Here is a 235,390-nt window from a genome sequence, read left to right as displayed (position 1 = left end):
TAGCAAACAGCATCCTGCCTTCCTGGAGTTCACGTCTCATGGGGCAGCAGGACTCAGAAAGGCAGGGCGGGCGTGGGGATGGTCAGGTGCCTCTGAGCTCACCGTGGCCTGGGACCTGACACCGTGGGGTAGTGAGTCATGCATCTTTCTGGGGAGAGCATTGCAAGGCAGGAGGAACAGCAAGTGCAAAGGCCCTGCGGCGGGCTTAAGGCCGTTCTTGGAGAAACAACTTTTGGGTCCAGGAGAATTCATGGTGGGCCTTGCCGAGGCTCCCCTTCCTGACTCAGTAAGGTTGTGGGGTGGTCTGTCTGCAGAACCTGTCTTGACAGCAGTTAGCCCCAGCGCAGACCTTAGGGAGATGTTAATTTTCATTTCTGGGTCCTAGAGCATTTTTAAAAACCATGTGCTAGGCCAGGTGCAGTGGTTCACGCCTGTAATCCTACCACTCTGGGAGGCTGAGGCGGGTGGATCATTTGAGTTCAGGAGTTTGAGAGCAGCCTGAGCAAGAGCAAGACTCCATCCCTACTAAAAATACAAAGAAATTACTTGGACAGCTAAAATATATATAGAAAAAAAAATTAGCCGGGCATGGTGGCGCATGCCTGTAGTCCCAGCTACTCGGGAGGCTGAGGCAGGAGGATAGCTTGAGCCCAGGAGTCTGAGGTTGCTGTGAGCTAGGCTGATGCTACAGCACTCTAGCCAGGGCAACTGAATGAGACTCTGTCTCAAAAAAAAAAAAAAAAGAAAAAGAAAAAAGAAAAGAAAAAAAAGTGAATAAATAAAATAAAAACATGTGCAAGTATTACTTTTAGACAGTAAAATTGGTTTCTAAAAGAAAGTTTTGTCTCAAAACGGCAGAAGCTATACCTTCAGATTTTTCACAAGCAAGATGTTTTAAAACCTGATACTTAAAATGAAAATGTAGGTGAGGGGTGATGGGAGGGTGGGGGTGTGGAAAGGGGAGCCCCACAGGTGCGCCGTCCCTGCTCAGGCACCAGGCTCCAGTCTCGGCCCTCCCCACACCCACAGCGCTGGTCTGGCCTCTTCACTGGGCCCTGGGCAAGCGCAAACTCAGCTGCAGGGACAGAACCTGGCCTCCCCTCGGACACCCCAGCTGCCCAGGGCTGCGGGCAGGCAGGAGGGTGGGTTAGGACTGAAGTCGACCAGGTCGATTGGAGAACCCCTGCGGGGGAACCCCATCGGTGGCCTTTCCTCCCCTAGCGCAACGGTCCGGCTCCCCTGTCCTCTCCGTCGGTCGCCACCTCAGAGGTTCCCAGGATCCCTTGGCGCGGGACACCGACTGGACCCAGGCCGGGGGCGGACTCGGGGGTGGGGGTGGGGATGGGACCCGGCCAGGGCTGGACTCGGGGACTGGACAGGGCTTTCGTGCCTGGGGTGGAGAGTGGGCCCAGAGCAGGGCAGGGACGAGGACGCGAGCCGGAGGGACCCGGCCACCGGCAGAGGCTCAGAGTGGGCTCGGCAGACGCAGAGGAGCGGGCACAGGCCGAGAGAGGGGGCGAGGGCGGGGCCCAGCCCCGGGACAGGACCGAGCCGGCTGGGATGCCGGGATGGGGAGGGGCGGCAGAGCACAGGGGCGGAGTCGGGGTCCCCGAGCAAGGGTTGGGCAGGGCTCCGGGCGCCGTCGAGGCGGAGTGTCCTGGGCCCGCCTCTCTGGGGTCAGCACCGCCCGCCGGTCCCGTGACACTAGTCGGAACTCGCGGGTCACGAGTGCCAGCTCGGCGGCCCGCGAGGGTAGCGGTGGCATGGCCTCGGAGCGGGAAGTGCGCGCCGGACTGCAGCGCGCCGGCCAGGAGCACCTCCTGCGCTTCTGGGCAGAGCTGGCGCCCGGCCCGCGCGCCGCGCTGCTGGCCGAGCTGGCGCCGCTGGAGCCCGAGGCGCTGCGCGAGCACTGCCGGCGAGCGGCGGCGGCCTGCGCGCTCCCCCCCGGGCCGCCCCCGGACCTGGCCGCGCGCCTGCAGCCTCTGCCCCCCGAGCGCTTGGGCAGCGTGAGCCGCAGCGACCCCGAGACGCGGCGGCGCTGGGAGGAGGAAGGTAGGCGCGGCGGGGAGCCGGGCGCCCGGGCCCCTCTCCCGCCGGAAGGGGGCTGTGTCCACAGAGTGGGGTGGGGAAGAGTTGGCGCTCGGAGGAGCTAGTTTGCCTGGCCACTTCGAGAAGTCTTCTCCCGCCTCGTGCGTGCAAGTCTGAGAGCCCAGGCCCAGGTCTGGCTGGTCCCAAAGTGAAAGGGTGGCGGTATGGCAGGTCCCAGGCGTCCCCTCACGGCGCCCCTCACCTCCAGGTTTCCGCCAGATTGCCCTGAATAAGGTGGCCGTCCTGCTGCTGGCCGGCGGGCAAGGTACTCGCCTGGGTGTGGCCTACCCCAAGGGCATGTACCGAGTGGGGCTGCCCAGCGGAAAGACGCTGTACCAGCTGCAGGCGGAACGGATTAGGCGGGTGGAGCAGCTGGCCGGTGAGCGCCGCGGGACCCGCTGCACCGTGCCCTGGTGCGTCCTCGGCCCCAGAGGGACCCCACCATAGCCCCAGGCCGATTTCCCACCAGGACCTGAGCCCCAAACCCAGCACAGCCCTGGACCTTCCAGCCTGAGGCCTGACCCCGGCCCCATCCCCAGCCTCAGCCCATCTGCCTGGAGGCCGCTCACCGTGCCTCCTCTGCAGGTACATCATGACCAGTGAGTTTACGCTGGGGCCCACTGCTGAGTTCTTCAAGGAGCACGACTTCTTCCACCTGGACCCTGCCAACGTGGTCATGTTTGAGCAGCGAATGCTGCCTGCCGTGACCTTTGACGGCAAGGCCATCCTGGAGCGGAAAGACAAAGTTGCCATGGCCCCAGGTATGGCCCACCCCCGCGAGGAGAGGGGCAGCCCGGCCTACAACTGGAGTGCAGCTGGGGGTCCAGATGTCTGGGTTCCAGGCTGCCAGGAGGCTATGTGGTCCTAGGCCAGTTGCTGCCTCTCCCTGGGCCCTGGTTCCCATGTGTAGGGTGGTACACCCGCAGGGCCATTAGGATAGTGACCCAGAGCCCGCCTCCACCATGGCTTGGACCAGCTGGGGAGGCCTGGGTGGAGCCCTCGGCAGGGCCTATTCTTTTCCCCGTAGACGGCAACGGCGGCCTGTACTGTGCGCTGGCTGACCACCACATCCTGGAGGACATGGAGCGCCGGGGTGTGGAGTTCGTGCACGTGTACTGCGTGGACAACATACTGGTGCGGCTGGCGGACCCCGCCTTCATAGGCTTCTGCGTGCTGCGCGGGGCGGACTGTGGCGCCAAGGTGGGCGCGCAGCCCCGCGGGCCTTGGCCCCGCCCCTCCACCCAGCCTGGCCACGCCCCAGCGGCCTTGGCCCCGCCCCTCCACCCAGCCTGGTCCCGCCCCCGCCGGTCTTGCGCCCGCCCCTCCACCCAACCTGGTCCCGCCCCCGCCGGCCTTGGCCCCGCCCCTCCACCCAGCCTGGTCCAGCCCCCGCCGGTCTTGCCCCCGCCCCTCCACCCAGCCTGGCCACGCCCCCGCCGGCCTTGGCCACGCCCCTCCACCCAGCCTGGTCCCGCCCCCGCCGGTCTTGCGCCCGCCCCTCCACCCAACCTGGTCCCGCCCCCGCCGGCCTTGGCCCCGCCCCTCCACCCAGCCTTGTCACGCCCCCGCCGATCTTGCCCCGCCCCTCCACCCAACCTGGTCCCGCCCCCGCCGGCCTTGGCCCCGCCCCTCCACCCAGCCTGGCCACGCCCAGCTCCCTGAGCCCATCCCTGGTCGCTGCTGCAGGTGGTGGAAAAGGCATACCCTGAGGAACCTGTGGGCGTGGTGTGCCAGGTGGACGGCGTCCCCCAGGTGGTGGAGTACAGCGAGATCAGCCCCGAGACCGCGCGGCTGCGAGCCTCCGACGGGGGCCTGCTCTACGGCGCAGGCAACATCTGCAACCACTTCTTCACCCGAGGCTTCCTCCAGATGGTCACCAGGTGTGCGGCAGCAGGTGGCCTATGCCAGCCAGCGACCGGACCGGCGAGGCCAGACTGGGCTGAGGGCCCTGGGCCACCACAGCAACGGGAGCCTGGCTTGAGCTGTCCGGGCCATGGTCAGGAGCAGCTGCCGGGTTGGGACCCCGAATGGTTCTTGCATTTAAACAAACAGAGGTGCAGGAGATCCGGCATGAGCGGTGCTCCCCCCGCGGCTGCTGTGAGGCTCTGTGGTCAAGTCTCCCTTCTCCTCCCGTGCAACTGCCTCATTGCCCCACGGCTTACCAGCTTCTGTCCACCTGGGCAGGACGTGGCTGATGGTGCCTGGGGTGCAGGGAGAGACCTGTGCCCTCCCCGGAGGTCCCGCTCGGCTTCCGCTGCTTCTGTTCCCTGTGTGTCCGTCTGCCGGCCTGTCCCCCCAGCCAGGTGTGCCCAGAGACGGGGACAAGGCTCCCAGACATGTGCTGTCTGAACTGTACCTTTCCTCCCCTGTGCCTTGCTGCCCCCAGGGAGTGTGAGCCCTTGCTGAAGCCACATGTGGCTGTGAAGAAGGTCCCACACGTGGATGAGGAGGGAAATCTGGTAAAGCCGCTAAAACCGAACGGGATAAAGATGGAGAAGTTTGTGTTCGATGTGTTCCAGTTTGCTAAGTTAGTGGCGGACGCCATTCACTTCTTCCTCTCCTCCCTCCGTGTTGGTGGTGGGTTCCGAGGGCAGGGAAAAGGGCTGGTCACCCTGTGTCCCAGCCCAGAGGCCCTGATCTGGGCAGGTGAGGGCTGGGTGGGTTTACGGTGGCTATGTGAGGGTCTGCCAGGCAGGCAGGGCAGTGGAGGCTCAGAGAGGAGCCCTGGGCATGGCAGACAGGTCTCGAGAGGAGGCCAGGGTGCTCTTGCCCCTGAGGGAAGCGGCTCCAGGGGTGGGAGCACAAGGAACACCAGGGGCAGTGGAAGTCCTTGGGAGGGGGACAGTGGTCCCACCTGGGCCCTCCATTGCCCCTCACCCAGGGTGAGGGGGTGTTTCCAGGCTAAGTTACAGGGGCGGCTCCTGGGCACGTGGTTCTCATTCTGGGGCCCCAGGGTCTGGGCATTTGGCTGCTGGGAATGGGAGAGTGGACTTGGGCCATCCCCGCTATCTCAGGCACAAGGACCCACTCGGCACCTGTGTGGCTCCTCCCTAGGCCTGCTGCTCATGGGAACAGACCCTCACGTAGTCACCATAAACCCACCCAGCCCTCACCTGCCCAGATCAGGGCCTCTGGGCTGGGACACGGGGTGACCAGCCCTTTTCACTGCCAGGAACTTCGTTGCCTTTGAAGTGCTACGGGAAGAGGAGTTTTCCCCGCTGAAGAACGCCGACCCGGCCGACAGGGATAGCCCCTGCACCACCCGGCGGGCCCTGCTTGCCCAGCACTACCGGTGGGCCCTGCAGGCCGGGGCCCGCTTCCGAGATGCACACGGGGCGTGGCTCCCCGAGCTGCCCAGGTGAGTGTGGGCCCTGAGGTGCAGCCAGAGGGGAGGGTTGTCCCTAGGGCCCCTCCTGGCTCTGCTGCCGTCCAAGCTGAGGAGGGGGCTTCTGCCCTGGCATTCCACCAGGCCCAAGTGGCCATGTGCCCAGGCATCTCCAGGTTGCACAGTGACCCCTCAAGTTCTGCTCAGGGATCCAGGGGTAGCCAAGGGCTGAGCCCTCCCCAACTTATTTATAAGCTTTGGAACCAAGCCCCAGGCACGGCTTTCAGAAGACAGCAGGGCATATTGGCTCTCAGGGCTGGGAAAGGAAAGGATGTTTGGTTTCCATCTCCCTGAATGTCTGCAGCCACCACCGGCACCTGCCCGGGATGCCGGGGGTCGGGGCGCTTTCTAGTCCAAATCAGGGTCTGTCACAGGAAGACGTCTGCTCGGGGTTTGGGGTGAACAGAGAAAGAGGAGCTCTCTGAGAAGGGGCTACAGGGGGCTCAGCCTGCTGGGCCACCTTCTGTTTGGGGTGGTGCTGGGGAGGACCGGGGCAGGCGCCTGGCAGCCAGACACTGACACTGGACTTCCCTCAGCCTGCCCCTGCACGGAGACCCTCCGGCCGTGTGTGAGATATCGCCCTTAGTGTCTTACGCTGGAGAGGTGAGAGTCGCCCACCCCCCTCTGGGGCTTTTCTGGAGTCGGGCTTGTGTGGATCCAAGGAGCACTGTCTGGGGAGAGGTGGAGAAGGCACAGCTCTGCCTCAGTTTGTCAACAGGGCACATGGGTCCTTACGTTTCAGAGAACTTTGCGCGTATGGGGTGGGGTGTCCAGAGGCCTTTGCAGGTCCTGGGGTGAGGGGGGGGAGGGACAAGCCAGGCCTGAGCACAGTGGTGGGCCAGTCAGGCTTTTGTGGGAGCCTTGCTCAGAGAGAGACGTAGCCCTTTGCTGCCATCTGACTGGGGTTGGCCCTGTCCCCTGCTCCCCTCGTTTAGGTGAGGCCTGCAGGCCTAAGCCTGTCAGAAGGGTCTCATGCTAGCCTGGGGTCTTGGTGGGGTCTTAGGTGGCCCTGGGGTGGGCATCAGGTCCTTGCCCCTCAAAGCCTCCCTGACTCCTGGCAGAGCTAGGATCCTGCCTGGGGGCTGTGGCCACTTGGCTGTTGTGATCTGCCTGTCTCCAGGGTTTGGAAGTGTACCTGCAAGGCCAAGAGTTCCAGTCCCCACTCATCCTGGACGAGGACCAGGCCAGGGTGCTTCAGCCGCCGGAGTCCTGACGCACTCCCACACGGCCAGCCCGGCCTGGGGCTCCAGGCACGAAAGCAGGCTGCTGTGCACTTCCAGCCTGCAGGACACAGAAACATGCTGGGTTACTCCCCAAGGATGGGGCCGGTCCTGTCACCCCTGGACATAAGTGACTGCAACCTGTGGGGTCCAGCCACCAGGCAGAGGGACTCGGGACCTTGGAGATGGGGTGAAGGGAGGCTTCACGTGGGGCCCAATGGAGGTGTGGTGTCAGCTGGGGAGAGCAGGACAGGATGTCTCTCGGGAAGCCAGCCCTGGCCAGCCTGCAGATCTACTATATTCTCCGCCAAGGGAGAGAAGGGGCTAGCCACAGCCAAGATGCCCTTCTGTGCGCTACAGAGGAAGAAGTGGAACAAGGGGGACAGGTTCCATTCCCTCGAGGGGCATGTTCAAAGGGGCCGCCCTTTCCTTGGCAGCTGAACCAGTAACTGGGGCGAGGCAGGGGTGTCACAGCCTGGTCCCCCAATAGAAGGGCCCCAACTGTCTGCGATGGAAGTGGCTCTGGGAGAAGCTTGGCTGGGACACAGACGGAAGCTAGCACTCCTGCCTCCTGTTTCTCCCCCAAGCCTCAGCCTCACAGCCACACCCACGGTGGGCTACAGAGTGATACCTGCTTCTACCAAGAACCAGTGGGAGTTATACTGGTGGCCTCCTGTGATGGCTGCTGCTTAATCTGGGACTTAACTGAGTCAGGAGCACAACCCCTCACCCCACCTACCTAAGTTTCTTACAGATCTTGGTGCTCAGGCTCCTCCCAAGCTCATGGGATGGGGAGGCAGCCTCCATATTTGGAGCCCTGGTCCCTTCTCGCATCCCTGCACTGCTGGGGCAAACCAGCTCGCTGGCCTGGGTCTGTTCCCATGGCGCTGCTCCTCCAGGGAGCGGTGCCTATGTTGATTTGCACCTGCGTTCTCATTCGAGAAAGGACAGCAGCACCTACCTCGCCCCACTCCTGTAAAGAGAGCTATGCAAAGGGGCCTGCTGCTGGCCAGCGCGGTGGCTCACGCCTGTAATCCTAGCTCTCTGGGAGGCCGAGGCGGGTGGATTGCTCAAGGTCAGGAGTTCGAAACCAGCCTGAGCAAGAGCCAGACCCCGTCTCTACCATAAATAGAAAGAAATTAATTGGCCAACTAATATATATAGAAAAAATTAGCCAGGCATGGTGGTGCATGCCTGTAGTCCCAGCTACTTGGGAGGCTGAGGCAGCAGGATTGCTTGAGCCCAGGAGTGTGAGGTTGCTGTGAGCTAGGCTGACGCCTCGGGACTCACTCTAGCCTGGGCAACAAAGTGAGACTCTGTCTCAAAAAAAAAAAGGGGGGGGGGCCTGCTATTGACTTCTCACCTGCCCCGACCCCTGCAGCCCACAGCTGCAAATGGGGTGCCTGCACGCATCCCTATTGTTTCCCCAGAGGAGGGATGTTGTCTGGCAGGGTGGATTCAGGTGCAGCTGATTTGTCCAGTGGCATAGAGTGGACAAGGGCTGCGTCTCACTGCATCCTCACAGCAGGGACAGGTCCACGCCTTGCTATTCTTAGAACCAGAACTCACAGGGTTTCTGCCTCCATCCAGGCACTGCCAGTCACCTTGCCACAAACCTCGCAAGCAAATCACTTACCTTAGGACTCTTTTTTAGCTGCTGCGCAGACAAGCAGATGTCCTAGGGCGGGAGTGGGTCGGCCCAGTGTGAGACAGGGCACACCTGCCTTTTATGGCCAGAACTAGAAAACTTATGCAGCCTCCTTTCTACACAAGCACAGTTATTAGGGAAATTCTTGAAACAACTTATTTTAAAAAAATATTCAAATAATTATGCCATCACGTAGAGTTGCAGAAAAGCTCACAGAGGTCCCTACTACACGACATCCAATCCCCCCATCAGATGCATCTTCATCACATGATTATAGGGCCATGTGAACCCCAGGAAGGTGACACTGGCACAGCATTCGAAGTCGTCACACCTGTAGATTAGCCCACCCACCACTACAACCCAGATGCACAACCATTTGTCCCCACAAAGACCTCCCTCAAGACACCCCTTTCCCATCCCTAACCCCAGGCCACCACTAATGAGACAACTGAGTTTTGAAAGATCACTGATACCTTGATGTCCTGTGGATGGGACATTTCCAATAAACAAGGTGCTTATGGGAAACGCAAGTGCAGTTTTTGATCAGCACATGGGTGGCAGGCACAGGGACCAGGTGTTCAGAGCTGTGTCCCAGGGCTGGAGCTCCCTGGGGGGCCCCTCTGGGAACAGGAGACCACACATGAGGGCTGACACCACTCTGGGGCGCCCAGGAATCCCCTTGTGCTCCCGTCCAGCTCTACATCAGGGTCTCAGAAGGGCCTGAGAAGACCCAGGGGGTCAGGAAACTTGGGGCACTCTGCAGGGGTGGGCTCCTGTACCCTCAGCCCTGACAGCCTGGTGACTCACCCTCTTGCACTTGCTGAGAGTTTTGTTGGGACTGACGACACAGCTGCATGTGAAACACAGCTGCATGAGAAAGAAACTCAGGGACAGGCTCTCCAGGATAAATTATTTTATTCAGGAATAAATGAGAACCGCAATTCAGGGTATGCAAACTATGGCAGGCCTCAGGCATTGTGGGGGGACCTGGTGTGTGTGTGGGGAGGGGAATCTTTTAAGGCAAGGAGAAGTCCACGTAAGCTGTTTTGAAACGAAAGATTACAAAGACTGAAGGTTACAGGGTTTTGTTACAGGACTTGGCATTAGCTCATTGGCTGAGACAGGTTTCAATCGGCCAGTGTCCCCCTGCAAGCCGGGTACCTGGGACACTGACATCTTGAGGAAGTTCTTGTGGTAAGTGCCGCCCCTAGTCTACACGTAGGCATGTCCTGTGACCAGTCTTTTTACAGGCATGTATTCGCGAGGGCTTATTCGTGGTCGCCTCCGACTTCACTTTGGAACCGGCAACCCCCACAGCGGGAAGGGACCCGCGGAAACCCCAGAGACCACCCCGAGGAGGGAAGGGGCCGCGGGCAGGGGGCCTTCTGGGGCAGGTTCACACAGGCCACGTGCCGGGCGGGAGAGGCGCTGACCCGGAGCCCTCCGACGCCCAGCAGTGGCACGGCCAGCACCGCGGGAGGCCGTGGGCGGCCCGGCCTGGAGAGAACCGGGCAGCGCCGGGCTTGAGGTTCGGCGGGAGCTTCCTGCAAACATGGCGGCGCCGCCCAGCTACGTCCCCAGGCCGAGCTCCCCGGGTGTGCGCGTCACCCCTCGTGAGCGAGGGCAAAGCGGGCCCCACGTGACGACAGGAGCGTCCGGAACCCGGGAGTGCAAAGGATAGCTGAGCCCCAGGCAGAGACCACAAGCCCGACCGGAAGCCAGGGCCGCGCTGTTGCTATGGCCACGGCTACCGGCCGAGGAGGTGTGCGCAGGCGCGGGCGGGCGCAAGCGCGGTGGTCGTGAGGTCAGGGCGTAGGCGCGCGGGTGTTTCTCGCAGGCTCCATAAAATATAACTCGGTGAGCAGGCACCCTGGGGTCGCGCGCAGGCGCAGTGGCGGTGGGCGGGGACGGAAGGAAGGACCCCGCGCACGCGCAGTGCCGCAGGAGCGCGAAGGGCGGGGTGTTGACGGAGCTGCAATGGCTGCCCCCAAGGGTCGGAGAGACCAAGTGCTGGGTGCTTGTGGATTCCTCTCAGAGTCGGAATTCCTGACGTCGCTAGTTAGCGGGGTTCCCCGGGCCATCGCCGCCGCTGTCGCATCGGGACTTCATATCGGTGACGCTGAGCCCGGGCGAGACCTACGACTTCCGCAAGAGCTGGCGGCCGCGCTCGTGCTGGAGGGTGAGGGTCGGGGCGCCGACCGGGGCTCGAGGCAGCCGCGCCCGCCGCCCTCCCGGCCTGCCCTCCCCCCACCCCTTGCCCCGCAGGAAGGGGCAGGTGTCGCTCGGGGCCGGGGAAGCTGCGGGGCGGCTTGGTCGCAGCCGTCTAAGCGGCCCGAGTTCTGCGGGATGGGGTCGGGGAGCGGGCCCGAGCCCCTCTTGTCTGGGCTTCGTTCCTGCCTCTGCAAGATGCGGCCCCAGGCAGGTCCCGCTTGGAGCGGAGACCGAGGTCCCCCTTGGACTCTCTCGGTACACCGAGTAACCGGCCCTACTCGGCTAACTGCTCCTGTGTTCGTGCTGGTCTTGGGCGGAAGGGCATTGGCACCGACCACATCCGGGCAGGTGGGGGCTGCTGGGGGTCCGAGCCAAACACGGGGAATCTCGGGAGTCTTCCCCGCTGCTGATGTGAGGACGGGAATGTTTCTGCATTTGTTCTTACTCTCTTCTCACCTGAACCCCCGTCTTATGACATCTGTAGATTATCCCAGCAGGGTCATCCTTGCTAAGAAGGAACTTCTCCCCATTCAAAACAAGCGGGTCTGAACGCTGGATCGTTTTGAATTACTCGTTGTCCTCACTGAATGTGTGACGGTTGAAGAGACTTTCAGTTGTGGATATTTTCCGTAAGAAATGTCATTCTCTAGGCCGGGCGCTGTGGCTCACGCCTGTAATCCTAGCTCTTGGGAGGCTGAGGCGGGCGGATTGCTCAAGGTCAGGAGTTCAAAACCAGCCTGAGCAAGAGCGAGACCCCGTCTCTACTATAAATAGAAAGAAATTAATTGGCCAACTGATATATATATAAAAAAATTAGCTGGGCATGGTGGTGCATGCCTGTAGTCCCAGCTACTCGGGAGGCTGAGGCAGAAGGATCACTCAAGCCCAGGAGTTTGAGGTTGGTGTGAGCTAGGCTGACGCCATGGCACTCACTCTAGCCTGGGCAACAAAGTGAGACTCTGTCTCAAAAAAAAAAAGAAGAAATGTCATTCTCTGTCCCTCCCTCAGAAATGGAAGCAACTGTCGAGATTACAGCGGAATGTGATTCTCTTCCTCCTGGCCTTTCTGATTCTCTGTGGACTCCTGTCCTACAGCAGCTTGGCTGAGCAGTGGAAAGGTATCGGAAACACGTGTGCCTGAAGATGATACTTGTGTTGAGGGTTGACTGGGCAGAAGCGATCTTGCATTCTACCTTAAACAGCTCCGGGAGGCATATATGGCAACGAATTGGCAAGACATGAAGATAAAGAAAGAGGTAGAGCTGTATTTAACCACCTGGCTAGAACACAGATGTTAATTTGATGCTGTCTGACTGCTTTCTAGGTATCTAGTGTAAGTACTGATATCTCCAGCTGCCTCTTCCACAGGGTAAATCAGGTCGGGAGCTTGAACGCTCAGTCTAAAGAGTTAGGTGCATAAGTACACACATTTCCTAGAGCTCGCTACTGTGTTCTGGTGAGGACATAGAGACTCTTCTGAATTTCTCTAAGATTGCTTTTAGGGGGAAGCTAAAGAGCTGTCGTAGGTTGCTCAGATAAGTTGCCTGTGTGCCACCGTGCTGACTTTCTGGAAGGGAGAACACTAAGGTGAAGCAGCCGGTGTGTGTGGTAGATAAGGGCACAGACTGCCAAGTGCTTTGGAAAAGATCTCATTCCCTTGGCCTTTGTTGAATTCATTTCAGTGACTTTCGGGTCTCATTATGTTGTTTTGTAATGATTGACACCTGCCAGGTGTTTCGATGAAGGTGTTTAAATCTCTTCCAGGCCTTGTGACATGTTTGAGATAAAGTAGATTCTCTTGTTCAGCTCTGAGTGACAGGCCGACAGAAGAGCAGAAGGTGAGGCCAGAGATCCCTGGGTTGAAGCCAGCAAATCCACCCGTCTTACCGGCTCCTCAGAAGGCTGCCACTAACCCAGAAGACTTCCCAGAGATTTTATCTCAGGTACTTTTAGTATACCATGGGTGGAAGTATACCAGGGCCTATTCCAGAAGCATCTCGAACTAGTAAATGATGTTCCAAACAGACTGAGAGTTGTTTTCCCTGCCATTTGTGCCATGCCTGCACCTTATGCTCACTCATTCCAGGCTGGTTGGACACACTTGAAAGTAAAAGGATGGAAAAAGATACAGCATACAAGTAGTAACCAAAAGAGAGTTGGGGTGGCTATTGTAAGGTTTTTCGGCGGTGGAGAAAAGAAAAGAGACACAGAAAGAGAAAGAGTGGGGGGGGGGCAAACCACGTGGCTTTATTATACACTCGTGGACGAGGTTCTGGGGCCTCAAGAGCAGGGGCCCCGGAAGTCGCCGCCGTTTGAAGGGGCTGAGGCCTTTTATATTCTTTGGGCCTGGCTAGGGACTTTTGGCGGGAAGAGCTGGGGATTTTAGGAGGGGCTGGAGGTGTTTGTGGAATCCAGGAGCCAAAACATTCTTATCTAGGTGGACATCTGGGTGTGGATCCTCTCAGCAGGGCCTGACAGTTTTGTCCTTGGCGGGTCTGGTCTCATGAGTCTTCTCTTTTTGATCCAGGGAAGGGAGTGGGCCCGCCACCAGCCTTACAGCTATACCAATATTAGACAAAATATACTTTAAGTCAAAAACTGGTACAAGAGATAAAGGTACTGTGTATTAATTAAAGGGTTAATTCATGAAGAAGATTTAAGAATTTTACAGTTACATGCACGAACAACAGAGCTCCTAAAATATAGGAAGCAAACATTGGCAGAATTAAAGGGAGAAGTAGAAGATTCTATAATAATATTTGGAGATTTCAGTCAACCAATCTCAATAATGGATAGGATATGCAGACAGAGGCTTAATAAGGAAATAGGGGCTTGAACAACACTGTAATTCAGCTGGACCTCACAGGCATTTATAGAACACTCCACCCGGCTGGGCGAGGTGGCTCACACCTGTAATCCTAGATGTCTGGGAGGCGGAGGAGCCGGGTGATTGCTCAAGGTCAGGAGTTTGAAACCAGCCTGAGCAAGAGTGATACCCTGTCTCTACTATAAATAGAAAGAAATTAATTAGCCAACTAATATATATAGAAAAAATTAGCCGGGCATGGTGGCACATGCCTGTAGTCCCAGCTACTTGGGAGGCTGAGGCAGGAGGATTGCTTGAGCCCAGGAGTTTGAGGTTGCTATGAGCTAGGCTGATGCCACAGCACTCACTCTAGCCTTGGCAACAAAGTGAGACTCTGTCTCAAAATAAAAAATAAGAACACTCCACCCAACAACAGAGTGTTCTTGTCAAATGCACATGGAACATTCTCTAGGATAGAGATATGTTAGGTCACATGTTGGTTAGAAAACATGATTTAATATATTTTTAGTAAGCAATATGGAGATACCTTTGTCAACGGAAAAAAGCCAAGTCTGCAAAATAATTTTAAAGAGATTTATTCTGAGCCAAATTTGAGGACCATGACCCGGAGCCACTGCCAAGAGGCCTTGGGCAAGTGGACTCGCTGTGGCTGGGTTACAGTTTGGTTTTTATACATTTTAGAGACAAGGATTTTGGGTAAAGCCATCAATTAATGTGTGGGAGGCATACATTGGTTTGGCCCAAAAAGGAGGGCCATCTCGAAGGGGGGGGGCGCTACAGGTTATAGGTGGGTTTAAAGATTCTTTAGATTGTAATTGGCTAAAGACATGGAATGGTTTTGTTTTTGTTTTTTGAGACAGAGTCTTGTTTTGTTGCCCAGGCTAGAGTGAGTGCCTTGGCATCAGCCTAGCTCACAGCAACCTCAAACTCCTGGGCTCAAGCAATCCTGCTGCCTCAGCCTCCCAAGTAGCTGGGACGACAGGCATGCACCACCATGCCCAGCTAATTTTTTTCTATATATATTAGTTGGCCAATTAATTTCTTTCTATTTTTATAGTAGAGACGGGGCCTTGCTCAGGCTCTTTTGGAACTTCTGACCTCGAGCAATCCGCCCACCTCGGCCTCCCAGAGTGCTAGGATTACAGGCATGTGCCACCAGGCCGGCCTGACATGGAATGTTTTAACATAAACTGTTAGCAGAGATAAGCCACCATTTGTTGCAAATTGAGGGCCTGCAGGTTTGTCTTGCATACCCTTAGGCCTGTTAACAGGTTACAAAGGAAGTCTCCAAGAAGGGAGGGGGGCAGGATAAGGCCTGTGTGACCTCCCTCCTCCAGGCAAGCAACTTTGCCCTTGAATATTCCTCTGGCCATGAGGGGGTCCATTCAGTCAGCCAGTAGGGGTTGAGCATTTTAGTTCACACCTTAAAGCGATACACGTGAATCTACCATTTGATCCAGCAATCCCATTGCTGGGCATCTACCCAAAAGATCCAATGACACTCTACAAAAAAGACACCTGCACTCGAATGTTTATAGCAGCACAATTCATAATTGCAAGGCTGTGGAAACAGCCCAAGTGCCCATCAATCCAAGAATGGATTAATAAAATGTGGTATATGTATACCATGGAGTACTATTCAGCTCTAAGAAACAACGGTGATATAGCACATCTTATATTTTCCTGGTTAGAGCTGGAACCCATAGTATTAAGTGAAGTTTCCCAAGAATGGAAAAACAAGCACCACATATGCTCACCAGCAAATTGGTATTAACTGAGCAGCACCTAAGTGGACACATAGGTACTACAGTAATAAAGTATTGGGCAGGGGGGAGGGGTGCGGGTATATACATATATAATGAGTAAGATGTGCACCATCTGGGGGATGGTCATGCTGGAGACTCAGACTTGTGGGGGGAGGGGGGAATGGGCATTTATTGAAACCTTAAAATCTGTACCCCCATAATATGCCAAAATAATATATATATATATTTTCAGAGACTGAAATAATACAAAGTATATTTTAGCCACAATGCAGTGAAGCTAGAGTTTGGTAACACGGAGAACTAAAACATTTATAAACATGGAAATTAAACAATATACTCTTAAGCAATGGGTAAAAGAAGAAATCACAGGGGAAACTAGAAAAGACTTGGAGTAGAATGAAAATGAAAAGACGACGTACAGAACTTACGAACTTATGGGATGCCGCACAAGTAGTGCTCAGGTGGAAATGGGTAGGTGTAAACAGGTCAGCTCCCTGGTTCCTCTTGCCATTTCTCTAAGAAACGGGTGCCTTGACCACTCAGTGTGACTGGGCCAGCTGCTTTTTTTCCCTGGGGCCTTGAACATTCCAGGTGCTGATAAAGGTGTTCAGTTTGTTGTCCAAAACACTGAAAGAAACTAGCGCTGGCCCTGGGCCAAATTCCTTAACTCATAAAACCCTGTGCCCTGAGCCCCTCCTCAAGGCTGTACCTGGGTAGAAGATTCCTTCTGCTTTTCACCTTGAGGATTCGCCGGGCCCTGTGTGTGTAAGTTCCCCGTGTAGACTGAGCACTCTGGCATTTAGTGCTGCTTTTTGTGGAATCCCAATTTTCCCCATTGGGATAGTTTGGGGCAGTCCCTTGTGAGAACTCCTCCACCACTCCTTTCTGGAGCAACTCCAGCTGCAGGTTTGACTGGGATGAAAAAAACACCTACATTAAGAAAGAAAAAAGGCCAGCCGAGGTGGCTCACACCTGTAACCCTAGCACTCTGAGGCAGGTGGATTGTTTGAGCTCAGGAGTTGAGACCAGCCTGAGCAAGAGCGAGACCCTGTCTCACTAAAAATAGAAATTAGCTGGACAACTAAAAATATATAGAAAAAGTTAGCTGGGCATGGTGGCGCATGCCTGTAGTCCCAGGTACTCAGGAGGCTGAGGCAGCAGGATTGCTTGAGCCCAGGAGTTTGAGGTTGCTGTCAGCTAGGCTGATGCCATGGCACTCTAGCCCAGGCAACAGAATGAGACTCTGTCTCAAGAAAAAGGATGTCAAATCAATGACCTATCTTTACATACTGAGGAACTAGACAAAGAAGAGCAAACTAAACCCAAAGCAGAAGGAAGGACACAATGGAGAGTGGCGTGGAGAAAAGTAAAACAGAAGAGAAACAAAATATCATCGGCCAGGCGTGGTGGCTCACGCCTGTGGTCCTAGCACTCTGGGAGGCCGAAGAGGGAGGATTGCTTGATGCCAGGAGTTTGAGACCTGCCTTAGCAAGACCAAGACCTGTCTCTACTAAAAATGGAAAGAAATTAGCTAGACAACTAATAGTAGAAAAATTAGCTAGGTGTGCTGGTGGCGCCTCTAGTCCCAGCTACTCGGGAGGCTGAGGCAGGAGGATTGCTTGAAACCAGGAGTTAGAGGTTGCAGTGAGCTATGCTGACGCCATGGCACTCTACCTGGGCAGTGACAGGGTGAGACTGTCTCAAAAAAAAAAAAAAAAAGATAATAGCATCTTAGAACAAAAAGCTGATTTTTATTTATTTATTTTTTTTTGAAACAGAGTCTCATTCTGTTGCCCGGGCTATAGTGAATGCCATGGTGTCAGCCTGGCTCACAGCAACCTCAAACTCCTGGGCTCAGGCTATCCTCCTGTCTCAGCCTCCAAGTAGCTGGGACTACAGGCATGCACCACCATGCCCGGCTAATTTTTTCTATATATATATTTTAGTTGTCCAATTAATTTCTTTCTATTTTTTTAGTAGAGACAGGGTCTCGCTCTTGCTCAGGCTGGTCTTGAACTCCAGACCTTGAGCAATCCTCCCGCCTCAGCCTCCCAGAGAGCTAGGATTACAGGCGTGAGCCACCGCGCCTGGCCAAAAGGATGATTCTTTGAAAGCATTAACAAAACAGACAAACCTTTGGCTAAACTGACAAAAAAGAAAAGACACGCATAGCTAAAATCAGAAGTGAAAGTGGGCATCAATGCTGACCTTGCAGAACTAAAAAGGGGAACAACAGAATAGTAAGAACAAGTGTGAGCTAACAGATTTGGTCATCTAAGTGGAATGGACACAGCCCCAGAAATGCATCAATTACCTAAACTAACTCAAGAAGATACCAAAATCTCAACAGACCTGTCAGAAGAAATTGACACAATAACAAATTTTTTAAATAGCCTCCAACAAAATAAAGGCCAATTCCAGATGGCTTCACTGGTGAATTCTTCCAATCATTAGGGAAGAATTAACACCAATGTGTTTCCAGGCGCGGTGGCTCACCCCTGTAATCCTACCACTATGGGAGGCCAAGGCGGGCGGATTGCTCAAGGTCAGGAGTTCGAAACCAGCCTGATCAAGAGCGAGACTCCCCTGCTACTTGGGAGGCTGAGACAGGAGGACTGTTTGAACCCAGGAGTTTGAGGTTGCTGTGAGCTAGGCTGATGCCATGGCAGTCACTCTAAGCCTGGGCAACAAAGTGAGAATCTATCTCAAAAAAAAAAAAGCAGCAATGTGTCTCAAATTCTGCCCAAAAATTAAAGGGGAAAGCTTCATAATTCATTCTGAAGCCAGCACCAACCTGCGTAGTAAACCATGGTTATTGAGTACAAGTGGGAAGAACACACGAGCATCTCCATGGTCGAAAGGTGTTTTACAAAACTCAGCATCCTGTCACAGTAGAAACACCCACAAAATTAGGAAATCGAGGGAACCTCCCCCACACGAAAAGGCCTTTACGAGAAACCCAACATCACACTCGGTGGTCACAGCCTGCGAGTCTTCCCCCTGAGGTCGGGACTGCGGTGAGGGCGTCCACTCTCCACTGCCAGTCGGCGTCGTGCAAGAAGTCCCAGCCAGAGCCCTCAGGCAATAAAGAAGCGTCCACATTTGAAAGAGAGAAGTAAAACCACCTCTACTCACAGATAACATGATCCTAAATATAGAAGATCACGAAGAACCACGAGAAAGCTGCTAGAGTCAGTAAGCTCGGTGAAGTTGCAGGGCACAACGAGATGAGCTATGTTTCTGTGCACCTGCCATCACCATATGATCCAGCAAATCCGCCCATGGGGATGCACACAGGAGAATTGAAAGCAGAGACTCGGATGGATGTACTCCACCTATGCTCGTAGCAGCATTCTTCTCCACAGCCCAACGTGGAAGCAGCCCACGTGTCTGCCGACAGGTGAGCGGATGGGCAGCACGTCTGTGGAGCAGCCGTGACGGTGAATCAAACCGTGACGTGCTACAGCAAGCATGGACCCCAGCCAGAGACAAAAGCACAGATCCTGTACAATTCTGCTTACGTGACACTTCGGGAGTAGGCAAATTCATAGAGACAGAAAGCAGAATGGAGAGGCCAGGAGCTGGGGAAGGGCAGCTAGTGGGGTTATTGTTTCGTGGCTACAGAGTTTCTCTTTGGGGTGATGAAACAGTTTGGGAAATAGATAGTGGTGAGGGTGCACAACATTGTGATTATGGCGCTTTTTTTTTTTTTTTTTTTTTAAGAGACAAGGTCTAGCTCTGTCACCCAGGGTGGAGTGTGTCATCACAGCTCACTGCAACCTCAAATTCCTGGGCTCAAGCGACCCTCCTACTTCAGCCTCCCAAGTAGATGGGACTACAAGGTGCACCACCACGCCCGGCTAATTTTACTGTTTTTTTTAGAGATGGGGGTCTCGCTATGTTGCCCAGGCTGGTCCCAAACTCCCAGCCTCAAGTGGTCCTCCTACCTCGGCCTCCCAAAGTGCTAGGATTGCAGGCGTGAGCCACTGCATCTGGCCCCTGAACACATTAAAGTGTAAATTTTATGTTATGTATTAATACAACGCACCACACAGACCAATGAGCCCTAACTACAATACTGCAGGGGTTGGACCTGCTTGGGAACAGCGTCTGCCAGGACAGTGGCTCACACCTACCCCGGTTGCCGGCAGCTTTTAGGTCTGTGGGGGCAGAGTGAGTGGCAGTGAGGGGCCAGGCATGGCCCCTGAGTCTGTGAGCTGTGGAGGGAGGGTGGGGCCGGGCTCTGGACCCACAGAGGTACCACGGCTCAGGGCCACCAGGTGTGGCTAGGTGGTCTGCAAGGGCGGTGCTGGGCTCAGGTTTGCCTCACCTGCTGCAGTGCAGACCCTCAGGCATGCCCTCGCTGGCACCTCAAGCCTGCTGGGATGGCAGGTGTGCTGCGGGCATGCCATCCGACCTGCGCTCAGTGCCTGCCCGGGGAGTGGATGGAGAGAGGCCCCTGAAGAGCTCCGTGTCAGCTGCAGGTGTGGGGCTGGCCTAGGCCACCGGGCGCAGGTGATGGTGGGCAGCAGTCGGGGAGACCTGGGCCCTGGTGCGGCCTCCTGCAGGAGCTGCACCCCTCAGTGTGTCTGGTGGTCACGGAGGGGTCTGCCTGCCTCCCCGCAGCCAGCCCACCTGCCAGCTGCCGCCCCGTGCCGTCCAAGGTCAGAGGCCACCTTCCCAAAGGTGCCTGGCCTGGCTCTGTGTGCGGTGGGGGTGGAGTGACAAGCTCCAGCCCCACTTGAGGGATGTGGGCATCGTGGCCACAGCCCCCCTCAGCCCCCAGGGAGATCCCGCCCGATGGCCCCATGCAGGGCGCCTTCCCAGGCCCCTGGCTGCTGTCTGGAAGGGCCATGGAGGCCTGGCCACGAGCAAGAGAGGAAGCAGCTCCCCTGCAGGCCCCGCTGCCTCGGACCCACCTCCTGCGCAGGCCCCTCCTGTGGGCACAGCCAGGCACGCGCGGCCCGGTGGGCTTTCGCCGCAGCGTCCCGCAGCCTGGTGTGTTGGGAGCTGGCCGGCCAGGCTCCTGGCCGAGGCGCCCTGAAGCGGGGGCACTGGGGGCACCTGCTGTTGGGGAAGGTCCTGGAGTGCGGCCCCCCTGCTGGACACTGGCCAGGCTGGAGCCTGCAGTCCAGGCCGGGTGGGGCCTGGCGTGGCCCTGGGCGACCACAGGTGACTGCTGTGCTACTGCGACATGGGCACGTCCCTGTCACTGTGCTGGGAGCCACAGGCGGTCTAGGGCAGCGGAAGGGTCAGCCGTGTGGCCAGTCCTCTGTGGTCAGCCCCGCACGCTGGCCAGAGACAGTCTTGGGAGTGGGGACGGGTGACTCCCTTCTGCAGGCTGAGGCTGGGCCGCCCACCCCCACCTGTTCTGGGCCTGGCCCGCAGCCCCGGCCCCAGCAGGAGCGGCCAGACTGGATGGATGTAGCTGCACCCATAGCCGGGATGGCCCCTCTCCAGGCACCTTCCATCCTCCGGGTGCTCCCTGGAGAGGAGAGGCCGGTGGTTCCCCTGTCCCTCCGTCCTGAAGGCCACGTGGGCCCGTCAGCAGAGTGGGTGAGGACTGCCGGCTCCTAGGAGTCAACAGCCACACACCCCGCCTGCCCACCCTGCAGGGGCACCCACACTCCTGCCTGCTCCGAGGCCCTCGGTCATCCGCCTGCCCAGCCCCTGCTGTCCCCTGGACAAGCCCAGTGTCCCTTCTCTGGGTGCTGTCACTCCACATGGAACCGCTGCCACCCTACCTCCCTACCCCCAACTCCGCCCGAGAGCCCGGGGCCTTGTCCTCACGGGGCGGCAGCGCAGGCGGACACGGACCAGGGCTGGGAGGGGCTGGGCAGTAGGGCAGGTGATGCACCCCGGCCCAGTGCCGGCCCCACGGGCTGCAGCCGCAGGTTGGAGGACAAGCTGGCAGGTGCTGAGGCCGTGGAGACCACCCAGGATCCACAGCCCCAGGGGACCTCACTCCCTCGCAGACGCCCCTCCTGCCTCTCTGGAGGACAGGTGCCCCTCTAGCGCCTGGCCTCAGCCCTCAGCCTGCTCATGCGTCCCCATGGCAACCGTCTCCGTGGGACACAGTGGGTGCCCAGGAACCTTTGCCTGCCCTGCCTGGGACTCCCGCCACGGCCCCAAGGAGCGGACAGCCCCGCCCAGGCTGCCACGTGAGGTACCCCCGACCGTCATGTGACCCTGCTCACATGACCGCTGGTGCCAGCCCAGCTTACCCAGGCATGAGCTCCCAGAACAGGGCACCCGCGGCCCGGCCGGCCCCTTCCTGGGCCCCAGTCCTGCTGCTGGCGCTCGGACTGCACGGCCTCCAGGCCGGGGGTGAGTGTGGATGCGGCGGCCCCTGCTCCCTAACCCCTCCGTGGCCCTGTGGCACCGTCACCCTCACCCTGCCCTCGCAGCCCGCAGAGCCGCAGTCCCCCACTTCCGGGAGAGCTATTTTGAGCAGCTTCTGGACCATTTCAACTTCGAGAGGTTCGGCAACAAGACCTTTCCCCAGCGGTACCTGCTGTCAGGTGAGGTCACTCCTGCCCTGCCGCAGCCCTGACCCGCCCAGCCCGGCCTCACCGGCCCGCCTATTCTGCCCCACAGACGAGTTCTGGGACAAGACCCATGGGCCCATCTTCTTCTACACGGGGAACGAGGGGGACGTGTGGTCCTTCGCCAACAACTCGGGCTTCATGTGGGAGCTGGCGGCCCGGCAGGGGGCCCTGCTGGTCTTCGCAGAGCACGTGGGTAGCGGCTCCCGGGTCACCCGGGCGGAGGGCGGGTGGGTGGCTGGGGGCGGCGGGTCAGCAGTCCCTGCCGTGCCCGCCCACAGCGGTACTACGGGAAGTCGCTGCCGTTCGGCGAGAAGTCCACACATCGCGGGTACACGGAGCTGCTGACGGTGGAGCAGGCCCTGGCCGACTTTGCGGTGCTGCTCCAGGCGCTGCGCCGGAGCCTTGGGGCCCAGGACACCCCTGCCATCACCTTCGGGGGCAGGTGGGTCCCCTGCGGCAGGCCCGTGCTGTCCTCCAGGCCCGGGTTTTCAGATCGTCCCCGCCCTGGACTCCTCCCTTCCCCATGGCCCACCGCCCGCTCAGTGCACCTGGGTGCAGCCACCCGGCTCGGCTCTGGCCTGGAGCGCGGCCTCCTGAACCCGACACCCCCACCCAGCGCCCCTCCACCCCACTGGCTCCGGTGCCCTTTGACCCCCACCTCCCTGCCTTTTCCTGACGCCTCTTCCCATGGGAAGCCCACCCTGCCCTCCCTCAGAGCGGACCCCACTGGCTGGGAAGTGCTGGGCTCACTAGTGAGGAGACCCCGCCCACCCCCGCCTTGGCTGTGTCCCCAGGGTGGGGTGCCCACCAAGGTGCCCCTCCCAGTGACAGCTGCACCTGGCAGGGCCCAGGGTAGAATCTGGGGCTCTTAGAAGTTTCGGGTCCTTCCTTCTCACACCTGTGGGCCTCTGAGCACGGAGGAGGTAGTTGTGGGGGGCCCAGCCCTAAGCCTGTGCCCTGCACCCAGTTATGGAGGGATGCTCAGCGCCTACATGCGGATGAAGTACCCCCACCTGGTGGCGGGGGCGCTGGCGGCCAGCGCACCCGTTGTAGCTGTTGCAGGCCTGGGAGACTCCGGCCAATTCTTCCGGGACGTCACGGCGGTGAGTGAGGGTCTGGGGTCTCCCTGGCCGACCCGAGTGCAGCGGCTGCACGAGCACAGTCTCTTCCCCAGGACTTTGCCAGCCAGAGTCCCAAATGTGCCCAGGGTGTGCGGGACGCCTTCCGGCAGATCAAGGACTTGTTCCTACAGGGAGGTGAGCACCCCCAGCGAGCCGCCCCTGCCCCGCACGCCCGCAGCCTCTGGAGCCTTGTCTCTGCCCTTCCCTGCAGCCTACGACACGGTCAGCCGGGAGTTTCGCACCTGCCAGCCACTCTCGGGCCCCGACGACCAGACCCAGCTCTTTGTGTTTGCCCGGAACGCCTTCACCGTGCTGGCCATGATGGACTACCCGTACCCCACCGACTTCCTGGGGCCTCTTCCCGCCAACCCTGTCAAGGTGCGTTGCCTCCTCCCGGGTTCAGGAGAGGCTGGCTGAGACCCAGGTGGGGCCAGGGAAGGCCCAGCTCCGCCCCAGGATGAGGGTCCTGGGAAGGTGGAGCCAGGTGGGGGGGGTGCCCTACTGAGGCACCTGTGCACCTCTTCCCAGGTGGGCTGTGACCGCCTGCTGAGTAAGACCCGGAGGATTGCGGGGCTGCGGGCTCTGGCAGGTGGGTGTTCCCCTCAGGCCCAGACCGGGCGAGCATGGAGAGCCCAGCACTGGTGCAGGGCCTGGTGGGGCCACATCTGCAGCCCTGGCCTGGGGGCGCTGCCTCCTGTCCCAGCCGGGCCGTGGGCCGTGTGGGGTGAAGAGCATGACCACCCAGCAGCCCTGGGGGAGGCAGTGCCATGCTGAGGACCCCTCCCAGCCTTGCCTGGGGCCAGGCCTGGCAGGGGTGTGGTGCCCAGCCCAGCCCAGCCCTGCCCACACCTCTGGGCTGCCCTCACCCCAGACCCCCAGCAGGTGGCCCAGGGGGCTTTCCTCATTGGGACCCATGGGACTCAGAGCCCCTGCCCACCTGCAAGACCCTTCCCCGGGGACAGGCTGGTGGCCCGAGCATGCGGTGCCTGTGTGTCTGGCTTCCCAGCCCCTGCACCCTCCTCCCCAGGACTGGTCTACAATGCCTCGGGCACGGTGCCCTGCTACGACATCTACCGGCTGTTCCGCAGCTGTGCCGACCCCACAGGCTGCGGCACCGGCTCCGACGCCAAGGCCTGGGACTACCAGGTGTGGGGTGTGGGTGGCCTGGGACCTCCGCTGGGGTGTGGGCACATGGGCCTGCCTGACAGCGGCTGGGGCACCCGCAGGCCTGCACTGAGATCAACCTGACCTTTGCCAGCGACAACGTGACCGACATGTTCCCCGTCCTCCTGTTCACCGAGGAACTCCGCCAGCAGTACTGCCTGGACATGTGGGGCGTGTGGCCACGGCGGGACTGGCTGCAGACCAGCTTCTGGGGGGGCGGTGAGGCTGGGCCGGGCCGGGCTGGGCTAGGGGCAGCACCCTGCCCTCGCAGCCCCGAACCGGGCTCACCACGCCTCGCTGTGTCCCTTGCAGACCTCAGAGCTGCCAGCAACATCATCTTTTCCAATGGTGACCTGGACCCCTGGGCAGGGGGCGGGGTGAGTCCTGGCCTGGTGGCCTTTGACCCCACTGGGGTCCTGGCGCTCTGGGCCTGCCGCCGGCTCTCTGCAGCTGTGGGCCCTTAGCCTTTCCACGTGACCCTGCGCAGGGATTTCCTGGCCAGTTTGCCGGGATCTCTCCAGAGATCCACATGCGTCCATCTCGCCGGCTTTGCTGGGGCCTCAGTCACACCCGGCGCTTCCGCTTTTGGTTCTTTGGCAATTGGTGTGGACCCGCACCTGGCGTACCCGGCACACACCGCTTCGGGTCTCCTGTCCGGGGGCGGGGTGGGGGGGTGTTCGAGGCGGCGCGCTCGCCCCTAATACGCGCCTGACGAATACGCGACTGACGGGAGGTCCCTCGGCTGACCCCAGATTCTGCAGAACGTGAGCGCCTCGGTCGTCGCTGTCACCATCCGCGGGGGAGCGCATCACCTGGACCTCAGGTGCAGTGCGGTGGGGGGAAGGGGCGGGGCGGGGCTGGGGCTGCCTGCGGCTGACGGCCCCACCCCCCCCAGGGCGTCCCATCCGGAAGACCCCCCCTCTGTGCTGGAGGTGCGACAGCTGGAAGCCACCCTCATTGGCCAGTGGGTGAAGGCTGCGTGGCATGAGCGGCGGCGGCGTGCGGGCCCAGAGGCTGAGACCAGAGGACGCAAAGGGAGCGCCTCAGGGAACCTGCGGAGTGGGGCACCCTCACCCTCCGCCCGGGTGGTCCGCTGATCCCCAGGCCGGGCCCACGGTGGTGGCGGCCCAGCTAGGGGACTTTGCTGAGGGAGGGGCTGGCGCAAGGGGAGGGGCTGAATAAAGTCCCCTGGCCGGCTCAGTGTCCTGTCCAGTCCGTCTGTGGGGCCACAGGCGGAGGCAAGAGCTCGCTCTGCCCTAGGAAGAGCCACACAGTCCCCAGCTCTCAGTCGCGGCCAGTGGGAGGGAAGCTGGCTCTTTGCAAGGACCAGCCTCCCATTCTGGGAAGCCCCTCACTGCCTGGCAGCGCCCTGGTGGGGGAGGCTGTGTCCACACAGCCCGTGGTGGCTCCCTTCTCAGGCATCCTTTTCAGAGTTGTAGCCTCTGCCCAGCGTCCCTGCCAGGGGAGGCCCCAAGGGGGGCACATTGGTTTGGGCCCCAGGGGTGAGCTGGAGAAATGAGCCTGCACAGCCACGGCCCCACTGCAGCCCCAGGAGGCAGTGCTGAGCTGGGACAAGGCACTGGCAGAGCACAGCCCAGCCCTTGATCTGGGGCAGGTGCTCGGCACGCCCTTCCCAGGCACAGATGTGCGGGGCTGGAAGCCCGCTTGGGGTAGGACCCCAGGAGGGGAAGTCGCCCAGGGCACCTGCTATCCCCAGTGGGGCACAGGGTGGCTGCTGTGGGGTGTTCTGAGACAGGCAGGGAACAAACCCAAGAGCCAAGGTCCCCCCACACTTGGGAGCTGGGGCCTCTTGGGGGGGGTGTGCAGCGGCAGTGGCCCTGCCCCGTGCGCTGCCAGCTCTGGCTTCCCAGGGAAGGGGAATCTTCCAGAAACAATGGAGTCTTCATGCTCAACACAGGAGGTTAAGAGGTCACCTGGTTGGGGGTAGGAGGGGGCACCCCAGCCAAGGCTGAGGGTCAGCCCCACGACAGGGACACCGCAGCTGACGCTGATGGGGAAAGATGGCGAGGACGGCGCTGCTGTCCAGGTCCAGGGCTCAGGCACCAGGTGCAGACACCTCACACCAAGGAGAGGGGGCACCGACCCCGCCAGACCACTGGACGCTGCCTCAGGGCAACTCAAGGGCCCACTGTGTGGCCCACTGGGGCTGACGACACTGGCTTGACCCCCAGAGCCCCTCTGGCCACCAGCAGGGGACGCAGCAGCTCTGACCTCGGGGAGCTGCATCTTGAGGTGTGACCCAAAGAACTGCTTCCCCCAGTGTTCCCCCAGACGCTGCAGTCGCAGAGCCCTCGCACACGGGAGACGTCACTGTTAGCCAAATCGACTTTTATCTCCACTGAGAAGACCCATCTGTCCGAGTGGGCTGGGAGCAGGAGGAACTCACCCCCCCACCCTCCAAGCTCCCTGCAGGGTGCCTGGAGGATCCCTGAGTCCAGTGTAAACACGAGAGCCAGGCCCGGCGTCGGGCCGCTGAGACCCGTGCATGGGACATTCAAGGCTCCATGAACCCAAGCAGAGCTGATCCAGGCTGTATACTTGGCTCCTCTCTGAACACGGCTCAAGCTCCGGGGTCCTGAGTGCCCCGCAGGGGACCAGAAGCCCGAGGATCACTGTGAAGTTGGCCGGTAGAAGGATGTTCAGGTTTCAGGAATTGTGAGCCATGATTGTAGTTTTCTCAAATAAGGCGGCAGAAGGCTCCTGGTGGACTGGCCCACCCTGAATCACACACCCAATTTATTCCTGTGTGTCCTGATCAGAAGCAGAGTCAAGGAGCCCAGAGCCAGGGCAGCAGCACTGACGCTCAGCAGCTGCCCAATGCCACGTGGGCCCTCTGAAGACCTCTCAGACCCAAGAAGGCATCTCTGCCCACCCAGCAGTCCCCACACCAGGAGCGGCCCCACTAGGCGGGGGTCCAGATGGGCAGGGGATGGGCCTCAGTGTTGAACACGTACGCGTCCAGGCTGAGGAGGTCTGGGTCATCGGAGAAGAGCAGGTACAGGTACTTGAGCGTCTCCCCCAGGAAGAAGCTCTCCATCTTGTCCCTGGGCTCCGGCTTTTGGGGATTCCGAACGTTGTTGATGGAGGAATAGCCACCCGAGGGCACCTGACAAGGCCAAGGCCACGTCACACAGGCCAGATGCACCCTGCTCCCACACCCAGCATCAGCCCTCGGGAAGAGCTGACAGCCAGAGGTGCCAACCCCAGAGTCCTTGCCCACACACGCCACACCTGGGCCCCAGGGAGGCTCGGAGCAGAGGGCACCAAGGTCAGCTGTAGTTCCACCAGAGACCCCTGGAAACGCCAACACCCCTTGAGCTCCCGGGACAGAAACTGCCTCCCCGAGAACCTTAGTGGAGGGGCCTTGGCGAGGCCGAGGGCCACGTGGTGGGAACCCCAGGCCCAGTGCCGCACAGCACAGGGCACCAGGCAGACGCAGATGGCAGGAGGCTGAGGCGGCGGAGGTCTCAGCCACGGTGCCTGCAACACAGAGAGGCTGGCTCCACTGCAGTGGCTGTGGGCCAGGGAGGGAGTGGCTCTGGAGACAGTGGCGGGCGCACCCCAGCCACAGGTGCACGTCGTGCCTTGTAGATGGGGGAGGGACCCTCCCCAGGGAGGCCAGCTGCTCTGAGCACTCTGGGTCCCACACGCCACAGGAGGTGTTGGCCAGGCCCCTTGAGCTGGGGTGTGGCCACCTCGAGGCCATAGCAAGCCCGCTTCTCCCCAACCTGCACCACAGCCAGCCAGAGCCTCCCAGCAGCCTGGCCCTGCCCCCACCAGGTGGCTGGTGACCATTGGGGACCAGACCCTGGCGCTCACCCGAGTGAACTTGTTGAAGCTCTGCAGGATCTCCCAGCCCCAGTCCTGGTACTTGCGGTCCCCCGTGAGGCGGTACAGGTAGAACAGGCTCTCCACTGTCTCGGGCCGCAGCAGGTTGTGCCTGTCGGCTGGCTGGGGGCACAGGAGGGCTCAGGCCAGGCCAGCCCAGCTGGTGCCCTCCCCACAGCCTGCCCTCAGCCCGGGCCCAGGCCCACCTTGACCTCAACGTCCTGGTGGCCTGGCTTGGAGTAAAGGTTGAAGTGCACGATCTCGGGACTTAGCCCCGTCTCCATCTGGTGGTTCATCTGGTAACAGGTCTCCATGAGCTCCTGCGCCAGCCGCATGTGGTCGGCGGGAAGGCCGTGGTGGACGCCCAGAGCCAGCGTCCCTGGCAGGAAGCACACCAGGTGGTCCTGGAATCAGAGGGTCCCCTCAGCCCGATCTCAGGCCCACACCCTCGGCCTGCAGCCACGTAGGCGGCCAGTGCTGGGCCCAGTGCCATCGCAGCTTGCAGCATGCCTGGGGGGACGCCTGCCCGAGCGACACTCATCGAGGCCACACCAGCAGGAGCACGAGAGGCAGCTTGAGTACAGCCAAGCACCTCCTGCTCCTCGGGGGGCAGGGGAGAGGCTAGGAGGGCAGGCTCCTCCAGGGAGCCACGCTGCACACTTCAGGCACCTGCTGCGTGGCAGGCAGCACAGGAGGCTGTGGAGGGAGCTGCCAGCCCAGGCCTCAACTGGCTGAGCTGTCACAGGGCCTCGCCAGGCAGCCAAGGTCACCTGTGGTCTTAGCTCACATGCCTTGGCCAGCATCTCACTGTTTTCCTCCAACTTCCAGACTCAGGAACCACAGAAGTCAAAGAAAAAGTGTCGGCCTCCCGAGGGCCGCGTGTACCCCACGCACACACTCACCATCTTGTTGCTAAAGCGGCCGTGGGTGAGTTCCCCCACGAAGATGAGCTTACTGGGTTCAGATCGCTGCAGCAGGTTTGCTTTTATTCCCTCGATGGCTTCAACGTAGTCTTCCAGTAACCTGTGAAAACCAGCAAAGCAAGTCGGCTTGCTCCAGCTCGGCAGGGCCCCAGGAACAGGCGTATTCTGAGCTGGGATCTGCACGCAAGCACAGCAGGCCCGGACCCTTCTGCACAGAAGATGCCACCACACAGCCCAGCAGCGACAACTCAGGCCTTCAACTGGACACTGGCCCTGGACCTCCGCAGAGGCCACGAGAAGTAAATCCGTCCCGCAGGAAAAGCCTAGACCACGCCTGGCACGGCTACACCAAAGGCAGCAGTAACGGGCCTCACTGTGTCTCCTGCTTCCCGCCCTGGATCCACTGCTTCAGCAGGTACTCGTAGTAGCTGTCGGCCCTGGCGCCCAAGGTGAACACGCCCAGGTGGGTGAAGAGGCCGCTGTGGGTGTTGATGAACATGGGCACCAGCCCGTCCTTCTTCCCAGACAGGGAGTGGATGTGCTTTGTCACCTTCTCCGCAGCCTCCTGCAGCAGAAAGGGGGACAATGTGTTTGCTGTGGCACTGCAAAGGGGGGTCTGTGAGCACTGCCTCTCCTTCCCCGTCACTGTTCCCAGCAGAGGACAGGACTCGGTTCCTGGCAATACCGCACCCAGCAGTCACCACTGTGCAGCCACCAGACACACACACCAGGACGTCACTGGCCACGATGGGCTGGCTGTCCCAGTAGACCCTGACAACAGAGCTGAGCTGTCTTCTGTCATTTGATGGGGATGGCATCTCATGACCACAGCCACTGTCCATGGCAACCTGCTGGCCTGGCCGTCGGCTACCGCTCCTGACCCTGCAGCCTCCTAGAGAACAACCCCAGCTCCCGAGCCCCCCTTTGGGGCTGGGCAGCCTGCGGCCCAGGCGCCCACGCTCTAACACGCTACCAGATGGGCTGCTCAGGACCCCGTGAGGCCAGGGCTTTCTCGGTCTCTACCCAACACGCCCAAACCAACGGTGAGTCCCTCTTTGTATGTGCAGCAGCCAGAGGCCCTGGGACCTGTGGACGGTCTACACGCATATGGTGGAAATGCCCTCTACTTGTCTGTGTGAGGGCCTCGCATGCACCGGGTGTGCTCCATTTCTCACCACAAGTGCCCCTGGTCTCTCTGGAGGGGCACGTCCAGCTCACAGTGAGAACAGAGACTCCAACATGAGACCAAGGGCATGAGTGACGACAAACAGACCAGTTATGCTTCATGAAAACAACAACATTCTATGCATCAAAATATACTGTTAAGAAAGTAAAAAGGCAACCCAGAATGGGAGAAAATATTGGCAAGTCATACATCTGATGAGGGGCTAATCCACAGCATACGGAACTCCTACAGCTCAACAAGATGACAAACAACTCAATTAAAAAGCAAGCAGGCCGGGCGCGGTGGCGCACACCTGTAATCCCAGCACTCTGGGAGGCTGAGGCAGGAGGATCGCTTCAGCCCAGGAGTTGGAGGCTGCAGTGAGCTGTGATGATGCCACTGCAGTCCAGGCTGGGTGACGGAGCGAGGCCCTGTCTCCCTGTCTCAAATAAATAAATAAAAGCCAAAGCAAAACAAGAAAAAGGCAGAGAACCCGATTAGACATTTCTCCAAAGATACACAAACGGCGGCCAGTGAGCACGTGACACAACACCGGGCATCACGAATCACTAGGAAACGCAAATCAAAACCACAGTGGGGTATCGCCACGCGTCTCACCGGCTACCATCCCAAAACCAGAAAAGAACAAGCAAGGCTATGAGAACCAGCCGCCCCGCACGCTGCCGGTGGGAAGGGGAGGCGGCGCGGCCACTGCGGAACACAGCGTGGTGCCTGCTCCAGACCGACACACGCGTGACCCAGCAGTTCTACTCTGGGCACAGACACGGGAGGATCAGAAGCAGTCAGGCAGCGGAGTCTGTGCACCCGCGTTCACAGCAGCGCCACTCACAACAGCCAAACGGGCAGCCACCAAACGCCGCCCGCTGACGGAGGGGTGGCCTGGCCGTGCAGTGGGATGTCAGCCTCAGGAGGGACATCCCGACACACGCCACCACACATGACACCACACACGAAGCTTCGAGGACACTGTGTTCGGTGACATAAGCCAAAGGATAAACGTGTGACTCCATTTACGTGAGGTACTTGGCGTGGTGGAATTCAGAGAAAGTAGAATGGGTTGGCCAGTGGCTGGAGGGCAGGGGACATGGGGCGGGGGACATCATTACTTCGTGGGGGCAGGTTCAATTTTAAGATGAAAAGGGTTCTGGAGACAGATGGTGGTGATGGTTGCACAACAATGTGAATGTACCAAATGCCACTGAATTGTGCACTCCAGGGTTTTTTTTTTTCTTTTTTAAAAAGAGATGAGATCTTGCTCTGTCACTCAGGCCAGAGTGCGGTGTGTCATCATAGCTCACTGCAACCTCAATTCTTGGGCTCAAGTGATCCTGTTGCCTCAGCCTCCCAAGTAGGTGGGACTACAGGCGCATGCCACCACACCCGGCTAATTTTTTTACTTTTGGGAGAGACGGGGTGTCACTATGTTGCCTCCCAAAGTGCTGGATTATAGCTGTGAGCCAATGTGTCTACGTAGTCTTAACAAAGGCTCACGCCTATAATCCCAGCGCTCTGAGAGGCTGAGGCAGGAGAATTGCTTAGGCCAGGACTTGGAGGTTGCAGTGAGCTGTGACGATGCCATTATACTTTGGCCTAGGCAACAGAGCAAGACTCTGTCTCAAAAAAAGAAAAAAGTTTCTAAAACAATGACTGGTAAGGGACTTTCAGATTTGACTATTCCCTTCATGTTCATTTGATTAAGAAATATTGATACTGAAAGGAAAACAAAATAAAACAGGAAAAACAAACAGGAACTCTGGGGCAGGCTGGCTGAGTTTGTATTCCCGAACTGCCTCTCAAATCTTTTATCTTGATTCACAAGTCCTCTTGGTGCCTCAGTTTCCCCAAGTGTCAAATAGGAATAGCAGAAGTATCGTTGCTCAGATGAAATGAGTGCCAAGGGCATCAGGCTGAGCTGCCGATGCCTGCTCAGGGCGTGTCCTGTTCGCACACTAGGTGAGTCTGGAGACGGTCAGGGTCCCAGGTACGTATGTAAGGGTGGAATCTGGGCACTCAAGTGGGCTTTCCTGAGCAGGAAGGCATTGCTGAGGCTCTGCAGGACGGTGAGCAGCAGCTCTCGGGGCACTCAGATGCACGCCTAGGCAGTTAGAGCCCGTGTGCCAGCTCAGGGTTGAATTTCGGTGCCCGTGGTACCAGCGCCAGGAAGACCGTGTGGCAGAGCCCATGCACATCACCCGCGCATGGCACCTGTGTGCGCAACACTGTTTCGAGCAATTCCTATGGGACAGACTCCCTCGGGAAGGACGCTGGGGCAGCAGCAGACCATGCGGACAGTGTGGATGGCAGAGACTTCACTGGCACAGAGGGTCCACGTCAGCTCTAGCACTTCAGCACACCAGGCACCATGCAGAGCAAGGCCGCCACGCACTGGCCGCCACGCGGTGGCTCCAGCATGGCTGCTGAGTGGGAACTCAGTGAGCTGCACACATGCTGCCGACAGCTCACGCAGGACACATCTGCAACAGGCAGAAGCAAACGGATGGGAGGGCGTGGGATTAATTCTCCAGTCAACGCCTTTCTGCCTGAGGCGTTCATGCCTCGGCATCACTCACCAACAAGGATACAAGATTCTTTAGGAAAAGCAAGAAAAGAAAACAGACAGGGGTCTTAGAGCACATGACCAAGTCCAAACAAAACTGCACTTACTGTAATTACTAAAATCGGAAATGAAAGTGAGAACACTACTACGAATTCTCATTCTACAGACACAAACAGGATTATGAGGGAATACTATCAACAACCCTCTGCCAACAAATTTCCTAATCAGGATGAAACAGACAAATCCACAAACCCTACCGAGATTAAATCATGAAGAAATAGAAGAGATAACAATGATCCTTCCCAAACTTTTCAAAAACAAAATTGAAGAGGAGAAAACACCTCCCAACTCATTCTAAGAGGCTGGCGTTACCCTGGTCCCAAAGCCAGACAAAGATACCACAAGAGTGAAAACTGCAGACCCATGTGCTGTATGGACACTGATGCAAAAGTGCTCAACAAAACACTAGCAAACAGAATTCGGCAGCATCACCAGGACTATACACCAAGACCAAGTGGGTTTGTTCTCAGAATACAAGGATGTTCAGCACATGAGAGTCAATCAATGTATACACCACGTTAACAGAATGAAGGAAAAAACACATCATCATCTCAACTGACAAATAAAATCTGACAAAAATGAACTCCCTTTCATGATAAAAGCACTCAAAAAGCTAGGAATTAAAGGGAATTACCTCAACATAATAAAAGCCATATATGAAGAAAACAGCAAATATCATAACGGATACTTGAGAATTAACCAAAGTGTGTAATTTGTACTGTGAACACTACAAAACGTTCCTTAAAGAAATTGGCTGGGTGCAGTGGCTCACGCCTGTAATCTTAGCATTCTGGGAGGCCGAGGTGGGAGGATCGCTCAAGGTCAGGAGTTTGAAGCCAGCCTGAGCAAGAACAAGACCCCATCTCTACTAAAAATAGAAATTAACTGGCCAACTAAAAATATATATAGAAAAAATTAGCCGGGCATGGTGGCGCATGCCTGTAGTCCCTGCTACTTGGGAGGCTGAGGCAGAAGGATTGCTTGAGCCCAGGAGTTTGAAGTTGCTGTGAGCTAGGCTGACGCCACAGCACTCACTCTAGCCTGGGCAACAGAGTGAGACTCTGTCTCAAAAAAAAAAAAAAAAAAAAGAAATTAAAGACATAACTAAATGGAAACACATCTCATTTCACAGAACGGAAGACTTAATATTGTTTTTATTTGTTTGTTTTTAGTTGGCCAATTAATTTCTTTCTATTTTTAGTAGAGACGGGGTCTTGCTCTTGCTCAGGCTGGTTTCCAACTCCTGAGCTCAAACGACCCGCTCGCCTTGGCCTCCTAGAGAGCTAGGATTACAGGCGTGAGCCACCGCGCCCGGCCTGGAAGACTTAATATTGTTATGGTATCTACAGAGTCAATGCAACCACTATCACAATTCCGATGACATTTTTTGCAAAATAGGAAAGCCCATCCTAAAATTCCTGTGGAATTTCAAGGAACATTGAATAGCCAAGACAATCTTGATGAGGATCAACAAAGCTGGAGGAATTGCGCTTTTTGATTTCAAAACTTACTATAAAGCTATAGTAATTAAAACAGCATTGCGGCCAGGCGCGATGGAAAGAAATTGGAAAGAATGGAAAGAAAATGGAAAGAAATTAATTGACCAACTAAAAATATGTAGAAAAAATTAGCTGGGCATGATGGCACATGCCTGTAGTCCCAGCTACTCGGGAGGCTGAGGCAGGAGGATGGCTTGAGCCCAGGAGTTTGAGGTTGCTGTGAGCTAGGCTGATGCCACAGCACTCACTCTAGCCTGGGCAACAGAGTGAGACTCTGTCTCAAAAAAAAAAAAAAAAACAGCATTGCAATGGCATAAAAATAGAGATGTAGACCAACAGAACAAATAGCCCAGAAAGAAACCCTTGGATATGTGGTCAAATATTTTTTACAAAAGTCCCTAAACATTCAAAAGAAAAAAGAAAATCTTTGCAACAAATGCTGCTGGGAAAACTAAATATTCACATGCAGAAGAATGAAGCTGGACCCTGACCTCATACCATACACAAAAATTAGCTCAAAAGGCCTAAATGTGAGACCTAAAACAATACAACTCTTAGAAGAAACTGTAGAGCAAAAGCTTCACAACACTGAATTTGGCAATGATTTCTTGAATATGACATCAGATTCATAGGCCACAAAAGAAAAAATAGACAAAATAGCTTGCATGAAAAATTTTACATGTTATACAACAAAAGACTCTACCAACAGTGTAAAAAGGCAACCCACAGACTGAGAGAAATACTTGCAAGTCATATATTTGATAAAGGATTAATATCCAGAATAAATATGAAAATCCTAAAATTCAACAAAAAAAACTAACCAGTTAAAAAATGGGCCAAGGACTTGAACAGACATTTCTCCAAAGAAGACAGACAAATGTCTACTACTTTCCCCCCTCCTCACTACTGCACTTGACTAGTCTAAAAAAAAAAAAAGACAGACAAATGGCCAACAAGCACATTTGTATCATTCTAATATCACTAACATTAGGAAAACGCAAATCAAAACCACAATGAGCACCACCTCACAACCATTAGGGTGGCTACTATCAAAAACCAGAAAGTAACAAGTGTTGGTGAGAATGTGGAGCAACTGGACCCCTTGCACACCACCGGTGGGAATGTAAAATGATGAAGCTGCTATGGAAAACAGTGCGGTGGTTCCTCAAAAAATTAAACGTAATTACCATATGATCCAGCAATTTCACTTCTGTGTATATACCCTAAAGAACTGAAAGCAGGATCTGAAACAGCTGTCTGTACACCACGTTCACAGCAACATTACTGACAACAGCTAAAACACGAAGCAGCCCAAGCGTCCGTCGACCCACTGACAGATGAACGGATGAGGGAAATTTGCTATCTGTGTACAAGAGAATATGACTGAGCTTTAAAAAGGAAGGAAATTTTGCAACATGCCGTGACATGGATGAAACTGGAGAACATTTTGTCAAGTTGAAATAAGCCAACTGCTAAGGGACAAGCACTATTATCATTCTACTTATACGAGGTACCTGGCACAGACAAACACAGAGAGACAGAAAGCGGAGCGGTGGGTGCCGAGGCTGGGGAGGGGATGGAGGGTTGCGGTTTAATGCGCGCAGAGTCCAGCTTTACACGGTGGAGAGAGTTTGGGAGTGATCGTGGTAATGGCTGCTCCACATTATGAACGGACCTAACATCACTGAAACGTACACTGACGGTCAGGATGGCACGTTTAGTGTCTTATCAAGAGAAAAATGGAAAAACAAGAGATTAATTAGCACACACACACAAACTACACTTGCTGTGATGAGCAAAGGTTGGCTCCAGTGGGAAACTGTGTCCAACCGGAAACCAGCCCCCTACCCGAAACTTCTTCACGCCCGTGAGACGAGAGAGCTCTCGGAACTCCAGCTGAATGCTCGTCACCTCGGCCACCGTGCTGTCTGACGTCCATCGTGGTGGGTGGGCGACTCCAGTGCCAATGTTCACATCGGAGTAAGGAATCTCGGAAGGCGTTTTGAAGGCAGGCATTAGCCGATTTCCAAAATCTTCCTAGTGTGTGAGCACAGCACAGAATCAGCATTTGGGGTCACGCAGGGGCCTCGTCTACGTTTCTTTAACTGTCACCGTTTTCATCAATTAAGTGGAGAGGCAGGTCTGACATCTCTCCAAGCCCGCACGCAGCAGAAAACAGCAGCTGGACCCAGCGGCACCGAGCAAACCCTCCCTATGGGCCGCGGTGACGTGGTGAGCTTCCCAGGGACCCACGGCTCACGCACAGCAGGCACAGCAAGAGACGCAAACGTGTCGGACAGGGGATGGGGCACCAGTCAGCTCCCACGACTCCCCCAGTGAAAGCCCGAGTGCCTGTCACACGTCCTCGCAGGGCACGCGGGGACACTCACGGCTTTCCGCAGGAAGAGGCTGTCCCCAGACAGGTGGTAGGCACTCAGAAGGCCCCCCAGCACCCGGATCGTGCTCTCGAACAGGTTCACGTCCACGTTCTTCTCAAAGTGTAACTTCTTTGACACCCACTTCCTGGCTTCTTCAAACTCTATGATATAAAACAGTAAAGGATACGGAAATAAATTAACAGCTCTGTCGTTCTCCTACGATCTAGCAATCTTCAAGATGTGTTCTGAGTGCATCACTCCCCTGCAGGCTCCCAGTGCCACCTCCCATTTCAAGGGGGTAAATCCTGAATTCTTCAACATGTGCAGATAAAACAGACAGCAGCACAGCCGTCATGACACAAATGGTTCACAACTGAAGGCCATGATGCAAAAGACTACATGAGTAATTTATTGGTGGTCTTTGAACTATTCAAAAACTTAGGTGAACACTTAAAATATCACTTCAGAGACAAAGACACATCCTCCCAACCCGCAGTAGACCAGAACATGACACTATGGATTCTATTTTTTTTGAGACAGAGTCTCACTCTGTTGCCAGGGCTAGAGTGCCGCAGCATCAGCCTAGCTCACAGCAACCTCAAACTCCTGGGCTCAAGCAATCCTTCTGCCTCCTGCCTCAGCCTCCCGAGTAGCTGGGACTACAGGCATGCGCCACCATGCCCGGCTAATTTTTTTCTATATATTTTTAGTTGGCCAATTAATTTCTTTCTATTTTTTAGTAGAGGCAGGGTCTTGCTCTTGCTCAGGCTGGTTTTGAACTCCTGACCTTGAGCAATCCTCCCGCCTCGGCTTCCCAGAGTGCTAGGATTACAGGCGTGAGCCACCGTGCCTGCACTATGGAGATTCTAAGCCAGGATGGGCCCACGCCAGACCTCCAGTCACTCACACCCCCCCCCGCCCCCGACCGCAACAGCAACAGGCTGGAAATGCTCCCTGGATGTCCACCCAGAGTCCACGCTCAGCTCTCGCGGAGGACCAGGGGACAGCTGTCCCGAGAGTGCCGTGGTGGCTGGATAATAGAAGGACAGGAGCCGACTGCACCAGGCATGTCCACTCCTGTGCCAGGAGAAGGGAGCGCGCGTGGGTAGATGGAAACGGCAGCTTTTACACCCAAGTGTGACCCTCGCACACCAGCTATGAGCCGCACATGTGGCACTCGGCCCCTCTCCGGAAATGACATGATACCTTTTCTCAGACCCAAAATCCACATGGTGTCCAGGGCGTCGATCAGGGTGAGGCCGAGGCCAAACCACTCACTGAAGGACCTGGACACGGGCCTCAGCTCGTCGTGGCCCCAGGCGAACTTGCGGTACCCATTCCACGCATGCAGGAAGACGTCGACCACCCCCTTCTGGCGGTCGTTCAGGCGCGCTAGGAGGGAGAGAGAGTACGGGCCGTGGATGACACCGTCCTGGTGTCAGGGCACGGACGCGGCCCCTCCGGGCAGAACGCCTCTGTGATCCCCAAGGCAGCGAAGGTGATGGTGGGTGGGGACCTGGCCGGAACCACGGGTAGAATGACAGGGGCAGGAAGGGCAGCAGTGCAGGGACAGGGGCGGCTCAGGGAGGACACAGCCTGCCGAGAGGTGAGGCCTCGGAGACTGCACAGCACCCCCGGGCTCCCACCCACCTGCCTGGGGCCGACCACCTCTCCCAGGGCTCGGGCAGGTGAAGCCCTTCTCGGGGCTTGGTGGCGTCTGCTCGAAGGGCACGAGGGCTACACCCCCAAGGGCCAAGAGGACAACACAGAGAGCAAAAGCCTTTGAAGCAACAGACAGGGCCGAGAGGGCCTGCTGCCGCTGCACGCAGCGAGGACTGAGAAATCTTAAATACTGGGGGGCGCAGCGACTCCGCCAACAACACCCTAAACTCACACACAGCCACGTTCTGCCTTATCGGCTTTGCGCCTTTAACAAGGACGTGGCACAGATGACTGACATCCCCGCTGCAGCCCTTTCCAGAGCTGACCTCCTCTCAAACTCGGGGCGTTTTCTACTCCCGTGTTGGTTAGGACCACACGGAACACACGGACTTGTGTGTGACAGAAACGCGTGCGTGGCACAGCATCACACCACGCGTCCTCTCAGTCGAGGGTCTGAGGGCTCCTCGAGCCTCCACGGCTTTGCCTGTCCGTTCCTAATGCCACCGGGAGTCCTAGGCATCCCAAACAGCCGGGGGGCGCCGGTGGTATCAGAGCAGGGCCACGTGCTGGGCTCGGGACCCAGTGACCTGGCCCCCACGGGATACCAACGGCCCTGCTGGAGACGGCCGCCAGCCTCGGGCCTCCCACCCGCAACACGGAGTGCGAAGGCGCTTGCCGCCTCAGGCCCGCGAGAGCTGCAGGAGGCCAGGCACGCACAGAGCTCAGACAAACGCCTGCGCCTAGGGCACCCTCAACAAATGGTGCTCGGAGCGCAGCGGCCCCCAGAGCTGCCTCAGGGTCCACCAGGCCCAGAGACCAGTGGTCACGTGGAGGACAGCATCCTCACGCACCCATCGACAGCCAGCTGGCCGGGGCAGAGCGGCACCATCAGACCCCCAAACACAGGCTCCTCCTCCCACCGCTCAGCACCCAGACGCAGGGACAACAGGCGCTTGAAGCCACGTGTGAGGACCTGGGATAGCACGCAGACAGGGAAGCACATGGGAGGGCCACATACCACACCTGGATGCGGTTCAGTGTGTGTCAGCCAGCCCCTCAGAATGCCCAGGTGAGGTGAGGAGGGCGCAGGTGGGCCTCACCTGGTTGGCTCTGCACCACGGCCGGCAGCACGGAAGGCTTGGTCGGCGCTTCTGCTTTTCTTGAAGAGATTTCAGGGTCCTGCTCAGGCTCAATCACTGCTCCCCGCCAGCTCCAAGGAGAGAAGGGAGAGCTCTCAGCCAGCACCAGTGACACACCTTGCACGCTTCCGCCTCCCCACCCCGCACCACGGCTGCAGCGAGGCAGCCCGTCTCCCCATCACCCTCCTGCTGCACAGGAGGGAAACCACACGATTCAGCGTGGACACACCCAGGCTGCAAATCGGGGTCACGCACTGCTCCAGGGAGGGGGCTGCGGGGAAAACAGGTCAGGGCACGCTGGGGTGTGAGAACAGCACCTGGCTGGCCTAGGAAGGGGAGCTGTCCGAGGTCAGAGACCAAAGCGTGTGGAATCGTGACAAGTTACACTGCGGAGGGAAGCAGTGGCCAGAGGCTGAGGCCATAATTTATCACCCAAACCAGGGTGTGGGTGACATGGTGAAGGGACATGGGATGGCCACACAATCTGGGACTGTTTCTACACTCGGGACACAGGGCCACTCCCAATTCCCTGTCTATGATCTCCCTGTCTATGTCCCTGTCCTGATCTCCTGTCTATGTCCCTGTCCTGATCTCCTGTCTATGTCCCTGTCCTGATCTCCAGACCGTGGGCTCCATCCCACAGTCTGGAGATCAGGAAAGGGCTTGGCACACAACTTCCTGGTCCCAAGTTTAGCAAAGTGCCTCTTAAATCCATTCACGGTTCACATCTTAGAAGTACAAATCATTTACGAGCTGAGGTCAAAATGCTCTTTCACTCGGAAGGTAAAACCCCCTTTCGTTCATGCAAACATGAACAGGAGCTGCCAAGGGGCCTCATTTATTCCTCGAGTGAACCCGCCCACCCTTGCCCATTTTCCCCGGAGCCCCTCTCTCCAGGCTGAGAGTGCCCGGCTCAGGCCACTCCTGCAGGACAGCGCCTTTCCTGGCCTCTGCCTGTGCCCACCATTCACTCAGAAGCAGAGCTCAAGCTGGCCCCGCAGTCCCCAAGGCAGACTTGCCGTGACTGCGCCAGGGGAGGAGGACCGCTTTCTGCCTTGACTGCATCTGCCGTGGTCTTAGAGGCACAACATCAAACAGGAGCCGAGGTTGAAACCCCTCAAGGCTTCGCCAGGCTCCTGCAACCTGGACCCGAGCAGGCTGGCGGGGACAGCACCCTAGGGGTCTGGGCACGAAGTTGAGCCCTCTTGCTCTGCTCTCTGCCCAACCTGAAGCAGCACAGGAAAGGGGGGCCTGGCCAACCGCTGTGCACCTCCACGCTGCCTGCTCCCCACCCAAGGCCCAGGCCCTGCTGCACCCCACCACACACAAGCCCCTCACACGCTAAAAACAGGCTTGTTCTAAAACATTGCTGCAGATCATGAGAGGGTCAACCTAATTTAGCTCTGACATCCAGTTTTTTAAAATTTTATTTTGTGATCACAGTTTAACGAAAGCAGATACAGAGCACGTGTTGTCCGTGCGATGCTGGTTCTCGGTACCTGTTTCTCAGAACTCAAGAGCCCCGCAGGCCCAGGCCCCCTCCAACACCCTACCTGATGGCCGTCCTCTGCGGGTCCCCGGCCTGGCGAGCATCCCCGGCCTGGTGAGCATCCTCGGCCTGGCGAGCATCCTCGGGGGCTCCTGCCCTTTCCTCAGTGCCATCCCGCACCCCAGTCTCCGAGTCCTTGTTGGGGGTTCTCATCTGCAGGCGGGGCGGTCCCCGTCGGAAATGCTTGCGAAGCTTCTACACAAACACCAGAGTTGCATGCGGACACCACTCAGCGTCTGGGAGCTGCTCCTCGCTTCACATCCCGGGCGCTCTCGCACAGAGCCTGGCACGCTGGCCGTGCAGCGCTCCACCACAGACCCCACTGTTTTCGTGAGGTCACACAACACGCAGGCTTGGGGGAGGAGCTCCGTAGGAGCCGTGGAGACACTACCAACCAACAGGCCAGCACAGCCCTGAACAAAGGGGTCAAAACCCCAGTCCGATTATTTCTAAACTGCCACAGATCCTAGGGGGTCAACAAGAAAGGGCTGGAACAAAGACCCCATGCATGGGAGCCACAAAAAGTGGCAGCCCAGGCCCACTCCTCAGGCCTGCCCCTGCCACATGCTCACGGACGTGTGGAAGGTGCCACGTCCTCGGCACAGAGTGTAAAGATTCAGACGCTACAGCGCTGGCTTCCCTGGCAGGAGCCCACAGCTAGGGGACGCCCTGTCGACACCTGACGTGGGCCTCCCAGTCCCCGTCTATGTGCTCCCACACGTCCAGGCACAGAACCCCACCCTCAGCTTCCTCCCCCACGTAGCTGGGGCCACAGGAACAGCACAGCTCTGCATAGGACCTGTCCCTTTAACAAGGCGTCTACAGCCCTCCCACGTCAGAGGCCAGCTCACCCTGTGGTGCGGCCGCAGTTCTCCAGTGTCGCCAAACCATAATTCTGTGCCACTTCTTTACTGACGGATACTTAGACTTTTTCCAATTTTTAATTTTTTTCTTTTTTTTTTAGTGATAGGGTCTCACTATGCTGCCCAGACTGGCCTTGAACTCCTGGCCTCAAGTGGTCCTTCCACCTCAGCCTCCCAAAGTGCTGGGATTACAGGTGTGAGCCACCACAACTAGCCTTTACACATTTCTTCTATAAGCTTTGTTCTGGTTTTAAAAAAAATTTTAATTTTTTTTTTTTTTTTTTTTTTTTTTTTTGAGACAGAGTCTCACTTTGTTGCCCAGGCTAGAGTGAGTGCCGTGGCGTCAGCCCAGCTCACAGCAACCTCAAACTCCTGGGCTCGAGTGATCCTTCTGCCTCAGCCTCCCGGGTAGCTGGGACTACAGGCATGCGCCACCATGCCCGGCTAATTTTTTTATATATATATCAGTTGGCCAATTAATTTCTTTCTCTTTATAGTAGAGACGGGGTCTCGCTCTTGCTCAGGCTGGTTTTGAACTCCTGACCTTGAGCAATCCGCCCGCCTCGGCCTCCCAAGAGCTAGGATTACAGGCGTGAGCCACAGCGCCCGGCCAAATTTTTTTAAACTTCTTTGTTAAAAACTAAGACACAAACACACACACTAGCCCAGGCTGACACAGGGTCAAGACACCAGTGTCACTGTCTCCACCTTCAGACCTTGTCCCACTGCCAGGGCTCCTGTGACAGCAATGCCTTCTGGATCCCTCCTGAAGGACCTGCCTGAGGCTCTTTACGGTTAACTTTTTATTCTTCATAAGTAGGAATGCATTCTAAAATAACAATAAAAAGTATAGTACCAGGTGCGGTGGCTCATGCCTGTAATCCCAGCACTCTGGGAGGGTGAGGGGGGTGGATTGTTTGCGCTCAGGAGTTCCAGACCAGCCTGAGCAAGAGTGAGATCCCATCTCTACTAAAAATAGAAAGAATTATCCAGGCACAGTGGCACCTGGAGTCCCAGCAACTTGGGAAGCTAAGGCAGAAGGATCGATTGAGCCCAGAAGATCAAGGTTGCTGTGAACTATTACGATGCCACAGCACTCTAAGCACAGTGAGCGAGCAAGACTCTGTCTCCAAAAAAAAAAAGAAAGCATTAAATTCCCAAGAATAAATTACTGAAGACACGGACACTATACAAGAGGGGAAAGTACACATGGCTCATTCATCACCTTGAAAATAGCCAACTTCTAGGGGAGAAATATACATGTCCATGAAAAGCAGACCTCATTCTCTGTCACATCAGAAACATTTCCAACATGAGAGCACCCAGCGTTGCCAGGAGGCCAAATGACTGCTACTCTCAGACACTGCAGGAGGGGAAGCAAATTCTCAAACAATTCAAGTGGCAATTCAGATTGTATGACTTCAAAATATTCACAAATTTTAACTGAATAATGGTTTACATACACAGGACATAATTAGAGCACTATTTATAAATAAAGAAGGACTCCACAATAGATAAAGGATTTAGCAAATTAGGGTATATCCATGCAATAGAAAGCAAAGCTACACAAATTTGTATGAAAGGAATATTCTCACAATGTACATGGAAAAAACAGGACACAAAGCCAGACACTAACTCTCAATTATGTATACATATGTGTATCCAGATAAAATTATCATTTTTCTTTAGAGACAGGGTCTCACTCTGTTGCCCAGGCTGGAGTGCAGTGGGCCAAACACAGCTCACTGCAGCCTCAAATGCCACGGCTCAAGGCATCCTCCTGCCTTAGCCTTCTGAGTAACCAGGGATATAGCTGCCCACTACCATGCCCAGCTAATTATGATTATTATTTATTTATTTAGTACACATGGGTTTTGAACTCCCAGTCTCAAGTGATCCTCCAACCTTGGCCTCTCAAAGTACTGCAATTATAAGCGTGAGCCACCGGACCCAGCCCCCAAATAAAGTTATTAAATGTGTCAAAGGTTGCCCTGGGTAAAATGATAATAAGTGAGTTTTTCTTCCCCTTTATACATTTCTGAATGTTCCATTTTCTCTCCTAAGCATCTACAACATTTGAAATCAAAGAAATAAAATGTTTGTGTTCGAGTGTGAGGACAAATGCTAAAAAAAAAAAAAAAAAAAAGTTTGTGTTTTTTTTTTTTTTTTTTCAGAGACAGACTCTCACTCTGTTGCCCAGGCTAGAGCGCCGTGGCGTCAGCCTAGCTCACAGCAACCTCCAACTTCTGGGCTCAAGCGATCTTTCTGCCTCAGCCTCCAGAGTAGCTAGGACTACAGGCATGCACCACCATGCCCAGCTAATATTTTTCTATATATTTTCAGTTGTCCAGCTAATTTCTTTCTATATTTAGTAGACATGGGGTCTAACTCTTACTCAGGCTGGTCTTGAACCCCTGACCTCGAGTAATCCTCCCGCCTCAGCCTCCCAGAGTGTTAGGATTACAGGTGTGAGCCGCTGCACCTGGCCCAAAGTAGCAAAATGTTAACAAACAAGGGTCTGGCCAAAGCAAAGCCTTATCCCTGACTAGGTCTTCTAGACAGTGCCACATCTGAACAGGAGGAGGTGCATTCCCCAGAGAGTACCACAGGGAAGTGAAACTGCCACCTGGCCCCAGGGGAAGTTCACAAGGTGTCCCGGTATCTCCTAGATACAGTCTCTGTCACATCAACTACAGTAACTAAAACCCAAAGGACCTTCACAGGGTTCTGAACAGCCACACCACAGTTGGTGATCCCTGGGGTCTCAGTGGCACCCGGGTCACAGATCTTCTGTTTCCAGAGCCAACTCTCACTGAGAGGTGCTTCCTGGGTTCTCCCACTGCCTCCAGTCTCCACTGCCCCCGCCCTGCAACCCCACAAGACTAGGACTGGCCCCTTCTTCCACCTTTCCATACAACACGCCACCTGTACCTGGGGACCCCCAAAACCTGTCTGCCCTGTCAAGGGTCTGGTCCCGACACCACCCGCCCACTGACATCTCCACGCTGCCTCCCAGGCACTTAAAACAGAGTGCCTCAGTGTCCCCAGACTAGATCCCGCTCAGCCTTCACTGAACACGCCTCCTGGGGAACCCTCCCCGCCCACCCCACCCCCACACACACATACACACGCTCACTCTCTCTCTCTCTCTCTCTCTCTCTCTCTCTCTGCCCAGTCCTGTGGAGCCTTCCTTCAACCACACAGCTTCCCCCACAGCCAGGCAGCTGCGATCTTCCTGCCTCTTGCCCTCCACGTCTCCACCCAGTGGCCAGAGCAGTTTTCACAGCAAACAGCTCAGATATCCCATCCACTGAAACCTCCAGTGCTGCTCACACCCCTTGAGGACCTGAAGGACCGACTGGTCTGACCCAAGTCCCCTTCCTCAGCCACCTTGGAATTTCGTTTCCCTGGAATAAGCCAAGGTCCTCCTTGCCTTGGGCAGTTTTCCTCAGGGTCAAGTCTGACTCTCTCCACTCGGCCCAGGGCCAGTGGCATCTCAGCCTTCAGTTCAGATCTGGACCTGGGCGCCATGTCCTCAGAGACGCTGCCCTGAGACCTCGAACACCCCCTACGCCCCCCGTTATTCTTCCCCTAGTCCTGTTCTCTCCACAAAGGGCACGCACCACGTGCCACCTGCCTCTTCATGTTTCTTGCTGGCTTCTGACCAGCTTCTCCCACCAGCTTGTGGCCACTGTGGAGAAGGGACAGGTCTGATTTATTCATCAATGTGAAGCCAGCACCTAAGACAGTAACCAGCCCATGGTCAGTGTTCAGAGAGAACGAAGGAAAGAACATGCCTTTCTGTCCCTAAGTGTAGTCCAACCAGCCAAGAACCAGTGAGCGTGAGGTGCAAGCATGGCACAAATGGCAGGGAAAACAACTCTCAGTCTGTTTGGAACATCATTTACTAGTTCGAGATGCTTCTGGAATAGGCCCGATATACTTCCGAGTATGGTATACTAAAAGTACCTGAGATAAAATCTCTGGGAAGTCTTCTGGGTTAGTGGCAGCCTTCTGAGGAGCCGGTAAGACGGGTGGATTTGCTGGCTTCAACCCAGGGATCTCTGGCCTCACCTTCTGCTCTTCTGTCGGCCTGTCACTCAGAGCTGAACAAGAGAATCTACTTTATCTCAAACATGTCACAAGGCCTGGAAGAGATTTAAACACCTTCATCGAAACACCTGGCAGGTGTCAATCATTACAAAACAACATAATGAGACCCGAAAGTCACTGAAATGAATTCAACAAAGGCCAAGGGAATGAAATCTTTTCCAAAGCACTTGGCAGTCTGTGTCCTTATCTACCACACACACCGGCTGCTTCACCTTAGCGTTCTCCCTTCCAGAAAGTCAGCACGGTGGCACACAGGCAACTTATCTGAGCAACCTACGACAGCTCTTTAGCTTCCCCCTAAAAGCAATCTTAGAGAAATTCAGAAGAGTCCCTATGTCCTCACCAGAACACAGTAGCGAGCTCTAGGAAATGTGTGTACTTATGTACCTAATTCTTTAGACTGAGCGTTCAAGCTCCCGACCTGATTTACCCTGTGGAAGAGGCACTGGAGATATCAGTACTTACACTAGATACCTAGAAAGCAGTCAGACAGCATCAAATTAACATCTGTGTTCTAGCCAGGTGGTTAAATACAGCTCTACCTCTTTCTTTATCTTCATGTCTTGCCAATTCGTTGCCATATATGCCTCCCGGAGCTGTTTAAGGTAGAATGCAAGATCGCTTCTGCCCAGTCAACCCTCAACACAAGTATCATCTTCAGGCACACGTGTTTCCGATACCTTTCCACTGCTCAGCCAAGCTGCTGTAGGACAGGAGTCCACAGAGAATCAGAAAGGCCAGGAGGAAGAGAATCACATTCCGCTGTAATCTCGACAGTTGCTTCCATTTCTGAGGGAGGGACAGAGAATGACATTTCTTACGGAAAATATCCACAACTGAAAAAGTCTCTTCAACCTTCACACATTCAGTGAGGACAACGAGTAATTCAAAACGATCCAGCGTTCAGACCCGCTTGTTTTGAATGGGGAGAAGTTCCTTCTTAGCAAGGATGACCCTGCTGGGACAATCTACAGATGTCATAAGACGGGGGTTCAGGTGAGAAGAGAGTAAGAACAAATGCAGAAACATTCCCGTCCTCACATCAGCAGCGGGGAAGACTCCCGAGATTCCCCGTGTTTGGCTCGGACCCCCAGCAGCCCCCACCTGCCCGGATGTGGTCGGTGCCAATGCCCTTCCGCCCAAGACCAGCACGAACACACGGCTAGTTAGCCGAGTAGGGCCGGTCACTCGTTGTACCGAGAGAGTCCAAGGGGGACCTCGGTCTCCGCTCCAAGAGGGACCTGCCTGGGGCCGCATCTTGCAGAGGCAGGAACGAAGCCCAGACAAGTGGGGCTCGGGCCCGCTCCCCGACCCCATCCCGCAGAACTCGGGCCGCTTAGACGGCTGCGACCAAGCCGCCCCGCAGCTTCCCCGGCCCCGAGCGACACCTGCCCCTTCCTGCGGGGCAAGGGGTGGGGGGAGGGCAGGCCGGGAGGGCGGCGGGCGCGGCTGCCTCGAGCCCCGGTCGGCGCCCCGACCCTCACCCTCCAGCACGAGCGCGGCCGCCAGCTCTTGCGGTAGTCGTAGGTCTCGCCCGGGCTCAGCGTCACCGATATGAAGTCCCGATGCGGCGGGGGCGGCGACGGGTACATGACTGCGGCGACAGCCCCGGGGACTCCCCCACTGGCGGCGTCAGGAAGTCAGGCTCCGAGAAGAACCCACCGCTTCGCATGTCAGTACATCGCGAGCAGCCATTGCAGCGCCGTCAACACCCCGCCCTTCGCGCTCCTGCGCCATTGCGCGTGCGCGGCGTCCTTCCGGTTCCTTCCGTCCCCGCCCACCGCCACTGCGCCTGCGCGCGGCCCCGTGTATTCCAGTTTGCGGGATTATATTTTATGGCGCCTGCGTGAAACACCTGCGCGCCTTCGTCCTGACCTCACGTTCACTGCGCTTGCGCCTGCCCGCGCCTGCGCACATCTCCTCGGACCGTAGCCGTGGCCATGGCAACAGCGGGGTTCTGGTTTCTGGTCGGAGGCGTGGTCTCTGCCGAGGGCTCCGCTATCCTTTGCCCTCTCGGGTTCCGGGTGCCAGTCCTCCGGCCTCCTGTCTTCGCGTGGGGCCCGCTTTGCCCTCGCCCACGAGAGGTGACGCGCACACCCGGGGAGCTCGGTCTGGGGACGCGGCGGGGCGGCGCCGCCATGTTTGCAGGGAACTCCCGCCGAACCTCAAGCCCGGCGCTGCCCGGTTCTCTCCAGGCCGGGCCGCCCACGGCCTCCCGCGGTGCTGGCCGTGCCACTGCTGGGCGTCGGAGGGCTCCGGGTCGGCGCCTCTGCCGCCCAGCACGTGGCCTGTGTGAACCTGCCCCAGAAGGCCCCCTGCCCGCGGCCCCTTCCCTTCTCGGGGTGGTCTCTGGGGTTTCCGCGGGTCCCTTCCCGCTGTGGGGGTTGCCGGTTCCAAAGTGAAGTCGGAGGCGACCACGAATAAGCCCTCGCGAATACATGCCTGTAAAAAGACTGGTCACAGGACATGCCTACGTGTAGACTAGGGGCGGCACTTATCACAAGAACTTCCTCAAGATGTCAGTGTCCCAGGTGCCCGGCTTGCCCCGACACTGGCCAATTGAAACCTGTCTCAGCCAATGAGCTAATGCCAAGTCCTGTAACACTTGGCAGTCTTTGTAACCTTTGGTCTTCGTAACCTTTGGTTTCAAAACAGCAGACGTGGACTTCTCCTTGCCTCAAAAGATTCCCCTCCCCCGCAGCTACCCCCACAATGCCTGAGGCCTGCCATAGTTTGCATACCCTGAAATGCAGTTCTCATTTATTCCTGAATAAAATAATTTATCCTGGAGAGCCTGTCCCTGAGTTTCTTTCTCATGCAGCTGTGTTTCACATGCAGCTGTGCCGTTAGTCCCAACAATACTCTCAGCAAAGTGCAGGAGGGTGAGTCACCAGGCTGTCAGGGCTGAGGGTGCAGGAGCCCACCCCTGCAGAGCGCCCCAAGTTTCCTGACCCCCTGGGTCTTCTCAGGCCCTTCTGAGACCCTGATGTAGAGCTGGACGGGAGCACAAGGGGATTCCTGGGTGCCCCAGAGTGGTGTCAGCCCTCATGTGTGGTCTCCTGTTCCCAGAGGGGCCCCCGGGGAGCTCCAGCCCTGGGACACAGCTCTGAACACCTGGTCCCTGTGCCCGCCACCCATGTGCTGATCAAAAACTGTACTTGCGTTTCCCATAAGCACCTTGTTTATTGGAAATGTCCCATCCACAAGACATCAAGGTATCAGTGATCTTTCAAAACTCAGTTGTCTCATTAGTGGTGGCCTGGGGTTAGGGATGGGAAAGGGGTGTCTTGAGGGAGGTCTTTGTGGGGACAAATGGTTGTGCATCTGGGTTGTAGTGGTGGGTGGGCTAATCTACAGGTGTGACGACTTCGAATGCTGTGCCAGTGTCACCTTCCTGGGGTTCATATCGCCCTATAATCACGTGATGAAGATGCATCTGATGGGGAAACTGAGGATGGGTTGTTGGACTTCCTGGTGTATGGAAGCTCCCACCAGCTTTTTGAGTCCCGCAGCCCTTACACTGAGGGAAGGAGAGATTGGTGGGCCACAGAGTACAGAAACTGCACAGCAGTCAAGAGCCAACCAACCCCCTTTTCTGAACCAGCAGGAGACCCCCAAGGCCGACCAGGATGCAGGAAACCCGCAGGTGGAACAGAAAGATCCAGACATGCAAAGAGAGCAGCCCCCTGCCAGATAATCCAGGATGGATGGCACTAACATCCTCTGAGAGTATCAAGGAGATCAGGCATCTATTAGACAAGAGTAGGTTGCTGTTATAAAAGAAAGAGAACAGGAGACTCTTGGAAATAAAAATATTATTGCTGGCGAAAATAATTAATTTGGAAGACGGAACAGAGGAAATCTGCTTGATTTCCACAAATCAGAAAGAGAAAGGCAGAAAGGTACTGTGAAAAGAAAGGTCAGGAGTCTATTTCAGTCCTCCTCACTCCTCCCAGTGCAGGGAAACTACCTGTTGATCTTCTTAAAGGCAGATCCTGATTGGGGTGGGGCCCGGGGGAGGCCTGAGGCTCTGCATATCCTGCCCCTCCCAGGCACTGCTGTGCTCCTGGCCCACCAGACTGCTATTGGGAATCAGCGGGACATATCAGGAGAATTCGTGGTCAAAGACTAAGACCCTGAGAAAGAGAGAAAAGAGAAGATGGAAAGGATAGAATTGTCAGAGCCTAATAGAAGAAATTCCTTGTGGCTGAAATTCTTCGATTCCAAGCCAGGTGGGATGGATGAAGAAAACTCACTCCTAGACACTTCCTCCTGGAGGCTCAGAGTTCCCTGGTCAAGGAAGGTGTTGAAAGAAATCGGGGAGGAGAAGTAAGTCAGCCAGGAGGAGCAGGGATGAGATGGCATCAGGCTTCTCACTGGTCACCCTGATGCCAGAAAGCAAAGCCACACCTTCAAAACTGAGCAGGAATGACTGGAACTTTGTCCCTGATAACATCTGCTATTTTTTTTTTTTTTTTGAGACAGAGTCTCACTTTGTTGCCCAGGCTACAGTGAGTGCTGTGGCATCAGCCTAGCTCACAGCAACCTCAAACTCCTGGGCTCAAGCGATCCTCCTGCCTCAGCCTCCCGAGTAGCTGGGACTACAGGCATGCACCACCACGCCCGGCTAATTTTTTGTATATATTTTTTAGTTGGCCAATTAATTTCTTTCTATTTATAGTAGAAACAGGGCCTCGCTCTTGCTCAGCCTGGTTTCCAACTCCTGACCTTGAGCAATCCACCTGCCTCGGCCTCCTAGAGTGCTAGGATTACAGGCTTACAGGTGTGAGCCACCGCGCCCGGCCAGGTAACATCTGTCTTAAAGTCTATTTCATGTGGTATTAGTATAGCTACTCCAGCTCTCTTACGGTTGCTGTTTGCCTGGTATATCTTTTTCCAAAAAACAATTAAAACATATACACACCTGGCCGGATGCAGTGGCTCATACCTGTAATCCCAGCACTCTGGGAGGCCAAGGTGGGAGGATCGCTCAAGGTCAGGAGTTTGAAACCAGCCTGAGCATGAGCGAGACCCCGTCTCTATTATAAACAGAAAGAAACTAATTGCCCAACTAAAAACATATAGAAAAAAATAGTAGCCGGGCATGGTGGCTCATGCCTGTAGTCCCAGCTACTTGGGAGGCTGAGGCAGGAGGATCGCTTGTGCCCAGGAGTTTGAGGTTGCCGTGAGCTAGGCCGACGCCACAGCACTCTAGCCAGGGCAACAGAGTGAGACTCTGTCTCAAAACAAAACAAAACAAACAAAAAACATATACACACCTAACAAGAGAGCCATAATATACACGAAGCAAAGACTTACAAGATTGGAGAGAGGAACAGACAACGCAAAAACAATATGTAACATCACACTGTCAATAATGAGTAAGACAGCAGAGCAAGCAAAACAGCAACAAGGACTGGACCTGAATGACGCTGGCAGCCACCGTGACTCCACCGACGTCTACACAACACACTCCCAACAACAGCAGGTCACACCGTCTTCCCACCTGCAGATGGATCATCATCCAGTGTAGACCACACGCTAGCCCATAAAACAGATCTAAGTTAATTTTAAAGGATTGAGATCATACAATGTATTTTTAACCACAATGGAATGAAAGTACAAATAAAAAGGAGAAAGATTTGAGAAATCAATAAATATTTGGGAAATTCAAAAAACCCACTTCTAAATGAACCAGGGGTCCAAGAAGAAATCACAAGAAAAATTAGAAAATATGTTGAGCTGAATGAAAAGGAAAATATGTACATCAACGTTTATAGAATGCAGATAACACAGTGCTTTCAGGGAAATTTTAACTACAAACATTTATGTTGGAAGAAATGAAATGCCAGGCACAGGGGCTTGTGCCTGTCATCCCAGTGCTTTGGGAGGGACCACAGGAAGCAGAAGGAAGGAAAGAATAAAGATTAGTCAGTGAAACAGACACAGAAAAACAACAGAGAAAATCAGTGAAACAGAAAGTTGTTCCTTTGAAAATATCAACGAAATTGGCAAATGTTTAGCTAGATTAGCCAAGAAAAAATTAATACTCCTCTATAGAGGTCACAGAAAAGAAAAGAAAATTAGGAATAAAAGGGGACATCACTACTGTCCTTACATAAATCAAAAGGATTATAAGAAAAAACTATAAACAACTTTGTATCAATAAACCTAATGCTTATAAATGGACACAGTTCTTAAAAGATACAAATGGTCAAGACTGACTCATGCAGAAATAGAAAATTTGAATATATCTTCAAGGAAACTTAGTAACTTAAAATCTTTTTACCAAAAAAAAAAAAATGCTCAGGCCCAGTTAATTGGTTTCATGGGTGAATTCTACCAAACATTTAAAGAGGAATTAACACCAATCCCTTACAAATTCTTACAGAAAATTGAAGAGGAGGGAACACTTTTCCAACTCATTTTATGAGGCCAGTAGTAACCTAATACCAAAACCAGAGAAAACTGTCAAGAGGAAACTACAGACCAATGTGCTCAATTGTTATAAATGTGAATATTCTTTATGAAATATTAGCAAACAGAATCCAACAACATACATTATGACCAAGTGGGATTTATTTCAGGAATATAAGATTGTTTTAACATCCAAAAATCAGTAAATGTTATGCACTATAATTAATAGCTTAGAGCACAAAATTTACATTGTCATCCCAGTAGATGCAGAAAAAACATTGTGACAAAGTCCAATACCTATTCACAATAAATAGTCTCAGCAAACTAGGAATAGACCAGCCACAATGGCTCTCGCCTGTAATCCCAGCACTTTGAGAGGCACAGGAGGGAGGACCTCTTGAGGCCAGGAGTAGGAGACCAGCCTGAGCAACATAGCAAGACCCTGACTTTATTTTTTATTTTTATTTTTTTTTGAGACAGAGTCTCACTTTTGTTGCCCTGGCTAGAGTGAGTGCCGTGGCGTCAGCCTAGCTCACAGCAACCTCCAATTCCTGGGCTCAAACTCCTGGGCTCAAGCAATCCTCCTGCCTCAGCCTCCCAAGTAGCTGGGACTACAGGCATGCACCACCATGTCCGGCTAATTTTTGTATATATATTTTTAGTTGGTCAATTAATTTCTTTCTATTTTTAGTAGAGACGGGGTCTCGCTCAGGATGGTTTCGAACTCCCAACCTCGAGCAATCCGCCCGCCTCAGCCTCCCAGAGTGCTAGGATTACAGGCGTGAGCCACCGCGCCCGGCCAAGACCCTGACTTTAAAAAAAAAAAAAAAAAAAAAAAAAAAAAAATCCTGTCTTAAAGTAAATCTGAAAAAAAAAAAAAAAAATAAAAAAATAAAAAAAAAAGAAGCACGCTGGGAGGCCAAGGCAGGCGGATTGCTCGAGGTCAGGAGTTCGAGACCAGCCTGAGCAAGAGCGAGACCCCCCATCTCTACTAAAAATAGAAAGAAATTGGCTGGACAACTAAAAAATATATAGAAAAAAATGAGCTGGGCATGGTGGCACATGCCTATAGTCCCAGCTACTCAGGAGGCTGAGGCAGAAGGATCGCTTGAGCCCAGGAGTTTGAGGTTGCTGTGAGCTAGGCTGATGCCACTGCACTGTAGCCTGGACAACAGAGTGAGACTCTGTCTCAAAAAAAAAAAAAGAGAGAGAGAGAGAGAAGAAGAAGAAGGAGGAGGAGAGGGAGGAGGAGAAGAAGAAGGAGAAGAAGAAGAAGGGGGGGAGGAGGAGGGGGAGGAGGAGGAGGAGGAGAAGAAAAAATTAGAATTAGCCAGGCGCTGTGGCAGGCGTCTGTAGTCCTAGCTACTTGGGAGGGTGAGGCAGGAGGTTCACTTGAGCCTTGAAGTTCAAGGTTACAGTGAGCTGTGATTGTGCCACTGCACTCCAGCCTGAATGACAGAGCGAGTCCCTTCCTTCGTCTCTCTCTCTCTCTCTCTCTCTCTCTCTGTGTATATATGTATAATATATATGTAGTTAAGATCATACTTTTCCACAAATTGAAGTATAAATTCAAGCAATCCCTATGGAATCTCAGCAGAAATTAACCAGTTTGTCCTAAAATGCATATGTAAATACAAAGGATCCAGAGTAGCCAAAACAATCTTTTTCTTGTTTTTTTCTTCAGAGACAGGGTCTCGCTCTGTCGCCCAGGCTGGAGGGCAGCGTTGCAGTCACAGCTCACTGTGGCGGTGGACACCTCAGCTCAGGCGTCCTCTGGTCTCGGCCTCTCAGAGTGTTGGGATGACAGGCATGAGCCACTGCACCTGGCCCCAGCTAATTTTTGTTAACTGAATGGAAATGACACAGCATATCAAAATTTGTGGCATCTATAGCAGTGATAGGTGGGAACTTTCTATGAAAATCAAGATATATTTTTTGTTTGTTTTGTTTTTTTTTTTGAGACAGAGTCTCACTTTGTTGCCCAGGCTAGAGTGAGTGCCGTGGCGTCAGCCTAGCTCACAGCAACCTCAAATTCCTGGGCTCAAGCGATCCTCCTGCCTCAGCCTCCCGAGTAGCTGGGACTACAGGCATGTGCCACCATGCCCGGCTAATTTTTTGTATATATACTTTTAGTTGGTCAATTAATTTCTTTCTATTTTTAGTAGAGACAGGGTCTCACTCAGGCTGGTTTCGAACTCCCGACCTTGAGCGATCCACCCGCCTGGGCCTCCCAGAGTGCTAGGATTACAGGCGTGAGCCACCGCGCCCGGCCAAGATATATTTTTAATTTCAATTTTTATTATTTATTTATTTTTTTTTTTTGAGACAGAGGCTCACTCTGTCACCCGGGCTAGAGTGCCATGGCGTCAGCCTAGCTCACAGCAACCTCTGACTCCTGGCCTCAAGCAACTCGCCTGCCTCAGCCTTCCGAGTAGTTGGAACTACAGGTGCATGCCACCACCCTGGGCTAATAAAATCTTGATTCTTAGTTTAAAAAGCCTGCTCAGAGGCTGGGCGTGGTGGCTCACGCCTGTAATCCTAGCACTCTGGGAGGCCAAGGTGGGAGGATTGCTTGAGCTCAGGAGTTCAAGACTAGCCTGAGCAAGAGTGAGACCTCATCTCTACCATAAATAGAAAGAAATTGGCCAAAACAACTAAAAATCGAAAAAATTAGCCAGGCACCGTAGTGCGTGCCTATAGTCCCAGCTACTTGGAAGGCTGAGGCAGGAGGATCGCTTGAGCCCAGGAGTTGGAGGTTGCTGTGAGCTAGGCTGACGCCAAGGCACTGTAGCCCAGGCAACAGAATGAGACTCTGTCTCAAAAGAAAAAAAAAAAAAAAAAAAAAAAAAGCCTACTCGGATGGGCACAATGACTCAGCACTTTAGGAGGTTGAGGCAGGAGGATTACTTGAGGCCCAGAGTTTGAGACCAGCCTGGGCAACATAGCCAGACCCCCATCTCTACAAAAAATTTTACAAATTAGGCAGACACATGTCTATAGTCCCAGCTACCGGAGGCTGATGCAGGAGGATGCTTGAGCCCAGGAGCCCTGCAGTGAGCTGTGATGATGCCACTGCACCCCAGCCTGGGTGACAGACCTTGTCTCAAAAAGAAAAAGCTGGCCGGGCATGGTGGCTCACGCCTGTAATCCTAGCATTCTGGGAGGCTGAGGTGGGCAGATTGCTCGAGGTCAGGAGTTCAAAACCAGCCTGAGCAAGAACATGAGACCCTGTCTCTACTAAAAATAGAAAGAAATTAATTGGCCAACTAATATATATAGAAAAAATTAGCCAGGCATGGTGGCACATGCTTGTAGTCCCAGCTACTTGGGAGGCTAAGGCAGGAGGATCGCCCAAGCCTAGGAGTTTGAGATTGCTGTGAGCTAGGCTGATGCCATGGCACTCTAGCCTGGGCAACATAGTGAGACTCTGTCTCAAAAAAAAAAAAAAAAGAAAAGAAAAAGAAAAGATAAGAGAAAGCCTACTCAACCACACAGCATTTCCATTCTGGGTAAGTAGCACCTCTGTTCTCTCAGTTGCACAGGCCACAGACTTTGGGGTTACACTTGGCTCCTCACCCTCCGTGCCCCACGCCCTATGATCTCCATGTCTTTCCCTGGTCCTCTCGCCTGGCTCGTGGATTAGCCCAGTAGCTTCCTAGGTGCTCACTCCACTTTCCATTGCTCCTTTGAACTCTTACCACACAGCAGCCGGGTGATCCTGTCTAAATCCTAAACTGAACCATATCACTCTCCTGGTCTACACCCTCCACTGGCCTCCCATCCCACTTGGAATAAAGCTGAAGCCCTCGTGGTGGCCTACAAGGTCCCCCAGGGCCCGGCCCACGGCCACTGTGCTCTCCCTGTCTTCCTCTCACTCATTTCTGCTGCAGGCCACACACTCTTGCCCGCCCCAGGGCCTTTGCACGTGCCCTTCCCTCTCCTTGGGACACTCTTTCCTCAGATATTTGCATGGTTTCTTCACTCATTTCGTTCAGATATTTTTCACATCTTTTCGGGGAGGCATTCCCTGCAGCTGCACCCTGTATTGGAGTTAGCTGTCCATTGCCGCATAACAGCTTACCCCAAAACTCAGTGCTCAAAGCAATAATAAGCTCCTATTACCTCTCGGTGCAGTTTGGCAGGGTGGTTCCACCCTAGGTCTCTCTGAGGACTCCTCGATGACATCAGCCATGGCTGCCACCTCTGAAGGCTCCCAGTGGCTGGAGGCTCTGAGGCTTCCCTCGTGGGTCCCCCCTCGGCTGGCGTCCTCTGGCACCTGGGCCTCTCCCAGGTCTGCCTGGGTGTCCTCTCCACAGGGCGGCTCCCGAGTGACCCAAAAAGGAGAGTAGCAGGTGGAAGGTTCTTTCTGGACCTCGGAGGTCACCTTCTACTACATACCATTTTCAAGAAGGAGGCTCAGAGCCCCATCCCCATCTGAGTGGGGAGACTGGGCTCCACCTCTGGGAGGTCAGGTGTGCCTGAGAAGCTGCAGACACCTGCTGAGCCGCCACCCAGCCCGTCACTCCCTGGCCCCTCGCTCTGCGTCACATTTCTTCAGAGCGTGCCCCTCTGCGAGGAGGGGCCTCCGGTGCTCATTGGTCTGCCATGCGCTTTTTTTTCCTTTTTTTTGAGACAGAGTCTCACTCTGTTGCTGGGGCTAGAGTGCCATGGTGTCAGCCTAGCTCACTGCAGCCTCCAACTCCTGGTCTCAAGCCATCCTCCTGCCTCAGCCTCCCAAGTAGCTGGGACTACAGGCATGCAACACCGTGCCCGGCTAATTTTTTCTATATATTTTTAGTTGGCCAATTAATTTCTTTCTATTTTTAGTAGAGACAGGGTTCCGGTCTTGCTGGCTGGTTTCGAACTCCTGACCTCGAGCGATCCTCCTGCCTGGGCCTCCCAGAGTGCTAGGATTAGCAGGCGTCAGCCGCCGCGGCAGCCTGCCATGTGCTTTGTCTCCAGGAAGGCAGGGAGTCCATCCTCCTCACCTCTGCGTCCCCAACAGCACGCGGCACATCATAGGTTCTGGGTAAATGCTGCATGAGCTAAACGTGGACACGCAGTGTTGCCCACAGGAGGGTCTGTGGGCACCTTGGGGTGTTGGGAAGGACAGGTGGGGTTCCGGAAGTCAGCGGGGATAAGGCCAGAGCAAGGAGGGACACAGGACAAAGGGTGTGGGTGGGGCCGGCATCAGGCTGGCAATAGGGCCTCCCCGTGCCTGGGGGCTCATTCCCTGCCAGGGTACTTGGGCTCCCCCAGATTGGGACAGAGGCCCCAGCCCCAGCTCACCTCTCCATCCGTGGCCAGCCCCAGGGTGGCCAGTCCCGTCTCCCCAGCCACGGCATGGAGGGAGACCCTCAAGCCTGTCCTCTGCCAATGGCAGCCATGGGCCTGGATTTCTGCACATGGCCTCTGCCCATCCATCCCATCCTCCCTGCCTGTCAGCTTCTTCCTCTCAAAACTAGCTTCCTCTTGATACAAAATGTGTCTGCAGGGGCTCCTGACCACCTGCGGCCTGGGGGAGGCAGTGGCATGCTGGCAAACTCTCTCTCTCTCTGAAGAGAAAAAAGAAAAAGGCCTGATTTGTAGGGTTTGATGATTTCCACGGTATAAACGACCCCGGCATGGCCCATTTCAAGCTCCCGGCTGTGGTGCAGCTGCAGATTTCTGAATACGTAGCAGTGGGCTCCGCAGGACCAGTAAGAGCCAGGCCCAGCCCCTCACTGAGGCAGCACCCCACAGTGGCTGCCCCCCCCCCAGCTGAATGCCTTTCTTCCCGTGCTGCCCTGGAGCTGTCTGGGCCCAGGTCCCACCTGCCAGAGGCCACGGAAGTTTCTAGGCGGGCAGTTTAGCCCCTGAGCAACTATTCCCCTGCACGGAGGGCAGGGGCCCAGAGAGGCTGCTTGACACAACGCAGCCCCGCCCCCCCCCCTCAGCTCAGGGCGTCCAGGGAGTTTGGCTGGTGGAGAGGACAGCGGGGGAAGGGAGCAGGGAGTGTGACCCTGAGGCGGAGACCTGGCTCCCCCACTGCACTGCATGAGAGAGCAACTGGGTGTGGGGACCCTCCTGCTTCCCCCCCCCCAGGGGCTTTGCTGTTAGGGCTGTGAATCCTGAGCTGCTATTGGAAATGGTGATGTCACTGGTGGGGGGTGGAGTTTCAGCCCTCCTTCGGGTTAGGGAGGGGGGAGCACAGCACACCCCAGGGGTGGAGGGGAACAAAGAATTAGGATGGTGAGGGCCAGAGGGACAAGGAAGGATCTGGAAAGGGGCACGAGGCCCGGGGGTCCTGGGAGCGCGCGGCGAGAGGGGCTGGAGAGGAGGAGACGTGTGGGACAGAGGACAGGAGGTGCGAACCGGCACCCACACGGGAGCTCACTGCGCTTCCTGGTGTCTAACCTCAGTCCCAGCCAGTTCGGGTCCGGACTCCCAGTCTCCCCCGGAAGATCCAGTCCACACACGGGGGCAGCCACTGCCGCCCTTGCTCTTCTTCACCCTGGGGAGGGGGTTCCAAGTCACACAGCCAAGCGGACGAGCCTCTCCCGCACTCTGAGCCTGTGCGGCTCAGAGGAATCCCAGCGTCGTGCCGGCACGCACCGCTGAGAGCCTCCCCGCGCCTCTGGGTGTCCGACCCGAAAGAGCCACCCCGAAATAGCACCGCTGCGGGCGAGGACTCGTGCGCGCGCACGGACGCGACACGTTCGGTCATATAAAGACGTGCAAGGGCACAGGCTGCACGCGGTGCCAGGACCCCTGAGACGCTTGCAAGCTCCGCTGCCTGCAGCGTGGGTCACTGTCCCCGGCCCCACTGCACACGCACGCGCGCACACGCACGGGCGCTGCCTGGCTCACGCGCGCTCCGACAGAAGCTCCCGCGAACGCAGGCGCGCGCGCCGGCGCGGGAGGCGCCCCTCAGCTTGTGCTGCGAAGCGGGGGCGGCGGGAGGGTGGGAGACGCTGGCCCCGCTCGCAGCTTTGCAGCTGCCGCAGTCGCCGCGGCATCGGGACCGGGAGCAGCGCAGCCGCGGAGCCGCCGTGTCCCCTCCGCGTGGGGCGCTCGGGCAGCGCCGGGACCCGCGTCAGCACCGCGGACAGCGCCCCCCGCTCGCGAGCCGCTGCGGGGACCCGCGCCCGCACCGCGGCCCCCGGCGACACGCGGCGTCCTCAGCGCCCGGGCGGGCGGGCGCAGGACAGCCCGGGCGCCCGCGGGGGACGCACGGAGGGCGCCGCGTTCGCGCTGTCCCGAGCCAGGCCCGCCGCGGCCGGAGCCCATGAGCGCCATGCGCCTGCTGACACTCGCCCTGCTCTTCTCCTGCTCCTTCGCCCGCGCCGCCTGCGACCCCAAGATCGTCAACATCGGCGCGGTGCTGAGCACGCGGAAGCACGAACAGATGTTCCGCGAGGCCGTGAACCAGGCCAACAAGCGGCATGGCTCCTGGAAGATCCAGCTCAACGCCACCTCCGTCACCCACAAGCCCAACGCCATCCAGATGGCCCTGTCGGTGTGCGAGGACCTCATCTCCAGCCAGGTGCCCACCGTCCCCTCCCCCACGACCTCCCCGCCTCCTCTCCCCGCCCTCCCGGTCCCAGTCCACTCGGCCCTTTGCAGCACCCTCCCTCCGCCTTAGGAGACCACCCTGGGGTCCACTGGCTCCTTCTGGAGAGGCGAGGTCCCACCAGGAACCAACACCGGGGTCTGCTGGCTCCCCGTCTCAGCCCCAGGCTGGTCACCTGCCACCCTGGCTCATCATCAGAAAGCCTGTGGGCTCCCCGCCCGTGGCCGGTGTGTGCCAGCACTGGGGGGGGGCATTCTGGGCCCAGGGGCAGACGTGCCCATCCCAGCCGCAGGCCTGCGCTGCAGAGCTTTAAGCAGAACGGGGCCTGGGGCCATCTTTGTTTCTGGTTCCAGACTCTCCCACCCTCCCTCCGGCCCTTCCCCTGTTCACGGGTCTGCCCGAGTCGGGAAACGGCCCAGGTGTGGGGCAGGCTGCTTTGTGGGATGGGAGTGGGGGCTGTCAGGGCACAGCGTGTGAGCCGCCAGCAGCCCCGCTGTGCTGTGGGGGCGGACCGACTCCTGAGATTTTGCTGTCAGGGCTGCCCGCCCTGGGCTGAGCTGCCTGCTGAATGCCAATGAAGCTGCAAGCAGCGCCGCAGTGCAGCCGTTTATGTAAGAGGCAGGACAGACACCAGCCACGGGCTGCTCACACACGCTCACTTGATGGGCACGGCACATGCATGGACAGGCATGCTCACGCGCACACACACAGGCATTCACTAGTGCACGTCTGTGCACCTCAGTGTTACACAGTCAAATGCACAGGCACATCCATGGGCACGTGCTCATGTGGCACACACTGCCTGGCATGCACACCCAGGTGCACACACGTGTGTGTACTTACATGCACTGGTTCAGTCATGCACACACAAGTATATAAACATAGGTATGTTTGGCATACAGTACATACATACTTATCCCAGCACACGCTCACGAACACCTGCATGGGCACACACGCGCACTTGCACACACGCGCCCGTACGAACACTGGCCCATGGCCCTTTGCCGGGCACCTGTGCGTGGAGACTGGCGGGGAGGGCCAGGGCGGGAGAGCCAGTCCCGGCAGCCCCATGCCAGTTTTGCTCAGAAATCCCCTCCCTACCTCACAAGCCATCCCATGCCCCACCCACCAATGGCACCAAGGGACAGGACTGGGTGACGTGACTGTGGCTTCAGTCACGTGTCCCATCTGAGATGGAGCAGGGACATGGAGGCGTGGAGTCCAGGAATGCAGGCAGCGCCCTTTCTGGGGAATCCCTTCTCCAACTTGCAGTCTTGCTGTCCGTGGGCACTGCCCCCAGAGCAAGGGCAGCAGTGGCTGTCACTCACAGAACACACCTTCTGGTCCAGGCACTGTCCTGACACGTGGGGCCATGCACTGCACCGCCTACCGCCATTTGCAGAAGCGAGGGGTACCTGTGGCTCTGAATGGCACAGGCAGATCTGGGGACAGACACAGACATTCCGATATGAGGGTGGTGTGGACCCCTAGCCACCTTCCTCCTGCCTGGGAGGAGCTGCAAAGGGAAGGGAGGTGTCCACGACAGGGAGTGGAGCCACCGGCCCCCAGGTGCACCTTGGTCACGGCAGGAGGCTGCACTGCCCGCCTTCCTGGAAGAGGGGGCCAGCACACAGGTCAGGGCTGGGTCCTGTTCAGACAGAACCCATCTCGGGCCCAGCCCTGGGGGCCCTGGCAAGAGGGACCAGGCCTCTCTGGGGGTTCTTTGTGGAGCTCCCCTCAACCTGAGGCAGGCCATGGGAGCTGCCACCCTGTCTGGGGTGCTGGCCTGCACCCACCTGACCAGGACGGGCACAGCCTGAGTGTCAGCCTCCTGGTGCAGGACCAGCTCTGCTCCCCAGCCTATCCTGGGGTGCATCCCATGCTCGGGGTGGGGGGACGCAGGCCCTAGGGGACGTAGGATATGTCACTCTGCCTTGCGGAGTTCTCACGGTCTGGCCTAGGGCTGCCTCTCCAAGGCCCCCAGCAGGCAGTGTGAAGAGTGAAGGGGGAACCGGGCAGGGCCTGTCCCTTGTGTGTGGCACCTGTCCCGCCTCTGCGCTGGTTTACAGACGGTCATGGGGTCTCCTCCCCTGATGCGGGGTGTGTCCAGGGCTGTGTGCACACGAGTGGTGCCACCCAGACCCTCCCGTGGGCTGCTGGGCTCAGCTCCTGCTGCTTCCGGATCCCGGGCTCTGGCGCAGTGCCAAGCCCACCCCTGCCCGAGCTGACCCGGTCTCCTGTGTCCACAGGTCTACGCCATCCTAGTTAGCCACCCACCTACCCCCAACGACCACTTCACTCCCACCCCCGTCTCCTACACCGCCGGCTTCTACCGCATCCCCGTGCTGGGGCTGACCACCCGAATGTCCATCTACTCGGACAAGGTAAGCCCAGGGCCATGCGTCGTGCCAAGCTGGTCTCTGCCCTTGGGAGACACTCACATGTAACTCACACCCGCCACACACGCGTGGTCTCACAGACCCTTGTGCATACTCACACACACTCATGCACTCCCACGTGGCAAACTCACACGCACACTCACACGTTCACACTCACAGGCACCCTCACACAAATGCTTGCACAGACAGGTGGCCCGCTGGGTAGGTTACATCCCCTCCAGCGGGGAGGTCCCCCAGGGCCAGGAGAAGGGAAGAACAGGGAGACCTCCTAGACAGGGGGACTCGGAAGGGGAGATTTGGGAAGCTGGGAACCAGGGCTCCAGGAGAAGGAAGAGGCTTAGGCAGAAGGGGGGGGTGCATGCCACGCCCGCAGCCAGCGCCGTGGTCACCGGCCTCTCCCACGGCCGGGTTGGGGGCGGGGAGTGATGCCGCGTTTGCACAGAGTGGGTAGAGGAGGCAGCTCGTGGCAGAAGTGGTGGCCTCGGAGCTCCGTGTCCCTAGAGCTGCTGGCACCTCAGCTCAGCCTCCTGTGGAGCCCGTGTGGCCCATGGGCTGGGGCAGGCAGTCTCCATCCAATCCTGGAACAGCAGCTAGAAGAACGGAGAGGCCACCCAGTCGGTTTTGCAGGAAACTCTAGCCTGGGGAGGCACGGGACCTGCCTCAGCTCACGCATCCCTCAGTCAGGCGCAGTTCTTGGAGGACCCACCATTTGGGGATGCTGACTGGCCTCTGGGAGGCTGGAAGGGCCACCACAGCCTGCTCCCTGCCACCTGCAGGCCTAGGGCCACCTGCAGACACACCTGGAGGGGCCACATGGCAGGGGGCTTGATGCCAGGCCTTGTGGGTTCCCCCATCTTCTCCAGACACCCCCTGCCTGGGGCCGCAGTCCCAGAGAGAGCTGCCTTGAGGCACAGAGATGGTCCTAGCCATGCCCCAGCCCGTGGGAGGATGGGGATGGGTTTGCACTCAGGTGAGGACTGACCCTCCTCCAGCTCTGAAAGCGCTGGCATGCCCTGAGGAGTGGGGGTCTCACTCCTGTGCCCTCTGGCCACAGCCTCCTTCCCCGCCCCTTGGGCACCAGTTTGCTCGTATGTAAAGGGGGAAAGTGGCCTAGGAGGAAAGCAGCCAGGGTGGAGGACAGGTGGGAGGCAGGGGGAGGAGGGGGAGCGGCACCACAGGTAGGGCTGAAGCCCGCAGCCACCCCGGGCCCACTCACGGCCCACACTCAGCCACCCTTGAGCCCAACTCACAGACCACGAATGCCAGCCCAGGAGCCTAGCAGCCCCGTGGCCAGACAATGGGGACAGGGTCAGGGGACGCTCTTCACTTCGAGGCACTGCCCCCAGTCCTTGAAGAGGGAACAGGTGGGGCCTCAGAAGGCCACAAGATCAGCGTGGCGCCAAAGGGCGGCCGCAGGGACTGTGCTCACCTGCACAGACACAGAGAACCCAGGCTGAGAGGGCAGGGCTGCTCCCCGCCCTGATAGCATGTGGGAAGCAGGGCAGGGCTGGTGAGCAACAACTGGGATGTAGGAAGAGGGGACATGTGGCCCAAGAGCGAGGACTTCCTCATAAGTAGTTACTGCACTTGGGAAGGACTCCACGTGCAGCCATGTGGGGTCAGTGAGAGTTTTCTGAGCTCAAGTTGTCCAGCAAAGAGGTGGGCTGGGCCAGGCGTGGTGGCTCACGCCTGTAATCCTAGCACTCTGGGAGGCCGAGGCGGGCGGATCCCTCAAGGTCAGGAGTTCGAAACCAGCCTGAGCAAGAGCGAGACCCCCGTCTCTACTGAAAATAGAAAGAAATTAATTGGCCAACTAAAACTATACAGAAAAAATTAGCCGGGCATGGTGGCACATGCCTGTAGTCCCAGCTACTCGGGAGGCTGAGGCAGGAGGATCGCTTGAGCCCAGGAGTCTGAGGTTCCTGTGAGCTAGGCTGACGCCATGGCACTCTGGCCCAGGCAACAGAGTGAGATTCTGTCTCAAAAAAAAAAAGAGGTGGGCTGCTGGGGGGCAGTGAGCCCACCCAAGGAAGAGCTCTATAGAGACGGACGTCCCTGTCGGGGTGCTGCTATGGCAATGCCCAGACTCACATTAGGTGGGGGAGGAAAGACCAGCAGGGTGGCACCTAGTGGGAAGAAGTGGGGTCCCCAGGGCGCAGCAAGTGTCCCCAGCATGGAGGAAATGGGGTCCCCAGGGCCCAGCAAGTGTCCCCAGCAAGGAGGAAGTGGGGTCCCCAGGGCCCAGCAAGTATCCCCAGCAGGGAGGAAGTGGGGTCCCCAGGACCTGGCAAGTGTCCCCAGTGTGGAGGAAGTGGGGTCCCCAGGGCCCAGCAAGTGTCCCCAGGAAGGAGGAACTGGGGTCCTCAGGGCCCAGCAAGTGTCCCCAGGAGGGAGGAAGTGGGGTCCCCAGGGCCTGGCAAGTGACCCCAGCAGGGAGGAAATGGGGTCCCCAGGGCCTGGCAAGTGTCCCCAGGAGGGAGGAAGTGGGGTCCTCAGGGCCCAGCAAGTGTCCCCAGTGTGGAGGAATTGGGGTCCTCAGGGCCCAGCAAGTGTCCCCAGCAGGGAGGAAGTGGGGTCCCCAGGGCCTGCCAAGTGACCCCAGCAGGGAGGAAGTGGGGTCCCCAGGGCCCAGCAAGTGTCCCCAGTGTGGAGCAAATGGGGTCCCCAGGGCCTGGCAAGTGACCCCAGCAGGGAGGAAGTGGGGTCCCCAGGGCCTGGCAAGTGTCCCCAGGAGGGAGGAAGTGGGGTCCCCAGGGCCTGGCACCTGTCCCCAGCAGGGAGGAAGTGGGGTCCCCAGGCGGCGGCGCCTCCAGCCTCAGCGCCCCTGTGCCCGCAGAGCATCCACCTGAGCTTCCTGCGCACGGTGCCGCCCTACTCCCACCAGTCGAGCGTCTGGTTCGAGATGATGCGCGTCTACAGCTGGAACCACGTCATCCTGCTGGTCAGCGACGACCACGAGGGCCGGGCGGCGCAGAAGCGCCTGGAGACGCTGCTGGAGGAGCGCGAGTCCAAGGTGAGGCCCGGGGGCGGCGGCGGCCTGGCGGAGCAGGAGGAGAGGCGCGGGCGCCCGCTGTGTCTGTGGCTCCGTGTGTGAACACCTTTCTCTCCATCGTGCATGGTCAGCCGCTCCACGTCTGGCAGCGCCCGCCCCAGCCTGTCCTCCGCTCATTTCACTTGCTTTTGCCATTAGTCGAAATCTCCTTCGTGTCAGTCCCTGCGGGGCGAGGGCTGGACCACCTGGAGCTCCGCAAACACCCCCCCCAGCCCGCCACGGGCCGCCGCCCCCGCGGCGCCAGCCAGCCTCTGAGCGCGGGGCGCTGCCTCCGCCGACCCACCCCTCCCTAGGGCGCTGCCCCCCACCACGGCGCGGCCTCGAGCCCCCTCCCGAAAGGTCCCAGCCCCTGCCTGCTGGGGCACCTTCTGTGTCCTCCCCCCGCCTGCAGCTCACAGCTCGCCAAGCCCAGACACAGACACCTGCCACCGCCACGCGGCCTGGCGCCCCAGACCCCCTGGACTCAGCTGGGGCCCTCCCCAGGGCCCATGAGACCCACCGGCTCCCACCCCAGCCCAGCCTGAGTCCACTCTGTGGGGCTGCAGAGAGATCAGAGCCAGGCTTTCTTGGGGGGGGGGTCCAAGTGACCCCGCCCCCTTCCTTGCCCCGGTATTCCACGAGGAGGAGCTGGCACTCAGCAGAAGAGACCCAGGACCCCCAGGGCCCTGGGCGCTCAGCACCCGGCCCACGGCTCCCGGGCCAGGCGGAGAGGGAGGGAGGCCTAGGCTGAGAGGGGCCCGGAGGCCAGACCCAGGGAGTGGGGGGGGGGGCGGCGGGAGCATGTTCTACCCTTGAAGTCAGCGCTGGCTTCCTCAAACTTAGCTCACTCTGGGGGTCCCCCCCCCGCCCCCTCGCAATGTGCCACAGGCCCCTGGAGGGAGTAGGAGGCCTGGGTTGGGGGGTTGAAGCCAGAGGGCAGACCAGAGGGTCCTGGGGGGGGGTCCTGGCATGGGGTGTCTGCTGAATCTGGGTGGGGGGTTGCCTGCGAACTCCGAGGGCCCCTCGAGACTGTGCCCGCTCAGCCCCAGCACCCAAGAGGCACTTCATCTCCCGGCGTGCTCACCCACGGCCACACTCACACCCTTGCACACCCAGCCACCTGCTCCCCTCCCAGGGCCACACCGCTGGCCCTCATCCGAGGCACGAGACACCTCCGTCACAGGCCCCACCTCCCACCCGGACTCAGAACACGCCACCTCCCACCTGCACACCGCAAGCTGCCTGCACTGGCCCCGCCCTGCCTTGCAGCTCCCGTGGACTTAGCACGCCCACGCAGACGCCAGGGACACGCGCCCGCGGGCGCACATGTGCACACACATCCTCTGGGGCCTCCACGTGGGCCGGCGGGCGTGGGCACACCAGTCAGTGAGAGCCTCTCGGCTTCCAGAGGGGCAGGAGGGAGGACAAGGGGGAGGCCTGAGGGGGGAGGGGGAGGGCACTGCCGGGGGCCACACGCAGGTGCATGGCAGGGTGGGGGTGGCACGGGGGACCGGAAGGGTGGATGCGGACAGGGCCTCCCTTTCTCCCAAGAGCAACCCGTTGGAGAGCGTAGCTTCACGGCAGGGAGCCTCCGTGGCCCCGCCCCCCACGCCCCCTGCCCCCAGCTCCGCCCCGGCCCCCAGCCCCGCCCGGGGCCTCGGTGTTTGCGAGCTCCAGGTACGTGCCCATCTGCAGACGTGCCGAGGAGGTGGTGTGATTGCTTTAGCGCCGTCATTTTCAACCGTTTATAATCTTCTTCTGTGTCTGCATATTTTCTCTGTGCACATTATTCATCAGAGTAAAAAAAGGAACTATGAAAACCTCGACCAACTGTCCTATGACAACAAGCGCGGACCCAAGGTATATATGCATGGACGTGCACGCCACCCACCGACTAGGGCGCCCTGGCCTCCTGCGCCTCGGCCACTAGGGCCGCTGTCAGGCCCAGCCGCCGAGCCGCAGGCCCGAGCAGTGAGGAGAGGCAGCAGGCAGCAGGCAGCAGAGGGCAGGCAGGAGAGGGCAGGCGTGGGCAGCGTGGGCGCCTGAGGCCCACCGCTGCGACCCCAGCCTGCACCCTCGAGGCAGGCACGGCTGCAGGAGGAGCTGCTCTCCGGGAAGTGCATGCGAATCTCCGGGACCCCCAGGGTTTCCTCGTGGAACCCGGGAGGGCGCCCGCCACCCGCCCGGCCACCCGGCCACCCGCCCGCCGGGCCAGGCCGCTCCTGCGGGCCCGTGGAATCAGACCTGAGAGGATCTCCTGAGGTTTTGGAAAAGTCGGCCCCGTCTCTGCTCCCGGTTCCAAAACTGTGGTTTCCTGTCCGCTGCACGCCTGTTTCTGAGTCTGGGTCCATTCAGCTTGCATGCTCAGAGCAGAGGTGAGGACAGGAGAGAGGTGAGAGACCAGAGAGAGAGCAGAGCAGCGCGCAGGAGCGCCAGCAGGCTGAAGACAGAACACGAGCTTCGAAGCCAGGCCAGGCGAGGAGCGAGGAAGGCAGGTGGCAGGCGCAGGTGGCAGGCACAGGCCTCGGCAGCCGTAGCTAAGCTGCCTCGGGGTTCCTAGCGGCTGCGGCCCGACTCTCGCCCCTGAGGCACTATGTCCCCTGCCCCGGCTGCCGGCTAACACCCCTGCTCACACCGCAGGCAGAGAAGGTGCTGCAGTTCGACCCGGGGACCAAGAACGTCACGGCGCTGCTGATGGAGGCCCGAGAGCTGGAGGCCCGTGTCATCATCCTCTCTGCCAGGTGAGGCCGGGCTGCGCCCTCCCCCTTCCCCAGGCTGTGCCCGGGCCACCCTCTGGGCCAGAGCTGGGGCACCGTGGGGCAAAGGAGCTTCAGACTCCAAAACACCCTCACCAAGGAGAGCCCCACTCCACCCCACACACACCTCCACGCACCTGGTGACCTGGCCCGTGTGACATGTTCCGTCTGTCCCTCCGTCCCTGGGCCGTCCCCCCTTCCAGTGACTTGCCACCACTCGCCCCAAGCTGGGCTTTTGGGGTGGCAGATGGATATGACCCGCCGTTGGGGAGCCCACGACTTAAGAAGGCACCTCTGCAAACACGGCCCAGGGTAGGAACATGCAGGTGTGCGGCAGGGCCAGGTGCAAGGCCCCCGGCAGGGAGAGGGCAGCCCTACCGAGAGGACAGGAGCAGCTGGACACAGGAAACCGGTCCGGGGCCCGAGGAAACCAGGCTGCCCTGGGCAGGGTCTGACCCCACACCGCGACCTTGGGGAGGAGCCCCTGGTGGTAAAAACCTCCCTCTTGGTGAATGGCCAGGTTCTCCTGGGACGGGAGAGGCGAGGGCAGGGTGGGGAGCCCTGCCCGTGAGACACACTGTCCACCGTCTGCCCTGACCTAGAAGCTCTGCTCTGGAGGAGACCTGCAGGGTCCCCTTGCCCAGAGGATCTCACCCCAACCCTGCCGCCCTGCCTGCGGGAAAGAGCCAGCAACTCTCAGTCAGAGCAGGGCCGTTTGCACAGTCAGTCAACAAACCCTGGGGGACAGAGCCAGGTGCACCTCCCTGTCCCCGGGGCACAGTGCAGGGTGGGCTGCAGCCGGCAGGCTGCTCAGGCTGGAAGGCAGGCGTCTCCACGGCTGGACAGGGCTGGGGCCTCGCTCCCCCAGAAGCTGCCGCAAGAGAGCGCAGATCCTCCCCCGCCACATACCCCCACACTGGACAATGGCGAGCCCCCCTGCAGAGACACGGGTCACTGGTCCACTCGCCCACCCAATGGTGGGCACTGCTAGAGGAGCCCAAGGCTTTGACACAAATGATCAAAGATGTGCTCAGGCAAGGTTGAGACTGCACGAACCCCGCACAGGGTCTTATTTCTCTCTTTTTTTTTTTTTGAGACAGAGTCTCGCTTTGTTGTCCAGGCTAGAGTGAGTGCCGTGGCATCAGCCTAGCTCACAGCAACCTCAAACTCCTGGGCTCAAGCGATCCTCCTGCCTCAGCCTCCCAAGTAGCTGGGACTACAGGCATGCACCACCATGCCCGGCTAATTTTTTCTATATATATTAGTTGGCCAGTTAATTTCTTCCTATTTATAGTAGAGACGGGGTCTCGCTCTTGCTCAGGCTGGTTTCGAACTCCTGACCTTGAGGGATCCGCCCACCTCGGCCTCCCAGAGTGCTAGGATTACAGGCATGAGCCACCACACCTGGCCATTTTTTCTATATATTTTTAGTTGGTCAGTTAATTTCTTTCTATTTTTAGTAGAGATGGGGTCTTGCTCTCGCTCAGGCTGGTTTTGAACTCCTGACCTTGAGCGATCCACCTGCCTCAGCCTCCCAGAGTGCTAGGATTACAGATGTGAGCCACCGTATTTTTAAGTAATTAATTAATTTATTTAAAAAAAATTTTGTAAAGATGGAGTCTCATTGTATTGCCCAGGTCGGTCTTGAACTCCTGGTCTCAAGCGATTGTCCAGCCTCAGCTTCCCAAAGTGCTGGGATCGCGATCTTGTTTTCTGAGGCATTTCCCTCACTTCCCTCACTCATCAGAGGGCTGGGGGTGGATTTAGAGGATGTGGTGTGATAACAGGATGGATGGGAGGTGGACACAGTTTTGCCATAGACAAGGTCTCACCAAACCAGACCTGCCAGACCTGAACATTAGCATCAGAGTGACCAACAGGACATGGGCCAGAAAAACACATGTAGAACCAATCCACGGAACCTCACTATGCCCAGGTCCCGGCAGAGAGGCAAGCAGCCCCTTCCCCCCTGTGTTCTCTCTGACCAATGAGCCCTTAGGCCACTCTGCAGCCACAGGGACTGCCCTGGGACGGCTGAGGAGCCACCCTGTATTGCCAGCCCTCAGCACCAAGGCCAAGTTTGCCAGACACGGCTCTAAGAAAAATGTCAGCCAGGGAAGGGGACGTGCTCACAGCAGGCAGATGCACAAACATGTACAGGAACCATGTGCAATGCCATACACCATGCACACAAGCACATACCACATAATACCACACATGCACATCCATGCGCACACCATATACATACCACACGTGCACAAATGTGTGGAGCACATACCACATAATACCACATGTGCACATACACACATACCATATACACACCACACGTGCACAAATGTGTGGAGCACATACCACATAATACCACATGTGCACATACACACATACCATATACACACCACACGTGCACAAATGTGTGGAGCACATACCACATAATACCACATGTGCACATCCATGCGCACACCATATACACACCACACGTGCACAAATGTGTGGAGCACATACCACATAATACCACACGTGCGGCCGGGCGCTGTGGCTCACGCCTGTAATCCTAGCTCTTGGGAGGCCGAGGCGGGCGGATTGCTCAAGGTCAGGAGTTCAAAACCAGCCTGAGCAAGAGTGAGACCCCGTCTCTACTATAAATAGAAAGAAATTAATTGGTCAACTGATATATATATATAAAAAAAATTAGCCGGGCATGGTGGCGCATGCCTGTAGTCCCAGCTACCCGGGAGGCTGAGGCAGAAGGATCACTCGAGCCCAGGAGTTTGAGGTTGCTGTGAGCTAGGCTGACACCACGGCACTCACTCTAGCCTGGGCAACAAAGCGAGACTCTGTCTCAAAAAAAAAAAAAAAAATACCACACATGCACATACACACATACCATATACACACCACACATGCACAAATGTGTTGAGTACATACCGCATAATACCACATGTGCACATACATGCACACATCATATACATTCCACACGTATACAAATGTGTTGAGTACATACCACATAATACCACATGTGCACATACATGCACACACCATATACACACCACAAGTGCACAAATGTGTGGAGCACATACCACATAATACCACATGTGCACATACATGCACACACCATATACATTCCACACGTACACAAATGTGTGGAGCACTTACCACATAATACCACATGTGCACATACATGCACACACCATATACACACCACAAGTGCACAAATGTGTGGAGCACTTACCACATAATACCACACGTGCACATCCATGCGCACACCATATACACGTCACATGTGCACAAATGTGTTGAGCACATACCACATAATACCACATGTGCACATACATGTGCATATCATATACACACCACACATGCACAAATGTGTTGAGTAATACCACATAAAACCACATGTGCACATACACACACATACCATATACACACCACACATGCACAAATGTGTGGAGCACATACCACATAATACCACATGTGCACATACACACATACCATATACACACCACACATGCACAAATGTGTTGAGTACATACCGCATAATACCACATGTGCACATACATGCACACACCATATACATTCCACACGTACACAAATGTGTGGAGCACTTACCACATAATACCACATGTGCACATACATGCACACACCATATACACACCACACGTGCACAAATGTGTTGAGCACATACCACATAATACCACATGTGCACACACATGCACACACCATATACATTCCACACGTACACAAATGTGTGGAGCACTTACCACATAATACCACATGTGCACATACATGCACACACCATATACACACCACACATGCACAAATGTGTTGAGCACATACAACATAATACCACATGTGCACATCCATGCACACACCATATACATGCCACATGTGCACAAATGTGTGGAGCACTTACTACATAATACCACACGTGCACATCCATGCGCACACCATATACACACCACACATGCACAAATGTGTTGAGCACATACCACATAATACCACATGTGCACATACATGTGCATACCATATACACACCACACATGCACAAATGTGTTGATTAATACCACATAATACCACATGTGCACATACACACACATACCATATACACACCACACATGCACAAATGTGTTGAGCACATACCACATAATACCACATGTCCTCATACATGCACATACCATATGCACACCACACGTGCACAAATGTGTGCACACACCGTATTCACACCAGTTGTACACACATCCCCACACACCCATACACATGTACCTGTACCATATATATACCATACACACATGCACTCAAGACATGCACGTATATATACACACTGCACAGACACACATACCACATGTGCACACTATCATATATACCACATATGTACTTAGACACAGGCACCCACCTACATGCATGTACATATATACACCACATATGCATGTACATCACAACATGCACATACACATGTACCTGTGCACATATACACCACATGTACATACCACATGCTGTGTACATGTCATACGCCATGCATATGCATGCACTGCACACAGCATACATATCAACCACACACTCACCAACACCCCGCTTCAGGAATCCATGTACATATGTCAGGGCTGGAAAGAACCCCCTCCTCTCACATGCTGAGCCCCTGGGAGCAGACAGCCCCCCAGCGTGCCCCCCTGGGAGCACAGGGTGCAGCCCCAGAGCTTCCACCTGTCACATGTGGGCTCCTCCTCAATGCAGGCGCAGGAGGGAGTTTTGCAGAGAGACTTCATTAAGCCAATCTTAATTTTTAGCCGATTTTCTAGAGAGTGCAAAGAATTTGTTTCCAAAACTTTCATTTTAATTTTCCTGAAATTTATCGGTATCAGCCTTTTCCATAAAACAATCTGATGAGTTCTGATGGACAGATCAGGCTTTTGCTTACAACCGTTTTGCTGGTCATAATCATTCTACCACGCAGATGTCACAGGCCCGAATTGTGTCAAGAAGACAGGCTTGTCTGCCAGGTCTCGGGGAGGCGCAGCAGACAGTGGGTGCTCTGTGCCTCCACACGCAGGGCCTGGGTCTTACCGGGCTAGTGTTGCCGTATTCCGTGTGCAGAGCCACTGCCAGAGGTTCTCACTTGGGTCTCCGGGCTGGTGCTGCACCTGGTGCACCTCTATTTTGTGTTGCTTATGTCCACTGGTAGCATTCCCATGGAGAGCAAACACTGAGGGTTTGCATTTCTTCGTGGGCTAACCCTTGAGAAAACTGGGAGCGGACCCCTTGGGAAGCTGAGGGCCACCTTGGTTTCCAGAGTCAACCCGACCCTGGGGCAGTCCATGGCGCCTGCGGCCCGTACACTGCAGAGGCAAAGGGCCAGTGGTGGTCCAGGCCGACCCAGAGCCAGGTCAGGCCCTGAGGGGGAGAGAGGATCCCCAGCGGCCCTGCCCCAGAGCCCCGCTGGGCCCCAGGCCCTTGTCATGACCAGGAAAGCTCCGGCCCCAGGGGACCCCGTCCCCTGCGTGTCCACAGGGCTCACCCATGAGGACACCCTAAGATCTCAAGGTGCCTACAAGGTGAGGGTCACCTGAGCTTTGTCCTCCTGGTGGCCCTGGCCCTGCGGAACAGGGGTGCAGCTGCCGTGTAGATTTCAGGAGGGAGAGCAGCTCCTGGTCTCTGGGGCAGCCCCCGGGGCACCGGGGCCACTGCAGCATCTCAGCGACCCAGACACGGAGCCCCAGAGGGGTGCGGTTTGCCCAGGAGGTTGCAGGAGCTTGGGCTCTGGGGCGGACTGTCCAGGCACAGAACCGACTCTGTCACTTGCCAACACTTGCAAGCTCACGCGCCTCAGTTTCCCCTACTGACACAGAGGCAGTACTGATTCCTGCCCCCTAGGGATGCTGAGGTTTAAATCAGATAATCCACATAGAGCATGTGCAACAGTGCCCGGTGCCTGGTCAGCAAGTGATGAGCAAGTGATGACCCATCACAGGCCTGGGTCACCGACCAGGGGTCTTCCTGAGGAGAGGGAGGGGGCCCCCAGAGCGCAGTCAGAGGGGACAGGCAGGAACCAGGTGTCTAACCCTGCCCCTGCCCCCAAAGGCAGGGAGGGGTCAGCCACAGAGGTCTGGGAGGCTCCTGGGTCTGGGGGACTCGCGGGTCTCCCGGCCCAGGTGCGGATGGGGCGCAGCGTGGGCCGGGCCCCTCTGCGGGGTCCGCAGGCCTCGCTCTTGGACGCTCTGGGGGCGGCCTGCGCTCGGAGGCGGAGGGCTGGGGTCCCGGCCCTTCAGCCCCGTCTGCCCCACAGCGAGGACGACGCCGCCACCGTGTACCGCGCAGCCGCGATGCTGAACATGACGGGCTCGGGGTACGTGTGGCTGGTCGGGGAGCGCGAGATCTCGGGGAACGCCCTGCGCTACGCCCCCGACGGTGAGTGCGGGGCTGCCGCGGGCGGGGGGAGGGTCCGGCGCGCTCTGAGCCGCCCCCTCCGCCCCGCCCCCGCAGGCATCATCGGGCTGCAGCTCATCAACGGCAAGAACGAGTCCGCGCACATCAGCGACGCGGTGGGCGTGGTGGCGCAGGCGGTGCACGACCTCCTGGAGAAGGAGAACATCACCGACCCCCCGCGCGGCTGCGTGGGCAACACCAACATCTGGAAGACCGGGCCGCTCTTCAAGAGGTGGGGAGGCCGCCTGCGGGGGGTGGGGGCGCGCCTGCAAGGAGTTGGGGGCACAGCTGCGCGAGAGGTGGGGGGACGCCTGCTGGGGGGGGCGCGCCTGCAAGGAGTTGGGGGCACAGCTGAGCAAGAGAGGTGGGGGGCCGCCGGCGTGGGGGGGGCGCGCCTGCAAGGAGTTGGGGGCACACCTGCGCGAGAGGTGGGGGGATGCCTGCGAGGGGGGCGTGCGCCTGCAAGGAGTTGGGGGCACAGCTGAGCGAGAGAGGTGGGGGGCCGCCGGCGGGGGGGGGCGCGCCTGCAAGGAGTTGGGGGCACACCTGCGCGAGAGGTGGGGGGATGCCTGCGAGGGGGGGCGTGCGCCTGCAAGGAGTTGGGGGCACAGCTGAGCGAGAGAGGTGGGGGGCCGCCGGCGGGGGGGGGGCGCGCCTGCAAGGAGTTGGGGGCACACCTGCGCGAGAGGTGGGGGGATGCCTGCGAGGGGGGGCGTGCGCCTGCAAGGAGTTGGGGGCACAGCTGCGCAAGAGGTTGGGGGACACCTGCGGGGGGGGGCGCGCCTGCAAGGAGTTGGGGGCACAGCTGAGCGAGAGAGGTGGAGGGCCGCCGGCGGGGGGGGGCGCGCCTGCAAGGAGTTGGGGGCACAGCTGCGCGAGAGGTAGGGGGATGCCTGCGAGGGGGGCGTGCGCCTGCAAGGAGTTGGGGGCACAGCTGCGCGACAGGTGGGGGGGACGCCTGCTGGGCGGGGCGCGCCTGCAAGGAGTTGGGGGCACAGCTGCGCGAGAGGTGGGGGGACGCCAGCGGGGGGGCGCGCCTGCAAGGAGTTGGGGGCACAGCTGCGCGAGAGGTAGGGGGATGCCTGCGAGGGGGGCGTGCGCCTGCAAGGAGTTGGGGGCACAGCTGCGCGACAGGTGGGGGGGACGCCTGCTGGGCGGGGCGCGCCTGCAAGGAGTTGGGGGCACAGCTGCGCGAGAGGTGGGGGGACGCCAGCGGGGGGGCGCGCCTGCAAGGAGTTGGGGGCACAGCTGCGCGAGAGGTAGGGGGATGCCTGCGAGGGGGGCGTGCGCCTGCAAGGAGTTGGGGGCACAGCTGCGCGAGAGGTGGGGGGGACGCCTGCTGGGCGGGGCGCACCTGCAAGGAGTTGGGGGCACAGCTGTGCGAGAGGTGGGGGGCCGCCCGCCAGGTGGGCATGGTGCAGTGGCGTGCACACCCTGTGGACACTGTCCCCACTTCTCTCCTCTCCCCCCACCTCCCCAGCGCCACCACCTCTGTTTGCACAGAGACAGTCATCCACCCCTTCTCCAACACTGACACCAACACCTCCACTGTCAGTGAAGTCCCCACTGCCTCCGCGGCTCCCGCCCCTACCTTTCCACGCGGCAGCCCAACCTGAGACAGCACCCACCCCACGGTGGCTGGCAACCTAGGGAGGAGGCTCTTTATTTCTTTTTAATTTAATTTAATTTAATTTTTTTTTTTTTTTTGAGACAGAGTCTCGATTTGTTGCACAGGCTAGAGTGACTGCCGTGGCGTCAGCCTAGCTCACAGCAACCTCAAACTCCTGGGCTCAAGCAATCCTCCTGCCTCAGCCTCCCGAGTAGCTGGGACTACAGGCATGCGCCACCACGCCCGGCTAATTTTATATATATATTAGTTGGCCAATTAATTTCTTTCTATTTATAGTAGAGACGGGGTCTTGCTCTTGCTCAGGCTGGTTTCGAACTCCTGACCTCGAGCAATCCTCCCGCCTCGGCCTCCCAGAGTGCTAGGATTACAGGCTTGAGCCACCGCGCCCGGCCTAATTTAATTTAATTTTTTTGAGACAGAGTCTCACTCTGTCGCCCGGGCTAGAGTGCTGTGGCGTCAGCCTAGCTCACAGCAACCTCACACTCCTGGGCTCAAGCGATCCTCCTGCCTCAGCCTCCCGAGTAGCTGGGACTACAGACATGCGCCACCATGCCCGCCTAATCTTTTTCTATATATTTTTAGTTGGCCAATTAATTTGTTTCTATTTATAGTAGAGACAGGGTCTCGCTCTTGCTCAGGCTGGTTTCGAACTCCTGACATTGAGCGATCCGCCCGCGTCGGCCTCCCAGAGTGCTAGGATTACAAGCATGAGCCACTGTGCCCGGCCTCCACCCCCACCTTTCCACGGGGCCCCCCACCCTGAGATAGCACCCGCCCCCACGGTGGCTGGCTGGCAGCCTTAGGAGGAGGTTCTTGATGCGAATGGGGTCTGGGAGCTTCCAAGGACCCAGGAGGTCAGACAGACCGAGAATGGCAGCCAAACCTGCAGAGAGCCAGGGCTGGCCGGGTCCCGCAGACCCAGGCGAACAGCTGCTGTGTGGCAGGAGTTAACTCTCAGAAAGCTGGGCACCATGCCACCTGGGGTGGGGAGGCCCCAGCCACTGCGTAGCCCGTACAGAACCACTGTCCACAGCACCCAAAACACAGATACACATGTAAGTGCAGATGTAGGCACCACATGCACACACATATGTACACACGTGCACAGAACCATGTGTTCACACAGACTCAGAGAGGCACGGAACACACACCTGCCACAAGTACTGCATGGGGATATGCCCCACGTAGGGGTCACGTGTGCACCCAGGCTCACTGATATCACCCGATGGGTACAGCACACAGTTGCACACACAGCCAGACACCAGGCTCAGCCCGCCTCCCTCTCTCTCTCACTGGCACGTGGGCCAGGCATCCTCCTGGGCTTTGGCTTCCTTCTCTGTATTATTATTTTTTTTTTTTGAGTCAGAGTCTCACTTCTGTTGCCCGGACTAGAGTGCCGTGGTGTCAGCTTAGCTCACAGCAACCTCAAACTCCTGGGCTCAAGTGATCCTCCTGCTTTAGCCTCCCGAGTAGCTGGGACTACAGGCATGCGCCACCATGCCTGGCTAATTTTTATATATATATATAATTTTTTTTAGTTAGTCAATTAATTTCTTTCTATTTTTAGTAGAGACAGGGTCTTGCTCTTGCTCAGGCTGGTCTCGAACTTCTGACCTTGAGCAATCCGCCCACCTAGGCCTCCCAGAGTGCTAGGATTACAGGCGTGAGCCAGGCTTCCTTCTCTGTAAAGCTAGGATGGTGGCCATGAGGACCGAACACCCTAACCCATGGAAATCCCTCAAGACAATGTCTGGCCCCAGAAGCCGCTCGGCTGTCACTGGCTGTGCCGTCCACCTGGTGCAGGCACAGATTCCTGCCGTCCCTCAGACTCACAGCGAGAGAGTCTGCTCATCTTTCCATCCTTGGGACTGGGGAGAAAGGAGGCTCGGGCTGCTCGGGAGGCCAGGGAGAGCGAGCACCCCGACACGTCTACACCGTGGTGCTCCCCCACAGAGTGCTGATGTCTTCCAAGTACGCGGACGGCGTGACCGGCCGCGTGGAGTTCAATGAGGACGGGGACCGGAAGTTTGCCAACTACAGCATCATGAACCTGCAGAACCGCAAGCTGGTGCAAGTGGGCATCTACAACGGCACCCACGTAGGTGGGGGTCATGAGGGGGTGGGGGCTGGGGCCTTAGGGTCCTGGGGCCAAGACCCCTGCGTGGCCACCCTCCATCTCATACTCCCACCCCCAGGTCATCCCTAACGACAGGAAGATCATCTGGCCAGGTGGTGAGACAGAGAAGCCTCGGGGGTACCAGATGTCCACCAGACTAAAGGTGGGGGCCCGACCGGCGCCATCCCCAGCCCAGTCACCCACCCAACCCGCCAGGCCTGAGGGAGGGGGCGGTGATGAGGTCAAGGAAAGCCACTGGAGGAGGCTGGGACGGCACCATAGCACAGGCAGGTGGGAGGGCAGAGGGAGGACCGGCTGCCTCCACCCACGGGCTCTCTCTGGCCTCCTCTGACCCAACCCTACTTAAGTCTGGGAAGTCGTCTGGGACAGGATTCCTTTGGGGAAGAACTGATGGGGGACAGTGGGGCAAAGGGATGGCCATTCTGTGTCCTGGTGCAGACCTCATCCCCACACTTGCTGTTCTGAGTCCTGCCTTCCATGCCCCACATACCCCCGTCCAGGTGGTCAGCCCCATGGCCTCCTGGTGTGACTAGGTCAAAGTCACATCCTCTCCCACCCTGCAGCACTCCCTGCGGTGGGACATCCCCTTCTTGGCTCTCCCTGGGCCTTTGGGAGCCCGTCCCCCACTGTCTTTTCCTCGGCCTCACTCCTATTCCTTTGCATGCTTGCATGGGCCCCTCTCTGCTTCTAGGGTGCTCCCCCGAGGGCGCCCCCTGCTGAGCCGCTGCACACCTGCACCACACCCACACCAGCCCCGCCAGCACCCAGACCACCAAAGGCAAGGACTTCACGTCCAGTGTGCCACCCAGCCCCTCCTGGTCCTCACACGCCCCTCAGCCCTGTCTGAGCAGGTGCCCGCCCCGCACCCTCCCGCCAGACCACCCTGCCCACGCCCGCCCTTCCCAGCAGACAGGGTGGGCTTTGCCAACGCCCATGTGGCTTCTCCCTGCAGCTCAGACACCTCCCACGGAAAAGTCTGCAGGTGACGGTCAAAACGCCAAGTGGCCAAAGGCCCCGTCTAGGCTGTCCGCTGTAGATGGCCTTTAACAACTTTGATTCCGGCCTCACTAATTTGTTTTAAAGAGTACTAACAGAAACAATACAAAACATAAGGAGCATTTTTTGTGTTTTTTTTTTTTGAGACAGAGTCTCACTTCTGTTGCCCAGGCTAGAGTCAGTGCCGGGGCGTCAGCCCAGCTCACAGCAACCTCAAACGATCCTCCTGCCTCAGCCTCCCAAGTAGCTGGGACTACAGGCATGCGCCACCATTCCCAGCTAATTTTTTGTATATATATTTTTAGTCGGTCAATTAATTTCTTTCTATTTTTAGTAGAGACGGGGTCTCGCTCTTGCTCAGGGTGGTTTCGAACTCCTGACCTTGAGCAATCCGCCCGTCTCGGCCTCCCAGAGAGCTAGGATTACAGGCGTGAGCCACCGCGCCCGGCCAGGAGCGTTTTTTAAAAAGGAAATAACTAAGTGCTGAAATTGAGGATTGAAGATTTTTTTTTAAAAAAGAGAATAAATGAATACAAAGTTAAAAATAAAATAAAAAGGAAATAAGCTCTTTTAAGGACTCTCAGTCCCCCCCCCCAGGGATAAAAGCCGAAACGCTGCCCTGGGAGCTGAGGCTGGGCCCTGCCCACGGGTCCCCAAGAGCGCACAGCCCTCCCGCCTGGCTGGCTGACGCTGGGCTCCTGCCGCCCCATCAGGCAGCCCCCGCAGGACGCCGCCTCAGCATGCCTGGCCTGTGTCTGTCCCCTGCCCGGCTGCGGTCCCCTCAAAGACAGGAGGTGGGGTGGGCTCAGGGGCGGGTTGCCACGGGGAGGAGCGCACCAGCGTGGCTGGGGAAGAACGGGGCGGGCCAGGGAATGCATGTGTCCCTGCTGCGCAGTGGGGGCAGGCAGGGCCGGGGCTCCTCGCCCCGAGAGCGCGGAGAGGTGCGGCTCACGCCCCGCGGGGACAGTGGCCCACGCGGTTCCGCGGGCGCCAGGCCCCGGGCGGCCGAGGGCCGGGTTCCAGGCCGGTCTCCCCCGCCCGCAGATTGTGACGATCCACCAGGAGCCCTTCGTGTACGTCAAGCCCACGCTGAGCGACGGGACGTGCAGGGAGGAGTTCACGGTCAACGGCGACCCGGTCAAGAAGGTGATCTGCACCGGGCCCAACGACACGTCTCCGGGCAGCCGTGAGTGCCGGGCGCGGGCGGGGCGGGGCCGCGGGGCGGGGCGCCCGGGAGCCCAGCTGTCACCGCCCCCTCCCCAGCGCGCCACACGGTGCCGCAGTGCTGCTACGGCTTCTGCATCGACCTGCTCATCAAGCTGGCGCGCACCATGAACTTCACCTACGAGGTGCACCTGGTGGCCGACGGCAAGTTCGGCACGCAGGAGCGGGTGCGTGGTGGGCACCTGCGGGCGGGCGGGCCGTGGGGGCCGGGGCCTGCGGGCCGGGGCTGGCTCGGGGTGGGAGGGGTCTGAGGGGCGGGGCGGGGTCTGTGGGCGGGGCTTTGGGCTGGGGCGGGGCCCTGGGGCCGAGGGGCGGGGCATTGGGCTGAGGCGGGGCCATAGTGGGCGGGGGCATACGGGATGGGGTGGGCCGATGGTGGGCGGTGTATTGGGGCGATGCCCGTGGTGGGCGGGGCGAGGTGGGAGGGGTCTTTGGGTGGGGCCTGTGGCTGGGGTCTTGGGGCGGGGGCCTTATGGGCGGGGTTTGAGGGCCGGGGCGGGGCCGTGGTGGGCGGGGCCTGCGGCAGCCGACCCCTGTAATGCGCTGGCTTTGCCTGGCTGGGACCTGTCGCTGGAGGGGCGGACGCTCTCCGCATGCGCGTGGGTTCTGTCGCCCCGCAGGTGAACAACAGCAACAAGAAGGAGTGGAACGGGATGATGGGCGAGCTGCTCAGCGGGCAGGCGGACATGATCGTGGCACCACTGACCATCAACAATGAGCGGGCGCAGTACATCGAGTTCTCCAAGCCCTTCAAGTACCAGGGCCTGACCATTCTGGTCAAGAAGGTGTGCAGGGCCGGGAGTGGGGCGGAGTCCTGGAGGCCCGGGCGGCGCTGACCACCTGTCCCCTGCAGGAGATCCCCCGGAGCACGCTGGATTCATTCATGCAGCCCTTCCAGAGCACCCTGTGGCTGCTGGTGGGACTGTCTGTGCACGTGGTGGCCGTGATGCTGTACCTGCTGGACCGCTTCAGGTGAGCGCGACCTGGGGCCCAGACACCGCCATCTGCAGGGTGGGCGAGGCCAGGCAGGGCCACCTCTTCTGCTCTCTCTCCCACCTGCCCTCTGCACCCCGCAGCCCCTTTGGTCGGTTCAAGGTGAACAGCGAGGAGGAGGAGGAGGACGCGCTGACCCTATCCTCGGCCATGTGGTTCTCCTGGGGCGTCCTGCTCAACTCTGGCATCGGGGAAGGTAAGGCCACAGCCGGTCCCGGCCCGTTCCGCCCTGCCGTAGGGGACCTGACTGAGCCCCTGCCCACAGGTGCTCCCCGAAGCTTCTCCGCACGCATCCTGGGCATGGTGTGGGCCGGCTTCGCCATGATCATCGTGGCCTCCTACACTGCCAACCTGGCAGCCTTCCTGGTGCTGGACCGGCCAGAGGAGCGCATTACGGGCATCAACGACCCACGGGTGAGGCCTGGCCGGGCTGGAGGAGGGGGTCGTGAGGTTTGCTGGCCTGTGCCTTGGGTAGGGGCTGCAAGAGCTGCTGCGAGCCCGCCCTCTGCCCCTGCAGCTGAGGAACCCCTCGGACAAGTTCATCTACGCGACCGTGAAGCAGAGCTCGGTGGACATCTACTTCCGGCGGCAGGTGGAGCTGAGCACCATGTACCGGCACATGGAGAAGCACAACTACGAGAGCGCAGCGGAGGCCATCCAGGCCGTGAGGGACAAGTGAGGAGCATGCAGGAGGCCATCTCGGCCGGGCAGGACGATCGAGGGGGTAGGGAAAGGGTGGCACTCACCACGCAGGAGAAGTGGGCGTGGGGAGCACCCAGGCTGGGGGACCGCGGGCAGGCCATAGACTGGCAGGACAGAGGACAGCACACGGGCTGCGGGAGCAAGAGTGGCCTGGCCGTGCAGGCTTCCTGACCCCCGCCTCTGCCGGCAGCAAGCTGCACGCCTTCATCTGGGACTCGGCGGTGCTGGAGTTCGAGGCCTCGCAGAAGTGTGACCTGGTGACTACAGGCGAGCTGTTCTTCCGCTCTGGCTTTGGCATAGGCATGCGCAAGGACAGCCCTTGGAAGCAGAACGTCTCCCTGTCCATCCTCAAGTGAGCATGCCCGGTGCCTCCATCTCCAAGAGCCCCTCCCCCGTGCCTGACCCCACCAAGGCAGTGCGTGGACGCCCCAGCCCCGCCCAGGCCCCGCCCACCCTACAGCCACCCCGTGCAGGCCCCGCCCACCTCAGGGCCTGCCCCCGCAGGGCCCGCCCACCTCAGTCTCCCACGCTCCTGCACCCACAGGTCCCACGAGAATGGCTTCATGGAAGACCTGGACAAGACGTGGGTTCGGTACCAGGAATGTGACTCACGCAGCAACGCCCCCGCGACCCTCACTTTCGAGAACATGGCAGGTGCGGCCCACTGACATGGGTGGTCATCGGTGGGCTGCAGCCCCTCTGGCCAGCAGCTGAGGCTCTGGGTCCTGGCGCACAGGGGTCTTCATGCTGGTGGCCGGGGGCATCGTGGCCGGGATCTTCCTGATTTTCATTGAGATTGCGTACAAGCGGCACAAAGACGCCCGCCGGAAGCAGATGCAGCTGGCCTTCGCAGCGGTGAACGTGTGGAGGAAGAACCTGCAGGTAGGGCAGGCCACCTCCGAGGCCTGGTGCCCAGGGCCCGGCCTGGCCACAGCCCTCCTCCATCCCTGAAGGCCGTGGCACTGGCTCTGGCTCCCATGGGCAGGACTGGAGCTAGGAGCCAGGGCCGGGGCAGTGGTGAGTGCTCCCAGGGCACAGGGGCAGCGTTGGCGGGGGGGCTGCCTGCAGGTGGCCGCCCACTGCAAAGCCGGGCCGAGGGAGGCCACGCACCCTGCTCCACGCCTCCCCCGGCCCCTCTGTCTCCAGAGTCGCCCAGTGGTGCCCATTCCATAGGAAGGCAAGCAGGCAGGGTGAGACAGGCCACTTGTGTGTAGCACGTGAGTCCAAGATGCCTTTTGCCCTCCGCCGCCCCAAGCACCCTGGACACCCTGTGGAGACCCTCTTTCCTGCTCTGTCCTTGTGCTCCGTGATTCCAGTCTGAATCGGGCCAGGCCCGGTCCCACCTGGTGCCCCCAGGCTGTGTCCATGGGAATTTGTCGCCGGCAGGGGCAGCCTCAGCCCACCTGGGACAGGGTGGGTCGTGGGGCCTGTGCAGGCCTGAGGGCTTGTGGCCCACGGTTGAGCTCCGGTTCACTCCATCTCTTCTCTTTCTCTGGGTGCGCTCCTGGAGCCTGTGTCCTGAGATGAAGCTGGCACTGCAGTGAGGTGGGGGGCCCGGGTTGCTGGAGCCCACACACCTCTCATCTGCCCATTCTTGCTCTTGGCCCCACAGGTCCCCTGGGGACCTGGCTGCTGCTGCCACTGGTGGGCCCAGGCTGTCCTGGCCAGCAGACCCGAGGCCAGAGTCCTGGGAGCTGCCTGTCTGTCGCTCCAACTCCATCTCGACACCTGCCTTCCTTCGGCCCCTCGGCCCTTTCCTGAATCTTGGTGTGTGCCCCCTTGGGGGACAGTGGCCTCCTCGAAGAATGGCTGGTGTGGCCTGAGGGGAAACTCCTCCAGTCCTCGGGGGGCTCCTCCTCCTCGGACGTCTGTAATCCAGGGCCACCCCGGAGCCAGGGAGCCAGGCGGACCTCCCAGGAAGAGAGCCGGCTGGGACCCCCACAGCCAGCCCCAGCACAAGCACAGTCAGGCCCAAGGCCCTGGGCAGGAGAAGAGGCCACCCTCGAATGTCCGGCTGTCGGCCCGTCTGTCCAGCACAGGGAGGCAGGCAGGAGCGAGGGCCCAAGTGGCCGGCCAGGCCGGGCAGCGGCCCACCGAGGAGCAGGCGAGGGCAGGTGTGGCCGCCACCCTTAGCCGTCTAATCACTTATACATATTCATTTTAGGATAGAAAGAGTGGTAGAGCAGAGCCCGACCCTAAAAAGAAAGCCACATTTAGGGCTATCACCTCCACCCTGGCTTCCAGCTTCAAGAGACGTAGGTCCTCCAAAGACACGGTAAGGGGGAGAGCACCCCAGTCCCACGTCTCCGACTCCTCTCTCGCTCCCCCGCCCCTCCGTGTCTGTCTCCCACTCCCCCACCATCCCACCCTCGCCCCACCTCGGACTCCCGAGGCCCCGCCCTGCATCTCCACCCACCCAGGCAGCCTCTGCCACACGGCTCTGCAGCCTCCCCGACCCCGTTGGGTCCTCGGCTTTCCCGTGTGTCTCCGTTAGTCTGCCCGCCCCCCGCCTCCCCCTGCCATGACCCACACGCCATCTTGAAGCCTGTCATGTCGTTGGTCAGTCAGTCAGCCTCACCGCCTCTCTGGGCCACACCTGAGGCCCTGGGAGCCCAGAGCGGCCCTGTCCCGGCTCCTCACCTGCTGGGAGGCCACACCACCTCTCTGTCACGTCCCTGTTTCTCTTGCCTCTCCCAGAGGGGCCCGCCGCCCTCACGCCCTCCCTGCGACGGCCCTGGAGGGGGTGGCTGTGATGTCCCATCCCGTCCGTCTGTCTGGCCGCCGGCCCCGCCCCCCAGACACCTGTCTCACCTGTCTCACCAGAGCCATGCGTGTTGCATCTTCCATGTGGTCTCTGTGTGGGCCGGGGGCTGGGGGCTGGGCCTGGGTCCATCTGGGTGGATGGCTGCTGGGGCCTGGAGCTGGAACTGGCCCCTGGCCACAAGGGGCTGTCAGGCAGGGAACAGGGTGGGACCAGAGGGGTGGCTCCCACTCCAGGCTGAGCAGGGGCCCTGCAGGAGGTGTGGTGGCAGCTCCCCGAGGGTCTCAGGACAGGCAGGGGCAGCCCTGCAAACCCTGGCCTGCAGAGCCCAGGCAACTCTGAGGTTCCCAGACAGAGGCCCAGGGAGGGCAGGCCTCCGAGGATAAGACCACACCTCAGCTCCTGACCCTCAGACACCCACCCCCCAGGGGGTGTCAAAGCCAGGCAGTCTGCCCTTTTGAGCCTAGAATCCCTCCCCACCCCGCCTCCTGCCTGGGGCAGCTTGTCATGGCACCGGATGTGCACATTTGGACCAAATCCCCCAGAATGGACCCAGCCCTGCTAGAGCACCGTGGTCCCAGCTAGCATGGTGGGGAGGGGCTGCCCAGAGAGCCAGCACAGGCCTCCGCCAGTAACCGCCCTGCAGCCCACAGGGGCTCATGCCCAGGAAGGAAGTGGGATTTGCAGCCCTGCCCCCCCCCATGCTTGGGAAGAGGGGCAGAACTCCAGGGCACAGAGCCACCCAAGCCCAAGGTGAAGCCCCAGGGTACCCCAAGAGCACCCTCCCCCATGAAGTCTGGCTGCTCCGCTTCCTGGGGAGGGACGTGGCACAGGGAGGGTGGTGGAGAGTGAGGGTCTGTGGGGCTGGGAGTAACTGGAGGCTCAAGGAGCAGGCGGAGGCACAGTAGAGGGAGGCCCAGGTAGAGGGAGGGAGGACAGCTCGGCCCAAGAGGACCATGGGATGGGCAGCCGGGGAAGAGGGTGGTCTCCCACAGGCAGGAGAGAGCCACTGGGGGGCAGGTGGCCCAACCTGTGCAGGTGATGGGCCACTCTCAGAGGCTGCAGCTGGTGCAGGTGCAGCCCAGACACCTCGTGGCGCCCTTCCAGGGACGCATTCCCCGCAGAATCCTCGCCTGAGCCTCCCAGGGCACCGCGCGGCCGCCAGCCCTGTAGGGCGGACTGCAGGGCACTGGCAGCTGGGGGCTGGGCGGGGGAGGGCAGCCCAGCTCCCACCCTGTCTCAGGGGCCGGGCGCCTGTTCAGAGGGAGGCCTGGGTGGGGGGGCTCCTTCGGGCAGGGTGGGGTCGGTCTGGCTGCTGAGATCCTCTGCCCCTGTCCTGTGGCCCTTCTGGGCCAGGGCCACACTGGGCGCTGAGGGCTGGGGTCCCTGGCGGCCGGCGGGGCCGGCGGGTATTGATTGTTGGTTCTTATTTATAGAGCACCGGGGGTGGACGCGGCGCTTTGCAAAACCAAAAAGACACAGTGCTGCCGCGACGCGCTATTGAGAGGGAGGAGGGCCAGCTGCAGCTGTGTTCCCGTCATAGGGAGAGCTGAGACGCCCCGCCCGCCCTCTGCCCCTCCCCCGCAGACAGACAGACAGACGGACGGGACAGCGGCCCGGCCCACGCAGAGCCCCGGAGCACCACGGGGTCGGGGGAGGAGCACCCCCAGCCTCCCCCAGGCCGCGCCCGCCCACCCGCCGCCGGCCGGCCCACCCCGTCCCGCCCGCGCGAGCCCCCGGCGCGGGGCTGACGGGCGCCTTGTCTGTGTATTTCTATTTTGCAGCAGTACCATCCCTCTGATATCTCGGGCCCGCTCAACCTCTCAGATCCCTCGGTCAGCACCGTGGTGTGAGGCCCCCGGAGGCGCCCACCTGCCCAGTTAGCCCGGCCAAGGACACTGATGGGTCCTGCTGCTCGGGAAGGCCTGAGGGAAGCCCACCCACCCCAGAGACTGCCCACCCTGGGCCTCCGGGCTGTCCGCCCACCCGCCCTACTGCCTGGCGGGCAGCTCCTGCCGGACCGAGGTGCGGACCGGAGCGGCTGAGGACGGGTCAGAGCCGAGCCGGCTGGGCAGGGCCGCAGGGCGCTCCGGCAGAGGCAGGGCCCTGGGGTCTCTGAGCAGTGGGAGAGGGCCTGACCGGCCCCGCGGAGGGGCTTGGAGCAGAGACGGCAGCCCCGCCCTGCGCCAAGGCGGGGGCCACAGCCCCAGCTGGCCGGGTCGCCCTCTTGCAGCGCCTGCGCTCCTCGGCAGCCTGAGCTCCACCCTCTCCTCTTCCTGCTGCACCCCACCCACGCCCCACCTACCCCTGGACCCCGCGCCGGGGCTGGCCCTGCCCGTCTCCCACGGCCGCCCCTGACTCCCCAGCTGGCAGCGCTGCCCAGAGGCGCGCTCGGGCTCCCAGCTGCCTCGGGCCTCCTCCCCCAGACTCGAGAGGGCTGAGCCCTTCTCTTCTCGTCCGGCCTGCAGCCCAGGACGGGCTTCCCCAGACGCTGGCTCGGGACTGTCTTCAACCCTGCCTTGCACCTTGGGCACGGGAGAGCGCCACCGCCCGCCGTCCCCCACCTTGTACAGGACCAGCCTTCCCAGTGCCCGGGCGCGCGCCTTTCCCGTGCGGCCCGTGCGCAGCCGCGCTCCGCCCCCGCCCCCAACCCGGTGTGTGCAGTGGTGATGCCTAAAGGAATGTCACAAGATTTTCCGTCTGTGTCGCTTGTTGACGCTGACAGGGAGTTTGAAGGGAAGACCAAGGGATGGGGGAAGTTTCGGACGCCGCGGACAGCCGCAGCCTGCTCAGGCTTGGGCAGCGGCGGCTGCGGGACTCGCAGGGTCCGCAGGAGAGGCGGAGCCCTCGAGGTCGGGGTCGGGGTCCGGCGGTCTCCTTGGCGGCCGCCGGGCAGCGGTGCGGCGGCGGCTGCGCGCACGGCAGGCGGTGATGACCGAGCCCAGCGCCAGGCAGGCGGCCAGGCTGGCGAGGAAAGACGCAGGCCCGAGCACGTAGATCACGGCCAGGTCCCGCGGGGCGAGCGGCTTCGCGCAGTGGCTGAAGGCGGCGTCGGAGAAGGCAGTCAGGGGGCTGAGCCTCAGGCGCCTCGGCGACGTGCAGAGCAGCGTTTCGGCCTCTGTGGGACACGGGCGCGGCGTCAGGAGGCGGCGGCGACAGCCCCGCCCGGCAGGTCCCGGCCCACGTCCCCGACCGCTCACCTGCCGCTGGCGGAGGGTGCCTGCGCAGCCAGGTGCACAGCGGGCGCAGCGCGCAGCTGCAGGCCCAGGGATTGCCGCGCAGGCGCAGCGAGTCGAGGGCCGGCAGGCCGGCCAGGAGGCCCGGCGTGAGCGCCGTCAGCGCGTTGTCCTGTAGATTGAGTGCGCGCAGCAGCGGGAGCGCGCTCAGCGCCGCGGGCTCTAGGCGCGCCAGCCGGTTGCCAGCCAGCGAAAGGGTGCGCAGCGCGCGCAGCGGCGCAAAGGTGCCGGGCGCCAGCACTTCCAGCTGGTTGGCACTCAGGTCAAGATACTGCAACGCGCCCAGGCCCCAGAAGGCCCGCATGTGCACGGAGCGCAGCCCGTTCTCGCGCAGGTCCAGGCGCAGTAGCGCGCCCGCGCCCACGAAGGCACCGGGCGGCAGCGCGCTCAAGCAGTTGTGGTCCAGCAGCAGCGCGCTCACGCGCCGGCTCAGGCCGGCGGGCACAGCGGCCAGCGCGAGAGCCGAGCAGTTGGCCTGGCCGCCCGGCACGCACGCGCATGCCTCCGGGCAGTCCGGGTCGCCCCGGGGCCCCGAGGGGAAGGTTGTGGCTGGCGCTTGGGCCCAGACCGGCCAAGGCGACAGCAATACCAGCAGCACCAGCAGCAGGAACGGCGGAGGCAGTGAGAAAAAGAGGCTCCGCATAGGGGCAGCTCTCGGACCCGCGGCGGGAGGCCTGCTGCTGTGCGTCCGCGGAGCCGTCCTCGAGCCCGTTCCTGCGACGCCTGCATAAATATTAACTCTGGCCCGAGCGCTGGCAGTTCCTGTCCCACAGCTGGTCCCGCGCCTGGGGCGGGGGCCGGGCACACAGCCAACGCCCGGCACTGCCTTCCACCTGTCCCAGAGCTCTGGGCTCCTATCGGCTTAGCGTCAGCCGAGGGACTATCAAGACCACCCCGCCCCAGGTCCGCCTCGTCCACAACCCGGCGCCGCTGAGGCCTGAGCAGCAGGGCCACACCCGCCCGCACCCACCGAACTCGCGGATGCCCCCCACACACGCACACTGCACCCTGCTTCACCCAGCTGACCCTAGCACACACGCACAGAGTGGCGCCTACGCAGGGACGGTCCCGTTCCAACGGTGGATGACGGGTGGGAGCCTGAGCTCCAGAGAGAGGCCTTGGGGCAGAGGAGGCACTGCACACACAGGCGGGGGAGGTGCTGCCTGCCCTCCCCTCCCCCAAGAAGGTTTCCTGAAACCTCGAAGGGAGGGTGCGAGTGCAGTGGGGACCAGGCAGCGGCCCCCGTCGTCCTGTCAAATGCCACCCCCTTTGGAGTTGCCAAGTTCAGGTCCTGTCCTGGGGTTTTCCCAAGGCGAGGGTGGGTGGGCCTGGGCCCGGGATGCCCCACGGCTTCATGGGACAAAACATCAGGAATGTGCGGGGAGAAGCTGGGCTGACGGGCTATGGCAGGAGGCAGGGGTGCGTTCTCCTGCCCTGGGGCTGGGGGACAGCAGGGGCCTGGTGTAGGGGTGGGCTGCCCTCCCCCCGCTGGTGATGAAGGCCCTGTGCGCCACGCACCCGCCACGATGCAGCCTCAGGTAGACTGTGGGAAGCCAGCAAGGGACACAGCCACAGCTACCAAATACTGTTTAATCCCCTCCCCCGCCGCCCTCATCTCTCCTCCTCAGGTGGCAGTGGGGGCATTGGGGGCACTGGGGGCATTGGGGGCAGTGGGGGCGGTGGCTCCTCTGTAACAGTCTCCATGGGGATGGGTTCCTCCAGGGGCAGCATCGTGGGGTCCTCCAGGGGCAGCATCGTGGGGTCCTCCAGGGGCAGCATCGTGGTGGCCTCCAGGTCGGAGTCCATGAGGTGGGACTCCACGTGCACCTCCTGCAGGTCCATGTGATCTTCCTGGACCCCGAAATGCCCCACAACCCTGCACAACATGGGCCAGGTCAGCACCGGCTGGCGGGCCCCTGACCACCAGGGCAGGGCATGCCAGCCCTTGGGGATGGGGCTCTCCACTCCACTATCATCTGCATCTCCAGCGAGGGGGCAGTGGGCACCCGGCTCACCCTTGGGGCCCTCTGCCACACTCACCTGTGGTCCATGTTTCCGGGGCATGTGTCACTGAGGGGACAGAGGCAAGCATGAGTCCTGGAACAATGCTGGGGGCCCCCTGTACCTCTCCCCAACACAACCTGGGCACTGCCACTCCCAGTCCCAAGTGACACCCCACCCAAGGGGCAGAGGGTCCTCATGGCAGGACCAGGGGCCCAGAGCAGGCGGCATGGTCTCACTCCCACCACTCCTGGCCCTGAGGCTCACGCACCCTTTGACTCGCAAGATACCAATTGCCACGATGACCAGGGCACAGAAGCAGGTGGCACTGACACCCGCCAGCACCACAAGCAGGGCAATCAGGGCCTCGCGGCTGAGGCCAAGGCTGCATTCACAGTAGGTTCCTGCTGCAGAGACAGGGCCCACGTGACCCAGGGGGCATCACCTGCCTGTGGAGGACCCCAGGTCCACCCTTGCCCTGTTGGCCACCAGAAGGACATGGACACCCCCACCTGGCCTAGGAAAGGGAGGGGCCCTGGCTGGGGACAGGGCTACTGGGGTAGGAGGAGGCACCTGCAGCAGGGGTGAGCAAAAGGGACAAACATATGAGGCCCAGGGGGCTGCCAAGCAGGAAGGGGGCAGGCTGGGGACAGGGGGCCATGTCCAGCCGCTGGCCCCTGGCCCCACCGCACGCCTCTGACGGAGCTGTCGGAAGGCACTGACCTCACAGTAGGCTGTTAGGTGGGGAGGGTGGGGGCAGGGCTGCGAGGGCCTGAGGCCAGCGTGAGCTTCGCCCACACGTGGGCGCTGGGACTCGAGGAGCCCTGGGCAGGCAGCCCTGGGAATGGGGCAGGTAGGTGGGCAGGTGCTTGGCCATGTCTGAGGTGGGGGCTGTGGTGGGGCTGGCCCAGCCTCAGGGGGATGGTCCTTTGTTGTGAAGGGTGGGGCCACATTCCAGCCCCTGGTGTGGGGGAGTAGACTGGCCTGGTGTCCCCTCTCTGGGCATAAGAGCGCAGCAGCTCGGGGTGGGGTCTGTGCTCCGACTGACTCCGTGTCACTGCCCCACCCAGGGCTGGGGCAGGAAGGGACCAAGGAGGGCCAAGGGGTGGGCTTGTGCCTGGTTGCCCTCACTGAGTGCTTTGGGGAGGGTGTGGCTTACACTCCCAGCAAACCTCAGGTCGTGAGGGCTGCTGGCACCCCAAAGGATCCCAGGTCGCCCAGGAAAGGTCAGGGGGTACTGGCCACCTGCCTGAGCGGGACCACAGGCCACGGCCTCCCTGGAGCTTCCCTCTCAGGGAGCAAGTGGCTCAAAAACACCTGCAGGACCACCCGAAACCGCAGCCTGCATGTGTCGGTAAAGTCAGAGCCTGCTCTCCCCAGCGTCTGCTCCCTCTGCAGACCAGGCAAGCACTGCCATGGAGGTCGCCCGCAGGCTGGCACGGTCAGGGTTAACCTCAGCCTCCTCCCTGAACCTGCTGTTACAGGCTGGGCACCAGAGGTAGCGGAGGAAACGCCCACTCCATAGCTGACCAGGCCCAGGCCTCCTGCCAGCTTGGGCCCCACCAGCCCTGGCCACCAAGGACCCCCTGTCGACACTGGTACCCTCCTGCTGGGGTCCTCCGGGACCAGCTGACAGCCCCGGGCACAGCCTTTCGCCTTTTGAGTGATGCCGTGATCCAAGACGAACCCTGGGCTTTAGGACATGGCCGGAGATGGAACCCGAAGGAACACAGAACAAAGGGTGTGCCCAGGGCCAAGGCTGGCACCGGCACCCTGACGGGCCAGCCCAGCAGGTTTGCATCCTGGTTAGGACAACGGTGCACACAGCCAGGACTGGGCGGCGGCCACAGACAGCGAGATCCAGACAAGGCCACCGCCTGGAAGGCACGGCGGGCGCCAGAGCAGTCAGAGCCCTGGCCAGGGCTAACACAGAGCTCAGAGGAGAGGTGACACTAAAACTGACACTAAAACAGGTCCTGTTTTAGTGACAGCAGCACAGAGACAGCCCTGGAGTGAAGAGGAGCTGGTGGGGAGAGTGACCCGGGTGCCTGAGACAAACCCTCCTTGGCTGGTCAGAAACCACAGATAATTCTGAAGGTACACACCTGACACCTGCTAATACCTGCCACTTCCTCCTTCCAACCCTGAGGTAAACAATCTTCTAGAGCAAGAAGGGGGTGACGTCCTCGCCACAGGACTACCCCTCAAACAGGCCAAAGCTGGAGCAGGACGGGACCTGGGTGGTGGCTCCAGGGCCCAGGGCAGCACAGTGGACACCAGGAAGGGCATCTGGGGACGGTGGGGATGCTGAGGCTGGGCGTGGCTCATGGCCTGGGAAGGCACCTGGGCAGGAGCGGGACACTGGAGGCCTCTGTCCCCAGCGAGGACAGTGCGGTCAGGCTGGATCGAGTCTTGCCTGGAAGCGACACCTTTGGGACAGGGCCCAGGTCTTAGCAGCTTGGAGCCTAGAGCCCAACCTGGGAGCGCCTGGTTCCTTTTTTTTTTTTTAAGACAGTTTCACTCTGTCACCCAGGCTAGAGCGCAGTGGCATCATCACAGCTCACTGCAGCCTCCGACTCCTTAGTGCAAGCACCCTGCGTCGGCCTCCCAGAGTGCTGGGATTACAGGCGTGCGCCATGCACCCGGCCCCGGTTCAGCTTTGAGGTGTCTCAGGATGGTGTCACCTTGTGGCAAGAGCAGTGCTGGGGCCTCCCGGATTCTGGACCTTGGACAGGACCTGCCCCGCCAAGGGTTGTGGGACCCTGGTGCCCAGGACAAGGCGGGCTCCGGGGGCTGTGCTGGGGAGAGGGGAAGGCTGGTCCCTGAGCTGCTCCTCTGAGCCTGGCCCTTGTCAAGTACTGCCGCCCACATGTGGGGGACGTGGGAGTGAGCTGCCTTCCTGAGTGCACACTTGTGAGGCCCAAGCACCGTGGCCCCCTGCAAGAGTGTGGAACAGGCGGACAAATGCCTGGGCCCCTGGCTCCAGAGCGTGTCAGCAGCCAGCCCCTTGCTGCGGGAGACGTGCGAAGTCCTTGGCTCAGGAGGTCGCCGTGTACCTCAGACGCTCTGATGGAGTCCGCATGTCCTCCCCGCTGCACCCCAGCTCTCCAGCCCGGCCCACGGCGGAGGACACAGGCCTGGGAGGGTGACCCGAGGGCTCCTTTCGAAGGCCAGAGAAGGATGGAGCTGGAGGCACTTGGGACGCCCCTGCCTGAGCTGCATGCCCAGACGTAGGCCTTCGCAGGCTGTCCCCGAGCACCAGGGCCAGGGGGTGGCCCAGGACACCTTCAGGAGGTTAGAGCCCAAATGCAGATGTGCAGGCCTGGGGCGGCCGCCCTTGCCTGCTGCTGGGGACCCGAGTCCCGCGGGCCGAGGTGGACGGCCAGTCTGGAAGGAGAACCTGAACACGCCTGTGGGGGCCCCAAAGCCACCAGGACAGGAAAGGAGGAACTGACCTGCTTTATTCTGCACACTCTGGGGGCCGGGCAGGGTCTGGGGAGGGAAGGGGTGCCCTTGGGCTGTCTACCGAGGGGACACACAGGTGCGGTTTGCAGGGGGAGCCAGAGCGCCCACAGGCAGGAGCGTCAGGTTGAGTTCTTGGGCAGGCGGTAGACGCCCGCCGAGTAGATGAGCTGCTGGTCGCGCACCTTCTTCTGCAGGAAGCCCTGGAGCTCGTGCAGGTCGATCTCGGCCAGCGCGGGGCCCGTCATCACGAACATGCGCAGCATGCTGTAGATGCGCTCGAGCGACAGGCTCTCCAGGTTGGTCAGCATGGCCTGGATGTACGTCCAGAAGAGCTGGGGACAGCGGCCAGGCCCACCATCAGCCGGGCCACTGCCGCACCTGAGCTGGCCGCCCCCCGCCCCCCACACGGCCGGCACCACGCACCAGCAGCTCCTCCTCCTTCTGGTCGGCCTGGGAGGCCATGCCTGAGTCGCTCTCCTCGTCACTGTCGACGAGCACCATGTTGTCTCGGTCCTGAGGCCGCTCCTCCTCGATGACGGAGAAGGTGCCGGGAGGCTCCTCGCGCAGCACGCCCTGCTGCAGCCACACGGACATGCGCCGCCGCAGCAGCGCCACGGGCATCTTCACCACCTTGCTCAGCTCCTCCAGGGTCCAGCTGGCTGCGTGCAGAGCGGCCAGGGACACTGGCAGACGGGCGGGCAGCTGCCCCTCCCTGCCTCCCAGCGGCCCAGAGCCCAGGGGGACATAGGCTGCCTGCCTTGACCTGTGGGAGGGGCAGGGGCACTGCCTGCTGGCCTGGGGCTGCCCTGAATGGTGCCCACACGGGGAGCAGCGCCCCTCACAGCTGCACAGAGTGGTGCCTGGCACTGCCCCGGGGTGTGTGGCCTCACCTTGGTCCTGAAAGTACAGCAAGACCACTGCCTGCACGGGGGTCACTGCCACGGACAGGGTGCGGTCGGCCAGCTCCACGTCCATGGTCACCAGGCCCAGCGTGTGCTTCCAGCTGAGGGTCCGCATGGCCTGTAGAGGTCTGGGGTGAGCACTAGCAGCCTGGCAGTCCTGGCCCGGCCCACAGGTTCTCTGGACCTGCCCCGGGCCCCACCCCTCCACCTCCTACGGTGGGCAGGCAGGGTTCTGGCCCCCACCTGCTCAGCTACGTGACACAGCAAAGGGCCATTGCTACAAGTTGTGTCCTCGAGGGCCACCTACATAGGAACCCCCAGGACCCTGGAGTGTGCTCAGACACAGGGTCGATGCGGGCGGGAGCAGTTAGGATGAGGTCACGGTGCGGGAGGATGGGCCCTAGTCCAACACAACGGGGCCCTCGGGAGAAAGGGGAAGATGCTAAGACAGGCAGGAGGGCGCAGGCCCTGTGGGGACGGCAGCAGGGACTGGGGCGACGCGGCCACAAGCCAAGAAACACCAGAAGTTGGGGGAAGAGAGGGAGGACTGTCCAACAGGTGAGTGTGTGGCCCTGTCAACACCTTGATCCTGGGTTTTCAGCCTCCAGAACTGAAATGACGTATTTGTGTCATTTTACAACACTGTCACAGCAGCCACAAGAAGCAAACAGATTTTGGTGCCAGGAAGGGGAGCTGCTGTGACGTAGCAGTAGCAGCCCTGGAACTGGGCAACGGGCAGAAGCTTGACGAATTTCAAGATGACGCCGATGAAAAGCCAGACTGCCGCGGGGAGAGCACTGTGGAAACAGGCGGTGGAGGTGCTCTGGGGAGGGCTCAGGCCACTCGGTGTCACACTCAGAGCATTAGTGGAAACACGGACATCACAGGTGAGTCTCAGGTGGAGACGACGAAGGAGTTGCTGTGAACTGGAGGAAAGTGGCAGGAAACACAGCCGATGGCGTCACGTTGGGTGGCGAGCAGAGCTTGCGAGTGACGAGCAGAACTTGCGAGTGACGAACTTGGATGTACAGCTGAGATGCCCAGGCCACGTGTGGAGACGTGGCCTGGCCCCTCCCGGCTCACGGCAGGACGGGAGAGAAAGCAGCTGCCGAGCAAGGAGGAACCGAGGCTTCGTTCGGAAAATGCTCAGCCTGTCCGGGCAGCTCTGCGGACGTGGCCAAGGGTGTGGCCAAAGAGGTGTGTGGCTGGGTCCGAGCACCTCAGAAGCCAGGAACAGGCGGGGTCTCCAGGGAAGGTCTGTGCAGGACCCTCTCACCTGACCGGGACACCCGTGAGCCGCACGGGAAGCCAAAAAGGTTTTTGAGAATTTTATGCCAGCAGAAACGCTGGACTGAGAGGGAGGGGGACAAGACGGAAGGAAGAAAGGGTGACTCCGAGAGCAGAGCCATAGAAGCAGAGGCCTGGGCTGCGGGGCGGCTGCCCTGCAGGGACAGAGCCGGAGCTTGTCATCGGGCCGCGAATGTAATGGACGCTGGGTGGGGACCTGCCTGGAACCCGGGACCTTTTCTTCCTTTCCAGCCTCTCCCTGCTGCAGCGGAAATGTCCATCCCACACTCGTCTCACCGTTGCATTTTCCCCGCCGCTCCATTTTCGAGACGTAATTTGTTGTCTGATTTCACAGGTTCACAGCTGGAGAGGAGTTTTGCCCCAAGTCCCATCCACACCTGATTTAGATGCCATTTAGATGCTGAGATTTGGGGCCCTGTGCAGCTGATATTTAGATGAGATTTTGGACTTAGAGTTGATGCTGAAATGGTTAAGGCTTCGGGGGATGCTGAGATAGGGTGAAAGTATTAATATTTCACATGTGAGAGGGATACGAATTTAGGGGTGCAGGGCAGATTGTTATGGGTTGAATTATGCACCCTCCAAAAGATATGTTACATTCCTACCACCCAGTCCCTCTGACTGCAATCTTATTTGGAAAGACCGTCATTAAACATATAATTTGTGAAGATGAGGCCACACTAAGGGAATGCGCCCTTAAGCCAATGACTGGTGTTGTCCTAAGAGGGAGATTTGAACACAAAGAGACGAAGGGAGAATGCCGGTGCCCCGCGAGGCTGGGGACAGACGCTGGAGTGACGCACACACAAGCCCAGGATCTCCTGGGGCCACCAGGAGCCGCAAGAAGCAAGGGATGGTCTCCTAACGCCTTGGGGTCTGCTGACACTTTGATTTGGACTTCTGACCTCTGTATGGCAAAGGATTTCTGTTCTTCCAAGCCCCTGGTCTGTGGCCCTCGTTATGGCAGTCCCAGGACACCACACAGCTGCTCTGTGGGCCAAGCGCCACTGAGGCCTCCAGGATCCCCGAGCTCTTCAGGGAAAGTGAAGGCGGTCAGTGGCTTGCCTTGGTCCCAGATCGGGCTCCCAGGCCGTGACTTTGCCTGACAGCCCATGGCAGGGCAGACCCAGGTGAGCACAGGAGCAAACGGACACTCGGGACTGTGTGGCTGGCATCATGAGTCCAGCAAAGGCCTCAGGCAGAGCTCTGCCGGTGGGAGGCAGAGGCACTGCAGCCACAGGCCTGACCCCGGTACAGCCCCGGGGCCCTCCTGGGCCACCCCAGCATGCAGCTGGGGTCAAAATGAAAGGCACTGGAGTGTGGCTGTCCCAGTACATCAGGCCTGAGCCACGCCTGGCACCCAAGGCAGGACCCTGGAAGAAGGGCCAGGGGGGCCTCACCTGGCACGGATTGGAGAGGAGGAGGCCTCATACCAAAGAGGCAGCCAGAGAGATGGGGAGGGCACTGAGCACGTGGGACGGACCACACAGATGACATCAGGAGGGGGGGGGGGCGGGTGCTTGCAGGTTCCAGCAAGACACCAGGCCACGGCACAGGCTGGAGCAGGACGTGCCAGGAACGGCCAGCGGCCCACCCTCCCACCAAGAACCAGCAAGACCCACGCAGCCCCTCGGCAGGCTGCAGAGGACAACTGGCCCTTCCAGAACCAGACCTGAGGCTCTGAGGGAGGCCGCAGCCCCAATGCAAGCCCTGCTCGGCCTCCCATTCTGTCTGTCCCCACCCTGGGCCCCTCCCCACATCCGTCTCTGGAAGGACACATCCCCCTTGCTCTCTGAAGTGGACTCGCCCTCCTGTACTGCCCACCCACGTAGGAACACGTTTCTCAACCCGTACACAGGCCCTCCATTTGCCAGAGAGGAAGAGAAAACACATCCAGACCCAGGGCCACCTCCTCAGCCAACCTGGAGAAGCTGCTGTCCTCCCCCCACCCACCCGCCTCCCGGCTGCTCCATCTTGAGGCTGCTCCTCAGGCCCTGGCCACTGGCCCGTCCACCTCCTGGAGCTTTGCCAGGTGCTCCTGGGCTGGGCTCTGCAGCCCAGATGCAGCTATGTCCCAGGACCCTCCTCACGTCTTCCGCTTGCCCCAAGGGCTGCCCGGCTCACCAGGGTCTGCGTGCTCACTGGGCCTTACCAGCCCCTTGAGTCAGGAGCCTGCTTCCCCACCTGCCCAGAACCTGGGATGGCACCCCAACTCCTTCCTCCCCCCAACAGGTCTCCAACTGCCTGTGAGCTCAGAAGGACCTCTGAACTCGGCCCCCAGCCCCCACTTCCTCCAACTGGCCACCACAGCATGCACCAGGTCTCCAACCGCCCGTGAGCTCAGAAGGACCTCTGAACTCGGCCCCCAGCCCCCACTTTCTCCAACTGGTCACTACAGCATGTACCAGGGTCTCCAACCGCCCGTGAGCTCAGAAGGACCTCTGAACTCGGCCCCCAGCCCCCACTTCCTCCAACTGGCCACCACAGCATGCACCAGGGTCTCCAACCGCCCGTGAGCTCAGAAGGACCTCTGAACTCGGCCCCCAGCCCCCACTTCCTCCAACTGGCCACCACAGCATGCACCAGGTCTCCAACCACCCATGAGCTCAGAAGGACCTCTGAACTCGGCCCCCAGCCCCCACTTCCTCCAACTGGCCACCACAGCATGCACCAGGGTCTCCAACCACCCATGAGCTCAGAAGGACCTCTGAACTCGGCCCCCAGCCCCCACTTCCTGGAACTAGCCACCACAGCATGCACCTGGTCTCCTGCCCCAGGGACTGCCAGGGCACATGTGCCAACTGCAGCCGACCCCATCACCCCGGCACGCTGTCCCTGCCACCAGCGCCCTCCAGATCAGGCTGTCTCTGCCCCACTCCCGTCACAGACACGGGCCTGGTCCGGGAGCGCTCCCTGCTGGCACCTGGGAAAGCAGCTTTCAGGGACATACACCTGGGGGTGGGGCTAGAGCTGCAGAGTGACACCCAGGGCGGCAAGGCGGCCGGTGGCCCTGACAGGCTCCCCAGCCCTCACAGGGAGAGACGCAGGAACGCAGGCACCAGAGCCCTGGTCTGAGAGGCCAGAGGCCGGTGGCGGAAGAGGAAGAGCAGCTCAGAGGGAGGGGCTTGCTCTGGCCACAGGGTCCCAGTGAAGTGGCCGAAGACAACGTGGCCAAGCACAGCCAGGAGCACATGGGGCTCTGAGGGTCCCCTGCTCACGCACACAGGGTGCTGGGAAGGGCTGGGAGGGGACCCACAGACGCGGGGGCTGGACGGGGCCATGAAGGCAAAGCGGTACCTTCAGCTTCTCGTACTTCTTGCAGTAAGTGTCCAGGGCGGCCCTGATGTCCTCAGGGACTTCCAGCTTCTCGTCCTTGAAGGGGGGCCAGAACTCGCTGGACAGGATGACGGCGTAGACCCCGAACGGCGGCTGCTCCTCTGCAGGCCGCTTCTCGTCCTCCTCGCGAATGTTGGCGTTGATGCGGCGGGAGTCTGCCATGTCCTGGGGGGACGCAGGCTCTCACCCTGGGCACGGGGCCTGAGAAGGGGGCACCCATGGGTGCCCAGGGGAAGGGGCCCTGCGGTGGGGGAGCCCTAGGAGGGGGCGGGGCAGGTGCCCAGGGCGCCCACCTTCAGCATGACCTCGCAGAAGTGCATGGGGGCCTCCCCGAAGCGCAGCTTCAGCAGCTCCACGTTGCGGATCTCCCTGGAAGACAAGTGTCTGGGGAGGGGGTCGTGGTGTCTCCCAGCCCCGACCAGCACCCACAGCGCCGCGCCAGGGATCTCCCTGAGCCGAGGGCCTGCACAGCGACCCCCAGGGCGAGGACAGCCCCGGGCTGGGATGGGAAGCCAGCAGCGCTGGGCTGAGCCAAGGCAGCGCCTCCCTCCGGACGAGGCGTGGACAGCAGGGCCCCTGCGCCCTGGGGGCTGGCGGGCAGCCAGAGGCCTCACCGCTCCGGGCTGAAGCTGAACTGGTGCAGGAGCCGGTCGGCCAGCAGGGAGCGGTACTCGTTGATGAAGAGGTCCTTGCTGCCGTAGATGCTGACCAGCAGGCTGATGATGTCCGAGGAACGCCGCTTAGAGCTCGACTTCCCTGCACGGTACGGGGGTTGGGGAGGGGCTCGACTGGCACCTTGGCAGAGACGGGATGCCAGCAGCACCCACCCAGCACAGCTTCTCCTCAGTGCCCTTGGGCTGGAGCGACACAGCGCCTTTGGCAGACCTCAGGCAACAGCTCCGATCCCCAACCCACTCATCACGGGGACCTCCCTGGACCCCCACCCAGGCTTGGGGACAAACCATAGGTCCTTTGGTTGTCCTCTCAGAGACTCAAGATGCACTGTCTGTGCCGGGGCTGGGCTGGGCAGGCGCCCCACAGCCTCAGAGGTCCCGAGAGAGGGGCCCATCGCAGTTGGGGTTGGGGTGCGCAGGGCCCCCATGACCTTGCATCTCTACCAGCTGCAGCAGTGGGCCGGGGACACCCCCCTGCTCACATGAGGGCGGGTCAGGCAGGGCACCTGCTGTGGCTGGAGTGACCCGACAGCCACCAGGGTATGAAGCCAACCGCAAACCCATCCGAGCCACCTGGTGCTGAGCAGAGCCTGACCTCTGACCCCTCAAAGCCCTGACGCAGCAGCATACGCGGCAGTGTGCTGGAGAGTAGAGCCCCAGCAGGCGGGCGGCCGGGGCCAGCTGACCTGGGTCGGCATCCACAGGGTCGGGCACCCAGTCCTCAGGCTCGCCCGTGTCGTCCTCGCTGTCCTGGCCGGTCTCCAGGCTTGCCGGGTCCGTCTTGGACAGCTCGACGGCCAGGTCCCCGGTCCCATCCGAGTCCCCCGTCAGCCCAGCCACAATCTGCCGCACCGTGTCCTCCCGCGTCCTGCGGTGAGAGCACCACTGCGGCCCAGTGCGCGGCCCTCGAGGCTCTTCCCGTGGCTCACCCTAGCGCTGGCCAGGCACGCCAGCACTGCTGACCCTACCTCTATGGCCAGTGATGACTGGCCACGTCATAAAGACCAGGCCAGTCACAGCCGGGAAGCAGCACGAGTCCAGGGCAGGTGCCAGAGGGCCCCTGGCTCTTCCTGCTCAGGTCCTGGGACCACTGTGCCCTCCAGCTGCGCGAGGGGTTTGTGGGCAGCTGTGCCCAGGCACCACTGAGAGACATTTCCACCAAACGGCCTGAGGAAATCTCTGTTCCTTGAGACAGCACAGACCCCACTCTTCTCGCCTGTTCTGCCTGAGGGGCTGAGCAAAAGAGCCCCTCACTGTGCTAGACGGGGGAGGGAGAGGAACCAAGGACGGGCTGAGGCAAGCCCCTGCCAGTGGCACACAGTGACGCTGTGGTGACAAGGACAGGTGCCCAGCACTGGCAAGAGGAAAGAAGCCCCTCCCCTGAGCCAGTCCACTTGGCCCAGCCACTAGAACCAGAGGAGATCGGCAGGATGAAAAAGCCCCGAGTCCCAGTGGCTTCCCAGGCCAACCACAACCCTCACCTTAGGTAGCGGCGGATGGGCTCACAGGCCACCTCCAGAATGACCATGGAGGGGTCTAGCACTCGCAAGGCCTTGATGGCAGAGATGTAGAGGGTGATGATGTCACACGTGTTGACACCTACAGTCGGGGAGAAGCTGCTGGTCACACAGTGCCTGGACAGCAACCTCCCTGGTGCCGATGTCGTCCAGTGGGCAGGGGCTCTCCAGGGCACCCCTGCAGCCCCATTCCCCAGGGAGCCACTCCCCTGTCCCCCTCCCGACCCTCACCCGCTCACAGGTACTTTCTCCAGAACCTTCCAAGAATCAGGCCTGCCCTTGCCAGGCAGTCTGTTCTCACAGGACCACATACCACCCCCAGGGCCAAATCAGTTGGGTCCTGAGGATACAGATTAGCTGTGAAAGAGTGCGTTCAAAGAAAAAAGAGGTGATGGTCACCCCAGCTCCCCCAAGACCTCAAAAAATGGCACCTTAGCCTGAGTTTCAGACCCATAAACCCAGGGCTGGGGAACTAGGCCCCAGGCTCCCTGCAAGTGGGCCCCCCTGGAGAGCATCTGAGCCCTGGGGGTTGAAGGGCCAGTTGCCAGCAGCGCACACGGCACCTGGGTGGAGGAGCCGAGTCTCCAGGGCGGACTTGAGGGACACGAGGAGCTGCTGCCTCTGGTCAGTCCTCTCCAGACAGTACTTGAGGTCCTCGATGGCTGGCCGGGAGTCCGGGAAGTCTGCGAGCAGAGGGACATCTTTCAGGGACACGCGTGTGTGCACACGTGCAGGCTGGTGCAGGGCGCACTCAGTATGTGAGAGGACACACAGACCCACGGGCCCTGCAACAACGATCAGACCATCTGGTAGGTGCTGTCACCTACGCCTTCTCATGCTGACGCAGGTGACAACGACACAGGACAGACAGAGGGACACCCGGGGATCAGCCCCAGCAGGAGCCAATGCTGAGGGAGCAGAGGGGTGGACACCCAGAAGCACCAGTCCAGCACCCGCCGCTCCTGCCCTGCTCCAGACACCGGCTGGGGGAGCCCACAGTGGGGAGGGGCCCCGCTTGGCTCCCCACCTCGCCAAAGCCCATGGCAAAGGCGCAGGGAACCGAGGCGTGGCTGTGGCGAGGACACAGCAAAGCCCCTGGGAAGGTTCCCTGACGGGCAGGCAGGCCCCGAGGGGATCGGGGCGGGTATGTGTCTGACCTCGGATGATGCTGAAGAGCTCCTCGATGCGCAGGCTGGCATAGATGCGGTAGAAGAACCTCTGCACGTGGCAGCGCCAACGGCGCAACGTGTTGCCAGCCTCAGGGGACGCAGGTCTGGCGGGGCCGTCCTGCAGGAACACCTTGCCGAGCCAGCCAACCACCCTCTCGATCCACTGTCGGGAGAGCACTAGTGTGTGGAGGTACTGGGGGCGAGCCCCCTCTGACCCACAGGACGAGAGGAGTGCACAGCCACACTCCCCCCGTTGGCCAGGCCCCAGAGGAGCCCCAGAGGCCACCTGTGTCCGGAGACTAGGAGCACAGCAGAGTCTGCAGGATGGTGGCCACAGAGGGGCACCTGGGTCCTCCATCACCCCCCACGTCCTCTCATACACATCAGTCATCACTTATCTATGGAAACACTGACCCCAGCATAAGACACCAATGAACACGCTCTGTGTGCTGTGCCTGGTGGCGTGCTGGCCCCCCTTAAGTGGATAAACCCGTCTCTGGGACTAGAGTCATGAGCAGCCAGCCTCCACCCTGTGCAGACACCACAGGATATGATGAAAACGTCTGAGCATGTGCAAATCCATAGGAGGCATGTGGGCTACCACACAGACCCGGGTGCGCACAGATCCCCACAGACCAGCTGACCAGCCACGAGATCACCCGGATGGTTCGCCTTTTCCACTCTACTTCTGAGGCACAGTGCAGCTACCCAGCTCAGCCTCCAGGACGTGTGCCCACTCTAGACCATCCCTGGGGGACACCCACTTTGAACACACTCTTTCACAGCTAATCTGTATCCTCAGGTGTGGCCACCTGGAAACACTGGGGAGAGGACAAGTGAGACGTGGGAGCCAGGCAGACAACCCCACATGGCTGGGCCCAGCTCACCCACAACTCTGGGAGCCCAGAGCAGAGCCCCAGACCACACACCCTAACAGCGCAGGACATCTCAGCTCATGCTGTGGTGTGGTGGTAGCTCAGTCCACAAGGAAACAGCCAAGTAAGCCCACACTCAGGTGGGGCAGCAAAGAGCAAAACAGGGCACATGCTCACTGACCCCTCTGCAGGCCCAGCCTCAGCAGGCCTGCTTGGGGAAGCCCCCTTGGGATCCTAGCCCCTGCACTGCTTCCAGCCATGGGATTCTGCACAGACTTGATGAGCACGTCCCAGAGTGTCCTCAGTGGCACCAGGGCCCAGAAATACTGGCCTCTGCCCAGCACTAAGACAGCTCCAGCCACCACCTGGTCCTGGTCCACTCAGACCTCCGCGCTCTGGATGATTCTATAACCAAGGTGTCAGATTTTCCAGAAATCTGTTGCCCGGTCCCGGGGGGCACAGCCCAAGAGGGAGTCCTTACCTTGTGGAACTCACGCAAAAAGGAACGCTCATACTCGCCCCGGCAGCGGTCCTCCATCCTCTCCCGGGTCACCTGGTGCAGCGTAGTGGTCACAGCCTCAGCACTGACCCGTTCCAGCAGACTGAGCCTGTGTCTAGAGGAGAGTCCAGCCGATGGGGCACTCAGCACACACCAGCTCCCTCACCCGGTGGCCCCAGGTCAGCCCTGACTACACAGCACACCCAATACACACACCTCCCACATGCTCGGAGCAACAGGACAACTGTACTAAGAGCTTAGCAGACAGAGCACTGCAAGGTTCTGCCCTCCTGCCCAGCCAGCCTCTCTGCCCAGGCAGGGACACTGCCTCCCCATGCGATCAGCGGTGGCAGGTGGGGCCCAAGCCTCATCTCATAGGAATGGCTCTGAAACAACTCAGTATGCTGCTACCCTGGCTACACAGTTCGTGCCTTTCAGTGCAGACTCTGGCCTATAGCAGCAAACGGGTCAAGAGGAGACAAGAAGGAAGGTTTCCATGTAACTTTCACCTGGATGAACCCAGCAGAAGCCCTTCAGGGCCTGGCTGACCCCCCTCCACCCACCAGAGACTCTCTTTTCCAGATAGCTGCATTGCTACCACTTTGTTCAATGGGACAAAATCACCACAAATGGCCACACAGAGCGTGACAGTCACTAAACGGCTACAACAGGACTTAGCTCTAACAACAAAAAAAACCCTTTCCTCACTGAAGGACTAGGAAGGAAACCTGCTTGCCCAAGTGCTGGCCTGATATCCCTGTCACATTCTGGAGACAAGAAACACCAAGCACACTATTCACAACCACAGGGTAGAGAACTCTCATAAAGATGAACAGCACTCCTTCTCAAGAAAGTCTACAAAAGGCCCAGGAAAATCCTACAGAGCCCAGTAAGTTCAGAATCAACAAGAAATCTGCTACTGCAGACACAGGCCACGTGGGGCCTTTGCAGGGGCAAAGCGTGAAACCCTGGGCTAGATGCAAATGACAGGAGACACTTGTGTTCAGGACATACTACACAGGGACCCCTGAGGCCCTCCCTCTGTCATGTCCCTGGCTATCAGGACAAGTGGCAGAGATCCCCCAGTCAGCTCAACAGCTGTATTCACAGGCCACCTAGACCCAGGGGAGGGTAGGAAACCAGAAGGAGCAGGGGCACAATACTCACAGGACCTGGCTGAGCTGGTGGAACTGCTCCAGCGCCTGGCGACACCAGCACAGCTGCTTGTCACTGCCGCATCCAGCACACAGCGGACTCTGCAGGAGGCGGTAGTACCGGCGGCGGGCATACCGGCTGTCCAATTCCCCCTCCAGTTCCGGGTCTGTGCCCCCCTCCCCCTTCCTCTTACTCTGCATGTAGACTCTCAAGAAACGCCCATAGAGGCGCTGGATCATCTCTTGGAAGGTTCTGGGGGTAGAAAAGAACAGGATTCCACGCAACATGGTGTGGACCTTTTCCCGAAGCCCCTGAGCACCAGTGCCCATCAATAGGCCCAGGCGAGTCCATTTCTCCAGAAGCTCCAGGCTACGCAGGTAGGGATCCAGGCGGCTCTCCAGAAGGCCAAAAGCGTCGAGGAGCAGCAGAAGGCACTGGGGCTCATCGGCAGCGTTCTCGCGTTGGTGGATGGCATTCCAGAACTCCGGAGAGATGTTGGCCTGCAGGTCGTTCTGCAGCACCTCTACAAACCACTCCTCCAAGACTGAGTGCAGACCGTGGCACCTCAGAACCTCCACCGCTGCTCGGAGCTCCTCTTCCTTTGGCGGGACCGCACCGCTGGTCCGGGAAGACGCCTGGAGTGCAGACAACCGTGAGGAGAGGAGAACACGGCGTGGAGGTGGGGGGAGGCTGCGGAAACCCCGCTGCCCATCGTCCGCGGCGCACGGGTGTTGGGCTGAAGCTAGGAAAGGGCTGCCAGGAGAGCCGAACGAAGCAGAACGGTGGAGAAACGAGGCAGGGCAGAGGGGGACAACGGACGGGGCCCGTATGACCATAGGGTGGATGCCCTAAAGCGTGTAGGGTCCAGGGAACCCCGCGTGGGCCCGCCGCTCTCTTCCCGGGCCTCACCAGCCCCAGCGCAGCCGGCGGAACCAAGCCGGTGCTCACGGTATTCCAGGCCACCAGGAGCTCCTGTCCAGGCCCGGGGTGGCCGTCCCCCTCCGCCGCCATCGCCGCCTCCGCCATCTGCGCCCACCGGCTCCTAGATCCCCCTAGGCGCCTCGCCCGGCGATGACGTACAGCTGGGCGCGGCGCGCAGCGATGACGCACGCGAGGCGCGCAGCAGTGACGCTTCGGGTCCGCGCCGTCGGGAGGCCGTGCGCAGGCGCGGCGACGCTGGTCGCGGCGGTTGGCGCGGTGGACGTGCGGGCGGCGGCGACCATGACCCAGCAGGGCGCGGCGCTGCAGAACTACAACAACGAGCTGGTCAAGTGTGAGCGGCGCAGCCGGGGCGGGGGACCTGGGGCCGGGGCCTGGTTCTTTTCTTTCTTTTTTTTTGGCACAAACGTAGTGGGGTTTTGTTAGGATGTGGCCGGGTGCTGGTTCTGTCCGCGCGGGCCCCCGGCCGCCTCACCTGCGGCTCTCAGGTGTCGTGCAGTTGAGCCCAGCGGAGGCGGCCGCCGGCGCACACCTCTCCCACCGGGCCCAGCCCTCACCAGCTCCCAGGCCCTGCGGGCGCCCCGCGAGCTCGCGAGCTGGCTCGGGTGGAAGGACGGAGCGGGGCCCCCTGGGGGGCGCCCTGGGCCCATGGAGCCGCCCCTCCGCCCCCAGGCATCGAGGAGCTGTGCCAAAAGCGGGAAGAGCTGTGCCGGCAGATCCAGCAGGAAGAGGATGAGAAGCAGCGGCTGCAGGCAGAGGTGAGGCAGTTGACAGAGAAGCTGGCCCGCGTCAATGAGAACTTGGCACGCAAGATCGCCTCTCGCAACGAGTTTGACCGGACCATCGCGGAGACGGAGGCTGCCTATCTCAAGGTGGGGCTCTGGACGGCTCTTCCCCTACCCTCCCCAAGTCCAGGCCAGCGCCTGGGGCGTCCACGGCTAGGCGTCTGGGGCTCCCAGCTGTTGGCAGTCTGTGCCTCGCTGCCTTCTCAGGCCGGGCAGCGTGGCCAGGCCCAGGGAGCAACGGAGGACCGTGGTGCTGGGTGTATGCTGGGTCCTCTTTTTCATCCCCACACCTGAACCGTGTGGTTCTTTCTGCTCAGAACGTGAAGAGTGTTGGGCAGGGCCAGCCCACCATGGCTTTGCAGGGTGGGGAGGGAATGGGCTTTGGGTCAGACTGGGGAGGGAAAGAAGGGCTCTGCTGCCTGCCTGCCAGTTTCCTCAGGTTTCCTCTTGCCTGTCCCCCAGGCAGGGCCTGTTGGCTACAGCACCCACAACCAGGTCCTGGCACCCAAGTGTGAGGAGTAGAATGTGGCTGTGGGACGCAATAGGATGGTCAGTGAAGCCTTCTCATTTCTCTGCCCCCAGATCCTGGAGAGCTCACAGACACTGCTTAGTGTCCTGAAGAGGGAAGCCGGGAACCTGACCAAAGCTACGGCGTCAGACCAGAAGAGCGGGGGCAAGGAGAGTTGACCAGGCCGTGGTGGGGCCTGCCTTAGCTGTGCCCACCTTGACTCAGCCCCAGCAAGTCTGTCCTTAGAGTTTCGGTTTTTTGTGGTAGCCCAGCTGCCTTCTCTCGCTGTTGCAGGTGCCAAGAGGGGCAGCTGCCAACCTCTCCTGGCATCAGGTAGCAAGAAAAGCCCACGGGGGTGGTCCTAGCTCCATGTGCACACAGGCTGTGGGGACAGTAGGCTCCAGGTCAGCTCTGCACGGGGCTCTAAGTCGCCCTGGGCTGCCAGGGAGTCCCCTCACCTTGTGCCTCCTCAGCCAGCAGGGGCCCAGGCCAAGCAAAGGGGGCAAAGGGTGGGCGTGAGGGCCCTTCCTCATCCCGGAACCCACACCTCAGGGCTCACCCCTGTGACAGTGTCAATAAAGATTGTCTTTATAAAGACTTGTGCTGGCCTGCTGCCTCTGCCTACCCTGTGTTGGGTGTGGGGCTGCTGGACACCCCCAGAGTACACGCCCCTGCACAGCTGCCATGGCTCCTTCTTTCGGGGAGGGGGGAGTCTGGAGTGGCTTCCTGGTGGCTGCCCCACTGGCTTCTGGGATGCAGACCTGAGAGTACCCACCTGTCCAGGTCAGCTCCAGCTCTTAGCTGTCCCTTGCAGGGCTGCTGGTCTCCCCCAGCTCCAGTCCTTCCGTGAGTGGCTGTGCTCACAGGTCCTGCTCTCTACCGCACCCTGGTGTCCAGTAAAGAATCACCCAGAGAGACAGCTGGTGGCTGCCAAGTGTGTGTACCAGCTGCTCTGGGCTCAGGTCCCCTCAGGTGGCTGTGGTCACCCCTGCACCCATTCCTCAATTCCATGTTCTGCTCTGCCCCATGGCACTGCTCCTGCTGCCAAAGCCTGGCATTCTTTCCTTGGCCATGTGCCAGGCACCCTGGGGCCCTGCCTCCCTGTCCTGTCCCTGCAGCTGCAGCCACCAAGGCCCAGCTGCCTGGGGTCTGGCCCCGTTTGGGAAGGATGTGTTGATCGATGAGTCCAGAGAAAGCTGGACCCCCTCCTAGGAAAACACCAAAAACTCTCCTTCCTCTTGAGTCTGGCCAGCCAGAATCTCTGCTTGGGTCTGACTTTCCAGGAGGGACACAGACACTTGCATTTGAGTGTCTGTTTTGCCTGTGGGTTGTCATGGCCTTGCTGCAGGCTCCTGTGGGTGGGGGGGCTTTCCGAGACAAAAAGGATCCCTGTTGGGTGCTCTGCCCACTCTGGATTCCCATGCTGCCCTCCTGCTTCCCTATTTCTTGGCTCCTCAGGGAGGCCGCTGCAGGCCGGACATTGGCAACACTCATCCTTCCACCTGGGCTCTGGGCCCCGGATGGAGGCACACCTGGTATCACACCTCCCCCTTTGCCAGCTCTTGGAGGCTGGGAGGCTGGGTAAGGAGCTATTGAAGGGATGTCAGATCCTGGACCATGGGGACCACCAGGGGCTGAATCCCCACCACATACCCACATACTGAGTGGCCCCCTCCCTGCGTTCCTGCCCCAGCCCCCCACACACACACTTTGGGCTGAGGACCACACGAAGAGGCAGAGGCGGCCTTGTCAGTGCTGTTTATTGAGTCTGTTGTCAGAGGCACAAAGGGTGCAGCTGAGCTCCACCATGAAGGGAATGTGGCTGGGGACAAGGGCCTTAGGGTCCTGCCAGGAGCAGGCAGCCAGGACAAGCCTTCACCCCAGACATGCCCCACTGCCCTGGGAGGCAGGCTTGGCGGGCAGGATGGAACAGCCTCGTGGAGAATCTGCTCAGGCCCCCACCACGTCACAGACAGGTCACCATCCTGCAGGACCCTGGCCCTCCCCCGCCTCTGCTCTTCTTGGAGCCCCCAAACCAGGGCCAGGGGTGAGACCCAGCCCCAGTGATAAGAGAAGCTCTGGCTGCTCCCAGGGCCAGCACGGGTATGAGAACCCAGGAGGTCAGGGTGGGGCAGGGCAGCAAGGGTCAGGGTGTAAAGTAGGGGGCTCCCGGGCATGGCCTGGCTCCCGGGGCCCCCACTGGGCTCAGCCTTGGCCGTCCTGGTCAGAAATGGAGGGCAGGCTCACTTCGGAAGTCCGTGAGGTCGTTCTGACTGGCAGGTGTAAGCTGAGGGAGGGCAGAAGGTAGCCACGTGGGCTCATGGGTGTCAAATGCCCCCTACCAGCCACCAGCCTCGGGCACCCACCCTCCCCCTTGCCCAGCTCACCATGAGCTCCTTGGGTGGGGGTTCTGCCTCGCTCGGGGCCTGCTCCGGGGTCTGCTCCTGCCACTTGCCAAACACCACAGAGTGCTTTGGGGTGTAGGTGGACAGGCCTGCAGGCAGGGCAGACACATGGACACGTGGACATGCGGCCCAGGCTCCACCCACCAAGGCCACTCATCCACAGGTGGGCACTCACCTGCACTGCCGTCTGGCAGCCGAGGGCTCTCGGGCCCCCCACCACTCACAAACGTGGCCCGGGGCAGGAACAGCGAGAAGGGCTTCTCTGAGATGGATTCACCCTCCTCCTCCTCATCCTCCTCCTCCTCCTCCTCCCCTTCCTCTTCCTCCCCTTCCTCCTCTTCCTCCTGCACCAGGGAGCTCTCGGAAGGGTACTCGAATGTGGTCTGCAGGCTCTTGTCGTTGAAGGAGATCTTCATCTGGAAGTAAGGGACACATCATAGGGCCCCGCTGCCCAGCTGGGCACAGTGCTGTCTTGGGACCCCTGTGGGTGACAATACCCCAGAGCCCTGCAGAGGCTCCAGGAGGCAGGAGTAGAAGACCCCCCTGCCTGAATCCTGCAGGGCCCACCCATCCCCTCAACCTCTGGGACCAACAAATGCTCCCCACCCCAGGCCTGGGGTGAAGTCCCCCCCAATGACCCACCCCCCTAAGGACCAGACTCCCACCAGGACCAGGACCCCAACCTCTCTGTCACCAGCAGCCTCTAACCTGCTCCCAGGGCCAGAGGGCTGCCATCTCAGGACCCTCCCATTCTGCTCTTTGGGCAGAGCACCGGCTGGGGGGCAGGGCACCCTCTCCCACGCAGCACCCCACAGTAGGAACAGGCTGGAAGTGAGGCTGCACCCTCAGGCCCCAAACCCTGGGCTCGCAGCAGCTCCTGTGTTGGCTGAGGCCACTTTCTAAAGCCAAGTTCGTAACACAGGTGCCCTCTTGGCTCCCTGGGCACCTGCGCCCCCCTGGATGTTCTTGCTGAGCAGGAGCCACCACTGCTGACTCACAGGGCCCGAGTGAATTGGTAGTGCTGGGGGTGGCCACATGCCACCCCAGGATGGTGGCACCAAGCACCATTCCCCACTTTGCAGACGGAGGCTGCACAGAGTGGGGGTCCCTTCTGGAGCCTGGGGTGCCAATGGCACCCCATCCTCCCACCCTATTGCCCATCTGGCCCTCGCCCACCCTGACACTCTGTAGGTTGCAGAATTTCACATCCGAGCAAATCCTCTCCTGGTGGCCTCAGAGCCCAGATGGGGCTGCTGGTTCCAAGGGACAACAGGGAAGGTGAGAGCAGAAGGGCCTCAGGCACCCTCGGTCAGGATTCCCCACCTGCCCTGACCCAGGCTTGCTGGGAGGCAGCCCCAGGCGAGGCTGGGCAGGGGGCTGAGCCCCGAGAGCCAAACTCCCACCAGGCCACTCAGCCGCGCTGGGCCTGGGCCCAGCAGGTCCGTAATGAATATGAGCAGCAGGTGGGAGCAGCCCTGCCGGAGCTCGAAATATTAAACTCTTCCTGGGCACAGGACACCAGCAGCCAGCTCAAGTTCCTCCTCCTCCCCTGGAAGAAGCCGGAGGCAGGAGCCGGGCCCCCAGGCAGGGAGCTGCAGCAGCCCAGGGACAGGAGGACAGGGACAGGGTCTGTCAGGAAGGCCAGGCCCACCCTGAGACAGCTGAGGAGGCTCAGGGCCGCACAGGGCCCACACTCCTGCCATCCTGCCCCTCCTCCCAACGGCCACACCTGCCCACACGGCCAAGGGTGCCCTGGGCACTTTCCACCATGAACACCGCTCCTTCCACGGCCAAGGGAGGGGCTGCTCTCCAGCCCAAACCATTGCTGAGCCATCAGGGAGTGAGCAGACTGGGGGAGGGAGACCCTGGGTCAGGGGGGCAAGGACTAAGAAGTCTGCTCCTACCCCTCAACCTCCTACCCTGCCCCACGGCCAGGCCCACCAGCTGTCGTCCCACAGGAGGCTGGGAAGGGCAGAGGCCAGGACAGTAGGGTGGCCACCAGAGTGCACCCGCTGCCAGCCCTCCCAGACCAATCCTCTGGGACAGACGCCCCAGCAGGGGCCCAAGGCAGACTGGAGGCCCTGCAGGCCAGGGGCCATCCCCTGCCCGGGCCCCAGTGAATGGGGCTCCAGTACCCTGGACACATGGCGCCATCCCTGATGACCCAGAGCCCTCCAGGCCCATCCCCCACCGCTGAGAACACAGGAAGGGCTGGCTGCCAGGGCTGGCCGGATTAGCGCGCCCTCATTAGTGCACATGACCAGCTCCGAGCAGGGAGGCTGAGGGGGCTGGACACACAGGCACCGAGCCTGGCACAGCCTGACCAGGCGGAGGGGGTAGACAGGCAGCCCCTGTCTGTCCCCAGCTGGGGCCTGGAGCTCCGGTCACGTCCTGCCTCCCGTCTCCCCAGCTGGGCTGGTGCTGTGTGGGACTCACAGCCCTCCCCTCCCTGGGCCTGGCTCCACCGGCCCCCTCCCCCGTGGGTGCAGGTCAGAGGGTCACAGGACACCCCGTGACTCATGCTGCAGGGTGGGGGCCAGCCTCTAGAGCCAGGGCACACAGGACCGGCCGGGGGGCGTGGCCAGGGGCTGGCCCTGCATATACCTGGGCACTGGCCTCTCAGGGACTTTGCCCGCTGCACAAAGCACAGCAGGCAGATGGGTCCTGGCTCGGCTGAGCCTCCCAGCAGAACCGCCCGGCTTTCACAGGACCCTTTTGTTCCTCAACCCACCCTGCCCGTGCACACCCAGCTTCGGTTACCAAAGGGCGTCCACCCCAGACTCAGAGCCGGGAATCAGGCCCAGCCTGCCCAGATGCAGGTGTGAGCTCGGCCGGCCCCGCCCCTCACCGCCCCAGCACACACCTGCCTGCCTCCTCCGGTCGGGCCCCACACAGCCCCAGCTCAGGGGCGACAGGACCACCCCGCACAGCCCCAGCCAAAGTTCCTGTGCCGATGGCCCCCACACCAGGGCTGCCAGGTGGTGTCCACAGCTGCCCCTGAGATGCTGGGTGCTCCCCAGCCTAGGGTAGAGCCTCTCTGCCAGGGGGGGAAGCTGAGTAGAGCAGGGTTCAGCCCTGCTCCGGAGGTCCCTGGCTCCAGAAAGACCACTTAGGCCACTGCAGGAAGAGCTGGTGGAGGGACCAGAAGAGGAAAGCTGACAAGAAAAGACTCAGCCACCGACACCCAGAGGCATGACAGCTCCTGGCCACTTGCTATCCACCCACACAAGGGGAGAGAGGCAGGGAGAGTGCCAGCCGGGCTCGGGGCTTGACTCTGGCAGGGAGATGGTGTCACTACAGAGAGCAGATGGTGGGGCGGCCCCCGCAGGGCTGAAGGTCAGAGCAAGACTGTGGGCCATGCCAGGCCGTGGAAGCTGGGGCGAGGCTGCGCTGCAGGTGAGGGTGGATGGATGGCCCTGGGTGTGAGGACGGAGCCCTGGGGACACAGACATGCTGGGACTGGGCGGAGGACCAGGAGGGGAGGAGACCAAAGGGGAGGGGAAGGGGCAGCCAGACAGGCAGGAGCCGAGCCCTGGCAACTGAAGAGGGAGGCAGTTGCGGGAGGGGTGGGGGGACACCCCCACCCACTAGGAAAACAGCCTGGGGCACAGCCACAGCACCACACAGCAGTGAGCCCCCAGCTTGGCCCTGGAGAGAGGGAGATGGGGCATCTACACATCCTGCCAGCAGAGTGGAACTGTCTCACCAGGCAGGACCCCCAGCACACAGGTGGCAGGGAGGTACCTCCCACCACCCAGAGCAGGGCTGGACACCGGGCAAGGCCTCCATATCCTGAGTGGCCAGCCCAGAGACAGGCTCCCCCCACCGCCAGCCACCGCCCAGACGGTCCCACTGAAGAGCTGCCCCACTGCCCCTCACTGCACTCCAGGAGAGGTTCCGGCACCTCCCACCACTGCCCTGAGGAGAGCCAGCCCAAGGTTCTGCTGGCCTCCCTGCACTCCAGCCACCCCCATCCCCTGGCGGAAGCAGGAAAGTGACCCAAAGCAAAGGCTGGCTGGAGGGTCAAGGCAGGGCCCAGGCCAGGAGCCGCAGGGGAGGCTGGTGGGGCACCATGCATCCCCCACCTGTGGGTGCCAGCGCATGGCCTGGCTCTACTCTGCAGCATGGCCCCACTGACAGGCTGGGCAGCCCCATGCCTCGATCCCCTCCCAACAGGCTTTGGGGCTCTCCCTGGGCAGGGCAGGTGGTGCGTGCCCAGACAGGAAGTCACAGCCAGCAGGTCGTGCTGCTCTGGCAGAGCCCTAGCCCAGGCCACCTGGCCACGCCAGGCATCATCCATCTGGACCCCCAACCCCTCCGGCTGGCACCGAGACCAGGGCCTGCTGGCCTGAGTCCCTCTTCACTACTGGTCCAGGGCCAGCTTCCCAGCCTGGGCCCTTCCTCCCCTCCCCTGCCCTTCTCAGCCCAACCCAGCCATAAGTGACCCCCGCGGTGCTGTCCCTGGCCAGGGCAGGATGGCTCTAAGCATAAATCCTGGGCCTTGAGTCCCACCCAGGAAGAAGCCAGACTCATGGTGGATGAACTGAGCCTGAACTCAATCCCTGCCCCACAAGCCCTGTGACCCCACTGCTATCATTTCCACTTCCCAGGACAAGTGTGGGAGGGACTATCTCACAGAGCAGCCAGGGTCAATGGCCCGGAAGCAGGAGAGAGGCAGACTAGAGGGGAGGCAGAGGTGGGGCACAGGCCGCTGCCACTGGATAGACCTCACCTCCAAGAGCTCAGATAGCTCTGGGGGTAGGGAGGGGTGGGCAGCACGCTGGGCCCAGCCGCGAGTCCCCTCCCCACAAGCAGCCCCTGACCCAGCAGGAGGATGAAGCCCTAGCCCGAACAGGGGATGGCACAAGGAGCAGGGGCCAAGGGTGCCTCAGGGCACAACCCCCAGCCACCATGAGGAGACAGACTGGGGAGAGGTGACCTCAGGGTGGGCTCTGCGGTGTCCCCCAGGTGCTGTCTTGTCCCCAAGGAAGGCGCCCCTCTGCTGTGTACCAGCGGATGGGGGCTGTGTGGGGCTGGCCTTGGAATTTGCCCTGGGGGGTAAACAGGCACTGGAATGACCAGGAAGAATCTGAGGAACGTTTTCTTGTGCCCAGAGGGTTCCAGGCCACTGGCCTCTGCTGACCAGGGAGTGCGGCTCACCTGGCTGGCCGGCTCTGTGCCTCCACGGGGCTGCACTTGGGTCTGTCTGCCTGAGGCCCTTCTGCCCTGGTGGGCTTCCCAGCACCACACCCAGGCCCAGAGCAGGCCTGGGACACACACTTGGTGCTCATTCAACCTTCCCGCCGTGCTCCGGACCAGCTGGCCTTCTGGGAAGCTGAAAGCCCCCCTCTGAGTAGCTGGTGGGCTGCACCCCCAGGCTGACTGCGAGGTAGGGATCTAGCCACCCCATGTTACCAACCTCCTGCTCCTTCCCACTTACATCCGGACACCTGCTGCCCGCACTGCCAGGGCTCCAGGAGACCACGCCAGGCTATCCCCCTAGAGCCTGCTTCTCCCAGCTGGGCTCATAATGGGACAGGCCCATCCAGCCAATTCCAGACAAAGCCACAAGCAGCACAGCACCACCTGGACTGGCCTTCGCCACCAGCCTTGAACGGGAGGTACGTAGCAGGCTAGCTGTCCCCACAGCCCTCAGGTCATCAGGGCTTCACCGAGGCCCTGGACCTGGCATGGCCCCCAGTTCTCCTCTGCTCTACATGCAAGTCCCCCCTGCCCAGGCCAGGCATCCTGGGATGGGGCACACACCATACCCACAGCCCTGTGACTGGTCCCTTGCCCCCTCGCAGCCAGTGCCCTGCCCCCACCACTGACCTTCTTTCTCGAGGAGCCAGCCTTGGTGAGACAGGACTTCTGCAGGGCCAGGTAGCCGCCAATCACCTCAATCTCATGCACAGTGGGGTAGCGCTTCTTCAGTGTGGACCCCAGAGCAGCCCGGGGCCCCGAGAGGCAACCAGCCTCCTCTTCCTCGGCCTCCTGTGGCAGGGGCTCCCCCCGCAGGGCCCCTGGCTTCCTCTTGGGCACCACTGTAAAGGTGTTGCTGCCTCGGTGCTGGAGTTCTGACGTGTGCCCAGGCCTGGCGGGGTGTGGGTGGTACTGGGGAGGCGCACCATCCCCAGAGCAGGGCAGTTTGGCTTCTTGGGGCGCTTCCTCCTCTGAGTCCACCTCATCAATGAGAGTCACAGGCAGCCCTGGCCTACCATGCTCCCGGCCATTCTTGGCCAAGCCGGGAACCCTGAAGCCCTCAGCAGGCTCGGCTTCGGCGGTGGCCGGCAGGAACGGGGGTGGCGAGGATGACCTCTGCCGCCTAACGGCCGGGTCAGTGAGAGTGATGGCTGGCCTGGGACAACCCTGCTCCTCAACCCCCAACGGGCTCTTCCCGAGAGCAGGTGCGCCATCCCCTCCAGGCACCAGCTGGGCTCCCAGCCTTTGGCTCTGGGAGGCCAAGCCCACCTCTCCCTTTCGCAGCTCCCCGGACTGCCTCCCCTCGGGAGAAGGGGCCCCACAAGTCTTGCGCTTGGGGATGAACACAAAAGAGTTTCGCGAGTTCGCTCGGAGGCTGGCCAGGGCCCGGGCCTGGAGGTCCCCCGAGGGGACGGTCTCCACGTCTGGCTTGGGAGCTGGCCGTATCTCGAAGGAATCGTTGGCGCTGGTGGCCGCGGAGACCCACTGGCGCTGGCTGGGAGTGGCACTGGCAGGACGGGGCTCGGGGAAGGCAGGGGGCGCGGCTGGAGTGGCACTTGGGGTCCGGGGGCACGGGGGCGCGTGGAGGGAGGGCTCCCCCGACTCCGCCTTTGGCTTACACTCGCCCGGCCCAGGTAGGGAGCCCGCGAGGCCGTTGGCAGGGCCGGCCCGGGGACCGGGGGCCTCGGGCCCGTTGGGGAGCGCGCGGACGCCCGCGCCCGCGCCGCGGTGCAGGCCCCGGGGGTGGACAGTGAAGGAGTTGCTGCTGGTCTTCTGTACGAAATCGCCCAGCCGGGCCTCAGGGCCGGCCCCGCCGCCGCGGCGCCCCGGCTCGAAGCGGGCAGCGCGCTCGCCCACGCGCGGGCAGGCGGGTGCGGGCGGGCCGGCGGGAGGCGGCGGCGGGGGACGCGCGCGCTCGGGGCTCCCGCGGCGGCGCGGCGCGGCCGGCGGGTCGAACTTCTCCAGCAGGCGGCTGACGCGTCCGGGAGGCGGCGGCGCCTCGTACACCAGCACCTCGGCGGCGCGGATGCGGGCGGCCCCGCCAGGCGGCGGGGCGGGCGGGCAGTCGGGCGCCGTCTCGATGATGATGATGTTGTCGGCGCGGATGGTGCGCACGCCCGGCACTCGGCGGTAGCGCTCCAGCAGCGGCCGCGCCCCCGCCGCGCCGCGCCGGCGCTCCGACTCCAGCCGCATGAACGGGTTCTCGCGCAGCGGGCCCAGGCTCTCGGCCAGCACGCACGGCTCGGCCGCGCCCGTGCGCTCCGCCGCCCCGCCGCCCAGCGCGGCCAGCTTGGCCCGCTTCCGCTCCAGGACCTCGCGCTTCCAGGCGGGCATCGCAGCGCGCGGCCCCGGACCCGTACGCCCCAGGCCGGCCATGCTGCGACGCGCCGCGGACGGCGGACTGCGCGGGCGGCCGCGAGCCAGCGGCGCGGGGACTGGGGCTCGCCGCCGGCAGCCGGCCTTCGCGCGCCGCCCCGCCCCGCAGGCCCGCCCCGTGCCGGCCGCCCCGCCAATGGCAGGGAAGGAGGCGGGCCCGCAGCGGACTCCGCCACCGGGAGATTGCCGGCTTGGACTCGTCTTCCAGGGGGCGCACCGCTCAACGCCCGGCGCGGAGCCGGCCCTCATTGGGCTCGGCCCCTCGGACACGCCCCGGGCCTGGCGCCGCGCTTTGGTGGCCCCTACTTCCGCCTCTACGCTCCAGGCTCGCTGCACCTTGGGGCGGAGCCGGAGGGTGGGGCAGGTTCTGGCCTGCAGCCCGAGCGTTGCCCCTGGGCCCCAAGCCCCGGCTGACCTTGGCCAGGCTGGGGACTTCCTCTTCGAGTCAGCACCCAGCCCGCCTGTTCCCTCGGCTGAGAGCGCGTCCGTGGAGGGGCTGCTCCAGCTCGGGAAGGCTGTCCCTGCTCCCGTGGACGGCGCACAAGCTACAGTCTGGCCTCCCTGCCCCACCCTACTCCCATCTGGGGTCCTCCGACCTCGGGCGACGGAAATGCCGATTCTGGAGCCCCGCCCAGCCCTAAGGAATCAGTTTCTCAGGGACCCCTTGTTTTGATAGGCTCGCAGAACTGATTCTGTTGCTCAAACAAGTATGAGAACCTTACCTTACACCCTACCATCCGTGGCCCCACCAAGCATCTACAGGAGTAGGACAAAGCTGTGAGGAGGCACAGAAGAGGCCTTCCTCCTCACACAAGCAAGCTCACCAGGGCTATGCATACCCAGCTCTCCAATAAAGAAAGAGCCACAAAAGCCAGGGTGTGAGTGGGTCCCAAATGGCCAGGGCATGTGCTCCATCTTCCACCCTGTTAAAACGTATGGTCAGTCCCCTTTCATCTGTTGAACTCCCTGCACCCCATCTCAAGACTGGATGGGGAATGCGCCTGACCCTGAGGGTACAGCCTCCAGGTCTGCAGGTCTTGAGGAAGCCCAAGATTTCCTCCTTGGGGAGTGCTACACTGTAGGGAGAATACCTGGAGCCGTGATGAGTGGGGAATTGACACAGACATCCCCTACTCTGCAGTCAGCAGCCTGCCCAGTAACGACACTGCTGCCTCCCACAGCCCTTGCCTTTCAGGGACAGAGCTCTAAGGGCACCTGGGTCTCTGAAAAGGAGGTTTTGGCCTGGGGGGGGTGCCCTTCCCAGCTCCTGAGTACCATAGCAGTCCGCAGCAGCCATTACAACTCTGCCTTACTCTCTTGACCATTCTGTTAATCAGGAGAAAAAGAAAGATAGGATTTCAGACTTGGAAAACTCAAGTACCTCCCTCCCCTGGGGTCATCCTCAAATCACTTTTCCAAAGGATACTCATCATTTGTACACCAATGGGATTGCCATATTCCAAACTACCAAATAAAACAAGGGGCCAGGCAAGGTGGCTCACGCCTATAATCCTAGCACTCTAGGAGGCCAAGGCGGGAGGTTTGCTCAAGGTCAGGAGTTGGAAACCTGCCTGAGCAAGAGCAAGATCCTGTCTCTAATAAAAATAGAAAGTAATCAGCCAACTAAAACTATATAGAAAAAATTAGCTGGGCATGGTGGCGCATGCCTGTAGTCCCAGCTACTCGGGAGGCTGAGGCAGAAGGATCGCATGAGCCCAGGAGTTTGAGGTTGCTGTGAGCTAGGCTGATGCCACAGCACTCTAGCCCAGGCAACAGAGTAAGACTCTGTCTCATTAAAAAAAAACAAACAAACAACAACAAAAAAAAAACAAGGGAACACACAAAACAAGAAATCTAAAAATAACATTACAAAGAAACTCACTCTCAACATTCAGCTTGTATCTGACTCTGACAAAAGTTATGCCAGTCCTGGGTACGAGACAGTTTTGTAGCTGTGGGACAAACCAGACAGTCATTTCCAACTCAAGTATCTCAACATTGTTTACACAACTAAGCACCATGGGGGGGTGGTGTCACGAAGCTCACACCATTGGCCCAGCTGCTGCAGTAGAGCAGAGGTCAGCAGACCGGTTCTGTAAAGGGCCGGACAATAAACATTTCAGCCCACTGGTTCTCATCCTGCCGGAAAGGACCTGGCAACATCTGGATAAACTTCTGGCTGTCACAGAGATGGCTGTGACTGGCACCTAGTGAGTAGAGGCTGGGGTGCTGCTGAACATCCTGTATCTTCAGGACACTTCTCCCTCCCACCATGCTCTCAGTAAAGAATGATCTAGCCCAAAAGGCCAAGAGTGCGCAATTGAAACCCTGTACTCTGCAAGTCATATTCACTCTGTCACCATTCTTGATTTTAATCCTTTAAAAATGTAAAAACCATCTTCAGCTTGTGGGCCGTACACAAACAGGCCACAGAGCGTTTGCTGATCCCTGCTGCAGAGTCCCAGCAAGGCCCACAAAGACCACACAATGGCAAGAAGCCAAGGGCTCTGGTGTCACACTAACTATTCTGCAGGTCCTCCACGTGGGCCCACACTGTTGTCTTCACACTGGGGCTTGGGGGGAGGCGAGCTACCTGCCTCCTAAAGCAGGAAGCAGGATTTTCCAGAAGTGGTATCCCACCACTACCACCCACTTAAGCTCTGGTCACACTTTTCAGTCCACCTACAGCCTCAACTCTGCAACCAGTTACACCATACAGCAAGGAGCATCTATGCATTCATACTATTTAACCTTTGAGAGGTACAGGTGACCACTGTTCATTTCAGGAAAACATTCTCTTATTTTATTTTCATCTCAGCAAATGTTCTCATTTGGCACCTGACTGGCATCTAACCACAGACCTCAGGCCAACAAAGCTGGGCCACTCACAAACTTCCCATTTGTAGATGTCAATGACATGAGCATCAGAGCACCTTAGGGAGACCTAAATCTGTCTCAGGTGTGCTAATAGTGCCAGCCACAGGTGGTGAAAAAGTCTGTGAAATTGCAGTCTTTGCTCAGATAGGAAGCCAAGCCGCATCTGGACAGCAGAGTTCTTTTCTCAGGTGACAGAGAAGCAGATCAGGCCCTAATGGTGCTGTTATTCAACATTCTTCTGTCTCTAACTCAGTTGAAATGAAGCAAGGGCCGTTCTCTCCCATAGCACAGGGGAGGAAGCACAAACTCATTTACACTTTTTAGACCTAACAAAGACAGCTAATGAAGTCTGGTCTGGACTTCTGGATGGAGCAGTGAGTTCTTAGGTTAGCCTTGCAGGCTGGAGGAAATCCTCAAAAGCCCAGATTTGTAGCCTTTGTACAGGATTACTTTCCCAGGACCCATTGAAAATACTCAAAGCCCATCAGGATATTTTACTCATATTCAGTTTCCAAATGTCAGAGGAGTTCAGAAATGTCTGGCCAGGAGCCCTTCTCAGGATCTCAATTCAGGATTGCCTACTCAAAGCATGAAATAACAGAAAATACGTTTTGAGGATTAAGGCTGTCCTTTTAGCCATGCTGAGGAAACAATTTCAGACATGATTGGTACAGAGGAAACTGGCCACAAGCAGGCATTGCCTTCAGATCAAGACCTCTTTGCTGGTGCAGTGCAAGTAGGGCCTCAGCTAGAGGTCCAGCACTCTAGCGGTCCAACTCTCCCTCTGTGGCACCTCGGAGAGGCTAGTTGACGCGACAGGCGCGGATCATGAGCAGCTGCAGGAGAATGAAGACTGGAGACGTGATCAGGCCGAACCAGAGCTCCCGAGTCTGCTCCACCAGTTTCTGGCACAACAGCATCTCGAAGACGAACTTAAGGCTAAGGACCGTGAGGATCCAGAAGAGGCGGAGCACCGCCAGCCTCTTCTCTCCATCCTGGAAGAGACGCACGGACACGATCGTGGTGAAGTAGGTGCTGAGCCCGTCAGCCGCGAAGAAGGGCACGAACACGTTCCACCAGGAGAGGCCCGGGGCCAGGCCGTCCACACGCAGTGCAAGCAGCACGGAGAACACCAACAGGGCCAGCAGGTGTACGAATATTTCGAAGGTTGCGAAGCCCAGCCACTGCACCAGCTCCCGGAGTGAGAAGAGCATCGCGCCGGTTGAGCGCGGACCGGGGCCCAACAGATCGTGCCTCCCGCGGGGCTGAGCCTCCTATCCCCGCGGGCCTCGCCCGAGCCTGCCGCCGCCGCTGCGCGCGAGAGGCGAGGAGCGGCCCCGCCCGCCCTGGCCCTCGGCCCAGGTGCGCCGCCGATCCCCCGGCCCAGGCCCGAGACCCAACACTGGCCGCCGGCGTCCGCCTGCAGCGCACGGACGCCATGCCCCGCCGGGCGCATCCCAATGGCGTCACTTCCGGCCGACGGCGGAAGGCGGAAGTCGCTGTGGTCAGTGTCCTGAGGCTTACTGAGCTGTCTGCCGGGTCTTCAAGTCTCGGTCCAGGGATCTCCAGGGCGCACCCCGATGCCCAGCTTGCAGCTTCTGGTGCTCTTCGGCAGCCAGACAGGCACTGCTCAGGATGTATCGGAGAGGCTGGGTCGCGAGGCCCGCCGCCGGCACCTCTGCTGCCGGGTGCAGGCCCTGGACTCCTATCCAGTGGTGAGGGCTCCCTAGGGCCTCGGCGAGGAGACGCCAGCAGGCCTGGCGTGCCCTCTCCTCACTATCGTCAACTCAAAAGGACTCGTGTTCTGTCTGATAGCGGGCTCTTCCCCTACGGAGGATTTAAGGGAAGGGGGACCTTGGGACGGCGGGGTTCTTTCAGTTTAGCACCTGGAGGAAGTTGAAGCCTGAAAGAGAAAAGGCAGGCTGGTGGCCAGGGTTGCTCACGTAGGGCCCTTTTCCCTATTGGCCTGAGCGAAAGAGAGGGGACCAGGTTTCAGGGAGGATGCCTGGTCATTTACAGCCCAAGGTCTTACACGTGTGTTTTTCTGTTGAGGTGAATCTGATTAACGAGCCTCTGGTGATATTTGTTTGTGCAACTACAGGCCAAGGAGACCCCCCTGACAACATGAAGGTAAGGCTGGCCTGATGTGGCTTCTCAGATCCCTGTCCTCAACCCTCACTCCATTTTCATTGCCTGAAGAGTCCTAAGAGCACAAGTAGTTGCCCTCCTATATCAGATGCACGTTAAAGGCAGATTAAGAGGATACCTTTGAGGCCGGGCGCGGTGGCTCACGCCTGTAATCCTAGCTCTCTGGGAGGCCGAGGGGGGCAGATTGCTCGAGGTCGGGAGTTCAAAACCAGCCTGAGCAAGAGCGAGACCCCGTCTTTACTATAAATAGAAAGAAACTAATTGGCCAACTAATATATATAGAAAAAATTAGCCGGGCATGGTGGCACATGCCTGTAGTCCCAGCTACTTGGGAGGCTGAGACAGAAGGATCGCTTGAGCCCAGGAGTCTGAGGTTGCTGTGAGCTAGGCTGACGCCACGGCACTCACTCTAGCCTAGGCAACAAAGTGAGACTCTGTCTCAAAAAAAAAAAAAAAAAAAAAAGAGGATACCTTTGGGTGGAGCTGGGGGCTCTGGTTGTCCTCTCTAATAAACTCTTTGTAGCCACCAAATAGCCTTTTTCTCCATTTTAGGCTTTCACATTTTTCCAGAGCTATGTCTGAATCTGCTCTGGGTCTTGTGTGTGTGTGTAGATTGTGTGACCTTCAGATAACATTGTTTAATTCTTTGAACATCTTTTGAGTACATATATTCCTGGCATGATCTGCTGGGAAGCCAACTGTGAACCCAACAGCCACATGTCTGCCCTCACAGATCTCACACGATAGCAGAAGCAACATATTGAATGGGCAGTGACAACATCAGGAAATACCTGTTGCTGGGGAAGTTGCTAGATGTTATGGGAGCATTGGTAAGGGGCATCTATCCGTATTTAGCCCAGCCTTGGGACTCAGAGCTTTTTGGAAGAAGACAGCATAGTTTGAGTCCTGAAGGATGAGTGGGGGCTACTCAGGCACCAGGGAAGAAGGAACAGGCTGTGCAGAGGAGGAAGTAGTTCAGGATGGCTGAGCCAAGGAGTGCACTGGGGGCAAGAGGGGAAAGGAAGAGAGGCAGGAAGCCAGGCCCAGTCCAAAGAGCCTGGGCAGCCACAGTAAGCCAGATGGGCTTGAAATGAAAGGCTGCGGACATGGGGATATGGGGGTGACACAGTCACGTTCATATTCTAGCAAGACCAGTACTTACCTGCAGGGGCACAGGTTGCAGGAGAGCAAGAATAACACCTAGAGGTACAGAACACAGGCAAGAGACCCTGGTGGTCTGAGATAGGCTAGTGGCAGAAGACAGAAGTGGACGCATTCCAGAGATGTTAGGAAGGTAGAACCAGCAGGACATCTAATTGAATGGATCTGTTAGATGAGAAAGAAGGCAGAATGAAGACAGGGATTTGGGCTCTGGAACCAGGATGGATGGTAGTTCTATGCGCAGAAACAGAGAACACGGAGGGGTGTGGAGAGTGGGGAGGACAGGGTGCCTGGAGACATCTAGGGTTGATGGTCTGAAGCTCCAAGTAGGATCCTAGGGTGGAGGCAGATATTCAGCAGTCCCCAACCTTTTTGGCACCAAGGACTGGTTTCTTTCTTTTTTTCTTTTGCCATTTAACATATCATAAGCAAGGACTGACTTCATAGAAGACAGTTTTTCCATGGACCAAAGGGGGTTAGGCACGGCTCAGGCAGTGATGCTCAGCCCGGATCCTAACAGGCATGGACTGGTACCGGGCCACTGCCACGGGGTTGGGAACCATAGTAGATGTTGAAGTGGCCAGAATACAGAGGTGTGAGAAAAGGAAGCTCTTCTGTCCCGTGAGGATAGGCTGTGCTGAACATTAGGGCATGGAAGGGCAGGAAAGTGGACAAGCAGCTGCAGGAGGGAGTGCACTGTCCCAAGGTAAAGGGCAGGGAGGCAGGTGTCCCAAAAGGACCACAGCATTTAAAGCTGTGCACAAGTCAAATAAGATGAGGCCTGAGAGGCGTCTGTGGGATTTATTGACAAAAGGATTCTTGGTGACATCAGGGAGAGCAGGTTTAGTGGCTCTTGAGGAGAGAAGCCAGATTACAAGAAATCTGCTAATAAGCGAGTGAGTAGAGAGAATATTTAGAGTAAGCATTTGAAACAAAAATTCTGGCTGCAAAAGGGCTAAGTAGTTAAAAAGAAGGTGTTTATCAGATGGGAGAGACTTGGCATGTTTCAGTGCTGGTGGGGGAAAGACTGGGCAGGAGGCTGAGGACCGACTGGGGACCGAGCTGGGATGACCTGAGCACAGGTGGGGATCTTCTCAACAGGGAGCCTGGCAGAGGGGAGCAAAGGCAGGAGGCGAGTGGCAGGATGCGGAGGACGCAGGGGTGGGAGAGGAGGGGGACTGGACCTCCCTGGAGTCTGAGCTGGGCTGGGCAGCCAGGTAGCCAATAGCACAAAGGTGAGGATGATTTGCTGGGACTTGGGTCAACAAAGGGAGTCTCAGGGATGAGTGCCCCCAGGAGAACACGAGGAGTGGGGAGCCAGCGTGGGCTGCCCTCCACCCCCACAGCAGGGATGGGAACTCCTGCAAGAGGCTGCAGACCCCAGGCCCAGGGACACGGAGGCAGGGGCAAGACTCCTCAGTGGCCATCCGTGTTCTGAACGGGAAGACCCCGGCCTCATTCCTGGGGTCCTTGCTGAGAAGGCTGCAGGTGAGGCGTGCACCCCAGGCAGTTGACAGGAGGGGTCTTCTCTGGAGAAACCGAAGTCCACAGTAAAAGGCCACGGACAAGGTGCCTGCCCCACTTCCTGGTGGAAAATCTCACTGGCTGAAGGGCTCATCCACAAGGTTTTCTTTTAGTTTCTTAAGTACAAATAGGCCACAAAGAATCACCACATTGCCAAAGGAAGGACCCAGTGAAAGGCAGAGACCAAGAGAAACTCACACGGACCTTGGAGGAGCAAGGACAAGCAGAGGCCAGACCAGCTGCGATCCTCTCTGCAGAGGACATGGCCCCCATGTGACAACATGGCAAGGCCAGCAGCACGAGAACAGGGGAAAGCTGGAGGCTCAGGAACGGTTCTTTAAGGAGACATCAAAAAACTTTAAAAGACTGGAAGATAAAGTTGAGAAATCCTCTCAGAAAGTATAATAAAAAGTTAGATAGAAAATGGAAGAAAGACATAAAAATTTGAAGATCGTTCCAGTAGGTCAGAAAGAGAAAACAACGTTGGGGAGGAAATTATCGAGGAAAATAACAGAATGTCCCTGAACTGAAGTCTCCAGCCCGAGAGAGCTAGTTTTGTGCCTGGGAAGGGCCCCCACCAGGAGCGCCACTGTGGGTGTTAGCTGTTGGGGACAAAGGAAGTGCCCTGCACACTCAAAGGGGCGGTGGCGCCAGGCTGGAAGAGCCCAGAGCAAAGCAGCTTCTGCAGGAGGAGGGTTTTCAGTCTGCAACGTGCCCAGCCGACCTGTCGATCCAACGTGAGGGAAAGTCAAGCCACCTGCGAGCAGGAAGGGCCATGGAAATTACCTTTCCTGAACCCTTTCTCAGGAAGAGGTGCTCTACCGAGATCAGCAGGAAAGAGGGCCTCTCCCCAGGAGAGCTAGCAAGGGCCCACGGAGGCCAGAGGCAGAGCGTGTTTGCTCTCACGGGTGGTCCAAGGCCCGTGGATGAAGCTACGTGCCTGACAGAGCCAGAGTCTATTCACCCACAGTGTGGTCCGGGGGTCCCCGCTGTCACCTCCGTGCTTGTCTGCAGAAAGGGGCCCTGGGGGGTTGGTGAAGACGGAGTGGACAGAGGCTGTGCTGGGGGCTTAGGGTCACCCTGGCTGAAGGTCAAGGAGGAGACAGGCCTCTGCACACCAGGGAGACCCCTGCAGAGGGAGGTGTGGAGGGGAGGCACTGTCATCTGGACCCGCCTGGGAAGAAGAAGGGCATGTCATGGGCACCCGGACCTCTGGGGTCTGGGCACAGGATAGACCCCCTGGAGCAGAGGGAGGCCCACACTCTGGCTGGGGGATGACAGACAGGTAGGGGTCCCTATGGGGAAGGGGGCAGCTGGGGAGCAGGTCCAGAGCAAGGGAGGAGAAGGGGTGTGGGCAGAGCCTCTTCATGGTGGCCTGGGGCCCGTTGGGGTGGGGAGTTCTGAGGGAGAGAAGACTGACAGCTCAGCCCTTCCCGTGTCCATGGGGCACGGGTGATGGTCGTGGGTGGAGAGCTAAGCGGCCCTTGGGACACAGGAATCTCAGCGTGAGGGAAGAGAGCGGCCAAGGGGAGGCTGATGGGGAGCAGACGCGCCCACCAGCGCTGGAGCCCAGAGGCCGGGGTTGTCCTGGACGTGCCACCTTCACCAGCCTCTGCCCCGTCAGCTATGCCCCGCTGATGGAGTCACCTCCCAGCGCCTCTGCGGCTCTGGGGGTCGCTTTCTTCTCTGTTATGGCTTCGTGCATTTTCTCAAACTTCTTGCCATTGTAATAGAATAAAAAGAAAAGGTTTTATTGCTTTAACAACATGAAACTCTCAAGGAGCAGGAGGGCACGGCACCCTGGGAAGGGCCTCTGCTCAGGCTTGGAGCTCAGGGGTGCCCAGCCTCCCACAGGCAGGGTGGGCCCTGGTCTTGCTGGGCCCTGGGCCAGCCCTATCCTGCAGGCCCTGCCCCCAGCTCTGTGGATTCCGTGAGACCCTCCCTCCCTCCCAGCTACAGGGCGGGCCCAGAGTCGGGAACTCTAACTCGGGGTTTCCTCTGGCTGTAGAACTTCTGGAGGTTTATATTCCGGAAGAACCTGCCCTCCACCTCCCTCTGTCGAATGGACTTTGCTGTCCTGGGCCTCGGGGACTCCTCATACGCCAAGTGAGTAGCGGCGGGTGGACGCGCTGGCCCGGTGCTCTGGCCGGTAAGAGGTGCTCGGGGGAGGGCGGGTCGGCCTCTGCAGGCCACGTGGTCCCTGAGTGGCTCTGACTTCGAGTTCTCACCCATGGGTGCTCCCCAGTGGGCCACTTGGTGCATGACATGGGGACACAGAGGGGAAGTAGGCAGGGTGGCAGAGTGCCACCGCTGGACCTGGGCCGTCACATCACAGCCCATAACAAAAGTCAGCAGAGGCCTGGCGCGGTGGCTCGCGCCTGTAATCCTAGCACTCTGGGAGGCCAAGGGGGGCGGATCGCTCAAGGCCAGGAGTTTGAAACCAGCCTGAGCAAGAGCGAGGCCCCATCTCTACTATAAATAGAAAGAAATTAATTGGCCAACTAATACATATAGAAAAAATTAGCTGGGCATGGTGGCGCATGCCTGTAGTCCCAGCTACTCGGGAGGCTGAGGCAGTAGGATTGCTTGAGCCCAGGAGTTTGAGGTTGCTGTGAGCTAGGCTGACGCCACGGCACTCACTCTAGCCTGGGCAACAAAGCAAGACTCTGTCTCCAAAAAAAAAAAAAAAAAAAAAATCAGCAGAGACTTAGCTGGCGCTATCCCCCACTTTTACAAAAACATGTAGCTCGGGGGGCCGGGCGCTGTGGCTCACCCCTGTAATCCTAGCACTCTGGGAGGCTGAGGCGGGTGGATTGCTTGAGTTCAGGAGTTTGAGACCAGCCTGAGCAGAGCAAGACCCCCGTCTCTACTAAAAATAGAAAGAAATTAGTCAAACAAGTAAAAATACAAAAAATTAGCCGGGCATGGTGACACATGCCTGTAGTCCCAGATACTCAGGAGGCTGAGGCAGGAGGATCGCTTGAGCCCAGGAGTTTGAGGTTGCTGTGAGCTAGGCTGACGCCAAGGCTGATGCCTAGCCTGGGCAACAGAATGAGACAATGTCTCAAAAAAAAAAAACACAAAAAAACGTAGTGCGAGACATTCGTGACGTAGGGCACCTGTGGAGGACACGCTGCCCTCCTGGCAGGAGGACCACCTGCGGATTTTCTCTTTCAGCATTGTCACAACACACACCTGCACCCCCAAGCAGGGAGTAGCATCGCTTTGCATGATTTCCTGAGGAAATAAAGAGGGGTTTGTGTTCAAGGGTGCAGGTGGCATCTTAAGACACCAAAACTTTGAAAGCCGCTTGACCGCCCAAGCAGGGACCAGGGGCTGTTGAGCGCTGCGTGGCCAAAGCTGTGTGCGAGGCAGGGGTCCCCGTCGCTTCAGGCCAACAGGACAGAAAACAGGGAAAGGGGTGGCAACATCGCACATTTGTGCTGGGAGGTTTTGTTCTCCGTGTGGCGTGATATTCGTGTTGGTGGCGTGCACGGGCACGGGGAGGGGGGGACAGAGGGGGTCCGACTGCCGACAGCGTTCCCTGAAAAAGGTGGGTTACAAGGACCAAGTTCCGCCTTCATGAGCCAAATCGAGAAACAGCCGGCCCCCCGGGAAGATGCCTGGTCACTCCTCGCTCCCCCTGGTCCGCTGAGGAGCGACCCAAGCCCTGGCTGGGTCCAGAGCCGGCCTCGCTGTCTCCACAGGTACAACTTCGTGGCCAAGAAGCTGCACCGGCGGCTGCTGCAGCTCGGGGGCAGCGCCCTCCTGCCCGTGTGCCTGGGCGACGACCAGCACGAGCTGGGGTGAGTCTGCGGGAGGCGGTGTCCACCTCCCTGGCTCTGGCCCGGCGGGGGCAGGTCTGCTCAGGCCAGGGCCCACTCTCTCCCAGACCTGATGCTGCTGTCGACCCCTGGCTGCGGGACTTGTGGGAGAAAGTGCTAAAGCTGTGCCCGGTGCCTCGAGGCCTCGCCGTGATCCCCCCTGGAGTCCCGTGAGTGTGGGCCTTGGGTCACCCCCCAGTGGTGCCGCAGACCCAGCCTGGCCTTGGGGACCTCGCCCTGGGTCCCTCCGAGGTGTGGGCCAGTGGCCCCTGGGGAGAGAAGGCCCTGCCCTGACTCGAGACACCTCCCTGCAGCCTGCCCTCCAAGTTCACCCTGCACTTCCTCCAAGAGGCTCCCGGCACGTGCTCCGAGGAACAGAGGGCGGCCAGCCCGGTCTCCCAAGGGCCCCCGACAGAGCTGCAGCCCTTCCTGGCACCCGTGGTCTCCAACCAGAGGGTCACCGGCCCCTCGCACTTCCAGGACGTTCGGCTGATTGATTTCGACATCACGGGCTCCGGCATCAGGTGAGGGGGCCGAGCACAGCCTGGGACGCCAGCGCGGGCAGAGGGTCTCCTGGGGCCAACAGGGTGTGGAGGCGCCCCAGGGAGCCTGGGAGGGCAGCATGAGGAGGGGCTGTGGACCTGGGGTGCAGAAGATCTGCCAGAGCTGGGGAGGAGGCAGCCTGCAGGGAGGCTGGGGCCAGGCTGCAGAGACAACGGCTCCCGCCTGAGGACCCCCAGCGCTCCTGGGACACTCACGTCCTCCCTCCGCAGTCTCCCCCAGCCCCCGCGCCCCTCCCACACAGTCCTCACAGCCCCGTGGCATCCCCACAGCTTTGCCGCTGGCGACGTGGTGCTGATCCAGCCCTCGAACTCGGCCGCCCACGTGCAGCAGTTCTGCCAGGTGCTGGGCCTGGACCCCGACCGGTGCTTCACGCTGCAGCCACGGGAGGCAGGTGCGCCCCGGCCGAGGCCGGCCTTGCCATCCGCCGTCCCCCACACCCTCAGCCCCCACCGAGGGCCTGGCCCGAGCCCACGGGGGTCTTCTGCTCACCACTGCAGGCGTCCCCTGCCCCCCAGGGCTGCCCCAGCCCTGCTCCGTGCAGCACCTCGTGACCCAGTACCTGGACATTGCCAGCGTCCCCCGCCGCTCCTTCTTCGAGCTCCTGGCCTGTCTGTCCGCCCATGAGCTGGAGCGGGAGAAGCTGCTGGAGTTCAGCTCTGCCCAGGGCCAGGAGGAGCTCCACGAGTACTGCAGCCGCCCCCGCAGGACAGTCCTGGAGGTGAGGCCGGCCTCGGGGCGGGTGCTGGGTGCCGGGTCCCGAGCCGTGGCCACACTGAGACTCTGTCCCCAGGTGCTGTGTGACTTCCCGCACACGGCTGGCGCCATCCCACCAGACTACCTGTTGGACCTTATCCCCGCGATCCGGCCTCGCGCCTTCTCCATCGCCTCCTCTCTGCTGGTGAGGCCTGGGGGCGGAGCCAGGACCGGCCTCAGGAAAACTGGGTTCACGGCCCAACTGCCCTCTGGCCAGGAGGCGCTCCCCTGCCCAGGACGAACCCGGGTGGCGCCGGTGGCCCAGGCAGCGGGCGGGGCGGTCTCCCCGAGCAGGATACCCACTGGTCCTCACCCCCTTCCCTGCTCCAGGCGCACCCCTCGAGGCTGCAGATCCTCGTGGCCGTGGTGCAGTACCAGACCCGCCTCAGGGAGCCCCGCCGCGGCCTCTGCTCCTCCTGGCTGGCGTCCCTGGACCCTGGACGAGGTGACCCTGCTCCCAGGGGACCTGTGGCCCAGGGTTCCTGTTCCCCTGTGCCCACAACAACGCTGGATCTTTCCAGCTTCTTCATGCCTCCTCCTCCTCCTCCCGCCGCAGGAGCCGTGCGGGTGCCCCTGTGGGTGCGGCCTGGGGGCCTGGCCTTCCCGGAGACGCCGGACACACCTGTGATAATGGTGGGGCCGGGCACCGGGGTGGCCCCCTTCCGAGCAGCCATCCAGGAGCGTGTGGCCCAGGGCCGGACCGGTGAGCGCACTGGGGTCCCAGCGCAGGGCCAGGGCCAGGCGGGTCCGACTGAGCCTCCAGGGCCTGTGTCCTGACTTGAGACCGCCCTGCATGCCCCCAGGAAACGTCTTGTTTTTTGGCTGCCGCTGGCGGGACCAGGACTTCTACTGGGAGGCGGAGTGGCAGGAGCTGGAGAGGAAGGGCTGCCTGACCCTGGTCACGGCCTTCTCCCGGGAGCAGGTGGGTGTGCCTGGGAGCCGGGGGCTGCGGGGGGGCGGGGGAGGCGGGGGCGGGGGCTGTTCAGGCTCAGCCACCTGCCCGTCTCCCGCCCCGCAGGAGCGGAAGGTGTACGTGCAGCACCGGCTCCGGGAGCTCGGGCCGCTCGTGTGGGAACTGCTGGACCGCAGGGGCGCCTGCTTCTACCTGGCAGGGTGAGCCGGGCCTGGCGTGTGGCAGGAGTGGGCACAGCCCCGCCCCCGGGTTTCAGCCTCACTGACCCTGTGTGCACCCTCCTCCAGCAACGCCAAGTACATGCCGGCCGACGTCTCGGAAGCCCTGACGTCCATCTTCCAGGAGGAGGGCGGGCTCTCTGGCCCCGACGCGGCCGCCTACCTGGCCAGGCTCCAGCGGACGCTGCGCTTCCAGACTGAGACGTGGGCCTGAGGCGCTGTCCGGCAGCCCACACCCAGGCTGGTGGCCGTCCTCCAGGCCCAGGGAAGGGAGTCCAGAGGGAAGCACCTGGCAGAGGGACCACTGTCACCTCCAGGCCTGGTCTGGGCCCAGAGTCCTCTCAGACCAGGCCTGGGGCTTGCACACCCCGCTGGTCAGGACTCCCTGCACACGGTCACACCCCCTTGGCCCCTGAGTCCCAGCCTCTCAGCCCTGGCCTCACTGCAGCCTCCGTGGGCCCCTCCCCTCCCTCCCCTCACCCTGACACGCATCTCTGTGTCCATGTCCCCCCCGACCTGGTCAGGGAGGTGCCCTGGGCAGCACCACCCGCACAGGTACAGTGACCCAGGAAGGCATCTGCAGCCTGCTGAGCCCTCTGAGGTGGTGCAGGGTCCCTACAAGGCCGCACTGGTCCTCTCTGCCCTGGGGACTCCCTGGGCACTCCCGCTGCAGCCTGCTGTCATCCCAGTCACCCCTGACACCTGCAGGGCTCAGACAAGGGCAGGGGTGGGGGGTGGGGCCTGGCTTCCTAAGACGCAGTGGGAGGGCCCAGGCCAGCGCAGCCCCTTCCTCTCCTGGTTCTAGGAAAGCCTCGCAGTAAATGACGCCTCCTGGTGGCTGCTTGTGACGTGTGCTTTCTTCCTTCCTCGGGCTCCCCCTGGGTGGTGGGCGGGTGGGTGGGCCCATAGCTCGGAGGAAGCCACCGAGTGTGGCGGTGCCCCTGCATGTGCCTGTGTCACTGCTCAACACCTTTGCCTGGGTTGCTGCTGCAACTTTGCTGTCTGATTCTAACATGGTGAGCGCCTACTGTTTCCACTGTGAACTCAAGGCTTGGAGGCACCTATTGTTTCCATTGTGAACTTACAGCTTGGAGGGTCAGCCAAGCTCTGTCGGGCTCTGGTGGCCAAGTGGGGGTGACCGGCAGAAGGGCCCTGGTGAGGTGCTGGGAGGGCCCCAGCCAGGCTGGCGTGCACCATCCCTGCCCTGCCTGGGAGCAGGCCCACGCCCAGAGCAAGGGGCACGGCCGGGAGGGGTGCAGTGGAGGCATTGTCCCGCCTCTGGGAGGGGCCTTTGGTGCTGGGAGGGAAAATCCTGTTGGAGGAGTCCGGCAGGCCGGCCCACATCACCCCGTAGAGCCTGTTTGTCAGTCTGTCAGTCACTGGCACAGGATTAGACGAGGCTCAGGCCAGATCTGGCCGGGGACGGTGCTGTGTGGGCCCGGGAGCCACTGGAGCTGGCACGCCTGCTGGGCCCAAGCGAAGTTTACTTCCAGCCTGGAGGAGGTCAGTGCTGGAGCCCAGACTGCCCACCCCTGAGCGCCACACTGACCTCCCGCCTTAACCACTCCTGCCGCCGCCCTGGGGTCCCCACCCTCCTATCCTGGCTCCTGCAGCCCCGCTGACTGCAGCTCTGAGCCCTCCAGTCCACCTGGGGCCCCTCTGGGCCCTGAGCACCTGGCTCCACTGTCCCAGGTGCCAGCGAGTGAAGGAGATGGCCTCGGGGTCCCCCAGGGTGCCAGGACCACATACAGGGAGCCCCTGCTGGGGCTCCCCGCCATAGCCAGGGTGGGTGCCTGGGCCCTGCCAGCCGGGGAGGAGGGGGAGGAGCAGGAGGCAGCAGGGCGGGGGCAGGAGGAGGAGTGCCCCATCTGCACGGAGCCCTACGGGCCACAGGAGCACTGCCTGGCCCTGCTGAACTGCGGCCACGGCCTGTGTTCGGGCTGCCTCCACCAGCTGCTGGGTATGGCCCCCAGCTCGGACCTGGGCCGCGTGCGCTGCCCGCTGTGCCGCCAGAAGACGCCCATGCCCGAGTGGGAGATCTGCCAGCTGCAGGAGGAGCTGCTGCAGGCCGATGGGCCCTCACGCCCACCGCCCCGAGATACCCCGGTGCCCCGCCACCCTGGCCCTTGGCCCTGGGGCTCCCTGGAGCACCGCTACCAGCTACGCTTCCTGGCAGGCCCCGGGGGCGGCCGGGGCTGCCTGCCCTTCCTGCCCTGCCCACCCCGCCTGAGTGCCTGGCTCTGGGCGCTGCGGGAGCGCGGGCCCTGTGCCCGCCGCCTGGCACTGCTGAGCCTGCTGGCCCTCGAGCTGCTGGGGCTGGGGCTCATCGCCATGCCGCTCATGCTGCTGGGGTTGCTCCTTATGCTCCTGAACCGCTCCAGCCACCAGGCAGCACCCTGACCACCCTCACGCCCACGTCCCCACACCTGGGTGCTGTGAGGCCTGATGCTCGGGCAGAAAAACCCAAGGTTGCACCCAGGGCACTGGCCTTCAGTCAAGGCCTTCTGTCGCTGGACCAGGGCCCAGGCCTACCCCGGGGGCCAGCCCCTGCCAGAGAGTCGCCCTGCTGCCCAGACACCAGCCGCGCCCAAGGACACCGGTGACCAAGGACAGCTGCTGGAGGAGGCCAGCCAGCAGGAAGGTGTGCAAGCAGGGCCCCATGCACCTGGTGGAGGGAGGTCACCGCACTGGCTATGACTGCCACCGGGCCACACCTCCACCTCCAGAGGCCCAAGCACAATGGACACAAAAGTGCACAGAGCTCCAGCAGTGAGTTCCAGGGAGAGGGCAGGGGCTGCATGGCCTTGCCCACTCTGGGTCCCAGACAAAGGTCAGTGTGTGTCTCTGAAGGCCAGAGCTGCCAGGGAGTTGGTGCCAGCCTGTGCTGCAAGGGACAATGGCCCACCCAGGCTTGGGGACCTGAGGGTGCCAGGCCCAAGCCATGGCTCTTCCCCAACTGCCTGCACAACCTCACACTGCCAAGCCTGAGATCTTCATCTGAAGGACGGAGATGTCCAAAGCCCACCTCATGGGATTGGTTGGTGACGTGGTGCAAGATGGGGTGTAGCAGGCTGAGTGCTGTGCCTGGCACAAGAGCGACTCTCAGTAAACAGTGGCTGCTCTAAGTACCATTGTCATGACTGCCCTGTCCTCCCCACAGGCAGGCTCTCCTCATGCCACCCTGCAAAGGTCCCTCCTCCAAACCCAGGTGGTCTGCATGTCAGACAGGAGGACCCCAGTCCTCATTCCCCTGCCACGATCTCAGCCAGCCTTTGTCCAAGGCCGTCCCCACACAGTCTTGGAAGACCCAGCAGGCGCTCAGGGCCAGCTGAGCACCAGGAGGGACGTCAACTGACCTGCACCCCCATGCGGGCGCCCCCCCCCCACCTACCACCACTGTCGGCCGGTGCAGAGGATGCATCCTCTGTTTGTCCAGCTGGGCTCGTTCTGCAAACCCACCCAGAGCCCTTCTGGGTGCCCACAAGTAGCTCTGCACCTGTAGGTATTTGCACACACGCTCACAGCCAGGCCCAGCCCTCCGGAGCTGCGTGCTCAGCCCAGCCTGGCCTCCAGTGAGCAGAGCGGGCCAGCCCTGAATGCTCTGGGCCTCCCTCTGATGGCTCCAGGCTGGACACTGCCTGGACTGCAGCCCTGGGCACCCACCCTAGGCCCAACCTGGGCACAGCCCACAGGAGCAAGCTTCAGTCCAGGGAACAGGTGCAAACTTTGGCAGAGTTTTAATGGCAAAGTTGGCTGTAGCGACAATGCCACGCAGGGTGTGGCCAGAAGCCACGGTGGGCGAGGAAGGGTCAGCGGGCGGCGGGGCAGGGCCAGGTCCCCGAAGGAGCGGCGAGCAAGGACCAGCGGGCAGCGGTGGGCGGGTGGGCGCTACATGATGGAGCAGGCGGACAGCGGGTTCCGCACGTGGCAGGTGCACGCAGCCCCACAGTACTGCCGGAAGGTCTGATAGCAGCTGCCCTCGGGCTCACCCCCCCACTGGCCGCCGCTGGGGGCTGTCAGCGCCTCAGGCGGCAGGCGGCTCAAGATGGACGTGTTGACAGCCAGTGCGGCCAGGCCGTAGTCGGTGAAGAGCACAGTCTCACGGCGGCAGGTGGGACAGGAGATGAACTTGTACTTGGGGCAAGACTCATAGAGAATCTGCAGGCACTGCTCACACACAGAGTGCAGGCAAGAGAGCACGCGGGGACGCCGCTGGGTGACGTTGTACGTGTGCCCACAGGTGGGGCATTCCAGGGGCTCGCCGCCTGCTGCCGCCACAGAAGGAGCCGTGGAGGCAGTGGGGCCAGGCCGAATCACGTACTGATTCACAATGACCTCGTCCGCCGGCGCCACTCGGGGGAAGCCCAGCTCCGCGCTGCCCTTCCGGGGCCTCCGTGGCAGGGGTGGGGTGTGGGGTGCCCCTTCCAAGGCAGGCATGTCTCCCCCACATGCCTGGTTGACAATGATCTCTGTGTCTGAGGGCCAGGCACGCTTGGGTGCCAGAGTGGGGGTGGGCCGGGGGGCAGATGGGAAGCAGGGAGCAGCCGCTGGTAGTTCAGGGAACTTTTCAGGGTGGACGATCTTCATGGCCTCCATCTTGAGGATGACATGGGGGCCCTTCAGGCAGGACATGAGGAGGCCTGGCCAGCCACTGCCCGCCTCCGGCCCAGGGTCAGCGGGCATCCGGCTTTCTCCAGTCAGACTGGATGTTTGGGTGGGTGGGGGCATTGGGTGGGGCTGGGGGGAAGGAGAGGGGGCAGCATCCTGGTCCTGCCAGGCCTGGTGGGGACCCCGGCCGCCCCGTGGACTCCTAGGGGTGGCCGGCAAGAGCTGGGGGGGCAGGGCCCCCCCCAGTGGCCACAGTGGCTTTTCTGGTCCAGTCCTGGGAGGAGGAGGAAGGGGTGCGGGAGGGGGAGGCAGGCAGGGGTAGGGGGGTGTGGGGGGCTGCCCCGGGCTGCGGGTCTGGCCCAGGGCTTCACCCAGGGTCTCTGGCTGCTGAGGCTGACGAGGGGGTGTGGGGGGGGCTCCCCCAGCAGCCGAGGTCAGCAGTCCCCGGGCCGGGACATCGGGGCAGGTGGGGACTAGGTGGGCCCCATGGCTCCAAGGCAGGGCGCCCAGGGAAGGCAGCTAGCCTGAGCCCTGGCTGCAGGAGGACCCGGGCGGCAGGCTCCGCGGCAGGAGCAGAGGAGAGGCCTGGGCCAGGCCTGAGCTGCAGGTGAGAGACAGCGTGAGGGCAGCGCCCGAGCCCACGCCCACCCCCGCTCCCACCTCCCCCTGCACAAAGGACCAGGCACCGACCTCTGACCCTGACCTCAGCCATGGGATCCCGACCTCCGCTGGACTCAGAACCCAACCCCCTCCCCGGTCCCCGCCTCCAAGGCCAGACGCACCTTCCCGAGGACTGACCCCTGCCAGGGTGGGGAAGGGCGACGAGTCCAACCCCCGCCCCGCCCCCGCTCACCTGCCCCAGCCTGGCGTCCGCGGGCCACGCGCCGCCGCCGCAGAGGTTGTCTCAAAGGCAGGCCTGGATGCGGTGCCCGCGCCTGGGCCCGGCAGCTCCGGGGGCTCCGGCTGCTCCCGCGGCGGCCGCGGCGACCTCGGGCGGTGGCGGGGCCGCGGGCGGCACCCAGGGGCGCGGGGCGCTGGGCTCGGCGCAGCGCGGCGGCGGCGGCGGTGGCGGCGGCGGCGGCAGGTGCGTGCGGAGCGTGGCGCGCTCTGCGGCGGAGGCGCGGGGACCGCAGTGCGCGCGGCGCCCGCCCGCGCCCGCAGCGCCACCCCCCCAGTCTGGGGACCCGCGCGGGGTCCGCGGGGCGGGGCCAGTCGCCCGGCCGCCCCTCTGTCCGCTCAGGCCCCCGCGTCGCCCCAGCCCTCCTCTCCTCTCCTGGCTTGCCCTGTCCTGGCCAGCACCCCTCCACCAGTTCTGGAAGGGAGTCCTGCTCTCCTTCCTTGTGGTGCCAAGCTCCACGATGCTGGAGGGGGAGGGGAGGAGACCCGCAAGTGGGTCCCAGGAAAACTGGCTCCCGGGGCCCCACCCTGAACCACCCTAACCCTAACCCTAACCCTCCCTGCCTGCCCTTCCTGCCAGCCCCAGTGGGCACGCCCGGGGGGTTCAGTGCCCAGCCTGCCCAGAACTGGCGGCTCGGAGAAGGCAAGGTGCCCTCGAGCGGATGAGTGGAGGTGGGCGAGCAGACGCCAGAGGTGGACAGGGCGGGTCGGGCGTCAGCAGAAGGCTCGGGGGACAGTGGACACACCGGGGATGGGATTCTGCAGAAGACCAAGCAGACACCTGGGCAGGTGCGCAGGCCGCAGCCCAGCGGAGGGCGGCCCTCGGGGGACACACACCCTCGGAGGACACACCCTCGGCATGCCCCCCGCTCAGGCGTGCACAGGCCGCATCCTTTCCTGCTTCCCCCGCTGGCCGCCCACAGCCACGTGCTGTGCTGCCACTTCTGTGACCAGCGCTGGGCCCTGCCCTTGGCCCTGGACAGTCCTGGCCCCTTCGGGCCACAGCGCTCTCTGTGAAGGCAGCCAGCGCCGGGCTCTGAGCAGGGCCTAGGGCCGGCGGGCCGGAGCGCGCGTGGGTGGACGGGCTGCAGGTGCCTGCCAGGGCCTGTTTCGGGCGCTCTGGGGGACCCGCGCCCGGGGACTGGGCGCACCCCGCTAGAGCAGTGACGGGAGCACCGCCCAGGGCGGTGGGGGCCCTACGGGGCCTTGGCGTGACCCGGGGGCAACTGAGGCAGGCTAGGCCAGAGCGGGCTCGAAGCCCACCCTACGCCGCAGGCTCTGCTCTCCGACCCACCGAGCAGGCCCCGCCCCCTCCGTGAGGCCCCGCCCCTGTCAGGAGGCCCCGCCCACACGGGCGAGGCCCCGCCCAACCCGGGCCTCCCCGCCGGGCCACTCGGAGCTGGGGCAGCCCGGGCCGAGGATCAGGTCTTCCGAACCGGGTCTTTTGGGAAACCCTGAAGCGCGGTGACTTCTGGGAAATAACATTTCTGTCGTTCCCCCTTCGGCCTGGTTTGCGCATGCGCCATTTCCGCCACGCAAAGGGCGGGGTTAGGGGGCGGGGTTTTCGGCGCCTGCGCACTGGGCTTCTGTCGTCTGCCTCTGGAGTCCCCGGTATCTAGATCTGCGTCGCCTGCCTCCGGCGCCAGGTTTCCTGGACTCGTGTCCGGGCCGGTCTGACTTGGTCCCGCCCCTCCTGCTTCAGCCCCGGACCCACTGCCCCAGACTCACCTCGTCACCCCCCGGGCCCATCTCGTCACCCCCCGGGCTCACCTCGCCAGCCCCCGGGCCCACCTCGCCACACCCCGGGCCCACCTCGCCACCCCCCTACCCCCCTCACCTCGCCACCCCCCTACCCCCCTCACCTCGTCACCCCCCGGGCCCACCTCGCCACCCCCTGGGCCCACCTCGCCACCCCCCCGGGCTCACCTCGCCACCCCCCGGGCTCACCTCGCCACCCCCCTACCCCCCTCACCTCGTCACCCCCCGGGCTCACCTCGCCACCCCCCCTCCCCTCCTCACCTCGTCACCCCCCGGGCTCACCTCACCACCCCCTGGCTTACACACACACACCTGGTTCACCTCGCCCCCCCTCCCCCCGTTCACCTCGCCACCCCCCCACCTCGTCAGCCCCCAGGCTCACCTCGCCACCACCACCCCCCTCACCTCGTCACCCCCCCGGGCTCACCTTGCCACCCCCCCCTCACCTCGTCAGCCCCCCGGGCTCACCTCGCCATCCCCCCTTCCCCCCTCACCTTGTCACCCCTGGGGCTCACCTCGCCCCCCCTCCCCCCCCAGTTCACCTCGCCACCCTCTCGGGCTCACCTCGCTGCCACCCCCCACCCCCCGGGCTCACCTCGCCACCACATGCTTACTTACCCCTTTACCCCCAGCTCACACCCCCAGCCCCTGGGCTCACAGCCCCAGCCCCTGGGCTCACCTTGCCACCACATGCTTACTTACCCCTCCCCTGGACTCACCTCCCCATTTCCCATGGTCATCCCCCCACCTCCAGGCTCATCCCTTTACCTGCTGGCCTTAACCCTGCTCCCAGCTCCCCCCACCAGCCTCCTGCCCCAGCCGGGCTGTGCACCTCCCCTCCCGGAAGATGGAGCAGCCCAGGCTCCCAGGGCAGGAGGGGTCAGGGCCCAGCGTGGGACACTGGGGAGGCGGCCTGTGATCCCCCGCCCGCCTCCAGAGGGGAACTGCATTCCAGAACCCAGGGCAAGATGTTGGTAGTGTCTGAAACTTGTGACATGAACAGTAGTATAAGAGAAATGTGTGACAAACATGTGTGAATCAAATTTTTTTATCTGTTAGAACAGTGGAAAACTCTCCAAGTAGTTTGTGCTCTCAAACACAGTAGTCTCTGCTGGGTAGAGGCTGGGCTCACGTGGAGAACTTTGCCAGAAGGGGCTTGGAGGTGTGTGAGTACCTGCCAGACCCACTTCCTTCCTGGGGCTGTAACCTCGGCCTCACCTCCTGCCCTGCTTCCTGGCCCAGGACATGCCCCGAATGTGTCCAGGTTGAGTCACTCCAGGTTGACCGTGCACCTCCAGCCCAGGCCTGGGCTGCCACCTACCTAAGAATGAGGAGTGATCCAGCTGACTTGCCGTGGCCTCTCGGGATCTTGGGAACCCCATTTTTGGGCCCCGCCCGGTGGCCCCACCCTCCCAAGGAGGGAAAAGGCGGCTGCCAATGTCTCAACTCAGGCACTGGGACCTGGAGCTTGGAGGGCCAAGAGGACTGGCTGCTGCCACTGCCACACAACCCTTGCAGGTGAGTCCTTGCCTGTGAGGGCTTTGCTGAGCTCAGGGGTACCCCAGGGCAAGCCCCTTGCTCTTCCTATCGCCCAGACTTCCCTAACCCATTCCCAGTGGCAATGCCACGGGGGGAGGGGGACACACGGGAGGGGGGTGACAGCTGGGAGTCACTGGCCCTCACTGCTTGCACACACTTGGCCTACAACAGAGGCCTGTGTACATGCTTGGAGGGCCCTGCACCCATGACCACGGATGCAGTGACAAGGCCGACTTGTCCTGGGGTGGGAGCTTTCTTGGGCTGCAGCTCTCGGGCAGCCATGCCCCTCCACTGAGTCATTACCTGTGTCATTTCTGCCCCCTCCTGCAGGCTGGGCCATGGACCCCCACGAGATGGTTGTCAAGAACCCCTACGCCCACATCAGCATCCCCCGGGCTCACCTGCGGCCTGAGCTGGGGCAGCAGTTAGAGATGGTTCCCTCCTCCTCCTCCTCCTCCTCAGAGACACAGCCTCTGCCCATGGGGCCCTGCGCCCCTGAGCCAGCCCACCTCCTGCAGCCCGCCGAGGTCCCAGAGCCCAAGGGTGCCAAGGGTGGTGCCAAGGGTGGCGCCAAGGGGGCTGCCCCTGGCCAGAGCCAGCAGCCCTGCAACCCCTCCAGCTGCGGGCAGCGCCCACCGGGACTGACCTATTCGGGCCTGCCGCCCGTGGGGCGCGGCGATGACATCGCTCACCACTGCTGCTGCTGCCCCTGCTGCCGCTGCTGCCACTGCCCCCGTTTCTGCCGCTGCCACAACCGCTGCTGCGTTGTCTCCTAGCCCCGCCAGGGCCAGGACCCAGCCTCTGCTCCCGCCCAGGCAGGGCCCAGATGTGCAGGTGGCTGCGGTCAGAGGCATGAGCCTCTTCCAGCCTGGGACCAGCACCTCTCGTGGGCCAGGAAGGCTGCCGGCTCAGACCGGGTCCTTGAGAGGGAGTCCCGGGCACTGGCCGTGATGGGACACCCTTGACCACCTTCAGGCCAATAAAGCAGGGTGAGCTTTGTCCTGGCGACTCTTGTCCTTTGCTGCAGGCCCCTCCCGGAGGGAGTCCCAGGCTACATGACAGCATCTGCTCCCACCCTGTGCATGCCACACACACGCGCACACGCACCCTCTGCAGCCTCACGTCATCTGCACGTTAGCCTCACCTGCAGGGCTCAGGTCTGTCTAGAGGCTGTGTGGGGGTGGGAGTGTGTCCCCTGCCCTGGCCAGGCCTGGGTTCAAGCCGCCCCGTCTCCCTAGGCTGAAGTCCTGAGACTGTGAGATGCTCCGCGTGTGGGTCAGATGCCTGGAAGGAGCCCCAAGGAAGGTCTCCAGGAGGAGGGAGAGGGTGGAACTGCTGCTGGCAGGTTTCAGGGAGTGGGAGCTCAGGACGGGAGGGCCTAGGCAGCCAGGACCGAGCCCTGCCCACCGTGAGTCACCTCCCAGCCTCTCTGGGACACGTTTCTGGTTTCCCAGGAAACATCTCATTCCTGCACGTCTGCTGTCCTGCCTCAGGGCCTGGGCTTCCTGGAGGAGGTGGCCTGTACCAGGCCTTGAAGGCGAAGCAGGGAAGGGGCTGGGAGGAGGCCGGGGCCGTGGGCCTGAGTCGTCTGTCAGAGCAGCGCAGGGTGGCTGCCTGGGGCTGGGTGTGAGAGCCAGGCCGCCAAGCACGACATTGCCTCAGCGCTGGGGAGGCCGGGATGCCAGGGCAGGGAGTGAGTGGGGAGGCCGGCACTGGGCAGCCGGCATTCCAGGAAGGGCAGAGACAGGCGCAGAGGTGGAGGCTGAGCTGGCCATGCAGGACAGACGGGTCCTCTCGTCATGCCGGCCCTCCCCTGACGCATGGTGACCAGCCGCACGGCAGGTCGGGGTGGGTGCGTGGCCTGCTGAGATCTCTCTGGGTGTGGGATGAGGGGTCATTGCCCTGTCTGGGCAGGGACTCGAGTGCTAGCCTCCGTGTCCCTGTGTCCCTGCTTCACGGCGGCGGCCCCCTCAGAAGATGACCCCACCCAGGTCAGCCGCAGGAACCTGTCTGGCCAGTCCTGGAGGCCAACTGCCAAGGCGGGCAGGAGGAAGGAGGGGCCCTCTTGCCTCCTGGTGGGGCTGAGTGGTCCTGGGGCCCTGCCCACCTGCCTCATTACCCCGCTTCGCTTCGCTCCACCTGTGGTCCAGGTCACTGGACACACTGACCACACCTCCTGGAGCTTGGTGCCTCCCTGGGCTGGCTGGGGGCCACAGACGGGCACATGCCAGCTGGGAGGTGGCACCTGAGTCCGGCGGGGTGGGGTGGGGGTCGCTGTTTGTGAGCAAGGATCTCCACACGTGGTGCTTGAGTGCCACCTCCAGGCCATGCAGGCTGGCTGCTGCCCCTCAATGGGACAAAGGACAGGGCAGAACAAGGCAAGGACTGAGCTGATGGGGAGAAGTCGCACAAATGTGGAACTGCACATAGCGATGAAGCCTGCAGAGGACCCTGGGGAGGGTGTGGGCTGGGGGAAAGCGTGGAGCTGAACTGCAAGGCCAGGCCCCAGTGGGGGGTTAGCAGAGGAGCGGGTCGGGCAGTGGGGCGGGGGCACCTTATCTCCTATGAGTGGGTGGTGCAGTTAGATCCAGTTTCAAGCGCTTTGTGGCTGAAAGGGGAGCCCACGCGGGCCGGCCGGCCACCTGCCTCTCTGCTGACTCCCGCTAGGCCAGTAACGCGAGCCAGGCAGGGAGCCGCAGGGCGCCCTGGGTCCCCACCCCCTTCCCCAGGCACCCAGCCTGCACTCGGTGGTGTGGATGCAGGTAAGAAAGGCCTGGGGCTGGGGTAGGCTGGGTGGTGGGGGCCCAGGGCTGAGCTGGAGGGTCGGGAAAAGGACCTGCCCAGCCAGACAGGAGGCTGCCCAGCCGGTGGCCACGGGAACCAGGGAGTGACCAACTCTAGTCCCACTTGTCCCACTGGCCACTACCCCCTTCCTGGATCTGCACACACCTGCCAGCCCCACAGACCCAGCTCCTGCCCAGCCATGCTGGACAGTCACAGAGGTGGGCTGGACAGGCTGCAGGCAATGCCGTGCCGCCCACTGCCAGCTTCCCTGCGCACCCCCCCACACAGGATGCTGCAGCCTGAGGGCCCCCGGGCTTCAGAAGAGGGTGGGACCCGGAGGAGCGACTGCATCATCTGCTATTCGGCCTATGATCTCTCCGGGCACCTGCCCCGCCGCCTCTACTGCGGACACACCTTCTGCCAGGCTTGTGTGCGGCGGCTGGACACGCCGGCGCACGAGCAGCGCTGGATCCCCTGCCCGCAGTGCCGCCAGAGCACACCCACGCCTCGAGGAGGGGTGGCCATGCTGGACCTGGACTTGGCCGCCTTCCTGGCCATCAAGGCTGAACGAAAGCCAGCGAGAGTGGAGCCCCGGCCCCCCACGCCCCTCAAGGATGGCACCACTGTCACTCAGCAGCCGGCTGGGCTCTGCCCCACCTTGGGCCCCCAGCCCCACTTTCCCCCGCCCAGATGCTGCCGGGACTGTGGCAGCCTCTGCTGCCTGTCCCTGGGCAGCAGAGAGGTCTGAGCTCTGCCGCTCCCTCCCCTGCAGGGGGACCTCTGACCATGCACGGTCTTCCCAGAGCAGCCTGGTGGCAGAGTGTCCTGGACGCAGCCCGTTGGCCCAGCGGTGCCACCCGAGCCACGGGCGTGCCCAGGCCACACTGGAAGGGCAGGGCTATGGCCCTAGTGCCATGAGACTCCGCTGGAGGCTGGTGACCTCCTACCTATCCTGGCCAGGATAGTCTGACCGTGTGTGCCCAGTGGGGACACTGCAAGCCCAGCTCAGCCCAGACGGTGTCCTAGGAGCCCGGGCTGCAGGCCCAAAGGGCAGAGCCAAGTCAAGGCTGGTCCTGAGTGGGTCATGCCGGAGCAGGGCTCCTTTCCTACAAAAGGCCTCGGAGGCAGGCGCCAGGAGAGAGGCCAGCTCCTTCACTGATGCCCCGCCGTCAGCCCTGTGAGGTTCATCCACTCAACAAAGTTCATTGCGTTCCCACCGTGTGTCAGGCGCTGTTCCGGGAGGGTCCCGTGTGGCCACAAGGCCACACAGGTGTCGGAGGAGAGGGCCATGGGCAGGGCTGGCTCTGATGGCACAGCCCAGTTTAACTGGCCCCGAGCCGGGCCCCTTCCCGGCTGCTGGCAGCACCCACAACACGGACCCTCGGGGAGCCACACAGGTGGCGGAGGCTGTGGGTGCAGAGCAGCCGCACCCCATGCCCACTCGGGAGCCCCCTGAGCAGGGGTGCAGAATGGGAAGGGAAGAGAGAATTTGCTGAGCAGACACTCAGAAGCTGCCTCCTTCTCTGGGGCAAAGTCCCCCACTCACAGGGCCAGCCCCTCCTCCTGGCATCTCAGGGGCAGGAAGAGGGCTGGTCCCAGTAAGGGGCACCTCACAATTGGCAGGGCAGGGCAGGGCAGGCAACAGGCTGGGCAGCGTGGCCTGGGGAGAGGGGCCTCTGCCTGCGCCCCTCTGCTGGCCACCACCTGCCCTGAAGCCAGAACTGAACTGGCTGAGCTCAGGGCTGGGCGCCTTCCCTGGCTACACGAGAAAGCACCTCCTCCCCACCCACCCGGTGCAAGGGGCTTCCCTGCCACCTTCTGTCAGGGGCAGGGACTACCACAAGAAGGTCTCCAAGGCTCTGCAGAATGGGCACAGTGGCGGGCAGACTTTGTCCAGGGGCCCCTGGGTGGCCCCAGCCCGAGCAGCAGCATCCTGCCCTGCACGGGGGTGGAGTGTCCAGTAGCTCACAGGGACGCCTCCTCATGGTGTCCAGGACGGAGAGCCGGCGCCCAGCCCAGCAACACCCCTGGCCTGATGCGGAGCCCGTCCCTGGGAGAGACCCCACTCCAACCACACCGGGCTGAGTCAGACTCGGAGCTCCTAGCCACAAGGTGACCCAGGCCTGAGCGAGGCCCAGGGGCCTCGGGGCCAGGGGGTATCCCCTCGGGGGCCTCAGCTCCTGGGTAAACATTAATGGGGCTCGATACACAGCAGGTCACGTGCACGCTCAGGGGATCTTTGACCTGCAGCTGCTCCTCCCTGCAGGTGTCCCCTCACCACCCACACAGGTAGGAGCTCCCAGAACCAGGCTGGGCCCAGGGACCCTTAGGTGACATTGAGGCCAGGGCCAGGTGACCTCCAGGCCCAGGGCTCAGGCCCCATCCTGAGCCTCCAGGGCCCAAGGGCAAGAGAGACCAGTCTGGCAGCAGGCAGAAGGGAGGGGAGGCACTGCGGACCCCTGACTTATGCCCAGGGTGCTGGGAGGGCGTCTAGGCAGAGGGCTCAGATGGGGTGGGGGTCCTGACCCAGTGGGCTGCAGAGGCAGATGCTGCCGGGAGAGGAGCCTGGAGGTGGGGGCCCAACCCCCCACCCTGCTCCTCATCAGTGGGGGTTGGGGCCCTTATCAGGCCAAGATGTCACCCTTTGGTATCAAATGCCAAAGTCTAAGCTGGGACTACCAGCAGCGTCCCCGGTGATACCGGATAGGAGAGGTCCCTGGGTTCCCCAGCTCACTGCCATTTCCAGCCGCCCCCCAGCACCCTGTGCCCTCGGCCACCCGCCAGGCCTTCGTCCAGCCGGGACCAGCAAGGGAGCTGGGGAGTCAGGGTCCCCTCAAATCTGTCCTCTGAAACAGGATGGGACTTGCCTGACAAGCCTGAGGTCATTGTAGCCATCCTCCTGTGGATGGGGGAAGCCGGGAGGTCACCAAGGCCCTCAGGGGGTGTGGCAAAGGTCTTAGAGGGCCCCTGGACCTGGAACCTGAATTCAGTCTGTCTGCCAGAGTTGGGGCAGGAGAGGTCTCTGACTTTGCATGTCCCCAGCAGATAGGGCTCGGGCCTGGGTCTGTCTCTGCCTGAAATCCATGCCGAATTTCCCCACTGGTGGCCAGGTGCCCCACCCCACTCTGGACACAGTTGACCTGGTGGACCAGAGTCTGAGAAATGCAGGTACCAGGAGCCTCAGTGCCCCAAACCTGGGCTCGCCTGCCCACCCCCTACTCCCCTGACAGCGCGTACTGGGCAAGGAGGGGAGAGGCCCCAGCTGGTCTCCTGGAGCACCAGGGACTCAGGACAGCCCAGTCCCAGGACAGATGAGTGGCGGCCCCCTCGGACTCTCCCTTCCTATTGCTGTGTCTCACCCTAAGCCCTTATGCCTCAGGCCCTGCCCGACCTGCCCCTTCCACCCCCAACTGGGGCTGGGTCCCAGAAACAGTCCTACTTGACCCACCCTGCAGGGAACACCTATCCTGCCCCAGTCTTGGAGGAAGGGGACACTGACCCCTGGGCCCTCCCTCAGCTGAAGGACACTGGCCAGTCCTGGAAAGGTAGGTCTGGGGGATCTGGGGGTCGCAGGCCTGACTCCCAGGGCCATGGGGGAAGAGAGAGCAGGGTGGGGCCTGGCCCAAACAGGCCACAGGGAAACCCACCATGCCCACCAGCTCATGGCCACCCACACCCCCACCTCAGGGTGCACCCTGCCCTGCAATGGACAGCCACCCTACCTGATCTGCCCCTCCTGGCTGGCTTATGGCTCCAGGAGGGCCCAAGGGTTGTTGGCTCAGCCATTCTGCAAGGAAGTGGTGGGGGACGGAGGAGGACCCAGGCCCTTGCTCTGAAGAGCAAGGAGGGCCTGGCTTTGCCTTGGGAGTTACAGGGGAGGAGGGAATGGGCCCCTGCCCTGTTGAGAACAGAGGAGGAAGGGGCCTGGGAGGGGCCTGGGCAGGGTGGAGGGCTGGCTGAGGACAGACCTGCCCTGTGTCCTCAGAGCTCAGTGTGGTCAGCAGGCTGCGCCAGGTGGTCACCAGCCTCCTCCAGGCCTGTGGGCTCCTTGGCAGCCTGTACTTCTTCATCTGCTCCCTGGACACCCTCAGCTCTGCCTTCCAGCTGCTGGGCAGTGAGTGACCAGGCGGGCAGCCAGGGCGGGGCTGGGGAACAGCCACCCTCTGCAACCTCAACAGCCCTCCTTCCTGGACAACAGGCAAAGTGGCCGGAGACATCTTCAAGGACAACGTGGTGCTGTCCAACCCCGTGGCTGGACTGGTCATCGGCGTGCTGGTCACAGTCCTGGTCCAGAGCTCCAGCACGTCCTCCTCCATCGTGGTCAGCATGGTGGCCTCCAAGTGTGCGTGAACCCCACCCTCCCGGGGGGTGGGGGGTGCAGTGGGGCAGAGGCTGACCCGGCCCCCCCTCAGTGCTGACCGTCCAGGCGTCTGTGCCTGTCATCATGGGTGTCAACGTGGGCACATCCATCACCAGCACCCTGGTCTCAATGGCCCAGTCGGGGGAACGAAATGAGTTTCGGAGGTGAGTCGGGGACGGGAGGGTGGGGGCCGGAGCTCCGGTGGCAGTGGCAGCCGCAGCCACCGCCAAGGCCGTCCCGCCTACCAGCCCTGTGTGGCCACAGGGCCTTCAGCGGCTCGGCCGTGCACGGCATCTTCAACTGGCTCACGGTGCTGATCTTGCTGCCGCTGGAGAGCGTGGCAGCCGTGCTGGAGCGGCTCAGCGAGCTGGCCCTGGGCCCTGCCCGCCTGCAGCCCCAGGTGCAGGCACCCGACATCCTCAAGGTGCTGACCCAGCCACTCACACACCTCATCGTGCAGGTGAGGATGCCTGAGCTCTGGAGAGGGCATGTGGAGGCCCAGGCCCTGCCCTGGACGGAGGGGACACAGGAGGGTCTGGGCCCTGCATGGGGATTAGGAGAGTAGTCGGCAGAAGTGGGTGGGATGGGGCTGGACCCCATGGGCATCTGAGCCCCCAGCGAGTCCTGAGGGAGGGTCCAGCACACGGTCATGATACCTCTGCCCTTCAGCTGGACACCAGTGTGATCGTGGGCAGTGCCACGGGCCAGGCCACCAACGGCAGCCTCATTAAGCGATGGTGCAGCGCCGGAGAGCAGGCGGTGAGGGGCCCGACCCCAACCCCTCATTTGACCCCTGACCTTGCCTGCTGAACTGCCTCGCCCCGCCCACTGTGACTCTTGAGCCCTCTGACTTCCGTGTCCCCACTGACCCCCTGAGCCCGTCCTGAGTCCTCCCTGCCCCTAGATCCAGGGGAACAGCAGCGGATGTGGCGCCTTCAGCCCCTGCGCTGATAGGAACAGTTCGGCCGCCGAGGACAGGCTGCGCTGTGAGCCCGGCCCCGCCCCCACCCGCCCCGCCCCCACCCGCCCCGCCCACTCCCCGGATTGCCCCGCCCCCGGCCCGGCCCCGCCCCCGCCTCACGCTCCCCCCCCCCCCCGCAGGCCGCCACCTGTTTGCGGGCACGGCGCTCACGGACGCGGCCGTGGGTTGCATCCTGCTGGCCGGCTCCCTGCTGGTGCTCTGCACCTGCCTGGTCCTCATCGTCAAGCTGCTCAACTCCGTGCTGCGGGGCCGCGTCGCCCAGGCGGTGCGGACGGTCGTCAACGCCGGTGAGGGGGTGGGGCAGGGGGCGTGGTCTGGGCTTCAGGGCGGGGCCTGGGGGCGCAGGGCGGGGCCTGGGGACAGGGCCTGGGGCTCGGCGGGGAGGGACGCCTGCGGGCTAGCAGGGGTGACCCAGCTGCCCCCCCCCCCGCCAGACTTCCCCTTCCCCTTCGGCTGGCTCAGTGGTTACCTGGCCATCCTTGTGGGCGCCGGCCTGACCTTCGTGCTCCAGAGCAGCAGCGTCTTCACAGCAGCCATCGTGCCCCTCATGGGTGAGTGCAGTGGGCAGTGGGCCTCTGGAGGTGGGGGCTGGGGCCCTTTGGTCACCCCCAGCTCCCCCAGGGGTCGGAGTGATCAGCCTGGAGCGGGCGTACCCCCTCTTCCTGGGCTCCAACATTGGCACCACCACCACGGCCCTGCTGGCTGCCCTGGCCAGCCCAGCAGACATGATGCTCAGCGCTGTCCAGGTACTGCCCCCACCCCTCCAGCGCCCTCCCCGCTCCCAGCTGGGGCCTGGGGCTTTCTCTGAGGTTCAGTCCCCTTGTGTCCAGCCAGCCTTGGGGCCCCAGGCTGCCTGTGGCCCAGGCTCTCCCTGGACTCCCTTCTCTGGCTCCAGCTGCAGACCTGCAGCCCCACCTCCTGGGACCCCAGAGACCCTGCAGGCATCTCTCGGCACCTACCCTGCACTTCCTTCCCTGACACCTAGTCATTTTCAGGTTTTCTCAGCGTGTGGCCCTGGGCCACCCCCATGTCCTGTGCCCCTTTCTCTTTGACAGCCCCTGCCTCCCCTGGGGGACCCCTGCTCCTCCATCCTCCACCCTATTCTCCTCACCACATCCCCTGGAGACCTGCCCCAGCCCTGGGGGCTCCGAGCCCCTCTGCTGCACCACCTCCAGGATGCCTCTACCCCCCATCCTCTGCTCCCTTGTATACCAGCCACTTAAACCCAAAGCCCCACTTGGACAATGCCCAGCTTCCCAGCCCCTATCCTGAAAAGCCCCTCCCCTCCCCCCATGCCAGGTGCTTGACAATACCCTGGCTGTGATTCTTTCTCCAGGATGCCTCCCCATCCCAGACCCCCCAGCTCTGTGCCCCACACCCAGTCCCATTCAGTCATGCCTGTTCTCTAAATTTCGGTCCCCAATCCCCGGGCCATGGACCGGTACCGGCCTGTGGCCTGTTAGCAACTGCGCTGCACAGCAGGAGACGAGCGGCAGGTGAGCAAACGAAGCTTCACCTGTATTCACAGCCACTCCCTATCACTTTCATCATCCCCTGAGCTCCACTCTCCCCCGCTGGTCCATGGAGAAATTGTCTTCCATGAAACCAGTCCCTGGTGCCCTACAGGTTGGGACCGCTGCTCTAAAACACCCCCCCCCCCGTGTGGTTTGCTGCCTGGGTGCCGGGCAGGTTCAGCTCCTGAAACCCTGGATCACACTAGGCTGCTGCTCATGAGAAGAGATGAGCCTGGCTCTCCCAGGCTCCCACCTGCATCCTCATCTCTGCCTGGTCTCTCTCCACTCAGCTCCTTCCGGTGCAGGGTCCTGCTCCACCCCCTCCAAGAAGCCCTCCACACTTCACCTGTGCACAGACCCCCTCCCAGTCTGGCAGCCCCTGGGGGGCGCTGTGTGTTCCTGCCATATGTGGTCCTGTGCCGCCTCCCCGCCAGAGCCCTGGCCGGGGTGGCAAAGCTCACTCTGGAGAGGAGAGGGCACAAGGCTTAGGCAAAGCTACGTCAGTCCAGGGGAGGGCGTGATCTCACTGTGGATCCATGACCCACAACCCTCGATGCTCCTGCTGCCTCCAAAGTGTAGGAGTGGGGGGCTGTGGGAGGAGCATGTCCGTACCTGGCCAGAATCTGCCCTCCCAGGCAGCGCGTCTCGGTAGGATGCCAGACAAGCTTTGGACATGGGCCATTTCCGCGGGGTGGGGAGAGGGCAGGGGTCCTGGGTCTGAGGTAACCCCTTCTGCTCTGACCCTCCACCCGACAGGTTGCCCTCATCCACTTCTTCTTCAACCTAGCTGGTATACTGCTGTGGTACCTGGTGCCCGCCATGCGGCTGCCCATCCCACTGGCCAAGCGCTTTGGGGACCTGACTGCCCGCTACCGCTGGGTAGCCATCGCCTACCTGCTGCTCAGCTTCCTGCTGCTGCCCCTAGCGGCCTTTGGGCTCTCCCTGGCTGGGGGTGTGGTGCTGGCCTCAGTTGGGGGTTCCCTGGTGGGGCTAGTGCTCCTCGTCGTCCTTATCAATGTCCTGCAGCGGCACCGGCCGGCCTGGCTGCCCCGCCGCCTGCGGTCCTGGGCCTGGCTGCCCCTCTGGCTCCACTCTCTGGAGCCCTGGGACCGCCTGGTGATGCGCTGCTGCCCCTGCAGGGTCTGCAGCCCCGCAGAGGCCACTGACAAAGATGCCCACTGCTATGAGAACCCCGAGGTCCTGGCTTCTCATCAGCTGTGAGTGGTGGGCTCCACAGCGGACCACCCTAGCCCTCACCGGCCAGCCTACCCAGTTTCTTTCCCCTGGGGGGCGGTTCCTAGCAGCAGCGGACGTTTGCATCACCTGCTTTCCCTTCTGTGCAAATAAATCCGGCTGTTACCCCGTGTGGCGGCGTCCACTGCCCGACAGGGGATGCGGGAAGGGCCGAGCGCTGCGCCCTGGGGACGCTTGGGGCGGCTGGCGCAGGGTGGCGGAAGTGGCCTCGAGCGCCGGCGGGGCGGCGGCGCGTTTCCGGCCCCTCGGCTCGGAGGGCTGGAAGGAACCGCGGGTCGCGGGGTCCAGTCCCCAGGCGCAGGGGCCCGAGCGAGCAGGGAACTTCTGCCCGCCGGCGCCGAGCCCCGCCAGGTGCGCGGGGGCGCGAGGAGGGACCGGGACGGCGGGAAGGGCCGGCTGTCCGCAGGCGTCCCTCCCAGTTCGCCCCTGCGTGTCTCTCGGCTGGCCCAGGCCGGGGTGCGGGAGCCGGGGCCGGGGTCCCCAGGGACGCGGGCCTGCCCCTCCTGGGCTCGGGCCGGGTCGGGCCGGTGCTCAGCTCGCGGAGCCCGCGAGGAGCCGAGCCTGCCGCAGAGGCCGCGAAGGCCTGCGGGGGCGCCCCGGGGGAGCGGCTGGCGCCTGCGCCAAGGTCCGGCCGGCTGGGTGCCCCCCGCGGTGAGGTCGGGTTTCCGCACAGGAAAGCTCCTCTGCCGGTGGCGGGTAACTGGACACCCGGGAAACGGCATCCCTCGCCACCCCCAGTCCGGGACTGCCCGAATCCCAAACCGACCCTACGCGCCGCCAAAGAAAGCAAGGCTTGGGTCGTCCCGGGACCCGAGCACTCGGCCAGGCACACGCAGATGGATGGACGAAGCGGCTGGCCCTTGTAGGGATGCTTCTGGTTTTCCCAGAGAGTCCGAGCTGTGTCCACTGGCGATTTCCCATCCAGAACCGCTGTCGTGATGGGGGCACTTTTCTTCCCAGCCTCTGCCAGGTTCGCCTGGTCAAACCCCATGGGACAGGGGTGTGGCTAGTCAGCAAGATGAGTCCTGGGAGAGCCCAGGGCCATCTCTGCCCTGTCCGTTCACTCCTCTCAGGTTGCCTTACCCCCCACAGCCCCCAGGCCCTCCCTGCCCTCTTGTCCCCCACCCCACACCTCCGGCACCTAGGCCTCCTGGGCCTGAGTCTCATCCTGTAACCCCTCCCCCCAGGTGACTGCCTGCTGTAGCAGCCAAGGCCTTGGGGCTGGGCTGCAGCAAGAATAGGGCCCCCCACAGCTAGCTCATATATCCCAGCTTTGGTTCCTCCAACTCTGTGATTCCCGGTTGCTCTTGTGCACCTGACATCAGCCTCATGGTACCCTGCTGCCATTCCAGGGGACAGGCCCGGCTAGTCCCCAGGGAGATTGAGGCTTGCGGGAAGCTGCCCTGTCCTTTGGGGGAAGGCAGTGGGGCCCTTGTGGCTGGGGAAAGTACCCCACGCACCTCTCCTTCCAGGGCAGGTGAGGCCTCCCACAAAGGCTGACTGCTGGGTCCTTTAAGGCCACCAATTACTGTCTGCCTGCTGCCCCTGCCTGGCGGTAATGCACCCTCCCACTGGGACCATGGCCACCAGTAAACAGAGCCTTCCTTGTGGATTCGCCCAGCAGCTACAGGCTGGGGAAGGAGGGCAGGCACCCAGCACTCCCACAGCTCCTCCTGCCCCATGTCCCTGCTCTTTGGCTCTCTCAGGGCTGCATTCTGCCTGGCCATGGACCCTAGGGCCCAGGGTTGACCCTCCCACACCATACTGTCCTGCCTCTTCACACTGGAGCGGAGATACCCTTGGTTCAGGGTGGGGCTGTGGGGACTTCTCGACCAGCTTCGTGCAGCAGTGGCAGCTGCTGTCCTTGTGGGTCTTAGGCCCAAGCACTGCAGGGAGTCTCCTGCTGTCTTGCCCTAGCCAGCATGGCACAAAAGCAAGAAAGTGCTGGCCTCGAGGGTAAGGTGTTTGGAGTTTTTATTGGGATAAAAGGGAAAAAATAATTACCGCTGCAAAATGATAACAGGAGGCAGCTGTGAAGCCAGCTGTGTTTGTCATTTTTTTTCCCTCTTCTGTGACACTAGCTTTGTCACTCTCCTTGGAATGTGATCTGGTGGATGTGGGAGGGAGTTTGCACCTCTGCTGTCTGCTTGGGAACTCTTCAAGTGCTGCCAAAATAAATTCTTAAAGACAAGGAGTTAAGCCCCAGGTGGTTAATCAAACAGGCAGTTGTGTGCTGTGATCTTTCTTTTCTGTTAGTTTATTAGCAATGCCATCCTGTCACCTGTCTCCAATAATAAAAAAAAAAAGAAGCCAGGCTTGTTTTCCTGGACCCATCTGTGGGTGAGGTCACTCTCCTGGTCAGGGTGGCAAACACTGGCAACAGACCCCTCTCCTGGGATGAAAAGGCCAATCTCCATGCATGCCCAGGGTGCAGCTGGTCCTGGCAGATTTCCCAAAGACTAACAGTTTGGGTCAGTGCATAGCACAACACTGTGGTATCATGCATTATGTAGTGAAGTGGGGGTGCCTCCCCTCTAGGAAGAAATAAGCAAGCAATGCCCCCAACACCCTCTGGTCGAGAGGCAGAGGGGTAAGAAATTCCAACAAAGACAGAATCTAGAGAGGCCCAGTGACCAAAGCAAAGGAGACTGTTCAGGACAGAATTGATGGTGTAAATTTATTCCTTTAAAAATGTTACCAAAATACACTTTGGAAGGGTGAGACGGGAGGGTGGCTTGAGGCAGGAGTTTGAGACCATCCTGAGTCACATGGCAAGACCCTGTCTCTACAAGAAAGAGAAAAATTAGGCAGGTGTGGTGGTGCCTGCCTGCAGTCCCAGCCACTCCGGAGGCCAAGCAGGGAGTATTGCTTGAGCCCAGGAGTTCCAGGCTGCAGTGAGCTGTGTTTGACCTACTACACTGCAGCCTGGGAGACAGAGCAGGACCTTCTCTCTAAAAAAACATAAAAATAAAAAAATAAAAATGCTACCAACACATAATGTAAATATATTGTTTTTAAAGCAATTGATTAAACGTGCAACTGCACGCAATTTAACTGTTTTTCTCTTATAATTTTTTTTTTCTCCCCAACGTAAATGAAGTCGTAAATTAAGAGCACTGCAAGTATTCGTCAGCGCAATCCCCCAGAGGTCGGGGGCCCATCCGTCGAGGGAGGTCTGGACGCGGTCCCGTCTCCATGCAGCTCTGCGCACTCCTGGGGCCCAGGCACCAAGGCGACGGGCGCAGGGCCAGCGCCGTCTCCACAACACGCCGCGCCCCTCCTCGCCCCTCCCTGCACCCGACCCGCCCGGGGCGCAGCGGAAGCCATGCGCTCCCCCCGCCGGACCGCGAGGGCGGCGGGCGCGGGGACCGGGGACGGGGAGCAGGAGCCCGCGGACTCCGCCCGCCACGCTCCGCTGCTCTGGGGGCAGCGTCCCCACCCCAAGAACATCCCGGTCGCGGCGGCGCCGCCCCCACCCCGGCACCTGAGCTCCGGTTCCTCCCTCGGAGACCCCCGGGCTCGCCCCGCGCCAGGCGGGGCCGCCACCCCGCGACCCCGCGCGGCCCTCAGAGTGGCTGCGGGGCGCCCCTTCGCTCCGCGCGGGGAGGTCGGGTCCCGTCGCTCCGCGACAGCGGCCTCGGAGAAGGCGCACGGCGGGGACCCCGGATCGCCCCAGTACTCTCGAACCATCCTTCCGGGCGCGGCGCCAGGACCGCGCCCGCCCTCGACCGCCGGGCCTGCCCTCCCCGGCCGGAAGCTCGGCCCCGCCCGCGCGCGTCTCCCGCTGCACTGCGGCGGTTACCAGGACGCTGACCCCGCGCTGCCAATAGCGCCAACCTGTCGGCGTGCTCCCGGAAGCCAGCCAATGAGAGGGCAAATCAATCATTTGAAACACCCAATGGACAGAGCACCGCAGCACGAGGGGGGGCATTGTGATAGGGAGATTGTAGGCCGAGGCTGACCAATAAGGGGCTGACGGCATTAGGAAGGCGGGCCTTAGGCGTCTTGATTGACGGGGACAAAGCCAATCAAGAGAGGCTTCTTGCCAGCCTCGTTCTGGCACCCCAATCCGAGACTGACGGAGGCGGGCGCGGTGGGTATATAAGCATTGGCTGAGCGTCGGTTGTAGCACTCTGCGCGCCTGCTCCTCCGCTTGTGTGTCTGCCTGCTGCCCTCGTCCCCGCCGCCGCCGCCATGAGGGAGATCGTGCACCTGCAGGCCGGGCAGTGCGGCAACCAGATCGGCGCCAAGGTAAGCGGCCGAGGGCGCCAAGGCCCGGTGCGGGCTTGGCGGGCGGGGCGGGCGGCCAGGAAAGATGGCGGCAGCGGCCAGCCGGGCGGGCAGCGCCCCCGCATTGCGGCCCCGGGCACCCTGCGCGGGGCTGGGGCTGGAGCCGGGGCTTGCGGGCGGCCGGCGGGGCGGGCAGGGCCGAGGCCCCCGGGGCCCTGGCGGCTGGGGGAGCGCGGGCGGGGGAGGGGAGCGGAGGGCTGGGCCGCCGCGCCCGTCCGGGGCGGGGCCGTCCCAGCACACCGGCGGCCGTGACTCAGCCCCTGCCCGCCCGCGTCCCTTGCAGTTCTGGGAGGTGATCAGCGACGAGCATGGCATCGACCCCACCGGCACTTACCACGGGGACAGCGATTTGCAGCTGGAGCGCATCAACGTGTACTACAACGAGGCCACCGGTGAGACCCGGGCCCCTCCCGACGCCCTTCTGCGACCCCATGTCCCCTCTCCTCGCTGATTCCTCCTTCGTGCTCCCCCAGGTGGCAAGTACGTGCCCCGCGCCGTGCTCGTGGATCTGGAGCCCGGTACCATGGACTCGGTGCGCTCGGGCCCCTTCGGGCAGATCTTCAGGCCGGACAACTTCGTCTTTGGTGAGCCGCCGGTGGGGGCTGGGTGGCGGCGTGTCAGCAGGGGCGGCTCAAAGGTCGAGGGGCTGCCTGTCTCAAGGTCACCGCGGTGAGAACCGTGGGGCGGGACACACCTGGACACCCTCCTCCCCCTCTGAGTCACTCAATCCCCCTCCTAAAGCGGCTTTGGGAGGAAGGCCCAGCTGTCTGCCCACTGTGAGGAGCCGTAGATGTAATCTCCCGGCAGGGAACGCGGAGCTGGAGGCAGCGACTGCTGCTCGGTCCTTGGGAGTTGGCCGGGCTTGTCTGGGCAGGGTTTTGTTGTTGAGCTGGCTCAAGTTTGGTTAGCAGGGCAGGCTGCTTGCTGTCTGTTACTTTGGGGTCTATTTGGTCTACCCAGAGTGAATTCTCATTTCACGCCATATTGGCCTGTTTTTGCGTGGATTGTGGCGACTACATACCTGGCTAGCAAGTGACCACCTGTCCTCTCTCACAGGTCAGAGTGGTGCTGGGAACAACTGGGCCAAGGGGCACTACACAGAAGGCGCGGAGCTGGTGGACTCAGTGCTGGATGTTGTGAGGAAGGAGGCTGAGAGCTGCGACTGCTTGCAGGGCTTCCAGCTGACCCACTCTCTGGGTGGGGGGACTGGGTCTGGGATGGGTACCCTTCTCATCAGCAAGATCCGGGAGGAGTACCCAGACAGGATCATGAACACGTTCAGCGTGGTGCCCTCGCCCAAGGTGTCGGACACGGTGGTTGAGCCCTACAACGCCACTCTCTCAGTCCACCAGCTTGTAGAAAACACAGACGAGACCTATTGCATTGATAATGAAGCTCTCTATGACATCTGCTTCAGAACCCTAAAGCTAACCACGCCCACATATGGTGACCTGAACCACCTGGTGTCCGCCACCATGAGCGGGGTCACCACTTGCCTGCGCTTCCCTGGCCAGCTCAATGCTGACCTGCGGAAGCTGGCTGTTAACATGGTCCCCTTCCCCCGACTGCACTTCTTCATGCCTGGCTTTGCCCCACTGACCAGCCGGGGCAGCCAGCAATACCGAGCCCTGACGGTGCCCGAGCTCACCCAGCAGATGTTTGACGCCAAGAACATGATGGCTGCCTGCGACCCCCGCCACGGCCGCTACCTAACAGTGGCTGCCGTGTTCAGGGGCCGCATGTCCATGAAGGAGGTGGATGAACAAATGCTTAATGTCCAAAACAAGAACAGCAGCTATTTTGTTGAGTGGATCCCCAACAATGTGAAAACAGCTGTCTGTGACATCCCACCCCGGGGGTTAAAAATGTCCGCCACCTTCATCGGCAACAGCACGGCCATCCAGGAGCTGTTCAAGCGCATCTCGGAGCAGTTCACAGCCATGTTCCGGCGCAAGGCCTTCCTGCACTGGTACACAGGTGAGGGCATGGACGAGATGGAGTTCACTGAGGCCGAGAGCAACATGAACGACCTGGTGTCCGAGTACCAGCAGTACCAGGACGCCACGGCCGAGGAGGAGGGAGAGTTTGAGGAGGAGGCCGAGGAGGAGGTGGCATAGAGCCGTCTGTCACTGGGTAAAGCGCGGAAGCGGTGTGAGCTCTTTATTCACTCACAACCTGTTCTGATAGCCACGTCTCACTGTGTGTGCACTTGCTGTTCTTCCTGTCTTGACATCACATGCTGTACAGACACCACCATTAAAGCATTTTCATAGTGTGTGTTTTTGCCTCTCCAGTTCCTTCTGATAGGCCCTTCTCGAGCTGTTGCCGTACGTCATTGCATAGGTATCCTGCATGCCTGCGAGGGAGCAAGGCTGCACCTGAGCCGAGCTTACCACATACCCAGGGACAAGCATGCGAGTGGCTCCCACAGGAGTCGGCATGGGCTGTGAACACGGCAGGCTTCCAGGGAACATGGTGCTGCCCTGGGCCTTGGGGGCATCTGCTTGGGGAACCCGACCCCTGAAGGCAGGCCTATCCCATCCCAGAGGCTGGCTGGCTGTGTCTGGGGTTTTAATAGGAGGGACCAATGAGCCCTTTCCAAATGGGGGAAAGGGTAAAAATGAGCAATCCTGCTCTAAGATGGGACCCTGGGGACTGGTCTGACAACTGGCCCTGTATCAGCAATGAGGGGTGAGTAAAGGGGCCCCAGCCACCCTGTCCCGGTGGTGGGTTGGGTGTGTCAGCATGACCTTGTCCCAACAAGTTGGGTGTGAGGGCATGTGGCAGGGCTGGTAGGTAGGCGGCAGGCCTGTGCACTCACATGGCACAAATCCCGTGTAGAAAGGTATCAGGCCCTGGCTTCTGTAGACGGTGTTGCTGGGCCAGTATGTCTTAGGCAGCCTCTCGCCCAGGGCACAGATGGGATTTCTGAACAGGAACTGGGGAAACGGGCAGGTGCTGACAAGCACTGCCTCCCCCAGCTGGTAACCAGTGAGCAAAACACCCAAGTTGGGGCCTGACCTGCCCCAGCCGAGGGCACTCTCACTGGGGAAGTGGCCAGTGCTCTTGGGTCTGCTGTCTGCCTCAGCCCCCTTAGTCCGAAACACTGCAGAGCAGGGTGCTCAGACCTATAGGGGACAGGCCTTTGAGCCAGGCAGGGCCCCCCTCCCCAGGCCTCTGAGGAAGCCTGGCCTTCATGGCTCCTCCAGGGAAATGCCAAGTGGGTGGAGACAGCTGTGTTGGGAGCCAGGCAGCTGGGAGCAGGCCCAGCACGGGGCTGTCCTACCTGGTTCTTGTCAAACTGGTCCATAGCTTGTGTGACCCCATCACGGTAATTCACCCCCATCACCCAGGTGAACTGGGGGACGAAGCCAGCATAGCCTGGGAGTGGGCAGATGTCAGGGTCCTACCCCTAGTCCCCTTGGCCTTCCCCTGGGCATGCCCACCTTCCAGATGTGTCAGGGAAGCCAGTCAAGGCTCTGAACCCTCAATGTTAGCAATTGCCTCTTGGGGCCAAGTAAACAGGTGGGCAGCAGTCAGGAAAAGTGGGCTCCAGGAAGCAGCTGGGAGGTGTGAGAGAAAGGGGTCCCTACTCTCCAGAAACTCTGGGGAGGGGTGACCCTGCCCAAACCAGCAGGGTGCCCAGTCCCCAGGCACCCACCTGAGATGGCTTTCCGTTGGATCAGGTTAGGGTGGTCCAGCTGGGGCAGCCGCTGGAACCTCCCTACATCTAGTGTCTGCTGCTGGTGGGCCCGGGGTGGGTACTCACTCCTCCTGAAGTGGTACAGCTGGATTGGAGGAGGGGCGAGTCACCGCAGCTCCCACCTGGGTCTGGGTAGGGGTGGGGCTCAGCGCAGGATGTCTCCCAGTTACCTGGTGCTGCCCGGGGGCCTCATGGACTGGGGTGGTGCTCTTCCAGGCCTCTTCTCCATAAGCCAGCCGCTGGCCCGGGTGTCCCAAGTCCCTGGAGTCCCCCTTCTTGCCTGGTGGGCATGGTGGGTAGGGGGGGTAGGGCATGAAGCCTGCAGGCAGCCCAACTTCTCTGGATATGTTCTCTACCCCTGGTGGCTCCTGGGTGTCCATTTCCTGGAGTGGGAGCCGGCCCAGAATCTCAAAGTTCTTGAAGGGCTTCAGACCTGTACAGACAGGGCAGCCCGTGAGCATGGGGAGCAAAAGGGTAAGCCCAGAGGGGCTGGCGCAGGGTCGCGGCTGGCAGCTCACCGGTATAGAGAGGGATGTAGGGCTCACTCAGGTCCCGGCAGGGAACCCAGGGGGGCTTGGACCTGCTGTAGTCCTCGATGAACTTGGGCTTGGACATGGGGGACAGTACGGAACAGGGGCTCTTCTGCACACTGGGGTCTGTGAGCAGCTGTGCTGTGGTGCGCCCATAGGTGTTCCCCACCTGGTAGCGCAGCTGTGGATAGAAGCCTGCATAGCTGTGGCGGGAACAGGCAGAGGAGGCAGGATGGGTTGGTGAGGGCAGCCAGCAGCTAGGTGAGATCCAGCCCACCTGCCACTTACCAGCTGCTTGGCCTGTGGCAGGTCACCCAACCTTTGCTTACCTGTGAATGGGCTTGCAGTAGCACCTGCCTTCTGTGGCTCCTGCAGCTTGAATGGCCTGGGAGGTGAGCTCCCCTGTCACACCACCACGAGACTGCCACCCTCCAACCCCTCTCCCATCCCTCGTTCCAACAGCAGGGAGTGGGGAGCCTGTTCTGTGGGGGCAAGTGCCAGGACAGAGGTGTGGAGTGGCCACACAGCCCAGCGGAGGGCAGCCCTTGCACGCCAGCTGGTCCCTCCAGGAAGGGGTCGGGTGGGGTTTGGAGGCCAGGATTTTGGGAGGGCAGGTGGGAGGGCTGAGCTTCAAAGGGGAGCAGTCACTTAGCCACACGGGGACGTGGTGTGGGTGTCCCATCATGGGCTCCACAGACTGTCAGCGGCTCAGTGCTGCTAGGGGCCTGTGTGATCCCCCAAGGAGTGTGAATTTTCTTTTAAAAGATTGCCGAAGTCAACACAGGCCCATAAGTTTACAAGGTGCCCTTCCACCTTCCCCAGAAGTCACCATTGTCCAAAGGTAGGCTTGGCTCCCTGCCAGCCTTTCCTTGTCTGTACATGTACCTGTGTGTGTATATTTAGGGGTGTACACACATCGCAGAGGGGGGTTATTTTTATTTTTTTACTCGAGGGGGTACCTAGTGAAGCGGCCTGGCGTGAGCTTATCTCATCTTTAAGATGTGGAGTTCTCTGTGGAGCGAGCGTCCAGCGTTCACTCAGCCGGCCTCTACCAGCTGTTTTGCTGCCCGTTTCTGCTCCTGACAGACACGCTGGCCACCTGGCCTGGCATTCGGCAGCCGTGCACCTGCAGGGCCGGGAGAGGCCTGGGCCCTTGGCAGCCCCGGCCCCAGAGCCTGCCGTGTCCCATGGCTCCCCAGCCCACAGGGCCTCCTGCCCAGCTCCCTGGTGTGCTGGTCTGGAGGCCCTCACAGCTGGCCTCCAGGCCCTCCGCCCCAGCCCTGCTCCCTGACCCTGACCCCTCCTTACCCAGGGATGTAGTGAGGTTCTGGCGTGAAAAGGTTGTGTTTCTGAGTAGCTGTCATTTTGCCTCTAGCGGCCCTCGCTGGCTCCAGTCCCTTATCCAAGGGTCTGGCTCCTTCCCTGTGAGGGGTCCTGTTGCCTGGCAACCATTGTGAAGGAGCCCAGCACTGCTGGGCACTAGCAGGGCCAGGGGGCCTCCGGAGCCCTGTGAGTGATCCCATTTTACAGCTGGCACACTGAGTCCAGACTGGCTCCAGGCTGGGCTGGTGTTATGGTGAGGCGGGCTGGCCTGGGAGGAAGTCCTGGGAACCTCCGGGCTCAGAAGAGGGGCCTGGGCTTTTGCCACCCCAGGAGGCCAGTGGCTAGCCAAGAAGCAAGCCCTGCCCAGGGTGAGGCTTGAGTCTGGGCTTTCCCAGCTGGAGAGCTGTGTGGATTCTCTCCAGTCAGAGAGAATTTCACCTGGAACAGGGCATTATTTTACATTTTAAACAAATCCTGATTATATATGAATGGCTTTCTAACCATAAAGATGACTGTATAATAAAGGAAAAGATTAATAGGTTCAACCACATGTCAAATACTGACATGTCAAAAACTGAAAACTGGAAAACAAAGTTTGCAACAAGTGTTAAGAACAGATATATCCATATAAAAAGTTCTTACAAAACAATATGAAAAGTTGAGGCCGGGTACGGTGGCTCATGCCTGTAATCCTAGCACTCTGGGAGGCCGAGGCAGGCGGATTGCTCGAGGTCAGGAGTTCGAAACCAGCCTGAGCAAGAGTGAGACCCCATCTCTACTATAAATAGAAAGAAATTAATTGACCGATTTATATAGAAAAAATTAGCCGGGTGGCGCATGCCTATAGTCCCAGCTACTCAGGAGGCTGAGGCAGCAGGATTGCTTGAGCCCAGGAGTTTGAGGTTGCTGTGAGCTAGGCTGATGCCATGGCACTCACTCTAGCCTGGGCAACAAATCGAGACTTTGTCTCAAAAAAAAAAGAAAAGAAAAGTTAAGACCCAAGTAGAAAATGCATACATAACGTGAACAGTATTTTAAAAAGACCATAGTCAATAAACATATGAATATTAAGTTGAACCTTAATCAAATACTGATAATTGCAGCTCCTAAGGCTCATTGCTGGCAGGGTCCTAGAATAGCCTCTAATTTGGGAGACACCTCTGGAAAGCAGTCTGGTAACAGATCAAATCCACACATGACACTGCACACTTTGGCCCATTGCTGCCACTCTTAGGAATCCGTCCTACGGAAATGACCTGGTGTTTAGCTGACGATACGTGTACAATGCTATTCATCATGGTAGTGTTTATTACAGAGAGGAACTGGAGTTAACCTCAGTGTCCAATGACAAAGCCTTCCTTAGCAAAGTGTAACACAGTTGCGTTCACAGCCATGGCCACTGTCCCCAAAGAACACTGCACAGCTGGGGAGGGGGCCCTGGAGCACAGTCTGTGCACCCCTCACCCAAATGAAACATGTATTTCCTCAAGCACCTGTCCATGCAGGGCCAGGCGGGTCAGTGGGGAGGACTGCAGGGACAGGCTTGGTCAGGGTGGAAGAAGGCCCAGAGGAGGCTCCGTGGACCAGACATTCTTGAGCAGGCCCTGCCTCGGATTTGGGCCAAGGTCAGCTCCAGACAGGCTCGTGCTCGCTCAGGCTCACTACTCCTTTGCAGCTTGGCTGGGCAGCCCGGTCCATCTGTGACACCTTCTGGCCTCCTATGGCCTCTGTGCCCCCAGGCAGAAGACAGCTGCCCTGCCCCAGCCCTGCCTGGGCTAGCTTGCTTCTGGCATCCTCTTGGCCCTCTCAGACTCATCCAATGCTGTTGCTTCGCTTTTCCCACAAGTGGGTTTCTGGGTGGGGCAGCTGCTCCTTCTCCTCCTCCAGGGAGCCTTCATGGACTCCTCCCTCCATCCTACCCCCAAGAGTCTTTCTGGCTGGCCCCACACAGCTGGGCATCTGATAGGCCCTATGCTGGGGCCTCAGTTCTCCCAGAAGCCCCACTGGAGTGTACCCCACCCTCCCAGGAGACCCTGGAGTGCAGGAGAGGGGAAGGGGTTGGGACAGAAGGTGAGGAAGGGAGTAGAGGAGACTTTGGCCAGGCGCAGGTAGGGGAGGGGCTGTTGGGGCTGGAGACCCACTCAGGCAGGCCCCCCAGGACTGAACAATGCTTCTTCCCAGGGAGTCCCTGGCAACAGAGGGGTCCACTAGTGAGGTCACAGAACTCTCTGGGGGAAGAGCCCTTGGGGAAGGGAGTCCTGAGTCTCTGAAAATGAATTTTGACCAGAAGGCGGTGAAATTCCTGGCAAATTTTTACATCAATGGGGGCAAACACTGGACCCATGGACCTCTAAGGCAGCAGCCACTAGAGCCCGGCCAGTAACTTCAGAGGGGGGTGGGCAGGTTGGGGGGCAGCATGGTGGGGGTGGCCGGAGGGCTGGGTGGACAGTGGCTCTCTGTCTTCCTGCAGGCCCAGTGCTGTGGTGCTGTTGTCAGGCTCAGAGCCAGGGACATACTGGGAGATGTGGTCCTCAAAGACCAAGGAGGTCCCAGCCGTCCTCCGGATACATAGGGGCACCACCCAGGACTTCTCGCCTACCTACACCCAGACCCTGAGGGAGCTGCGTGAGTGAGGGTCCTGGCTTACCCCCCCACCCCGCGACACCCTGAGCTGGTCATGGGTGGGGGAGGGGCCTGCTGGAAGGAACCGGGCCCAGAGCTTGCTTCCCGTGGCCAGTGCTGAAGCGGCGGCCCCCCATCGTGACCGACCTGGATGTCCCCGGCCCCGCCAAGTACGAGGTGCCCAGTGCGTCCGTGCGCGAATCCTCTCCGCATCCCCGCTACAGCATAGGCCACAAGCACCAGGGCCGAGGTGTGTGTCCCGTCCCCGAGTCCCCACCCCGCCCGGGGAATGGGGGCCTCTGCCTCTGCCCTGAAGCCCCGTCTCGCCGCCCCCAACCCTTGCCTGAGGACCCCTGCGCCCCGCCTTCCCCCACCCGACGCTCCGCCCACTGCAGAGGGCGGCGGCCGCCGCGCGTGGCAGACCCCCTGGCTCCAGAGCGAAAGCCCCTTCACGCAGAAGGTCGACTTCAACCGGGAGCAAAAGGTGGCTGCGCTCGTCAGGAGCGGGTTCTACGGGGAGGGGGTGTGGGGGGGAGGAGGGGAGAGGCAGAGGAGGAGGGAGGGGCAAGAGGAGGGGCAGGGGAGAGGCAGGGGAGGAGGGAGGGGCAAGAGGAGGGGCAGGGGAGAGGCAGGGGAGGAGGGAGGGGCAAGAGGAGGGGCAGGGGAGGAGGGAGGGGCAAGGAGAGGGGAGGGGAGGGCCAGGGGAGGAGGGAGGGGCAAGGAGAGAGGGGAGGGGAGGGCCAGGGGAGGAGGGAGGGGCAAGGAGAGAGGGCGGGGAGGGACAAGGAGAGGGGAGGGGGCAAAAGAGGGGGGAGGGGAGGGGCATGGGGGAGGGGTATGGGGAGGGGCATGGGGAGGAGCCGCACGGGCGTGGGCGGAGCCCGGGGGCGGCCCAGCCGGGCCGGGGGCTAGGACTCCGCAGCTCTGTCTCTTTCCTCCTCGCAGTGGCCTTCGCCGGCCGACCACGTGCCTGTCAGCCGGTCGGCCTGCCCTGCCTTCAGCTTCGGGGGCCGCAGGCCCCCCTCCCAGACGGCGGTGGGCCAGGCGCGCCCCAGGCTGCTTGGGACCGGAGTGCCGCGCCTCCGAGCCCAGTCCCTGATCCAGGGTTCCCTGCGGGCGCCTGGCGAGAGGCGCCCCGCCCCCAATACCTACGATATCCTCCCGGGGTGCAGTATGCAGAGCGCCCGCTCGCCTGCCTTCTCCATGAGCCGCTCCCCTGCGTTCGCCTCTTGGGTCCGCTCCTGTAAGGAGGCCTCGAAGAGGGCGGGGCCAGGCCCGGGCCTGGGGGTGGGGTCGAGGGTCAGGACCAGGGTCCAGGGGCCCGGGGTGGGAGCTGGGAGCTGGGGACAGGGGCGGGCGCTGCTGTGGGATTGGGCTCCCAGACTCCTCTCTCTGTAGCTCAGACCCCGGGCCCGGGCCCGGCCGCCTACCAGGTGGAGGACTGCTACAACTCATGCTTCCCCTCCTCGCCGGGAGTGGTCATCCAGGGCGTGCGCAGGCCCAAGCGGCACGACACAGGCCCCTTCTGCACGCTCTAGAGCCCACTGGGCACAGCCTGCCCGGCCGGTTATCAAGTGGCCTCCTTTGGGGCTTCCCCCGGCCTGCCTCTGCAACTCGGCTCCCCTGGCCTGGCCCTCTGACCCTCTGGGCACCCCTGAACCACCTTCCTGGCCAGCTGATGCTTCTGTGGGCTGTGGACAAGGAGAGCCCAGCCCAGAGCCCCCACCTGCCCATCCCCCCATTATACAGAGATTTGTTGGTTCTTCTGAACTCTGTGGTGTGCCCATCCCTCACCCAGCCGGTAGTCCTGAAGATGTGGCTTGCTGATGGCCTGTCATTTCAGGCTTCCCTGTTGGGAGATCTCCATTCAGCTGTCCCTCTTGGGTGCACTCTTCTGGGGGTGGGGGTTGGGGTAGCAGCCTGGGGCTGACCCCAAGCTCCCTGGCCTCATACAAGGTGAGAAGGGAGCCCTGTGGGCAGTGCATGACACTCCCACCCAGCCATGCCACCCAGGAGACTAGTCCAGCTGCCAGTCTACCTGAGGGTCAGTCTTCTTGCTGAGGCAAAGAACTGACTGCTAGGATGGAGGTGGGGGCCAGGTTCCCTCAGCTGCCTGCCCAGCTTCCAGGGAGGGCTGAGAGGACCAGCTCTTAGGACCTGGCCCCACTTCCCCCAGGCCTTGACCTGAAGACCCAGTGGCTTAGTCACTTGTGCTCTGAGAACTCTGGCCCCAGGCTGTGCAGGCCAAGCTACAGGAAGTGAGCTCCCTTGGCCTTGGCCGGTTAGGCCTGCAGCAGCAGCAGGACTGCTGGTCCCCTCGTCACCTTTGGCCTGCCCTCCTACCTGGGCTGGGGACCGAAGACTGCTACCTGCAGGAGCCTCACCTGCAGCTAGTGGTTGCTCCCTTGGCTGCACCAGTTCCTCCAGGTGCCCTCCCTGCAACCCCTGTGTTCTCACCCTCCCCCAGTCCGAGCCCTGGGCCAGGCCCAGAGTTTGACATCTTCAAAAAGTTTCTGCAGCAGCTGCTGCCATGGTGTCAGCATCACCCTCTGCCGCAGAGCAAGCCAAGGCTCGGGGAATCAGCTGGGTGTTGAATCAGCGCAGCAGGACCTTCATGCAGGGGCCTGGGCCGACCAGCTCGGCCAGCATCAACACCAGTAGAGCTGTGGTAGCCCTGGCCCTGGGGACTCAGCCCCAGGTGTCGGGAACAGGACCCCTGCCTGTGGCTGCACCACGAGACACCCCTGGGATCCAAAGCTGAGAGTAGGAGTAGCAGAAAGCAGGGAGCAAGCTCCTCCATCTGGGTTGAGGAGGGAGGACTTCCTGGAGGAGGAGGTGGAGGAAGGGTCCTTTAAGGATGAGCAAGTTTCCTGGCTAGCAGGAAAGAAGTTTCTAGCAGAGCAAAACCTCAGCAGCAAAGGCACATGAAAAGGGAGAGGGTGTGGTGTTTGGTGTGGCAAAGGCTGGGAGAGGACGCAGGGCTGGTGTGGAGAGAGGCGAGCTGAAGGGGTGTGGAGGCTGCAGGGCTGAATCCTGGGTCCAGGAGCTTGCGCAGGTGGCACCGAGAGCCCACCTGCCGGAATGAGCTTCTTGCACCTTAAGGGCAAGGACTGTCATTCACAGCTCGATAGATAGACTCAGCCTGAGAGTCCACCATCTGGGGTGGCCCTGGCCGTCAGATCCTCACCTGCCACTGAGGACAGCAGTGGCTTGTGTTCCCAACGAGCCAGGCCCGGCCGGCCCCACTGGAGGTACCCTGGGGATGTCAGTCTTTGCAACAACTACACGGAGGAAGCCCAGCTCCAAGGAGTGTGCACCTCATGTACCTGGCGGGACCTGGGTGCAGGGGGCTTCCAGGGCGGCAGTGCTCCGTTTCCTCACGCAAAATACCGGAGCTGCTGTGAGACAGCAACAGCGTTTTCCGTGATCATAAAAATAAAATTTATGGCCCGGGCGCGGTGGCTCACGCCTGTAATCCTACCACTCTGGGTGGCCGAGGCAGGCGGATCGTTTGAGCTTGGGAGTTGGAAACCAGCCTGAGCAAGAGCGAGACCCGTCTCTACTAAAAATAGATAAAATTAGCCGGGCGTGGTGGCTCATGCCTGTAGTCCCAGCTACTCAGGAGGCTGAGGCAGGAGGATAACTTGAGCCCAGGAGTTTGAGGTTGCTGTGAGCAAGGCTGACGCCCCGGCACTCACTCTAGCCGGGGCAACAGAGTGAGACTCTGTCTCAAAATAAATAAAATTTACTTGGCCAAAATGTCAGTTCTTAAATTTATAAGGCAGGTCGATCGCGATAGGCGCCCTGGCACGCGCCCAGCGCTGTCTTGCAGCCCAAGGGCATGGACAGCCTGCAGCCCCGCCTGCCTCGAGCCGGCCTGGAGCGACCGGCGCCCCCTGCCGCCCACAAGCGGGTCTGCTCGGCACAGCGGGCTGGGCGGGGCCAGAGGCGGGAGAGGGGCGCTGGCGGGCCCCGGATTGGCGGGCGGCGTAGGGGCGGGGCATGCCTGGTGGGCGTGGCTGCGTGGCGGCCGGCGCGTCGTCCCGGCACCGCCCCTCACGCGCAGTGTCGTAGCTCAGCTTCTCGCCAGGTGAGGGCGCCGCTGCCAGGAACCCGCGCGCGGCGGCGGCGTTGTTTCCCGGGGCCGGTTTGGCGGGCGGACCCGGGCTGTGTGGGACGGAAGTGGGTGGCTGCGGGACCTGTGCAGAGCGGCGCTGCGGCCGGGACCTGGCCGAGCTGGAGGGCGCGGGGGAGCGGGGCCCGGGCGGCCCGCGAGGCCCGGGGGAGCGGGCTTCTGGGGCGCCTGCAGCGTCCGCCGCGGCGCCGGGGGAGCGGGGCGGGGATGGGGCGCCGAGCCGGGCGGCGGCCGGGGCCTCGGCCATGTTCGCGGGGCTGCAGGACCTGGGCGTGGCCAACGGCGAGGACCTGAAGGAGACCCTCACCAACTGCACGGAGCCGCTCAAGGCCATCGAGCAGTTCCAGGTGAGGCAGGGCCGCGGGCGCCGGGCCCAGGGGCTGCCCGGGGCGGCGGGCGTCTGGCCAGGGGGCGAGGCGCCTGGGAAGTTGGGAGTTTTCTGGCTTTATTTTGATAGCTGCGTTCTGTTCCACCGAGGAGAGTGCGGGAATGTCCTGAGCTGGGACCCCGTTGCTGGAGGACGGGGTGGTTTCCCGTTTTTGCGGTTGCCGCCAGTGCTGCTGCGAACCTCCGTGGACACATTTCTTTGTGGACTCGGGGCATCTGGGTGCATGGGTAGACTTGGCTGCGGTTGCAGCTTCTGTTGTCGCTCCAGTCAGCCAGATCTGTCTGCATTCACTTCTTCCTCAGACAGAGAATGGCGTGCTGCTGCCCTCCCTGCAGTCGGCCTTGCCCTTCTTGGACCTACATGGGACGCCGCGGCTGGAGTTCCACCAGTCGGTGTTTGATGAGCTGCGGGACAAACTCTTGGAGCGAGTGTCAGCCATTGCCTCGGAGGGGAAGGCTGAGGAAAGGTAGGTCTCCACTTGCTAAGGGTGGGCAGATGAGATGTGCAGCCCACTTCGATGTCCCGTTACTAATCAGTAACGCGTGGCATCTGTCATCCTCTTGGTACAAGGTACAAGAAGCTGGAAGACCTTCTGGAGAAGAGCTTTTCTCTGGTCAAGATGCCATCTTTGCAGCCAGTGGTGATGTGTGTCATGAAGCACCTGCCCAAGGTAAGAGTCAAGGGCCGGTCTCCTGCCTCCCTTTGGTTGGTGGAAGTAGCATTGTGCACGTGGTCCAGGCAGCTGCTTAGCTCCAAGGAGGTTTGATATGCTGCCGTCCCAGTGAAGCTCTGTCCTGGCTTCTGCCAGATAAGCCACATGGAGACTGAAGCTTGGCACTTGAGTCGGAGTTGGGGCCCTTTCTGGGAAAGAGCTGTTGGTATTCAGCATGTCATTCCCACCTACTAGGGCCTGCGGTGCCAGTCATAGATGCCCCTATCCGGTGGAGCTGGGCTCGAGGCAATCTCTGTGGCCTGTCTTGACGGAGACGCAGGGACACAGACGACTCACAGGAGGCCTGTGGTGTCTGTCGTGCAGGTTCCAGAGAAGAAGCTGAAGCTGGTGATGGCTGACAAGGAGCTGTACCGAGCCTGCGCCGTGGAGGTGAAGCGGCAGATCTGGCAAGACAACCAGGCCCTGTTTGGGGATGAGGTCTCCCCACTGCTGAAGCAGTACATCCTGGAGAAGGAGAGTGGGCTCTTCAGCACGGAGCTCTCCGTCCTGCACAACTTCTTCAGTCCTTCCCCCAAGACCAGGCGCCAGGGCGAGGTGAGGGAGGGGCGAGGACCTGTGGCAGCCCCTTCAGCTGCCTGGAGAGTGACTCCTCGCTGTCCTCACATGTTTGGGCCGTTCTGCTTCTGAAGGACTGGGCTTGTACGCGTGGCCAGAGAGAAGCTTTGTGATTTCTGTGTTTGTGTGTGTTTTGCTTTACAAAAAGTGACATGTGAAGAATGTTAAAATCTGCAGAAAGGCTTTTAATGAAAAGTGACAACTACTGCCCCCCCCCACTTTTTTTTTTTTTTTTTTAAGACAGAGTCTCATTCTGTTGCCCGGGCTAGAGTGCCATGGCATCTGCCCAGCTCACAGCAACCTCAAACTCCTGGGCTCAAGCAATCCTCTGCCTCAGCCTCCTGAGTAGCTGGGACTACAGGCATGCGCCACCATGCCCAGCCAAGTTTTTCTATATATTTTTAGTTGGCCAATTAATTTCTTTCTTTTTATAGTAGAGACGGGGCCTCACTCTTGCTCAGGCTGGTCTCGAACTCCTGACCTTGAACGATCCTCCCACCTCGGCCTCCCAGAGTGCTAGGATTACAGGCGTGAGCCACCATGCCCAGCCGCTCCCCCACTTCTAAACAGCAAGTTGTTTGGTTCTTAAACTTTCAAATGGTTAAATAAGTTGTTAATGTGGTTGATAATGAGTTCTTCGTTTTTCATTCTTCAGAAGACAGGGTGTTCAAGGTTCTACCCATTAGTAGCACTGGCATTATTCTAAGCTCCAGTTTGCAGTTATTGGCTTTCTTGAGATCTCCTTATTAGCTACTTTCAGACTAGCACTGCTCAGTGTAAAGTCTCCGTGGGGAGCTGAGGCCTCGTGGCTTGTCTGAGGGAGATGCAGGGACACAGGCACCACTGACAGTAGGCCTGTGGTGTCGTGCGGGTTCCTGAGAAGAAGCTGAAGCAGCTGTAGAAGTTATTCAGAATTTCCTAGTATCTACGTTAAGAAGGAAAAAAAAGGAAAAAAATGAGATCAGTTTTCTTTCTTTTTATTTTTTTTAGAGAGAGGGTCTCACTCTGTCACCCAGGCTGGAGTGCGGTGGCGTGAGCACAGCTCACTGCAGCCTCCAACTCCTGGGGTCAAGTGATCCTCCTGTCTCAGCCTCCCAAAGTGCTGGGACTCTAGGCGTGAGCCATCCCCGTGCCTTCTAATATGTTTTCTTTAGTCTAGTGTATTCAGAGTATTACCTCTTGGGGTGTAATCGACGTGAAAGCTTATTATCGAGTTATGGTGCCTTTTCATTGGTGGTCAGTTAGTTTTTGAAATCAGTTGCATCTTTCACTCTTATAGCACATCTCAGTTGTCAGATTTCAGATGCTGAAGAGTCAGGTGTGATTCGTGGCTCCGGTTGGGCAGGAAGGGTCCTGGCCACGCACAAGTGGCTGGTGGAATTGTGGTGGGGGATGGCTATCTCCACCCTCCTGCCTGTTCCCAGCTCAGACCCTTTATAGGCCCCTTTCTCATCCCCTTGCTGTGAGACAGAGCCCTCAGCCTCTGCATGCTATAAGGTCCCCACGCGTCCCCAATCTTTTTCCCACCTGCTGTCCCTCCTGTCCCAGTGGCTTAGTGCCACTGCGATCTGCCTCGTCCTAGGTTGATCCTCTCGCACAGTTATGTTTTAGATACGTAACAAACGCAAACCGTAGAGCAGCCAGGACAGCAGGAAGGTTTTCAGGGAGAAGGTTCCTCCCCGGCTTCCCCACTCCCCCTTGGCAGTGGGCGCTGCCCTGGCCCCGGGTGCGACACTGCCCTGCATGTTGCTGGTCACTGACCCTGTCTGAGGCCCCCACTGTGGGGCTTGTGTCTCCAGGTCCTGCCTCAACGCTGGTGCTCCTGGAGGGGGGTGTCTGTGTCGTCTGATCCCACGGGGCCCCACCCGGCCTCTCTCAGACCGGACGTGGTGCTGCGGTGTCCCCATCTGCTGCTCCTGTGGAGGGCGGTGGTCCTCCGGGTCATCTTCCCCGAGGTTCCCGATGGTCTTTGGTTTCTTCCCTGTCCCAGCTTTCAGCTCTGCCCTCTGTCCTGGACCTCACGTTCTTCCTGGAGTTTCTGCTCTCACGTGACAGGCTGTTTCTGGGTCTGCTGCTTAGCTGGTGGCCTGCACTGTGGGTTTTGTTTTATTTGTTTTTTTGAGTGGTGACCTGCTATATGGCCCAGGCTGGTCACGAATTCCTGGGCTCCAGTGATCCTCCCGCCTTAGCCTCGCAGGCAGCTGGGACTGCAGGCAGCGCCACTGTAGCGTGCCGCACTCATTGGACTGTTCTTTACGTTCCTCAGCTTTCTCTTTTTGGTTTCATCCTCTTTTTGTTGGGGCCCATCTTCCAAAAGAAACATTGACAAAAGCGTTCAGAGTCCTAACACACCTGAAATTTATTTTGTTTTGACGACACAGTTGATTGGCTAAATTTAGAATGGTAGTCTCAAGATTTTGAAGGCCTTTCTCACTGTTTCCAGGCCTCTGCTTTTGCAGTTGAGTCTGAAGCTGTTAAGATTCTCACTACCTGGTTGGTGGCCTGTCTTCTTTCTGGAAACCTTTCAGTCATTGTTCTTGGTGCGCTGTGATTTTCCAGTGCTGTGATGGCTGTTAACGCACTGCCCTGCGGTCCTCGGGTGTGGGTCGGTTGTTTGGGCTGTGGTTTCTGTACCCAGCTGGCCTACGAGTGGGCTGTTCATGGTGAGGTGAGTGTGGGTCCCTGAGGCAGGCACCTACAGCCCAGAGTGGTGGGGGCTGTGCAGGTTCAGCCCATCGGGTCCCTGAGACCTGCTGGCCAGAGTCCGTGGCAGGGGCCCTGTGGGCTGAACTGCTGGGCCAGTCACTGGCTCCTGCCCCCCCCCCCCCTGCCTTCGCCACCTACTGTGTCCAGCCTGGTGCCTGTTGGGCTTTTGGTGTGTCCACCGTCCTGGGATGGGTGAAGGCTGTTAGCCAAGGCCAGCTGGCAGCCAACTGGAGCTTTCTTGGTCGGCTGTGGCAGCAGGACCGGAATCTCTTGAGACTCCCGTGTCAGAGGAAGGGTGAGGCAGATGACCCCTGCCAGGCTTGGGCACTGTGTCCCTGCACAGCCCTTCAGTGGTGAGGGGACTCGCATGTTGGTGTTTGTGCGCCAGACTCTAGGGGGCTTGGCCTCTGCTCTGTGGCCCTGGGTGCTGGTCGTGGGACAAGAGGTGGCCACACAGCCTCGAGCTGAGGGGGCCGACCTGGGCTGGGGTGGGCAGCCTGAGGGAAGGGCAGCGAGGCTGCACAGGCCCTGGCCCAGGCCCCGGCCCAGGCCCCCAGGCTGTGGCATCGTGGCTGTGTGTCCCTGTCTGGGCCCTAGTCTGTCCCTCGCTGGCAACCGACAACTTCCTCGCACAGCTGCCTCTGGGCCTGGCCTCCACCTGACCTCACAGGCAAGGGACTGAGGTACTGGCAGGAGGTCACAGCAGTCCTAGACCAGTGGCTTTTCAGAGAACCATGGGGACTGATGTGGAGTCAGCACTTTAAAAATAACGTGGCCAGGCGCAGTGGCTCATGCCTGTAATCCTAGTATTCTGGGAGGCCGAGGCGGGAGGATCGCTTGAGCCCAGGAGTTCGAGACCAGCCTGAGCAAGAGCGAGATTCCGTCTCTACTAAAAATAGAAATACATCAGCTGGACAACTAAAAATATATAGAAAAAATTAGCTGGGCACGGTGGCACTTACCTGTAGTCCCAGCTACTCGGGAGGCTGAGGCAGGAGGATCGCTTGAGCCCAGGAGTTTGAGGTTGCTGTGAGCTAGGCTGACGCCACGGCACTCACTCTAGCCTGGGCAACAGAGTGAGGCTCTGTCTCAAAAAAAAAAATAAAATAAAGTAAAAATAACAGACTTGCCATGATCAGACGGGGGACCAGCGACTCACCAGAGAGGAGGAAACACTTTGTACCAAAACACGTAGAAAGGACAGCTGTCCTTGGGCTCTGTGTGCCCTCCCCGGGATGGGGCCTGTGGCTGATGGCGGGTCTTGCTGCCAGGTGGTGCGGAGGCTGACGCAGATGGTGGGGAAGAGCGTGAAGCTGTACGACATGGTGCTGCAGTTCCTGCGCACGCTCTTTCTGCGCACGAGGAACGTGCACTACTGCACGCTGCGGGCCGAGCTGCTCATGTCCCTGCACGACCTGGACGTGGGCGACATCTGCACCGTGGACCCCTGCCACAAGGTAGCGCCACCTCCCGCTCCTGGCTTCTCTCCTCCCCTCGGTGCAGGTGGTCCGGGGACCACCCGGCTCCACCCACCCATCGCCCCGTGTGCCGGCCCCTGGGCAGCTCCGCAGGCCCCCACTGGGTGTCGTCCCGTGGCGTCTGAGCCAAGACCTGGCTGTCCCCATGACGCTCTCTTGCCTCTTGCAGCCCTTTCTCTGTTTCAGTGGAGCGCAGGGCTGTGGCCACACCTGACCCTTGCTCTGGCCTCCTCCCAACTTTCTGCTCTGGCCCTCCCCTGCCCCAGAGCTCCTGGGGACTCTGGTGTCACATGCTCAGCCTTTCACGGCTTGGAGGGCTGCAGTGACCGCCCCACACGAGGGGTGCCGTGAGGAGCCCCTCTTCAGAAAAAACAAGTGTCACCTCCTCGCTGTGCACCCTGACCCTTGCTGCTTTTGCCCCGAGGCACGGGGAGTGCTCTTTGCAGTCCTCGGGCCGGCGGCCTGCGCCTGAGCCTGAGCGAGAGGAGCGTCTCAGTGTCTGGCCACCCTGGGGGTCCGGCCACGCCCTGACTGTGCTTCCCGCAGTTCACCTGGTGCCTGGACGCCTGCATCCGAGAGCGGTTCGTGGACAGCAAGCGAGCCCGGGAGCTGCAGGGCTTCCTCGACGGAGTGAAGAAGGGCCAGGAGCAGGTCCTCGGGTGAGGGGCGCTTCCACGGGTCCTGGTCCCCGGGCTGTCTTGTGGCGGCTGGTGGAGCACCTGGTTCCGCCGTGGGTCGCTAGGGGGTGTTCCAGCTTTAGGACTGCTGCCAGGCACTGTGGGATCGGTTGGTTGCTCAGGATGAGTCTGGGTAGGAGAGCCCCCCTGCACGGACCTCAGGGCCCATGGCTGGGTCTCTGGCACCCACAGCAGGGCGGGGCCTGCCTACAGGCTGAGGGTGGGAGTGCAAGTGCTGTCTGGTCCCACCCCAGTCACCGACCCTGTTAGAATTGTCTCTGGAGGACCCTGGCTGGATTTTGTAGAGTCCAAGTCAGATTTTCAGAACCAAAATGTGACCTTAATTTTTTTTTTTTTTTGACTTTTTAACTCTTTAGTGTGAAAGATCTTTGAGTAAGTTAGATTATGAACCTTAAGCTTTTCTTTGAAAGAAATCCAGAACGGAACCAGCCTGCTCTGTGTGGAGAGGCTGTCTCCCTGGAGCCAGTCCCAAGGTCCCTGGGGGCGGCTGGGGTTCCCGAGTTCATGCTGACAGATGGTTCCTTTCAGGGACTTGTCCATGATCCTCTGCGACCCGTTTGCCATCAACACGCTGGCGCTGAGCACCATCAGACACCTGCAGGAGCTGGTTGGCCAGGAGACGCTGCCCAGGGTGAGTGCAGGCTGCTCTGGCCGCTGGGTGGGCGTGTGGGCGTGGGCTGTAGTGGCCACACTGCGATGGCCCAGCTGAAGGCCACGCTTCCCACGCGTGAGATTGGTATGTCGTGGCCTTGGGCACCAGAGACCCTACTGGGCAACGAGCGGGGTCAGAGCCCAGGATGCCGGTGGCTGGCGCTGAGGCTGCTGCTCCTGCAGGACAGCCCCGACCTCCTCCTGCTGCTCCGGCTGCTGGCGCTGGGCCAGGGTGCCTGGGACATGATCGACAGCCAGGTCTTCAAGGAGCCCAAGATGGTAACGTGACTCCTGTGGGCCGTATGCGGGGAGTGGAGGGCAGGCTGGGTGTTTCTGGGGCCCTTTTGGTCCCAAAGCTTCCTTCCTGGAGGCACCAACCTTCCTTTTGGGAAAACGCCTGCTGGGGTGTCCTGGGGCATCTCCAGGGACTGGCTGGCCACGGCGTGGCTGGTTCCGGCGTGGCAGCTTCTCCACGTGGACCCAGCCCAGGAGGGGCTTCTGGTGGGCAGCCAAGCTCATGGCTGGGTTAGGGGTTCAAGGAGATAGCACTGGGGTGGGAGTCTCAGGAGGTGGAAAGGAGGGACCTAGGGACCAGGAAAGTGGGGCGTGGGGCTGGGGGCGGGTCCGCAGCCCACGGGCTCCCTGCCCCCAGGAGGTGGAGCTCATCACCAGGTTCCTGCCGATGCTCATGTCCTTTGTGGTGGACGACCACACCTTCAACGTGGACCAGAAGCTCCCGGCCGAGGAGAAGGCCCCCGTCACGTACCCCAACACGCTTCCTGAGAGTTTCACTAAGTACGGCTGGACGAGGGCTCGAGGGGAGCAGGCGGGAAGGGGTGTCCGGGTGGGGTGTGGCAGGGTGTGGGCAGGTCTGACCGTGCCCCCCGCCCCTCGGGCAGGTTTCTGCAGGAGCAGCGCATGGCCTGCGAGGTGGGGCTATACTACGTCCTGCACGTCACCAAGCAGAGGAACAAGAACGCGCTGCTCCGCCTGCTGCCGGGACTGGGTGAGTCTGCAGCGGATGCCTGGCTCCTGCGCCCCGAGACCTGCTGGCGAGGGCCCTGGGGCCCCAGAGCAGTCGCAGATGGCCCCCCTCCCATCTCCGCCTGCGACCTCACTAGCTTGGTTCTCACCTTCAAGTTTGTCTGCAGTTCACTTTGGTAGGGAAGTGAGCGGGGCTCACCTCTGTTTTCAGATTCCTCCCTGGGTCTTACAGTTCTTTGGCACAAAAAGGTGATGCAGGAACCACCTTTATTTTGTCCTGATGGGCAGCAGGCTTCAAAGGCTAGAGAAAGCTCGTGACCCAGCCCCCCAAGGCAGTGGCATGCCCACTTCCCCTGGGATCCTCTAGCGGGGAGGGGTGGGTGGTTACAAGTCAGGAAGAAGAGGGAAGGGTCCAAATGGACCCCTTCAAGAGTAACGCAGGGGGTTGGGGATATGGGGCCTCTGTAGCATTCTGTGTCCTCACCATGACACAGGCCCTGGGGTCTTGCTGACTCAGGGGTTCTGTGGTTTCTTCAGAAAGATCTTGAAGGTTTTTTGCTGGCTCGGTCCATGTTGTGCTACTATAACAGAATAGCCAGGACAGGGCCGTCTGTAAAGGCAGGGATTTCCTACGGTTCTCCAGGCTGGGAAGTCCAGGGTCAGGTGGCTGCATCTGGTGGAGCCCTTTTTGCTATGTCATCCTATGGTGGAGGGCGGCAGGGCAAGTTGGGGTGCACAGGGTGGTGGGGCAGACAAAGACAGACAGAGATAGAGACAGAGACAGCGAGACATTCAGAGACAGAGACATTAAGAGACAGATATGCAGAGACAGAAACGTTAAGAGAGACATTAAGTGACAGAGACAGATAAACAGAGACAGAGAGGCATTAAGAGACAGGCAGACAACTAATATATATACAAAAAATTAGCCGGGCATGGTGGCGCATGCCTGTAGTCCCAGCTACTCGGGAGGCTGAGGCAGGAGGATTGCTTGAGCCAGGAGTTTGAGGTTGCTGTGAGCTAGGCTGACGCCATGGCACTCACTCTAGCCTGGGCAACAAAGTGAGACTCTGTCTCAAAAAAAAAAAAAAAAAAAAAAAAAAAGAGACAGGCAGAGACAGATGGAGAAAGGGGCACACTTATCCTTTTATCAGGAACCTGCTCCCTGGCATTAATCTGTTCATGAGGGCAGAGCCCTGGCAACGTAGTCACCTCCCAGAGGTCCACCTCTCTGCACGGTTGGCCGGGGTCAGGTTTCCAGTGGGTGAACTTGGGGAGCACGGTCAGACCACAGCACTTGCCAGGTGTGTTTCCCGGCCGCTGGTGTGTTTGAGGATGGCATGTGCATCTGTCTCCCGATCTCCGTGGGGAGGAGGCTGTCTGGGGCTCTACTCTGTACCCAGCCACCGCCTAGCTGAGCGCTCTCAGCCTGGTGTTGATTTCCTGTGGCTGGAACCAATTACCACAAACCTAGTGGCAAAAACCAACACAAACATCAGCCTGCGGTTCTGGAGGTCAGAGGTCTGGAGCGAGGCTCATGGGGCCAAAATCGGTGTGTGGGCTGCTTCCTTTTGGAGGCTCCAGAGAGAGCCCCTTCCCACTGGGCACAGGGCACAGCTCGTTTGTTTTTCCATACTTGTGAGAACACAGCAATACTTGACTTTGAATCGCCTTGTTCTTCTGTTCATCTTAGTACTATCATGCTCCGCGTGCTGTTTCGGCCCGTGATGGGCCGAGGAACCGCGGTGGTCCGTGAGGTCATCCGCCGTATTTTACTGTGTCTTTTCAGTGTTTAGAGGCACGAATACTCATGCTGGTGCCACTTGCCCACCATGTTCGGCAGGGCACCGTGCTGCCCAGGTGTGTAGCCAGGAGCCTGGCGTGGGCCACCCGGGTCTGTGCGAGTTCTGTGCGCGTCACCCTCGTGCAAGGACGGCATCGCTTAACCACGCGTTCCCCAGAATGTCCCCATTGTGAGTCTGTGCGCGACTGTCCTTTTGTTCCTTTCTCTCGTCCAGCTGTGCTGGCTGGAAACAGGCTAGAAACCGCCGTGTGGCTTGTCCCACCTTTGGCTGGGGCGTCAGCGTCCCCCAGGACGGTCTGCTGCCCCACAGGCCGGATGTGTCTTTTTGATCACCTTTGGGAAGAGCTCACGTATTCTTACATTCTTAGTGGGTTCTAGTAAGAGCAGATGCCGATTTCTAGAATTCTTTCCTGTTTATTTTTTTACTTTTACGGTGGGAATTTCTGAACAAATGGAAAATAGGAGTACGGCCTATTTGGTGAAGACCCAGGGTGATTGCCACCATCCGTGGGTTGGTGCTTGGCTGCCTGCGGCTCAGGGTGACGTCTGGGTGTAAATCCGAGATGTCCTGATGTGCGGGCTCCAAACACTTACGTGGCATCTCTACAGAAGGAGGCTTTTAAAAACTGGCATAGGCCGGGCACGGTGACTCACGCCTGTAATCCCAGCCCTCTGGGAGGCCGAGGCGGGTGGATCGCTCGAGGTCAGGAGTTCGAGACCAGCCTGAGCAAGAGCAAGACCCTGTCACTACTATAAATAGAAATAAATTATCAGGACAACTAAAAATATATAGAAAAAATTAGCCGGACATGGCAGCACATGCCTGTAGTCTCAGCTACTTGGGAGACTGAGGCAGATCGCTTGAGCCCAGGAGTTTGAGTTTGCTGTGAGCTAGGCTGACGCCTCGGCACTCTAGCCTAGGCGACAAAGTGAAACTCTGTCTGGAAAAAAAAAAAAAAAACCTGGCACAGACCGTGCTCACATCTGAGTTTGGTTCACTGGTTTCTTTGTGCCAAATGCCCAGCGGCACCCACCATTCCCTGATGGTCTCATGGCGTTTTTGTGCCAATGGTTCAAATCAGGATTGGAGAGGGGTGCCGGTGGTGCACCTGAGTCCTGCCTACTGGGGCAGAGGCAGAGGATGCTTGAGCCCAGGTGTTTGAGGCTGCAGTGAGCCGATGATGCCACCACACTCCAGCCTGGGCGACCGGGTGAGACCTTCGCCTCCGAAAGAAAAAGAACAAATCGGGGTTGGGGTGGAGCCACCTCTGCTGTGGCATTGACCCCGAGCGCCTCTCCTGACCTGGGGACTCGGACCTGCTGGAGGAATCGGGGCACAGGACAGGATCTTGCTGGTCAGGACCATGTGCCTGCCTAAACACCCTGTGACTATGCTGGCCTCAGGCCGCCAAGACTGGTCACCTGTGTTGCAGGGGTGTGTCTTGGGGGGCCCGGCCTCCCCGATGAGTTCTGGGCATTCTAGGGTGCAGGTGGCACCGGCCGGATCTGTCCTCACGAAGTCCCCACTGCTCCCTGCTGTCGAGAAATGTCCCGTGTGCACACGTACCCCCACCTGTGTGGCCTGGCCGGGGTCCTTCTGGCATCTGGCAATGGGAGGGACTGTCCTCCCTCCCTGCAGGTGACCCTGTGTGCCTCTCGGCTCCCGGTGGCTTTGGCTTTCGTGCCATTGGTCGAGAGAGAGAGATTCATCTTTGGGTACTTTTGCCACCTCTGTTGTGTTTGCTGTCTGGCTTCACAAAAAGAATATGGACATTTTTCTTTGTTGTCTTTCCTGTGGAATAATTGAGATGGTAGTTTGGTAGAACTCGTTCGAGACGGGCACTTTGGCACTTTGCTGCGTTGCTTCTCTAGTTAGTGAGTGGTCTTTTCGGGTTTTCTCTCTTCCGAAGTCCTGTGGCCCGGCCTCAAGGCCGAGAGTCTTCCTCCAGCCCTCCTGTCCCTCCCCCCCCCCCAGGGCTTAGTCCTGCTTCCTCCACCCCTGGCCAGGCCCTTACCCATCTGTCTAGTGAACTCTCCGTCTCACCAGCCAAGACCCTGTTCTGACCTCAGGTCAACTGAGAGCCCATCTGAGCACCCCTAGGGCTGACGCCTGCTCTGGTTGCAGTGGAGACCTTTGGTGACCTGGCCTTCAGTGACATCTTCCTTCACTTGCTCACCGGGAACCTTGCGCTTCTGGCTGATGAATTTGCCCTGGAGGATTTCTGCAGCTGCCTCTTCGATGGCTTCTTCCTCTCGGCCTCACCAAGGTAGATGCATGGGCCGGGGCCAGCCAGGCACGGGGCTTATCTTTGCTCTCTGATCTTGGCCACGGCAGCCTGGGAGGTGGCTGGTTTCCCGTCCTGCAGACAAGGGGCCGTAGGGGTGTCTGTGCTGGCCCTGCCAGGTGGCTAGGGCGGGCTGTCTCAGAGGCTGTGCCGCCCTCGTGTGGCAGGGCCTGAGAAGGAAGCAAGGTCTGTGGCCGCCCCCCCTTTCCCAGGAAGGAGAACGTGCACCGCCACGTGCTGCGGCTGCTCCTCCACTTGCACCCCAGGGTGGCGCCGTCCAAGCTGGAGGCCCTGCAGAAGGCCCTGGAGCCCACAGGCCAGGTGTGTGCCCCCCCAGGGCTTTGTGAGTGAGTGCGCCTGCGCAGAACCAGTCTCCTGAACGCACCTGCGCAGCACCAGCCTCGGGTGCTCACCTACGGGGCCGACGCTGGCTTGCAATGGTGTCTGGGGGGGCCCGCCCTGTACGCCTTGCCGCCCCCTAACCACGGCTTCCCTGCAGAGTGGAGAGGCCGTGAAGGAGCTTTACTCACAGCTCGGTGAGAAGCTGGAGCAGCTGGACCACCGCAAGCCCAGCCCGGCCCAGGCTGCGGAAACGCCTGCCCTGGAGCTGCCCCTCCCCAGCGCGCCCGCCCCTGCGCCCGCCCCTGCCCCCGCTCCTGCCACGCTCTGAGGCTCCTCTGGGGGCTGCTCGGGAGTGGGGCCCTCCTCGGGGCGAGTCCTGGATAGCTCGGAGAAGAGGCTGACCTTGGACCCACACAGTACAGGCAGTGGCTGCTCCTGGGCTGGGGGTGCTGCCATCCACTCGTGGGGCCCGCGTGCCTGCCCCAGGGCCCTGCTGGCGGGAGCACAACGCCTGCTTGTGCTCTCACGGTGCGGAAAGCCTGTCGCGCCTGCTGAGCACCCAGGGTTTGCGTGGGGCCGTAGCAGAGACAGACGGCAGTGGTAGGATTAGGAAAAACCACCTGCTTTCCAAGGGGCAAGGGCGGGGCCTGGGCTGACGGGGCGGAGCCTCCCCGGGAGGCTGCAAGGGGAGGGCGGGGCCACCATGTTGGTGCAACTTGGCAGAATCCCCGGGTTTCTGGTCTCGGAGCCTGGGGAGGCGGTGCTGCTGCTCTGGTGGAGCGCAGGCGCAGCCTCGAGCCCGGCGCCATAGTGCACGGTCCCGCTGACCAAAGGGCCCGCAGGCAGCCTCCCTTCCCTGCAGTGACCACATAGCAGATGTGTAGCAGGCTTGGCAAAGAAAGCCAAGGCCCCCACATGCTGCCTCAGTTTACCTTTGGAGCCGAGTGCTCCTCCTTGTTCAGCTGCACCTTCCCGAGCTGCCACGTGGGGGCAGCTGGTGCACACGTGAAGTTTTCATTTATGTAAATAAACGGCATTTTGGTAAATTCTGTGATGAGTTGTTTCTGTGCTGGCTGTGGACATAGCGTTCTCATGGGGTCTTAGGCCTTGTGGGGGTGACAGCTCCTAGGGGAGGCTGTAGGAAGCCCCCGCTGGGCCTTGCAGACGGCTCCTTTCCACATTGAGTGCAGGTGAGCAGCCCCCCTCACACACACACAGAAGAGGAGCCATGAACCCCTAGGAGGACTAGGATAAGCCCAAGGTCATAGGCAGGGCTGGAGCTGCTCTGAGCAGAAGAGGCCACTCAGCTGGGCAGTGGTTCTTGGTGGCATTCCCTGGGTGGCTTAGGGAAAGATGGCCCCGTGCCATGCCACACTCCGCTGTCTCCTCAGGGACACCTGCTGGGCTTGCTCCGGTGTTGCACCTGCCAAGGCTGAGTCAGTCAGGAGCCGTTGAACGTGATATAAGCCCACCCTACAGTGCTGGGTCAGGAGGGGTGGGCAGGGGACACAGTGTGGGGCTACCCAGGATGGAGAGGCTGGCCTGGCCCAGCTGGGGAGGCTGGCACATGGGCTCTGTGCGTGGTTAGAAGGCAGGGCCATAGGGTTTCCACACGGACAGGAACTCACTTGGTGGGCTGTCAGGACCATTGGGGCTGTGGAGCTGGACAGGTATTGCAATGGGGTTCTGAGCTCAGGACTCAGCCAGGGTGTAGGTCTGACGTCGTTGGCCCGTGGTGCTTGAGGCATGAGACCCAGCTGGTGAGGCTCTAGGCTGCAACCAGGCAGGGCTGGGGGTGTGGGCAGCTGATGGGGGCATCTCAGCAGCCCAGGGAGGAGGGTCAGGCTGTGTGTGGGTCAGCCATGGGGGAGTGAGGGGGGAAGAGAAGCCTGGAGACTACATGAGAAGCAAGGGGTGGGGTGTGGGCGCTTGGGCCAGGAGTGCATTTTTATTTTATTTTATTTTTTTGAGACACAGTCTCACTGTGTTGCCCAGGCTAGAGTGCCGTGGCTTCAGCCTATCACAGCAACTTCCAACTCCTGGACTCAAGCGATCCTCCTGGCTCAGCGTCCCGAGCAGCTGGGACTACAGGCATGCACCACCATGCCCGGCTAATTTTTTTTTCTATATATTTTTAGTTGGCTAATTTCTTTCTATTTTTAGTAGAGACGAGGTCTCACTCTTGGTCAGGCAGGTCTCGCTCTTGCTCAGGCTGGTTCCGAACTACTGACCTTGAGGGATCCACCCACTTCGGCCTCCCAGAGTGCTGGGATTACAAGCGTGAGCCACTGTGCCCAGCCTTATTTTGGTTTTTTTTTGAGGCAGAAGAAATGCATATTTCTAGGCTGATGGGAATGAGCTGGCAGGGTAAAAAATGGACAGCACTGTGGGGTGGCTAGAGCAAGGAGTGAGCCAGAGGGGCCGTCATCAGGGAGGGACGCGGCTGGCAGTGCAGGTGCTCCCCGGTACCTTTCCAGCAACTTCCACTTCCTCAGTCTGGGCTGGGAGGCAGGGCAGGGTGGAGGTGTGGAGGGGAGTGGACAAGGAGCAAAGCGGAGGTGTGAGGAGCAGCCATGAGCAGACATGGACGCCTGGTGTGTGGTCCCTGGTCTGTGTGCAGGGCCCTGAGGCTCATGGTCGAGGTGGAGGTGGACAGACTGGACGGTGTGGCTGGGCTCCTGTGGCCTCGTCCAGGTGTAGGCAGTGTGGGTGGGAAGCTGGCTGCCCAGGCCCTGTAGCCCCCGCATGGGGCTGGGCATCCTTCAGGGGCCCTGGGAGAGCTGTGGGAAGGGAGCAGGCCTGTCTCTCCCTCTGCCAGCTGCCTCTGCCAGCAGCCGACCCGCCAGACCCTCAGGTCCACAGCCCAGCACCGTCACCAGGGGGAGGCAGGGGTGGGGGAGCTCATGCCTAGGGCCTGCCCTTGTGGGTCAGGTATGGATCTGAGCCCTGAGCACCTGGTACCCCCATTCCGGGAGGCCTCCCTCCCACCTGCCCACCCAACCACAGCTTTGCTGCTCCCCGGGATTCATAGCCCATCATTCACACCACAACCAGTGTCCTTAGCTTCTTCCCCGAACGGACCCTTCATCTCTCCCCCAGGCCGTGCCAGTGGCACTGTTCCCCTCAAGGCCCCCAGCCCCCTCCTCCATCCTGGTCCTAGGGAACCTGGGCATGGGCTGCAGCACTATGGGCATGCCCTGAGAACCAAGGGTCGAAGTCCTCAAGCACCCAGCCCTGTGGGGGGGGGGGCGCAGCGGGTCCCTGAGCACCAGGCCTGCCTGCTGGAGGGAGCCTGTGGTTCCTCCCCCAGGGAGCTGGGCTTGTGGGGAGCAGAGACAGACAACCCTTCAGACCCTACATCCTGGAGAGAGCAGATGCCCCTGGCCCACAGTGGACTTTCCCTGCTGGGTGGGTGCAGGGAGGTGAGCAGAGCCTGTAAGGAAGTCCAGGGTGGCAAAGGTGTGGCAGCAGGAGGGGCCCAGGCTGGCAGCGGGGAGGATGGGGTAGGCGCAGTACAGACTGGGGGCCCTGGCTTGGCTGAACGGCCCTGGCCAGCCCTGGAAGGAGCCAGGACCACCAGTACAGAGACGGAAGAGCCTACTCTTGGCCCAGGTTCTTTCTGAATTTGCTCTCCAATGCCCACAGGGACGCTGAGCCACATGTGAGGGTTAATTCCCAGTTCTAGAACATCGTCCCAGCGTGTGCTGTCCTGTCTTGGGCAGGGGGCTCCAGGCTGAGGGACAGAGGAAGGGGGAGGAAAACAAAGTAAGCCCTAGTCTGAGGCCCCCAGATGGGGGTCAGAGGAGGGAAGAGAAATGGGGGAGAGAATAAAGGAGGCAGTTGGGGGGCTCTCAGCTGAGCATGACCCTGCCTGTCCCTCCACTCCTGCTCTGTGGGGGTGGGTCAGGCGGCTGGAGTGGGCGTCCCTGGAGGACAGCTTGAAGTGCAGGGAGCCCAGGTGTGGGGGAGGGCATGAGGGAGGAGCCTGGACTGGGCGTGGAGAGCACAGATGGGAGGTGACTTGCTGGCCAGGGCAGCTGGGCAAGCCAGCAGGGCCTCCCCCTCTGGCGCCTCCGTCCAGCCCAAGTCCCGCCTGGCCGCACCCCCTGACTCACTTCCTTTGCACAGAAGCGGAAACCTACCCAGAGCTTCCTCTCCTCGGATGCTCCCTGGGGACCCACAGGTGCTGCTGCCCCCTCCAGGCCTGAGCGGGCCCAGGAGGCCCCAGGACACTCTCCCAGGGAGCTTGGCATTTCCTGCTTCCTGAGCCACAGGCCCCAGCGTCTGGTGCGGGCAGGGGGCCGTGCAGCTGGGGGAGCCACTGCTGCAGGTATTGGGGTGGGTTGGGGGCGGGGGCCAAGGCCAGCCCCTGCCATTGGGGGTCCCTTCCCTGCCTGCCTGGGCTCTTCTCTCTGTCCACCTTCCCCCACCCCACCAGCCGCTGTCCTGTTAGTATTGGGAGGACCCCAGTTTTGGAGTGGAGGGCTGGGGGAGCGCTGGGAGGCCTGGGGCCCATTCTTATAATCCTAATTTCCGGCCAGACACCCCCACAAGTGTTCTCGAGTGTGTAGGGGGCGCCTTTGAACCCCCGGGTGTGCTACAGCCTCTAATCCCCGTGGGCCCTCCTGGAGACACAGTCCCGTGGGAGCTGCGGGTGGGGGCTGGGTCGGGTTTGACCTTTCTTCACCCTAATTGGCGCATGGTCGGCCACTGAACTCCGCCTCCAGGAAGCAGGTCGGCCGCTGATAAGCTGCACCCCCCCCACACGCCACCCCAGCCACTTCCTCAGGGCCCGTGGCCCTTTATCAGAGGACCTGAGAGATTTGCATTGAGGCCGGCGGAGGAACCGCTTCCCGGTCAGCCGGCGAGGCTGGGGCCAGGCCCTTGCCGGGGCAGCCCAGGGCGCACCCCGCGGGGCTCCCGGGGTAAGCTCTCTTGGGGAGGGTTCCAGCCGGCTCCTGGCTGCGGCCGCGGGATGAGGCCAGGCGGGAGTCCAGAGACCCTCCTCGTCTTCCTGTTGCAGGGAGGGCGACCTGCATGCCGAGCGCGCGCGCTCCTGCGCCATGGACCACGGCCAGCCCACCCTGGAACCCGCGGCCGAGGCCCCCCGAGCCTCGGGCCCCTCTGTGATCGCGCCCGTGCGCGCCGTGCTGCGCCTGCGCCGCCGGGTGTGCATCCTACGCCAGCGGCGCCTCCTGCCGCCCAGCGCGGGGCCCGACGCGGGGACGGGGACGCCCAGGCTGGGCTTCAGCTCCGGGGCGTCGCGCGCTAACCTGGACCAGCCACAGTTCTTCACCTTCGATGGCCTGGCGGAGCTGTCCTCGAAGACGCCGCGCAAGAGGCGCCGGCGCAGCCGCGTGGTGCTTTACCCGGAAACCTCACGCAAATGTCGGCCGCGGGTGGAGCGCAGGAGCCGCGCGCAGCGCTGCCTGCTGCTGCTCGTGGCCATCGTGGGCTTCCAGGTACTCAACGCCATCGAGAACCTGGACGATAATGAACAGCGCTACGACCTCGACGGGCTGGAGAAGACACTGCAGCGCACCGTGTTTGGCCAGCCAGCTGCCGTGGGGCGCATCGTGGCGCTGATGCGAGACTACCTGGCCACGCACGTGCACAGTCGTCCGCTTCTCCTGGCGCTGCACGGGCCCAGCGGCGTGGGCAAGAGCCACGTGGGCCGCCTGCTGGCACGCCACTTCCGCGCCGTGCTCGAGGACGGCGCGCTCGTGCTGCAGTACCACGCGCGGCACCACTGCCCCGAGCCGCGCGCCCCGCAGGACTGCCGCGAGGAGCTGGCGCGGCGCGTGGCCGACGTGGCGGCTCGAGCCGAGGCGGAGGAGAAGACGCCACTCCTGGTGCTGGACGAGGTGGAGCTCATGCCGCGGCCGCTGCTGGACGAGCTGCACAGCCTCCTGCAGCCGCAGCGCTCCCACCACTTCCACAACGCCATCTACGTGCTCCTGAGCGGCGCTGGTGGCGCCGAGATCACGCGCTTCGTGCTGCAGAACGCGTCCCGCGCGCTGTCCCTGCGCGCCGACGCCGCCCGCCGGGCCAGGGCCGCAGCTGCGCAGGCCGAGGAGGACCTGCGCGCCAGCTTGCGCGCACTCTTGGCGCGCGAGCACCCGCTGTGGCAGGCCGCGGCCATCGTGCCCTTACTGCTGCTGGACAAGCGGGACGTGGTCAGCTGCTTCCGCGACGAGATGGCCGGCGAGGGCTTCTTTCCCGAGCAGGCCCGCGCCGAGCGCCTGGCCGCGCAGCTCAGTTACTACCGGGTTGCTGACCGTGAGTTCGCGGTCACCGGCTGCAAGCAGGTGGTGGCGAAGGTGAACCTCTTGTAGCGCAGGCACAGGACTGCGGGCCAGCGGGCCTGAGGGGACGTTTGGGTGGATGGTGGCAGTAGGAAGCCAGTCGAGAACCCTGCGGCCTTGTCCCAGGCCCCCTGGTTTCCCTAATAAACTCACAGTGGGAGCTACAGAGGCTGGTGGGGGTGGGCCAGCCCTGCGCTCTCCAGTTGCAGTCCCACCCCCCCTCAGCCCTGGGTCTGTCCCCAGGGTCGCTTTCCTGTCCTTGACTTGGCCACGGTCCTCAGCAGCAGGTCCCAGGCGTGGGCTGGCTGTTGTCAGGCAGCCCGGGGAAGTGGGCAGTCTGTTCTCAAGGTACGGGTCGGGTCTGGGGTGTGGGCAGCTCCCAGCATCACACCATGGGGATGTGAACCCCGGCTCTAGGGAGCTTTCCGCAGCTTCCCGCCCACGCGCACTCAGTGCCAGGGTGGGGACTTCACCCCTGCCACCCTGACCCTTTCCTGGCCTCTGGCTCTGAAGATGACACCCAGTGGGGTCGCAGCCAACGATGGCGACGGTGACAGTGCTTGGGGTCCTCACCCTTGGCTCCGCCCACCCCGTGCTCTGAGGCTCGCATTGCTGCAGAGGGGAGGCCACTCCCCTCCCCCCAGACGCCCACCCTCAGCCTGGCCCCTCCAGGTCGGGCTCACCAGATGGTCTGTGCCCCTGGGACCAGGGGGTGGAGCGCAGGCCTCCGTGCACCTCCGCTGACAGCGTGGGCCGTCTGGCCACCCCGGTTGCGCGGACTTCCAACCCCGCGCCTCTATAGCCTGTTGTGCCCCAAGTTCTGCCCGGGCCGCGCCCTCTGCACAGAGCGCCCTCCCTGAGCCTGCCCGCCTGGGCGCCCTAAACCTCCGGGGCTCGGAGCACACACTCCGCCTCCGGGAAGCCCTCCGGGACTCCCCTCGCAGGTGGGCTCGCCGCGCCCACGAAAGCTTTAGCGAAACGTGCCTTGGGCGCTTTTTCCGCCGGGGGGGGGGGGGGTGGCCGGGGAAAGGCTTCCCAGGGGCGGCAGTCGCCTGGGAAGGGTCCTCACCTCCACCCGAAGCCCGGGCGGCCTCAATGCTGCCGCCTCGTGGCCGAGCCCGGCTCAGCCCCGGGAGCCGCCGAGGGGGTGGCCTCTGCAGTCGCGCGGGCCGCCCGCGTCCTCTCCCCGCCACCCCTGCCCCGCCGCCTGCCCCTCGACGGTCCCCGCCGAGGCCCGCCCCGGAGGAGCGCACCGTCCAGCGGGAGGGAAACAGGCGCAACACCCTAGAAGTGGGGTCGGCTTCCCGCCGGCGGTGCAGGCGGGGCTGTGCCAGGGGCGCCCGGTCCCGGGAGCGCACACGCACCTGAGCTGCGCGCACGCGTCCCCCGCCCCATACCTGAATTCAGTCGGACCCCTGCCCTTGGAGACCTGCTCTGCGACCGCGGTCACCAGCACTGGTGTCCCTAGAAGGGCTGGCCGGCTTCCTGAGCTGAGGTCCTGCCGGTCTCCGGAAGGATCCCGCCTTCACTCCCACCCCCCATACCCGTTCTGGCCCTGGGGGTGGTCTGGGGACCCGGGCGAGGTCTGTCCGGTGGAGCCCGCGATCCACGGCGCTGGGAAGTTGGTATCTGTCTGGGCAGATGCAGCGCGGAGATCCTGGGCCTAGAATGGAGCGGCGGGGGTGAGGGTTGTCGCGTCCTGCCCAGATAGGCCTGAGGAATCTGGGGGCTCTCTGGGGTCTAGGGAAGGAGTCTGGATCCCCGGGTGGTACCAAAGAAACTTCTGCCCCCTTGGGGTTGGGCAGGGCGGATGGCGAGCTCTTGGGGCCAGAGCTGCGTTTCAGCCCAGCTCTGTCCACTGTAACCCCACTTGCTGGGTGCCTGGGGAAGGACACCCCCTTCCCCCCAATATCTGTCCGCTGAGCCTGCACTGGGGGTGTCCCGCTCTGCTGCCCGGGGGGCTTTGTGTTGATGCTTGAAGGTTGTGTGTAACAGACCGCGAGAGCTGCCGAGTGGGAGGTGAGCTTGCCGGCGCACCATGAGTGATGTCGGGGTCTCCTCACTTCCCACAAGGACTGTCACCTCCCCTCCCACAGAGCACCTGCCCTGGGTGTGTGCTGCCCAGCCAAGCGTGGGACATTCATTCCCCCGTTCTGTCAACACCACCCACCTGGCGTCTACTCCTATCTGAAGTCTAAACCTATGGGGAATTTTATCTTTTTATTTATTTCTAAAAATACTACCTTGAGGCCAGTTTTTGTGCTTAGGAAGAATGTGTGCTGAGTGCCGGGGGGGCTGGTTGTGTGCCAGGCCCGTAAGTCACCCTTGTTAATAAATCGTGCTGTTCCAATCTGACAGCCTCCTGTTCATTTTGGGTTTCGTCCGCTTGACCTATTAATAATCGGGACAGGCCTGTTGAAATCTTGCCATCCAGTGGTAGATCCATCAATTTCTCTCCAAGCCTCTATCTGATAGGCCACCCTAATTTTTTTTTTTTTTTTTTTTTTGAGACAGAGTCTCACTTGTTGCCCAGGCTAGAGTGAGTGCCGTGGCGTCAGCCTAGCTCACAGCAACCTCAAACTCCTGGGCTCAAGCAATCCTTCTGCCTCAGCCTCCTGAGTAGCTGGGACTACAGGCATGCGCCACCATGCCCGGCTAATTTTATATATATATACATTAGTTGGCCAATTAATTTCTTTCTATTTATAGTAGAGACGGGGTCTTGCTCTTGCTCAGGCTGGTTTCGAACTCCTGACCTCGAGCAATCCGCCCGCCTCAGCCTCCCAGAGTGCTAGGATTACAGGCGTGAGCCACCGCGCCCGGCTTCACCCTAATTTTTGTTTAAAAAAATGATAAACTTGTGAAGAGGGAAGTGGTGCTGACCGGGAAGCTAGTGGAAGGGCTGTGGGGTCATGTGAGTTCTGCAGCTCAAACATTCAGGCCTTCCAGGAAATCCATAAATAACTAAAAAATTATTTTCTTTAACTGCCCTAGACAGGTGCTGAGGGTAGACTGCCCAGGCGGGGCATGTGGGAAGCTACCAGCTCATCAGATTATCCCAAAAGGTACTAGCTGGTTTCCCCCATTAGATGTGAGTAGCTCATCTGTGTGTAGTTGTCTCTGACTTACTCTCTGACATCCTCTGTGTGTTATTAGGTAGTGACCATTTTGATCTCTAGTAATGCCCTTTTCTTAAAGTCTGCTTGTCTGATACTAATATTAGCCACTGCAGCTTCTATACCTGAAGTTTCTTTTCAGTTAGTATTTGTTTGGGATATATTTTCTAAGTCTTTCTTTTAATTTTCCAACTATATCTCTCTCTTTTTTTTTGAGACAGAGTCTCACTTTGTTGCCCAGGCTAGAGTGAGTGCCCTGGTGTCAGCCCAGCTCACAGCAACCTCAATCTCCTAGACTCAAGCAATCCTGCTGCCTCAGTCTCCCGAGTAGCTGGGACTACAGGCATGTGCCATCATGCCTGGCTAATTTTCTCTATATATATTAGTTGGCCAATTAATTTCTTTCTATTTATAGTAGAGACAGGGTCTCACTCTTGCTCAGGCTGGTTTCGAACTCCTGACCTGGAGCAATCTGCCTGCCTCAGCCTCCCAGAGTGCTATGTATCTCTTTTAAATAGCAAGTTGTTGGGCTTTTGACACATCCAACTTGACAGTCCTGGTCTTTGAGCTGCCGGGTTTTTAGTCCATTTACATTTATTGGGACTGTTGATATTGATACATTTTTTTCCATTACTTTATTTTATGCTTCTCAGTTGTCCTACTTTTGCTATGCTTCTTTTTTTCTTCTTTTCTTCTTCTTCTTTTTTTTTTTTTTTTTTTGTAGTGCTTCCTTCTCCTCCTTAATCCCAAGTATTCCATTTTTTCCCTTAACTGGTTTGGAGGTTATACCATGAACACATAACTTAACAAGTTTTACACCCTCCCCTGGACAGTACAAGAACTTTAGGTCACCTGAGTGCTAATTCAGCCCACTCTCAACTTCCGTGCCATTCTTATCAAGTATGTTAATTCTGTCCTGTTTATATATACCCACATATCAGACATTATTATTATATTTAATTGTTATTGATTTGTATTTAGTTGATTTGTTTATGAAATAGTTTCTTCTTTTTCAGATGTTCTGTAATTCCTGCTGTTACAAACCAGGTTTTCAAGCTTCCATATGTGCCTGTGAATCATTTCTGGGCTCTTTATTCGGTTCCATTGGTCATTTTGTTTTCCCTGGGCCAACACCACGTAGTCTTTTTTTTTTTTTAATTTAAATGTCATTTTTACTTTCTTCTCTCTCTTTTTTTTTTTTTTTTATTAGAGACGGGGTCTCGCTCTTGCTCAGGCTGGTTTCGAACTCCTGACCTTGAGCAATCCGCCCACCTCGGCCTCCCATCTCTCTTTTTTAAATGTTATTATTATTATTATTATTGTTATTTTTTATTTTATTTTATTTTTTTTGAGACAGAGTCTCTCTTTATTGCCCAGGCTAGAGTGAAGTGCCGTGGCGTCAGCCTAGCTCACAGCAACCTCAAACTCCTGGGCTCAAGCAATCCTCCTGCCTCAGCCCTCCGAGTAGCTGGGACTACAGGCATGTGCCACCATGCCCGGCTAATTTTTTTCTATATATATTAGTTGGCCAATTAATTTCTATTTATAGTAGAGACGGGGTCTCGCTCTTGCTCAGGTTGGTTTCGAACTCTTGAGCTCAAACGATCCTCCCGCCTCGGCCTCCTAGAGAGCTAGGATTACAGGCGTGAGCCACCGTGCCCGGCCTTTTATTATTTTTAAGGTCAAAAAATGAAGATAGAAAGATAACCACGTGGTCTTAATTCCTCAGCTTTATGTGTCTGCCTCACTCACAGCATCTGGCAGGAGTTCCACTTTGTTCTCAGAGTCTCTTGGTTATCCACAGGCCTTTTGCTTAGAACTTGATTTTGTCAGATTCTTTAAAAAAAAACCTGTAGGATTTGATTGGAATTTCATTGACTCTATAGACCAATTTGGACACTATTAATATCTTTACACTATTACAGGTTAAATCTCCAATCTATGAAATGCTTGGCTACAGATGTGTTTCAGATTTCAGATTTTTTGGATTTTAGAATATTTACGTATACATAATGAGATATCTTGGGAATAGGACCCAAGTACTGATTTTCAGTAAATTTAAAGAGTTGTGCAGACATCACCACACTTCAGGCTTAGAATAGTTCCATGACCCAGAAAGATCCTTCATGCCCATTTTGAGTGAATTCCTGTTTCCATGCCTGCCTCAGACAATTACTTATCATTTTTGTCTACAGATTTTCTTTTTTTCTTTTTTTTGAGACAGTCTCACTCTATTGACCAGGCTAGAGTGCTGTGGTGTCAGTGTAGTTCACAGAAACCTCAAACCCATGGGTTCAAATGATCCTCCTGCCTCAGCCTCCCAAGTAGCTGGGACTATAAGCATGCACCACCATGCCCAGCTAATTTTTTGTATATATTTTTAATTGGCCAATTAATTTTTTTTTTATTTTGTTAGTAGACATGGGGTCTCGTTCTTGCTCAGGCTGGTTTCAAACTCCTGACCTTGAGCGATCCGCCCCACCCATCTTGGCCTCCCAGAGTGCTATGATTACAGGCATGAGCTACCATGCCCAGCCCTGCTTTTTATTTTTGAGAAAGAGTCTTGGCCGGGCGCGGTGGCTCACGCCTGTAATCCTAGCACTCTGGGAGGCTGAGGCGGGTGGATTGCTCAAGGTCAGGAGTTCAAAACCAGCCTGAGTAAGAGCGAGACCCTGTCTCTACTATAAATAGAAAGAAATTAATTGGGGGCATGGTGGTGCATGCCTGTAGTCCCAGCTACTCAGGAGGCTGAGGCAGGAGGATTGCTTGAGCCCAGGAGTTTGAGGTTGCTGTGAGCTAGGCTGATGCCACTGCACTCACTGTAGCCTGGGCAAAACAGTGAGACTCTAGCTCAAAAAAAAAGAGACAGAGTCTCACTCTGTCACCCAGGCTAAAGTGCAGTGGCGTCATCATAGCTCACTGTGACCTCAAACTGGGCTTAAGCAATTGTCCCCGCTCAGCTCCCAAGTAGCTGGGACTACAGGTGCATGCCACGCCTGGCTAATTTTTCTATTTTTTGCCGAGATGCAGTCTTGCTCTTGCTCAGGCTGATCATGGACAATAGTTTTTTATAACGAAGAACTGGAAGATCTAATAAAAAAAAACAAAAACAAATGGTAAGTTTGGAGTTAAAAAAGCACAGTAACTGAAATGAGGGCTAGACTAGGGAGGTCCAACAGCAGGTTTGAAATGTCAGAAAAAAGAATCAGTAAACTTGCACCTGTGGTCCCACCAACGCAGGAGGCCAAGGCAGGAGGATGCCTGAGCCCAGGAGTTGGAGGCTGCAGTGAACTGTGGTTGCGATCAGGCCACTGCACTCCAGCCTGGGCACGAGAGAGACTCTGTGTCTAAAGGAAAGAAGCAGTAAACCTGAGGATAGATTAGTAGAAACCACCCAGTCTGAAGAAAGGACAGAAAGATTAAAGAAAAATAAACAGAACAGGCATGGTGGCTCATACCTGTAATCCTAGCACTTTGGGAGGCCGAGGCAGGAAGATCGCTTGAGCCCAGGAATCTAAGGTTGCTGTGAGCCATGATCATGCCACCGCACTGCATTCTGGGTGACAGAGCAAGACTCTTGTCTTAGAACAAAAAAGGCCGGGCGCTGTGGCTGACGCCTGTAATCCTAGCACTCTGGGAGGCCGAGGCGGGAGGATCGATCAAGGTCAAGAGTTTGAAACCAGCCTGAGTGAGACCCCGTCTCTACTAAAAATACAAAGAAATTGATTGATTAACTAAAAATATATCTAGAAAAAATTAGCCGGGCATGGTGGCGCATGCCTGTAGTCCCAGCTACTCGGGAGGCTGAGGCAGCAGGATTGCTGGAGTCCAGGAGTTTGAGGTTGCTGTGAGCTAGGCTGACGCCACGGCACTCACTCTAGCCTGAGCAACAAAGTGAGACTCTGTCTCAAAAAAAAAAAAAAAAAAAGAACAAAAAAGTGTGACCCCTGAGATGGGGAGATTACTCTGCAGTGTCCAGGGGCCCCCCGTCTAGTCATGTGAACTCTTTAGGGCAGAAACCTCTTCTCGGCTCCTCATGGCCTCAAGAGCAGACGCAGCCCTGCTGAGACCTCAATGTTATTTTTTACTTTTTAAATTTAATTGTTTTCTTTTTTTTTTTTTTTTTTGAGACAGAGTCTCACTTTGTTGCCCAGGCTAGAGTGAGTGCCGTGGCATCAGCCTAGCTCACAGCAACCTCAAACTCCTGGGCTCAGGTGATCCTCCTGCCTCAGCCTCCCAAGTAGCTGGGACTACAAGCATGCACTACTATGCTGGCTAATTATATATATATCTTTTTTTTTAATTGTCCAGCTAATTTCTTTCTATTTTTAGTAGAGACGGGATCTCACTCTTGCTCGGGCTGGTCTTGAACTCTGGACTTCAAGTCATCTACCTGCCTCTGCCTCCCAGAGTGCTAGGATGACAGGCATGAGCCACCATGCCGACCCATACCTTGATTTTAGCCTACTGTGGCCGGGTTGGGACTTCTGAGCTGCAGAACTACAGGTAATAGGCTTGTGTTGTCTTAGGCCACTGAGTTTGTGGTAATTTGCCATGGCGCCAACAGAAAACTGACACAGGTATGCTGATACCAAAGCCAGGCAAAGACTTCACAAGAAAACAAGATTTCATCCTTCATAAATAAGGATGCAAAAGTTCTCAGCAAAATATTAGAAACTGAAACAAATAGCATAGAAAAAGGATTATAGACCATGACCAAGTGAGATTTATCCCTGAAGTACAAGGTTGTTTTAACATCTGAAAATAAATGGATGTCATATGCTGTATCAATAAAGGAAAGGACAAAACCCACATGATCTTCTCCATAGACAAAGTAAAAATATTTGACAAAATCAAACACTCATTTTTTTTTTAATTTTTTTTTTGAGACAGAGTCTCACTCTATTGCCCAGGCTAGAGTGCCGTGGCATCAGCCCAGCTCACAGCAACCTCAAACTCTTGGGCTCAAGCGATCCTGCTGCCTCAGCCTCCCAAGTAGCTGGGACTACAGGCATGCGCCACCACGCCCAGCTAATTTTCTCTATATATTTTTAGTTGTCCAGCTAATTTCTTTCTATTTTTAGTAGAGACCCAACACTCATTCCTGATAAAAACTCTCAGCACACAATAGTTTTTCTCAAGCTGGTTAAGAGCTACCAACAGGTCCACGGCTGACACCCACTTAATAGTAAAGGACTCAGTGCTCTGCCCCGAGGACTTCTGCTCCAAGTGGTGCCGGGAATCCAGCCAGTGCAACCAGGCAGGAGAAAGAAATAGAAAGCGTAAATATTGGAAAGGAAGAAGTGAAGCCATCTTTATCTTTATAGAAACATGACCCTATAGATAGAAAATCCTCAGAAATTCACACAGAAATTACCAGGACCGATAAGCAAGTTCAGCAAGTTCAGGACACAGGATAAATATGGAAAATTCAATTTTATATGAATTTTATATGAATCTATATGGCAGCCATGAGTAACTTGGAAATAAAAATTCACAAAACAATTCCATTTGCACTAGGATAAAATACTTGGGAATACTTTTAACAAAAGAAGTGCAAAGCTTTGCACTGAGAAATGCATGTCTGTGGATTTGAAGACCCCAATGTTGTTGAGTGGAAGTTCTCCCCAAATCGATTTCTAGAGCCCATGACATTTCTATCAAAACCTGGAAGTCCCGTTTGCCCCAGAAATTGACAAGCTGAGTTTAAAATTAATATAGAAAATCAGGGACCCAGAATAGCCAAAGCAATCTTGTAAACTAAGAACCAAGTTGGAGGATCACACTTCTCAATTGCAAAAGCTGAGCCTAAAACTACAGTAATCAAAAGAGTGTGGTTCTGGCCCAAGGACAGACAGAAGATTAGTGGAACGGAACTCAAGAGTCCAGAAATAGTCTGGGCGCGGTGGCTCACGCCTGTAATCCTAGCACTCTGGGAGGCCGAGGCAGGCAGATTGTTTGAGCTCAGGAGTTGGAGACCAGCCTGAGCAAGAGCGAGACTCCGTCTCTACTATAAATAGAAAGAAATTAATTGGCCGACTATTACATATAGAAAAAATTAGCCGGGCATGGTGTAGCACGCCTGTAGTCCCAGCTACTCGGGAGGCTGAGGCAGGAGGATTGCTTGAGCCCAGGAGTTTGAGGTTGCTGTGAGCTAGGCTGACACCACGGCACTCACTCTAGCCTGGGCAACAAAGTGAGATTCCGTCTTAAAATAATAATAATAATAAAAAAACAAACAAACAAAAAAGTTCTGTGGACAGCTCACTCCGGAGAGCTCCCGCCCACCCTTTCTAACAGCTGCCCACAGATTTTTGGACTTGCCTAGCCAGCCGCTGCAGTTACCAACGCCAATTCCTTACAGTAAACTCCTTAACATGCACCCCCTACTAATTCTGTTTGTCTGGTTGACCCCAACTGACGTGGGTGTCAAGGGAACTCAGTGAGGGAAAGGTAGTTTTTCCAAAAATGGTGCTGGGACGATGCATTATCCACAAGCAAAAAGATTAACTGAGACCCTCGCCTCACATCCCGACAGAAATGAGCTCAACATGGCTCACAGGCTAAGCATGAGAACTAAAACTATGAAATCACTTAGAATAAAGCATCGTGGGAAACCTTCATGACCTTGGGTTAGGCAAAGAGTTCTTAAATACAACGTTAAAAGCATGATCCAGCTTGAGCAAGAGCAAGACCCTGTTGCTACTAAATACAGAAACATTAGCCGGGCATGGTGGCGCATGCCTGTAGTTCTAGCTACTCGGGAGGCTGAGGCAGGAGGATCGCTTGAGCCCAGGAGTTTGAGGTTGCAGCGAGGAGCTGTGATTATGTCACTGCACTCTTTCCCGGGGTGGCTGAGTGAGACTCTGTCTCAAAACAACAACAAAAAAAAAACCAGCCCCCCTCTCCCGCCAAATACAGAAAGCCCTATTGTTTTCTATCTTGAAAGTTTGAGGAAGTTTTAGAGCCATAGTATCTTTTCTTTCTGGAGAACGAAACATTTTGGGGACAGAGTAGACAGTGGTGGAGGACCACAAGGATGACTTGAAGATCTGAAAGGAAAAGCATCAGATTATTTGTGTCTGGAAAGGTCAGTGGTGGAGGTGAACAAACACACAGCAAAGTCTTCCTGGAACATCAGACTTGGGACCAGTCCTTGTTGCACCAACAAAATGAGCGTGTTTTATCATACGACAAGAGGATCAACTGAGTTCGAAATCACTGAAGTTGAACTGGAAACTATAACATACCTTGGTTCTTCCCAGAATGAAGTTTTATTTTTTTGTTTTTAGACAGAGTCTCACTCTGTTGCCCAGGCTGGAGTGCCTTGGTGTCAGCCTAGCTCACAGCAACCTCCAACTCCTGGACTCAAGCAGTCCTCCTGCCTCAGCCTCCTGAGCAGCTGGGACTACAGGCATGCGCCACCATGCCTGGCTCATTTTTTCTATATATTTTCAGTTGCCCAATTAATTTCTTTCTATTTTTAGTAGAGACGGGGTCTCCCTCTTGTTCAGGCTGGTTTTGAACTCTGGACCTTGAGAGATCCTCCTGCTTTAGCCTCCCAGAGTGCTGGGATTACGGGCGTGAGTCAGCGCGCCTGGCCTCAGAGTGAAGTTCTTAAGGCCCAAACTGACTTCCAGCAAGTGTTGCAGGACCAGGGCAGGCCTCTGTGTGGAGCCGATGACCATGAGCTGCAAGGTTGGGAGAAGCACCTCGGGCCTCCGTGGGCGGCAGAGCTCAGGGCCTGGGGAGGTGTCCGCCCCTCTCAGGAAGGGAAGCTGCAGAGGCCTCGCAGAAACTGCTCAAGCTTCCGGCTACAGAGCTTGCTGCCTGGCCTCCTCCTCCACGGGGCCCGCGGTGGGGGCGGGACAGGAGTGAACAGTTCTCCGGGCCCACGGAGACTGCCTGGGGCTGAGCTGGTGCTTTTGGCCCTTCTGCCTTTGAGGGAGACTCCAGAGCACCTTGACTTTTTTCTAAAAGGGACAGAACGTATGCACCCAAAAGAACACCATACAGACACTTTCCCCAGGAATGTGCAAAATTCTGGAAGCCTCTTTTGTGGAACAGCCTTCTGAACCAGTGGCCCATTCTTTTAAACACCCTTCGCTGTCAGCCGTTTTCGTGCTGTTTGAAACAATCCACAGTCATTTGGGACGGAGCCTGAGGACACGGCGTGCAGCTGAGCCGGGCTCTGGTGGTAAAAGGGACAAGGTGGTTTCCTAGTGCGGTTCAGGTAGAAGATCGGCAGCGGTGTTTGTTTGCCTCCCTGGGACGTGTGTAGCCACAAGACGTACAAATCGAAGGAAATGCACTACCGTGTTTCCCCGAAAATAAGACAGGGTCTTTTTTTTTTTTTGAGACAGAGTTTCGCTTTGTTGCCCAGGCTAGAGTGAGTGCCGTGGTGTCAGCCTCGCTCACAGCAACCTCAATCTCCTGAGCTCAAGGGATCCTCCTGCCTCAGCCTCCCGAGTAGCTGGGACTACAGGCATGCACCACCATGCCCGGCTAATTTTTTTCTGTATATATTAGTTGGCCAATTAATTTCTTTCCATTTATAGTAGAGACGGGGTCTCGCTCTTACTCAGGCTGGTTTTGAACTCCCGATCTGGAGCAATCCGCCAGCCTCGGCCTCCCAGAGTGCTAGGATCACAGGCGTGAGCCACCACATTCGGCCAAGACAGGGTCTTATATTTATTTTGCCTCAAGAAGACACCCTAGGGCTTATTTTCAGTGGATGTGTTCTATTTCTTAAGTACCGTACAACAATCTACATTTATTCAAATATAGTGAAATCGCCTTCTTCTGGAACATCATCATAACTCTCCAAATCCCGAATTCCATCCTGAATTTCTTGCGACTCTATTTCCTTTAGAACCATCAGCCCCAATCTCTCATGTGGAGCCATAGAGCTCTCACGGGGCAGATGAGAAGGGCTGCTCGTCTTCTTTCCTGCTCCATGACAAAATGCATGGGTTGTGCAGATGCATTGCATAGCCACATCCATCACCAGGTCTTATTTTCAGGGTAGGGCTTAAATTGCGCAAATGCTTAGAAATCCTGCTAGGGCTTATTTTATGGGTAGGTCTTATTTTCAGGGAAACATGGTAATTCTTGATATCCTGATGTTCATTGTGTGCTTTACCCTTAAATATTAGTGAGTTGACATCCTAAATCCTAGACTTATGTCGGGAAGGGGCTAAGTACCCTTTTTAATGTTCTCTGCATTTGTTAATAATTTGCATTACAAAGTTGAACGTCGATAAAAAGCTATTTGAAAACATCTTTTGTAAATCGAGATGTAATTCACATACCACACAGTTCACTGATTTCAAGTGTACGGTTGAGTGGTTTTTAGTACATTCACAGATTTGAGACAGAGTTTCGCTCTGTTGCCTGGGCTAGAGTGCCATGGTGTCAGCCTAGCTCACAGCAACCTCAAACTCCTAGACTCAAGCAATCCTCCTGCCTCAGCCTCCCGAGTAGCTGGGACTACAGGCGTGCGCCACCATGCCCGGCTAATTTTTTTTTTTTCTATATATTTTTAGTTGGCCAATTAATTTCTTTCTGTTTTTAGTAGAGACAGGGTCTCACTCTTGCTCGGGCTGGTTTCAAACTCCTGACCTTGAGCAATCGCCCTGCCCACCTCGGCCTCCCAGAGTGCTAGGATGACAGGCGTGAGCCACCGCGCCCGGCCCTATATTCACAGATTTGAGCAGCCCTTACCACGATCTTATTTTAGAATCTTTTTGTTGCGGCACAAGGAAACCCCATGCCTGTGAGCAGTCGTTCTCCGCGCCTTCGCCCAGCCTGGTCCATTTCCATCTGGTGTTTCCCGCTGAGCAAATGTCTTCAGGGTACATCTGTGCCTGGCACGTGTGGGAATTTCATTGCTTTTGAGCCTGAATAACATCCTGTTGTATGCCAGCCCTCCCTTGCTTATCATCGGGGGTGGACATTTGGGTTGTTGCTACGTTTTGGCCGTTACGAATGACGTTGCCACGAACTTCTGCATAACATTCTTTGTGTGAACATATGCTTTAATTTCTCTCGGGTACATGCGTGGGCTTGAAATTGCTGGGTTACATGGAAACTCTATTTTTAACATTTTAAGGAAGTGTCATCTTGTTTTTTAAAGCATTCCCGATTTCTTTTTTTTTTTTTTTTTTTAATTATTTATTTATTTTTTTTGAGACAGAGTCTCACTTTGTTGTCCAGGCTAGAGTGAGTGCCGTGGCGTCAGCCTAGCTCACAGCAACCTCAATCTCCTGGGCTTAAGCGATCCTCCTGCCTCAGCCTCCCAAGTAGCTGGGGCTACAAGCACGCACCACCGTGCCTGGCTAATATATATATATATATATATTTGTTTTACAGCTAATTTATTTCTATTCTTTTAGTAGAGATGAGGTCTCGCTCTTCCTCAGGCTGGTCTAGAACTCCTGAGCTCCAACGATCCTCCCACATTGGCCTCCCAGAGTGCTAGGATTACAGGCATGAGCCACCGCGCCCGGCCTATAATAATTGCTTTGAAGTCTTCATCTATGAAGTCCAACATCTAGGGCCCCCCCACCCGGGAACAATTTTTATTGACAGTGCCCCACACCTGCTGTGTACGAGTTACACTCTCCTGCTTCTTTGCATGTCTGATAATTTTTTGTTGAAAACTGGATATTTTATTTTATTTTTATTTATTTTATTTTATTTATGTTTTTTTGAGACAGAGTTTCTCGCATTGTTGCCCAGGCTAGAGTGAGTGCCGTGGTGTCAGCCTAGCTCACAGCAACAAACCTCAATCTCCTGGGCTCGAGCAATCCTCTTGCCTCAGCCTCCCAAGTAGCTGGGACTACAGGCATGCGCCACCATGCCCGGCTAATTTTTTCTATATATTTTTAGTTGGCCAATTAATTCTTTTTATTTATAGTAGAGACGGGGTCTCGCTCTTGCTCAGGCTGGTTTCGAACTCTTGACCTCGAGTAATCCACCCGCCTCGGCCTCCCAGAGTGCTAAGATCACAGGCGTGAGCAACCGTGCCCCACCGAAAACTGGATATTTTAGATAATATATTGTAGCAACTCTGGCTGATAGTGGAGCCTTTCCAGGTCACTCCAGGGAAAGGTAGCGCCCCCCCCCCACCTTCCCACCCCCCCACACCCGCAGCAGAGCCGCTGGTCCTGGTGGTTTGCCCTTTCCTGGTACAGCTGTGTGTGTTAGAACAGCCCAGCAAAAACGATGCAGACGCCCATGCTCCTCGCTGAGACCTGGTGGTCTTTCCTTTTTTCTTTCTTTCTTTTTTTTTTTTTTTTTGAGACAGAGTCTCGCTTTGTTGCCTAGGCTAGAGTGAGTGCCGTGGCGTCAGCCTAGCTCACAGCAACCTCAAACTCCTGGGCTCAAGCGATCCTCCTGCCTCAGCCTCCCAAGTAGCTGGGACTACAGGCATGAGCCACCATGCCCGGCTAATTTTTTCTATATATATTAGTTGGCCAATTAGTTTCTTTCTATTTATAGTAGAGACACTCCTGACCTGGAGCAATCCACCCGCCTCGGCCTCCCAGAGAGCTAGGATTACAGGCGTGAGCCACCGCGCCCGGCCCTTTCTTTCTTTATTAAAAAGAGTGAACCACACTTCAGTTTTTTGGCATTGTCAATCTGTCAACAAGACAGGTATTGATTTTTCCATGAAGTGAGATCCTTTTCAATCCACTGCAACATACTTTACACTTCTTTGCTTCTTCTTCTTTTTTTTTAGAGTCTGGGTCTTTTGTTCCGTTTCCCAGGCTGGAGTGCAGTGGTGTGATCCCAGCTCACTGCAGCCTCTGACTCCTGGGCTCAAGTGATCCTCCTGCCCTGGCCTCCCAATTATAGGCCTGAGCCATGTGCCTCTTTCACAGTTTCTGTGCTGCTTTCCGGAATCTTCTTTGCTTTGAATTCTGTCTTTTTTTTTTTTTTTTTTTTGAGACAGAGTCTCACTCTGTTGCCCGGGCTAGAGTGCCGTGGCGTCAGCCTAGCTCACAGCAACCCCAAACTCCTGGGCTCAAGGGATCCTTCTGCCTCAGCCTCCTGAGTAGCTGGGACTATAGGCATGCAACACCATGCCCAGCTAATTTTTTCTACATATATTAGTTGGCCAATTAATTTCTTTCTATTTATAGTAGAGACGGGGGTCTCGCTTTTGCTCAGGCTGGTTTCAAACACCTGACCTTGAGCAATCCTCCTGCCTCGGCCTCCCAGAGTGCTAGGATTACAGCGTGAGCCAATCCACACCTGGAGGGCTGAGTCTGTTCTCAGCAGAGATGAGCAGGCCGGAGCACAGAATGCAGACGGTTCTTTGCAGGGTCTGGGAATTTTGGCAGTATCTGCATGGTGGAGGCACAGCCCCTCCCCAGCCCCTACCCTCCCCCAAATCCACAGCCTTTCTTCCTCAATGGCCCCATTTTAAGCCAGGGACACAGCACAGAATGAAGACTATGTGTCCCAGTCTCTGCTGCAGGGAGCTTCGTCATGTGACTACTCTAGCCAAGGGGATACAAGCAAATGCGGCAAGAACAACTTCTAGGAAGTGTCCTGGAAGCACAGGGCCCAAGCCTCCTTTCCCCAGCTGGACACACAGGCTTGCTGGCTGGTTCGGGATCTGGGCTGCCGTCCTGGGCCATGGGAGCAAAAGGCCCGGCCACAAAGCCCAAGGAGCCTGGACCCTAATGTTGCATACCACCCGGGGACCACCCCACCCCAGTTTCTCTGGGAGTGAGAAATACACTTCTGTCTTGTTGATACCACTAGTGTTTTGAATTTTGTCGTATCTCTTTGGACAGTTTATGGGACATCTTGGGCTTGGTTGCTCTGGGGGTTCTTGTCCGCAGACGGCACCGGGCACCGAGAAGCGCTCACAGCCTGCGGAGATGAGTTTTATGCGCTGGGGAGACACAGGCCGAGGGGAGGCCGAGGGGAGACCGGGTCTCCAGGCTCCATCTCTGAGCAGGCAAGAGTTTGAACAAAGAGAGCCCTCCTCTTGCACGGTCTGGCCACTTCGTGGGAGTGGAGAGGGGTGGGGAGATTTGGGAAGTCTGCCATGCCAAGGACAGCCTCCAAGGGACCACGGGTGCCCTCTCTGCCACTCTGCTGCTTTGGGGTGATCCAGTGGCCCCATGACCCCTCCCAGTGGTCCTGACGGAGGTGGTCTGTGTCTTGCTTGTCTGAAGTGTGACCCGTGGGAGCCATGTCCGGAGGGACACTGTGTCCTGCTGACCGTCCACTCTCTGAGGCCCCGGGGCCCTGGAATGGCCTTCCTTTCCCCTTCCGTCAAGTGGGGGCCGGCACACCATCGACAATTGTTCATTGTTGAGGACCACGAAGGGGTCCCTTCTCCAGGCCCTGGTTTGGGTGTCCTTCTGGGGACCGTGGAAGCCAGGAGCGGCTGAGGTGTGTGCACACCTGCTCCTTCTGGCTCACGCGGAGGGTGGGGCTGGCTCTGTCCCCCAGCACTCCCTGCTGGGCAGCAGGAACCCGGCTGTCACTGGCCACCTGGTGGCACAGCCTGCGCGCCACAGGGGCCCCTCCGCCAGCCCTTCCACCAAATGCCCCGACCTTCCAGCCCATTTGCCCGCCCAGCACAAAAGGGCAGGGTTCCAACCTCAACAACACCGCCGCGGTTTCCTCCCGAGTTACCCTCCTTGAACCTGGGCAGACTCTGAGCTCATCTCCTTTCCGGTTTCTCCCTCCGGGCATCTTCTTTTCCCCCTGGTCACCAGACCACCAGGGACCCATCTTCCTCTTTCCTCTAGTCCTTTATTCACAATCAAGCCAGCGCCATCGCCGCAGCCCCGCCGCTGGGAGCTGGCCTCTCGGTCTGGGCTGCCTCTGGCCTCCCCGGCCACTACCGTGTGACTTTACTTTCTGTCCCCTCCCCCGCCCCGTGGTGCACACAGGCCCCGCGTCCCCCCCCCCCCCGCTTGCTCGTGAAGACCCCTCCCCGCTGCAAGGTGCTCCTCCAAATGCCTACTTGCCCGCCCGCCTCCCACGGGAGGAGGACTGGGGTCCAGGGTGGCCGGGACCCCGCGAGGGTGGTGCGCCACGCTGGCCGGAGGACTCCAGTCCGCGGGTGTCCCCAGCGGGGTCGGGTGGGGGCGGAGCTTCTCGCGCGCGGCCCGCCGGCCCACGCACGGGAGAGCGCACCGGGCCCGAGGGCGCAGTGCGGCCTGCGGCCACAGGACGGCAGCACAGCCGCACCCCCGGTCCGCGCCCCCGGGACAGCCGGGACCACGCACGGCGAGCCAGCCCGGCCGGCCCCGGCCGACAACCCGCCCGCTGTCGACTCTGCGCGCCCGCCCAGCAGTCGGGGGTGCGCCCCTGCACCTGGGGGAGGATTCCCGGCCACGGGGCCCGGGGACGACGGCGCCAGAGTCTGGGCGGGGCCTGGGACTTGGGAAGGGGGCGTCTGGGACCCAGAAAGCAAACTCGCGCGCCCCCGCCGCCACCTCTCCGGCCAGTACCCGGCGCGGCGGGAGCCGGGGGGCGGGACGGCGGGGAGCCCCGGGCGCGCCCCTCCTCTGTCCCCTCCGCCTCCCGCTCGGTCCCGCCCCCTCCCCGTCTCGCGGGGCCCGGAATCCTAGACGTCGCCTGGAAGGTGGGCTCCGGTCCTTGGCTCCCTACGCGACCAGCCACTCTGGCCGGGCGTCCGTCTCCGCTCCGGCCTCCAGCCCACCCGCGCGGGGCGCGCTCGAGACCCACGCGCAGCGGCGTCTGGGCGGCGGGGCGGGGTCCTCTGGAACGAGCCGCCGGTCCCAGGCCGCGACCCCAGAACAGACGACAGCTGGTCGCCGCCCCTCACACCGCGCCGGGGAGTGGGTGCGCGGCCTCGGAGCCGAGGGCGGGGACAGCCTCGCCCCGCGCGGCCTCGGGCGCCTTCCCGGTGCGCGGGCGGCCCCCTCCCGGCCCGCCAGGCGTGGTCGGGCCCCCATGGCTCCGGCTGGTTTGAATGCAAAGATCGGGCTTTGTGGGCACCCGGCCCCCACCCCTGGCGTGCCCCCCACTGCCCAGCTCCCTCCGCCCAGACTCCCCCGCCGCCCCCCACCCTCATTAGCATAGCAGCTGCTCGCCGAGCGGGACGGCGCGGAGGAAAGGGCAGAGGCCTCGCGGATGAATGGGGCCACGGCTTTGGAAGGGCGAGAGAAGAAAGACCGACAGACGGACCCGCGGAGGGACGGTCGGAAGGACAGCCAGGCAGAAGAAAGCGCTGGATGGGAGGGGGGGCCGGGGGCGGGGTAGCGGGGAGGGCTGGTGGAGGCGGAGTGTGGGGGAGATGGGGGGCGGCCTCCTGGGGACCCCCAAGCCCCAGGCGGGTCTGCGCTGGCGCTGGAGGGGGGGAAGGAACAGTTGTGATGTCAGGCCTGCGCCCTCACATTCCGCCTCAGGCTTTGTTCCCCAGCTGTCCGGGCCTCCTTTCCTGGCCTTCAAGGCCCGGTTGGATATGGCCTCTGCCCGGCAACCTCTGCTGGGCCTCAGGAGGCAGCTGGCCTTACTGGAGGTCAGAGGGCAGTCTGTGCACCGCGTTCTTGCGTGCAGGCGCTTCCGTGCTTCCCTGTGCCGAGCTGCAAGGCCTCCAGGGGACAGACCCCAGCCGGCAGCACCTTCTCTCCCTTCCCTCTCTGCACCTGGTCTCCTGGCTTCTAAATCCTGCCCTCCCTCCTCTGGCCGGCTGTGTCCTGGCTCTTTCTAGCTGACCATCCTCCTGCATTTCCTGGTCTCTCTACAGCGTCTGCGTCCGTCCGTTCCAGCAGTGAATGCTTCCTGCCTCCAGCCGGGGTCAGATCAGAGAGACAGACAGTTGGACAGTTGGATGGGAGCCCAGCTCCCTCCTGGCAAGGAAGTGGGGCAGGCCCTGACCTTGCCTGGTCTGTCTCCTTTCTCTCAGGGGTTCCCAGTGGCCCAGTCCCCTGCCTGCGGCCCCCTCCACCCTTGGTCTCTTCTTTGCTTCCTGGTTGGGACTCTCACCTGGCTTCCGGCGAACACCTGCAGATGGGGGAGGCAGGGCAGAGGGTGCAGGCTTGGTCACCTATGCCTTCTTTCTCGCTGTGGCCACAAAGGGACCTGCCCCGGGGAAGAGTGGCAGGGACCTACCCCCACCCCCAGCAAACCCATTGGCCAATATCTGCCAATACTTGCTAATACCCTCCACAGTGAGCAATTCGGTGCACACAGAGCTCCTGCAGGAAGAGCCTGCTGGACCCCAGGGACATGGGCTGCGCAGTGCACATCCAGGGAGTAGGGCCTGCCTCCTCTGCCCTTGCACAAAGCCAAGCATGTGGCCATTCCCGGCCCACACTGATCAGCCGGCCTCCTGCTCCACGGAGTTGCACATTCTGGGAAAGTGCTGCCCAAGGTCTCCCCCAGGGGCAAGGCTGTGGGCGGTGCCCAGCATCCCCAGCCTGTCCTCCTCTCCTCTGGGCCCCTGGGCCCTCCCAGCTGGGATTTCCTTTATAACCCCGACCCCACAAGGTGGCAGGGCGATTGTGGTTTCAGAGTGTGTGTCTACCTGCCTCCCAGGGCCCTGCCTGGTGAAGAAGGGAGGCTGTGTGTCCTTGGCCACACCCCAGACCTGTCAGCGAACACAGCACCTGGGCAGAAAGCAGCTCCCAGCAGCGAGGCCACCTGGCTCGGCACACTTTTGCTCACACTGGAGAGCAAACTGAGAGAGCAGCGTAAGGTCTTTCTCCATCAAATGTGCCCCTCAGAAGAGAGAACCTAAGGGAGCTGTCAGTTGTCCCCTGGAGTGGCAGCCAGGTGCCCGAGAAGTGGATAGTGCCAGGCCATGCCTCTCCACATAGGGAGAATGTCAGGGGTACTGCAGGGGCAGCCGCTGGCTGGGGCCTCATCCACCTGCAGGCCAAGGCCAAGAACAAATGCACCTTTGGTTTTTGAGTACAGGTGGGAAATGGGGGCATGGCCAGCCCACCTCGGGTGCCAGATAATGCCTTGGCCTAATTCTCCAGGCGGCCCAATAACGAGCAAGTTCCTGAAGCCACTTTTCCTGGCTGGGCCTCCTGGAGCTGGCCCAGGGCACGACCTCCCGAGGCCTGCTGCAGGGGGCTGGGCACAGCCTTCCTAGCTGGTTCTGTGGGGCAGGAAATGCCTGTTTAACCCACTGAAGGTGCGCCTGGAAAACCACCCAGGGTAGAAGAGGGAGGAGATGCAAAGTAGGAGCATGAAGAGCTCGGCTGGACGAGGGGCTGGGACAGAGTTTAGGCGCTGATGCCACTGGGGGCTGGGACAGAGTTTAGGCGCTGATGCCACTGGGTACTCTGCAAGGCAGCATGGGAAGTCCTTACCTTGTAGCTCAGTCTGCCTTTCTCCACGTTCTCTTTGCAGGCTGCTCCTGCTGGGGGCGGGAGTCCTCCCCCGCACCTCCCAGGCAGGGCCCCAGGGCCCCCAGGGCGTTTCAGGAGTGGGCCACAAGTCTCCCCTGCTCCGCTCTCCTGACAGGTGGGAACGCTCACCTCTAGCTCAGGGCCTGTGCCGGCCTCCAGGGCTCCCACACACCTCCAGGGCTCCCACACACCTCCAGGGCCCTTTTGCTCCTCAGGCGTGAGCAACTATGCTCCCCCAGATTTAAAAGATCCCCCTTCCGTGCGGCAGGTGCATGTCTCCATCCAGCATGGACCCAGAGCAGCACGGGGGACACGGGAGAGGGACCTGGTCCCTCCGAGGACTTCAGTGTCTCAGGCTGGGTGCACGGTGGGAAGAGCTTCAAGCAGGTCTTTCCACATGGAGATGTCAGCGGCTTTGCCAGAGAATGGAGAAATCAGGCTATGACACCAGCTCTCGGTGTGCTCGGGTGGCTGGGGGCGGCCCGGGTCCTCACAAGTCCCCGGCACAGCCGAGTGGGATTTGGCAGTTGCACCGGCTGGAGCCAGTTTACCCGGCTCTGCCTCCAGGTGAGCACAAGCCCAGCATTGTGTAGACGTCACCCCCAAAGGGTGTTCTACAGCTCGTGCCAAGACCAGGACGGACCAAAAAACTTTCTTCATATAAAAAGATCAATGAAAAATTTATTTATAAATTTTTCATGCTGGGCTACAAGTCTATATCGTACACTCAGGAATGTGCTGCACAGACTTATCCAGTTAGAAGTGATCATACCGTGAGCCACACACAGCTTTGATATAAGCCTAGAAAGTCTTAACATTAATTAACATAATTAAAAAGGTATTTGCATCTAGAAAAAATATACAGAGGAACTCCTTTTGGAGTAATCTGTGCCTCAGTTTCAATGTCTGCTTGTTTCACTGACATTATCAATATATTCTTCTCACACACGGTTTTACAAAAAGCCACAGATGACTGCGAGTGTGACCAGCCACGCACAAAGGGCCTCCACCCACCTGTGTCCTCAAGTGCTCCCCATTTTTGCACGAAGGGTCAGCAGCACTTCTACGAAGGGGAAACCTCATTTAAATTTGAATAATTCAGCCTCCCTTTTATTTGTCAGGATCAAAACAACGAGGGGTGTGGGATTGCATAGAAAATTGGAACCACAGAAACCAGGAAGGGCGCCTTTCAGGCCAGAAAGTGACGCCGGAGCACCTCCCCCCGGCCCAGGCCCCGGCGCAGCCCCTCCCCCAGGGCAGGACTTTCGGATTCGAATCGAGTCCCCCACGCTCCGGGAGGCTGACGAGGGTCAAACGGTCCTTCAGTTCGCTCAGCAATTAGCACAAGAGATTCACAGTCTTATAGGCATTTTATAAAAATATAAATATGGGTACACTCTGTTGCCTTCACAACGCTGGATACGACGCCCTTTAAAATTGGGTTTATAACCAAGATTCAAAAAAAATACACCTAACACTTGGCTTAAAATAGGTTAATATTTCATATTCTGTCATAAATGTTATGACATTTAAATCGTGGCAAATCCATTTACTTTTTTAAAAAAGTGTGCAACCGACTGTTACCAACGACAGAACGCACTAGCAAAGGCAGCAGTCCCCTCGTCCCCCCACGACGCCCGCCGGCCCCCGGCGCCCGCGGGAACTTCGCAGAACCAGCCGGTTTGGGGCCCGGGGGCCTCTCGGGCGGGGGCGGGGGGGAGGGGAGGCCCTGGGGCTTCCAAAACTCCAGCGCAACAGGGGAGGGGAGGAGGGAGGGGGCGAGGAGCAGAGAGACCCGGAGCGGGTGGGTGGGGACAGGGACCACGGGAGAACCTTCGGGCTGGGTGGCGTTTTCAGTGCAACCAAGAAATGGTAGACTCAAGTTTTTAGTTTTAAGACTAGAAAAAAAAAAAAATGCATCTTTCCCCCATAACCACATTGACCACGCACAATATTTTCCGAACAAAAAAGAAGACAGGCGCACGAACTTCACCCACAAATATACACACACAAGATAAATAGTGAGAACACCAAGAGCAGGAGCGCGTCTCCACGCGCGCGCAGGGCGGCTGCTCCCGCGGCGGCGGGTCCCCGAGTCCGCCGTCCCCGCCGCCGCGTTCGCCTTCGGGAGGAAACACTCGGAGCGGAGGATCCGGTATCTCGGGATTCCGACCTCGCTAGTGGCGAGACTCAAATTTCAAACGGGGCTGGAGCCTGCGCCCCGCCCCCACCCGCGGGGCGGCGGGGCGGGGGCCGTGGGAAGGCGTCCGGCGTGGCCGGGCTGCCCCGGCGGCCGCGGGGAGGCGCTCGGCCGGCGAAGCTGCCGGGCCCCGGGCCGCGGACGCGCGCCGTCCTCGCCGTGGCTGCGGGCGGGCGCCGAGGGCGCGGCGCGGGGCTCCCGGCGGGACCGGCGACTCTGGCGCACACCGAGGTAGTTGGCGGGAAGTACAGCAGAGACGACGCGGGCACGGGCCGCAGCCCAGGGCCCCGGCGGGCATCACCGGCCGCTGGCCGCGTACTTGGCCTTGGTGATGAGATACAGCACGATGTCCTGGTGGCCGCCGAACGCGGCGATGTGCAGCGCACTCCAGCCGTCGCGGTTGGCCAGGCGGATGTCCGCGCCGAACTTGACCAGCAGCTTCACGAGCTCCAGGTTGCCGTCGATGACCGACTGGTGCAGCGCCGTCTGGCCCTCGGGCCCGAACGAGTTCACGTTGAATTCGCAGTTGGTCATGTTCTGCAACAGCGACTGCAGCTCCTGCGTGTTGCCCTTGCGCACGGCCTCCTGGAAGATGCGCTGCGTCTGGGGCGCAGAGCAGGTGGACAGCTCGGCCTGGCTCATGCTGCCGCCCGGCGCGGGCCCCAGGCCGGGCCCGGGCTCAGCGCGGGCGGCGGCTGCGGCGACGGCCCCCGGGTGCCTCGGGGCGCGCCTCGGCGCATGGAGGGCGCGGCGCCCCCAGGCCCCGCACGCCGCCCCTGGGCGCTCCGGGCGCTCGGGGCCGGGGGCCGCCGCCGCGGGGCCCCCGCTGCATCCAGCCGCGCCCAGGTGGGCGACGGGGGCGGACGCTGCGCTCTAGGGGGCCGGGCCCAGCGGTGCCGCGCAGTCGCGGTCCCAGCTAAGTTCGGCTGCGGCTTCCACGCGCCCCCCCCCACGCGCCGCTGCACTGGCTCGCCCGCGGTGCCCGGGCGCCTTTTACCTTCCTTATATTTGCATAACAATAGGGCGCCCGTGACGCGCGCGCCGGCTGCCGGGCGATTGGGTTGCGCCCACGTGGGGGCGGGGAGTGGGCGGTGCCGGGGCGGGGCGTGCCGGGGGCGTGCTCCGGCGGCGGCGCGTTTCGCGGCAGGGGGCGCTGGTCGCTGGCCGCGCCGAGGGGGGGTTGACCAGGTGGCCACCGGGGGTCCTAGTACAGCCGCCGCCGCCCGAGCGCACCCGGGCCCTCTGCATCTCTCCGCCGCCGTCGTACCGCCCACTCCCCCTCCGACCAGCCGGGGAATTCCAGGCTCCCTGCGCACCCAGAACTAGGCCGGCTCTGGCCCTAAACGGGTCCCCGAGGTGGGCCCGAGGGCAGCCCCTCCTGGGTGGTGGTTTGCGGGCATCTCAGACCCGAGGGGCATGGCAGAGATCTCTCTGAGGCGAGAGGCGCGCGGGCCGAGACCGGTCCAGCCCGTTCCCGGGGGCTCAGGATCCACCCAGGTGACAACTCCACCAGCAGCTCGGGGGTGGGTCTTTCCTGCGCGAGGGCGGCTTCCCTGGCAGCCCGGCTCAGCCTTGTTTGCTTCCCACTGTACTGACACGGGGAGCTCCCAAGCCTGTCCGGGGTCCTGCTTCTCTCCAGGTGAAGCCCAGGGCTGGGGGGTTCACAGTGGGCCAGTGAGTTAGTTGGTCGCCCACCTCGGGCCCTGCCTCCTCTACAGCCCAACCCCTTCAGCATGGAGGGGCACACATACCTAGCCAGGTGCACAGTCCCACGAAAGGCACCAAGGACTGCCTTGCAAGGGATTCTGAAATGACTCATTTCCAAACTGTAAAACCCATTTTTTTATTGATCACTCTAACAATTGACCGCAAGGCATTAGCAGTGGGAGGCAGGGCCACATTTCCTCCCTAGGATTTTACAGTTTGCAGCTCGCTGTGGTCGCTGGAAATTAAGGCGGAATTATTCTCAGACCCAGCAGAGCAGGAGGCTGGGGCACGCTGGGGCTTGAATTCCTTCTGAAGCCAGAATTCCTTCAGAAGCCAGGCCGGGAATTCCGAGCAGGCAGCTCCTGGGCGGTGGGGGAGACCACCCTGCCAGCCCTCGCCTGGGGGTGCTCCTGGCACCGCCCACAGGGCTCCTGTGGATGTCTGCTCAGTGCCCCACGGTGCAGCTACCACGTGGGTGTACCCCACCCTGCTCTGTGCTCTGGGAGGGGTCACAGCCGAACTGGCAGGAAAAACCGGGCAAGCCCACTCCTGGACTGGCCCTGGCTGGCTGGAGTAGGGCCACGCTCCCCTGGCCCCTCCTGAAGGCTGGGAACCTGAGTCCCCTGAGTGGGCAGCTCAGAGGGCTTGCTCTGGGCTTCCCGGGGCCTGAGGTCCGGCTGGTTCTGCCCAGGCCTGCCCCTCTGGGTCTCACGGGCTCTCCCAGGAGCTCTTGAGGGGGGCTGGGGTTCTCCCCAACATGCAGGTGGGAATGTTGAGGCTCAGATGGGGACGTCTGTGTGGCGGAGTAGCCCCCAACAGAGCAGAGACGGGGGCTGTGGCACCCAGGCCCAGGTAGGGACAGCACCACCCTCTCCTGCTGCTACCCGGTGCTGGCCGCCTCCATAAACACCAGCCTGGATAGGGCTGGCTGGAGGAGGGCTGCCCCCAAACGCAGGCGGCAGGAGCTCTGTCCGGGTCAGTTGTGTTCTGTGTACCTGTCCAGGGCCCAGCCAGCTAGACTGGCCAGGGGCAGTGGACGTGGCCAGGGGTGAGTGGATTCCTCGTTCCCAGCAGGCACAGGGCTGTCCCCTGGAAGATGGCCCCAGCCCAGGTGGGCTCCAGCCTGGCCTGGAGACACTGCGGGCCGGGAGCAGAGCCTGGGAGAGTCCCGCCGACATCCGTGGCGGGGCAGGCGGGCAGACAAAGGGGCCCTGTGTGAACTCACTGTGGGAACGCCAGGCCCTGCCACGGGGCCGTGAAATCGGCAGCGGCTCCTAGCGAGGGCCGGCGGCGCGGGCGCCCCTGGCAGGGCCAGCAGGACTGTGGCAGTGTTGCTGCCCGGGCGGGAGCCTACCCAGGGTCACTGGCCCGCCCTGCCCTGGCCCAGAGAGGGGTCAGACGGATATGGCCGGGCCGGGCTGTGACCCGAGCCCTGTGCCTGGGCTCACCAGAGGGCCCCGCTGTCCGTGGGGAGCTAGCTCGGGGACCCCTGGGCCGGGACTCCTCCCCTGTGGCCGTGAGGGGCAATTTAGCTCAGAGTTACTCTAGGCCACACCCTGTATCCCTGAGGCTGCCCTATTTGAGGATGGGGCGGGGGCACTTCCTAAACGTTTGCTGTGGGCACATCCACAAGGTGCACATTTGTTTGCAGGGCTGTCGGAGGGAGGGAGGGGCGGGACCCACGACGAGCCAGGCCCATGTCCCAGGGTTTAGTGGCATGTCTTGGGGTTGTTGTCACCTCCTGCTGTCTGTGAGCCCCTGAACTGGGGACCTGGGGAGACAGCCCCAACCTGGGCCACGAGGTCAGGCTCCAGCCTTCCTCCCTGGCCTGGTCCTGAGGCTGCTGGCCCAGGGGGCCCTGCCTGCCACCGCCCCCCAGAGATGTGGGTCCCTGTCCCTCCTCCAGGCATAGGGCCCTTTCCTGCGCTGGAGGCTCGAGCAGGGGCCTTGTGGGGAGGGGAGGCCTGGGCGGGGCAGGCGGGCATCCTGGGAGGGCCTGGGGAGCACCGCACAGAAGGGGCAGCTGGCCAGAGCCGGCCGGGGCCTGCGGCCACCTTAAAGGAACTGAGCAGGGGCGGGCGGGCTGTGGGCAGTGGGGGCGGGGCTTCCAGCTAATTCATTAAAATGTGTCGGGGAGCGTGGGAAAGAGGAGAGTGTTTCTTCCCAGCAGCCCAGACACCTGGTAGAAGGACGGAGAGAGGATAGAGATCAAATAACAAACACTCAGCCCCGGCCAGCGGTTGGCCTGAGTGGAGGAAGGACGCCCCGGGCAGGAACTGCTGCAGACAATCGCTCGACTGGCGGCTCCTGCCCTCTGGGCTGGTCGCTGGGGGCATGGCCTGGCACTGGGGACCACAGCTCTCCCTGTCAACCCGGTGTCAGTCCCCTCTCCGGGAAGAGGCCTGATGCAGGCTGACCTGCCCCAGGGCTAGGAAGGCACTCTGGGGTCAGACGGGAGCCCCAGGCTTGCTGGCAGCACCTGGGCAGTGGTGGGCCCAGCAGGGAGCCTGACCCCCACGGCCTCGGATGGAGGCGCCTGAGAGCTCGGGAGAGCCCTGTGCGGGTGGCAGAGGGGACCTGAGAAGGCAGGGATCACACCCTGGGCCTGGATGTGGTGGGGCGCAGAGCCGGCCAGACCTGCCTGGCCAGGCCCCGCCGCCGCGGCCTCTGCGGCTCTGCCTCCATCGTGTGTCCAGGGCCTTGGTGGTGGCGGCGCCCGCTTCTGTCGGGAGCAGAGACTCCAGGACGCAGCCGCGCTGCACTGCGTTCGGGTGGGTGCCCTCAGCTGCTTGCTCTGAGTCCTGGCAGGCGGGAGAGTGTGGTCAGAGGTGGCCTCCCCACGACCGGACATGGAGCTGGGGTCCCCCTCCCAGAAGCAGAAGCCTGGCCCTGAGGGTCCTGGCCCTCTTGTGGGGTCCTGCTGGCTCTTCTCACCCTGATGCCCCTGCCTGACCCTCAGGCTCAGGCCCGCAGGAGGGGAGAGCTGGCCCGCATGGGCTCTCCCCACCTGCGCGATGGCCCTCGCACCCGGGTCTACGCACCTGGGGCCTGCAGGTGCTTCTCACCCCGGGCTGAGGCAGCGGCTCCTCCTCCCTGGCTCCCGGCAGAGGCTTCTGCCCGGGCTACTACGCCAAATCTGAGCTGGTTTCCGCTCCAGGCAGGAAGGAGAGGAAAGGGATGTGAGTGCGGGGAGGGGCGCATTCCTGGGGGTGAGTGGGGGGGGGCAAGCGAGTAGAAGTCCAGCGCCAGGCCAGCCGCTTGCCGGAGTCCCCGGGGGGCCCCCCGCCTGGCCCAGCACCCTGGGACCCTCTGAGGCAGCGGCCACCTGGGCCTGAGCTTCCTCCCAAGCAGGGGCAGCGGCAGCTACCTCCATGCATTCGCGAGGATGGAGACGCCGGCACCCACGAGTGCAGGGGCTGGCGCCCGGCGCAGTTCCAGCCTCTCCCGTGGGGGCCACCCAGCCCTGACGGGGGTGACGGAGGCCCCCACGGGCCAGCCCAGCAAGGTCCAAGCATCTCGACCATCTGGAAGCCCTGTCTTCCCCGACAGCGGCCTGGGCATCCCCTACAGGCTTGGGGAGGGGCGCAGGACGGGCACTAAGCAGAGGATGGAGTCCACGGCCGCTGGCCAGGGGGCTCGGCCCAGCTCACAGGGGCTGGGCGACCTTCCGGAGATGGGTGGTGACTTGGCCGGGTGGGAGCCCTCCCAGAAGATGTTGCCACGGCAGGTGCAGCAGCAGAGATGGCACAGCATGCCCACCGGGCCGTGGTTGGCTGTCACTGCCCAGTGTGGTCAGCATCCCGGCCAGGGCTGCCACCTCCGGCCAGCTGGAGCCCTAGATAGAAGTGTCCACCCTGAGCCCTCAGCTCCTGGGCATGTGGCCCCCGCCCTGCACAGGGCCCTGTCCGGCAGCTCCTTCCTGCTTTCCCGAACTCTCCACTCCCTCCTCTAACCAAGCATTTTCGTGTCCAGGGGGGCCCTGTTGCCCCAGGACCCTGGCTTCTCGCACTCTCTTCTCAGGCCACTCCGGCCGGCCACTACCCCTTGCCTTGTGGCCCCCAGTGCACACAGAACCCCCCCATCCTGGGCAGCTGCGTCCTTGGTGGGTGGTCCCAGGGTCCCCTGAGCTTCCTCACTGCCCTGACTCTGGTGGCCTGTCAATTGTCACCTGTCAAAGGAGAGTGACAACAGGTCCTGGGACTGTCCCAGGAATGGGGCTTGGTGGCCGCCAGTGCCACACACAGCTGTGATCACCCTCACTGTTGCCTCCGGTTGCCCAGCCTCCCCTCCCCCGCCCGTGGAGAGGGCAGAGGGCGGGGCCAAGAGGCTTTGGTGCCGGCCTGGGTCCCTCCCGGGGGAGCTCACACCTTGGACTGATCTTGGGGCTCAAAGGTCCCTGGGAAACATATTCTGGGCGGGAGATCTTCCGATTAGGGCTCTGGGGGCCTGAGAACCGGAGGGCGGGGCGGGGGCGGCCCATTTGGTTGATGAGCAGATAAGCCCACTGCCAACAAACAGTTTCGAAATCCGCCAGCACCAGGGTGGGCGGGGCCCTGGGGGCAGTGGGGCCCAGGGCGCCACAGGAGGCGTGGGAGGGGGTTCCTCCTGGCCCTGTGAGGGCCCCCCCCCCTGACAGCATGGGGCAGACAGGCCGGGTGCAGCCGCCAAGGGGTCACTGTGGGGCTGAGCTGGCCAGCAGGTGGGAGAAGCATCCTCCCCTTCCCTGTTGACCCTCGTAATTTGCTTGGCAAACATTTCTCTGCAGATGGCTCCAGATTAACTGCAGCCCGGGTGTGAATAGCCGAGGGCCCCCCCAACTCCCGGCCCAGATCCCTGCTCCTCCCTGGAGCCCAGGAGGCCGTGACCCGTCTGGCCTCCCTGCCTCCCCCAGCCCGACTGGCCCCAGAGCTTGCTCTGCAGCCCTGTCACGCCAGACGTCTGTCTGCTGCCCAGCACCCAGGGCAAGTGGAAGCCCCCGGCAGGGGCCTCCGAGGCTGGGTTCTGTGCCCAGCGGCCCCAGGGGGCACGACTCCCGCCCCAGCCAGCGTGCAGAGCTAGGAGCTGCTGGGAAGGGATGGCGGCTGTCCCATGCCTTGCTGCTGGGTGGGTGGCCTGTGCTCTGCCTCAGACCTCAAAGCGGCAAGAGGGGCTGCTTGGGGGTGGGGGCAGGACTGGAGCTCCCAGGCGGGGCCTGGGGTCCTGCAGAGGCCAGCGTGTGCTGCCGTGTCCTGGGACTCTGGCCCGGGCCGGGCTTGCGTGTGCAGGCGTGGGTGGGGACCTGAGGTCGGGGCACCATCTCCAGCCTCAATGCCCCCACCCCGGCGCGCTCTGCTGGCAACTCTGGGTGACAGACTCCTCCTGTCCTCCCACCCTGGCTCTGGCTGACCCCACAGGGGGTCCCAAGAAACCCTCTATCCACTTCTGTGCCCTTAACTCCCATCCCTGCCCTCCGCGGAGAAGAGCCAGGCGCCTGGGGAGCCGGCCGCCTGCCCCCCACCAGGCCGTCTCTCCAGAGGGGGGTGCCGTGGCACCCACGGTGAGCACAGCCCGCCCCAGCGCAGCTTCCCTGTCTCGGGAGCCCTGCACCCTCCACGGCGGGGGGCAGGGGAAGAAGCCCTCTTTCCAGTTTCACAAACAGGGAACCCGAGGCTGCGGCCTTCCCTGAGCAGGTGGACATCTGGCGTCAGCTGGCGCTCACCCCATGCAGCGTGACCGGCGGTGCAGCCAGAGCCGTGCTGGGCTGGCCAGAGGGAGGGTGGTGGCACCCCAGGGGGGCACTGAGGGCCCAAGCGTCCTGGCCTCTGGGGCCGACGGTCTGCCTTACACAGAGGCCTCCGCCGTGAGCCCTTTCCACCGGCCGTCCCCCACCCTCCCCAGGGAGGACCCATCTCAGTCCCGAGGCCCCCACACCTGATCCCCTGGGTGCCCTGACCAGTGTCACTGGGGCCTCCTGGTGGCCACTGAGCCACATGAACTGCAGCCCTGTGTCCTTGGAGACCCTTGGGGCCTGGTCACAGTCTCGGGCTTGGGCGAGGCTGAGGCCTGGGTGGGGCTTCCTCCCTGCAGACCCCCAGCCCTGTGCTCCCTCCTTGTGCTCTGGGTCTGGCCTGGGTGCTCCCGGCAGACAATGGAGCACGCCTTCCCGTGGTCCTGAGGGGCTCGGGCTGCACCCCCTCCCGGGAGCCCTCCCTGACTCCAAGGGCTTCTCCCTGGGCCTGGGCAGCTCTTCTGTCTCCCTGGACGCTGCGGGATTCTCAGCCCAGCCACCCTCCCTGCCTCAGAGCTCTTGGGCAGCCCCAGGCCTGGGCACCCTTGGGCCAGCTCAGCGTGGGTGCGAGACACAAGGCCCTGCCTTGAAGGGCCGGCCCGTCCGTCTCAGCACCTGCGTTCCTCAGTGCCACCGGAGCCTGCCACTGCCGCGGAGCAGGTGTGGCCCTGCAGCCTGGGTGGGTCAGGAGTGCCGCCTCTCTGGCTCCATGTGGGGACCTTGTCCGGGGCACGCAACGAGCTCCAATGCCCTCTGGGTGGTTTTGAGCGTGACTGTCCTGTGCGGGGCTTAGCTCAGCCCCCCCAACCTCACCGAGACCCTGGGGACAGGGAGGCTAGGACTGGCCAGCACTCAGGTGTCCTGACCCTGAGGGGGCCACACACGGCCCTCCAGCCGACACTGCTGGACAGGGGGACGGGTCTGAACCCCAGGAGTCCTGGGGCGAGGGCGCTGGGTGTCCTCCAAGACCCAGGTCCAGGACAGGCGCTGCAGGTCCCTCCCCGGGAGATGTCAGAGCACCCCGGGGAGGAGGGGTGTTCCCAGGCCACAACTGCGCGGGAACAGGAAAAGGAAGCCAAGATCTGTGGTCACCTGGTCATGCTGGGCTCCTTCCCCACCGGGGCCGGGGTGAGCCCAGCACGTGTCCAGGATGGCAAGGTTGTCACAGGCGGGTGGCCCAACGTCCTGGAGCCCCAGGGCGCGCCTACGTCAGGCAGCCCAGCCCGGCCCCACATGCCCTTCTCCCACGGGCCTTTCGACACCGTGCGTGCGTTGCAGGACCTGCCTGGGGCGCTGCAGCCCCCGCAGTGCCAGGGGCTGGGCTGGGGGCCGGGGGCGGTGGGGGGGCGGGCAGGGCTGGGAAGGCAGGACCCTCCCCCTCGCTGACCCTAGCTCCCATGTCTTCCTTGCCAGGAAGCCCTCCAGCTGCTGCCCGCGGGCTGGCCGCCACTCTCTGCTCCGTGCAGGCTGCCTGAGGGGACAGAGCCAGTGGGTGTGAGAGGGACGGCACAGCAGCAGGACAGTGGGGCGTCCACGTGCCCCAGGTCCCCTGTATGGGGTCCTCTGGCCTTCCCAGAGCCTGGGCCCGGTGCGCACGCCCGGGCGAGGCCGGCCAGCTCATGCTGAGTCACCACCACGCAGACTAACGTGCCCTCCGTGAGGACCCGGCCCCACCCTCGGGAACCACCGGTGCTGGTTTTCCCACGCCACGGCTGCTGCCGGGCCTTGCTGCCATCCCATGGGGCCCTGGGAAGCCCTGCCCCCGCCGGGGCTGGAAAAGCCGGTTCTGGAAAACCCGCTGGCTGCACCCGCCCTCTGCCCTGGGCTCCCCTGTCCACGGGAGGGCCTGGCATGGAGGCCTGCCCGTCCCCTCCTGTCCACTCTGGAGTCCCGGAACCCTCACCTGACCACCTGCCTGGGCGGGCAGCAGCCGCAGGGAGAGGGAGGCGGCCGGCCCTGCCCTCAGGGAGGGGCTTCTGGCCAAGTGTGTCGCTGGCCATCGGGACAGTGACGTCCAGCTGGGGCCTGCCACCCAGTGACCCCTCCCCTGGCACTTGGGGGCCAGGAGCCTCTGCCCTCCCATTTTGGAGAAAGGGGCTGATGTGCTCCCCGGGCACGTGGCTGGCCAGGACCCACAGCTGGGTCCTCAGGCTGCCCCGCCCCCACTGGGTCGTGCCAACGCCAGCCTGGCAGTCCCATCGGGTCTGGGCAGAGACTAGTGGGGGCCCGAGGGGACCCAGGCCTTGAGCCTGGGCAGCATTGCCAGGTGCTGGGCAGCAAGGTCCCACGGTCCAGCCTGGTTTCCACGCTCCCACCCCAGTCTGGGAGCCCGGGGGCAGGGCCGGCCTCCACCCCCAGAGCCTGGTGGGGAGGGAGGAGTGCCCAGAGGGTGTGGGAGGGCCCAGGTGAGTCGGGGGTAGGCAGGGCTGGGAAGGCTCTCAGTTGCTTGGTCCCAGGGGTCCACCTGTGAGCCCGGTTCCCACGCTCCTCGCTGCGAGGTGCCAACACCCGCCACAGCGGCCCTGACTCAGGGCACTTCCGCCTGGGACTGCGCGAGCAGGGGCACGAGCCCATGGGTGAGGCTGCCTCCTGGGGACCGGCCGGGCTGCCAGCCAGGGGCTGTCCTGGGGCTGCTGGGGCCTGTGGACCTGCAGCCAGGCAGGGTCTGACCCAGGGGCCCACCCTCCTAGGGCCTCCTCCCTCCAGACCCCGGAAGGAGTGAGGGACAGAGCTGTTCCGGCCACTGCCCCAAGGCCACCCGCTCCGGACACAGATGGGCACCCAGGGGCTGAGGCTTGCGTGGCCTCCCTGTAGCTCAACCTGGGACACCTGCTCATTCCTCCAACCACAGGCTCAGATCTGGTGGGGTGGGCAGCTTTTGAGGCTTTGAGGGGTCTGTTCGCAGGGTGCTGGAGGGGCTCTGGGCATTGATTCTGGGGCCCACCACCCATGAGCGGGCCTGTTCCCAGGTGAGTGTGGCCACAGCTAGAGAGCCAGAGCTGGGCAGCAGGTAAAGTGACAGCACCTGTCTTGAGCCCTGTGTCTCCAGGAATGCCTGTGTACCCACCTGTCCTGGTGCCCACCTGTCCTGGTACCCACTTGGATGCATGGGCCACACCCACCGCCCAGCTCTGTAGGCCTGCAGGTGTGCCAGCCTGTGCACCCCGGACAGTGGACGGCTGATGCACAGGTGCAGTGAGTAGGCAGAGGGCTCTCGTGGCAGGTTCCCCCCACCCCAGGGCCACAGCGTGGTGGGCAGGGCCAGAAGGTGGGGCCCTTGCATACAACACCTCTGGACCCAAAACAGCCCCGAGGCCCCACACTCACCAAGTGGGGTCTTGAGGGAGATGGGAGGGTGGGACAGGAGCCCTGGGACCTGCCAGGGATATAACAGGTGAGGGGACCTGTGTCCTGGGGTACAGGGCGCTAAGCAGCGGCCTGCTAGGCTGGGAGCCTGGGAAGGACCCACTCCTAATGGGGGCCTGGCCAGGTGACCTGAAGCCCCTGAGCTCCCGGCCCTGCCGGCACCTGGCACAGCAAGTGCTGAGGTCCCATCTCCCAGTGAGGAAGGGGCCCAGGTCCCCTGAGCAGCCTGGCCTGAGGGGCTTCTGCTCTGTGCCTGAGCCCAGCCAGCACTGAGTCCCCAGGAGGGGAGGGGTGAGGGTGGCACAACTGCGGGGCCTCTTTGGGACCTCCTGCTCTTGAGCAAAGGGGAAGGCTTGTGGAAACCACAGCTCAGGCCTGTTTCTAGAGCCTTCTTGACTGCTGGGAAGTGCTCTGGGCCCTACCTTCCCCCCAACCCCCGCTGAGACCCAGGCCCCTTGGTGCCATGGGGCCCTGGCCTGGGTGGAGCCCCTGCTGGGAGAACCCAACCTGGGATTGCTGACCCCCAGGCCAGGCACTTGGCCTGAAGGTCTGCAAGCCCTGGGGGAGGATGGGGTGGGGGGTGGGGTCCATGCTGGTAACTGAGGAGTTGTAAGCACCCTCCAGAGTAATGGGCCATTTCTTCTCATTTTGAGCAAACTGGGAAAACAGCAGAACATAAAAGGGCAGAAGGAAGGTCAGCATCACCAACCCCACCACCTGTCACACCAAGGGGCGTCTAGCCCCTCCCCGGACACTCGTCCGCACCGGCAAGGGCAGGGCTGTGTGCTCGGAGGCTGTCCTGCCGAGGTGGGGGCACTGGGCAGGGTCACTGGGGCACTGGACAGGGTGCTCTGCACATTTGGTCCCTGCCCAGACCCTGGGCGGGGAAGGCCCCCACTCTCACCTCCCCCAAGAGCTGCCCCAGCAAATGGTGCCGGGCTGGGGTGTTGGTCTGACACCTTGCTGGGGGGGGGGCAGCTGCCCTCAGAGGCCTGGGTCAGCCCCACACCCCACTCTCCCACGCTGTCCCGGGAGTGCCTCGCAGGGCCCTGGGCTGTCTGTCCCAAAGGTGACCTGAGAGTGTCACCTGCCCCTGGATGCTGTGAGCCTCCCCTAAGGGAAGCACACTGCTGGGATTTGCCCACAGGGTTTGTCAGCTGCACCTGGACGGTTTGGCTCCACTTTCTGCCGGTGACAGAGCCGTGGCTGGGGGCAGAAGGGCCAGAGCCCCAGGCCCCTGGGGAGCCGTGTGGCTGTGGACGGCAGCCTGCCTGCATGGGAAGGTTCTCAGATCCAGTCTGTCCCTGTGGAGTGAGCGGGTGGCCCCCAGCCCAGTGGCCTCTGGCCCCAGAGCCCCCAGCGAGTCTGGAGCCCGTGGCTGCGGCTGGCAGCCCTGGCAGGGGCCTCACCCCCTCGCCCCCTGCCCCCCGCCCAGGAAGGACAGTTCCCACGGCCCTCCCCTCCCCCACCCAGCCACTGCCCGGTCCCCTTTGTGCGGCCAGGACAATGTCTCCACAGACGGAGTGGGGGATGGGCCTGGGGCAGCGGCAGCCTCGTGAGGGTCCCCTGAGGGCTGAGGGCAGCCAGACCCACAGCCTGCACCCCAGGTGCCCCAGAAAGACGTGGCTACGAGTGCAGGGGAGGAGGTGGGGGCCGGGCCTGAGCACACGAGTGTGGCAGCCTGCGCCCTGTGAGTGCCCACCATGAGTGCCTGAGTATGTCTGCACGTGGGTGTGTCGGGGTGTGAACACGGGTGTGAACACAGAGCACATGTGACTGCACTGTCAGGGGCAGCAGTGGGAAGCAGGGTGGGGGGGTGGGGAGGCTCAGATCTTGCCGACTGGAGCACAGGCCTGGCACGTGGAGTCGCCCCACGCTGGCCCAGCACAGGGTCCCCGTGCAGTGCCCTTCCTCTCTGCCCGCACAGGAGCCTGCACAGGTCACCCAGGCTGGGGCCCACGGAGGTCCCAGCCTTTCCTCCAGGCCCTCCAGGCTTTCAGGCTGAGCCTGGAAAAGTAGCTGAGAAGCAGGACAGGAAGGCGGGGCCCACTCTGTGCCCAGCCCTTCCTCCGCGCCCAGGGCTGGCCTGGCCTCCCGCCTGTGCCCACTGCCTCCTGCCCTGCGCCCTGCAGCCGCAGCCCTGCTTAGGAAGGTGCTGTCCAGACGCCCAGTGGGGCCACCCCTCCCCGAATGTCTGACACCTCTCAGGATGTGACTGCATTGCAGGGCTCAGGTCCCCACCCCCCCCAGACGTCTCTGTCCCTGGAGGCTGTGGGTGGTCCGGTGGCCCTGGCAAGTGTGAGCCACAGGTGGTCGCACCCCTACCCCAGCTCCAGAGGGCAAACAGAACCCAAAGCCCCAAATGTGAATTTCAGATAAAGTGTAGGATACGTTTCTACATGAAAAAAAATGAGTTTTCTGAAATTCACACTTAACAGGAGCCTGCATTTGCGTCTGCTACGCCTGGCCCCCCAGCCTGGCCCCAGCCCCCGGGGGAGTAAAGAGGTAGGGGAGGGGAGGACAAGGGGACCCCAGGCAGGGTGGCTGCGCCTAGGCCCCTCCAGGAGGACCAGGGCCCTAGGCCCGCTCCCCCCTGCCCTGGGCTAAACAGGACAGAACCCAGGCGACACAGGTTCCCACAGGGGCCCTGGGCCTGGCTCTGGGGGTTCCCTGGGGATCTCCAACACCCCCACCAGCCTTCCCCATGGCCTGAGTGCCCCTAGGCCGACGCCTCGGGTCCCAGAGGCTCCCCTTTCTCTCCCCGTGCCCTGCTCCCCCATCCCCCATCCTCCCCCCACCCCGGCGCCCCTCCCCTGCCCCAGCGCGGCGCAGGCCTTTCCCAGACGGGGGAGGGGCGGCGGCCGTGAGAACCCGCCGGGCCGGGCCGCGTGGGAAAGTGGGAGGAGGGGCGGGCGCGGAGGGCGGGGCGCGCCTGGGAACGGCCCCCGCCCGCCGCCGCCTTTGAAAGGGCCACTCAGGGCGCCCGGCGCAGATTCAAAAGCCAACGGCCGCCTCCCGCCCGCCTTCCGCGCGGCCCCGCCCTCCCGGGGGTCGCAGGGTGGGGGGTGCCAGGACGCCGCCCGCCGGGGACGCTGCCCACCCGGGCCACGGGGCGGGCACCCCCACCCGTGCGCGCGGGGCCGAGGCCTGACGACAGGTGGCAGGCCCCGAACCCCTGGACCACCGGCTCTGGCCGGCGCCCACCCCGTCCAGTGAGGCCCGTGGGCGGGCCCAGGGAGGTCTCCAAAGAGCGGTGGGGTCCTGCAGTTGGCTGGGGGGCTTCCTGGAGGAAGCGACGTGCAAGCTGGGCCTGGTGGGAGGGGGGCTGCTCGGGCGCTGCGGGGGTCAGGGGTGGGGACCCCAGGGCGCCAGGTCCCCTGTGTGGGAGCAGCGGGGCGGGCAGGGCCTGGTGTGACCCGGCCAGCCAGGGACGGCCTAGGGCGATGGGGGGGAAAGTGGAGCCGGCCCAGCCCCCCTGCCCCTAGTCTCCTCCTAGGCGGAGCAGCGGCCGGGGAGGGGAACGGGGCGGATGTCTTGGGGGGGGGCGGAGGAAGAGTCTTGGCAGGGACCCCGTGCCCTCCCCGCCTTGGCAAACCCTTCTCCCCCCCAGCTGCGGCAGGGGCACCTCTCTCTGCTTGGCCGGATTGGGTCTGGCTGGGGAGGGGTGGGCAGGGTCTCAGAGCTGACCCCACACTCAGGAGACACAGGGGAGGGGAGGTGGCTGCCGGCACACCCACGCAGGCCACTTGCCCCCGCACTAGCCTGCCCTGTGTCCCCTTAGCTGCCTGGGTGGGCACACCCTCCATGGGGGCTGCAGGGGCAGCCGGCAGCCAAGGGGGTGTGGGCCCTGGCTGCAGCAAGGCTCTCTGGCTCTTCCGGGCTTCCCTCCGTGGGTTGTGGGTGTCCTGGCCCTGCCCGGCTCCTGGGAGAGGCCTGTGCCCATCCCTCAAGGCCCGGCTGGCACTCAGGCCATCGCCCCCACCCCTGGCCCTGGGGTGGCAGGTCCTCCTGGGGTTCCCGTGCGCCCCAGTCCAGGTCCTCAGGGCCCTGCCTGTGGGATGTGAACCTGGCCTTGGAGCGGGGGAGCAGGAGGCGGAGGGCCGCATCCTTGACTGTGACTGTGGTGCTCATGGGCCTCCCGCTTGCTGCCCCCAGCGTCTCGCTGACCCACCGCCTCGCTGACCCACCGCCTGAGGATGTGCGGTCCAGCCTCTCGTCGTCCAGCCCCCCGCTGAGCTGGAAAGGAGCTGCCCTGGCCCAGGTGGCAGCCAGGCCTGCGCGGAAGCCTCCCGACCCTGCCCAGGCTCTTCGGGGCTTGTCCAGCCCCAGGCCAAAGCTGCCCTGCTCGGGGCCAGAGTTGTTCTGTGATTGTGTCTGTCCAGGGCGCTGACCGCCCACCTGCGCCCCGCGCAGCCCATGCCTCCCAGGGCAGCTGGTCCATCCCAAGGCCCCAGGTGCAGGGCAGCCCCCCGTCACCCACACCCTCCACGGGGGGAACCCCTGGGAAGGGACAGGGGCAGGCTGGGAGAGAGGGCTCCGTGGGGCCTCACTGCTCATCCAGGACAGCCGGGGGCTGCTTGTGGCACTGGGAGAGGGTCGGAACGCATGAGGCAGGGGAGGCCACCCCAGGGTGCACAGGCAGCCATGGCGAGGGTGGGCGTCCAGCGGCAGCTGTGCTTGGTGGGGAGGGTGTGGGTGCAGCTGCCCCTTGGGCCCGGGACTGCCAGCATCCTTCACAACGTGGTCCAGAGGGCCGGTGGGGTCTAGGTCCTCAGTGCCCCCAGAGGCCATGTAGTGGGAACCCCGGCTAGACGCGGGAGATGCAGGGCTTTTCTGGAAGGCTGCTAGGAAGGGGAGGGGCACGGGAGGCCTTCCAGAGGGTCCCCCGCCCCGCAGGCTGTGGGGAGGGCATTCGGGTAGCCTGGTGGGGTGACTGGTCTGGTTTGCCACCTGACCGCCCTGCTCTGACCCCGGGGGCTGCATTCAGCTCCCTGTTGGGGCTGTCACCCCATCTCCATGCTGGGCCTGAGCCCCTGCGGAAACCGGGCTGGGGTCTCCCTGTACCTCCCTGCCGCATGCATGGAGGGGTCTGGCTGCAGAGGACAGAGGTGGCGTTGGGGTGGCATCCGCAGTCACGACGGTGTCCCACCCTGGCTGTCCCTCTGTCATCAGCCATCAGGATGGGGGGGACACGACGTGAGGGTCTCCAGGCCCGACAGGGGAGCGGGTGGAGCTGGGGGCGCCCGGGCTGGGTCCTGGCCTGGGCTGTGCCCCCTCACTGGCAGGGCAGCTGCCCTGGAGCCCTCGGCGCCCTCCTTGGACCCCTCCCCCTTCAACAGAGACCAGCCGGTGTCCACCGCCCTCCCCAGGGTCCCCTGGAGCCTGGCCCTAGCCGCTGCCTCCCTTAACTGCAGCACCCCACGGCTGCCCTCCCGGGACCCCCCACCCCCGAGGCTCTGCCCGAGAGCCCGGAGTCGGGGTCACCAGCCTCCCGGGATGCCCACTTCCGAGGGGTTGACGTCACTGCTTCGGGGCGCATCCCCGAGGGGGACACAGCCCAGTCAGTCCCCAACAGTGGTGGGGACGGAGATAGTAAAAATAGACCTCGCGCCTGGCCATGTCAGGGGTTCACGGTTAGGCTTTTTTTTTTTTTAAACTCAGGCTTCTTTGATAAAATATTTTCCCATGGTGGACAGCACTGGGAATGTCCTCTCAGCGGACGTCCCTGACGGACAGTCCAGTCCCTCCACACCCTCCAGAGCACAGCGCTGCCCTCCACTCAGGACCCGAGTCCCCTGTGGCCCCCGAGGGTGGGCAGGTGGGGCCCTCCGCGCCCGACACAGGCCTCTACTCCCGGCGCCAGGTCCCGCGTAGGGTTTCTCTGTCCCCTGGTGCACACACCCCCAGAAAGCCACCCGGCCACCCCAGCGTGTCCAGGGCACTGCCCTTGGTGTCAGCGCTGGGCAGGTGGGGCCGGGTGGTGGCGCTGGGCAGGTGGGGCCAGGTGGTGGTGGCCGCTGGAGCACACTTGCCGTGCGTGCTTGCTGCGTGTGCAGCGCTGAGAGCAGCCCGGGCTCACTCTGGGAACGCTGCGTGTCGCGTGGGTGTTCCCTCCGGGAATGGCACCAAAATAGCAGAAGGGAGGAAAGGAAAATGGAAACTCAGTCCGGCGGCAGGAGCTCTCCGGGGAGGTGGCCAGCTCTGGCCCGAGCCAGGGTTCCGCCATCCTGAGCCCTGGATCCTGCTCCTATGGGGCCGAGCATGGACAGGCAGGTCCGGGGAGGAGTGGCCGGCGTCCCTCCTATGGCCAGGCAGGGGGCACTGACCCCCTGCTGGGTCAGTCTGAGCACCCCAGGTGAAGGGTCATGGGCCCAGCCAGCCCTGCAGTGTGGCTGTGGCCCCTCGAGCCAGTTGGCCGCCCTGGACACTGGGTGTGGGTGGGGCAGCCAGCCCTGGGGGTGGGCAGTCCGGCTGGGCTCCTGGGTTCTGGCTGGGGCCGCTGAGCCAAGGTCCCTGGGGTGCTTGGTGGGAGAGTGGCCCGAGGCCTGCAGGGTCCAGGAAGAACTTTCTCATGCACACGGCACAGCCATGTGGCCCTCCCAGGACCCGGGAGCCATGGGGGGCCAGCTGCACCCTGAGGGCCCCTCCCAGCAGGCTCCCACTGGTGCCCCGTGTGGCCCATGCCCACAGGGCTCTGCCTGGAACCCCTACCCAACTCCTGCCTGCCCTGCGTGGCCACCACTGCGAGCTCTGTTCCCGGCCGGGTCAGCCACGTGGTCCCTTCCACACCAGCACTGTGGAATGCACGTCTGCCCAGAGAGACTCATGGTCACGTGTTTGCAGACCAGGAGGGCTCCAGGCAGGTCCCAGCCGAGGCAGCTTGTGACCCCCTTCCTCACGTCCTGCCTCCACTTGGAGGAACTGGGGCGGTGGGAGCCTGGGCTGCAGCCCAGCCGGTGCCCAGCACCCCGCCAGCCAGGCTGCCAGAGAGCCCTGAGGGTCACAGGCTCTGAACCCAGGCGCTGCCTCTTGTGACCAGGCTCCTCTGTCCTGGGACGGCTGAGCTCTGCCCTCTCCGGCCCCTGCCCTGGGTGCCACTCTGCCCCCAGGCCCCTGGCAGGCCTGCCCTGTCACAGAACTTGTGTCCTCAGGCCTGGTCCCCGCCACACCTGCTTGCCAGAACAGGGCGCCTCCCCTCACTGTCCGCACCCCTCCACCCCTGCCCGCCTCACACCCAGGCTCTTATGCTGGGGTCTGCGGGGAGCTCAGAGCCAGCCGCGCTCTGGCCCAGGGCGCAAGTAGGGGTTTCCTCCCAGCCACCCAACTTCCTGTTTTCTCAAGAAAACGCAGCAGCCAAGGTTCTGAAAAGCTCATTAAAATGCCTCCCCAGGCGTCCCGGACGTCCTGGGGTCTTTGCCACACTCGCCGGTCTCAGCGCAGACAAAGAGGCAGCGGATGGACCGGTTCCTGTCACCCCCAGCCCAAGGCTGAAGGAAAGGTCCCTGGAGCGCACTTCCTCACACCGCCTGCCCGTCCGCCCGCGGGGAGGCCGCTGTCCTGGCCCGGCAGTGGGGCCAGAGGGTCAGACTGCCCCTGCCCAGGCTGGGGTTGGGGGTTGGGGGTTGGGGGGTGGGGGTTGGGGGGTGGGGTGGGGTAGGGTTGGGGTTGGGGGTGGGGGTGGGGATGGGGGTGGGGTTGGGGTTGGGGGTTGGGGGTGGGGGGTGGGGTGGGGTGGGTTGGGGTTAGGGTTGGGGGTGGGGATGGGGGTGGGGTTGGGGTTAGAGGTGGGGATGGGGGTGGGGTTGGGGTTAGGGTTGGGGGTGGGGATTGGGGGAAGGATTGGGGGTGGGAGTTGGGGTGTGGGTTTGGGGTGGGGGGTTGAGTTGGGGGTTGGAGGTGGGGGTTTGGGGTGGGGTGTGGGTGTGGGGGTTCGGAGTTTGGGGGTGGGGGTGCGGATTGGGGGTTGGGGGTGGTGTTGGGGGTGGGTGGGTTGGGAGGCCCCTCGGCCTGGGCCAAGCTGTGGAGGGCACCTGGGGCTCCCTCCTTCCCCCTCATCAGGCATGGCTGGGCCCAGCCTGGGGGTGCAGAAGCCACTGACCCTCACCCTGCCCTGCTCGCCCGGACCCTGGGCTGGAGCTGAGCTCAGGTCCCTCCTGGCCCCAGCGGAGGCCTCCCTGGGTGCTTCTCCCTTATGGGAAGCCCATCCCAGTGGGTCCCGAAACTGCCACTGAAAATCTGGGCTTGGAGGAGCAATCCCATCCCCACTGATCCCAGGAGAGCATCAGGGCATTCTGGAAACAGCCCTTGCCCCCACGGTGCCCGGGAGAGCCCAACGCCATGCAGCTTCTCTGGCCGACGGCCGGCTGGGAGGGGTACGGAGGCGGCTGGCCAGGCCCAGGTGTCCGGCAGGCTAAGGCCGGACGGTGTGGGCCCTGGCGCGTCCAGACAGCCCGTCCCTGGGCAGGTGGCCTCAGCCCAGCGCCCTCCTGGGACCCAGCAGAGGTGCAGCAGCCCCCACTCAGGGAATCCGCTGCCCGGAGCTTGCTAGGTGTCACCAAGTGGCCCCGGGGGCCGTCTGTGGCTCTGGGCACGGCCGGTGGAAAGCGGCACCCACACAGCTGCCTGGATTCCTGCACGTGCGGTCATGGACAGACAGGATGAAACTCTCCAAACCCAAACTGCCAGGCCTGGGGCGGGACCCTCAGCCTGCAGCACCCCCAGGCATAGGGTGGGACGGGGAGGGAGGAAGAGGAGAAATCGCTGGGCCCAGGGCACAGCCACCTGGGGAGGCTCCCAGTGGGCGTCCACCTGCTGCTGGAGGCCCGGCCCACCGGAGCCCAGCTGGGGGCTTGGCCTGCTCCTGTCACCCGGGCAGACCCTGAGGTGGGTTGGACGGGGGTTGCTGAGGGAGGTGGGCTCCATGGCAGCCAGACCTCAGGACGACCCTTCCCTCCTGCCCAGCGACCTGTGCTAGGGGCAAGAGCAGCAGGTGGAAGGTGGCAGCTCCAGTGCTCAGCCACATTCCGGATCCAGGTCCTGCCGGCCCCTCTCTGCCCCCAGGGCTGCCTCTGCCTGGGATCTGCCCGGAGTGGAGCTGAGTGTGGCCTGTTGCCTTATTTTATAGGTTTGGTCTCGGAACAGTGCAAACGTTTTACATAAATACAAACGAAATTAAATTTAAAAAGCAATCCCTCAACATGAAAATAAAACACACACAGAGGAAGTATCTCAAGAGAGATGAAAACACAGTAAATTGACCATGTGTCTGGAGGGAGCTATACTTACTACACATCAAAAGTGAAAAACACTCTCCAACAATCCTGTTGTTGGAGATAGTATTGATACTGTTTTTTGTTTGTTTGTTTTTTGAGACAGAGTCTTGCTCTGTCACCCAGGCTGGAGTGCCGTGGCGTCAGCCTCACTCACTGCAGCCTCCAACTCCTGGGCTCAAGTAATCCTCCTGCCTCAGCCTCCTGAGTAGCTGGGACTACAGGCATGCACCACCACGCCCGGTTATATTTTCTATATATCTTTAGTTGGCCAATTAATTTCTTTCTATTTATAGTAGAGACGGGGTCTCACTCTTGCTCAGGCTGTCTCGAACTCCTGACCTTGAGCGATCCGCCTGCCTCGGCCTCCCAGAGTGCTGGGATTACAGGCGTGAGCCACCGCGCCCGGCCACGTTATATATATTCTTGAAATTTATTTCATCACTCTGCCCGCCCAAGGCCTGGCAACACAAACCAACCCCATCCCTGCAACTACCCTGTGCCCAGACTAGTTTCTAAATACATTTTACACTAAAAGGAACCAGAGCTTTTTGGAAAAATGGCTGATTCCAGGTCTGTGGCAGAAATGCAGATAATGAAGCCAGAACATCTCATAAAATCAGAAAGCAAAGATGTTACTGAAAACCACAGTGTCCTGTTAAAAGGACGAGGGAGCCAGTGATGGCTCCGACATATTACAGGGAGACGAAGTGCACAGTGAGGTGACAGGTGCACTGGATGAAGGTGTCAGACACTTTTATAGCTATGTGTTCAGACTCGTTCCTTAAAACCATTAAATATCTTTGGAGAATATAAGATCACATGGAAAACGTAAGAGCAGGCCTGGCACAGTGGCTCACGCGTGTAATCCCAGCACTCTGAGAGACCGAGGTGGGAGGATCTCTTGAGGTCAGGAGTTCAAGACCAGCCTGAGCAAGAGTGAGACCCCGTCTCTACTAAAAATAGAAAGAACTTAATTGGCAAACTAAACATATATATAGAAAAAATTAGCTGGGCATGGTGGCGCATGCCTGTAGTTCCAGCTACGTGAGAGGTTGAGGCAGAAGGATCGCTTGAGCCCAGGAGTTGGAGGTTGCTGTGAGCTAGGCTGACGCCACGGCACTCTAGCCTGGGAAACAGAGTGGGACTCTGTCTCAAAAAAAAAAAAAAAGAAAGAAAGAAAAAGAAAAAGATAAGAGCTAAAACGATAAAGTCCTTAAAACACAGGGGAGCACTTCACGACATTGTACTTAGCAATGATTTCTCAACTTCGCCACCAAAGCAAAGGTGACAAAAGAACATAGATAAATTGAACTTCATTAAAATTAAAAAAACTTTTGTGCATCATTGGACACTATTAGTGAAAACCCCCCAGAATGGAGAAAATGATATTTGCAAATCACATATCCGATCAGCGATTAAAATCCAGGATATATATAAGGGAATTCTATAACTCAACAACAAAAAAGCAAATAATCCAACTTAAAAATTGACGAAGGACTTAAATGGACATTTCTCCAAAGATAGACAAGTGGCTATAAGCACATGAGAAGATGCTCAAGATCATTAGTCATTGGGGAAATGCAGATCAAAACCACAATGAGATACCACTGCATACCCATTAGGATGGCTTTTTTGGGGGGAGGGGGATGGCTTTTATGGAAAAAAAATAAAAATGAAAGTAAGTGTTGGCAAATATATGGAGAGATATGGAGAAATTGGAAACCTCACACATTGCTGGTGGTAATGTAAGATGGTACAGCCACTGTGGAAAACAGTGTGGCAGTTCCTCAAAAAGTTAGACGTAGAATTACCATATGATCCAACGTTTTCACTTTTAGGTGTAGATGCAAAAGAATTGAAAGCAGGGACTCAGAAGATACCTGTATACCATGTTCATAGCAGCATGTTCCCACTCATCTTCCAAGAGCGGGAAACCACTCCTGTCCGTTAACAGGGGAGTGGATAAACAAAATGCAGTGTAGACATGTGATAGAATATTATTCAGCCTTAAAAAGGAAGGAAACTGGCCAGGCGCGGTGGCTCATGCTTGTAATCCTAACAGTCTGGGAGGCCGAGGCGGGCGGATTGCTCAAGGTCTACAGGCATGCACCACCATGCCCAGTTATATTTTCTATATATTTTTAGTTGGCCAATTAATTTCTTTCTATTTTTGGGGTCTTGCTCTTGCTCAGGCTGGTCTCAAACTCCTCACCTTGAGAGATCCGCCCGCCTTGGCCTCCCAGAGTGTTAGAATTATAGACATGAGCCACTGCGCCCGGCCACGTTATATATATTCTTGAACTGTATTTCATCACTTGAAACCAGCCTGAAACATAGAAACATAGAAAGAAATTAATTGGCCAACTAATATATATAGAAAAAATTAGCCGGGCATGGTGGCACATGCCTGTAGTCCCAGCTACTTGGGAGGCTGAGGCAGGAGGATCGCTTGAGCCCAGGAGTTTGAGGTTGCTGTGAGCTAGGCTGACACCACAGCACTCACTCTAGCCTGGGCAACAAAGTAAGACCCTGTCTCAAAAAAAAAAAAAAAAGGAAGGGAATTGTGACACATGCTGCCACTTGGATGAAACAAAAGGACAAACACTTATGTGATTCCACTCATGTGAGGTACCTGGAACAGGTGGACTCACAGGGACAGAGAGAGAACAGTGGCTACCAGGGGCTGGGGAGTGGGGGCACAGCACGATTGTTCAACAGGTGCAGAGCTTTCATTTGGGATGATGAAAAAGTTCTGGAAATAGATAGTGGTGATGGTTATACGACATTGAGAATGTACTTAATGCCACTGAATTGTACACTTAAAAGTGGTTAAAATGGTAATTTTTATGCTATGTACTGTGTTTCCCTGAAAATAAGACAGGATCTTATATTTATTTTTCCTCAAGAAGACACCCTAGGGTTTATTTTCAGGGGATGTGTTATTTTTTTTTAAGTACAACGATCTACATTTATTCAAATATAGTTAAGTCGTCTTCTTCTGGAACATCATCATAACTCTCCAAACCCCGAATTCCATCCTGAATTTCTTGCAACTCTATTTCCTTTAGAACCACTGGCCCCAATCTCTCATGTCAAGCAATAGAGCTTTCACGGGGCAGATGAGAAGGGCTGCTCGTCTTCTCTCCCGCTCCACAGCGAAATGCATGGGTTGTGCAGATGCGCTGCGTAGCCATGTCCATCACTAGGTCTTATTTTCAGGGTAGGGCTTCTATTGTGCAAATGCTAAGAAATCCTGCTAGGGCTTATTTTATTTTATTTATTTTTTTCCACTCAGCATTCTGTTTAGGGAATATATATATATATATATATATATAATTTTGGCATATTATGGGGGTACAAGTGTTAAGGTTACATATATTGCCCATGCACCCCCTCCCTTCTTGAGTAAGAGCTTCAAGTGTGTCCATCCCCCAAACTTTGCACATCTTACTCGCTTGGTTGTATATAGGGGGAAACACAGTATGTGTATTTTACCACAAAAAAAAAAAAGCAAGGGAATAAAAGGAAATAAAGCAAGTAGTTACTTTGTGGTGATAACAAATACACACCTATATGATGAATAAAAAGCAAATATAGGCCGGGCGCTGTGGCTCACGCCTGTAATCCTAGCTCTTGGGAGGCCGAGGCGGGCGGATTGCTCAAGGTCAGGAGTTCGAAACCAGCCTGAGCAAGAGTGAGACCCCGTCTCTACTATAAATAGAAATTAATTGGCCAACTGATATATATATAAAAAATTAGCCGGGCATGGTGGCGCATGCCTGTAGTCCCAGCTACCCGGGAGGCTGAGGCAGAAGGATCACTCGAGCCCAGGAGTTTGAGGTTGCTGTTAGCGAGGCTGACGCCATGGCACTCACTCTAGCCTGGGCAACAAAGCGAGACTCTGTCTCAAAAAAAAAAAAAAAAAAAAAAGCAAATATAAAAACAGACAAAAACAACTGGCAAATTAAGTAAATACAGGGAAAGAACCAAACAGAAGGCAGTCAGGGGACAGCAGGCTGGCTACGCAGGTGTGCAGAGGACCCACCCGCGGCGGACAGCTCAGGGGTGACGATGGAAGCCAAGGACAGTGGTTGCTTTCCAAGTGCTGTCAAGCTACGCTACCAACTGAGCAAGGCTCTCCATCAACAGAAAAAAAATAGAAAGTTTTTTCCCCAGGGTAAAATGGCCCCAGGTAAAGGACATAGCAAAGGATACTCTTTAGCAAGAAAGAGTTTGTTTTTTTCTCGAAGGAAGATTTGTCAAGCCATGAGTGGCCCATACATCATCAATTCTAAAAGACTCGGTTATGATTATGTCTAATTCGTAGAATTAAGAAAAACAATATTGTGTCAAAGTGCTGGAAAGTAATAGCAGGTAAGGTAACAAAGCCAGATTGATCGAAGGTCCCTTTAAGTTTAACTTTATTTATTTATTTGAGACAGAGTCTCGCTCTTTATCCGGACTAGAGTGCCGTGGTGTCAGCCTCGCTCACAGCAACCTCAAACTCCTGGGCTCAGGCGATCCTTCTGCCTCAGCCTTCCGAGTAGCTGGGACTACAGGCATGCGCCACCGTGCCCAGATAATTTTTTTCTATATATATTTTTAGTTGGCCAATTAATTTCTTTCTATTTTTAGTAGAGACAGGGTCTCGCTCTTGCTCAGGCTGGTCTCGAACTCCTGAGTTCAAACAATCCACCCTCCTCAGCCTCCCAGAGTGCTAGGATTACAGGCACGAGCCACCATGCCCGGCCCTAACCTTAACTTTAGATACTACTAACTCAAATATAAATGTTAAAATCTCGAGGGTAACCCCTAATAGAAATAGAATGTATAAGTTTCAAACTAATTGAGGGAAAAAGAGAACAAAGTTTCAAAGGCTAAAAGCATATAAAAAAAGAAGAAGAAACAAACAGAAAAAGTTGGAGAAATAGAAAGCACAAATTAAGATAGTCTAACTACACCCAAATTATATCAGTAATTACAATACATGTAACTGGACTGAACTAATAACTTAAAAAGCAAAGATGGTCAGAAATTAAAAAAAGAAAATCTGGCTAGAAGCAGTTTACTAGAAATACACCTAATGTACAAGTAAAAGAAGATTGCAAGTAAAAGGACAAAGAAATGATGTACAAATACTAACCAAAGAATGTGGGGGAAAAGGTATTAATATGAGTTAAAATAAACTTTATGACAAAGAGCATGACTAGAGTCAAAGAGGTTCACCTCATAATTATAAAAGATTTCGCTCAGTGGGAAGATATAAGAACTCTAATAATTGCATGCATATGTATCTAATAACAGAGATTTAAAACACAGAAAGCAGGCCGGGCGCGGTGGCTCACGCCTGTAATCCTAGCACTCTGGGGGGCCAAGGCGGGTGGATTGCTTGAGCTCAGGAGTTTGAGACCAGCCTGAGCAAGAGTGAGACCCCGTCTCTACCAAAAATAGAAACAAGTTAATTGGACAGCTAAAAATATACAGAGAAAATTAGCCGGGCATGGTGGCACATGCCTGTAGTCCCAGCTGCTCAGGAGGCTGAGACAGAAGGATTGCCTGAGCCCAGGAGTTTGAGGTTGCAGTGAGCTAGGCTGACCCCAAGGCACCTTAGCCCGGGCAACAGAGTGAGACTCTGTCTCGAAAAAAACAAAACAAAACAAAAGCAAAACCACATAAAGCAAATACCAACACAACTGCAAGAATTTAATGAATCCACAGTCCTAGGAGACGTCAGTACAGCTCTCTTAGTCGTTGATAGAATCAAACAGAAAATTAAATAGGATGAAGATGATTTGAGCGATGCATTGACCTGCTGTGTGTGTGAGGGAGGGGGGCAGGGAGGGAGCAGGACTGGCGGGGAAAACTATGTCTCCTTTCATGGTCCACAGGGGAACATTTACACAAGGATCATCTACTTGGCCGCAAAGCAAATCTTAACAAAATCCCAAAATTGGAAGTCTAACGACCATATGCCTTAACTATACTTCAGTTAAGTTAGAAATTGTTTTTAAAAACTAAAAGTCCTGGGCTGGGCGCGGTGGTTCACGCCTGTGATCCTAGCACTCTGGGAGGCCGAGGGGGGCGGATTGCTCAAGGTCAGGAGTTCAAAACCAGCCTGAGCGAGACCCCATCTCTACTATAAAAAAAATAGAAACAAATTAATTGGCCAACTAATATATATAGAAAAAATTAGCCGGGCATGGTGGCGCATGTCTGTAGTCCCAGCTACTCGGGAGGCTGAGGCAGGAGGATTGCTTGAGCCCAGGAGTTTGA

General features: G+C 60.1%; 22 protein-coding genes and 2 long non-coding RNA genes across 41 annotated transcripts; 14 read left to right on the top strand and 10 right to left on the bottom strand.

Annotated features, from left to right (window-relative positions):
- Positions 1-1,698: 1,698 nt before the first annotated feature.
- UAP1L1 (UDP-N-acetylglucosamine pyrophosphorylase 1 like 1) lies at positions 1,699-6,965 on the top strand. The gene is made up of 9 exons (XM_012784505.3): positions 1,699-2,052; positions 2,297-2,501; positions 2,674-2,849; positions 3,116-3,288; positions 3,775-3,968; positions 4,475-4,615; positions 5,261-5,446; positions 6,010-6,076; positions 6,594-6,965. Exons 1-9 carry the CDS (start codon positions 1,764-1,766, stop codon positions 6,684-6,686), a joined length of 1,524 nt encoding a protein of 507 aa, XP_012639959.2. The 5' UTR covers positions 1,699-1,763; the 3' UTR covers positions 6,687-6,965.
- Positions 6,966-10,269: 3,304 nt separating this feature from the next.
- LOC142874330 (uncharacterized) lies at positions 10,270-12,577 on the top strand. The gene is made up of 3 exons (XR_012922156.1): positions 10,270-10,520; positions 11,561-11,669; positions 12,358-12,577. It is a non-coding gene; the product is annotated as an uncharacterized LOC142874330 (long non-coding RNA).
- Positions 12,578-21,228: 8,651 nt separating this feature from the next.
- Positions 21,229-25,177, top strand: DPP7 (dipeptidyl peptidase 7). Its single transcript, XM_012784479.3, has 13 exons — positions 21,229-21,471; positions 21,552-21,665; positions 21,742-21,881; positions 21,971-22,134; positions 22,660-22,795; positions 22,867-22,948; positions 23,025-23,191; positions 23,342-23,402; positions 23,841-23,959; positions 24,040-24,196; positions 24,290-24,354; positions 24,730-24,800; positions 24,873-25,177. Exons 1-13 carry the CDS (start codon positions 21,342-21,344, stop codon positions 25,072-25,074), a joined length of 1,608 nt encoding a protein of 535 aa, XP_012639933.1. The 5' UTR covers positions 21,229-21,341; the 3' UTR covers positions 25,075-25,177.
- A 1,519-nt stretch (positions 25,178-26,696) lies between these two features.
- On the bottom strand, positions 26,697-47,515 carry MAN1B1 (mannosidase alpha class 1B member 1). The gene is given in 14 exon segments (XM_020289574.2): positions 26,697-27,104; positions 27,818-27,949; positions 28,033-28,230; positions 28,729-28,849; positions 29,124-29,314; positions 35,900-36,088; positions 36,442-36,590; positions 37,636-37,821; positions 39,192-39,301; positions 40,784-40,974; positions 45,612-45,748; positions 46,436-46,544; positions 47,240-47,364; positions 47,367-47,515. Coding segments are annotated over 14 exon segments (2,103 nt in total). The 5' UTR covers positions 47,428-47,515; the 3' UTR covers positions 26,697-26,900.
- Positions 47,516-59,362: 11,847 nt separating this feature from the next.
- GRIN1 (glutamate ionotropic receptor NMDA type subunit 1) lies at positions 59,363-87,469 on the top strand. 9 transcript variants are annotated; one of them, XM_076009178.1, is made up of 21 exons: positions 59,363-59,697; positions 61,974-62,108; positions 64,960-65,136; positions 66,952-67,014; positions 67,795-67,895; positions 74,188-74,309; positions 74,385-74,559; positions 77,911-78,055; positions 78,153-78,236; positions 80,135-80,276; positions 80,354-80,481; positions 80,935-81,099; positions 81,168-81,286; positions 81,391-81,503; positions 81,573-81,721; positions 81,825-81,982; positions 82,200-82,361; positions 82,554-82,663; positions 82,746-82,891; positions 84,174-84,284; positions 86,555-87,469. In XM_076009178.1, the coding sequence occupies exons 1-21, from the start codon at positions 59,440-59,442 to the stop codon at positions 86,621-86,623; spliced, it is 2,832 nt and encodes a 943-aa protein (XP_075865293.1). In that variant the 5' UTR covers positions 59,363-59,439; the 3' UTR covers positions 86,624-87,469. The 9 variants fall into 9 exon arrangements, with proteins under 9 accessions (XP_075865293.1, XP_075865292.1, XP_075865295.1 ...); XM_076009177.1 differs by lacking the exon at positions 86,555-87,469 and adding an exon at positions 86,207-86,471; XM_076009180.1 differs by lacking the exon at positions 66,952-67,014.
- Positions 87,470-87,473: 4 nt separating this feature from the next.
- LRRC26 (leucine rich repeat containing 26) lies at positions 87,474-88,698 on the bottom strand. The gene is made up of 2 exons (XM_012784484.3): positions 87,971-88,698; positions 87,474-87,888 (listed from the first exon to the last, which is right to left on the bottom strand). Exons 1-2 carry the CDS (start codon positions 88,647-88,649, stop codon positions 87,560-87,562), a joined length of 1,008 nt encoding a protein of 335 aa, XP_012639938.1. The 5' UTR covers positions 88,650-88,698; the 3' UTR covers positions 87,474-87,559.
- Positions 88,699-89,617: 919 nt separating this feature from the next.
- On the bottom strand, positions 89,618-90,702 carry TMEM210 (transmembrane protein 210). The gene is made up of 4 exons (XM_012784496.3): positions 90,581-90,702; positions 90,279-90,414; positions 90,047-90,076; positions 89,618-89,882 (listed from the first exon to the last, which is right to left on the bottom strand). The coding sequence occupies exons 1-4, from the start codon at positions 90,666-90,668 to the stop codon at positions 89,618-89,620; spliced, it is 519 nt and encodes a 172-aa protein (XP_012639950.1). The 5' UTR covers positions 90,669-90,702.
- Positions 90,703-93,450: 2,748 nt separating this feature from the next.
- Positions 93,451-106,017, bottom strand: ANAPC2 (anaphase promoting complex subunit 2). 4 transcript variants are annotated; one of them, XM_012784463.3, is made up of 13 exons: positions 105,817-106,017; positions 104,920-105,542; positions 103,735-103,867; positions 102,367-102,541; positions 101,773-101,892; positions 101,174-101,291; positions 100,379-100,560; positions 99,633-99,774; positions 99,312-99,387; positions 98,980-99,183; positions 94,363-94,492; positions 93,896-94,155; positions 93,451-93,804 (listed from the first exon to the last, which is right to left on the bottom strand). In XM_012784463.3, the coding sequence occupies exons 1-13, from the start codon at positions 105,931-105,933 to the stop codon at positions 93,592-93,594; spliced, it is 2,493 nt and encodes an 830-aa protein (XP_012639917.1). In that variant the 5' UTR covers positions 105,934-106,017; the 3' UTR covers positions 93,451-93,591. The 4 variants fall into 4 exon arrangements, 3 of the variants coding, with proteins under 3 accessions (XP_012639917.1, XP_075865288.1, XP_012639919.1); XM_076009173.1 differs by having other exon boundaries at positions 105,856-106,017; XM_012784465.3 differs by having other exon boundaries at positions 93,896-94,131; positions 105,817-106,016.
- Positions 106,018-106,035: 18 nt separating this feature from the next.
- SSNA1 (SS nuclear autoantigen 1) lies at positions 106,036-107,736 on the top strand. Its single transcript, XM_012784500.3, has 3 exons — positions 106,036-106,180; positions 106,519-106,718; positions 107,214-107,736. Exons 1-3 carry the CDS (start codon positions 106,129-106,131, stop codon positions 107,316-107,318), a joined length of 357 nt encoding a protein of 118 aa, XP_012639954.3. The 5' UTR covers positions 106,036-106,128; the 3' UTR covers positions 107,319-107,736.
- A 1,146-nt stretch (positions 107,737-108,882) lies between these two features.
- TPRN (taperin) lies at positions 108,883-119,758 on the bottom strand. The gene is made up of 4 exons (XM_012784469.3): positions 115,377-119,758; positions 109,720-109,960; positions 109,527-109,633; positions 108,883-109,426 (listed from the first exon to the last, which is right to left on the bottom strand). The coding sequence occupies exons 1-4, from the start codon at positions 117,369-117,371 to the stop codon at positions 109,364-109,366; spliced, it is 2,406 nt and encodes an 801-aa protein (XP_012639923.3). The 5' UTR covers positions 117,372-119,758; the 3' UTR covers positions 108,883-109,363.
- A 144-nt stretch (positions 119,759-119,902) lies between these two features.
- TMEM203 (transmembrane protein 203) lies at positions 119,903-121,414 on the bottom strand. The gene has a single exon (XM_012784503.2). The coding sequence runs from the start codon at positions 121,211-121,213 to the stop codon at positions 120,803-120,805; it is 411 nt and encodes a 136-aa protein (XP_012639957.1). The 5' UTR covers positions 121,214-121,414; the 3' UTR covers positions 119,903-120,802.
- A 23-nt stretch (positions 121,415-121,437) lies between these two features.
- Positions 121,438-131,941, top strand: NDOR1 (NADPH dependent diflavin oxidoreductase 1). Of its 3 annotated transcripts, none has more exons than XM_012784475.3 (14): positions 121,438-121,714; positions 122,101-122,129; positions 126,841-126,938; positions 128,540-128,638; positions 128,725-128,826; positions 128,971-129,180; positions 129,490-129,611; positions 129,718-129,938; positions 130,011-130,118; positions 130,304-130,418; positions 130,530-130,676; positions 130,777-130,895; positions 130,992-131,086; positions 131,174-131,941. In XM_012784475.3, the coding sequence occupies exons 1-14, from the start codon at positions 121,438-121,440 to the stop codon at positions 131,316-131,318; spliced, it is 1,887 nt and encodes a 628-aa protein (XP_012639929.2). In that variant the 3' UTR covers positions 131,319-131,941. The 3 variants fall into 3 exon arrangements, with proteins under 3 accessions (XP_012639929.2, XP_075865289.1, XP_012639928.1); XM_012784474.2 differs by having other exon boundaries at positions 121,488-121,714; positions 122,052-122,129; XM_076009174.1 differs by lacking the exon at positions 130,992-131,086.
- Positions 131,942-132,652: 711 nt separating this feature from the next.
- On the top strand, positions 132,653-134,432 carry LOC142874329 (ring finger protein-like; the record flags this gene model as incomplete). Its single annotated transcript, XM_076009175.1, has 1 exon — positions 132,653-134,432. A coding segment is annotated over one exon (852 nt), but the record flags the coding sequence as incomplete, so codon positions are not given.
- A 392-nt stretch (positions 134,433-134,824) lies between these two features.
- On the bottom strand, positions 134,825-136,438 carry RNF208 (ring finger protein 208). Its single transcript, XM_012784491.3, has one exon. The coding sequence runs from the start codon at positions 135,830-135,832 to the stop codon at positions 134,993-134,995; it is 840 nt and encodes a 279-aa protein (XP_012639945.1). The 5' UTR covers positions 135,833-136,438; the 3' UTR covers positions 134,825-134,992.
- A 1,705-nt stretch (positions 136,439-138,143) lies between these two features.
- Positions 138,144-140,906, top strand: CYSRT1 (cysteine rich tail 1). Of its 2 annotated transcripts, none has more exons than XM_076009172.1 (3): positions 138,144-138,220; positions 139,427-139,885; positions 140,237-140,906. In XM_076009172.1, exon 3 carries the CDS (start codon positions 140,245-140,247, stop codon positions 140,680-140,682), a length of 438 nt encoding a protein of 145 aa, XP_075865287.1. In that variant the 5' UTR covers positions 138,144-138,220; positions 139,427-139,885; positions 140,237-140,244; the 3' UTR covers positions 140,683-140,906. The 2 variants fall into 2 exon arrangements, with proteins under 2 accessions (XP_075865287.1, XP_012639956.1); XM_012784502.3 differs by having other exon boundaries at positions 138,146-138,220; positions 139,610-139,885.
- Positions 140,907-141,792: 886 nt separating this feature from the next.
- On the top strand, positions 141,793-143,484 carry RNF224 (ring finger protein 224). The gene is given in 4 exon segments (XM_076008442.1): positions 141,793-142,092; positions 142,636-142,668; positions 142,979-143,031; positions 143,033-143,484. Coding segments are annotated over 4 exon segments (792 nt in total). The 3' UTR covers positions 143,439-143,484.
- A 2,117-nt stretch (positions 143,485-145,601) lies between these two features.
- Positions 145,602-150,909, top strand: SLC34A3 (solute carrier family 34 member 3). 2 transcript variants are annotated; one of them, XM_012784471.3, is made up of 12 exons: positions 145,602-145,858; positions 146,146-146,235; positions 146,676-146,804; positions 146,889-147,032; positions 147,103-147,214; positions 147,315-147,510; positions 147,720-147,809; positions 147,955-148,036; positions 148,152-148,319; positions 148,467-148,583; positions 148,654-148,778; positions 150,303-150,909. In XM_012784471.3, the coding sequence occupies exons 1-12, from the start codon at positions 145,723-145,725 to the stop codon at positions 150,765-150,767; spliced, it is 1,854 nt and encodes a 617-aa protein (XP_012639925.2). In that variant the 5' UTR covers positions 145,602-145,722; the 3' UTR covers positions 150,768-150,909. The 2 variants fall into 2 exon arrangements, with proteins under 2 accessions (XP_012639925.2, XP_075865286.1); XM_076009171.1 differs by having other exon boundaries at positions 148,467-148,778.
- Positions 150,910-153,451: 2,542 nt separating this feature from the next.
- On the bottom strand, positions 153,452-154,760 carry LOC142874328 (uncharacterized). The gene is made up of 2 exons (XR_012922154.1): positions 154,285-154,760; positions 153,452-153,579 (listed from the first exon to the last, which is right to left on the bottom strand). It is a non-coding gene; the product is annotated as an uncharacterized LOC142874328 (long non-coding RNA).
- A 133-nt stretch (positions 154,761-154,893) lies between these two features.
- Positions 154,894-157,367, top strand: TUBB4B (tubulin beta 4B class IVb). The gene is made up of 4 exons (XM_012784480.2): positions 154,894-155,051; positions 155,374-155,482; positions 155,564-155,674; positions 156,147-157,367. The coding sequence occupies exons 1-4, from the start codon at positions 154,995-154,997 to the stop codon at positions 157,205-157,207; spliced, it is 1,338 nt and encodes a 445-aa protein (XP_012639934.1). The 5' UTR covers positions 154,894-154,994; the 3' UTR covers positions 157,208-157,367.
- CIMIP2A (ciliary microtubule inner protein 2A) lies at positions 157,358-161,064 on the bottom strand. Of its 2 annotated transcripts, none has more exons than XM_012784482.3 (7): positions 160,632-161,064; positions 159,312-159,526; positions 158,964-159,226; positions 158,752-158,878; positions 158,377-158,471; positions 157,912-158,029; positions 157,358-157,446 (listed from the first exon to the last, which is right to left on the bottom strand). In XM_012784482.3, exons 1-7 carry the CDS (start codon positions 160,844-160,846, stop codon positions 157,358-157,360), a joined length of 1,122 nt encoding a protein of 373 aa, XP_012639936.2. In that variant the 5' UTR covers positions 160,847-161,064. The 2 variants fall into 2 exon arrangements, 1 of the variants encoding a protein (XP_012639936.2); XR_012922153.1 differs by lacking the exon at positions 158,377-158,471 and adding an exon at positions 159,653-159,805 and having other exon boundaries at positions 157,369-157,446.
- A 1,593-nt stretch (positions 161,065-162,657) lies between these two features.
- STPG3 (sperm-tail PG-rich repeat containing 3) lies at positions 162,658-166,852 on the top strand. 2 transcript variants are annotated; one of them, XM_012784485.3, is made up of 6 exons: positions 162,658-163,025; positions 163,117-163,271; positions 163,384-163,518; positions 163,664-163,752; positions 164,214-164,511; positions 164,667-165,064. In XM_012784485.3, the coding sequence occupies exons 1-6, from the start codon at positions 162,814-162,816 to the stop codon at positions 164,804-164,806; spliced, it is 1,029 nt and encodes a 342-aa protein (XP_012639939.2). In that variant the 5' UTR covers positions 162,658-162,813; the 3' UTR covers positions 164,807-165,064. The 2 variants fall into 2 exon arrangements, with proteins under 2 accessions (XP_012639939.2, XP_075865285.1); XM_076009170.1 differs by having other exon boundaries at positions 163,384-163,752; positions 164,667-166,852.
- A 568-nt stretch (positions 166,853-167,420) lies between these two features.
- NELFB (negative elongation factor complex member B) lies at positions 167,421-181,073 on the top strand. The gene is made up of 13 exons (XM_076009169.1): positions 167,421-167,750; positions 168,094-168,257; positions 168,362-168,461; positions 168,828-169,058; positions 173,057-173,242; positions 173,810-173,922; positions 174,490-174,592; positions 174,796-174,891; positions 175,265-175,407; positions 175,512-175,618; positions 179,526-179,667; positions 179,898-180,006; positions 180,185-181,073. The coding sequence occupies exons 1-13, from the start codon at positions 167,649-167,651 to the stop codon at positions 180,353-180,355; spliced, it is 1,767 nt and encodes a 588-aa protein (XP_075865284.1). The 5' UTR covers positions 167,421-167,648; the 3' UTR covers positions 180,356-181,073.
- Positions 181,074-184,147: 3,074 nt separating this feature from the next.
- On the top strand, positions 184,148-188,687 carry TOR4A (torsin family 4 member A). The gene is made up of 2 exons (XM_012784457.3): positions 184,148-184,357; positions 185,051-188,687. Exon 2 carries the CDS (start codon positions 185,091-185,093, stop codon positions 186,360-186,362), a length of 1,272 nt encoding a protein of 423 aa, XP_012639911.1. The 5' UTR covers positions 184,148-184,357; positions 185,051-185,090; the 3' UTR covers positions 186,363-188,687.
- Positions 188,688-209,192: 20,505 nt separating this feature from the next.
- Positions 209,193-209,974, bottom strand: NRARP (NOTCH regulated ankyrin repeat protein). The gene has a single exon (XM_012784456.3). The coding sequence runs from the start codon at positions 209,645-209,647 to the stop codon at positions 209,303-209,305; it is 345 nt and encodes a 114-aa protein (XP_012639910.1). The 5' UTR covers positions 209,648-209,974; the 3' UTR covers positions 209,193-209,302.
- Positions 209,975-235,390: the final 25,416 nt, after the last annotated feature.

This window comes from Microcebus murinus, chromosome 12 (assembly GCF_040939455.1).
Source record: "Microcebus murinus isolate Inina chromosome 12, M.murinus_Inina_mat1.0, whole genome shotgun sequence".
Lineage (NCBI taxonomy): Eukaryota > Metazoa > Chordata > Mammalia > Primates > Cheirogaleidae > Microcebus > Microcebus murinus.
Note: the sequence above shows the minus strand (reverse complement) of the source record. Positions and strands in the feature narration are given on the sequence as shown.

Bases quoted from the DNA above. Each gene is read 5' to 3' on its own strand.
- CYSRT1 (XM_076009172.1), top strand. From the start codon at position 140,245: ATGGACCCCCACGAGATGGTTGTCAAGAACCCCTACGCCCACATCAGC.
- LRRC26 (XM_012784484.3), bottom strand. From the start codon at position 88,649: ATGCGGAGCCTCTTTTTCTCACTGCCTCCGCCGTTCCTGCTGCTGGTG. The intron at 87,889-87,970 runs GTGAGCGGTCGG...CGTGTCCCACAG, and splicing joins GCACCCTCCGCCAGCGGCAG to AGGCCGAAACGCTGCTCTGC.
- TOR4A (XM_012784457.3), top strand. From the start codon at position 185,091: ATGGACCACGGCCAGCCCACCCTGGAACCCGCGGCCGAGGCCCCCCGA.
- NDOR1 (XM_012784475.3), top strand. From the start codon at position 121,438: ATGCCCCGCCGGGCGCATCCCAATGGCGTCACTTCCGGCCGACGGCGG. The intron at 130,677-130,776 runs GTGAGCGCACTG...GCATGCCCCCAG, and splicing joins TGTGGCCCAGGGCCGGACCG to GAAACGTCTTGTTTTTTGGC. The intron at 131,087-131,173 runs GTGAGCCGGGCC...ACCCTCCTCCAG, and splicing joins GCCTGCTTCTACCTGGCAGG to CAACGCCAAGTACATGCCGG.
- TMEM210 (XM_012784496.3), bottom strand. From the start codon at position 90,668: ATGGCCCCCTGTCCCCAGCCTGCCCCCTTCCTGCTTGGCAGCCCCCTG. The intron at 90,415-90,580 runs GTGCCTCCTCCT...CTGTCTCTGCAG, and splicing joins TTTGCTCACCCCTGCTGCAG to CAGGAACCTACTGTGAATGC. The intron at 90,077-90,278 runs GTGCGTGAGCCT...CTGTCCCCTCAG, and splicing joins GGTATCTTGCGAGTCAAAGG to TGACACATGCCCCGGAAACA.
- GRIN1 (XM_076009176.1), top strand. From the start codon at position 59,440: ATGAGCGCCATGCGCCTGCTGACACTCGCCCTGCTCTTCTCCTGCTCC. The intron at 74,560-77,910 runs GTGGGGAGGCCG...GCTCCCCCACAG, and splicing joins ACCGGGCCGCTCTTCAAGAG to AGTGCTGATGTCTTCCAAGT. The intron at 78,056-78,152 runs GTAGGTGGGGGT...TCCCACCCCCAG, and splicing joins GCATCTACAACGGCACCCAC to GTCATCCCTAACGACAGGAA.
- SSNA1 (XM_012784500.3), top strand. From the start codon at position 106,129: ATGACCCAGCAGGGCGCGGCGCTGCAGAACTACAACAACGAGCTGGTC. The intron at 106,181-106,518 runs GTGAGCGGCGCA...CTCCGCCCCCAG, and splicing joins CAACAACGAGCTGGTCAAGT to GCATCGAGGAGCTGTGCCAA. The intron at 106,719-107,213 runs GTGGGGCTCTGG...CTCTGCCCCCAG, and splicing joins CGGAGGCTGCCTATCTCAAG to ATCCTGGAGAGCTCACAGAC.
- TUBB4B (XM_012784480.2), top strand. From the start codon at position 154,995: ATGAGGGAGATCGTGCACCTGCAGGCCGGGCAGTGCGGCAACCAGATC. The intron at 155,052-155,373 runs GTAAGCGGCCGA...CGTCCCTTGCAG, and splicing joins GCAACCAGATCGGCGCCAAG to TTCTGGGAGGTGATCAGCGA. The intron at 155,483-155,563 runs GTGAGACCCGGG...GTGCTCCCCCAG, and splicing joins GTACTACAACGAGGCCACCG to GTGGCAAGTACGTGCCCCGC.
- SLC34A3 (XM_076009171.1), top strand. From the start codon at position 145,723: ATGTCCCCAGCAGATAGGGCTCGGGCCTGGGTCTGTCTCTGCCTGAAA. The intron at 146,805-146,888 runs GTGAGTGACCAG...CCTGGACAACAG, and splicing joins TGCCTTCCAGCTGCTGGGCA to GCAAAGTGGCCGGAGACATC. The intron at 147,511-147,719 runs GTGAGGATGCCT...TCTGCCCTTCAG, and splicing joins TCACACACCTCATCGTGCAG to CTGGACACCAGTGTGATCGT.
- TMEM203 (XM_012784503.2), bottom strand. From the start codon at position 121,213: ATGCTCTTCTCACTCCGGGAGCTGGTGCAGTGGCTGGGCTTCGCAACC.
- STPG3 (XM_076009170.1), top strand. From the start codon at position 162,814: ATGCTTCTTCCCAGGGAGTCCCTGGCAACAGAGGGGTCCACTAGTGAG. The intron at 163,272-163,383 runs GTGAGTGAGGGT...TCCCGTGGCCAG, and splicing joins CCAGACCCTGAGGGAGCTGC to TGCTGAAGCGGCGGCCCCCC. The intron at 164,512-164,666 runs GTAAGGAGGCCT...CTCTCTCTGTAG, and splicing joins CGCCTCTTGGGTCCGCTCCT to CTCAGACCCCGGGCCCGGGC.
- RNF208 (XM_012784491.3), bottom strand. From the start codon at position 135,832: ATGCCCCCACCCACCCAAACATCCAGTCTGACTGGAGAAAGCCGGATG.
- CIMIP2A (XM_012784482.3), bottom strand. From the start codon at position 160,846: ATGGGATCACTCACAGGGCTCCGGAGGCCCCCTGGCCCTGCTAGTGCC. The intron at 158,879-158,963 runs GTAACTGGGAGA...CCTCCAATCCAG, and splicing joins AGGCCCCCGGGCAGCACCAG to CTGTACCACTTCAGGAGGAG. The intron at 158,030-158,376 runs GTAGGACAGCCC...CCGTTTCCCCAG, and splicing joins ACCAGTTTGACAAGAACCAG to TTCCTGTTCAGAAATCCCAT.
- UAP1L1 (XM_012784505.3), top strand. From the start codon at position 1,764: ATGGCCTCGGAGCGGGAAGTGCGCGCCGGACTGCAGCGCGCCGGCCAG. The intron at 2,053-2,296 runs GTAGGCGCGGCG...CCTCACCTCCAG, and splicing joins GCGGCGCTGGGAGGAGGAAG to GTTTCCGCCAGATTGCCCTG. The intron at 5,447-6,009 runs GTGAGTGTGGGC...GACTTCCCTCAG, and splicing joins TGGCTCCCCGAGCTGCCCAG to CCTGCCCCTGCACGGAGACC.
- ANAPC2 (XM_012784463.3), bottom strand. From the start codon at position 105,933: ATGGCGGAGGCGGCGATGGCGGCGGAGGGGGACGGCCACCCCGGGCCT. The intron at 100,561-101,173 runs GTGAGGGTTGTG...CTCTCACCGCAG, and splicing joins CCCATCCGCCGCTACCTAAG to GACGCGGGAGGACACGGTGC. The intron at 99,775-100,378 runs GTCAGCTGGCCC...CGTACCGTGCAG, and splicing joins CCCTGTGGATGCCGACCCAG to GGAAGTCGAGCTCTAAGCGG.
- NELFB (XM_076009169.1), top strand. From the start codon at position 167,649: ATGTTCGCGGGGCTGCAGGACCTGGGCGTGGCCAACGGCGAGGACCTG. The intron at 174,892-175,264 runs GTAACGTGACTC...CCCTGCCCCCAG, and splicing joins TCTTCAAGGAGCCCAAGATG to GAGGTGGAGCTCATCACCAG. The intron at 180,007-180,184 runs GTGTGTGCCCCC...GCTTCCCTGCAG, and splicing joins CCCTGGAGCCCACAGGCCAG to AGTGGAGAGGCCGTGAAGGA.
- TPRN (XM_012784469.3), bottom strand. From the start codon at position 117,371: ATGAGGGCCGGCTCCGCGCCGGGCGTTGAGCGGTGCGCCCCCTGGAAG. The intron at 109,961-115,376 runs GTCAGTGGTGGG...CCTTACTTCCAG, and splicing joins CTGGCTCCTCGAGAAAGAAG to ATGAAGATCTCCTTCAACGA. The intron at 109,634-109,719 runs GTGAGTGCCCAC...CCCTGCCTGCAG, and splicing joins GCTGCCAGACGGCAGTGCAG to GCCTGTCCACCTACACCCCA.
- NRARP (XM_012784456.3), bottom strand. From the start codon at position 209,647: ATGAGCCAGGCCGAGCTGTCCACCTGCTCTGCGCCCCAGACGCAGCGC.
- DPP7 (XM_012784479.3), top strand. From the start codon at position 21,342: ATGACCGCTGGTGCCAGCCCAGCTTACCCAGGCATGAGCTCCCAGAAC. The intron at 23,960-24,039 runs GTGTGGGGTGTG...GGGCACCCGCAG, and splicing joins CCAAGGCCTGGGACTACCAG to GCCTGCACTGAGATCAACCT. The intron at 24,197-24,289 runs GTGAGGCTGGGC...TGTCCCTTGCAG, and splicing joins GACCAGCTTCTGGGGGGGCG to ACCTCAGAGCTGCCAGCAAC.